Below are 288,358 nucleotides of genomic sequence, written 5' to 3' on the forward strand. Positions count from 1 at the left end.
AGGCTAACCACGTTATTACATTAATGCATGTAAGTTCCAAAAAGGCTAAAATGACCAAAGAAAAAGTGGAAAACAGTTAAACATAACATTGTTGGACAAAGTTTGTGTTTTTTCCATTGTTTAAGCACTGCTTCCAGCCAAGAGTGATGCCATAAATCCCCTATAGCTGCAGAAAAGGCTAACATTGTTATCTTTTTACAAAAAAACAGCTGAACATGAGAGGTTTTTGGACCAATTTTGTGTTCTCCATTCTTTAAGCACCGGTTTGAGCACCGTTTAAGCACCGGCACCGTTTCAAAAGTATCGATTTGGCGGATAAAACCTAAACGATACCCATCCCTAGCTAGGATGCTAGGCGCAGTGTTGAGCTTTTGTTACCTAGTGGCTACACAAGCCAGCAAGTACCAACGACCGGATTTGGTGTGTGGTAGTAACAGGTAAATGTGTATTTTTTTTAATTATTTGAATATATATATGAGTGCTTGTGTATAAATACACAAACAATACACATATGCTTTCAATGTGTAATTTGAGTGATCTAGGTAGCTCTGTTAAGGAAGTTCAGTTAATGCTAGAAATGTGTTCTGGAGTTTGTACGTGCTTTGTCTCTAGGGACCACCGCACATATTTATATTGAATTGAATTGAATTGAATGAATGCTTTATTGGCCATATGCAGGTTGCCCCGCAGAGGAATAGGACCCCCGACTTGCACACACAACAAAGACATCACATGGGAATACAGTCGGAGATCAGCAGCGTTACAGAAAAAAAAACACTGAAAAAGTACACAACAATGGGAAAAGTACAAGAGGAAAAAAAGAGACCTCTTCTCACGCTGGGCACCTATGGGAGGACAGCATGAGAACAGGAAACAAAAAAAACTCCTCTACACAGAGCGCACATAAATGTCCACATTACAACATTGGAGCACGTGACAAGCCACAGGGGTTGGGTAGGGGGTGAGGAGTAATCTGAAGGAACACAGCAGTCGTCCTACACAGCGCTACCATTCCAGCGCGGCACACAGACCCGCCATCTTCCCCCACAGGAAACAAGCATCGAAGGCGTTTGGAAAGGGAGGGGGATGAGTGCGTGCTTATCAGTGTAAGTGTATGTGTGTGCGTGTCCAGAGTTCAGCTGAGACGGTGTCCTTCGCTCAATCAGGCTAAGTAAACAGTCTGCTAGCCAACCCAGGTGGCCTTGCATGGGATGGGAAGAATAGTCATCACACAGTCGTTATCAGGGAGTTGTTTTGGTCGGCTCCAGCCTTGGGCCTGAGCAGCTGGCGCCGTGGTGTCCATATGTTGAATATTGTTGATTTCTCCTTTATGCGAGCAGCTCCGAATTTAGCACTCTAACACTGGTCTCTCGATCTCCCGTTGGAGAGCCGCGAGCCTCCCCATGATGGTATCAAACTTCTGTTCGGTGGTGTTGTCATTCTTTTGATTCTGAGACCCCACAACTGCAGTGAGCCATTCTGTGATGTGATCTAACTTTCGCTCAAGGGTCTCATTTTGAGCAGGCCTCTCTCTGATGTATCCCATCATACGCTCAATGTTGTTATTTTGAGTCTTCACGGCAGCTGTAAGCGTCTCCAAGGTGTTAACCATGCTGCGTTCGTTGTGAGAGGTCGCGCCTCGTCCCATCGCTTCGATTCCAGCGGGCAGCCTTGGGGGGGTTTGAACAGCTGGTTCCGCTCTCTTATTTCTCCGATAAGTCAGGGCCAAGCCAGCTCCAATCAGCAAGAACCCTGTTATCATGGTTCCGAATAGATAGATATCTTCAGCGTCCTCGATCGACATGACCCTCCAGTTATGCCACCCGTCCATCGTGTATCCGGCAGGGAAAGTCCCTCCAGGGCACTCAGGCTCTCCCGAGCCCAGACTTCTTGTTGAGAAAAGGGTGTCAATAGCATTCAGAGACCAGTTGATCAAATCCATAATTCTGTTTTAGGTTTTAGAGAACGACAGTGAGAGACTGTTCGAGGTAAAGTAATACACACGAGACAAGACAAGGACACAAGAGGCTAAGCAGGGAAGATAAGGGGAAGGAGGAGAGGAGAAAAAGTGCGACCGCCTTCGCCAAGAGCCAGAAGAGAAGATATATAAACATATATAAATAAAACCACTTTTTTTTCTATATTAGTAATTCCTTTTGTGCATAATTTTATATTGTTGTTAATAATAAATTAACTAAAGCAACAAAACAACCTAAAGAGCCAGTTCGGAGTTGAAAGAGCCGGCTCTTTTTAGTGAGCCGAGTCGAAAGAGCCGGTTCTCTAAAAAGAGCCGGAAATCCCATCAATAGAGATAAGTAACAGAGAAAAAAAACAAACCAAACTTGTTGTATGGTGAGGTGTTCTTTAGAAAACTTCCTTTCTTTGTGGAAATGACAACATCAAAGTTCTCAGTTTGAGGTTTTCTAGAGGAGAAACCTGAAACTGAGATAACCATGTATCGTGAGGCCAAACAGACTTTTTCGTCTGTATTGCTGAAAGACAATAGCCTTTCAAACTTCAAAATAATATTTATGCATACAATAAAGATTTTGACCCATTGCTCAGATGAGACCTCTCTCTGCAAAATGTTTCTCTTTATTTTGTAGATAAATTATGGTGACAGGACAGTAAGTCTTGGGCTTGAGTCCCAGTTACACGAAGCCCTTCAGATATTACGTTTCATGCCGATACCCTGTGTTATTGCAGGTAAGCAACAGAAATGTTTCTTTTCTACATTTATGGTTTCTTAGACAATCTTGGGCAAAATGATTGTTTTACACCACTTTCCACTTTGATTTCAGCAGAAATAATTAAACATTTTTCTTCTCCACTTTATGGATGATATTTCAGTTTAAGTGAGTTACTGTTTGTCTTTCAGTGTTGATGATCATCTATTTCTGGCAGAAGAGACTCACTGTTGAGATGAATAAGCTCTGACCACTGATCGGCCTGAGTGTTCTTGGGAAGTTTACTGTTTGTTTGTTCAGTTCATGAAGTTAAGCAAAATTATTACAAAGCTTTTTAGGAACTGAAACTATTTTTCTTTGTAGTTTCCATTTTCAGATGCTTTGGTTCTTCTTCATAAACAGGCAAAATAAACTTTTATTTCACGCTAAATATTGTATTGAGGTGATCCCTGGTGGCTAAAATGAATTTGGAGGTTTTTCGCCTCACAGGATTTGAGGTAATAAAATAATCACCATAATTTAAAAATCACATAAACTCTTTTCTTTCAAACCTATGTTTGCATTATTATAAGCGGGAGAGCACTAAACTGTGAAGTGATTTTAGATTACAATGAAGGTAAGGCAGATGAATGATATATCTAAGATAGTAGATAGTGGTGTCCTTACATAATTTTCAAAACATTACAAAAACAGTACACTGTCAAAAAAAACACCAAAACCATTGCAATGCTTTCTTCTATGTTGTTAAGATAGAAGGAGCACTTTGAGGCTTCATAAATGTAGAAAATGAGAAAGAGGAGGACAGATGGAGGGCAGTTAATGAGTTTCAAAGTGCAGAGGATTAGTAAGGAGGAAGTGAGGGTAGAAGAAGAGTGGAGAAGTGAAGAAGAAGTGTCCCGGTGCCAAATTTAAAGAACAAGGGTTATGTGCAGAGCTGTGATAACTACCGAGAGTTAAATCTGTTAATGCTGTTGAAGTCAGGAGTGACAGAAGTATGTGATGTTGATACACTGAGGACAGTAAGACAGTAGTGAGGTGTGCAGTAGGAGTGACAGATGGGTACAAAGTTGGGGTGGGATTACATCAAGCATTAGTGCTGAGCCCCTTCTTATTTACAATAGTGATGGATAGTTTTTACAGATGAGGTCAGGCAGAAGTCTCCATGGACTACGATGTTCACAGGTGACTATGTGATATGTAGGGAGGTAGTGAATGCAGATGAGTTTACTGTAAATACCTGGGGTCAACCATCCAAAGCAATGAACAGTGTACAAGAGAGATGAAGAGTGTAGGGTAAAGTTACAATGCTTGAAAAGGCCATAAAAGTGACCGGGTGAATATATTTCCTACCCATTCATTGAAATACCCCTCACATAACATGCGTACAAACTAAAAAGAAGTAGACATACGATATGACTCACACCTGTTTTATCATTAAAGAAAAGATATTGCTCCTACATCCCAGCCGAGAAATGCTACAACAGTGCATTGGGAGGCAGCTGGAGATGGGGAGGCAGTGGGCAATGGCCATACAAACATTGGCAGCAGGCCAGTGGTTCATTTCTTGTCCAGCGATCCAACTAGTCATCATACTGGGCTGTTTGGATGAAAAAGGAAAAAAGGGCCGATTGTTTTGTCCAGCCCTGAGGTCGACCATGGTTGGTTGTCACACTTTGTACTCTTACATACATTGGTGATCACTGAAACATTATTCAATAGCAAATCCTGAAATTACAGTTTAAGTTGCCCTTTAAGACCTACCATAGAACCAAGTCCGCCACAGCTTATATTTTTACATGTTGTAGTGCCATTTTTGGGAGCATTTCAAGTTGCTATACATCAGTACAACCATTAGAGCCTACATTTTAATAATATGTATGCATTAAGTGCATAGAAATTACATAAAGTGCAAGAAAGTGCAATAAACTACAAAAAAATTGAAAATCATTTTTGTTTTTTTAACATATTTCTAGTTAGAGAAATTTAAGAGGCTTATCCCTCAACTGTAAATACAAAAAAGTTGCACAAAATAGTTTCCCACCACAGGAAATTTATTTTTAGTGTCTTCATAGTTTTATTTTTGAAATACACTAATTTTTATATACTGCAGGAAAAACGAAAATAAATATTATAATGCAAATTTGCAAAAACGCAGCATATGCATCAAAATAAACTATTTCCAGCAGTGCTATTTTAGTTCTAAGCATCCCAGAAACGACACAGAAAGTCATAAAGTCAAACATAACTTTTAAAAACACCAGTATAGGCTCATGAGGCCCTGATGGTAAAAAAGAAAAGAAAAAGAAAAAAAAAAAAAAAAACTAGATTTCCGTGAAAATGACATCACTTTCGGTTTCGGGCAAGTAATGGTGGACATGCAAAAGTTCACGCTGACGTCTATTCTAACGTAGGAAGTGTTATGAACAGCTGATCGGATCGGCAAAGCGTGTTTCTGGAATATTATGTTTTTGTTGCTGCAAGCGCTTTTTATGCAGTTTTTGTATAGCTTTATGTGGAAGGAAACCGTGACCTAGGAAAAGCCGATGGCATAAGATGTAAATGCAACTCCTCCGGTTTCATATGCAAAAAAAAATTATTGCGCTAGCTTACGTGGTTGCAGTTCTACAAGGATTTAGAAGTAGTTGCGCAAAACGGAGCGTGCCCACTCTGACCGGTTAATCTTAAATCTATAGTGTAACCTCTATAGCTCTGTCTATAGAAAGACTATCTATTCTTAAATCTATGATTAAAAAAAAAGAAAGAAATGTAAACTCCCCTAATCATGTAAACATGAGAAAACAAATTGCCTAGTAGCTCAGACCTGCTCTCCTTTTTCAGTCTTGATGCAAGTCCATCCAGGTAAAGGAAGTTTCCAGGATCTCCATTTTAAGGTTGCCAGTTTTGATCTAGCAACCTTGTGCTTCATTGAGAGTCACTGTCACGGCTGGGGCAGCAGTCGTGTGGTAGAATAAATGAGAACCCAAGATGCAGACGGTAATGGAGATGCAAGTGGAGGTTTATTTACAGTGAAAATAACAGAGGTGAGGGCAGAACTGAACATAACCCTAAACTGGGTAAACTAACAAACAAACCTGGAACATAAGGTCAGCGGGAGAAACTCAGAGATGGCAGATGAGAAAGGCTGGACAGAGAGACGCAGAGAAACATAGTGGAGGAGCACAGGCAGACACACACTATACACACCAGGTAATCAGGAAATGGCACACAGGAAGGGAACCCAGCTGGAACTAATGGGCATAACGAGACACAAACCTACAAAGTAAAACAGGAAACTCACAGACTGTTTTACAACACAAACTCGGGGATACAAACAGAGTACAGAGGACAGACACAGGTAGGGCTGATAAAAACACTCAAGCACTAAACACAAGAACCAAACCCTAAGAACTAATACCAAAATCAGAATTAACACAAAACACAAGGTGATACCAAAAGGAAACAAAAAAAGCTGGGTCAAAATGACCCAGGACCATGACAGTCACACAGTCCAGTTATAACAGCTGTGTAGCCCTGGATGGGCGGGTGCACAGTCTTGTCCTTGGATCGGCTATTGGTATATCAGTACATCACCACAAACATTTCTGGCAATAAAGAAAGAAAAAAATGTCACTGCTTTTACATGCTTACCTGCAAAACATATTCTATTGGTTCCATCTTTCAGTGGCCTCTGTCAGCTCTTGTTCTACTCTTTAAATTAGTGTAGTTGTCAGCCTGGACTCCTCTTACTACACATTATCATAATTCGCTTAAGAGTCATTGCGAAGATGACACCTGAATATGAATGGCTCACATTGCTAGGCAGAGATGACCATTAATGCTGTTGCATCAATTCAATTCAATTTTATTCAATTCTATTTATATAGCGCCAAATCACAACAAAAGTGACATCAAGGCACTTTATATTGTACAGTACATACAGAGAAAAACCCAACAATCATATGACCCCCTGTGAGCAAGGAAAAACTCCCTTTTGACAGGAAGAAACCTCTGGCAGAACCAGGCTCAGGGAGGGGCGGGGCCATCTGCTGCGACCGGTTGGGATGAGAGAAGGAAGACAGGATGAAAGACATGCTGTGGAAAAGAGACAGAGATTAATAACAGATATGATTCAATGCAGAGAGGTCTATTAACACATAGTGAGTGAGAAAGGTGACTGGAAAGGAAAAACTCAATGCATCATGGGAATCCCCCAGCAGCCTACATCTTTTGCAGCATAACTAAGGGAGGATTCAGGGTCACCTGGTCCAGCCCTAACTATATGCTTTAGCAAAAAGGAAAGATTTAAGCCTAATCTTGAAAGTAGAGATAGTGTCTGTCTCCTGAATCCAAACTGGAAGCTGGTTCCACAGAAGAGGGGCCTGAAAACTGAAGGCTCTCCCTCCCATTCTACTTTTAAATACTCTAGGAACAACAAGTAGGCCTGCAGAGCGAGAACGAAGTGCTCTAATAGGGTGATATGACCATTATCATTAAGATAAGATGGGGCCTGATTATTTAAGACCTTGTATGTGAGGAGCAGGATTTTGAATTCAATTCTGGATTTAACAGGAAGCCAATGAAGGGAAGCCAAAACAGGCTCTCTCTTTCTAGTCCCTGTCAGCATTCTTGCTGCAGCATTTTGGATTAGCTGAAGGCTTTTCAGCGGGTTTTTTGGACATCCTGATAATAATGAATTACAGTCGTCCAGCCTGGAAGTAATAAATGCATGAACTAGTTTTTCAGCGTCACTCTGAGACAGGATATTTCTAACTTTAGAGATGTTGCACAAATGGAAGAAAGCAGTCTTACATATTTGTTTAATATGTGCGTTGAAGGACATGTCCTGGTCAAAAATGACTCCAAGGTTCCTCACAGCGTTACTGGAGGCCAAGGTAATGCCATCCAGAGTTAGAATCTGGTTAGATACCATATTTCTAAGATTTTTAGGGCCGAGTACAATAACCTCAGTTTTATCTGAATTAAGAAGCAGAAAGTTAGCGGCCATCCAGGTCTTTATGTCTTTAAGACAATCCTGCAGTTTAACTAATTGGTGTGTGTGATCTGGCTTCACAGATAGATAGAGCTGGGTGTCATCAGCATAGCAGTGAAAATGTATGCTATGTTTTATAATGATACTGCCTAAGGGAAGCATGTAAATGTAAACAGAATTGGTCCTAGCTAGTGATACGCAAATCATGAACGAATCGTTCAGTACTCGAGAATCACTTTACTGACTCATGAATCGTGATTCACAAGCCCAACCAACTCACTGACTCATCCCTGTTGCTGTTAGCAGCAATGTATCTAGCTTATAATTAAAATTGTGGCGAAAACAACATCCAGTATCTTAACAAAAAAATTTCTCAGGACTCACTCACTCACCCCCTCCCTCCTGGCTCACAGTTTCTTCACCACTCAGAAAGCCAACAATTTAAGGAGAACATGCGGCTAAACATGTCACTCCTGGTCTGATTGGGGACCAGAGAAAACTACAGAGTCTGACACTGTTTTGGCAAAGTTCCACACAGATTCAATATTGATTTTAGTGACCTCCGATTAGCGTAACTGGGTGTCATTACTGCCGACGTCATTACTGCCTGCATTTAATTTTCCCTTTTCATAATGCCAGATGTGTTGCTTTCATCACCGCTGTCTGGGAAATCCCTGATACTACAAGTAGTCAACAATTTAAATTATTGTCTTGAGCAGTGAGCTGAGCTAGATGATGCTCAGAGTGAGGGTTGGGGTTAGGAAAGACAGTTGAATATGTTTATTGTGGGTCAATATTTTAAACTGGATCACTACTGTTAATCTTTGTTTGCAGAGTCTTTCTTTGACTCTTTGAATCATTTACACTATGAACTATGAACAAATTAAAAGTCTTAATAGTTCTTACATTCTGTTTGTTCCGTACATTAAAGCTGCTCTCGTATCTCAGACTCAGAGTGATGTGGTCGTTTGGAGTTTCTGTTAACAGATTTGGAAACATGTGATTGTGGTCTAGTGATTAGAGCTCAAATTTGAGAAGATCTCTCCAACTTATCCAAAGTACTATAGAACAGACCTGTCTTACAGCAACACTGTCAACATTAAACTCATATTGTTTCCACAGTGGTAGCACAGAGTGGGACATTTTCACAGTTGTATTATGACCAACACTTTGTTCAGACTAGCATCAGAAATAAGAAGTGGCTCTGCATTGAGTTTTTCCTTTCCAGTCACCTGACGTGGCTCTAAGGTGATAGTAGGTGGCGATCTGCCACCTACTGAGTTTCTCCAGTAGGTGGCAGATCACACAAATAAAAGACTGGCAAAGTCATCTCTTACAAAAGTAACACAGGTCTGTCGTGGTAATGGAAGTCAACAGTAACGCAGAACTATTATTCAGGTATGTTTCAGATTAATAAACCTCAGTGTGCACCTGGATGAACATTGTCGTCCTTCAGTGTGTAACAACTTACTGAAGGTTCAACAAACGCTTTCTCATTCGCTGAGTGCTGTCACTGTTTAGATTTTGTTCAGGTTCTGCTGTCACACTAAACTGTACAGACTTGAGAAGATGGCAGAAAGTGAAGAAAACAGCTGAGGGAAAATATTAATGATGTTAAATCCTAAAATTAAAATCGGATTTTTCTATTAACTGGGCGTGCTTCCTTCCACTTTCAACACTTCTCTTTTCAGCAGAGGCGCACTGCGCTTTTACGCACGAGTTTAGAGGCACTGTGTCTCAGAGCAGAGTGCCATGCAGACCTTCAGTGCATGACGGTGTCTCAGGCACAAGTATCACTGCTGCTACAAGATGATCCTGCTGCTCGCTCTGCTTTCTGTTCTCTGGGGAAAACTGGGTCTGTGCCAGGAGGAGGATGGAGGCTTTACCTTTGATGGAAACATCCGCCAATTCGCCATGACCTCCAACACGGTTTACATCGCCACAGAGGAGAGGCTCTACCAGCTGAGCCACGACCTGACTCTGATCAACAGTCTGACCCAGAGGGGAATAATAAAGACCGGAAACCAGCAGGATGATGTGCAGTTTCACCGGGTTTCTGACACAGCTGAGGGGAACGCAACTTTCAGCATCAACGTGTTGTTGCCTTTTACAAGCAATGACTCTCTGATCAGCTGCGGTGTGACTGACGATGACTGCAGTTACTGCGAGGTTCTGGACCTGAAGAACATCTCCAACCTTCTGTACAGAGAACACATCCAGGTGGGACCTCTGAAAAGCAGCAGCAGGTCAGTCAGCTTTCTGGTGGATGTGAAGAAGAAAACTCAGACTGACACTTACATTCTGACCGCGATCCAACAAAACAGAGAAAAGCCCGAAAACAACAAGTGTGGTATCAATCAGAAGACTATCAACCTTCAAAATACAGATAACAAACAAGGTGGAGGTATATTTTCTATAACTGATAGAGCTTCAGGCACACCTCAGATCACAAGTAAAGGTGATGTGGAGTTTGTTGACGGGTTTCAGCTTAATTCAACCATCTATCTGTTCTCCAACGCGCTCTCAGCTCAAACAAACAGAGTCCGTCTCATTTGGCTCAAAGGCGAAAAAAGCAAAACTGATACACTCAAGTCTCTGCGGGGCGCAACTCTCAGTGTCTCTGACGGTGACAGCAGCAGACTCGTGGCCTCCTCGGTCATCCCGGGGGAGCAGCCGGTGCTTTGGAGCGGCGTGTTCAGTGTGGATGGAGGAGATACCGACACCAAGCTGATGGTGTTTGACATCAGCCCTGATTACAGCAGGAACACCGACAGAGATCCAGACTTCTACACCTCTGTGCCATCAGAAGTGACGGTGGGTCGCTGTATAACTTCTAAACATGTTCTGAATGGTTCCTGAATGTAGTTTCCACCTGTGCCTCCACATTTTCACGTGGACAATCATGAAAGCAAAATGTTCACAGAGAGGCAGATTACTTTATCACACAGTGTGGTCACAAAACTAGAAACATCAATCGATTCAGACTCAGTCTGCTACTTCACATAAACAGTTAATGTTAGGCTCAAACTTTCCCATAAAAAACACTTACATATATATATATGTATATATATATATATATATATATATATATATATATATATATATATATATATATATATATATATATATATATATATATATATATTGAAGTGTACCTCTGGTGCAAATTACTGACCTCTGTCATCATTTTAGGTGGGGGAACTTGCACAATCGGTGGCTGACTAAATACTTTTTTGCCCCACTGTATATACATATATATATATATATATATATATATATATATATATATATATATATATATATATATATATATATATATATACATATATATATACATATATACATATATATATATACACACAAAATCAAAGAAATTCTAAAGTTTTACTGAAGACACAAGAAAAAGGAGTCTGAATTATTTAAGCTGCTGGTATGTCTGCTGGTGCATGTGACAGACAAACTGAGTTTCACTGAATGATGTTTGACTTCATCACTATTTGAATATGTAGTTGAGAGCAGGGGTGTAGCACTGAACTCTGGGGCCTAAACATATGTGGGACCTTTTTCTGATCATCATCAGAAAAAGTTCTAATCTTAACATATCTACAATATCAGATTTGATGATCAGTGTGTTTGTTTCTCAGCCAAAGATCCTAAAACCTAAGGCAGTCCTCTTCAGGCACAGCTACATGACCTCTGTGCTGGCAGTGAGGCAGAGAGGCTGGATGGTTTTCTTCATTGGGACAGGAGACGGCCAGCTCATTAAGGTGTGTATGAAATGAAACATCTAAAGTACTTAGTTTACCAGCCTGATTTTAAGATGCCATTTCATCATCCTGAAATGCACTGGCTTCCTCACATGAAACAAACATGAAAGATAGTTCTGTCACCAAAATATATTTGTTGAATTAGCATCTATTCATAAAATCACGAACAACCATTGACCCAAGATAAATAAAAACCAAAACTTTTTAAGAGGCAAATTATTCATGATTTTTTAGCTTGCTTATTTGAACTAGTCTCATTTTATTTCATTGTTGAAGTCTGCTGCAAACTGCAGTCACTTGTGGTCCCTGTAGCTTCTTTGTGTGCTCTTAGTCTCACTGTGAGTTCATCTGTTCACACACTGCAAGGTTTTGTTTGTGGAGTGGAGAAATGAGAGCTGTGACCCTGAAAGCTCAAAAAGCTTCAACAAGTATTTTATCTAATATGATGAGAGCAAGAGATAGAGAAACAAGCTGAGAGGGATGTTGTCATGGTTTGATTTTTTTCGGTCATAATATCGACTCTTTGATCACAGTTTGTGATTAAGTCGGAAAGTTTGTTTTACAGATAAGAAATACCGACTGTTTCACAACATATACAGCAGATATCAGCATGACACTGAATCCAAGCAGCACAAACACATAAGAGCTTCTTATGAATGAGGGAAAACTTAAAATAAACAGCCTTTCATTTGGAAGATAGTGGTCAGAGAAAAATAAGCAATTGAAATGTTCATTAAACATAAAAACGTGAATTCTTATTTTCACAAATTCTTGTTGTCAGCTGTCTGTGGACAGGAACTATCACGCTGCCTGTCCCACGGTGCTCTACAGGACAAGTGATGATCGCAAAGTGTTTCCCAAATTACATCTGGATCCAGTGGGTCATAAACATGTGTATGTGCCATTTAGAAACCAGGTACTTAAATTATTTACTGATTATCTTAATGTCACATGTACCTGTGCTGCATTTTAAAGTGTTTGTTGTTCTAGATAAGGCGAGTTCCTGTGTCAAAGTGCAGCACGTACACAAGTGTGCAGGAGTGTTGGTCTGCACAGGATCCATACTGTGGTTGGTGTGGCTCTAAAAGCAGGTGAGAGAAACAACATGCAGCTGATGTCTCCAAACTATTCTGAACTTGGTGATCATTTCTCCTTCTTCTCCTAGCTGCACATTTGAAGATGACTGCACAGATTCAGACTGGCTGTCCATTCCTGATGAGTCCCAGCACAAAATGATTTCCCACAAAGTTGAAAAGGACACAAACGGACAGGTACAGCTTACAAACACAGTCGGGACTGCAATCATTTGTGGCTTTCAGGTATTTCTCACACATGTTCTTCATTTTCAGATTTTACTAAAAATCCACACACACTTGACTGTGGGCCAGGAAGTGTCGTCCAACTTTACCTGTCAGTTCACTGCAAGGTCCAGCTCGATTTGTGCTTTGAATAACCCTCCTCCACAGTTCCCACAATGCACCTGCATCCTGTCTGATCGTACACTTCCTGCTGATGGTCAGTGAGTTTTCATAAATAATCCAACGAATGAAATACTTTGCAGTCAGACCTGCTTACTGATCTGCAACACTTCCCAAAAAGCAAAATAGAAACATTACAGAGCTGACTCTGACAGATGAAATATTCTTTACTAGTTGACAAATCTGAGCTGTTCGTTATTACAAACTGTTGCAACTCATTAAACATATATGTCTAAAAATTAGCAATTGAAGGCTATGACACTGATCGTGTTTTTTTTTTTAATTTATTTTATTTAACAGGTCTGCATGTCACAGTGAAATTTAGACTTGGTTCAACACAACTGTCAGAACAGCTGAGGTTAACTAACTGCTCTGACATCAGTGGACCACCAAGTTCAGTCTTGTAAGTCCAATCAATTATAAAGATTATGAAGATGGATCACTAATAACACAACATTATGTGTCATCACCAAGTAAAATGTATTACTACTGAGGAGTCTCTTTGTTTTATGTTGTATTTTTGGACATTATCGTTTTCTTGATGATTTCAACACTAATATGTAATTGTTTCTCTTCAGGTGTCAGCAGTGCATCAAAGCTGGTTGTGGATGGAACACAAACAGATGTTCCTGGGCCGATCAAACAGAGATCAATGTAATAATTCATGCCTTTAGTTTACCTAGTTCAGGTTTTTCCTCATTAACATATTTGTTTTAATTTTATTTCGCTGATACCATTCTACATGTTTAGGCTATTTTGATGTATCTTTTTTAAATCTACTTTTGGGAATAAGAAAGTCTATCTTATCATATAATTAAGTCTTCCACTTTAAGTTTATATTACTTTTGAGATTTTTCAATCATTATTAAGGGTGGGTTGGTCTAATGTTCAAATATCTATTGCTTCTCAAAAGCAGCAATATTATATGCAATAATATGTTAAGTGATTATGACAACTCACAAATACCAATTCAGTTGCTTGACAAAAATCGTGATTAAATTCTTTCCTTGTAAATAAGACAGAACTTCCATTCTCATCAGTCCTACATAGTTTCTTTAGACAATGACAGTAAACCTGCCATATTGATTCCCTCTGCTTCCTCCTGCAGGACAGCGTTTGCCAAAATGTGCAGTCTGGGAAGAACTTCTCTGTGAGTCTGAACCTCAGTCCTCAAACTCATTGTTCCTCTGACACCTTATTCGTGTTCAAAGCTTCCAACATCAGCTGATGGCCGTGGATTAAAGCTGATCATTTTTTGTCTTACTGTCAGATCCCAGAGATCTCCTCCATCACTCCCAGTGTGGTGTCTTTCTACGGTAGAAACCACGCAGTGCTGTCAGGTCGTAACCTCGATAATGTGACTGCAGTGAGGATGCAGGCCGATACTGACTGTACTCCAAAAGAGTGAGTCACTTTACACTAGTGATGTGTCAGTCGCGAACGAAATGGCTCTTAGAGCCGGCTCTTTGACGTGAACGACGCGAGCCGGCTCCTTATTGCAAGCCGTGTTTTTTTGTTTATCCCTTCTCTCACCCTCTCTCTCTCACACCATCTCTCTCTCTCGCACTTTTTTTCCGCTTCACTCCGCACGCGAGCCTTGTGCTTTCCGCTGGGATGAGGGGGGAGGGGTGGTAGTTACACTCGCAGTAGCGCAGGAACAGACCGGGAGGGAAAGAGAGAAAGAGAGCCAGGGACAACAACGTCACATTAGAAAGGTATAGTAATCATCCACAACTATTTTCAGTTGTGGATGTTAAAGGGTTCAGAAAGTTTATTCATGCAGGCCTATATAACAAAGAATGTGCATCTTCTTTTTGTTTTCATATTTTAATTTATATTTAATGGTGTTATGGTTTGCAGTGTTTTGTGTTGTTTCATTTTAAATTTGTTTAAAAGGAAAAAGCTGAAAATTTAAATAGTTAAAAGTTGTACTGTGACTAGTTGATTTTTGTATTACATTTTATTTATTACATTTTATGTGGAGTGAATAAATAAAAGTATATTTACGGTGGCCCCTAGCGACAAAGCACGTACAAACTCCAAAACACGTAAAAACTCCAAAACAAAAGACAACAGAAGTGCTCCAGGATGCTAGGCGCAGTGTTGAGCTTTTGTTACCTAGTGGCTACACAAGCCAGCAATTAGGAACGACTGGATTTGGTGTGTGGTAGTAACAGGTAAATGAACTTTTTTTTTTAATTATTTGAATATATATGAGTGCTTGTGTATAAATACACAAACAATACACATATGCTTTCATGCTTTCAATTATGTAATTTAAGTGATCTAGGTAGCTCTGTTTTGGAAGTTCAGTTAACGCTAGAAATGTGTTTTGGAGTTTGTACGTGTTTTGTCTCTAGGGGCCACCACATATATTTATATATAAACATATATAAATAAAGCCACTTTTTTTTTACATTAGTAATTCCTTTTGTGCATAATTTTATATTATTGTTAATAATAAATCAATTAAAGCAACAAAACAACCTGAAGAGCCGGTTCGGAGCCGAAAGAGCCGGCTCTTTTTAGTGAGCGGACCCAAAAGAGCCAGTTCTCTAAAAAGAGCCGGAAATCCCATCACTACTTTACACACAACTAATGCACAACTGATAGTTTGTGCTTTGGATACAAAGCACACAGTAAAATCTAGAGATTATTCCAGGGAAACACCACTCATACTGAAATATAGATTAAATGTTTGAAGTAAAAACAGCACAAATGTTTTCTCAGCATTGTTCTCAGACAGACCAACTGAGAGTAAACCCTGAAACTAAAGCTCACTGTCCTATTTTAGGATTTAAGGAATTTAACGTAAATTATTTTCACTGTTTTGTTTTGGGGTTTCTTCTGTTTTAATTAATGATCTTCTTCTACGGGCTTTTGAGGGTTTTTTCTTTTATCACAATAAAAGTAACTTTGAAAAAACTACAAAACACATACTTTGGTAGTTTAGACTGGCATTTAGTTATGTTGTTGAAAATTTTGATACTCAGCTTTTGTCTGTTTTCAGTTTATGAGTATCATGATAATGTCAGTGATTTTTTTTCTGTGTCTGTGTGTGTTCTGGTCAGATCTTCTGTTTGGGGCAACACTGGTTTCAGTCTGACGTTCCACATTCCCAGTTCAAATATCAAAGGCGTGGTCAACGTATGTCTTCTCCTCCCAGATGGTCATTGCCATGGCAAAGCTAAAATCACCTACAGCTCATTACCATCATGCACCAATATTACTCCAAGCAGCAGCTGGATCAGGTGCATTTTTTCTACTGAAACCTCCAAATAACACATTAAAGTTATGACGGATCTCTTTTAGATATACACTTTAAAACAACTTATAATGTTCAATAAGCGGAGATGTGAAACTGAACATGATATATTGAGATATAATTGGAACTCTAATACCCATCATGGTAGAAGAGAATCCCAGTTACGAGTTAGGACAGGACTCTCTGGAGTCCGGGTGTTAGTGGTGGTGAAGATGAAATTGGTGGTTTAGATGGGGCTCTGATTGTACACAATGAGATGGAGATGAGGAGGTGGCAGGATCCACAAATAAGAACCTATAAGGCTGAAATGATAGAGAGGGGGAGGCTGAATGGCTCGGAGCAGGTAGGCAAGAAAATAACAGAATGTGAAAGTGAAGGCAATGTAAAGAAATCGACTCACAGCAGAGCTGCCAGGAAAGCAGGCACATGAGTAATTACAGATCTTCCTTATTGAACCTGCTGCTTTGACAGTAACTTAAATCGTATTTTTGAGATTTATTCTAGGAAGCAGCAGAGAAACCGTTCTGGGTCATCTGATGGGGAAAGAGAGCCACTTCCCAAAAAAAGTCTTTTGCTATAAGGCTACTTCCACTTTTAGTTGCAACTGAAAAAGGAAATTCTGTCATCTCAGTTTCTTTTTTCACCTTAAAAAGGAACCCCATTTTATTTAAGAGTTTGTTTAAAGCACCAATCTTTACCTAGGCATTGGTTTCTTAATGGTATGTATTCAGCTTTATGCCAACATAAGTCAACTAAAACTGAGAGATTTTAAGATTGATACAGTTAAAGACAAACACAGACATTTTAAATGTTCTCTGGTGCTCTGTGTCCTGCAGTGGGAAGAGGAAGATCACACTCACTGGGTCCCATCTTAACTTTGTTGAAGGGGTCATGCACAGCCCCACAATGCACAGCCCCACAATGCAGGAGGTCAGACTTCCCAGATACATCAGCTCTCAGGTACATTACACCTTCTATTACTGTTTAAGTTAACCAGCCATGTTATATCAAAAATTATAAATTACAGTGTGTCTGAATATGTGATGTTGCGTGCTGTTTTGGTCACGTCGTGTTGTCTTTTGTGTACATTTAATTTCATTGCAGAATCTCACCTATGATTCACCTGCAGCTCTGAGCATTTCTAGCAGTACTGTGTATTTGAAAGTAGCCAATGAAACCTTGACCTGCTCCAGAAAACTCTCGTACTATCCAGACCCTGAGTTTACCAGCTTCACAGCCACAAGGACAGGGAAAGATGTGCACATCACCATTCAGGTATTTTTAAATATACTTTTTTTTTTATCATACATATGTATGTGTGGCATCAGTTCATTGAAATGTAGCCTTTGTTTTTCTTCATTTAGAAAAAAACAGACAAGCTGGAGATGACGATAGATGAGTTATCAGTGTGGGGCGTTGAAGAAAAGCCAAAAAATTGCACCATGGAAGCCAAAGAAACCAGTGACAACATTGACTCTTTCACCTGTGAGATTAAAAGCTCAACCAACCCTGAATTTCAACAATTATTGGTAAATATTTCTTTCATGTTAACCAAACCAAATAGTTGTGTGGAGATGTAATGTCAGTTTCATTCTGGCAGTAGAAACATTTCAGTATTTTAGTACAGTAAAATAGGAATTAAAATTGTACTGAGAATGTTTTCACATAGAATTCATTAGGTATACTTGTTAACCTGCTCGTAAATGCAACCCTCCTACCAATAATATCATGGTAAAGCTGAACAGCTGAAATTCAAGCTCAGTGTAACTCTGAATGTGACATGGTTGTTCAGGCTAGACAGGCTGGTCTGAGTATTTCATAAACTGCTGATCTACTAGGATTTTCCAACATCACTTTTAGGGTTTAGAGAAAATGGACTGGCAAAGAGAAAATATGCAGTGAGCTGAAGGTTGCTTGGTGGAAAATGCCATGTTGATGTTAGAGATCAGAGGGGAATGGCCAGAGTGTTGTTAGGAAGACAACAGTAGCTCAATAAAACACTCATTACAATGAAGTATGATGACGAGCATCTCTGAACCTTGAAGCAGTTGGGGTACAGCAGCAGAGCACCCCACTCCTATCAGCTAAGAACAGGAAACTGGGGCAACAGTTTGCACAGACTATTATGGTGGAATTTGCAGCAACTGGGTGATAATATCAGCTCAGTATTGACTCTGTGGGGAATGTTTCCAGCACCTTGTTTATATTATTTTTTTTATTGCATATAGTTCTGACAACAAACTGGAACCCAATATGGAACTTGCAAACTATAACTAATGCAATGTGTGGCAAAAAACAAAGAAAAATCCAGTATGTAAACATGCAAGGCCTTTTTCCCAGTATAGTATGCTGTATGTGATTTGTTTTTGTTTGTTTGTTTGTTTGTTTGTTTTGGGTTTTTTCATAGATAAAATACGGAGACAAATCTGTCACACTGGAAAATAAAGATAAATCTGGAGTTTCTTATTTTCCGATGCTGATCCTTGTCCTGCTGCTGATACCAGCCATTATTACTGGTAAGAACACAATTTAGAAGTGAATTTTAGTCCCTAACCAGCCTATAAAAGGATGTGCAGGTCAACTCTTTAACAACCATACCATTCTTTTGCATTGCGCTATAATCTTGTTGCAGTGGCGTTATTCTACCAAAGACAACAGCAGAGGCTCGCTGATGAGATGAACAAGTTTGTGGAAGACCTTGAGCTCAACATCAGGAATGACATCAGACAAGGTCAGTCACAAAATCTCACAGCATCACTTTGATGTACAATTTATACTGCTCGAAAATTAAAGAAAAGCTTTTAAAATGCATGTCAGTGCAAGGAAAAAAAATCATGCTGGATATCTATAATGATATGGACTGGATGATGTACAGTATTATGAATGTATGCAAGTATTCGTATTCTCCATTGTTTGATCAACTGAAACATAATGTCCCAGAGGTGTTCTGTTGGATTTCGGGCAGGCGTGTATAGGGGTTAGTCAATGGTATCAATTCCTTCATCCTACTGGTGTTGGCCGGAGGGGCCGATGGCGTGATATGGCAGCCTCGCTTCTGTCAGTCTGCCCCAGGGCAGCTGTGGCTACAACTGTAGCTGCCTCCACCAGTGAGCGAATGTGAGAGAGAATGAATAGTGGCATTGTAAAGCACTTTGGGTGCCTTGAAAAGCGCTATATAAATGCAATCCATTATTATTGTTATTACCTAGCTAGTAGAGGTCTGTGTGCCCCTCTGTGGATGTGCCTCACAAGCACATAAGAAATATTTTGCACTGTCCGCTTCAGAAAGGTTTATCTGACAGAGGAAATAAATTTTCCACAGTTGTGCAACATTAAAAGGAAGTGAGGTCTATGTGAAGAGTCACCACAAAAACAAAGTTACCAGAAAAGTTACATTTGCAAAACCACATTCAAACTACTTGGGGCAGTTTTAGAAATAACCGCCGTGGACAGATGAAATATAATTAATTTAAATATGTCAGTTTGAGGTTCTGTATCAATAGATGAATGATTGTAAAAGGTCTGGACTGCAGTCGGGCCAATTCATCAACTAAAGTGAATTTTTATACCCTGAAGTCGTGCTGTTGTTATAGACCCAGTATGCAGTTTAGCATTGTCTTGTTGAAATGTTCAGGGAAGGCCTTACCTGACATAATCATGAATTACAGTAGTCCAGCCTAGAAGTAATAAATGTATGAACTGCAAGCATGAAACACGATGTTTCTAATGTTAGAGATGTTGTGCAAATTGAGAAGGTCTTACATTATATAATATTTGCACTGAAAGATATATCCTGGTTAAAACGGAGTCTAAGATTACTGTGTTACGGAAGGTAACCAGTATCTGGTTAGAGTACAACAACTTCAGTACTACTGTAGTTTTAAAAATGTCAATGGTCAGCATGATGGCATAGTCTAACAGCAAGAAGGTCCTTAGTATATCTAAATTTAAAAGCAGGAAATTAGAGGTCTTGCAGGTGTTTATGTCTTTAGCTCTTTATGTGGTTTAACTAATTGGTATCTGTCTGACATCACAGACAAATAAAGCTGATTATCATCTGCATAGCAATAAAAATGTATGCTATGCCTTCTAATAATACTGACTAGTAGAACTGGTCCTAACACAGAACTCTGTGGAACTCCTTAATTAACCTTAGTGTGTGAAGAAAATTCCTAGATTAGATATGATTCAAACCACTGCAGCGCAGCACATTTAATGCCTACAACATGGTCTAAACGCTGTTACAAAATATTGTGATCAAGAATATTAAACACTCCACTGAGGTCTAGCCGGACAAACATAGATATGACTCGACAACAAGATCATTTGTAATCTTCATTAATGTTGTTTCTGTCCTGTGAGTTCAGAATTCAGACTAAAAAAAATAAACCATTCCTCTTTTTGGATTGATTGATTATATCTAAGATCAAAATGTAAATTTATTGTTAGGACTTCTAGACATGGGATCTAATAGACACACTGACAGTTTGGAGGAAGTAATTATTGATGTCAACTCGGAAAAAAGGGAAAAATTAGCTAATATTTCTCTAACAACCTGCATCTTTTCTGTTGAATAAAATGTGGGCATCTGAAATATGCATATAATTGCATTCTGTTTTTATTTACATTTTAAACAGGTTTTTATTTTGGATATGTGTTTGTAGTTTGCAAGTTGTGAAATGACCCTACCCACACAGTGTACAGTTCTCATGGTTTCAGCTTTATTTTTAACCAAAAGCACTCTTTCTATTTCCGGCACAGTCTTGTAGCCCGGAACCAACTCTCTCCATGGTTTCCTCCACTACATGCTCCCTTCCCGCCAGTCTCCTCTGTCACTATAAAAGGAGACGGAGTCATTAGTCCCATCATAATCATGTGTCCCCTCTGACATCCAGCACCACCCCATGAGCTCACTATACCACATACACCACCAACGTTTTCTTGATTTTTACAATTCCTTTGCATGTAATCTTAAAATGTATACCTGGTTGCTTCGGTATTCATTTGCCCTGCAGTCCATAATGCAATAGGGATTTATGCTTTACCTGCCAGTATTGGCATTTAAAATACTTCTAAGAAATTAAGTAGCAGCTGTTAAAAAGTTTGCATTATTTATTTTTAGTTTTATACTCTGAAGTTTTCCTATTGTAATCTTTCAACATTATCTTCCAGGACACATTTGCATCTTGTTCTCTGCAAGTTCCAAATTATCGGAACTGCGTTTCATCGTATGTGATAAGTGCCTCAACTTTACCACATATTGGCCTGTATTTTACAGCTTCACTATCTTCAGGTTGCTTAGTGTCGCATACATAGAGTTCCTGTTTATGGTTTTTGTTATATAACACTAATAAGGCTGATGGTAAAACAGAATGACATTATAGGATGCAGTCATATGTGGCCATTTTTGTATTAATCAGTGAATTGCAACACTGCACTGACTTAGACATTTTCACTACCTCTTTTCTGTGACCTGCAAGAACTTGCCTGCTTCACAAGTTCACTTTTCACCTGATAACATAGACATTCATGCTTTGTACTTTGTGCACGTAGCCTGTGGTTTATCAAGTCAGCTTCACTGGAGTGTCTTCCACAGGTTTTGTGGAGTTGCAGACAGAAAACGCTGATCTACTGGAAAATGTTGGAACAATTCCTTTCCTGGATTTCAAGCACTTTGCCTCCAGAATCTTTTTTCCTGAGGTGAACGAAGCTCAAAAGAAACCAAATGCTGATACGTGACAAGCTTATTCTGTGAACTGTGAAAAATTACCAATTGGTGTCAGTTTAGTAGAGCTGTGTTGTTGTTTTTCAGAATGAATCTTTGATGGAATCCTGTATCAAAGACATCAGTCAGGTAAGTTTTGACGTCATCTGTTGTTTGCAGTTGTTTTCATGGTTTCATTCCATCTGTCGTTATGTTATGTTATGTTATGTTATGTTATGATCAGGATGTGGTGAAGATTCAGCTTGATGAGTGTTGCCAGGGCTTGTCCAGGCTGATCCAGGACCAGCTCTTCCTCACCTCCATGGTGCATGCTCTCGAGGAAGAGAAGAGTTTCACCATCAAAGACAAGTCAGTTTGGCACTCTGTATTTTATGTAACTGCCTAATCTGCGATATATTTTGTTTTGTTTTGATGGGGGGGGTGTCGCACTGATGATGTAGAACTCAAGACTACAGAAAACAACCAAAGTGGATGATAGCAGCGTTAATTCTTTCCAAGATTAAGACAACGTTATTCAAAACATGTAGCCATGTAAAGAGCTCCCTCAAAGAGAAAAGTTTACCGTTGTCAAAGTGTAAAATGAAGAGGTGCCTTTTTTTGATGGAAATACAAATGGTGCAAACCACTGGTTACACACAGATTAGACCAGAAAACACGTAAAGGAGCCTGCACAGTTTTAACCAAGATTACCTAAATGAATCTAGGATAATCTTGGTTAACCAAGATGGCTGGAAAAGAAACAGCTCAAACTCATGATGTGAAGCTCTGTCAATTATTCATCTCTAACTTGTTCCGTTAATTTTTTGTTTCAGATGTGCAGTAGCATCTCTGCTCACTGTAGCGCTCCACAGCAACTTGTCATACCTGACGGAGGTGATGGAGGTTCTGCTCAAGGATCTGATGCAGAAGAGCAGCAACGCTCAGCCCAAGCTGTTACTCCGACGCACTGAGTCTATAGTGGAGAAACTGCTCACCAACTGGATGTCCATCTGCCTCTACGGCTTCCTTCGGGTTTGTTGCTCTCAGTGTTTTATGTCTTTGCTGTTTTGCCTAAATTGAAAATTCAGCTTCTGACTTATCATGTTTTTTAATGCCCTTATTGTCTTACTTTTGTCAATTAGTGTATATTATGTGTGAGCCTGTTGCTGCATTAGCTGCTGCTGCCTAAACACTCCAAGAAATTATTGTAGTTGTTATTATGGATGTGCTACAGCCACAGACCCCAACCTGCATGCAAATGACAAACATTTAGTAATAAAGACGCAACAGGCTAGTTTTGGGAAGGCTGCATTAAGAATTGGTGACCCGTGACTGACCCCGGGCCTGGCAGATCCCCGTGATCATTTTGAGAGAGGCTGACAAACTGAGGAGATCAGCACAAGTGGTGCAAGTAGTTATTTATAGTGGTATGACCAAAGGCTGCAAGGGAAGTGTTTAGGGTGTGGTCTGGTTCCAGAAAAACAGTTAAATTATCTCCAGTAAGTTGTATCATTTAATGTTGTTTACTAAATTAAGACGTGCACTACAGGTCAACATAGCAAAGCAGCACTTTGTTCAGTTATCCAAACTGTACTGTGAAAACTGAAGAAGACACTCAAAGAAGAGAAAAAAGAAGAAAAGAGCTCAACATAATGCCTGTAACATTAATGCTTGCGTCAGCATGTGGCTGTATGATTGTTCGCATGCTAACAATAGCGTTTATCTTAAAGAACAGCATCATTGTTTCAGTTCTTCTTACTTTTGATTCACATTTTTTCTCATTCAAATATTTTTTGAAACTTTTTTGGCTACAATACAAACTACAGAAAAACTCTATAGCTATTATGTAAAATATTAGAGCATTGAAACAATGAAAGTAAATCTTATGGGCTGCGAAGTGACATTCATGCTATGTATAGGTCTGAAGTAACACTTCAAACATCATGTTCAGTTTCCACATCCTCCGTTCACTTACTTTAGCCATCGCTAAAGGAAACATCGCCGTGGTTACCAGTGTTGGGAAGGTTACTTTTAAAATGTATTCCACTACAGATTACAGAATACATGCCCCAAAATGTATTCTGTAACGTATTCCGTTACGTTACTCAATGAGAGTAATGTATTCTGAATACTTTGGATTACTTAATACATTATCATGCTTTTTACAACTACGTGAATGTACTATTGCTACGTTATTTATTACTGTTACTGAAGGTCCGCGGCTCCGAACCGTAGTAAAGGGACCTCTGGCTAATACGGCGGGGTCCCTGTCGGCTCGTAGCCGAAAACTAGCTTTACTTTGTTGTGTGGGTCAAGTTTGCTTGCGAGAGACAGAGAGAGGCGTTGAAAGGCTGCTCCAACGGAACTTATTGTTTGGGAGGAAAACACAAACACAGTGTACAGTCGAGTCTTAATAGCTTACTTACAACTGGGCTCATCAGGCACTCTTCTTGGCTGCAGTGGTTATTATTATATTTACATGCTTCCAGCTCCCGTTTTTGCTCGATGACAGCTTGTACTTTTCGAGTCTCCTTTTTCTCGTTCCTCGCGCTCACAGACACATAACGTGTATGGTAGTCCATTCTCCCTGCAGCACGGACTACACTGACCATGAGGCTACATTCTTTAGGGCGATGCCGGTGTTGTGCCAAAAAGTGATTGTCTGCCAAAAACTGATTTCCGGTATTTGCCAAAAACTGATTGCTCGTATTTAAACTGCTATAAGTAACTTGTTGGGCTATAATATGTGAAACATATGTCAAATGCATCCCTCATGGATGACATAAAGTCATCTTGAGCCACAAACAACATTCGTGTAACAAGGTAGAAGCCGCAATCAGTTTTTGGCAGTGATATATATATACACACATATATATATATATATATATATATATATATATATATATATATATATATATATATATACACACATACACATACACACACACACACACACACACACACACACACACACACACACACACACACACATATAAATACAGAGATAAATATAAATAAAATATACAAAGGGGATAAATAGAATAAATAGGAATAAAAAATAAAAATACAAGTGAATTGCACATTTCAAGTATTGAGTCTATTGCACTGTTGACTATTTACAAAAAGTATTGCACAAGGTATTGTACAGTGAGGTGAAGAGGCACTACAGCTTAGTTGTTCCCCCCTCCTTTGTCCTCCTGTTTCCCCTCCCTCTCCCCTCCAGAGAGGAGTTAAACAGTTTGATGGCGTGTGGGACAAAGGAGTTTTTAAGTCTGTTAGTTCTTGTCTTGGGGAGAAGCAACCTGTCACTGAACAGACTCTTCTGATTGTTTATGGCCGTGTGCAGAGGATGCCCAGCATTGTTCATAATGTCCATCAGTTTCTTTAATGTCCTTTTCTCTGCCACTGTCACCAGAGTGTCCAGCTTCATGCCGACCACAGAGCTAGCCTTCCTGATCAGTTTCTCCAGCCTGGATGAGTCCCTCTTTGCTGTGCTGCTCCCCCAGCACACCACAGCATAGAAAAGTACTCCAGCAACCACCGACTGGTAAAACATCCTCAGGAGCTTCCTGCAGATGTTAAAAGACCTCAGCCTCCTGAGGAAGTACAGTCGGCTTTGGGCTTTTTTATACAGGTGCTCTGTGTTGCATGACCAGTCCAGTTTATTGTCCACCCACAGCCCGAGGTACTTGTACTTGTTGACCACCTCCACCTCCTCCCCCTCTATCTGAACCGGCAGTGGACCTTCTCTGGACCTCCCGAAGTCCACAACCAGTTCCTTAGTCTTTGAGGTGTTGAGTTGCAGGTGGTTTGTGTGACTCCATGCGACAAAGTTCCTCACCAGACTTCTGTACTCCTCTTCCTGATCATCCCATGATGGCCGTGTCATCTGCAAACTTCTGAATATGGCATAATTCAGAGTTGTAGCAGAAGTCAGAGGTGTACAGGGTGAAGAGAAGAGGGGACAGCACAGTTCCCTGTGGTGCTCCTGTGCTGCTGACCACAGTGTCAGACGTGATGTCCTTCAGCCTGACGTACTGTGGTCTGTCGGTGAGGTAGTCGGAGATCCAAGCCACCAGGCAGGGGTCCACCTCCATCCTGTTCAGTTTTTCCTGAAGCATACAGGGCCGGATGGTATTAAAGGCACTGGAAAAGTCAAGAAACAGTATCCTGACCGTGCCTTTTCCCCCATCCAGGTGTGAGTGGGCTCTGTGTAGGAGGTACAGGATGGCATCCTCCACTCCGACACCCGCCTTGTATGCAAACTGTAGTGGGTCCTGGCATGTTGTACCTGTGGTCGGAGGAAGTTGAGGAAGAGCCGCTCTAGAGTCTTCATAAGATGTGACGTCAGTGCCACCGGTCGGAAGTCATTCAGCTCATTGGGCCGGTTCTTTTTGGGGACCGGGACGATGCAGGATGTCTTCCATAGGGCGGGCACTCTCCCCAGTCGCAGACTGAGGTTGAAGACTCGTTGTAGCGGCTCCCCAAGTTCAGCAGCACACGCCTTTAGCATCCTAGGACACACCTTGTCTGGGCCTGCTGCCTTTCTGGAGCGAAGCTTCCTCAGTTGCCTCCTGACCTGATCCACTGTGACACTGGGAGATGTTTGGGAGGAGGGGAGGGGGGGAGATGTCTTGCTGCTGAGAGAGGGATTGGAGGAGGGGGGTGTCATGGTGTGTCATAAAAGGATAAAGGACCAGATTGGTTATAATGTAAGTACAATAGCAGAGAGTTGTAAAGATACTTGAAAAACAGATATTGTTTTAATTCTCTATATAACCCCTTTGTAAACCCTGTTCACCGAAGTCTATTTACGAACATACGTAAAGATATTACACATAAAAAATACACAGAAACATTGGAAATCAGTTTTTGGCAGACAATCACTTTTTGGCACAACACCGGTATCATTCTGCCTATTAGCTTAGCACAACAAAAAGGCGCTCTCTCACCCAGGAAACACACAGGCAGAGTGAGAGAGCGTCACCCTGTAACCACGGCAACCGTAACGCTGCCGCCTGGAACAACAGAACGTAGCTGTCAAACAAAACCCAAACAGTCCTGACCCGCGACAAAATGAAACAGGAAAATACCGCAGTGTAATCCATTTATTTCAACAAAGTAACTGTATTCTCAATACCACCTTTTTAAACTAACTGTAACGGAATACAGTTACTCATATTTTGTACTTTAAATACGTAACAGCGGTACATGTATTCCGTTACTCCCCAAAACTGGTGGTTACAGACATTAGATCTGCATTATTCTGTCAGTTTTGTAAAAAAAAAAAAAACAATTATAACTGCTGAGTATGTTTTATTTCTCTGTGACAATATGTGATACACGTTTAGTTACATCAACTAATCAGAGTGAGCTATAAGAAGCCACCAATGCTTCTAGCTAAACTTCTCTGCACTGACCAACAAAAGTTTCTTTATAACGTTGCCTCAGCTTCTCTCTTGACAGACTGAGTTCCTGTTTCTGATTTTCCACAGGAAACTGTTGGCCAGCACCTGTTCCTGATGGTTAGCGCCCTCACGCAGCAGATTGCAAAAGGCCCAGTGGATTGTGTCACAGAGAAAGCGCTGTACACGCTCAACGAGGACTGGCTGCTCTGGCAGGCTCAGGACTTCAGCTCGCTGGTACACAACACACTCTGCATAACAAAGTGCATGCACAACTGAGTCACACCGTGCATGAAAGCAATCGTCTGACAGCCCTTCACAAGTTTGGCAGTTGTGCATGTGGAAGCAATATTTAATACTTCCTTATATTAGTTCTGTTTTTGCTCCCTTAGTTTGGTAAGTTCAAACCTTGCTTTAACTTGTTGCTGACATACGGTAACCCAGAAGTCATTTAAATATTCTCTTGTGCATGTGTTGGGGAAAGTGATGGCAAATAAAAGCACAACAGCACACAGCGGTTCTAGATCAACACCCCAAGTGTCCTATTCTAATATGGCGTGGGACACTGTCATGTCTTTACTTTGTTTTCAGGGTATCTTTCTAAATTTCTTGGGTGTTGTGCAAGAGACCACTCTTAAAACAGGGCGAGTCAATCACACTAATAAATCTACTGCTTTTGTTTTTTTATTTTCTTTAAGGCTTGTGAACTTGTGAACCACATGAAACTGAAAAACAGCACCCTTTCAGCATGCACGCAAGTGTGATATGTTTGCTGTGGTGACAAGAAACTAGATATAATCCCTTGACGAGCGCCCCAGTGAATGTAGGCCCAACCTGCAACTCTAACAAATGAGACGTTGCACATTGCCAAACAACACACTCGAGGTGCCGTTTAAGGAAGCATGCACTTACACTTCTGATTAAAACATTGAATTCTAGGAAGTGGAAGATCTCTGCGAAACATAGATCAAACACACCAATAAACCCGCATTCTGGTACAACATGCTTTGTGGGACACACCCTACCTGATAAGGTAGAGAAGACACCAGTACTTGCTTGGTTGGACCTAATTTTTTTAATTTGGTTGTTATGGGCAGTAAAATGAACTCAGACCTGGTTTAACACCCAGATTAAAATACTAGGTATGTTTCAGTTTTTAAAATTAACATAGCATAAAATAATGACTATAAAAGGAAACCTGGACAGGTAAATAATACATGTGGTTCATTCAGTAGAGCACATCGCCTACTAATTGATTGGTTGGTGGTTAGAACCACAGCTCCCCTTGTGTGCATGTTATAATAACCTTGTGCAAGGTGCTGAAAACCTAATCGCCCCGATTCATGCATCTGAGATTAATTACTCAGCATCTTAGGAACTTTTTAAGTACTACCGTGTACCATTTTAAATGTAAGGGAGTCAGTGCCTGATTTGGCAATAACATAAAACGTAATAAGAATGTTTGCCCTTAACTGTACTTAAACAATGTAAACGTTTTCTAGATGAACAGTACTGCATTGTTGTTTCTGTTGTTTAGCTTGAAGTACTGAAGAAAGTTGCATCTGAGTCAAATCTGAAGTTGCACCCACAGTCTTGGAATGAGCCAGATTTCGTGAAGCTGTGGTTTCATACAGTCATTTAGTGAATAAAACCCAAGGATGGCATTTTCCTAACCTCAGCTTTGGTTGTTATTTGGTGACAAATCTTTTTTAAAGTTTCAGGGGCTTTAATGTTTTAACGGGAAGCATGAGCACAACCTGCCAGCTGTCTTGTTTTTAATCCCATGTTCGAAAGTAAATGCAGTAGCTTCACATGTTTTTACTTTGACGAGATTCTGATGGATGATAATTTTCTGTACATTTTGCAGTCTATTGACAGTGCATTATAATAGAGCTGGATCATTCTTCAGACTCTTAGATTTTAATCTAATCTGACAAACCACTGTCTCACTTTAGAGCTTATTTCTGTATATTAGATGACACATGCATTAGCCACCAGTTTAAAGGAAATCAGAATAAAGATAAGCCCTTCCTCATTATCTCTGCAAAGAATCAAAGATGCTGTTAAAGATATTGCAGCTTTTCTTTCTTTGAAACTTTTTTTTTTTTAACTCTTAACCAGTTACCAAAAGTTTGCACAATAGGAATTTTTTTGTGATTTGTTGATGAGCATGAATTCAGTTGTGTGCATGCTGGTGGCATTACTTCCAAATGTTGCTTATTTGTGAGTTACTCTGAGCACAAAACTAGATAAAGTTTATCTGTTGTGTTAAGATTGTGGCCACTAAAGAATATTTCATTACTTCTTTTTTTTTTGCCTTGAGAAACTCTTGGGTTGCGTTTGCTGAATTCTTCGGGTAATTATCCATTTGCACTGTGGAGCTGATCTAATCAGTTTTGTAGCATCCTGTTTCTTCTGTCAGCAGTCACATTATTGATAAACACTGGTCATATGGTTCCACTGGTAGCCATACATGCTCACAACATACCTCCACCATTTTTGACAGATGTGGTGTGCTTTGGCTTGAGGTTGTCCTTGAGTGTAACCAGTGATTTGCACCTTGCTGTAAACCCTCTGTATTTCCATTCATGAGAGCATCTCTTGATTGTTGACTTGCTTAGATGTGTCAAAGTTAGCCCACTTTGTATCAACATCTCTTTGGAAATCATATAGAGGTTTGACTGAATAGCTATCAGTTGCAACACTTAGAATCAACTCCATATGGGCATCAGTTTAGCTCATTGGTTTGAAATGGCAACTATACAAAGTTCAATGGGTTCTAGTCGAACCTAGGGCCCTTTACTGTGTGTTTGCCCTTTGCCTGTCTCACTTTCCTGTTAAATTCCCACCTTTCCATTTATTAAATGGTGAAATATTGCTGGTAATCTGGCAATACAGAAATGCTAACGATTACTATTTTTTCTGCTTACAGAAGCTCAAAGTGCTGTTTGCTGTGGGCACTGACGGGGAGGTGAGTGAGCCTCTGGAGGTCATCGTCCTCGACTGTGATACAGTGGAGCAGGTCAAAGAGAAAATTCTGTCCAGCTTCAAGGCCAAGTTTGGTTTCCCCTACAACATTCCCCTGAGGGATGTCTGCATAGGTAGGTATCAGATCCTGCAAGAAGTGATAATAGCATGTCTTTAGCATGTCTTAAGTGATAAGTGATTTGCATCCACCAACCAGGTTTGAAGTGGTATAAAGAGGCAAGGAACAGATACACATACAGAGATTCCTTTATTTACTGAATCTTTTTTACTTGCCCTGTATATTTGTTACGTACATTAAAAATCTGCATATTATGTCCAAATTTAGGGCTTAAGAGCTGCAGACAAAGCGGAGAAGCTGCTGACAAAAAGCTATAGAATAAATGTAGCTTACATCTTAAGCATGTTGCACTGTTGAAGATGGTTTGACCTTTTGTTTTTATGCTTTTGCATCAAAATGAACAGTTAGATTATAATATTTACTGCTTATGTTGTCACTGTTCCTTGTTTTACAAACTATCAACACCTTCTGTTACTATTCCCACCAGAGTATGAGAAGAATGGATTATTCCTTCCTCTTGAGGAAGTTGATGCAAGCTCAATGGTTATTGGGGAGGTGACAATGCTCAACACACTCAAACACTACAAGGTGAGGAAATATTATGTATCTCTATCTATCTACCTACCTACCTACCTACCTACCTACCTACCTATCTGTGAAGCATGACCCTGATGGTAAGTGCGTATGTCGGATGTGCCACGCAATGCTCAATTTGTGGGAACAAGTGCGTTAGTGCAGTTAGCTTGTTAACGTGTTGACGCTGTCCAGCCCCACGCACGGGGCGATCCGCAGTAAATTCTTAACGGAGATTTGCCGCATTATGGCGTTAATGTCATTTTAACAAGATTAACGCTGACAGCACTAGTGGGAACACAACGCCCGAAAAAAGTTTGCCTTGTAATTGGAAGGTTGCCGGTTTGAGCCCCGGCTCCAACAGTCTCGGTCGTTGTGTCCTTGGGCAAGACACTTCACCCGCTGCCTACTGGTGGTGGTCAGAGGGCCCGGTGGCGCCAGTGTCCGGCAGCCTCGCCTCTGTCAGTGCGCCCCAGGGTGGCTGTGGCTACAATGTAGCTGCCATCACCAGTGTGTGAATGTGTGTGTGAATGGGTGGATGACTGGATATGTAAAGCGCTTTGGGGTCCTTAGGGACTAGTAAAGCGCTATATAAATACAGGCCATTTACAACGAATATGACTGCACATTTACTCCAACATCATCCTAGTGCAAAGACAAGTGGAAGCAGACAAAAACAACTAGCACGCATGCTACAAACTTTACCAGAGTCAGCCTTTAGCACATGATTCTCCTTACGGGGACCTGATATGTTTAATATGCTGCTGAGAATATAGCCCAGAAGAAGCGTATAGTATAGCTTTTATTTTGGAAAGAGCCATTTCTCTGTAAAAACCTCTATTTTCCAAAGATGAGTGATTTCTCGATCAGATAGATTAATTTTTTTATTTTGTTGTTTCAGCAACATTACATTTAAAAACTGTACTTTTGAGTTAAAATATATATTTATCATTTTAATAAATGATAAATTAAAAAGGCATGAACATTTTTTGTATCGAAAAAATATCGAACCGTGACACCAAAGTATCGAACCGAACCGTGAATTTTGTGTATCGTTGCACCCCATATATATTTATATATTGTCTATATGTCAGGTTGGGTCTTAGACTCAACCTCTCTGGGTACATCTCAGGCCCTCTAAAGTACGGAGGCCTATCTCCCCTCACCACACTCCCTGCCGGTGGCTGATGCCCTCAGACGTTGGTGTGTTGGTGGTCCTTGTCGTCTGGGGCTGGGCGCTCATGTATGTACCGGCTCACTCCTGGTGGCCGATTGGCGGGGCCGGGCGCCTGTGGCCCGGCTGGGCTCCTTCCGGGGGGTGGGATGCCCTCAGGCCTCTGGGCCTGAAGCTCGGTCTTCTCTGGCACAACTGGCTGCCGGCAGAGCCCGCGGGCACGCCACTGCAACCCCCTCTGGCCTCTGCTCCGTAGCTGCTGGGTGACCTCTCGTTTGGGGCTCTACTCAGCTCTTCCCAGGAGGGTGGCACGGTTCCCCCCCTTTTGGTGGTCTCCTCGGGTCCTTGTACTCTGGGGCCTCTGGATATCTGGGGCCTGGATCTCCTCCATACCTGCTTCATACCCTGGTGGACGGGGCTATGGCTCCCCACACTCCCTAGCAGATCGTTACATGGAGAAACCTTTGGAATGCAAGCATGCTGATCCACACAGGTATGCACACAGGTGTACACACGGGTGTTCACAGACGCGGACTACACCTTTCTTGGCTGCTGCCTCAAAGCACATTGTGCGCTGTCAATCTTGCGTGCTGCACAATATCGTTTAATATTTAGTATCTACTGTTATCTACTGCTAGCTAGTTTATTGTGATGGTGCTGTTTTTTATTATGTTTCTCTTTGTTGTTTGCTTTCTCTTCTGTTTTTTTTCTCCATACAGGTGATCCAGGTGTTTTGTTTGTTTTTCTTTCTTCCCCCTTTCTCACCGTCTCTTCTCCCCTTTGGTTTTCTTTCTCTCCCTCTCTTTCTTTCATTCTTTCTCCCTGTCCTATCCCCCAGTCATGTCTGTCCTGTTTGTAGCAACCGAAAATAAAATCAATTCATAATTATAATAAAGGTCAATCAAATGGACCAATATGGCAAGGCCATGATGATCCACTTGGTAAAATAAATCCGCTTGGCATCTTTCTTGGCCTTAAGACAACAATTCTGATGGCTAAAGATCCAAACGGGACACAAAAAAAAGAAAAAAAAAAAAAAGAAAATAAGTAATCAGTCTTGGTATCTGGGAGGGGCTCAGAGTAGAGCAGCTGCTCCTCCGCATCGAAAGGAGCCAGCTGAGGTGGTTCGGGCATCTGACAAGGATGCCTCCTGGGCGCCTCCTGAGTGAGGCGTTCCGGGCATGTCCCACCGGGATGAGGCCCCGGGGCAGACCCAGGACACGCTGGAGAGATTATATGTCTCGGCTGGCCTGGGAACGCCTTGGTGTTCCCCCGGATAAGCTAGAGGAGGTGGCTGGGGAGAGGGAGGTCTGGGCTTCTCTGCTTAGGCTGCTGCCCCCGCGACCCGGCCCCGGATAAAGCGGAAGAGGATGGATGGAATAAGTAATCAGTAAAGTAACGGGATTACTTTTGGGGAGAAGTAATCAGTAATTAGTTACTAATTACTTTTTTCAAGTAACTTAACCAACCCTGACTTTTGGGTTGCTTTGGCTGTACGTTTTGGGTCATTGTCCATCTGTATTATGAAACACCCTCAATATGACTGCTTTTAGCTGGATTTGAGCAGACAGTATGTCACTGAACACCTCAGAATTCATTCAGCTGCTTCTGTCCTGCGTCAGATCATCAATAAACACAGGTGTCCCAGTCCCACTGGCAGCCATGCACACTCAAACCATCCCACTGCCCCCGCCATGTTTTACAGATGATGTGGTATGCTTGAATCATGAGCTGTTCCACGCCTTCTCCATACATTTTCTTGCTATGATTCTGGTTGAGGTTGATCTTGGTTTCATCTGTCTAAAGAATGTTTTTCCAGACCTGTGCTGGCTTTTTTAGATGTTTGTTTTTTGTTGTTTTTTTAGCAAAGTCCAATTTATTCTTTCTCTTCTTGAGGCTTATGAGTGCCTTGCACCTTGCAGTGAACCATCTGTATTTACTTTCATTTTAAAGATGGCTTGTGTCACCTGCATCTAGAGCTCCTTTGACCACACGTTGTCTGTTCACAACAAAATCTTCCAAATGCAAACACCACTCCTCAAATCAACTCCAGTCCTTTTATCTGCTTAATTTATAATGACACGATGAAGGAATTGCCCACATCTGCCCACGAAATAGGCTTTGAATCATTTGTCCAATTACTTTTGATCCTTTTAAAAAGAGGGTGGCATGTGTTAATTAGCTGAAACTCCTAAACTCTTCATCCAATTTGAAAGTGGACCCTCAAATCAAATCAGAGAGTCTGCACATGATGTCGATGTCCATTATATAACTATAGTATAATAATTATTCCAATTATAATTGGAATAATTATTATAATATAATTATATTATAATAATAATATTAATAATATAATGTCATATTATATAATTATAACTATCATTGCAATATATTTCATATTTGGACATAATTTTCAACATGATCCAGGAAGTGGCTATAGGGCTGCACACACTGGTACTGAAAACTCATCACAGGTGCAGTTTGTTTGTTTTTTTGGGGGGGGGGGGTGTTAGATGACAGATTTCAGTGCCACTGCTTCTGTGCTGAAACCTGGCACTCTCTTGTTTTGAGTCTTTATCCCAAATTTACTAACCTTCCATTTACATTTGCTGTTAAGTTGGACTTTTATTTTGACAACACCAGAAAAGACGAGCTTAATTTGAGCCAAGAGAGGCAGAGAAACAAAGGAAATGGGAAATTCTATCTCACTTTCTCATTACAGCTAATAAGATCAGTAGAGGGGTTTTTTTAACATAAAGGGAAGAAGTCTAGCAGAGGAAGAGTGGTTTTTGATGGTTTCATAATGTTTTTAATGGATCATGGAGTCTGTTTGTGTGACGTCTCTATCAATTATCAGTACCATCACTGTGTGGAAAGAGAGATTGATGCAGAAGCTGGATTTGGAGTCTGGTGCTGGACAATTTACAAAGCAATAATACAACTTAAATAACTCTCTCACACATATAATGAAGAAAGAAAGAAAGAAAGAAAGAAAGAAAGAAAGAAAGAAACAATTTTCAAGTGTGGGGTAACAAGCAACCAGTACAGACCCAGATATCTGGTGGGTGGTTGTGGTTTTGCACGCAGGTAATGAAGAAAATAAAAACTGAAAACACATTAAACACAGATTCTATGACCTCTGCAGGGCAGTTTTAGAAATTCCATTTTGTTTATATAATGCAAAACAATCTTGTAAAGATCATTTATATTGTGGGGTAAAGACCCCAAAATATACAAAATGCAAGGCTTCTTATTCCATAGCAGTTGTTCCATTTAAATTTTAGAAAAAGTACTGTATAAAAATGAACCAGTTTGTCTTCCTGTAGGCTAATGATGGCGGGACAATCAAAGTGCTCTCTAAGAAAACTCATCCTCCTCTGAGCCCACAAGGAAGTGTGAAAGGTAAGAAATACTGAATGCATCAAACTAAAAATTCCACATATGTCTTCATATTTCAAACAAGAGCATTTAATTAAATCCATAAAATTTGTATGTATTAGTCATATGTATATATATACACACATATGACTAAATAAAATGACTAAATAATTGCTGTTGATCGCTCTCTGATATTTATATTTTCTCATCCAGATGACGAGAATTTCTCGGGAAAATACTTCCATTTGGTAAGAGACAACTTGTGTTATTTTTTGCAATACTGATTCATAAAAAATAATAATTTGGATCACTAATGCTTGGATTCAGATTATAGAACACATGTTGTCTAATCTGTCGGCTGGTGTCTTCATCCAGATCGATCCTGATGTAGATGAAGATCAAACAAAGAACCCAGAGAGGAAGAAGTTAAAGCTAAAGGAAGTACACCTCACCAAGCTGCTCTCTACCAAGGCAAGAGAAACTAGTTACAGCGCTACAGTATGCTTACACAAACAGCCACTAATACAGAACTGATACCAGAATCTCTCTCACAAGGTTACTCATAACCATGTGAGACATGGTTACATGGTTAACCTGGCTACTTTTAGTAACCTTCCCTTTTAACTGTCAGGAAAAATGGTTCTGATGAGAGAAGGTACACAAATGAAACACAAACTAAACAGGAGACTAGCAAAACTTGCTTGTGCCAAAACCAAACGTCCAAAGTCTCTAACTACCATGAGATGTGCAGATTTGAAGAACTCATTTAAAAAGCTTGAAAAAAACAAACAAACAACCTTTCTTCAAAGGAGGGTTGTTTTCTCACCTACTTATTTCTTCTGGGAGATCTGACAGTCATGTTTGTGGACTTTTCATTTGGATGTTCAAAAGCCCAAACACAGAATTTACTTGGAGCAACTCTAAATGGTACTCTGTAGTTTGCACAGCCCCCACATGCATGACTGACAACATGCTCCTGATTAGATGATCAGTGGTGTCCTGTGGGATCTCCTGAGGTCTGAGGTGCAACCTGGTGGTAAACTATTGGGTTTAGGTCAAATGAGCATGGGGAGGTAGTCAATGGTATCAATTCCTTCTTCCTCTAGGACAGGGGTGTTCAACTCCAGGACTCAAAGGCCTAAATCCCTGCAGGTTTTAGATGTGTCCTTGATTCAACACAGCTGATTTAAATGGCTAAATTACCTTCTGAACATGTGTTGAAGTTCTCCAGAGGCCTGGTAATGAACTAATCATTTGATTCAGGTGTGCTGACCTAGGGTGAGATCTAAAACCTGCATGACACTGGCCTTTGAGGCCTGGGGTTGGACACCCCTGCTCTAGGAACTACCGACATACTCTCCCCACAGGCCAGGCATTGTCTTGTACCAGGAGGAACCCAGGACCCACTTCACCAGCATTGGTTGACAGTGACTCCAAGGATTTCTTCTCAGTACCTAATGGCAGTCAGGGTCCTGCTGGATAACCTGTAGAGGTCTCCATGTCCCTTATGGAAATACCACCCCAGGCCATCAATGACCCACAACCAAACTGGTCATACTGAACAATGTTACAGGCAGCATAACGTTCTTCACGGTTTCTCCAGATTCTCTCGTGTCTGTCAAATGTGCTCAGAGTGAACCTGCTCTCATCTGTGAAAAGCACAGGGTGCCAGTGGTGGTACTCTTTAGCAAATGGCACTCGGGCACTAGGGTGAGGAGTAGTGAGCACAGGGCCGACTAGAGGATATTAGGCCCTGAAGTCTGTTTGATTAGAACCTTCTATGGCCCTGTCCAGCTCTCCTAGAGTAACTGTCCGTCTCCAGGAATCTCCTCTAGCTAGACCTGGGGCTTAGAGTACGCTTGGGGAGTGTGATTGTGTGTATAGTGTCTCTTTGTGTCTGTCTCCACGTTGGGTGAGTGTTGAGTAATTGCATATGCTCTCGCATGAGGGTGGGAATGGATGCCTGTAAGTCTGTGTCTATATGTCAGGTTGGGTATCAGATGCCACCTCTCTAGGGACATCTCAGGCCCTCCAAGGTATGGAGGTCTATCTCCCCCACCACTTCCCCTGCCATTGGCAGACGCCCTCAGACATCGGTGCGTTGGTGGTTCTTTGTGTCTGGGGATGGGCACCCAGGTACACACCGGCTCACTCCTTGGTGGCTGCTTGTCGGGGCCTGGAGCCTGGGGCTCGCTCGGGCCACTTCGGGGGTGGGGTTCCCTCAGCCTCTCAGCCTGGGGCTCGGTCACTCTGGCACAGCTGGCTGCTGGCGGAGCTCACGGGCACGTCACTGCAACCCCCCCTGGCTTCTGCTCCGCGGCTGCTGAGTGACCCCTCATCTGAGACTCTCCTCAGCTCTTTCTGGGACAGTGGTGCGGCTGCCCCTCTGTTGGTCTTCCTTGGTCTCTTGTGTTCTGAGGGCCTCTGGATGTCTGGAGTTTTGATCTCCTGCTTCATGCCCTGGAGGACGGGGCTGTGGCCCCCCCACACCCTCTAGCAGATCATTACATGAAGGAACCTTTTAAAAAAACAAGCGTGTCCATGCTCACAGGTGTACACATGGGTGCTCACACACACAAACTACACCCTTTTTGGCTCCTACCTCAAAGCACACTGTGCGCTGTCAATATTACGTGCTGCACAATAATGTTTAATATTTAGTATTTACTGTTATATTCCCATATATCATCGTGATGTTGTTTATTATGTTGCTCTTTTTTTTTCTTCTGCTTGTTTTCTCTTTTTTCTTTTTTAACAGGTGATCCAGATGATTGATATTTGTATTTTTTGTCTGCTTATTTTGTTGGTTTTTGTTTTTTGCCCTTTATGCCCGTCCCTCTTCCCTGCAGTTTTTCTTTCCCTCTTTCTTTCTCCCCTTTCTTTTCCCCAGTCAAATCTGTCCCATATTTAGCAAGTGAAAATAAAACAAAATAAACAATAAAAGGTATATCAAATAGACCATTACGGTAAGGCTGGGATGGTCTATTTGGTAAAGTAAATCCGTTGGGCATCTTTCTTCGCCTTTAGACAATAATTCTGAAAGCAAAAGAGCCAAACGGGACAGGCAAAAACAAAAAAAACAAAAGAAAAAGTAATCTCCTCTACTTTCTTGAAACTGTGCTGGGAGCTGGGAGGCACTGCAAACTTTCAGGCAATGGCACGTATTGATGTTCCATCCTGGAGGAGCTGGACTACCTGTGCAACCTCTGTAGGGTCCAGGTATCGCTTCATGGTGCCAGTAGTAACAGTGACACTAGCCAAAACTAGTGAAAAAACTAGGAAAGATGAAATGGGGGACATGCCAGTGGTCAGAGAGTACACTGTTTTAAAAAGTGTACCTTTGATCTTTTTTGCAAGCAGTGTATTTGGGAACCATACCCCAAAAAACAAAAAATAAAAAACAACAAAAAAAAAACGAGATTAATACTGATAAAGGTTATTTACTCTCTCTGAAAATTCCCAGATAAGACCTGAATGATATGATTTTAAAATGTGTTCAGCGGGTTGATTACTGGCTGCAGCCAAATACCTGTCATAGTAAATATGCAGTCTTTCTAACAGAGAGCAGAATCGCCTCTTCTTGTCATTATACCCTCGGACACAGGTCTCCTGACTCTAGGAGGAACTTTATCAAATTGGTTTTCTATCTTAAAATGTAGTAAAACTAACTGAGATGAATGAACAGAAACCAGCTCATTGCATGCTGCTTGTGAAGAAGCTGAGAATGACACTACATTCTCTCTCTTAGGTGGCAGTGCATTCATTTGTGGAGAAACTCTTCAGGTCCATCTGGGGCCTGACACTCAGCAGATCTCCGTTCGCTGTCAAGTACTTCTTTGACTTCTTGGACACTCAGGCGGAAAACATGAAGATCACTGACCCAGATGTCCTGCACATCTGGAAGACCAACAGGTACACGAAATATAAACATCAAAGAGCACTGGCCATAAGCAAATGTCTTAAGATGTTTCATGTTCTCATGTCCTTATCACCAGTTTGCCGCTGCGCTTCTGGATCAACATTCTGAAAAATCCTCAGTTTGTTTTTGACATGGAGAAGACGCCACATATGGACGGCTGCCTGTCCGTCATTGCTCAGGCCTTCATGGACTCCTTTTCTCTGAGTGAGATGCAGCTGGGGAAGGTAAGTACAGCACCGATCTTATCCCTAATTACTATTGCTAAACAAAAGGGTGGGTTTCATTTCGTTATGGAGAAAGCAGTCACACATCTGCAGTTTATTATTTGAGTTTTGCATCTTGCCACATATAATGCTTGATTTTTGCTCCATTTCAGTACGCGCCTACCAACAAGCTCCTCTATGCCAAAGACATTCCCAAGTTTAAACAGGAAGTGAAGATGTACTACAAACAGATAAGAGACCAGTCACCAGTCACGCCCGCAGAATTCAAGGATTTCCTGCACGAAGAGTCAAAGGTGAATCCATTTAGCGCTGATGCAGGAAAATCAAGGGTTTTGGAAATCCCAGCAGTGAACTAAAAGCTGTTTTCTTTTCAGAAACACGAAAATGAATTCAATGAAGCAGCAGCGCTCAAAGAACTCTACAAATTCATAGAGCGATACTTCACAGAGGTCAGTTCTTTTCTTTTCCATCTCTAAAACAGCTTCAACTGCCAGTTTTATGAGGTGAACAGATTAAGAGTAACACATTTCAGTTTGGCCTTGGTTGAGAAGTCTATGTCCTTCAAAAAGAAAACAACAGACATGAACCACACTTAATTTCGAGGAAACACAACCCAGATGAGTGCTCGGTGGATACAAATCACTAGACCGGAGTCAACAAATCAGTGGTACATACAGACAGATGAGAAAACCCAAACTCTTCTCACATTTATAAAGAATAGAAGGAGGAGAGGAGATTATGATATTCATTGGTCAGAAAAATGAAGGGAACACTCGGTTATCACTATATAACCCAGTTAAACTCCAGCGATATAAACAACTGTATATCTATTTTACCAGCTTTCGTGTAAATGAAAGTGAGGTGTACTTGTGATGCAACCCGACCGCTAAAAAGGAAGAGTTTTCTAGGTGGTGGCCTCTGACCGTTTCTCTCTTCTTATCCCTCCTGACTGATTTTTCTCTAGTTCTGCTTTTTGCTTGTGTCACTATTGGTAGCTTCACAGCGTAGGTTTGCCATTTGCCCCATCAGTCAGAGGGGAACCAGTGGCCGTTCTGGTGTTCTCTGGCAAATGTCAATCAAACTGCACAGAGCTAGATGGGAGCACAGTTCCCACTAAGGCTAGGGTCACACTACAGAAAACAGTGGTTACAACAAAAATTGGTCACGGCTTAAATTAAAAAAAAAAAAAAAAAAAAAAGGGGGGGGGGGGATAAATGGCAATATGTTATCAAAATACTCTGATCACTGCAAAATGTTAGAAATAACTGAACCGGTCCTCCATAACTCACATCTTATTTGCTTTCCCTTGGACTAAGATGTTGACATTGGTGACTTCACTTGTGAAACCTTGTGACACACAAGGCTGCACCTGCAGAGGAAATGTGTTCAGGCCTGACTTTATCGGGTTATTTCCTGTTCTTGGGTGCAGAGCAGCACTTTTTAAAAACAGATTTCGTTTACTGTTAAAGCTTCAGGCCATTTTAAGAGACCTCAAAGCCTTCTTGAAAAAACATTCCAGAGGCACGGGACTAACAAGCTAAATTGTTCCTAATTTTGTGCCCTGAAATATTTTACAGTTAAAGGCTTATTAAGACAAGTTTTTTGTACACCAGCTTTTTATACTGAGGTTTAAATGACACTTTAAACACTGCATTTTCTAAGGTGTCTTTGTCCCCTTTCGTCTGGCTTTTTTACAGATCAAGCAGAAACTGGACGAGAACGGAGTCCCTGCTGAGCTGAAGGAGCAGCTACAACATGTAAAGCAATCATTTGATGGACTGAAAAGCTGCTCCTGGAGTTGAACCATCTGTCTTTTCTCTAATAGGAATAAGCTGTGAATATCAAGCAAGGGAGTGAACCTCACAGAGGATGTTTCGTTTACCGAAAGCTTTTTGTATCTGATGGACTTTCACTTTCTTCACCAGCGGAGTAATTGTTGTTAAAACTCATGAACCCAAATGCACAATGATTCCAGCCAAAGACATGTCAGGCACAAGGTTAATGTACAAATATTTTAATACAGTTCAAGTCTGTATCATCATTGTGCAACGTAGTCCGTAGTGTCATCTGTATGACTCCTCTGTATTTTTTCCCCCAACACAATGGCTTTATAACAAATGTAAACAAGTTTCTTATTACAAAATCCAGCCCTGAGGATATCATGTGAAAAAGTGCCAAGGTATCACATTTTAGACATATAAAATGTGGAATTCTTCCAATAAATGTTTTATTTTTATACAAACACAGTCCGCTTGATTTGAAAGCAGGATGTCATCTCAAACTGTGCTCGTACTTGAAGCCCCATGGGAAGTAGAAACAGTGTCAGAGTTCAGGCTGGGGTGTGGTGCTCCGATCTCTTTGTACCAGAGAGCCCAGTTCCTCCAACTGCTGCTGCTGGGCACTTTCCAGATTCTCCAGCCTCTGACGCAACAGAGAGAATTGAGAACCATGATCTTCCTGAGAGGAGAAAAGGATGCGGGGAGGCAAAGAAAGAGATGCAAGGAGAAGTTATAACATTATAGAGACTGCTAAATGAACTCTGCAACATAGAGTCAACTGAACACAGCTGAAGCGCCAACAATTCCGATCCTGTGTGATCGCAGAGTGCAAGCAGCAGTGTGTTTCAGGAGAACAAGCACTAGACTCTTCATTAGGTGCTCTGTCTGCAGTTTTAAAGTGAATCCTAAAATCCACCATGAGCCAGAAAAGCATAAAGTCGAGTTAATATGAGCGTTCTCATCACAATGTGTTAGTAGCCTGCCAGTGCACTCTCTATGGCCTGTCAGTGTAAATTGACATAGTGCTTTACTACTCTGACCACTCATTGCACTTTTCATCCAATCACATATATGTTCATCAACCCTTATATACCTATAGTGGACACGGACAACCTAACGAGCCACAGCTGCCTCAGAAAGAGCGGATAAACAGGCCATTATAATAATCCGTAGTACTGGGCAACAGTCTGAAGCCACAGCAACAGTTCCACAGGCTTTCTGAAGCTCTTTCAAACTTTCAAAGAAATGTTGGTTAAGCCGTTTAATACTGAGCTTTGAATCATTCAAGCAAAAAAAGGAATCTAACCAAAGAGATGAAGTGTACAAGACACTCACTGGGTTGTTACCAAACTGTCCCTCAGACCCGAGGAAGACGAAGGGGGCCTGTGAAGAGGTCAGGAACGCAGGGCCTGCACTGAAGGGGCCCTGACCGCCAAGCAGGAGGCGCCGAAACTCATTGTGACGCCTCTGCAGCTCCTTCAGCCGTTTGTTCACTTGAGCTTGCTCCTGTGAGAACAATAAACGCCTGCACACGAGAGAAAAGAGCATACTGACATCGAGCCCCCGTAAAGTCAGTGTGGCTTCATCATTCAAGGCCAAAAAGTAAAAAAATCCATATTGTGAGCCATTTCCTAATGAAACAGTAGAGTGCGGTGTCTCAAAAGTTGATTTGAACACATCATCTTGTACTAATAAGAAATCTGAAATGATTCTGTGTTCTTCTCCAAATTGGCAAACACTGAGCCATCCGACTTCAAACTCGGCAGATGCATTGCTGGCGAACTGAGCAAATGCGGTTTTGGCTAAAAGCTAAGTTGTCAAGTGACTCCTCTGGTGTTATACACTGGCTTTTTGTGTTTGTAGTTTTACTGAAAACTGCTCCTCCAATCTAATAGGGCCACTGTTACAGAAATCATCTTGTCAAAAATAAAAACAAAGCAACCCGAGTTACACTCTCCAGGCTGCACAGTTTTTAAAAAAGGCGATCACAATTACTTTTTAACTGCAGCAGCTTCCAGTTCCAGCTCCTCAATCTTGGCCTCCAGCAACTGGATTTTATCCTGCAGTCTCTTCTCTTTGTTCTCTGTCAGCGTTTTTCTCTAAACACACAAAGACACACAGACACAGACAGACACAGATAGATTAGCTGCTTTCTCTGTTAAAACTCCTAACAATGTTAAAGTGCAAACAAACATTAAAAGGTCCTCAAGTCTTCTTGTGAACATGTGTGTTAAAAATGTTTATTTATGACTGAAAAACAGCACAAAGAAATGTCTGAAAAAAAACAAAAAAACCGTTAAAAGCATATGGACCTATGCACATGCAACCCCTGGAAATCACCAGGGGTTGCATGTGCATTAATGACAGATTTTTGTGTTTTTCCTTTTGTTTTAAAGAACACAGATACAAAAAAATGGAATAATGATTTTTTTTCTTTCCTAACTTCAGGCATATTTTTTCTATTGGATTAAGTTGGTCTGCCTGCATCAACAGAAGCTTTACAACTGTTCATGCATCAATACAACTTGTGCAGCAAACCTACTTCCTATCTGTTAAATGACAAAAACCCTCAGCAGTACATTTACTGCTGAGGTAATGACGCCCACATGGTTACTTATATAGCACATGAGTGGGGAAATGTGGTTTACAAGTTTCATCTGAATAACACTGGGGGGAAAAAAAGTTTCATCGGCCTCACCTCCTTGGCTAACACAGATTCACTGCTTTCGTCCAGTCATCCATGAATTACATCACGTAATTCAGCTTTTTTTCTTTTTTAATCAGTTCTGTCACAAACATCAATTCCCTTTTTTTCACATTTGTTTTTCACTTCTTTTGTTGCATATTTTCTGTTTCCAAAAGGCACACTTCTTTCACTTTTCTGTTCTGATGCTTTGACATCTACCAGTTAACTAAAAGTTTTCCTTCCTTATAGTTTTGCTGACACATGCTCGAAATTTCAGACACAGCAGACTGAACAGCCAACCGATTACTTTCTTGCAGGAACTATATGAGCATTTTTCATGTTACGACAGACAGTTTTCTAGCTCGGCCCGTGCTTCCTTTAACACAGCCAGGTGCAGAAGCCTGTTAAAAACTGCAAACTCTGTTAGCTGTAGACTGTGTTGCTTATTCAGTTTTAGTACTGAAAATTAGAGGACAATTACATCAATTTGTGCTTCACTTGATAGGGGGAAAAAAATGGAGCATAAATTAATTTTTTTTTTAACTTTTTGAATAATTTATAAAGCCAGAATTTTCAGCTGATAAACAAAAGAAATGTGTCATATCTGTGATGTGTTGTCAGTCTCAAGATTAGGAAAAAGCTTGAATGATTATAATCCACATGTGGTGATTTTACTGTTTTTGCCAGGGTGTGCCGTAAAAGGCAGGGAATGAAGAAGCGGTACCTTCTTTTGAGCCACCGCTGCCCTCTGCAGTTTGTCTTTGACCTGAGAATATTTCTGCTGCAGCTCAGCCTCTCGCTCCTGCAGCTTGTGCTTCTCCTCCAACCACTCGATACGACGCTCCTCCACCAACCTGCGGAAGGAACAGACAGAAAGAGGATGTGAAAGGAGCAAAAAGCCACTAAATTCATGTTAAAATGTTTTGAGTGGTCACTCAGACTTGAAAAGTGCCATATGAGAGTGAGTACATGTTAAACAAGGGTTGTCAAACATAAGGTCTGGGAGCCACACTAAGCCCGCCAAAGACTCCCATTAGTCGTCTTAGTTCTTTCTTACAATTTGAGAGCAGATAGTCGCACTGTAAGACTTTTCTTTATCGTGTAGAAAAACTGAAATGTATTGTTGCATACATTATAACAAACTACCTCAGGGATCAAATGTGTAGTAAAGAATTCTTTACACTGACAGAACGGGGTGTTTCACTGGTCGGTCCTCTTCAAAGTGGGCTATATGTGGCCTACCATGTAAAATGAGCTTGACATCCCTGTGTTAGACTGGGCAACTGTGCGGGTGTACCTCTCTGCCTCGTGCTGGCTCCTCTCTGCCTGTGCCCGGGCTGTCCTCAGCTCCTCCCTCACTCTGTCCAGTGTTTCTCTCAGTCGTCGGTTCGTCTCCATCATGTCACTTTCAGAGTGAGACAGCGCCTCCATCTGCACACCAAGTTCCTGGTTTTGCTGTTGTGTCAAACAAACAGTAATTATTACTGCAGGCATAAAAACTACCACTGTTTGTTTTGGGTTTTTTTGTTTGTTTAGTGTCCAAATAAGACTTTATGGTTGGTTGGTTGTGTCTTACTTGATGCAAATCAGCAATTTCTGCTTTCTGCCTCTCCAGCTCCTCAAGCTGTGAGCTCTGCTGCTGTACCTTAGTCCTATGAGATAAAATAAAAAAGGTATCAGACAAAAACAACATTTAAAAAAAGCAAGAAAAAAGTCTCCAGGTTCTATGCCTGACACATATTTTAGTAGCTGACCACAAAATAGGAATAGAAAGTGAAAGATGATAAAAAGAAAATCAAGATCAATCATAGAAAGTTCAACATGTCACAACCCCAGTTCTACTTTTATGCAAGTTTCAGATATCATACAGCTACTCCTCATGCCCCAGTTTTGCCCTCTTACTAATGTAACTGTGGTTGTCTTGCAGCACAAACCTGACCTCAGGTTTTGCAGCTCTCTGCGTGCTGTCTCTTCACCCTGCTGGGTGCTGCGGAGTCGCTCCTCCCACTCCTCCTTCTGGGCTTGATCTGAGGCATCATGCAGCGCCCTCTGCTGTTCTAGTGCTGCAAGACGGTTCTCCAACTCTAACCTAGCAACATCAAATTGAAGAAAAGGGGTGAGATAGACTCTGTGCACCTTAGCATATGCTACTTTCGTTGGGGAAACTCCTGTATAGCGCCTTGTTTCCAGTGTGATATTCGCTCCTTGTTTGGTTTTCCAAAACAAGTCAACCAAATGGATGAATCAAGCGGCGATTTACATTTCACAACATGTCTTGGGCATTTACTGAATATATCTGTAGATGATGTACATCGACTTGTCGATATTTTCCCCCCGCGCCTCAGAGGAAAAGAGAGAAAAGATTAAAAGGTTATATTTCTCAGTATTTGTTTACTTGCAATTTTGAAGGTAAGTCACAACATAACCTTTGTTAACCAGCAATCATTCATTTATTTTTTTCTGTGGCTTTTTTTCACGGTTTGTTGACATGGTGTGTAGGTCTGTACTTGACTAGCTGATATATACACATAACGGGGGAAACCTTTGACTATTGTTCACCTGTAGTTTGAATGCTGAGCATTTGCTTGTTTAAATCATAAGAACTGTCACTACACAGAGATGTGCTTCTGTATGTGAACAATGTGTCTTCTGATTTTGTAATGCAGGCTCTGCTTGTGTTGAGTGATGTAAACAACCAATCAATCTACTCTCTTCAAACATCAAAATTGATCATTTGATTTTTTTTTATGACACAGCAATGGTGAGTGTTCCCACCTTCTGCTCTTTGTAACTTAACGTAATCTTTCCGTTTTCGTGTTTTGGACATGATTTTGGAGTCCATCTTCCCAGTAGCAATTGACCGCAAAATAAAGCTACCGGAAATGTACAACCCTACATCCGGCCTTAAAACAGGAAGTTAGCATTTTCTCGTGCACAGAGATCAACAAACAAGGAAGCTTCAATAACTGATGGTGTAACATTGTTAACAGGTGGTTTCAAACTGCAAGAATACATCCAAATCACACATCGGACATATGAAGGCGACTCTCACTTTTCCTCATGCAGGGCTGCCATCTTACGGAACTCTTCCTCTCGAGCAGACTGCACCCTTCTGACCATCTCCCTCTCCTTTTCCACCAAGACTTCCTTGTGTCGTTCAACCGCTGCATTTAGCACCTCCACGTCTGCCTGCAGACCTGAGACAGAGTTACTGGGTTTGAGGGTGATAAAGGCTTTCCAGTCTTAGAGAATGAGTAGATTTATTTTCCATCAGAGCTCTTCTTTATCTCAGGAAAAAGAAACTATCCATATGGTTTTCAGACATTTACAATACAAAGTCAGGTTAAAGTGGGGTATGAAGACAGTTTTCTTGCATATTTCTGGCATGCTCTTTTACGTGAGAGAGCTGGATGAATGTGAAAAGAGAAGAGACCCATACCATCAATCTGTCCCTGCAGGGTGTCTCTCTCTCTCTCCACCTCCCCTTTAGAACGTGAACACTCCAGTTTGACGCTGGCTATTTCCAGCTTATGCGAATGCCTCAGGCTTTCAATCTGATGCACAAAAAACATGTCAGATAGCCCTTTATTTCCCCCCCAAAAAAACTTCTTAACACAAATGTAAATAGCGAGATATTACAACTGGGCTCATCAGGCACTCTTTTTGGCTGCAGTGGTTATTATTATATTTACATGCTTCCAGCTACCGTTTTTGCTCGATGACAGCTCGTACTTTTCGAGTCTCCTTTTTCTCCCTGCAGCACAGACTACACTGCCCATGAGGCTACATTCTTTAGGGCTACGCCTGTAACACTCTGCCTATTGCCTTCAAATTAAATAATTTTTCAAATAATTTTTTAAAATATTTCTTCAGGTCATTATGTAAGTAGGGGTGACATGGGCCACGAGATTGAGACACAGACATTAGAGCCTCCTAATGCGTGTTTTGTTTGGGTTTCCACCGGCGTGAAATTACCAAAAATAGAGAGGGCATAGCCTTATATATAAAACAGGAAAAGACCACCATGTAATCCATTTTTTTTAAATAAAGTAACTGTATTCTGAATACCACCCCTTTAAACAGTAATAAAGTAATTGTAACGGGATACAGTTACTCATATTTTGTATTTTAAATACGTAACGGCGCTACATGTATTCTGTTGCTCCCCAACACTGTCCATTGTCAGAGTTCAGGGTCAGAGACCAAAGAACAGTGTACCTGAGAGGTGAGAGAGCTGACCTCTCTCTCAGCTTTGTGCAGTCTCCCGGTGAGCTGGCTGTTCTGCTCATGGCACTGGTGAAGCTCGCTCTCCATACGCTCCAGCTGCAGACGCAACGACTGGCGCTCCGCCTGTCACATCAACCAATCAGATCCATCAGTTATGATGAACACAAATACTCCCAAAAAAGGAAATCTGATCACTCTGCAGCTATGTTTATTATAATGACATGAAATGAGCCACCTCCAGTGACTTCAGTGCAGCCTGAGACTCTGTCAGCTGTCTGATCTGGATGCGCTGGACATTCTCAGCCTGCTGACCCGAATTTTCCTTCTGGGCTCTAAGCTCGGCCACCTCTGCCTCCAACCCCTTCAGCCGTAGGTGGAGCTGAGCTTTCTCTCTCAGAAGGGCCTCTACTCGTTTCCCATCACGCAGCGCATCTGAACCTTGATACTGAGCCACCAGCTCCTCTCTGTCCTTCTCCAGACGGGAGACCTGATAGTACAATAATACAAGTTTAAGAACTTATTTATTTAGACGTGGGTGAGTCACAACAAATTAAAATCATGCCACCGCTCACTGCACACAAACCAGCCCACCTCCGCCTCATAGCGGATCTTCCTTTCCTCCAGCACACGAGCGTGTTCCTCTCTCTGATGGTCAAACTGGGACTTGAGAAATGTGTACTCATACCGCAGCTTGTTGTACTCAGACCTGTACTTCTCCGTCTCCTAGAAGAAAGAACATGGAAATTAGCTGCTCTTTCCTTTACTAGGGCTTTAAAGGACCTTTAAAACTCTTGTTGCTATGGACTTTATATGCACAGATTCAGTAGAAGTGTTAAATAGCCCAGCAATTTCATTTTTCACTATAACCCATTTATGGCCATTTAGTCACGTGCATTATCATCAACAAACTAAGAAAAATGATGTAAAAACAGTTCACATGAAATAGCATCTTGTTCCAGTACTTCCAATTATACTGATTCCCCCCCGAATGCAAAATCTCCCAAGTGAAGAAATACATTAGCATTCAGGGTTGTGGGTGGACATTGTGAAATAAAACAAAAATGTGATAATGTCATCATCAGGACTTAGGAAAAGAAAATCCCAATGCATTTACACCGGGCCGCTTAAAGCAACACTGGATGCTGTTGTTAAACTACAACATCCTGAATATGGACTACAAGCAGAGACATACTGCCTTGTGCAGTTTTAATGTCTTGCTTCATGCATGCTGTATATAAAGCCAACCCCAGTGTATGATTATGACTTTATTGCAGATGCTGGACTGGAAATGAAATGGCTGTTACTTTCAGTTTAGCTTGGATCATTTATTCATTTTTTACTAACGTGACGCTTTTGAGTGCCTTAACAGATATATTAATTATAATAATGGCAGCTGAGACCTTTGAATGACATTTTTCAAGCTATAAAATAAATATATTTTTATGCCTTTCTTGTTTTCTCTTCTGAACATCTGGGGATTTTGCAAAGTTGTTTCTCTTTCATTTGCAAAAACTAATCAGAGTGCCTGACCTCCTCCAGCTTGTTGAATCGGTCTCTGACTGGAGCCTCCATCTCCTGCTGCACCTGAGCTCTGAGCAACTCCAGCCGCTGAGGGGTCATCACCTTTTAAACACATAAGCACACACACATTTTCATCCAGAAAGATTACGATGAGAAATAAATGTCACTTTATTTGGGTGTCTTTAATATTTAGGAATGTGCAAATCTTACAGGGAACAAAAGCAAGAACGTTAATCTTCACTATCTAAGACTTCCCCTGATCTTGGGGGTGGTGTACCTGCAGACGAAGCTCTTCCAGCTCCCTGGCTTTGTCCAGCAGCTCTCCACGCAGCTCGGCCAACAGCAGTTGCAGTTTCTCCTGCTCAGACTGTTTGTCACTCAGCAGGCGCTTCAGCTCAGCCTGTGCCCGTGTGTACTCATCCTGCAGGCTGCACAACGGACAAAGAAGAGAATAACCAAAATTTGCCCCTGACACATTTATTACAATCTTCTGTCCTCTCTAAAGTTTCCACATTTTTAGCAGTGTTGGTAAGAAGATAGCATTTTTGTTTCCAAGTGATCCCTACACAGACATATAGTGTCATTAAGTATCAAATAAAATTTGTTTTCACCTGGTATGTTCCGCCTTTAATGTCTGGTAATTTTTCCTGTGGTTCTCACTCTTCATTCTCTCGTCGATCAGCATCTTCTGCAGCTCCATCTCTGCTCCCCCCAATCCAGTTGACAACCCCAGCATGGCTGCGGGCTTCCCCATCCCCGGTTCCAAGTTTGGCAGATGAGGAGCCGACTGACCAAGGGTGGAGGAGGTCATCTCACCTCTACAGGAAAGATCCCAAAACAAGAAGAGACAAAAATTAAATAAATAAATACATTTTTAAAAAGGTTGGGTAAACCAAGCAAAGGAACAGAGGTTTTCAAAAAATCTCTTCCTTTGTAATGGTAATAAAACTGCCTGCAGTGTAGTAAAGCCAGAGATGACTTGGTGGCTTTGTTGTCAGTTAGTAACCATGGTGGCTTTAAGAAGAACCTCCCCAGCTACTTATTAAAATCACAGCCTCTTAGCATTGAAAGCTCTGCATCTGTCTCAAGTGATTAGCTGGCTGCTGGCTCTGCTGCGGATACCAGGGGCCGTGATTGCCACTGCTACATCACTTCAGCCTCAAGCACCCCGACTAATCCTAAAATAATTTCAGACTATTGCCAGTTGGTCAGAAATTAAAGAAATGAAAATAGCAGAACCATGAACTCTGGTAGTTGGTGAAAGGTCTTCGAAATTAGCTCTGTACAAAACAGCTACAGCTAATATTACAAATTCTATTATTGAATTATATTTCAAAACATGTTCCCCTGACATTGTCCACCGTTTATTTTAAATATCGCGCCGCAAAACATGCTAACTAGCCGCCTAGCCGCTCCAGTGGGTCCGTTATCGGACACTTACTACTTCCGCCGTTTTCTTTTTATCTTCTGTGGAAAATACTGTGCTTCACTGCCCATGATTAACACTGGCATTCTAGCTACATTTCTAACGAAAACAGGCGTCACTGAAATCAATCTTACGCGGTTCTTTAAGCTGTTGTCTACAAGCTATCGTTGGTTGGCCATGTACCAATGGACAATGCTAGCTCTAACTTATTAACATGGGTAATAATAAGTAGACGTTCTTGCACATTTGTAGTTCTAGCGACGGAATAGAAACCCATAAAGTACCGTTACAGTATTTTCCCCAGATGTGAGAAGGTGGTTGCCGAACAGCACTTACCTCCCGAGTTTGAGACTTTTTTCTTACTTCCTTATTAGCTATTTGTTTTGCTAGCTGGCTAATCTGTAAACTACAAACTGTGGGGTCATGGGTAGTGTTTTCCAACGTATTTCTCGCGAGATTGAGTCCAACTTGCGCGACACTTCTTTCTAAAGGAATTATCATTAATCATGTTCCCTACCGTCTATTTACCGACATAAGCAAACATATTAAACATAGCATCGGAAATCTCTGCCTTTTAATGTATCCGTCTTTTATATACATTCTGAGGCACCAATATATATCTGTATTTTAATTTTATATTTAGAAACAAAGCTGGTGATAAAGGAGAAGCAGACGGGATACAACTCGTCAGCAGAAACCAGCAGCTTCAGGTTCATTATGAGTTCATTATGTTACTTCACAGTGATGGCTTGTTGCGTCCTTGTTTAAGCATTTGTCACAGTTTAGTGCAAAAGCTTTGAAACAAGCGTTCTTTTCCTGTCCAGCACGTCCAGCAGACAAAGGAACAGGACGAGAAACTAGCAAGAGATCAGAAGGAACACTCGCTTTTTGTTGTAAACAGTTATAAATAGTTGCAAATATATTAATAAACTTTCATTATTTAATTATTGAAAAACATCTACCTTTTGTGTGCTTTTTTTTCCTATATTGCCAAATGTATATAATGACAACTATTTATTTAGCTCTGTTTGCGGCATAGTTTTTTAAGTCTAGTTCCCAAATCGTTTAATAGTAAATTATTTTAATTTTCATTTGTATGTTTTATTGAGTGGTTTTATGTCTGTATTGGCAGTGAACATTTATTGTACTTTCTAAGTGGCTTCAAAATCCCTCGGTCAATCTGGGCGCGGTCAATCACTGCGACGCGCTGTTGTACTTATATTTTAAAAGATCAACTAAATAAACTTGTCTGATTTCACACGCACGTCTGCCGTTGCGAAAACTGTATATCTGACTCCAAAATCAGGGACAAAATGGCTGGAAAATGGATTTCAACCTTCCCCGGTTAAACTGGTACAGTGGGTGATACTTCAGTTCTTCCAACAAACAGCATTGCTCGGATCCTTCAGCGTCTTTGTCTAAATCTTTATCCCTGACCCTTTCAGAGAAAAACTCGAATTTCAAGGCGTCACGTCCTCATCGTTGTTCCTTATTTCCGCCCTTCTCCACGCCTCTCTCTGCGGACCTTTAAGTAAAGGACTGCTCCGCGGTTGTTGTGGGGTGGCAGTGGCATAGCACTTAGGTCGAAGGGCTATCAACCGGTATTCCGGGGTTCGAGACCACCTTTCTCCACTACCTTCCCCTTTATGCGACCGTAACCAAGTTGAGTCGTTTTTTTGTTTTTGTTTTTTCAAATTTAACACACGTTTGTTTTGTTTTGTTGTTGTTGTTGTTTTTTTATTAGTAATATTAACATACAAACAAAATGCACACATTCAGAGAATAACCATTCCTTACATATTAGCAACTTTCATGCATAGGAAAAAGATAATATAAAGATGGGGTCACATAATTTAACAGATTATTAACTCTCTAAATCAAAATCTTCCACAAAGGAAACAAAAAAAAGCAGCCTTTTCCTTTCTAACTAAGGTCAAAGATTCAACCAACAGGTTTAAGTCGTTTTTCCAGTAAGCCTATGTTGGTTTGGTCTTAAAAAAACGACATTTATGTATAAATTGCTTGTACAAGATTAATAACACATTAACAACATAATTAGCTTTCTTTTCTTTCAAAAACACTCCAAAACATTATCATATTTAAGGTAAATTGGGTCATTTGAATCCCACTGGAATAAAGCCAGGTATGAAAATCCAACCAAAATATTTGTATAAAATTGCACAAAAAGAATAGATGGTCCAAATCCTCCTCTTCTGTTTCACAAAATACACAATTACCAGTTTCTATTTTGAATCTATCACCAAGGAGTCTATTTGTCAGGTAAATTTTATTCAAAATTTTAAATTGGTCTTCTTTCCCTTTAGGAGGGATAGGGAAGGTGATATAATCAGTTCTTATTTTTTCAATTTCTTCCCTTTGGAAATCTTTTAATATGTAAATTTGGAGAATAAAGACTCCTTAATGAAGATCTTAGAAACTTATTCAGTTGAGTCGTTTTATTCTATATCAGTGTTGAGTGTGCAGGTGCTAAGTTTTAAATTACAATCGCCGATTGTAATGTCCATTACGTCCTCCTGAGCTTATGCACTTTGGTTCACGGGATAGTGCCTTTCCCTATTCACACGTAAACAGCCCCAAACCCATATTTAAAGCATTCGCCTATGTTTGGTTTGTCGCTTCTTCCAGCTGAGGTTATTATACAGCAGGATCCGTGATAGTCTCCGAAGCGAACCGTGCGCATTTACCCACGCAGGGGACATTCACTCACTGCCAGCTTCCCTGGGGCATTTTCCTGTCTTCTGGCCACTTTGACCACCTCCAGAATGGTCAACACCAATATTCAAGTGTCAGCGTTTCCTAGAAAGAACATTGGTCTGAAGACTACTGCTTTTTCCTTAAGCCCCTTGGCTATTTTGTTTCTAATTTAGCTTTTTTTGCAAGTGTCATTACTTGCAGCATGACCTGAAGCTCATTCAGATTAATCAGGTAGTTCAATTTCTAGAAGATCTATGTGTGCTATTGCAAGAGAGTTCGCTGTGTCTACCAGTAGTTTCAAGAGTGTGGAGGAGCTACCAGGAGATGGGCCATTACATGAGGAGACCTGGGCTGGGCGGTCAATCTATCAGTAGGACTGGCATCTGCTCCACTGATTTAGGAAGAACGGGAGGAGCACTGCAAGAGCCCCACAAGATAACCTCTATCAGGGTGCTCATGTGCATTTTTCTAAACATATGGTCAAGAAGTCTCCATGAGCATGACATGAGGGCCTGAAAGGACCTGTGTTTATTGAACACCAATCAGTCTACATGGTGCTGTTCTATGGGGAACACCAGAAATGGTAGGTCCACCATTGGCACCTCATTCTTTTTCAGATAAGAGCAGGTTTACACTGAGTACGTGACAGATGTGGAAAAAATGTGGAAAGAACAAGAGAGATGTTGTGCTACCTGGATAACATCTTCCAGTATTGCTGGTTTGGCAGTAAGTTAGTGATAGTTTGGCAATGGTTATCCAAGGAGCACCACACAGACCAACAGTACTGACTCCTGTTATTGAACCCTTCAGACCTTACTATGAGGCTTACTTCTGGTTCCTTGTGAAGGTCATTCATGTGGTCAGAGTGTGAAGGCAACTCATAAATGAGGAAGGCACGGACGCTGATGACTGGCCTTCACATTCCCTAGACATGAAATAAATTAAGAACCTCTCCCGAGCCACATGAAACGAGCCGGATCAGCCTGTGATCTCAGTGTTTAATATTGACTTTTTTGGTGTGATTTTGTTTTTGAGGGACAGTCAATCTGAATGAAGTTTACTTTTCAGGGAAAAGGAAGCTGCACCAGCTCATCTAGCACCAACAACCATGACATGCCCGGAGTCAAATAAATCATCCATTTTCTCCCATTCTGATGCTCAGTTTAAACTGCGGCAGGTCATCTCGTTCACGTCTACATGCCTGCTGTCTTATTATTGATTAGATCATTTTTAATGAGCAAATAAACAGGTTGTAGGGCGGAAAATTACTGAGATTTTTACTAAAAAGTGTTCATCCTGTAAGCATGTGCTATATCTGTTACAGTAATAATTATATTTGCTACTGTATCAAACCTTCATATATAGTCTGGTATTTCCACATTATAGTTCATACTAACCCATACATTACCACAGCTGTTTCACACACATTTACCACATTCAACAAAATATGTTGCAGCGACTCTTCATATTTTAACTGAAATGCTAAATATATATTTGAGAACAACATATTTCTTTCTACACCCGTACCCTCACCTATGGTCACGAGCTGTGGGTAGTGACAGAAAGAACGAGATTGCGAATACAAGCGGCGGAAAAGGGTGGCTGGCCTCGCCCTTAGAGATAGGGTGAGAAGTTCAGCTATTCGGGAGGGGCTCAGAGTAGAGCCGCTGCTCCTCCTCATCGAAAGGAGTCAGTTGAGGTGGTTCGGGCATCTGACAAGGATGGGCGCCTCCTGGGCAAGGTTTTCTGGGCATGTCCCACAGGGAGGAGACCCCAGGGCAGACCCAGGACACCCTGGAGAGATTATATCTCTCGGCTGGCCTGGGAACGCCTTGGTGTTCCCCCAGACAAGCTGGAGGTGGTGGCTGGGGAGAGGGAAGTCTGGGCTTCTTTGCTTGGGCTGCTACCCGAGTGACCCGGCCCCAGATAAGTGGAAGAAAACTGATGAATGGATGGATGGATGTTTTTTTTATTATTATTATTATTGCAGGTCACATTGATTAGTTATACACACATTAGACTTCATCACCTCTGAGACCTGAGCAGCTTGCACACATCTGCAATTAGATACCAGAAGAAGCTGCTGCTGATCCAGAGCAACAAACCGACCAAAGATGCTGAAGCACATCTCCACCGGACCACACACAGGTGTTACACCAGCATCCAGCAGGTAGTCGTATCTTGAGCACCTTTCTTTTAAATCCTATACAGTGCCACTAATGATTGTCATTAGAAACTTTGTGCACTCTCTGGTCACTGCTTTAAAAGTGAAAAATGTAAATTCACCCCTTTTTTTGTTTTCCATTATATTGCAACAGTATTTCACCCAGCCTCTGTAATAACTGCCTGTGGTCTGTACATTATTGAGGTCCATGCAAAGCTGCGAGTGTCCTCAATAGCACAATTACAGGCTGATGTTTGCTGATACTATCATGACATTTATATTTATAAATCTTCAAGAAAACAGGTGCAGATTGATATAATCCGAATTATAAAAACAACAATTTACTCAGTGTAAATTCCAGTGGCTAACTGATGAAACTATATATGGATGAGTGAGAGTCTTTTATAAGAGGAAAATGAAACGGGTAAAAAGTGTGGCATCTTTACTGCACCTGGTAAAGACGGTAACACGATGGAGAAGATGGCAAAGCTGTAATACCTTTCACCCAGTACATGACTGTTTTCTGTGGCTATGAGTATATTGAAATGAAATTATGTCAGAAATAGGTTAAGAGTACATGGCTTTTGAACATGCTAATAAAAGCACTGTGATGTATTACACATACATTACAGTGAGATAAATGTAAAGACAAAGAAAAATCAAACTGAAATTATATATATACGTATAACGGAAACAAGTTTGCAGTAACATGTGGCTGAGTAAGACACAAAAACATGAGTAACATTGCTGATATTTCATAACCCCGTGGGACCGGTGGGGCCTGTAAAAGGACCACTCGTGTTTCCTTCTCATAGCCCGTCAGTGGCTTGTTCAGTAAACACTGAGGCGTCTTCACGTCTTCCAGAATGCATTTCAAACAATACTTGCAGTGTTTTCTACATCTTATAATACTATAATAATTACTTAACAAAACACTTTAACTAAAACAGAACAGTGGCCAAACAGCCTGTGAAAATGTAAATCTATTTACAAAGTAAAAATTAAATAGATTAAAAATAAATTAACAAAACTATTGGGAAATAGATTTGCCAGAATCTTGAGTGAAAAGTCCTTTCCCTAAAACATTTTCAGCTGGAGCTGCAAGAAGAAAGAAAATAAAGAACCAATTACAAGTGTCCACTTTGAAAAAATAAACAAAGCAGAAAAGTTAAAAACTCTGATCACCTGTCAGCAGCGTCGTTGTCAGCCTCAGCACTGCTGTCAGCTTTGGATAGTGATGTTCGCAGTGTACTGGGATCTATAAAACACAGAAAGAGGAGGTTGATACATCCATCATTTTAATGTGAGAGGAAGTTTAAATAAATAATATCGGAAGCTGCTCCACCTTGAATCCAGCGGATCTGCGTGGCTGGGCCGTAGCCTTGCTCATTCTTTGCAGCGATCCGGAAGACGACTGCTGGTCGGTTGGAGGCAGAGCTGTCGATGTGCGCGTTGTCCAGGTGGCTGGAACTGACCGAGCAGGAGGTCTTGGTGCCACGGTATATCCGGATGAACGCCATCTGACCCGGCCGATCCGAAGTGGATGAGCGGCTCTTCCTCACTGCCATGTACATGGAATACTCCAGGATCCGGCCCGATGGAGATGAAGGAGCCTCCCAAGTGATGTGGACTGAATCAGTGGCCTACATGCAAACGATACCGAAAAGCACATCAAATACATTTTCCAGTTTTCCTGATCTTTGCATCAATATTTCTTGATACTGTGTGTCACCTTGGTAATCTTAACAGCAGAGGGTGCTCCAGGGAAGCCAGGCTGGCAGGTTTTGAACTCGCTCACTGGGCTGAAATCTCCCTGGCCAAAGTAGTTGATGCCTGCAACTCTGAACCTGTATGTCTGACCAGTAGCCAGCTCCTGCTTCTCTCTGCCCTGGTAGTCCTGAGGCCCTGGCAGCTTCTTCTGAAGGAGAGAGCGAGCATGTGAGGGTAAGATGTAATCCATAGGTGGTTTCTTCATAAACACCATTCACTTCTGGTTTTTACCTCTTTAGTGTTCGTTGCCCGACTGTTGATGGCAGATGTCACCTGGTCACCATCAGCAGGTAGGTAGTAGTGGCTGACCTCAGAGAATAGTGCTTTGAACACGCCGACATCAAACCACACAGCGTTGTCTGGATTCTGCCGAACCTGTAGGTGATGGTTTGTGGTGTTAGTATGAACCAAGCTGAGAGGCAGAGTTAAAAATTCACTATCAGAAGAAAATCCGACCTGATCTGTGTGGGTATAAAAATCTGCTGTCTTGTCTGCAGAAACCGGCTTTTTGCCTGTAAAAAGGTAAAACAATCAACACGTTTTAAAATCCTCACCAGTCAAATATCACTGATGTTAGAGCGTAAGAGCCACCATTACCTGACTGGAGCTGAGCTGAGCTGCTGAGATCTGCTGCTGCAGTCTCCTGCCCAGCAGCTACAAACAGAACACACAGAAACAAAAACAATCTAAAAATGTCATAATAACAAAATCCTGCTTTGGAGAAAAATTAAATTACATTATAGGTCACATCCGGTTCAGTAACACAATCTGATGTGGCCTGCAAATTTTGAAGCATTTACATTCTGTCATAAACAGTGCTGTGCCTGCACCAAGGCAGAGTATATGATAAATAAGGATAATTTGAACTGTGACTCGTACAAAGCTACTCTAGCCACGTCAAAGAATGCATTGCTTTTGTATTTTTTTCAAGTTGAGTCTAAGATTAGAAGTCATAAACTGGAGTAAGAGTTTATTTGTGCAGCCATGTTTCTGCAAACATATCTGACTATTACTGTGCAGGAGCTTAAATTCTTAAACACACATTGGTAACAGCAGATAGCTTCCCCTCCCTGACCTTGCGTCAGCTGGAGGCTTCTTCCTATTAAAAGGGAGTTTTTCCTTCCCACTGTTGTAAATCGCTTGCTTATAGGAGGACATCTGATTGTTGGGGGTTATTTCTGTATTACTGTAGTCTTTATCTTACAATATAAAAGTGGCTTGGTGACTGTTGTGGTGATTTGAGGTCGTATAAACAAAACTGAAATGAACTGTATAAAACAGCATTTAAGCAAGAACCACCTGATAAGAGACTTACTGCACAGTTTTAGGTTAGAGTCCTCTTTCAAGTCTCTCCCATCGATCCTCCCACCCTGTGCTTGACTGTCTGCTGAGCCATTTGAAGATTTTGCTGAAGCATCCTGCTGCAGCAAAGCACCCTGAGAAAGAAAAAAAACATCAGGGAGAAAATTTAAGCACTACGTCTGGACTGCTGGCGTGTTAGTGTGGCTGTATGTTAGTGTTTGTGTATTAAATCTTATTTATAGATAGTTCTGGGTGATAAAATGATAAATACAGTTATTGTGAAGTAACTTTTCCTCAGTGTTAAGATAAAGCCAGTAGAGCTCATTCCATTCACATTTTGACAGATAACCCAAAAAGCTAATAAGATTAGTACTGAACTGAACTAATGATGTGGCTGGATCTGAGCTATAGCCACATAATTTTAAACTGAAGCACCGTGTAGGACTGGCAGCCGGCAATAGCACACATGATATTTGGGCGACTGAAGCTTTGTACACGATTAAATCAGGAACAATAACAAGAGAGAAAACAAAGGGGAAAAAAGTGACTTCTTCAAAGACTTAAGTCACTTGGACGATGAAATGTTTCTCCCACTGACAACACAACGCCCACAAGAAGTGATTTGATTGACATTGATCACTGTTCTTCCCCCATATTGCCCAGCCTTTATTATTGATATAAGAAAGACTCTTACCTGTGCTGCTCCTTTCTCTTCTCGGTTTGCGGTTTCTTCATTTTGACAATGATGGGATCAAACCATTTTACAAAGAAAGTAAAGAAAGACTGATAGTGTCAATAGTGTATTTTATGAGTCTGAAAGCATTGAAATTGTTCCCTTTTTGCTGTATTCTGTATTCTGTTTGCAGTGACCATTAGCTCTACACAGAAACGTTTCCATCTAAATCCAATAAAGATTTTAATATAAACTGATGAAGTCACTGAAGGCTGTGCTTTCCTTACCAGCAGATTGTTTTTCCTTTCCATTCTGACCATCTATTCCTGTTGGATCCGCTGGTTTGGGACCACTCACTGTAGTCCTGGGGGAACTTGCAGGCTGGATCTGGAGGATATAGCAGTCTGCCGCAGCCAGGGGGCGCCATGCCACATGGAGCATGCTGACAGTAGATTTGATGAGCAGCACTGCCTCTGGGGTCGCTGGTCGATCTGAGACCAAAGGATTTTTAAACAGATTTGTGCTTTTTGCCCCCCCAGCACCGACCCCATTGCCCTAACTCGCTCCCCCGTTTCTCACCTGTTTCCAGGTACCACAGGTCCTTGCAGCACACTTGGTAGTTCCAGCTCTTGCGGTATCCATCACGACCGCTCCAAACGTAAAGCCTGGAGCCAACACTAGCGGCGCAGTGGCCAGCCCTGGCTCTTGGCCTGCAGGCATATGGATCATCGGTCTGTGGTCCCTGGCTCTGCAGCTGGTACTCTATATCATCATCGTGCTGCTCTGGGCCAAGGTTCTGCCAAGTCATAGTGTCTGTGATAGGAAAACCAGGTAACAGTGAGCTTGCTGGCCTCCATGAAGGATTGTAGGAATTCCATGGATGAGATTAAACAAACAAACAAAAAAGGCTCACAGGCTACAGATCTCATTTACAAAACCACTCATAAGTTATTTTAAGGGGTTATAATGAGAAGAACTCACCTAAGTTGAGAACGCTCAGGGAATTAGTGCAGATCCATTCAGTTCCTAAAGCAATGTGCGTCTCTGACTCTGGAGCAGGAATCCAGCCGCCAAAAACATACATCCTGCAGACAGAACACACCAGACTATGTCGAAGGACATTCTGGTTTCATATATACACAAGAACTATAAAACAATAACACACAAACATTGGGTGATGTAAGACTTGGATGCAGCTGCTCATCCATGAAAACCCATTACAGCTCTCTATGCACTGTTCTTGACCAATTAGCTCAAGGACAAACTAAGTTTGGAGGTCTGGAGCAACTGAATCTGCCAAAAGTTGGTGACCTCTGCACATTATGTGCATCAACAGCAGATGACCCTGCTTTGTAATTTTACATCGCCTACCACTTCATGTATGTTGGAGTTGCTGTCATCCCCAGTGGCTTTCACATTGTTATAATACCACTAACAGCTGACTGTGGAATATTTATTAGTGAAGAAATTTCATGACTAGACTTGTTGCACAGCTGCCATCCTATCACGGTACCACACTGGAATTCACCGAGCTCCTGAGAGCAACTAATTCTTTCACAAATGTTTGTAGAAGCAGTCTGAATGCCTAGGAGCTTTATTTGATCCACCTGTGGCCATGGAAGAGCCTGAAACACCTGAACTCAATGACTTGGATGGGTGAATACGTTTGGCAGCATTATGCTCAGGACGAACTGAAATATGATGTTTTATCAACGTAGATAATCATTTATAAAGTTAAGCTGCATTATCAGATTTAGCCACATGGCAGAGTATAAAGTAGGGCTGCCACAAACGATTATTTTGATTATTTTTGTGATCAGTCGACTAATCACATCATGCATCTATTGGAGGTAAAGCGTACAGCTTATTTTAACAGCATGCATCTGCTCTTATATAACTATCATTAGTTTACAGCTTGAATATGTGCTAACTAAAAATAAAGACAAGATGATAGTTTATTAAATTTTTAATGAAATTTGCAGATGGTCTCAGTGGAGTTTAATAAACTCAGCCATCTGCTCCTTGCTATCTAAAATACAACAGGACATTGGAGTAAATTCTCGACCATCTCACACTTCTGTTTATTCAGTTTTCTAAATAAATAGAAAACTGATTATTCAGTTTGTGAAAACTATAACTTTAATCTCAGCCAAACTGATTTACTAAGGAACAAATAAAACACAGAAAAAAGCCAAACAATAACATTTTTAAACTATCTAAGTGACTTATATATCGTGTTTAACCCGAGTAGCGAAAGACCGCTGCTCTCGCCGGCTCTAGTGAGCCCTGAACCCCGGCTAGCTGTCGAGCTAGTGGGTAACAGACGTCTCTCGAAAACGTCAGAGCACTTTTGCAAATATGTGATGTCTTGATAAACTGAGCAGATATTTGAAGTTTATACAGCTACATTCTCGCCTGAAAATATGTTAAAAGTTTATTTTGTGACCCAGAAAGAGTAATAAGAGTAATATAAAACTGAAGGACACATCTGTCGGAGTCTTCGAATTTGGATAGCCTTCGTCGTGTCGCTGTAACGTAATAGGCCTACAAATGCGGCTTCCGAAGGATGCTGTCCCTGAATTTGGACACAGCAACGATGCTGGACACCGCTGCTTCTTCTTTGGGGTTTAACGGCAGCTGGCATCCTTGTACATGCAGTGCTGCCACCTTCTGTTTCAGCCCGTTATTACACTCTTAAACCCTAATGCTTATTCCTGTGTCTTTCGGGATCTTACAAAGCTTTAAAGGACGCGTCTACTATTAAATAAATCGTCGACGTAAGCGTGATTAGTCGACTAATTGTGGCAGCCCTAATATAAAGTAGCTTTTTGTTGCCAGAGAGGAACACAAAAAACTCTCTGGTGTTAATACATAAGAAGCTTACTTGTTTCCGATGACACTGGCCGAATGAAGACTTCTGGGAAATGGTGTGGAACCTTTTGTTTCCGGTATTGACCAAACCATTGTGTCTAACGACGACAAAGAAAAGATATAGGTGTGTTTAAATATTCCAAACTCCTGTTCCTCATTACCAATTAGAAATGGAGACATGCAAACAGGGCTTAAAACATCAAAGAGAAAAATCAGGGTGTTAAACATGTCACTTCTTGCATTCTGATGATTTTCTATTTAGCAATTTGAGTTTTTCCAGAAATAATTTCTTATGTTATTTCAGTTAATTCATCAACCCTTGAACTTAATATGCTTATGCACATTAAAAAAGAAAATCTCACATCTAATTGGGGATGACCGTTTTCTAATTATGAGGAATCTCAGTGGACTCACATGTGTTAGAGACATGGCTGAGCAAAGTTATATAACGTTACCTTTCTGTGATGAATGATTGCCAAATTAGCTTAAAAGGTCAAAATAACAAAATGAAGCCTGCAGGGAATGACACAGCTGACACCTAACTGAGGAGCAATGCAAACAAAGGTTTAAATTCATAACGCTGGTTTATTTTCTCAGGGTTGGCAACTTTGGAGGAAGACTGAACACTGACAATTTTGATCATATGTAACTTCACCAACTTCTGGCACAACCAAAGGTATTTTCACCATTACAGTTTTCATTTTATACTTACTGCCATGTTGCACAAATATACAAACACATGAATTTTAGATAGATAGATAGATAGATAGATAGATAGATAGATAGATAGATAGATAGATAGATAGATAGATAGATATACACTGCAAATCCTGTGTAGAGTTAATATCAACCAAACTTACTCTCACATTAATCATTAAGGCAGTTTTATTACAAATTCATGCTTAAACCCTTTTTTTGTCCTTCTTTTTCTGGCTGGTCTGTTTAGGGATTGCCTCCATCTCACACTATACCTAGAATCCTCCTCTATCACACCAACCCTGTGCATGTCCTTCTCCACTACATCCATGAATCGCATTCTGTGGTCTTCCTCTTTTCCTCCTGCCTGGCAGCTGCAATCTTCATGATTCTTTGTACGATACAGCCACGATCCCTCCTCTGTAAATATGCAAACTATCTCACTGCTGCCTAGCGTTGCCTCCAAACCATTTAACCTGAGCTGTCCCTATGATATACTCATTTCTAATCCTGTTACACTCTTGCTGCTATCCTTCTGTCCCAAATCCTCCACGACTCTGGTCTTCCATCGACTCCACACTTGCATTTAGGTTGTTTCTTTTTGTTGTTGTTATACTATTGTTCTTTTTTGGCTTGCAATTTATTGGGCAGGATGAGAGAATGACAATTGGCAACAATCACAAGCATAAGTATCACTAGTGCAATTTAAATTTTAATCCAAGTGAACATCAAAATAAAGCTTTCTTTCTGCAGCTAGTCACTATGATATATAAAACCAAGATCACTCCTACCAAGATCAAGCTGCCAGAGGTCATCTAGCCGACTTCCTTGCATCCCTCCAAAGATGTAGAGCTTCGGGGAACCAAGGCCAGTGTAGGCAACTGATGTATGGGACTCCCGTGCAGAGGGACCACGGCCCTTTGTGTCTGGAATGTTCCAGCCTCTGGCCCCTGAAACTGACTGGAGCTCCAATTCATACAAGTCTCCCAAATACCTAAAATGGGAAAAACCCAATAAACCACAGAGCACTTACAGGTTTTTACACCATTCTTGAGAGTAAAGATGTGTCTGCACAGTACCTTGGCACGTTGCCATTGGGATCCTCACTATCATTGGCCAGCCCTCCAAACAGGTAGCATTTATTACCCACAAGAGTGAAGCTGTGTCCGATCCGAGGGCACGGCAGTGAGCCATTTCTGGGTGCCCTTGGTTTCAGCTTCTTCCACAGCCAGCGACTCGCCTGAGAAACAAAAAATATCTTTTAACATCTTCCCCATAACAGCAGCAGAGTTAGAAGAAGCTGCAGTGGAAAAAAGAGACAGTGTTACCTGGAGTTCATAGAGGCTGTTGGTGTATTTTCCAAACTCAACCATTCCACCAAAGACCAGTATTCGAGTACCTTCACAAACAAAGCCATGGGCTGCACAGCCAGGAGGGATGTCACCCCTAACCGCAGGTAGAAACCACTGCTTTGAGACTGGGAAAAAGGGTAGCTGTTAGCCAATGTATTATACAAGTCTTAATAATGTTTAATGCACTGGCCAAAGCTGGCCTGGAGACAATTCACGCATTCACGTTAAATATATTTTTACATACATAACCCAAACTGCACCTTAAGTAACAAAAGAACTTCATATATTTAAACAAAGGATGTGACGTTCTTACTTTTTTTTGGCTCTTGCTCAAATTCACTTTACAGTTCACTACATTTCGGAACTATAAAACTCTCCTGGTCAAGTAAGTGGATAGTTTACAAACATGAAAAAGAACCCAACCAAATAATATCGTACACGCAATTTTATAATTTTGCGGTTGTTTTATAAAGATATATGTAACACATATACAGTATACAAAAGCCCGTGGTGGAGGGCTCGTTAGCTTAAGGGGTCGTTTCCCTCTCGAGCATGCTAAAAACATTAGCCGCTAACCTGCTAGTTAGCGTGAATGCTAACGGTAGCTCACCAGTGTTGTAAACATGGAGATCCTCCGCTATCCCTTCGTTTCCACCACCGAAAACGACGATGAGCTCCCGGATTGCGACTGCACGGTGTCCATGCCTGGACCGAGGTATCACTCCTGTAACGGAATGCACTTTCCTCCACTGCGGATCCTCTTCGCTGCTCGTCATTTTCCCGTTGGGGAGCCCAAAGTTTGGCGCTGTGGACGTTTTAAAGATGGGGGCGGACCGGAGAGGGCATCAGGAACTTCAACCAAAGAGGAACAAACAAATAGGAAGTCTCACTCTGATCTTTGGTTTGGCTTAATTTTTCTGTATATGAGTTTTTAGGAGTTGCAGAGCAGTTCGTTAGATTAACGTGAAGAGATGGAGAACTATTCGGTGGAAGCACATATTCTTGATGCCTGTGACAATTGATTTTACACATGCATATCTGTCTATTTGTAGTCTTTTCATCTGAAAAAATATTTCTCATTATTTATTTTTATTTTTTGGGTGGAAGGGGAAAAACACAAAGTTTTGATTTCCATTTGCGCCAAAATATGTTCACATGTGCACATAAAGCATTTGTTTTAACTTGTTATTGATCAGATTGTGTGTGTTGATTGGTTACCAGACAGATTAATTGTCCGTCAGTGCAACTTGGCCTCTTTCATCCTTTCTCTTATTTGTCTGTGCAGTTTTGCATGTCCTGATGCATGCTATATGGCTGTATTGTTATGATTTTCTTACTGACTTAACATTTAAAGGTGTATTTTGTAATTACCCTAGGCAAGAAGTAAATAAAACTTTCACCACCAGTGGGCAGTGTTTGGCAAGTGAGTGTCTTAAAATGGTTTCAAATGTGCATAGCTGCGCTTTCATTTTTGATGTAGCCATACCCACCATCTCGCCAAGAGCCTTTTGTAGTAGTGATGTGTCGGTCGCCAACGAAATGGCTCTTAGAGCGGATCTTTTTTTCCCTTTCTCTCACCCTCTCCCTCGCACTTTTTTCCGCTTCACTCCGCACGCGAGCCTTGTGCTTTACGCTGGGATGAGGGGGGAGGGTCGGTAGAGTTACACTCGCAGTAGCACAGGAACAGAGCGGGAGGGAAAGAGAGAGAGAGAAAGAGAGCCAGGGACAATGACGTCACATTAGAAAGGTATAGTAATCATCCACAACTATTTTCAGTTGTGGATGTTAAAGGATTCAGAAAGTTTATTCATGCAGGTCCATATGACAGAGAATATGCATCTTCTTTTTGTTTTCATATTTTAATTTATATTTAATTGTGTTGTGGTTTGCAGTGTTTTGTGTTGTTTCACTGAAAATTTAAATAGTTAAAAGTTGAAATGTGAATAGTTGGTTTTAGTATTATATGATTTATTTATTACATTTTATGTGGAGTGAATAAATAAAAGTATATTTACGGTGGCAAACGTATGTAGACAAAACACGTACAAACTCCAAAACACATAAAAACTCCAAAACACGTAAAAATTCCAAAGCACGTACAAAAGATGACAGAAGTGCTCCAGGATGCTAGGGGCAGTGTTGAGCTTTTGTTACCTAGTGGCTATACAAGCCAGCAAGTACCAACAACCGGATTTGGTGTGTGGTAGTAACAGGTAAATTAACTTTTCTTTTAAATTATTTTAATATATATGAGTGCTTGTGTATAAATACACAAACAATACACATATGCTTTCAATTATGTAATTTAAGTGATCTAGGTAGCTCTGTTAAGGAAGTTCAGTTAACGCTAGAAATGTGTTTTGGAGTTTGTACTTGCTTTGGACTTTGTGCATGCGTGTTTATACATGTTTATATATAAACATGTATAAATAAAACCACTTTTTTTACATTAGTAATTCCTTTTGTGCTTAATTTTCTATTGTTGTTAATAATAAATTAATTAAAGCAACATAACAACCTGAAGAGCCGGTTCGGAGCCGAAAGAGCCGGCTCTTTTTAGTGAGCCGAGCCGAAAGAGCTGGTTCTCTAAAAAGAGCTGGAAATCCCATCACTACTTTGTAGGCCACCAAAAATAACTTGCCTTGTTAAATTCAGTCCTCCGAATTCTCTTGGTAGTCTTAGTTTTTTCTAATGTTATCAACTACTTTAAAAGACAGGTATTCAAAAAAGCGCAGCAGTGTGTGCTGCACGTAGTGTAGAATGTTGCTCGATTGCACTGCATGTCACAAGCTAAACAGTCAAATGACATAAGGACGACATGCAAAACCACACAGTCAAATGAGAGGAAGTGCAACAAGATGACACATGTAAAGTTGCACTCACACAGACTAATCTTTTATTAGGTGAGAAAAGACCTGCACAATAGTTTGCTATTATTTCGCACACAAATGAAGCACAGGTCAAAGCAGACAAGACAACAAAATGTTTTCTCATGCGTTTGCCTCACACAGTCAGACAGCATCTGAACGTAACTTTATCACAAGAGGAATTTCATAGGAAACCCAACATTCAAACCTCCACCCAGGGACATTTACATAACAATTTCAAATTGATCTGTGTTGCGTTATGGAAAGTAACTTGACATGATGCACAGACAATCCAGCTCCACCAGCTGTTGGGTAAGCATTACCTGCCAGTGACTGCCCATTACATTGTGTTTTTCCTGTTGGGTTAAATTAGCTTCTGACTGCTTGATGACTCTAAACTGTCTCACATGCGACCCCTATCGGCATGCAGTTGCAATAATAAACGATTGCAGAATTATGTCATGAAGGCTGCATGATATAAATGATGCAACAGCTGTTGGCATGGCATTGGAGGCCACCGTGACACACATACACTCACTAAAAAATGTTTAATGTAGAATTGAACCATACAGCACTGTCTGACTTAGACACAACAGGTTTCTCAGTGATTAAAAAGCAAAATCTGATTAATATTTTATGCTAAATTCTGTCTGTTGACCAGTATGTGACTAGAAGGTGTGAGGTCGTTTGATGTTGCTCTCTGGTGTGGGTTTGGAAATGGAAATTTCAGGGAGAGCAGAGAGTGGGCTGCGCTTATGCTGAGGCGTGGTTCATCTTTGCAGACATAAACGATCTTTCCCTTTCTCTTCCAACAGTCTGCGGTTGACCTCTCCAGATTGAAAGGCACCTTTCAAGGGTTTCAGCTGATGCGTCAACTAACAAAGTCCTCAGCCCCCATACTAAGTATTTAAGTCGAGAGCATTAAAGGTTTTATATTAAATCGTTTAAATATTACATATATATTTATTCATTAAACTTAATAAAGTTTTTGCTTTGTAAGTGTATGCATTGTACCCACCTCCAGAAGGTGATGATTTTTCCATAAGGAAACTAAAGTTTGGACAATAAAGTTACCCAAAGGCCCAGATTTACTTAACGTACTGTGTGTACGTGTGTGTGTGTGTGTGTGTGTGTGTGTGTGTGTGTGTGTGTGTGTGTGTGTGTGTGTGTAAAAACAGGAACCCCTCCCGGTGAGCAGGAAGAAGGTGACGTCAGTTGTCACTTGGCTCAGCGCTGAGGGTAGTCAAGATTACAATATTTCTGTGTGTGTGTGTCTGACAGAGAGAGAGAGAGTATTCTAAAAGAGGAGGTGTGTTTATGGGAAGTAGAAATTTTGTGTGAACGTGTGCACGCGCCTGTGTGTATGTGTTTACACAGACTGGAATACTGCGCCAGAGGAAGTGCGCCCGTTCTCCGTCTACGCGTCCCGACTTCCTGCTCTGAGCAGGAGAGAGAAAAGCTGCGGATCCGCTTTCAGACAGCGGGGCAGCAACAGCAGCAGCATGGAGCCCCAACACACCTCGCACACACCGCTTTAAAGACACAAACCCACACATCGCACACGGACAGAGGAGCAGCCACAGCTAGGTAGGTGCCATATTTCCTGCTATGGGCAACTTTCTGAAGTTATGTGTCTGAGCACATTTGGGCGTAATAGAAAGACAGAAACGAGCTCGCGTTAGCTGTTGGTGTATCTGCTGAAGTCCTCTAACGGTCAGGCAGTCACTGTCAACTTGAAATCCGACTAAAGTCGTGCGTAAAGTTGTGCGTAACGAGGTAAAGCTGTGCGTAAAAATGTGTTAAAGCTGCGGTTTTAGCACTCTGCTTTGGAATCAAAACTGACCCCGCTGATGGGAGCTACATTTGGGGGTAAAGAAAGGGATTAAAAGAGGTTAGAATGGTGGCTGCTGTGGAAAAAAAATCAGCCGTGGCTCCTTTAAAAATCTAGTAGTAGAATTTCTGGTTTGTCTGGACCTCGCAGACTAATTGCCATGCGCTTCCGGATAGAAGCTGGCAGCAGACAACATCTTGAAAATGAGTCACTGGTGCAAAAACAAAGAACCGTTTGAGTTCCAGCAGAAACCCCTGCTCTCTTTCCACAGACATACACTCTCACACACAGACATACTTCCAAAAATAAGAAATACACAGCCTAAAGAAAATGGATAGACTCATATGTGGCTTTTGGTTTGTTTCTGCTGGACTGAAGAGCCCCCAGAAGACACTGGCAGAAAATCCCATGGATAAACATTTGCAGTAGGAGAATTTTTTATGTACAGATCTTCCATGACTTGTGAGCTTGCACAAGAAGAGGGAGTTTATGGACAAGCAGATTTTAAGCACTGAAACAGCGGACCAGTGCTCCAGACTGCTTTTATTCTGAAATTCCAAATAAATCAGCAGTTTTTGTGGCTTTGTTCATCTCCTCAACAGACTTGCAGAGTATAGATCAGAAAGTTTGACACCGGGGCATACATGTATACCCCATATAACAGATCTATATAGAAGTATAGACCGTGTGTGTGTGTGTGTGTGTGTGTGTGTGTGTGTGTGTGTGTGTGTGTGTGTGTGTGTGTGTGTGTTCGTTCCCAGTGGGTCTCTGTGACAGGAAGTCCTGGATAGGAAAGGTCTCTCACCGGGAATGACGCCCCTGAAACTGAATGACAGGAAGTCCTCGTTTAGACAGACGGACATCAGTACAGTTCTTCCATCACTTCACACACACACATTCAGGAAATAGGAAGTGAGAACACACTTGCTTGTGTGTGTGTGTTCACGATGATGGGTCATTGTTTGCACGAAATGCACTTTCACCCCTACCCCCCTTTTGCTGGTTGGTTTCCTTTCAGAAAGACACAAAGGGAAAGGTGTACGCTGTATTTTTAGATCGAATCAGTAGTTGATTACTCCGAATATTAGCGGTTGTTTGTTATTTTTCGTTTCGCAGTGTGCAGCTCAGGAACTGTAATTTAATTTATTTGACAAAGGAGGCAGGGAGCGACAGGCAGACACCCACAGGTAAACATGTCAGTTAAAAACCCAGGCTTGCCTTGGCAGAAGATCACTGACCACATCCTGTTTTATCACCATGGGAACATCCAAAAACCAACCAACCAAATGTATGAACCTCTCTCTCTTGTTCTCTCTGTGTCACACACGTGATACTAGAGCTCATGCACACATGCGAAATAACAAGAAGCACAAAGAGCAGTGTCGGAGTTTGAGGAAATCCCAGAGAGATTTTATTTTTGTTTGTTTTTGGAAATTGTTTTGCATCTTAAAACAAAACTGAAAAATGATCAAAGAGCTCTTTTCAGAAATTGTAACACTAGTGATCCACCCCAACATGTACTGTAACATACACACTTCCACACACACACAAGAAGCGGGAGGAAGTAGCAAAGAACACAAACCAGTACCCACAGACACATGGTTTACATATCTCACACTAATCAACTGTAAGCAAAAGTAGTCCAAGTAAATACGAACAGAGCTAACAACTGTTGGCTTTCTGATCGTTTAAGATTCACAATAATGGAAGATTTTGGCAAGAAAATGACCTTTAATGCAGCAAATCATTTTTCATACCCCGTGTATAAATCTTCTGGGTGTGTCATTAAAGCATAAATAACCAAATAATGGGCTGATTTTCATTTCAAATGGAAATGCATGGGTGAGCGCCAGCTTTTGTGCATCAATATAGAATGGAAATGTTTTATTTTTGTAATGCAAAGCACCAGGTAATAATTCAACATACACTGACAGTTTCCCCAAGTGTGTTATTTTGCTTTTTGAGGAGGACCAACGCATGGGGGAGGAATATGACGTGTTCCCCTTGAAAGTTACCCGTATGCCTTGATAAACATCCATATTCACAGATGACTGTTGCATGTCTGTTCTAAAAGCTCTTTTATTACTCTGTTATTCAAAGGTTGAGTTATTTGAACATGTGTTAAACATGTTTGAACCAGAAGAAGGATCAGCATACACTTTAGTTTTGATGCCAACAGTCTTTCTCTTCTCCACCCACCAACTACCCTTTTCCTTTCTTTTTATGATGTCCTCTTTCACAATTGAGTCTTGGAAAGATTAAAATCTATAACCTTTTAAGGACACTGGATGACTTGCATGTATTGTGATGTACTTTAAGAACGGTTTTCCACAAAAGTTAACCCGCTGCGTGAAATGCAAATGCGAACTTTGAATGTGATGCCATCAACAATGTCCAGATATATCTTTGAAGCACAGCAACATTTATCAGTAAAAGGGATCAGCTGACTTGCAAATATTTTTATTTACATTTTACACAGCATCCCATTCTTCAATTAGATTGTTTTTCCAAGTTCAAGGTTCTCATTTATTTAAGTTCACTGGGAATGGTGTATTGTATTTCTAATAAAAGTGAGCTTTAAATCTGCATTAATCAATATTTTTATGACACCAAGTTCACATTATTAATATAAAATTAATATTTGTAATGCACAGAGTGTCACAAATTCTATCAGCCAACTGTGCAGTTTATAAGAAGACCTTTTAATGTCTTTTATATGGCAGCCCTGGAAGTCAAATGCAGTGCAACTTTAGGAAACACCAGCAAATAGAAAAATCCTGCAGTAATTTTTTTTAATTGTTTTTTGTTTGTGAGTTTATTTCTTGAGTTGCAGTGCTTTTAACCTCTCAGGGCCATCATAGTTTGAGCTCATTGTTTTGGTTTAACTCATCGTAGCATGTTGAAGCTAAAGAACTAGATATTTCATTCTAAAGGGACTAAGAGCTAGATGGGCTTTTTTTGTTATCAAATGTTTATTGTCTTTAGACAAACATAAACATGTAATCGGTATTATTAAAAACTACAATAAAGAACCAACTCATCCAATAAAAAAACATAAAAGAAAAAACAGGTCCAGAATGAGGCAAGAGAGACAAAGGGGGAGATGACGATGACAAGACTTGGGCCCAAGTCATATCAGATCTTAAGTTTAACTGTGAATTCATGGAGTAAAAGAACATAGAGTTGTTAGCTATTATGACAGAAGCCGCTGTAAGTTGTAGACTTGTAATGCACCAGCAAGGAGAACACTTCCTATCAGCATCATAACTTCCAGAGATTCATATGTGACATGATTTTACTCGTCCAACAGTTGACATGTGAATGTTCTGGTACAGATTCAACTATAGAAGAGATGCGCTCTTCCTTACTGCACTCTTTGTACAGTAAAGAATTTATTGTCACTCTACAGATGTACAAAGAGATACAGAAGCAACCCCTGCAAAGGAATATAGGCCATTCCAGATTGACTGTTTCTCCTGATCTGATTTTTTTACTGCAGATCACCTGTGTCTTTGGTGTCCCCGTTCCCTCCCCATCATCATGGAGAGCTCCATCACACTCTGGCAGTTCTTGCTGCAGCTGCTGCTCGACCAAAGCCACAAACATCTTATCTGCTGGACATCCAATGATGGCGAGTTCAAGCTGCTCAAGTCAGAGGAAGTGGCCAAGCTGTGGGGCCTGCGCAAGAACAAGACCAACATGAACTATGACAAGCTGAGCAGAGCACTGCGCTACTACTATGACAAGGTACGCAACTTATATATCTAAGCTACACAACATTGAAGTGGTTTGTCTCCTCAGTTGTAATGAACTGCACATCTCATCGTGATTCTCCTGCAGAACATCATCAAGAAGGTGATCGGTCAGAAGTTTGTCTACAAGTTTGTGTCGTTCCCTGAGATTCTGAAGATGGACCCTGCATTGGTGGAGTCGGGTCGCAGCAGTGAGGAAAGCGGGGGCACCGCATCAGAACCCGAGGCTGAAGATGAGGATGGGGGTGAGAGGAACCAGTACCTCCACTCCGGCCTGTATTCCTCCTTCAAGATCAGCTCCCTGCATCACTCCTTAGAGCAGCACCGGCCAATCAAGACAGAGCCCAGATCCGATCGTCCGGACGACGGCTCCTCTGTCATCCGATTCATGACCCACCGTGGCCACTCCTCGCTCCCCTCCACCCCACCCCCATCCTCAACCGAGAACTCCCATTCCTCCAGGCCGTCTCCTCAGCTGGTCTGCTCTTCCTCCTCCTCATCCTCCTCCCCTCCACAAAGCCCCACCCATATGCTAGTGAGAGTGGGAGTCCAGAGCACAGATGCAGATGAATTGGAGCCCAGCGCACAACCTCTAAACCTGTCATCTGGTCAGAGAGACAGGGAGAGGTTACAGAGCAGGACAACACCAGAAAGGAGGGGACTGGCCAATAGTACGCCTCTAAAAGGAAGAAAACCGAAAGGCTTGGAAATCTCCGCCCCTTCACATCTCTTGACAGGAAGTGACCTTGTCTCACTTGCCCTCAACAGCCCAGCTCTGCCATCTGGGTCTCTGACCTCAGCCTTCTTCACAGCACAGGTACAACGTGACACATTACACACTTGTTATACACACATTCATGCTTCCAGAAATGCAGTAGGTAATAGGTGAGGAATGAGGAGATGAGGGTCAGACGAGCGAAAGAAGAGATTTTTGGATGAGGAAAGTCAGACAGGGAGGAGATGGAAAGAGGTGAGCGGAAAGAAAAGGAGGAAGGGAGGGAGGGAGGGAGGAGGTTCATAAGTGAAGCCATATGTTCATGCAGCTTCCGATTCACTGGCAACAACACACTGACCAAACCAGGACAGTCTGACTACATTCAGACATTCGGCGAACGCTCTTATCCAGACTGACTAATCATACACTGCTGTGCATACATCACTGATGGAAAATAAAAGTATAGGCTGACCTGTTCACTCATTATTTCAAAAGTTGAGCTGCGTTCATGTGCACACTTATTTAATATTAGTATGTATAACCCACTTTCACCCACGGGAACACATGGGAATTTTAATAAAAAGTCTGGAACTTTTTAAAGACCTTGTTCCCCCCCTTTTTCACTTCCTGGATCACAACCAGAATAGAACTGTGAGAAACAAGTTTATGGTGTTTGCTTTTTTTTTTCTTTTCTTTCAAATTTCGTAGGTTGTGGTTGGTAAAGAAGCAAAAATCCATTAAATCGTGCGCCACAAACAATCTTAATCTAGTTCAGTGGACCGGACATCAATAAATGGTTTATAACAAGGTTCATAAGACAGCTTTGAGTGGTAAAACAAAAGACATTTGAGGTCCTGGAATTACCAGACAGATCAATGGCAGGCAATCAAGTAAAGGTCATCAGCTAAAAACCATAAGTATACAGCCGTCTGCAGTCTAGCATTGCTGAAAGTGTAACTGTACTGACAGTGGGAACACAAAAGCATTCATTTACCTTTTACAGACTGTTGAAGAAAAGAAAACCAAACTGCTTTTATATATCTCAGAAAGCCGAGACAGAAAGTAGATGTCATGAATTTTGCATGAGTGGGGCTTCCTGGTCTGCATGGAGACAGTCTGCCAAGTCGGTTTGAGATCACTAGAGGGCACACTTGGCTTTGAGCTCTGGGTGAGACTGAGTGACACGACAGCCTCGCCGCTGATGTGCTGCCAGAATAAACACCATCATCTATTTCTTAGTGTATTTATTCCCTGACATTTCATTTGGGGTTTTGTCTATGTAGACTCCGTCTGGTCTGCTGCTCACTCCCAGCCCTCTGCTCTCCAATATCCAATTCTGGTCCAGCCTCAGTCCAGTGGGACCCCTGAGCCCTGCCCAACTGCAGAGCCACGCGCCCCTCTTCCAGGTAACAGTCATTTATTTTTATTTCCATGCATGTGCACGGGCTGTCTTCAGCAGCTGCAGATATTTGCCAAGCCTCTGTTAAATCTAAAAATATCTTAACTTCAGGAACGGACCACAGGCTCGAGCTACATTATTAAAAGTTGATTTGATTTTAACTGGATTCAGTTTTGTTTAGCACCAGGTTACAAAACAACTCAAGGTATTGGAAAGCAAAGATCAAAATATTAGACAGAGAACCCCAAAGGATCCTCTATGAGCAACATTTGGCAACAGTGGGGATAAAGAACCCACCTCCAAGAGGAAGTGGTTGCCAGCAGATCCAAGGAGGGAGAGCATGTCTGCTGCATTCTTACACTTACATTGATTACATTGGTTTTGTCACTGATGGTTATTCAGCAAAAACTACACTCTTTCTACATAGACTACGACGGATGTACTTCCCAGGGGGACTGCATTGGCTAGAAAAACAATCCCTGCAGAAGATATCAAGATAATGATTGTTACAGAATGATGTTCATTTTGTAAATTGTGGTCAAACAGACACAAAGCAGGTTATGACTGTGTGGCCACAAAGTGTGAAATTAAATGACACTGCACAATTCCTCAGGTTGCCTCACTCATCATGTTGAGACCTGTTAAAATGCTCAGCTGGAGGCTTCAAGATGGGACTTCTAACCATGATGAACTCATCTTTTATATACAGTCTATGTCTTCACCTAAAACCAACATAGAAAAATTTTGGCAGTTTCTACTTGATGAGGACATGAAAAGATAAATGTTTTCATCTTTAAGTGTAGTGATGTGCCCATAAACTCTCAGTTTACACAAACTGCTCTTTATAGTCATTTCATATGGCATTGAGACAAGCAGTTGCAGTTGTTTTCTCACATTAATGTGTGTGAGGTGTGTGTGTGATTCACTTTATGCCAAGGGTTTCAAAATAAGCTGCAGATGTTTCCGTTTTGGTGTGGACAAGAAAAGAGGGCAACTTCCTGTTGTCTAGGGGGAAAAGAGAGTCTCTCCCATCCAAGTCAGCTCTCACACACACACTACAACAAATAAACTTTTAAACCAAGCATCAAATACACAGTTTTAGTCCTCAGAACAGGATTTGGTCCCAGTGTCGTCCTCACAATGTCTCGAAACCTGAAGCACTTCCTCCAGCAGACTGTTTAGACATTGGCATGAAACAATTTTTACACTGACTTATACATTAGTCTGTTATATACTTACATAGTATTGTTAGTATATAACAGACTAATGTATGAGTCAGCGTAAAGCCACAAATAAAAACGACATGCTTTAAAGGTGATTTGATTTTTTTGTGATTTGCTCGTAAAAGCATGCAGAAGAACAAAAAGAAATGACTGAAGAAAAAGTAACAAATGACTCTAAAACTATCGAGTTTCTTTCTTCTTCACTTTTAGTGACTGTTAATAGAGTATGTGTTTTTATTTTAATTTATATCCATGGAAAACACTGAAGTCAGGAGACTATTTTGTCATTCACACAAACAACACAACAAATACAAAAATCCAGTTTTTTCTTCTCCTTCTGCAGTTCCCCACACTGCTGAACGGACCCATCCCTGTGCCTTTGCCTGCCATGGACACCTCCTCTCCTCTGCTGCTGTCCTCCAGCTCCCACAAGTCTTGATGCCAGCCTAAGATAACAGGGAAATGGGCCGGACCACATTAACACTGAACCGGCGCCCATTAAACACAGAAGAACCGCCGAGGATTTGGACTCGCTCTGTTACACTTTAAATCCAACACCTGTTGCTTTGTATTGATTATAGAAGAAACAGGAGCTTATCTGAAACTTTGCTCTCTGAGAAGAGCATCTGCATTGGCCCCTTTTTCATGTTTACTTGCTTTAACATGTGTTTGGTGTTTTCATTCCTTCAGGACAGAAATCTTTGAACTGTTTTCAAGCAAAGAATCTGAGTGAAGGCCAGACCTCATCACATTTCTCATGTCATTTTTTTTTTAAATCAGTCTCATTCCACTTTGTCTAAGCTTCAGTGATGCAGACCAGTTGAAATATAATACTGCTTTCCCCCCTTGCATTAACTAAACTCAGTATCCACATTCCTAATTAGTGTACACCACAGTGTCAGAGGCTAGTCTTAATAGATTCATACCAGCAGCTTAAAGAAAGCACAGAAATATACTTTCCTATTGAGGGTTAGTGTTACATGCCAGGATTGTTGGCACTCCCGCGTATGTGTGCAGAAAATGAAGCTAGAGCCAGACAGTTAAATGTTTAGATCTGCTTATTCACAAGGTAATAAAATCCAAGTACTTGAAAGCTCATTCATGAAAGATTTATCTGTAAATAAACTGACCTGTAACCCTGAAAATCACTGACATAGAAGCTCATCTGGCTTATGATTCATCACAATTCACAGGTTATTTTAATGTGTAAAGTATGCAAAGTAAGTACTTACTTGGCTGAACTGTGTAAACAAGAACTGAAATTCACTAAAAAGTCAAGGACGTTTACAGTCCTATCATGTTAATTGTTAATGAATCCCAATAGATTAAAATCTGACCAGTGTTCTAGGAGGAGTGGTTCTTCTGAAAATTGGAAAAGGCATCCATGAAATCTCAAACATAGTCTTGACCTTGAGCACAGTTTGGGTGAATATTGTGTGCAGGTTCGAGTCAGCTCTGACCAATACTCCAGGAGGAGTAGCGATCCTTGTGAATTGTGGACAGATTTGTATTCTTGTAGGGTCTCTACCTTACAACATAAAGCACCTTCAGGCAAAATCTCATTAATACCAAGAGAAGAGTCACAGCCTAAACCCTAAAATCACAACTTAAAGCTTCAAAACACTTTTTGTGTGTGTGGATTAAAAACTTAGTGATTTAATCACTAGTAAGCTTTAGTAATGGATTTTGTAACCTTTGAAACAGTCAATGAACTGTTCTAGCTTAATGTTTACTGCACATATATGAAAGGATCAGTCTTTGAATTCATCAAAATTTGATCAAAAGGGGACCATAACTCAAGAATTTGACACTACAGGCTACATAGGCCAGTAAAGAAAACTTGCTACAACAGCGAGCAAGTCATGAATGAGGATGATACAGCTTTTCCCCCCCCTTTCCTTTCCTGCTAAACCTTCCTTTTAATATACCAAATGTTCACATTTTTTGGATGTTGCAGGTCTCAGGATTTTTTTTTTTTATTAAACACAATAAAAAAGTCTTTGAGCCGGACATGTGACCACATGACAAGGGACCTTCACTGACTCCTAGCAGAACTCCTGCTAGCCAGAGTGCTACAACGCTGTGGAAGTCATTATTTCCTGTATAATATCTTGTATTTTCTCAAATGCACTGTAATTTTTTAACCTTCTACCAGCTGTGCCTTTCTCAATATGTAAGATTTATGTAAATGTGTTTAGCTTAAGTTTGACATTCAAAGTCAAAATTGCACAAAGAATTTGTTTTTTGTTTTAATGGTTTGTTTTTTGTTTTAGAGAAATGAATAGAAGTGTATTCTCAGTGATTTGCTTGTTTTCTGCATTCTTTAAATAAATGTTACATTTTTTTGAAATAGAATTATTATAGTACTTTTTTTAAAAGTCAAAATTAACTATCGGGTAGCGTGGTGGTGCGGTGATTAGCGCTGTAGCAACAAGGTGGTCCTGGGATGGATGAAAAACAAAGAATGACTGCTACGCAGAGCTTTTAGGAAACTGTTTAAATTTACTTTCCATGGTTATGAGAAATAAATAGTTCCAGTAAAAAGAGTCACACACCAACTGTTCACCGGCAGCTCAGTGTTTCAGAGAGGTCGAGTTCACAACACAGCAGGCCTTCCATGCATCAGGCTCACATACACACACACGTTCAGACGTGTTCACGGAAAAATACATCAGTCACACATTTTGAAAAAGTACAGTTTTACAATGATAAATATTTTAGCTGTTATCGAAATCTCCTTTTGTGCATGTTACTGCTGTTCGTGCACACAAATGTCCTATTAACAGGAACAGTTTGCAGTTCACGGAGAAATAATCCTGCATCTTTCGGTCTGATCGAAGTAAAATGGAAATCAATAACTTCTGAAAAACAAAAACTATTCTAGTGAAGCATCCAAGCATGCAGTATAAGAAAGCTACTTTATTTTAAAGAGACATGTTTTGGGTCGATGTAATACAGGAAATCTACCATTAATATAATGACATTTTCCTGGGAACACAATAATTTATACATTATTCTAAATATAAACTGGTTACAGTATATTTTCTTTACAGTATTTGTGTTGTCACAGTTTGTGTTGAGCTCTTGAACATGATAATGTCCGCCTTATAAGGAAAGCCTCCTAAGAGTTATCTACAGGATTATTAAACTGTTAGCTGCAAACTGTGTTAGTTTAGTTTACTCCATTAATGCTTTCATATATTAATTTATCAAGAATTAGTTGTGCCTCGAGCACTTCTATAGCATTTTTCTACCCAATCAGTATCTGAAAGAGAAATCTCTACTGTAGACATTTAAAAAAAGAAAAAAAAAAGAGAGTGTAAATACAAAACTTTCATTAAGATGTCGACCAAAAGAACTGCAGTAACAGGAAAACCTCCATCAGATCATCTTACATGTGATGTTCAAAGCACCCTGGTATTTAGCTGCACAAGATTAACCACTGCAGTCAGATCTGTTTTGCTACTGTGAGTGCAGGTGTTCGCTGACATTTTACGTAATTCTTCCGCGTGTGACTTTTTTGCTGCCACAAAAATGTAATGTTTTCTATTAATCCTTTAAGGAAATGGTTTGACATTTCGAGAAACATGCTTATGTGCCCCAAGTAAGATGACAAGGCTGACACAACTCTTGGGCTTGCACACTGAGCTAAAATTCCCAGCACCTGTAAAAAAAAAAAACATTTTGGTTTTTACAGGTGATCATGTTTTTCACTTAAACGGTGAAATAAAGCAGAATGCGTTGATTTGTCAGCTTTGTAGGTGTGGACAAACGTTACAGAGTTAAGCTCGTCATTTCAAACTCTTTTCAGTCTTTTTGCTAACCCAACCAAAGCTAAAGCTTCACATTTAGCGTGACATCAATCTTCTCATGTAACTATTTCCAATGAAGATCAGCCAAAGTCTGGACCACGAGTGATTACACCTACACTGGTCCATGGCAAAAAGAAAAGTGCATATACAACTAAAATAAGCCAGGGATGCAAAGCACACCAGTGAACATTTATAAGAGGGTGATTTGAGGAGGTCTTCCCTTTGTTTCAGTAAACATATAATCAAAAGCAAGACTTCTCAACAGGCTTTATCATCTGTAGCATCACTGTTGGTTGCAAACAACTTGGCGGGCAAATGTAAAAATTTCAATTTGAAATGTCTTTTTTTTTTGTACAAATACTGAAAGAGCAGTGGTTGTTCAAAGGCAACCCTCATTGCCTTTGAACAGCCCTCCCCACCCCCACTATCCCACCCCCCAGCTCTGAGAACATGCCACACTGACACTGCTGTTTCACAAGGAGAGGTCACAGACACAGAGAACACATCCTAATACTGTTGGGTAAACTTGGCCAAGCGAGGCTCCTGTCCCTGATTCCAAAAGAAAAAAATAAAACAAAATAACAAACTGAAACAGACCAAAAACAAAATACACGCACACACATGAAGTGCAAGTTAAACACAAAGAATTACTGCAGTGACATCTCCGAATGTACACAAAGCAAGAAAGTGTAGTTTGCATTTATCTTAAAAAAACAAAAAAAAACACACACAAAAGAAAACAAAGGAAACAAAGCATTGAAATCCTGGCAGCTCTGTGAGAGGTTTTAAGGAAGGCTTGCTGGCTTCCTGTGGGAGTCACATGACTTCCTTTTCAGCTCCAGTATTCCTCTTCTTTCATCTGCTTGCCTCCCGTCACACCTCAGTTTTGGTCCCGTTGGTGAGCAACAGTGGTCAAAAAGAAGCAAGGGGTGGATGTTCTCATGTAGACCATGTAGCTCTGCGTGTGCTTCTTTCACTGCCCAGCTGTCAGTCATAGTCACACTCTCTGATTTTCAGTTTAACCCCAGAGGGCAGCGGGTCTTCTGCAAGTCCATCCTAAATGTTTTTGGAGAAATGACAACCAACACCATCTAGTGTTTCTGGAAATGTTGTAGAGTTCAGTCACGGAAGCTCGAAGAAAAACAAAACATAATCTCCAAATATATATGTATATAGAGATATACATATTTTACAAAAGAAGCTTTCGATCTCCAAGGACGACGACAACAAGAACAACAACTTGGGCCACAGCATCGACATCAACATCAGTTGACTCATGAGAAGCCGGAGGATCGTTGTCAGGAGAACAATAGTAACCTTACTGACTGCTCAACTGTGCATGGCATCCCGAGTTCACATTGTGCAAACACACACACACGCGCCTTCGCGCAGACACACACTGTGTTAAATACAGACAGTAGTAGTTTAGCAGCAAAAAAAAGTTCAACCTCACCCATCCCCCCCGCCCCCAATAAATAAACAGTCACCAAATAGATTCAACTCAGAGTCACTCGCTCAGATTGAGTGTTTGCGTGCGCGTGTGTGTAGTTAAATGGGTGGTGTGGGTGTCACTCCGAGGGGTGGTGGGCTCATGCAAGAGGCTGCTGGGAGGTGTAGATGAAGTGGGGCGTCTTCTTCATGAAACACTAGAACAGCATGCTTTGCCTCCTGTTGATCTTGCTGTTACCTAAAAGAGAAAAAAACAACATGTAAAATACATCACCCATAATGCCTTTGGTTTAAGCCATAGACCGCAGGTGTTCCTCATTCAGAACTGCACTTTCTGTGTGTGTGTGTGTGTGTGTGTGTGTGTGTGTGTGTGTGTGTGTGTGTGTGTGTGCGCGCGCACGCATGCATTTAGGCAATTCTAGGATGCTAGAACCGTCTTAGTTAACAGATGCATTTTCATCATAAATAAATGATAGCAATAAAGCATTTTAAAGTTCACATTTAAATTTTAAGGATGGTTGACCGAACAGTTTATGAACTACTTTTCTGAAGTCTCGAGGTTGAGATCAATGCTGATGCCTTCTTCGTCTTTTGAAACCAGATTCGAACATGTTTGAGAGAGAGTGGAGCTGATCAGCTTAGCTCTTGGTGCATTTGATCTTCGATATATTATTTAGCTATTTTTGGACAGGACAAAATGTAAGGACAAAGGTGGTTGACTCTTTAGAGTGGCGGTTGGTACAACTGCATGCTGAACAGAGGGTGGGTTCTTTAGAATTCATGGACCATAATTAAAATAAATAAATAAAATCAGCATCATGTTAATTAAAAAGCACTTGAAAATGTAATTGAGACCATGATTTCATTTCTTCGTTAAATGATCTAAAAAAGCCGAGTTGGTTAAACATTTGGATTCTCCACCTACCTGACTCTGGATACGAGGAGTTCCTGTAGCCTGGGTCTCTCTGCAGCTGCACTTCTTTCAATGTGAATATCGATACACCTGAAACACAGGGGAGAGGTTCAGTTACTCCAACGAGTAACAGAAAAGATAAAAGAATCGAGAACCAAAGCCTCTGAAAGACAGACAGCAGCTTTATTATCAAAGGTGTGTGTGCTCACTCTCAGGCAGTGTGTGGACTCTCATCCCAAGCTGCCTGAAATAGGAATGCTTCATTGCCTCATCAGCTGAAATTCTCTTCTTGGATTCGTACTGCGGAGACAGAAACAGGAAACGATAAGGATACTGTGACTTTATCAAAAAACGCATCAGTGCAGCAATCAGGGAATTCACAAGAAGTTCGTTACTGTGCCTCCTGCTGTCATCATAAAGGAATTCATTACTAAAATAAATCTAGTGACTAGTGATGCAAAGCTGAAGCTTTGCCATTACAGAAACACACAAACGTAAACATATCAGCCTTTTTTCATATCCAGCAGATGAGAAGAGAAATGACAGGCAACAAACTGGAAGTCAGATATGAACTGGTGATACTGTGGTTCACGGTTGGTGCCTTAAACTAGTTAGAATATTTTTCATTTGTTTAAAGTCCTTTGTTTGCTAGTAGACTTAGACTCTGAAAACTACTACCAGACTAAAAGTCAAACATATACAGGCAAGCTGGTTCTTCCATGCAACCTATGGGAAACCTGCCAGCACCCATAGCAAACATAAAGAGGCATTTAATGCAGCCCCGTACACCTATTTGCAACAATACCCTGGGACTCTCTGCAACCACTAGTAACCATTCACTAACCCATTGAGCAATACACTTCTTTTCTTTCTTTTTTTTTTACCTGGCAACTTGTGATTGCCGGGTGTTGGGGTGGGGTGTCGCTCTGTGTGACTGGGGCTTAAGTTACACCAAACCACTGATGATATTCATGTACATCTCACTATTTTTTGAGTAACTAAATCAGTTTTTAAAAAGCTGGGTGTAAATGGTTTAATAGGAGCATTTAACAGAACTCAGTTTTGACCAGCTGTTACTATTTAACCAAAGGCTTGCATAAGACAAAGAAAACTAGGAATATCAGTGCAATATATATACAACTACTTATACAGTATTGTGATTACTGTGACAGTAAAGACTCACTCTGAGGAATGACAGCAGCAGCTCGATGCCTTCACTGTCTAACCTAAAGAAGACAAAAAGAAGAGAACAGTTTGGGCTGATGGGAATCTAGGCGCTCATGGGAGGAAGGAAGTGGACAGACCTCTGTAAATGTTTTACAGGATTTCCTGCCTGCAGCAGGCATACACACACAGACACAAGCATGCACACACACACACACACACACGCTCAAGAATATATATCAATTATATAAATGCAAAGGGGCAGATAAGGAAAAACAGATCCCACGTGCGAGCGGTACCTGGGGGCATGATTGATGATTGGCTGGGGTTTGTATTTGGGGAAGCTGTAGGATTTAAACTCTTCGATAGAAGAGATTCCTGGCCAGTTCTCCTCTGTAGGTGTTCCTGAAGTCACATAGTCACATATAGGTTGCCATGTTCAATTAAGCAGGTAATAACATGTGGTGAAACGTCTGAGTTGTTAAAGAGATCAGATCTTGCAGAAAATGCTCACCCAGTAGCCTGAAGATGAGGTGGAGCTCGTCTTCAACGGTGGAGCCGGGGAACAGAGGCCGACCTGCAGCCATCTCATAGAATATACATCCAACACCCCTGGAGACACACAAACATGCAATTTCACACAATAAATGAGTGAGTGGGAGGTGGGGTTAACAGTTTTCAAGCTGAGAATAATTTGAATTAAAAATGCTGAAGAGGTCTCATGATGAGGCGAACAGTTTTATATGACACAAAAATGTTATTAAAGTTAAGCATTACCTCTTCACGCATTCATTTAAACAGACCAAAGAGCAGTATGTGGTGATCATGGAAAACAGAGATCACTTCATGACTTTGGCTAACTGTAGGCATACTACTGGTTTGTTAGCCAAGATCTGAGGGTTGCAAAGAAGTAGTGAAACTGTAAGAGTGCAACAAAAACCGCAAGCAAAACCTGTACCGTTTCCTTTAAAATCTTTTATTCTAAAGGTGCCCAGGTGTTCATTTCCGATTTCTCTCGCACTTTTCACAGATTTACTGCTGCTTAGCAAGTAGTTGACAAGTGTCTGCAGACGAGTCATCGTTTCCCATACAAAGTATGGGTGACCACTGCGATCTGCTAATGATCAAAGCCTTTGCAGGGAGGTATGTGTTGCAGTAACATGCCTCTTTGGGACCAATTTCACCTAGCAACTACAAGCCAACCAGTTGCAGAATACACGTTTTTCCCTAGCAACCAGAGTAATTCATGACCAACTGGTGTCTAGGCCTGTGTAAATGGGACATTGGCTTCATTTCATTCCCTCACTTTATAAGTCCACAGCTAACTGAAAATACAACCACACAACTACAACAACAAGAGATCTACAACTAACTAAATAACTAGTTTAAGGCACCAACTGTGAACCACATTATCATCCTCAATTCATACCTGACACCTGACTGGTGTTTTGTTGACTGTCATTTACCTTCTTAAAGTTTTTTTTTTGCACCATGAAATTGAAAGAATAACTAGCAGTTACTGTAACGTCGGAGCCTACAGTATTCACCTTCTTCCTACTTATAACCGTGCTTCTCCTTTAAAATTTAGTTTTTCAAATCAGAAGTTGATAAAAACTTATTTCTGGCTTCAGACATACATTATTTATTTATTCATACACAAGCCAAAGCAAATGAAAAGCTGTTATCATTAGCAGCTGCAGTAAAAAGAATGAAATAAGAAGTGCAGTACAGTAGAGAGTGCTGTTTAGTTAGGTCATAATTCCCTGTGGGTTTGTAACTACAAGGGACACGTGTTGCATTACCAGCAGCCATTTGATTCAGCATTTAATTAGTGATGATAGCAGTTTAAAACCATAAAAAGGATTATTTGTAGTTATTATAAGCTACATACCACATATCGATCTGGGTTGAGTACTCAGAGGATCCCAGCAGAACATCAGGAGGTCGGTACCAAAGAGTCACCACCTCGTTGGAATAGGTTTTAGTTGGAACAGACTTGGCCCTGGCCAAACCTGCAAAGCCACCACAGACTCATAAGGGTTTTTACACAACAAATCAGCATTATGTCTGTGAAGATCCTCTCCTGCTGGTCTTCCTCTTACCAAAATCAGCCAGTTTAAGTTCTCCTCTCTCATTGATGAGGAGGTTCTGTGGCTTCAGGTCCCTGTGGAGAACTTTCCTTTTGTGACAGTATGACAGCCCTCGCAATATCTGGAACAGGAAGATCTGGAAAGGTATTTTTAAATGGCTTGATGTTATTAATAAGTCAGCTCATGTTTTCATTACTTATGTTTATGCTTTTCTGATCTAATTTGCCTGATGTGATGGAAATACAAACAGAAGAAAAGACCAAAAGATGCTTTTAGACTCTTGGGAGAATTTATATAGAAAAATTGACAAAACAGTTCAATCTGTTAGACACACAGAAAATATAACAAAGCTGGAAGGGTTGAAAAAAAAAAGAGTTTACTTTACATAGCATGGGGAAAAAAAACATCATCCTCACCTTCACATTATGCATACTCATTATGTTTCCACAGTCGTCCATGTACTGCTTCAGGTCTTTGTCCTTCAAGAAGAGGTGGCACCATTAGACAGGACGTACATGTACAAAAAGTCTATAAACGGATAGACCATTTTTCTTTTTCTGTTTCTCTGTCATTCAACAAATCTTACCAGGTACTCAAAGACGAGTGTGAGGCTCTTGTCAGTGTGAACGATGTCATGTAGCGTCACAATGTTGGCGTGTTTCAGGTCCTTCAATAATGACACTACAGATGCACAAAGATGTTTACAAAGACAGAAACATTTAACATTTATATAACAAAACCTGACTCAGGAAAATGAAACACCAATTAAAAGGACAGTTCATAAAACAAAGGATTTTAAATCAGAATTTATTTTAGAGATAAGAAGGTTTAAAATGTAACATTGACACATTCGAGCTGTCTCTCTCAGGGTGTCACGTCTTGTTGTAGTCAACTATGGCTGAGCTAAACTGCTACACAAGACTCCAGATGAAACACCAGAACTTTGATGTATCAAAGGACATAAAACCTGCTAACCTTCTCTGATGGCTGTGCACGGGGCTCCTTCCTCATGCTCCAGCCGGATCTCCTTCAGCGCCACCAGGTTGTCAGTCAGTTTACTGCGTCCTTTAAACACTGTGGCGTAAGTTCCCTGAAAGCAACACATAGCATTAATTTAATTAATTTAACTGTATAGCAAAGTTACACTGTGAAGTGCATGTGGAAACTTGAGCCTTCCTCACCTCTCCCAGCTTGTCCAGTTTAATGTACGTCTCCAACTTTCCAAAACCAATCTCTGACTAAGGAAGAGAAGAATTTAAGCATATTAATTGCACTCATTTCTGCAAACAGACACTTACAAACAAATGCAGTCTGCGTTCTGTTGACCATTCACATTTGAGCAGGCTTTGCAGGTGTTTTCCTGCTGCACCATCTTACTGTGTCCCCGCACCCTTCAGAAAACCGAAGGCGTCTCAAATCTTTACATAACCCATCATGTACACTCAAACTTTAGTTATTTGTAGCAGGTTTTTTTTAATAATGTTGCAACAAAACCCACATCATACTTTTTCTTTCAGAGGGAAAGACCCAAAGTTCACGTGTGCAGGATATGATTTAGATCAAAGGTTTTCAAACTGTCAAGCAATTAAGGGCCCATTAGGATCACGTCCTATTCCAGTTTTATTCTAGACCCTTACAGAGTACCAGTGCATGAAGCGCAGTTAAAAATACTCTGTATTTATCTTATACTGATGCAGTTCATCCAGTCTGAAATGGGCTGTTTTAGCTCCTATCACTTTAAGACAACAACATGTTTGAACATGACCATATTAGGTATATAACTTCTAAACAAAAGAGCCCAGAAGAGAGGAAAAAAAACACCTGGAGCCTCAAGCCTGAAGTAAAGAGCTCACATTGATCACTCGCTAAAAAAAGAAATCTGTCCGTATTACATATAAATATTCAGTAATATTTATATATTTAGTAAAGACCCTTACACTTGGCTGGTGCAACAGAAAAAAAATAGAGTCAAATCTTTTTCTCAAAAATTGGACTGATATTTAATATTACAGGACCTTCAGAAGAAATAAATCAAAGCAGCCCACAGATCTCTCACAAACTCAGTAGCAAAATCATGCACCCAGTCTCACCAACAAGTGTAGTTCCAAAGCACAAGAACAAGATAATCCCCTAAGAAACTAAGAATGAATAATGATACATATGAATATTTCATGTATGTGTGCCCACAGAGCAGCATGAATCAAACATTTTCTATCATATCTGGTTTCTGACAGCATGTCTTCAGGGATTGACCAAAAAAAAACCCCAAAAAACAAGAAGAATCGATATCAAGAAGAATGAAAGGCGATTAATTATGAGTGTTTACCGTCTTTAAACCTTTTTATTTACATTTAATCTTTCAAAAAACGTTCAAAGGCAAACTCACGATGACCACGAATCTCCCTGTCAGTGATGATAACCACACCGCAGCAGAGCATTACGATCTAATTTTATAGGCTACAAGTGTGAGGTGAGCGCATGTGACTACAGATTAATCCATCTTGGGCTTGTACCAGGAAAATCACCATGGAAACCCGGCACAGAGGGTGTCTGGTAACAGGACTGCTTGTGCCACAAAGCAGTAAAAGAACAGAGACAAACAGACACACACTGACCAGCGAGGCTCGGCGCGAACGTCGGCTGAGCGGTTGGTCGAAGGGTGGGCTGCTAAGCTGCAACTTCTCCAGGTAGCCGTCAGGGATTCGGATGTCAGCAGGCAGAGACAGGCGCTTGTTGAGGTCCTAAAACACACACACACATATATAAAGAAGTCTTTATCTAACGTTCCTAAAGAAACCGTAAAGTTAGCCTGTGTAACAAGATCACACATGTGCTGCTGACACTTGTTAAGTGTCGTCTGTATGTTGTGTAGGGCATGTTTCAGCAGTGAGCAGCACAAGACAATGTGCCCTGCAGAATCCACCCACATCCCTGCTGCTTCTAAAATAACTCGTCCTCTTCTCCTCCTACTCCCAGAGACGACAAAAAACAGGTCGATCACCATCTTATGGAAGGTGAAAATAAGAGGCGGCCTGTTGAAGTGTGACTGCTGGTAAAAAAACAACACCATGATTACAACATGATTATAAAACTGTACCTGCGTTAAGCTCGTACAGCCAATCTGCACTCATACTGCACAACTCACATCTAAAGTGTTCTGGATGTCAGATCATATCTATTCCAGGATCAAAGTCAAGAACACCACATCTGACACTGACGAGCTTACATAATGCTGATGGATGTAATGGGGGAAAAAAAACATTTAGTGGATTAAAAATACAGCGTGCATAAACCTCCCATCTCTGTACTTACCTTTAAAGTTTGGCCTCACCGCAAATAAATTATTCCCTCTCATGACAACAGCTTTTTGTTTTCTGAGACTGCTCGGAGAATAAGTTAGTATTATGAGTTCCCACAAAAGTCTGATCATAGTCAACATATGCATCTTGTAAAAGGAAAATTTGTCCTCCATCAAGATGGTGTCAATATATGATAGAGTCATGAAAAAGAAAGTTTTTCACAGGACTGCAGTTCTGTGAAAAAATAGGTACACACTATAATACTGCCGACCTATTGCACGCAATGGCGGCGCCATCTTACCCTCCGACCCTCAAATGGTTATCTGTATGACTTTATCAGTCTCTCACATCCCTGTGGAGGAATTTCGGTCCACTCGTTTACAACGCTGCTTCAGTGAACTGAGTTATGTGGGCATTTGTTCACACAAATCCCACCACAACATTTCAATCAGGTTGAAGTCTGGGTGTGATACATCACAGCGCCTCGACTCTTTACTTTTTCAGTCTGTTGTAGATTTGCTGTCATGCTCGGAATCATCGTTCTGCTGCATGATTTCACGTGGGCCGAGGTTTAGCTGTCAGAAAGATGGCCTCACATTTCGATTCACAAGATCTGTCTAACCACACAACTACAATGGGAAGACTGGTAGTATTAACACAAAGGGACAAACTACCAAAATGTCTCCAGAGGTGCTCACAATTGAAAATGATCTTCTTTTTTTTTTAGTTGACCTAATTAGCAGCACCTGCCTGCTACCTACACTCTTATGGAAGTGGTAAACATGTAACTTTCTCAGCAACACTGTGAGCCAATTGCTTGAAGCTTGGCAGCCTAGCCAAGGAAGACCCTATTAAACTGTGGTGAAGATGTGAATTGGTTTCTTAATGAGTGTAAGATAGGGCACTGACCCTGGGGGAGGACTGCACTCTCCAAAAGCCAATATTCTAACCATTTGTTTGTCAGCAGAGTTATACAAAATTGATCAGGTCAAACTTAATGAAACTTGGTGGAGAGGCGGTGGAGTGTGGACAAAGGGACAGAACCAACTCATTCATTCTGAGATCTACAACACTCATTTTCATACTGCGAGATATCTCATTGGCTAGTGCGATTTTTAGGTAGCTTCCTATTTAAACTACGCTGTGCATCTTCTTTAAGAATGAATCAACACAAAGACTTTGTAGACTTCTGAAGCATCAGTTTAATGGGTTAAGAAAATACCCATACTGCTTTTATAATATAGGAAACAGATTTTACCCAGGCATAGAGCTGGTTCACAAGTGAGAAACCAAAAGCCTGTTTATCTTTTACTAAGACCAGGTGACCGAGCTTTCGCTGTGCTCTTAACCTCTTTGCTGAGACAACTTTATGAAAACCTCCGCCATCAAAGAACCACAAGAAGAGCAGTGCGCTTACCCTCATGTAACGCGTATCTGCTGTCTTTGACCACATCCTCGATTTCCACTTATTTCATGCACAAATGAAACTAACATTTAAAAGGGGTGAAAAACAGGTCAGTGTGCATGTGTATCTCTGTGAGAGGTAGCATACATCAGGGAAGGTGATATGGCGGGTTCTGGCATATTTTACCATTGACCAGCAGGGGGCAGGGGGTCTCCAGGTGAATTCAGTCTTCCTTTCCAAATCAATATTCCCCCAGATTAAAAAAAAGCCAAACAAGTAAACATATCAAATAGGTTTTATAGTGCACATAATCTATGGTAAAGTCAGCATTTGCTTTAATTCTATTAGGAGAGAAGAGATTTTCTGTAACTTACTAGTGAGTAACACCATAACAGGTGCAGTAAAAGGGTTCAATGATTACAAAACCACTGAAAAATTAAACAACTAGAAGGCATAAAAATCCCCTGATAATCATGAGATCTGTTTCAATTCAGCTCTCTCCCTCTTTTCTGTTTTTTTTCTTATCTGAGCTTGCGTAAGGGACTAATTCTAATCTATCCTGGGTGACACCAATGCCAGTTTTTCATGTATAAATAACTTTCTTTGGGGTATTAAGAAAAACAAAAAGTGGCGAAAGCTGAAAATATGAATGAGAAAATAAGGAGATTACTAACAGGAGTCATTTAAAATGATTATGCAACAAAATTGGCCTAATGCTTGTTTTTAATACATTTTATATTGTATTATAATTCACCCCTGCATTTGAAATGCTACAAGTACTACTCACTTATACATGTCACACAGTTGTTTAAAATAGCACAACATAATTGTATTCTTCTTTACAAGAAGAATAAAGGGGAGCATGCTCTCAAGTGGAGACAGCTGACATGAAGAAAATCACTGTGGTAACCAGCACAGATTATCTCGTCTCTTTACCAGCCTCTTCTTTTGTCCTCAGGGAGCAGGGCTGCTATCAGTATCATGACGCCCCGACTCTTAGAACCCATTAGCCGAGAAACAATCTGTCCCAACCCCCTCCCAAATCACTTGAGGCAGTGGAGAAGACGAGCAGAAGGAGATGAGAGGAGGTGAAGCGTGGTATGTGGACTTGCAGCGTAAGCTGTTTTTACATGATTTACAGTGTGTGCATGTGTGTCGGGATTCTGCACGTCTCACCTCCATGGAGATTCGCCGGTGGACCCTGTTCCTCAGACAGACGCCCGTCGGAGACTGGACCTCGTCTGAAGACGTTCCTGATGCCTGATCGCTCTCCCCGTCAGATCCCATCTTCAGATTTTCGTGGACAATATCTGAAAAAAATCAAGGATAGGGCACAAGAGGGCTTTGGATAAAAATCACACTGGAACTGCCAGATTAAGACGGTTTAGGAGTGATCCAGACCGGCTAATGATTAATGCTGTTTGTAGAACAGACCTAAACTTACAAGAATCAATAACTTTCATTATCTGTTTATCTGTTGCTTAAAAAAAAAAAAAAAAAGGGAAAAACAAAGAAGAAAACACCCAAAGCTAAATTTCTTAAAGGATAAGTCAATAAACTAAAAAGAGCGCAGTTTCTACTATAAGTAAGAAGGGATAAAAAGTTGAGTTGCAAATCTATCTTATAAAGCCTGAGGTAGTATGTCCCAGTTGCTTTGTGTTCATGCATAAGATATGTCATTTAGAAGCACATATTACCATATTTTAGACATTTATTTTTTATGGCTCTGTAGCTTCATTCAGAAGTAACCAACAGCAGATATTCAAAGCGTTGCCTGGTGGGCGATGGGATAATCTTGTTCAGACTTTTAAATCGTGACATTTGATAAATCACCATAAACACATCTGCTAAACATAATGCAGCTGATGAGATTTTTGGCCATCTCAAGTACAATAATCAGTGAGAAATGTACTTGTGAACTGATCTTGTGTTGGGTGAGCAAGAAAATGAAGCAGGAGAAGAAAAAGAAGGAAAAGAAGAAGAACAGCAACAGCTGGCAGTGCTATCACATTATTACCCAAAAATAGAGTTAGTTCAGGCAGGTGAAAAAGTGAAGCTCATCCACAACACAGGTTTCATCTGACCACAGCACTTTCTCCCAAGCCTTCTCTGAAACACTTAGATCAGGGGTCCCCAATCCCGGTCCACGAGTGCCGGTGTCCCTGCAGGTTTTAGATGTGTCCTTGATCCATCACAGCTGATTTAAATGGATAAATGACCTTCTCAACATGTCTTGAAGTTCTCCAGAGGCCTGGTAAAGAACTAATCATGCACTAAATAAGATGGCGCCGGTGAGGTCGGCTGCCGTCACAACTGCTCCGACCACTTTTTCTTTGTCTTTGTTTTTTAAGTTAGTTTTCAGCGTTTCTAAATCGGCAAAATCATCACCATTGGGTACATTAGGTATGACAGTGACACTCTTGTTTCTATTGGTATACAATGTACTCACAATTCGAAGTTTTTAACTCCGGATCCGAGCTGGCCGAGTGAGATCTCGAGGGAGAACAAAGGGAAGCGGCGGCGGCCTAGAGGGAAGCGAGTCGGCTGAGAGCTCGTGCACACCGCACACCTCTGCCTAGCATCCTGCTCGCCAACGTCCAGTCACTGGAGAACAAGCTTGACGACCTCAGGGCCAGGATAAAGTTCCAGAGAGACATTCGGGACTGCAATCTCCTCTGCTTCACCGAGACATGGCTGAACCCAGCGGTGCCGGACCACGCCATCCAGCCGGCCGAGTTCTTCTCGGTTCACCGCATGGACAGGACACGGGACTCGGGGAAGTCAAGGGGAGGCGGCGTGTGTTTAATGGTGAACAACAACTGGTGCAACAGTGCGAACGTTGTTCCTCTCACACGCTCCTGCACACCAAATCTGGAACTACTGTCCATCATGTGTCGTCCTTTTTATCTACCTCGGGAATTTACATCGGTCATTGTAAGTGCCGTTTATATTCCACCACAAGCGGACACGGTCACCGCCTTATGCGAGCTGCATGAGGCACTCACACAGCACCAGACACAACACCGGGACGCTGCGCTTATTGTGACGGGGGACTTTAATAGCGCCAACCTCAAACGCGCAGCACCGAACTTTTATCAACACATCACCTGCCCCACCAGGGGTGAAAGGACACTGGACCACTGCTACACTACGGTCAAGGACGGCTACAAGGCACAATCCCGCCCCCCGTTTGGCAAATCTGATCACGCCGCCATCTTCCTCATGCCAAAATACAAACAAAGGCTGAAACAGGAAGTTCCGGTTCAGAGGAAGGTCGCGCGCTGGACGGATCAATCGGTGGCCGCGTTACAGGACGCACTCGATGACGCAGACTGGGGCATGTTCAGAAACAGCTCCGACGATGACGTCAACGTGTTTACGGAAGCGGTTGTGGGATTCATCGGGAAACTAGCGGATGATACCGTGGAGACAAAGACTATCACAACGTTTCCCAACCAGAAGCCGTGGGTGGATAAAACCATCCGCGACGCTCTGAGATCCCGCACCGCTGCCTACAACACGGGACTCATGACGGGGGACATGGACCCGTACAAAGCCGCGTCATATAACGTGCGGAGGGTGGTGAAAGAGGCGAAGCAGCGCTACGGGAGGAAACTAGAGTCACAACTCCAACAGAGTGACTCTAGGAGCCTGTGGCGGGGACTAAGGACAATAACGGACTAAAGCACCAACAACCGGTATGACGAACGCGGCCGTGACTCTGGCAGACGAGCTGAACACTTTCTATGCTCGCTTCGAGGCTGCAGCTAAGGTCTCCAACAATGCTAGTGTTAGCGGCGCTAACGGCTGCAGACAGGAAGATACTACCAGCACCGGAAACGTGCTCGTCATCTCCGAGCATGAAGTAAGGAGAGCCTTCAAGAGAGTGAACACCAGGAAAGCAGCAGGACCAGACGGCATCCCAGGTCGTATCCTAAGAGACTGCGCATACCAGCTAGCTCCTGTGTTCACTGAGATATTCAACATCTCTTTATCTCAGTCGGTGATCCCCACATGCTTCAAAGAGTCCATCATTGTTCCTGTCCCGAAGAAACCCCACCCTGCTTCTCTCAATGACTATCGCCCTGTAGCCCTCACCTCAGTAGTGATGAAGTGCTTTGAACGCCTGGTCAGAGACTTCATCATTTCTTCACTACCAGACACACTGGACCCACTACAGTTCGCTTACCGTCCAAATCGTTCCACAGACGATGCCATCTCTCATCTCCTCCACACATCACTCACTCACTTGGACACTAGAAGGGGGAATTATGTTAAAATGCTCTTCATAGACTACAGCTCTGCATTTAACACCGTAATTCCCTCCACACTCACTACCAAGCTGGAGCATCTGGGACTCAGCTCATCTATGTGTCAGTGGATCTCCAACTTCCTAACTGGCAGACCACAGGCAGTAAGGATGGGCGGACATGTCTCAGCCTCCACCACTCTCAGCACTGGAGCCCCCCAGGGGTGTGTTCTGAGCCCCCTGCTGTACTCTTTGTACACATATGACTGTGTGGCCACTACCAGCTCCACCACCATCATCAAGTTTGCTGACGACACCGTCGTGGTGGGCCTGATCTCTGATAACAACGAGACGGCCTACCTGAAGGAGATTAGGAATCTGGAGAACTGGTGCCAGAGGAACAACCTCCTTCTAAACGTCAGTAAGACAAAGGAGCTGATAGTGGACTTCAGCACTAAGCAGGAGAGGAACTACCAGACCCCCGTCATCAACGAGTGCCCAGTGGAGAGAGTGGACAGCTTCAAATACCTCGGAGTTCACATCACGCAGGACCTGTCATGGTCCTGTCACATCAACACCGTGGTGAAAAAGGCCCGACAGCGTCTCTACCACCTCAGACGCTTGAGAAACTTCCAACTGCCCTCCAAGGTGCTCAGGAACTTTTACTCGTGCACCATAGAGAGCATCCTGGCGGGAAACATCTTAACCTGGTTCGGGAACAGCACCATGCAGGACAGACGAGCTCTACAGAGGGTTGTGCGGTCAGCTGAGCGCACCATCCGCTCCGAGCTCCCTGACCTGCACTCAATCTACAGCAGGCAGTGCTGGACCAAGGCCAGGAAGATCGTGAAGGACCTCAGCCATCCCAACAACAGACTGTTCTCTCTGTTGAGGTCAGGAAAGCGATTCCGCTCCCTGAAGACCAACACAGAGAGACTGAGGAGGAGCTTCTTCCCGCAGGCGATACGGTCTCTCAATCACAATCACACCACCACACAGTACTGACCCACACATATGGTTCTTACACACACACTGGACTTTGTTTTTGCACAACACTGGTCACTATATTCTTCATTTCCGGTTAATACTTGTACAGCTGCTGTTATTGTGTATATATTTATTTATATTTAGATTTCTTCATACATTCTTATATAGTTCTATATTGTGTATTGTGTATTTTGTTGTACAGTTATTTTATTTTCAACTTTAATTTATATATTTATCTTTATCTTATTCTTCCCAGTTAAATTTACCCTTCATTCTAATTTGTGTTGTACAGTTATTTCATTTTTAACCTTAATTTATATTTTATTCCTTCCTAGTTAAATTTACCCTTTTTAATTTTTCACATTTATTTCCTATCTTATTCATAGCCTTTTCCTTTTTTGTTTTCTTTAGATCACGAGCAGTTGTCCAAGCATTTCACTACATATCGTACTGTGTATGACTGTGTACGTGACAAATAAAATTTGAATTTGATTTTGAATTTGAATTTGAATTTGATTCAGGTGTGCTGACCCAGGGTGAGATCTAAAACCTGGGACACCGGCCCTCGTGGACTGGGATTGGGGACCCCTGACTTAGATGTTCACTGACAAACTTGTGATTGGCCTGTACGTGTGCCTTCAAATCAAATCAAATCACTTTTATTGTCACATCACATGTGCAGGCACACTGGCACAGCACATGCGAGTGAAATTCTTGTGTGCGAGCCCCACAAGCAACAGAGATGTGCAAACACAACAACACAAACGAGCAAAATACAAGAATGGCCAACCTGAAACTAATAAATATATGTACAATATATAATAGTGTATGCATTTCTGGATGTGTATACTAAATATTTTCCTACGTGTGTGTGTGTGTGTGTGTGTGTGTGTGTGTGTGTGTGTGTGTATACACACATTTTTACAAATTAAATAGTAAAAAAATAAAATAATAATAATAATAATAATAAAATATATAAAATATACAGAGTTGAATATGTGCAAAACAAGTGGCATTTATATACAGTGTGGAATGCATAATGTTGAAGTTCCAGTAGTGAAGCTGAGGTGTCTATGACGTGTTCAGCAGTCTGATGGCCTGATGGAAAAAGCTGTCTCTCAGTCTGCTGGTTCGGGACCGGATGCTGCAGAACCTCCTTCCTGATGGAAGCAGTCTGAACAGTTTATGGCTGGGGTGACTGGAGTCCTTGATGATCCTCCCCGCTTTCCTCAGGCAGCGCTTCCTGTAGATGTCTTGGAGGGAGGGAAGCTCACCTCCAATTATCCGTTCAGAGCACCGCACTACTCGCTGGAGAGCTTTGCAGTTGTAGGCGGTGCTGTTGCCATACCAGGTGGTGATGCATCCAGTGAGGATGCTCTCAATGGCACAGTGATAGAAGGTCCTGAGGATGCGGGGGCTCATGCCGAATCTTTTCAGTCTCCTGAGAAAGAAGAGGCGCTGCTGCGCCTTCTTCACTGTTTTGTTTGTGTGTACTGACCACGTAAGATCCTCAGCCAGGTGTACGCCAAGGAACCGGAAGCTGCTCACTCTCTCCACAGCAGCACCGTTGATGGTGATGGGGGTGTGTACTTCTCTGCACCTCCGGAAGTCCACTATCAACTCCTTTGTCTTTGCGACGTTGAGGGTGAGATGGTTGTCTTGACACCAGTGGGTCAGGGCGCTGACCTCCTCCCTGTAAGCTGTCTCATCACCGTTGGTGATAAGACCCACCACTGTAGTGTCGTCCGCAAACTTCACAATGATGTTGGAGCTGTTAGTGGCTGTGCAGTCGTAGGTGTAGAGTGAGTACAGGAGAGGGCTCAGTACACACCCCTGTGGAGCACCAGTGTTCAGTGTGATGGGGGATGAGGTGATGCAGGTTAAGGCGCTGCAAGATTTCAATCCATTACAGCATTGTATGTTATAAATGATGTTCTTTGTGACTGTGGTCCCCTGTGTAACAAGCTTCTCCCATGTAGTTTTGGGAATATCCACCACCTTTTTTGTGATAATCATTCACCCCATGATTTTCACGGAGCTCCAGATCAAGGGCGATTGATGATCACCTTATTACAAAGGTTCATGCTCATAATCTTGCAGCCCATTCCAGCACCGTGCAGATCTACAAGCACTTTTTTCTATGCTTTTTCTATCTAAGTAACATTCACATATATGCACACTCCAATAGATGCATTGGAGAGCAAATTGGGGCTCAGTATCTTGCCCCCACTTGCTTTGGCTTGCAGAGTGGAGCAGCCAGCGATTGATAAACCAAGCCTTCCCTTTAGCGGATCCATTCTGTACTTCCTGAGCTACAACCACCCCATTAAACATTTAGTTTGATTAAGTTTGATCAATCGAGTGTCTTACAAAAAGTAAGACATGACAAGAAACTTACAGAAAGAATATATGACAGAAACACTATCCATCAGTGACCACAGGGTGATGATTAAATAGTAAAGCCTGGGGATCATCACTAGTCTGTCTCCAAAGCAAACTTAATGAAAGCAAAAATGTACAGCTTTATTTCACAGAGCCCACCTTCTCCCATTCATCTCCTCTCAGACCCTTATAACCCCAGAGGCCCAAAATGCCACGCCACAACATCGCTACCTTCTCCACAATAAAACTACCACTAACACAAAAGAGGCAAACACACTCAAGTTCAAACCACATGCCCACCCTCTCCTCCGCATACACAAAAACGCTCACCGAGTTAATGAGTAGCCACAGTTTTGAGTAGTTCTCTGTCATCAATGTGTTAGCACCTCCAACCATGCAGACTATCATCAAATGGCACAGCGCGGAGAAACAGGAGGGTGAAAAAAAGAAATCACTGCAAGGTTTCTCTTAAGAAGATTTAACTTTTCATATTTCAGTCAAAGGAGCTTGCAAAGAAAAGCGTCTAGACTTCTTTAAGTTGCTTGAAGACGTTTCACCTCTCATCCGAGAAGCTTCTTCAGTTCTAAGGTCAAATGGTGGAGAGTCCCAGATATAACATATGCATATTTAACATATGCATATTTTTTGCATATTTCAAACATTACACTTGTTAATCAGCTCTTTCATGTGCTTTAACAACCAAAGTTCTTCCAAGTCTCACTGACTAATTATGTACATAGATGTATTTATCCATTCATCACTGACTTTTGAGGATGGCGTGTATCTACAAATCTGTCAGCAGGTAAAGTAAGGTCTAAATTACAGACAGAAAAACTCAAACCTCTGTCAACAACATGGGCATAATTGAGAAAACGATTTCTTTAGCGTAGACATGCAACTATATACCACTGCAGTTAAAATTATCTGGATTTTTAATGGGTCCAAGTCTGCTTGTTAAGTCGTTTTGTCACATGACCAGAATTCTCAAGTTGGTTCACACTGCATGAATTTCAGCTTGAACTATTCACACTCTCTCTTCTAAAGTGTACTGCTGCTGTTTCACAAAAAAGCATTATAATGGGAAATAAAGTGATTTTTACTGTGAAGAAATTATGGAAAAATGAAAAGAATTGGTCACATACGTTAATACTAACTGCACTTCTGGATTTATTGATCAAACATTGATCAGGGACAGGCATGATGAGTAGTTAAATAAAGATCTGCAAGTGATGGGACTGCGGACTGCAAACTCCACAAAGTAAACGACTCCTGCTTTATGACCGTGTTTGGCTGTGCTGTAAACAGTGCATAAGTCACTCTTGTTTTTAAAGCAGGGGCTCCCAGATTTACACGAAGTATCAAAGTACGCTTGTTTCAAACAGTAACCTAAAGTTTTGCCAGGCCAACCATGAATCAAATTATTTGAATTCTATTATCAACTGTCATGGGTAGTTACTCTTACTTAGAAGGAGAAGCTTCTGTTTTAAGTTGATGACATATGAGAGATATATATATATATATATATATATATATATATATATATATATATATATATATATATATATATATATATATATTTTTTTTTTTTTTTTAGGGGTGCAACGATACTTGTATCGATATTGAACCGTTCGATACAGTGCTTTCGGTTTGGTACGCATATGTATCGAACAATACAAAATTTTTAATTTATTTTATCAACTTTTCATCTGACGATGCTGTCTGTGTTGAGAGCTCAGTGGATCTGCGCTCAACTACTCTGCCTAGGCTGCACTGTCGAGCACAGATTTACTGAGCGCAGGGCAAGCTAGCAAGACAGAAGTTAAGCTCTCCTTGCAACATGGCAAACTGAACCTCCCCCACCCTCATTTGGAACTATTTTGGTCTTCATGTGAAGTATGACCCTGAAGGTAAGCGCGTCATGGACAAAAGTAAAACAGTATGTCGGATGTGCCACGCAATGCTCAATTACACGGGTGGGAACTACTGCATTAGCGCAGTTTGCTCGTTAACATGTTGACGCTGTCCAGCCTCACTCACAGGGCGATCCGCGGTAGCTCGTTAACGGAGATTTGCCGTGTTGTGGCGTTAACGTCATTTCAGATTTACGCTGACAGCACTAGTGGGAACACAACGAATATGACTGCACATTTACGCCGACATCATCCTAGTGCAAAGACAAGTGGAAGCAGACAAAAACAACAAGCACGCATGCTACAAACTACCCGAAGTCATTTAGACAGCCGTTAGCACATGATTCTCCTTATGGGGACCTGATATGTTCAATATGGTGCTGAGAATATAGCCCAGAAGAAGCGTATAGTATAGCTTTTATTTTGGAAAGAGCCATTTCTCTGTAATAAACTCTCTTCTCCAAAGATGAGTGATTTCTCGATCAGAGATTTATTATTTTATCCCTTTGTTGTTTCAGCAACATTCAATTTAAAAACTGTGCGTTTGAGTATGTATGTATGTGTATATATATATATATATATATATATATATATATATATATATATATATATATATATATATATATATATATATATATATATATATATATATATATATATCTATCTATCTATCTATCTATCTATCTATCTATATATATATATATATATCTATCTATATCTATATCTATATCTATATATCTATATCTATCTATATATATATCTATATATCTATATCTATCTATATATATATCTATATATATATATCTATATATATATATATATCTATATATATATATATATCTATATATCTATCTATATATATATATCTAGATATCTATATCTATATCTATATCATATATATATCTATATATCTAATCTATATCTATATATCTAATCTATATATCTATATCATATATCTATATCATATATATATATATATATATATATATATATATATATATATATATATATATATATATATATATATATATATATATATATATATATATATATATATATATATATATATATATATATATATATATATATATATATCTATATCTATATATATATATATATATATATATATATTTTCAACTCGCCTTCTCTTCGAAAAACTTCCAAATATTCCACTTTCCCCTTTTTCAGATCCTCTGACTTGCACACTTATTTCTTTCTCAGAAACTTCAGCATTTTTCAGCTACCACTTCTGCCTTTCATGTGTTTTTATTCTATGCATTTCTCACTCTTCCAGCTTATTTTCTGTTGTGTGTGTGAAGTTTTTAAAGGGTTTAGCTCATTTGATTCCCTCTACTGCTTCAGCAGAATCCCCCCCACCTGCCCTTGTTGTGCCTCTTCTTCTCCAAAGCTTTCAAATGATCTAATCTGTCCTACTTTCTTTTCCCGTTAACCTCCTTTCACTTTCACATACCTCTGCATCATCTCCTGCTATTTTATGTCTTCCCTCATCCTCTCCAAGAACTCTCACATTTTTTTCCTCTCTCAATAATATTTTTACTTTCTCTCATTAAACCAAACCAAACCCAGTCTTTTTTTCTTACAAATCCCCCTATGCTGATTTCTTATCTTCCTCCCACATTGTTTTCCTTTAGGTTGTCTTGCTTCACCTCTTTCTTTCTCAAAAACCTTGAATGATTTCGTTCTCCACCCATAATTGAGCTTTCTTTGGTGAACATTTTCACTGATCCTTCTTTTATTTCCCTGTCTCTACAGAGCTTTTGACACATCGCCACATTTCTCTCTCTCTCTCACTACTTGTCTTCCTTCTCTCTGTGGTCATTAGCAGCTTTGCCAAAAGGCAAACAGAGTGTAGCAGCAATATGCAGTACATCAATGTCCTACTTAACTGGCCTGCTTTTAGATCCAAGTCCTTCTATCTAGGCCAGGGTCCAGTGTGAGGCTCAACAGGTCCTTTGGTGTTCCACTGGCTGAGAAAAAGCACCAGCAAAAAGCCTGAGCTGTAAAATGTCTAACATTGTGTGGAACACATGCTTTGCACAGATGCTGGTTATTGCTGTTGGGTCACTTTGAAAAGAAAAATATTTTAAAGTTTGCTTAATGTTTATGGCACCATCTGAAAAATTTGAAACTGACGAATATAAAACAATTAACAGGTTGTGACCACTCTGACAGGCTTTAAGCTAAATGCTCATGTAAACATGTAGAATCCTAATGTTAACTGGTAATGTTTTTAGTGGTCCTCAGTCATCTTTTAAGCCCAACAATCAGCAGCTCGTTCAACATGCTACAAACAGACTCACAACAAAAGGAGAGAACACATTAAAACTTCAATGATTGCCAGCTACAGAACATAAAGCTGGTCTTCTGACTTCCTACAAGCATGAATAGAAAAACTGTTTAGTCACAAAATTGGTCTAAAGGTGCTATCACATAGCACATCGCTCTGAAACCAGTTATTCTATTTTATTCTATTCTCAGTGGATGGTGTCATACAGTGATGCACCAAGAAAAGCACAGAAATTGGGAGCTCCGGTAGATTATGAGGACAAAGTTTGACAAACGCGCAGTTAATGTGGCTCAATTGAACTCCCATTGAACCCAGCACGTCCTGTGTGGAAGTCCCATGATGTATACCACATTTTAGCATCACTTTTATTTGAACTTGAACTGAATATCAAGATGTATTCACCGACATTTAGAATTAGCGTCTCAGACCATGTTTCTACATCCTGTGAATCATTTTGCCACCATGTGGGTTGTTCAACCCCAACCTTGAAATCTGCTACTGCTCTGAATCATCTGGACATCATCTCACTTCCACCAGTCAGGATGAGACTCGTCACTAGGCTTGACTGTGATGAGTCAGTTCTCGCAGGAAACTGCGTAACGTTTGACTGAGTTCCCCCATCCAGCAGCCTCTTGGGTAAAAAGCAAGCCTGCTAAGGGTTCATGGGATTAATGCCCAGAATCTGTCTGCAAATGTGAAATCACAGGATCGTGAGACGTTTCCTGTTTGCTCTTGGATGGCATCTGCTTTTCTATCGCTCACTTCCATCCGTGTGTGTGTGTGTGTTGTGTTCTCACCCAGGCGGCTGCCATGGCGCGGCATCACCATGAAAGATCCCAGAGTGCCCCCGATGACGCTGTGTGGCCGGCGCAGGGGCGGCTTCTTGAAGGAACCGGTGTACTGGTGCAGAAAGGAGTGCATGCTGTGGGAGGTGGGTGGGCGGCCATTCCTCATGAAGGGCTCTGAAACACAACAAAGCTAGTGTCAGGATGTCTGATTTCATGACACCCAGATGCTCCACAGTGGAATCACAAATCCTCGGGTGCACGCACGGAGCACCAAAGAATATCACGTCCCATCTCCTTCAACCTTTGAAATGTGTTGGTTATGTGACATGCATACTGTGCAGCAGAGGTTTGTTTGAACCAACAGAATTTTATTTAACATTTAAGTTGAGATCCAGAAATGTTAAAAAATACCAACCTTCAGCCTCAATTACAGGGAGATGGGTAGAAATAAACATGAGACGACATCAAATATTCTCCAGAGTTATGTAATGCCCAGAGTGACAAACCTATGCTAAGAGGAGAATAATACCACAAATAAACACACACACAAATACTCCGTGAGTCAAAGACTGAGACTTCAGGTTGTTTTATACAGATTTTTGTGCTCTTGGTTCTGTATGATGTCAAAGGGATACCTAACATGATCCCCTCATGCTCACAGAAGTCCTACACACTGTGCAAACCTTGACTACAAAGGTTGATTTAGAGAGCGAACGCTCTATGAGCATTTTGGTCCTTCTTAAGAAATGAAGTGATCAACTGACATAATTATCTTGCTTATTACTTCTAATCCAACTAGGTCTTAAGACTGCAGTTGCGAGGGTACTTCTTGTTCAGAGAGGTGTGCTACACAGCTAGTTAAAGGCTTAGCGGGCTATGTTGAGCTTAAAGTCAGAGTTTTCTGTGTCATGAAAGTGGCTCTTGTGGTTTAAATTCAGCTGGAAGCGCCACATCTTTTCAAGTTCTTTAATTTACAGCATGTTCTAAGTGCCATATAGATTATGTTTTGGGCCAATAAGTCTTATATGTGCAAGATGTCAAGCTGCTCCTTGCTGAAACCTGAATGAAGCACCACATTGACACAGGAATATCTATATGTTGTTGAACTCTAATCTGCTGTAAAAGTCTCTTTTACATTGCTGGAATTGTAGCAACTAAAACAGATAAAAACACACAAGAATAGATGTTCAATCAGTGAGTTTGATTTCAACTTGAACTGCTGACATAATAAAGGGATTTCCACATGGCCTTTATTAGGCTGTGGGACAGTAATAATGTCTAAATGAATCCAGTTTAAAGTTTTAGAAATCTAATGTCCAGCTGTCACCTTACAATTCAACAGTAGCAATTCAACTGGAATTAAAACATTTATTTTAGCGCTCTGTGTGAGATTAACAGTTTTGTGCAGCACTCATCTTTTGTCTTATTTACAAAACTGTTGTGCTTTACTGGGTTTTTAGGCTTTGTCAAGCCAGCTAATGCAAAGAAAGCTTGGCTGTGAACTGTATTTGCAGTGTACCCTTTCTGCTGCTGTCAAAAATAGAGGAGTCAAGAGTATGCCCCACTGCAGGACGGGTCTAGATTGCCTCTGGGAAAGCAACTGAATGATAACGACAATCGCCATGATAAGAACATGACCGGTGAGTCAGCCAGTGGGGAAACAAGAGAAGGGAAGGTCTAGAGGCTTTCAAAATAAGATTAAAAAAAAAAAAAGTCTGTGGAGGTTTGCAGTCTACTCCTAAATGATAGATGTCAGTACTGAGAAATGATTCACCTTTCATTGCTTGAATAGCAATTAGAATAAAACAGCGAAGTCAAAATACAAACAAAGTAAAAGCAGTTTTGTTTCTGTTTTTAAGTTTTCTGCTCAATGTCCAACTATTCCCTTTGGGAATTACTCTCTGGGAATGCCTCTGCAACCACGAGAATAGACTTTCTCTAACCCCAAAATTAGAAAAAAAAAAGGCATCTAAAATAATTTTCTAAGTGGACATAGTCAAAGGAGCTTGCAAAGAAAAGCGTCTGGACTTCTTTAAGTTACTTGAAGACGTTTCACCTCTCATCCGAGAAGCTTCTTCAGTTCTAAGGTCAAATGGTGGAGAGTTGGTGTGAGATTATCATTCCTGAGATCATCATAATTTCTCCACCATTTGACCCTTAGAACTGAAGAAGCTTCTCGGATGAGAGGTGAAACGTCTTCAAGTAACTTAAAGAAGTCCAGACGCTTTTCTTTGCAAGCTCCTTTAACTACAATGACCTGGATGACTGAGAACCTTCACAGACCTAAGTGGACATAATTTTAAAAAAAAGAAACAACAGCAAACCGGAAAAAAAGGATTGTAATACTGAGGGAAAAATGGCCAAGTATACAAATATTTGAAAGCATAATGTGGGGCTCTCTCACAACAATTAAGTTCCCTTTCCTCTAAGAAAACATTACAAAACACTTTCTCCCATATGGACCTTTAACATACATACAAAAACATCAGACACGGTTTCATTCTGCACTTGATTCGATTGATGGGAACAGAAAGTTCCAAAGTCCTTTAGTGCATCCTCCATCCATTTTCAACTGTGAGCGGATGGATTTTGCCAACGTTTCAATCATGATGCTGTCACACCAAAAAAAAGTTACAAACTAAGTACACATTAATGAAGTGATTAATGTTCATTTATCCTGACAGCTGTCAATCAAAAGCAGCAGCCACTTATGGTCATGTGTCTATCAACCCAAAGGTTCACTGGAGACGTGGTGTAGCACATATGAGGGAAAAGCAGAAAAAGATTGGATGTCTGTGAATGATCATTCACTATGGACTACTTTCTGATCGTCTGAGAAGCTCTCAGTGTGTGTGTGTGTGTGTGTGTGTGTGTGTGTGTGTGTGTGTGTGTGTGTGTGTGTGTGTGTGTCTTTAAGTGCTCTGCTCTTACATAACTCGGTAGAGAGGTACTTGGAGGAAGGCCTTTACAACTGTTACTGACACACATGCTGAACTTTGTCTTCATCAGCTTCAGAGATTTATAATTTAGAAGTCCCTGAGAGATGTCGAGATACAAAACCCCCGTGTCCTTCTAGCTTTTACATATCAGCTGAAGGGCATGCACAAGAAAACACTTAGAAAAATCAGACTGGTAGAATTTTCTACGCTGGTGCAGATCAGGCAGGGACTCAAATCAGAGATTTTTTTAATGGAATTGTAACCCTTTTAAAATGAATCATCCTCATTTTATTCACTGCAACTAAAATATGTTTTTACCATTTTGTTCTTTTGTATTTCAACATTTCTATACGTTCATATCTTTTTTAGAAAAGGATTTGTAAAAAGAAAAGGTGAATACCGTTGTCCTTGGTGCCACCATCTTCAATGGTCATTTGCTCAGCCAGTTCTGACAGAGACTCGTCGATGGTCTGACTGGGGCGGAGTGTTAATGACAGACGCTTCTTAATCCTCTTCATCTTTTCCATAACAGGGCAATGTGCGGCCTGCAGGACACACAAAAACACAGAGTCAGCTACAAAAGAATGCAACATTTAGAAGACTGCTTTCATCTGTGCTGTTATTTTGTGCATTCTTGTGCGATGTTGAAGATTTTGTGAGCACCCGTACAGTCCAAAATATCTCCGCTCATGAATAACTCAAAGCTCCTTTTAATCCAATATTCATTCACTTTGCAAATGCTTCAACAGTACATGAATAAACCATGAACGAAGCATGAATAAAGGATGACCATCATGCACTTGAACACAGCTGTTTTCACTTACACACACGCTCACGCATTCAAACGAGGAGAAATTAATGAGCGCTAATTGACAGAGTCAAATCAGTTTGCCGAGACACACGTACACGCTGTGCACGGCTGCGAGCGCCTGCCAGTGTTGTTCCAGACGAATGTATTTCTGTTGACGCAGCAGTTGTTCAGGTCACAGGAAACACCTTGCTCAATCTGCCTGAAGCCAGACCGTGTTCATTGTGTCGCTGCGGTATCGCCTCGTCAATGTGTGCGTGTGCATGAGTGTGAGTATGTGTGCGTGCACCCCATCATACAGCTCCAACCTCTTCATCAAGTTTGCGGACGACACAACGGTGGTGGGTCTCATTAGCAACAGGGATGAGACCGACTACAGAAGTGAGGTGAGACGCCTGGCCACGTGGTGTGCTGACAACAATCTCTCTCTGAATGTGGAGAAGACGAAGGAGATTGTTGTGGACTTCAGGAGAATGCACACCCAACATGCTCCTCTGACCATTGACGGAGCGTCTGTGGAGAGAGTGAGCAGCACCAAGTTCTTGGGTGTGCACATCACAGAGGATCTCTCCTGGACGTACAACACCACAGCACTGGCCAAGAAATCACAGCAGCGTCTCTTCTTTCTCCGCAAACTAAGAAGAGCAGGAGCACCAGCCCCCATCATGTACACTTTCTACAGAGGCACCATCGAGAGCATCCTGTCGAGCTGCATCACTGTGTGGTTTGGAGCCTGCAATGCGTCCTGTCATAGAACCCTCCAACGCATAGTGAGAGCTGCAGAGAGGATCATTGGTGTCTCTCTCCCCTCCCTCCAGGACATTTACAGCACCCGTCTCACTAAAAAAGCCCTTTGCATAGCGGCTGATCCCACACACCCAATGCAAAGCTTCTTCAAGCTGCTGCCGTCGGGGAGGAGACTGCGGAGTCTCCAGGCCAGGACCAGCAGGCTGAAGGACAGCTTCATCCATCAGGCTGTCAGGAAGCTTAACTCCCTCCCGATTCTGCCCCCTCTCCCCTCTCTCCTCCACGGTCTCACTGAACTCTGTCACACACACACAAACACACACACTCTCTGACTCACTCACTGGCCTGCACCAGTTACCAGTCACTTTGTGGAGCATTGGACTGCCATTACCTCATAAGACTTTGTTGTTACACTTTCTCTTACCATACATTACCAAATCTCCATTTGCACTATTTGCCTATTTGCACTACTCTGCCTGGTTTACACTCAATGTCACTTACCCATTATATTGTATATTATATAGCTTTCTTGTTATATGTAAAATTGTATTTATTTAAATTTTTACTTTTTAATTATTTTACCTGCATTTTTTTAACCACTTTTATATTTAAATATATTTAAATGTTCATTTGCTATTTATCTAGGGAGTGAAGAGTAACGCAATTTCTATTCTCCGTATGTCCTGTACATGTGGCAGAATCGACAAATAAAGTTGACTTTGACTTTGACTTTGACTTTGACTTTGACTTTATGAGGCAGGCTGAGTGGAGGAAATGCAGTGAGGAAGCAGCGGCAGCAGAAATGCCCTGCCCATGCTGCCTGACCCTCGGCACAAAACACGCTAACCCCTGCCGTCACCATGCCTCTCTTTTCATTTCTCTCTCAAGGTCGTTAGCTCCCTTCATACTCAGGAGACCCCATCTGCCTGTCCACGCACGCACGCGCACCTTCACTAATACATCATCCATGACACCGCACAGCGAAAATGGCTTCAGTCAATATCAGCACATGTGACTGTAACCTCACCAACACAAAACCATAATGTTTGTTTTGTGCGTTAACTAGGCCTGAGAAAAATATATATTGCAGCATCATCCCAGACTGCAGTGATGTGTGATCAATAAATGCTGAAGATTAAAAACTATTTAATCTTGGCTATAACACTGATCTCGCCCCCTTTGCTATCAGTAAATGCTAACCAACATTTAGTGATGCCGTTCGCACATCAACATCACACAGACGTTTTGCTACAAAACAGAGCAGGTTAAAGGCTGTTGAAGGTCTGACTGGAGTACCACTGTCTGTGTCAAATTACAATATTACTGACAATATAATTATGCAAAATAATACAAAAATAAAATATTTTTTAAAATAATTTATGCAAAATAACTTTAGGAACACTTAGTTCACTGTGGGTCTACCAGGTAAGCAGCAGGTAAAAACTCTCAAGTGTTCTCAGTTACAATACATGCTTTCCTCCAACAAAAAACAATGTTTTTGTTTACTCCATACAGTTTGGCTAACAAGATGCAAAGACTAAAAATGAAAAGGCAGGAAGCAGAAACTATCACGACCATGAATGTCAGTAAAAAACACTGAAGTGAAACTAAATAAGTGCCAAAATTTTGCATAACTTTTCTTCTGTTCATTAATTGTGTTATGTGTTATTTTTAGTGCTGTCAGCGTTAATCTTGTTAAAATGACGTTACCGCCATAACCGCATTAACGCGACAAATCTCCATTAGCGAGTTACTGCAGATCGCCCGTGCTTGGGGCCGCAGTGCATCAACGCGTTGGCCCAATCCAAGGAAACCGCGCCGTCAGCTGCAGTGATGAAGATGCTCCGCCGCCCCCTCGTGTTGAAAAGAGAGCTGAGTACAAAAGCAAATCCGTCAATCTACCAGTCGAGCTACAACCGTAACCTATGGTCGCAAGCTTTAGGTAGTCGCCAAAAGAACAAGATTGTAGAAACAAATAGTGAAAATGAGCTTTATCTGAAAGGCGGCCGGCCTCTTACTCAGAGACAGTAAAGAGTGCAGTTGAGAGTAGGGCTGGGCCATATCATACTGTTCACAGTAATACCGGTATAATGTTGGGCAACAATAAGAAAATGAAATATCGCGATAGAATATGGGTAAAACGCGCATGCGCAGTGCCTTTGGTTTCATACGCACATGGCGAGAAAAAAAAGCATGGTGGCGACGGAGCATGAGAAGGACGAAAGCGGATCGTTGAATGAAACGGATGAACCAGAATTGGTTTGTAAAAATGCTGCAACTTCAGTGGTGTGGAACTGGTTTAGCTTTCGTCTGTCAGATACACAACAAAGCACTATTTTTGGTAGAGCATGCTAGCAGGCCGTCGTTATTACAGTGTTTTTTGGAAAAGACGGCACACTTAAAATCAATCCTTTGATTTTTCTGAAAATCGACAGAGTCCCTTATAATCCCGTGCGCCTTATGTATGAATTCTGGTTGTGTTTACTGACCTTGAAATGATTTTATGTCGTACACGGCGCTCGAAAATCTGTCAAATGTTTTAGTACGACTTTGCTAAGCTACGAACCTGCACAGCTTGATGGATTGTTTGAGCATTACGGCTATCGTAGGCGGAGCCTCGCGGAGTGATATGTACTGTGCTTCATCATAATATTACCGTATTGTGTGTGTATAACCTGTTTTTAAGTTTTGCAGATATTATACATGGTTATGCTGAGGATATGTTGGCTAATTTCCACTGGAAATGCCTTTTGGTTAAACTGTCAGCAAGGATTTTGCATTTGCACTGTTAAATTTTCACATAACTTTAATGCACATAAAAACAGTGAAAATACATTGATGTTTTTTTGGGGTTTTTTGCACTAATAAAGTTGTGGAGTTGTAAAGTATTTTGTCTAGTGTCAATTATATCGTCAGTTATATTGTTATCGCAAACTTTCAAATGTATAAAATTATAATATAATAAAGTATAAATATTTTTGGTCATATTGCCCTGCTCTAATTGAGAGGCCCTCAAAGTAGAACCACTACTCCACACAGAAAGGAGCAGGTTGAGGTTATATCTCTCGGCTGGACTGGGGATGCCTCGGCATTCCCCTGGATAAGCTGGAGGTGATAAGGTGGCTGAGGAGAGGGACGTCCCCTCTTCTCTGCTTAGGCTGCTGCTCCCTCCGACCCAGGCTCAGATAAGCAGATAAAAAGGATGGACTGATTGGTGCGTGCATGGATGTTGTTTCTTAAAAAGACTTTACTCATGTGAGTCACCAAAGTATATTTTCTATTTTTTAGCATTTGTTCCTACTATTGGACAGTTTTTGCCACCCCCACTGTTGCCACCCAGCTCTGGCTGTATTAGAACTAAAAAATAGTTGAGCTATTGCAAACATGCTAAGGTACTGCTCACAGAGATATTAGAGTTTTATTTTGGCAACTTCTTTTATTTATTGCTTTAGCATTTTTTAGAATAATTTCACATCCAATCCGTCTATAGTGGGTTTGTGTTGAACTTTAAACTTAAATCTTTTAACGTGTGATTAGCCTCCTTTTCAAGAGGAAGTGTGTCATGCTAGCCCTGGTGGCTAAATCAGCATGTAGATCTCATGACTACAGACACAGATCCACAAGGGAAAACCCCCCACAAAACAAAACAAAACAAAAAAAACAGACTTAAGTACACTGAAAATCCAGCTAGTTAAAGAAAAAAATATTTTTTCAATGCATAAATAAAATGACTGCATTGGAAAACACTCACACAAACGCATTCTCTCCCTCAGACACACACATTCAGTGTTATGAGATAAGTGCTCTTTGTCTCCCTTACAGAGAAGTGTAACAGAGCCGGGTTTTATCTCTGCAGCAAACCAAAACAAAGAACCTCATGTGACGTGTGTGTGTGTCTGAATCTGTGTGTGTGTGTCTGAATCTGTGTGTGTGTGTCTGAATCTGTGTGTGTGTGTCTGAATCTGTGTGTGTTGAAAATACAGCATCTGGCACATGAGTGATGTGTGTGTGTGTGTGTGTGTGTGTGTGTGTGTGTGTGTGTGTGTGTGTGTGTGTGAGTGAGTGAGAGACGGGGGTGGGGGGTTTCAACATAAAAAAACAAGCAATCTGCCAATGACAGAAAGACACTGAGGGAGTGCACCACAACTTTCTCTCTTTTTCATCATCAGCATTGCAAAAAAAAAAAACCCCCACTCTTTCTCTCTCTCTCTCTCTCACACACACACACACACACACACACACACACACACACACACACACCTGTGATCCCCCATTCCTCTTGGATGCCTCCCAAGTGCATCCAAGGTAGTCTGGAGGAGGGAACTTCAAAGGACAGGAAGGTGGGAGGGGGAACTAGGGACGAGACCTAATTACTGGGCTAATTATTATACTCGCATTCTCCTCGATTCCTCGTCTTCCTTGCCTTATTTCCCCTTCTTTCCGTCTTCCCCCACTTCCACACGAGAATGAGGTAACAAAATGGAAAATATGGCTTTAGATTTGATTTCAGAGAGAAGTGGGTGAAAGTGTGAATTTAAAGAGGAGGCGGAAGAGTGGGAGGAGATGGAAGAGGACAAAATGGGCGAGAAGGAATAGGGGAGAGAAAGTGAGTTTATTTCAGTGAGCGGAGCCATAATGGAGCCTTTGTGTTTGGTTAAGAGCCATGAAATCACCCAAGTGACTGCAAGCGTGTACAGTACTGTCAAGAAAGATTCGCTGGTCGGGGTGGGGGTGTCCAGCCTGAAATTAGGTTTGGTTTCAGTAGCTACAATTTAGCATATCACAGGCTTGGGAATTGAAACTGCTAGCACTCCCGGTGACCACTGAAGTGTGATTCCCAAATCCTGCTAGTCCATGTTCTCATTGTAATTACACAATATTTATTCACTAAAAACAAGTGCTCTTTAGAGCCTACCCAGTTAAGCTTACATGATGAGTTTATGTTTTTCCTTTTAACTGTGTTTTTATGGCATACTAGGGTGTCCTGCAATACTAAAGGGGGGATTTTACATAGCCTATATGTTTATTGTTAATTCTATTACAACACTGTTGCATGGTTCAAAGTATAAAACAATCCTATCAAGGGCCTTCAAGCTGTTTTAGCTCCACCTTCCTTCTGATTGACTGCCACTCGCAAATAAAAGGTTTTAACAGTCGGTGGGTACAACCTGCAATGACCATATTAGGAATATCCACTCTGACTGACATCACAGTAAGAGTAGAAAATACTTTCTGAAGCTGAGCCTTCAGTTTTTGCTGCACAGGGAATTCCTTCTACATGTGGTCACCTGAGTATTTAAAACTCTGGCCATGTTTAATATAAGCTACTTTTAACCCGCTGAGTAATTCTACATGTGTTTCACAATAAGGAAATAAGGAAAAGTATAACTGAGGTGTCTGTAGCTCAGAAGGTAGAACAGGTCATCTACTGATCGGAAGGTCGGTGGTTCAATCCATGGCTCTCTGCATGCCAAATATCCTTGGGAAAGATATTAAACCCAAGGATATAAAAGTTGCTCTCCAATGCATCTCTCCATCGGAGTGTTAATGGTAGTTAGAAAGCACTCGAAACAGTCCACGTGTGAATAGGTGAATGTGGCATGTTGTATAGAGCGCTTTGAGTCCTCTGGGAGAGGAGAAAAGCACTATATAAGAATCAGTCCATTTCCCTTTTGCTCCAAGTCCAATAACAGGCAACTGCAGCACAATCCCAACTATTATACTTAAAATCGTATGCATCTTGCCGCCCCTCCAGTTTAATTATGTGATAATTTTGCAGCTCTCTCTATAAGTATAAAAAAAACCCTTGAAAATTAGTTTTTTTAAATAAAATTCGGCTAACTAATACAGAAGACATTTCCTGCATGTCTGCATATAAGCTCAACACATCAAGAAAAGGTCACTGTGTAGCGCTATCCAGCAATTAAACTTTCTAATGCAATTAACAGCAGAAAAAAATGATGTCTGTATGATGTGATCTTACTGGCTACTTGCCATGCTGGAGCATTTGTTTATGTTGAATTTCAATCAGAGGGAGCAAAACAAAGCATGGAATCCAACACTCAGTTTGGCAACACATGATGTCACTCCATTCAAAGTGAATGAGAAGCGAGAGCATTGAAAGCTGAAAGCCATCTGTGTGAATCCTCCCTCAGTACCCTAGAATGGACCACTGTTTTCTTGCTATCTGCTCTAAATCAGACACATACATTTTCAAGTTCACTCAGTCCATTTGCTTCCAGTCCCACTTGGTAATGTGTGGATCAACCACTCGGGGCAGATAACACATCAAGCACAACAGACTAACAGCTGGTGTGCAGAATATTTACAGCACAACTAAATGGAGGATTTAAACAGGATTTATTCAGTGACATTGCCGTTCCTGTTATTAATATTGTTTGTTCCCTAATTCACGCAGTCACTGACTGCATTTCCCCAAACTGAAGCCCTGTTCTCAAGGCCATTATTTAAGAGGAATTATTTAGTTTCAGCTTATCATTTACTGTCAAAGTGAATTCTGATCCTACTAAAAACATTAACTATACTTATGTCAATTTTTTGAAGTCTGTGCATACGCTTCAGAGCCTAAGCTGTTGTACAAACACCATCAGATGCTATTTTTATCAGCTTATGTCAAAAACGAGCTGTCCTTTAATACTCCTCTCCGTTCTATAAATGTTTACAGACGTGACAGAATCGGAGCAGGAACAATGAACAGAGGGAGAGTTGAACAGAAGGTTAAATAGTCACCAGCACCGCTTCTTCTCAAAGGGAAAAACAACAGCTAATATTGTTAAAGCAGTTTCTCAAAATAGAGCCTCTCATATGAGAATCACAACTGCTTTTAAAATAGATAAAATCATCAGTTTCTTTTTGGAGAGCGGACATAAAGGAGCCAGGACTGAACGGGACCCAAACGGGAAAGTGATGTCACATGCCACACTGATCTGCTTATTAATGATTAAGTTTTATTTGTGGTTCATCCCTCAAGGATTATCGAGTCATTGTGTGAGCTTTTGGGTTTGTGTGATGAACTGCCTTTTGACTAGGCCATTCTTACAAAACAGAAAGTCTCAATGGGACACAGTAATAACTTGGTACTGATGTAAATGGTCTAAAACAGCAAAATCTCCCGATACAAAACCAAAACGTTCAGATTTTACCTTTTATTTCTGTTTTTTAAAATCCCAAAAATGCTTGTGTTCAAAATTAGAAATGCATATGGTGAATAAACTAAATGATTAAACATTCCTACACTTGCTAGACAGAACCAGACAAAGCAGTCAGTAAGCAAACCATTCATATTTAATCCATTGTCCAGATGATGCCATCTATTTGGGACATTTTAGAGGACGGGATGTTTATTTTTAAATATCTGTAAAAATTTGGGATTATGTTAACCACTAAAATTTGGCTGGCTGGATAATTATACATGTTTCTGTTTAATTTAGCTTTATATGAACTACAATAATAATTATAGCTACTTAAGAGCTTTTGAAGGTCAAATATGTAGCCTGAATTTTTTGGCGTACGCACTTACTAAAAATGATCCCTAACAAATACAAATACTCCTCTTTTACCTCCACTACTGTGGTGTCGATGCTGGTGCCTAAATTAGAACCAGTTTCCTGCATTTCCACAGAAAACGGGCTTAGAGTCGTTGCCAAAAGCAGGCACAGGCAAGGCACCACAAAGCTTTGTGCTCACAGTGAATGACATTTGATAGAAAATACAGTACATATCAATTTTGGAAGATTTCTTTAGTTTTCTACATGTAAAAAAAAGTGTCTTGTAGCTTAGGTTTTAAAGCTAGGAACATGGAGAAGCCCAAGTATTACTCATTTAGTCACTCTTTGCTTTTCTCCTTTTATGTATAGCGTTGATCAAAGTGGCCTGTAATCTTTGATGTGACACGTAAGCTTAACGTTGCCGTCATCCAAACCGTTCACATTATCTAACACCGCATCTGTTTCACAACATTTCCTTTATTTGCAGATTGTGTAATAATTCAATTGTCGAGTGACATCTATCTGGCTCTCTGCTCCATTTCTCCCACATTTGCAGGCTGCTCGCTGCCTACAGATGGTGGAAGTCACAGCTCTTTGAATGAGATGGTGACAAGCGCCATAGTCGGACAAGTTTATATGGAAAACAAAATACAAATCGCCCAAAACAAAGCTCGAAGGCGAAATCCAACCTCGCGCAGGTGCTGACTTTTCATTTTCCTTCATTTACCACTTAGGATAAAAGATGCGCATGTCTGCCTCGGGCTTCCTTACACCACTCATATCATCAGATCACAGCAGGGCGCACACAGACACCAGGGAGTTTCCTCTCACACTGCTGGTATACGTTACAATCAAAGTACCACCATCTGTCTTACACGATGTGCACGAGGACAAAGACTTCAAACAGATGAAAGGATGTCCCTTCCCTAAAGCCAACAGGGTGGATGAATCCCTACATCTCACTAAAACCACTTTGAAATCTGCCAATCTTTGTTTTGGAGGCTTTTAAACACCAACGAAAATTAATTAAAGAAAAATTATTCTGATCTGCAAGCATAGTGTCACTGCAAAACTATTAGCACTGTCATCAGCTTTCAAGCACGCATTTTATCTAAAGCCTACTGAGTACAGTCACAAGTATGTGTTTGTGAGCCTATAAGAAAACACACACACACACACACACACAGAGAGAGCATCAGTGCTATTGCCCAGCGCAGTGGGCGCTTTTCACTGAAAGACCCTTTGTTTTGTTTGTCTAAAAACTGAAAAAAGGAGCTTCAGCATGACTGACCCAGAGGGCAGAGCTGAAATAACCCTGTATGTGTGTGCCTGCAAGTGCACAAAAGCTTGCAATGTTAATGAATGGGAAATGACCAATGAGCATGAGTGAAAGCATGCCTTTGGGTGATGAAGAGATGTAGGAGGAAAACAGGAACAAGTGAGAACGGTTTCGGTGGGGATAAAAAGTGAAGTGAGATTGAAGTTAGCTTTTCTAGTTGACACCAGAATCACCCACATGGTCATTTGCAATGCTAATGTTAATGCACCATCACAGCACTTCAGAGTGCTGAGTAACAGGAAGAATGTAGTATGATCGGAAAAAGAAGAAAGAACTTCTTGCAGCAGCAAATCGAAGTGATCTGTAATCTGTTGTGCCATGTGTTAAGTGAGTTGTACTGTACATTGTGACTGAAAATGCTCCAATTTAGATAAAATGTGATGTAACGAGAGTCTATAACCATGTTTCTGCTTCCATCTCTAAAATAATATACAGAGGAACAGAAGCATGTCCACAGGCTCTCAGTCGCAAAATGTATATGCTAAGAGGATGCTGTGTACAATTTCAGTTCAGCACAATTTCAGTTCAGCCCCAACCTTCACAAATGAGGTTGGGGCAGATGGCTGCTCCTCTTTGAGTCAAGTTCTGTCAAAGGTTTCTTCCTGTTTAAAAGGAGTTTTTTCTTCCCACTGTCACAGAGTGCTTGCTCCTAAGGGGTTTTCTCAATAGAACAAAACAAAACAAAAAAAAATGTGTGAAGCTAACAGTAAAGTGCTAACAGTGAATATGTATCTATAGCAGGGGTAGGCAACTCCAGGCCTTGGGTTCTGGTGTCTTGCAGGTTTTAGATATCTCCCTGTGTCAACACACCTGAATCAAATGATTAGTTCTTTACCAGGGCTCTGGAGAACTTCAAGACATGTTGAGGAGGTCATTTAGCAATTTAAATCAGCTGCGTTGTATCAAGGACACATCTAAAATCCCAGGACACCGGCAGTCGAGGCCTCAAGTTGCCTACCCCGATCTATAGTATTATGTGACGTGTGTGATTAAAACCCATTACCTGCATCATACACTGACCAACCCTCTCCTTTTTTGAAACCAGTTTCCTTCACTTTCACAGCTGTCCCGTCACGTTATCGTCTCCCCAATAAAACCTTAGTTGTGTTTTGAGATTTGCTTTTTTTTCCTACTTCCATTTTGTTGTATTCAACTTTTTGGGTGCTTTTGCAACACTTTTTCTATGTGCAGATGTTTTCTTAAGTTGCAGTGTATTTGACCTCTCAGGTCCACCTTAGCACCGTTTCTCAATTGATAATTAGAAAAGTTTGCACATATAAACGGAAGTTTGATGTTGCAATAAAGTCTTCACATGTTTTGGCACAGACAGATCAACATTTTCCTTAAACTTAAATTAGCTTTCAAAGATTTCCTGCAGCAACCTGGGAGACGCAGCTCTGGGGCAACAATGAGGAACAGCTCAAAGTTTGGCGTTAGAAGCTAAATTAATGTTAAAATTCTAAGTGTTGCTCTTTTCAAATCCACCAAACGTTGTTAATAAAAAATAGGAGACCTTGAAGAAATTGTAGGTTTTCACTTTTGCACAGTTGTGTGGCTTTGGTTAGTCAACTAACCAATTAAAATACCAAAGCCACACAATAACACCACCTAACTAATAACAGAGGAAGCAGTAGCAGAAAACTGCTGTGTTTTATGAGATAAAGTGACTTTTTTGTCACTGGGGTCTGGAGGTATCTAACAGCTTTACTTCTTTGTTGGAAAGAGCTGTCTGACGCTACGTAAAGTGATAAAGATGTTCTAAATATAGTGTACACTTAAACCAGCATTGATTCTTTTAGGTGGCTCTAATCTATTTTGCTCCTGTCTGCTTGGGGTCTTACCTGCAGCCCTGTACTGTAAGTAACTTACCGCTCAGAATCGTACTGCAAAGATATAAAACTGACCCAAAATGAGCAAAAACAGGATATGCTTATTTTAAACATCAGATGGTTTTTACAAATTTTCCTGACAGTGCAGCTGCTCCTGACTGAGACACCAACTGCTTTTGACCAGCATGTTTAAACAAAAGTGATTTTCATATCTCACATGTCATTTTTGTATTGTGTAAGGCCATTCAATCTAAAAATACTGAGCTATAATTTCTGTTCCCCACTGCCCAGCCCTCAATTTAAACACTGTGTTTATCAAGGTCTTGTGTATAGTGCAGCGTAGGATGAAGCATGGCATTCACATAGCTTTGACATCATCAGTAATCCAAGTGAGACAGGATTAAGCCCGAAGATGAAGCTTCAATTTACTAAGTGATCTTCATTATGACCTTCAGCTACAGCCTAACCTGAACAGAGCAGAGAGTCCAGAGTGTGGAGAACTAATCTTAGCATATAAAGAGTGAAATCTGGAGCAGGGCAGCAGAATTAGATTGATTTCAAGGCTGAAGAGCTGCAGACTAAGGCGGAGCAGTGTGAGGATTGGATGAGAGAGTAAGAGAGGCTGTTGGGAGATGTAGACAAGACGATGAACTTTGATGGGGTCAAAAATTTTCCCACGGTATCAACAGTGATAAAGTATTTTCCTGGGTATCGGTATCAAGTTTGAAATTCTAACATCGTGACAATCCTACTAACAGGTGTGATTACATATCCCTTCTGGCATGGGCTATCCTTGAGAAAGAGTTACATGTAGGCCACTAAGACTTACATTAACAAATTTAAAATTTTAAGTGTAGAAACAAAAAAAAAAAAAATACTGTATTGTTTTTTCGCCCAAGAAGAGTAAAACAGTTCATATAAAATGATCAAATGTGATCATATCAGTTAAATGGATGTGAAAGTGTACCTGACAAATATCTCAGTTTGGTTTATGCTTCTAGTGTCTACCTACTGTATCAAAACAGTCCACGCTTAATTGCTTCCATTAAAAACAACTAAGTGATAATCTATGACAGAGAGACATAAACAAAATGTGATCCTGAAAGGAGAGAGAAAGAACAAGGAAGAGAGGAAGAAGAAGAACGCAGATCTTGAGGCATAATGGGGGAGATGGAAAGAATGAAGATAAAGATTGAGAGGAAGAGTGCGTTGGAGTTAATTTTAGGTGAGAAAAAAAAAAAATGCCGCAGGGTCTGTCAGCTGAATACACACACAAACAAACATATGTTAACACAGCACATAGAGCACCATTACCCCATAGCTCTTTTTGCCACATGACACACAAAAAAAAACAACAAAAAAAAAAAACAAAACACAAAGCCCACAGGCCACAAAACATACAAGGAACTCAGCTGACAGAGACACACACATCCATGCACAGACGCACACACTCACGATTTGACTGCACGCCCAGACACTCCAGTGTCATCTGTTTGCAACAAGAGGAGGTTCAAAGAAACAAACACGCTGCATGTGTATGTACGTCTGTGCAGGGAGGCCGGTAAGCCTGAGGTCACACCAAAGGCAATACACCTTATCCGTCTTCCAATTACAAAGCGGCGATCGCGTGCAGGATAGATTATCCTCTTATCAGTTGTTCACACCAGCATTGTAATCAGTCCACAAACATACACACACACACTCTCTCTCTCGGTAGGCGGCAGAGCCATCAGCAGCACGTAGACTGCTCTGGTGCAATCTAGGTAACTGTATACAATTCAACACAAACACGAACACTGACGTAAGCAGAGTGGAGCATGGCTTGAAAATGAACCACATTTTCTAGAGTATTTTTTTTTTTTGTTTAAAGTTGGACTCCTCAATGTTTTCATATAAAAGGAATGCAATTACCAGATGTACTATGATGATGTACATCATAGTAATGAACATGAATTTAATCACTCAGCTCTTTTTGTTACTGTATTAAACAACTGTTTTTCACAGGGAGGCTGACTCCAAAGAATTTGTCAGTGTGCACTCAGATGTTAAAATGTCCAACAAAAGGGCATTAAAAATGTTTACAGCCTTACATAAAGAAGGTCACGAAAACTGTATGTCAGTTTTGTGATTTTTTTTTTGTACTGTGTATAGTGCCTTGCACCTAGAAGCTATTTTCTGATGCTGCCTTACAGTATCATACAGGTGTGAGAAATCCTGAGATCAGCAGGAATGTACAAACAGAAGAATTATGAAAAGCCAGAGATCACTACGGGTTTCAGAAGTTTGGGTGGCACTTCTTCAAATAGCAAAGCAAAATAAAGTCAGATGCAAACTCCCCTGTAGCCCCCCTTCCACCACAAATGCAATCTGTATTTTCATTATCTTCATGGACAATCAACCAAAATGTAAGGATTCCCAAAAAAACCATTTGTCTCATGGGTGGATTCTATGACGAGCAACCCACATTTTTTCAACTGTTATTACACGACTTTACATGACAGAATTAGCTGGTGCCTAATACAGCTACTGGTTTCCCACATTGCTCCTGAGTTCACAAAAAACAAACAGGCAGGCACCTGGTGCTGTTTCAGTAAGTGTTGCTGCTCTCTGTGTCCTCTTCCACTCACACACACAATCTGTTTTGTTTGTGTAGTGAGCGTGATTGTCATCTAGTGCAATCTGCAACTAGTAGTTTTATTTCCCATGAATGATGTTTGTGTGGCCTCGTTTAGCTCATTGTTGCATGTACTTGCATAAATAGGTGACTTGTTACTAGGGCTGGGCTATATCATACCGTTCACGGTAATACTGGTGTAATTTTGGGCAACGATAAGAAAATGAAATATCGCGATAGAATATGGGTAAACGCGCATGCGCAGTGCCTTTGTTTACATACTCACATGGCGGTGACGCAGAATGAGAAGGACGAAAGCAGATCGTTGAATGAAACGGATGAACCAGAATTGGTTTGTAAAAATGCTGCAACTTCAGTGGTGTGGAACTGGTTTAGCTTTTGTCCATCAGATACACAACAAAGCACTATTTTTGGTAGAGCATGCTAGCGGACCGTCGTTATTGCCGTGTTTTTTGGAAAATACGGCACACTTAAAATCAATCCAATTCTGAAAATCTACAGTGCCTCTTATAATCCTGTGTGCCTTATTGTATGAATTCTGGTTGTGTTTACTGACCTCGAAACGATTTTATGTACACAGCGCTTGAAAATCTGTCAAATGTTTTAGTACGACTTTAGTACGACCGTATTGTGTGTGTGTATAACCTCTTTTTAAGTTTTGTGGATATTATACATGGTTATGCTGAGGATATGTCGGCCAATTTCCACTGGAAATGCCTTTTGGTTAAACTGTCAGCAAGGAATTTGCATTTCCACTGTTACATTTTTATATAACTTTAATGCACATAAAAAAACAGCTGCTTGTTTAAGTGAAAATACATTATTAGTGCAAAAAAACCCCATCAAAGTTGTGGCGCTGTAAAGTATTTTGTCTAGTGTCAATTATGTCGTCAGTTATATTGTTATCGCAAATTTTCAAATGTATATCGTGATAAATATTTTTGGTCATATCGCCCTGCTCTACTTGTTACTACTGACTTGTAGAAGTGTGCTCCAAAGCCAACCACAGCTTTAAATTTTGTTTAAGTTCTGCTTTCTATGGCCTGCTACACAGTACAACAGGAAGCCATAAACAGACATTTTAAGCTCACTTATGTATTGATGTACTGTTGAGAAAACTGGTTTAGCTCAATGAGCAGGTGACCTGGACGGACTCAAACCCGGACGCAGCTGGTCCGGGTTTGAGTCCGTCCTGCTTTGCCCCATGTCTTTCACTCTCAACTCTTGGAGATCTTTTTAAGGCAGCAAAAAAAAAAAAAAAAAGTATCAGTTTGTATTTCCAAAAACTAAAAGGACACTAACCACCTGCTGTCAATTCTCTTTTTCAATTTGCTCCTCCAGCTACTACGCTGACACTTCAAACTACACAATAACAATGTGTTTGAAAACAACACCTTCCTTCTTCTCGGTCCTACTGTTATTCCTCCTGCTATGTGATGCTCATCCGTCTTAACGTTCACCAGATTAACCAGGGTTAACAAGAAGCTTCCGGTCTAACTGGCATGCATGCATGCATGCACGCACACACACACACAGCTGGATGAACGCAACACTCAAGAATGTGTATTTTCCTGTGTGGATGTTTGGTTGGTCCAAACAGATGGCACATTCCAGCAGAGAGAAGGACAGGGAATTATGCGATGTTAAGATTACATGCAAGCACTCACACAAAACAAAAACAGAACTAAAGAAATAATACAAAAAAATAAAAAATACAAATACAATACAATACAACACACAAAAAAACATTCTTCCCAATGATGATTTATTCTGCCACAAAAATAAATATATGTGCTATATATTTGCACATAGTAATGATAATGCAACAACAGTGCTTTATCTGACCAATGAGTCACAGACCAGTGTTGGGCACTGTCAGTCTGTGTCCCACAGAGTTTAAAAACAAGCAAAATATAGCCACATTTTAAAGCTTTTAAATTCATTTCAGTTGCATAAATGCAACAGCAGCTAGAGTGACCCACATCTGATGACAAAATACAAAAACACTGCTTAACTGCTGACAGCTTTGAGGTAGCCTTTCATATAGGGCTGCTCAATTAATCGAATTTTAATCACGATTACGATCTGGGCTTTCAACGATCATTAAAAATGACTGAGCCGATTATTAGCCCCTCCCTCATTTATCCGCGACACCTTAAAGACCGGTCCGTGAAAATATTGTCGGGCATAAACCTGTCCGTGGCGCAAAAAAGGTTGGAGACCGCTGATTATGAGGACCCGAGGGAAGCTCTGAAAGCTAAGCAGAAGTTATTTGGAGAGGAGAGTGACTGCCGTTGGTTGAAAAGAGAGGTAAAAAAAACTTCAGTGGTGTTGCACACTATTTTATATTATTTTTTAAAGTCATTATTCAATACATTGTTATTGTTAACCCTTTAAAGCCGGTCAGAGCAGCACGCTCTGTTTTGTGTAACTATTTTTAAATCCCTGTAGAACATGAACCGTGTAAGCTAGCGCAATAATTTGTTTTGCATATGAAACTTACATCTTATGCCATCAGCTTGTACTCGGTCACGGTTTCCTCCCACATAAATTGCATAAAAAGCGCTTGCAGGAACAAAAACATAATATTCCAGAAACACGCTTTGCCGATCAGCTGTTCGTAACACTTCGCACATTGAAACAGACGTCACCGCTAACTATCACATGTCCGCCATTTCCTGCCCGAAACCGGAAGTGATGTCATTTTTGCAGAAAATGTAGTTTTTTTTACTTGTAGGCCTTAAAAGCCTATACTGGTCATGTTTGACTTTTCTGAATAGTTTCTGGGATGCTTAGAACTCGAATTGCACTGCTGGAAATAGTTTATTTTGATGCACCTGCTGTTTTCTTTGCAAATTTGCATCATAGGATTGTTTTTGTTTTTCCTGCAGTATATAAAAATTGCTGTATCTCCAAAATAAAACTATGAAGACACTCAAAATAAACTTTTTTGTATTTAAAGTTTTGAGGGATAAACCTCTTAAATTTCTCCAAGTAGAAATATATGTTAAAAAACAAAAACAATTTTCAATTTTTTTGTAGTTTATTGCACTTTTTTGCAATTAATGTAGTTACTATGGACTTAATGCATACATATTATTAAAATATGGGCTATAACAGTTGTATAGCAACTTGAAATGCTCCCACAAATGGCACTACAACATGTAAAAAAATAATATAAGCTCTGGCAGACTTGGTTCTATGGTAGGTCTTAAAGGGTTAAATAAATATCGTCAAATAATCGCGATCTTAATTTCAGTGAAAATAATCGTGATTATCATTTTTGCCATAATCGAGCAGCCCTACTTTCATATGTGTAAAACAGAACTCTAATCCTCCCTACTTCCATCTGCTCCTCCTCTTCGACTCTGTCTTTTGAATGGGTTTCTGTCACGCATCCCCCCCCCCCACACACAGTTTCTAGAACCACCTTCATTACCCCAAGGCCTTTGGAAACAGGTGTTCCCTGCCTGAGGTGCATGTTACTTACAAAATTCACCAGGCAGCCAGAGATGCAAAATTCTCCATAAATTGATTAAAATGCACATTTGCAGGCTAAAGAATTTTTCATGTCAACTTCTGTCGCAGCAGTGCCCCAAGCATGGTTGAAATTTGTGGTTGCTGGAGATCAAAACTAGACAATACATCATTAAATCACCTTTTTTGTGTGTGACTTTCATATGCAATATCTTTAATGCCTACATCCTGACATTTTTAGAAACTTGTCATATGTTACAGCTGGATGGTACCTACATCTCTGCCAAAAGCTAACATATAAGAACTGTAAAAACAACACTGTGGTTTCCCACAGGTTCTGTGGCACTCTGTTATAAGAGTCAGAATCAGAATCAGAATACTTTATTCATCCCGAGGGAAATTAGGGGTTACAGCAGGCAGCACGCTAATGGCGCATGCGCACTCACAAAGGAACCTTCTGACCAACTTTACACAAGCATGTTACTGTGCCTTGCTGTAAAGCCCCTATAGCCTCTTACCAACATTATATGCAGGAGATAGCTCTGTATTTACTGTACCTAGAGATGGTAAGGAAACTAATTTATGGCGGCGTTTCCTAAAGATTTCAGACTCCACATCAGAGTCTACTGCAGTGATTAGATTTGGACATGCACTCATTTGCAGAAACCAGATCCGCTTTTCGTTTCTTTCTGCCACCCCTCTGTACCTAATAACCGCTTCAGTTTTCAGAAAATAACTCTGCATGTCTTCTACCCTAACACATAATGTTGAAGACCAAAGACCTGCTACTCCTCATTTTCTTTCCCTGCTGCCAGCAATCAGGAAACATGATGGAACAAATTTTCTATTTCTTGCCTCGATGCAACTCTGCCAAATTCATGGTGGATGACTGTTTTCTGACTTTATCTTGTGCCCTTAATACCCAGTGCTCACAGCTGTGATGTACTTCTCTGAGACCTGAAGGTTGCACTGCAAAGCAAGATCAATGGGTTTGTTGAGCCTAAAACCAGTTTTCAGTGTCAGAGTGTGAATTGCCCTTAAGTGCCACATTTCAGTAGTTATTCTGCAGATGGTCCATTTTCTACAGAGAAGCACATCTAATGACGCATTAAAACAGCCCCTTTTATTGAGCCCACGCACAGCCTGATTGTGGAAAGTTGTATCCGTTATCTCAGACTGGGATTTTAGGTTTCTTCAGGCTAGATAATACAAAGAAAGCCAAGCTATGTCAAACTTCTTTTGTAGTACACACCACTGCTGTCAGTAAAAGCTTCTGTGTTTTACTACTCATCGTGGAGTGTTTCTTTAGTGTGATTACATAAGATTATCAGCATCCACAGCCATCTGACCTCTCAAATAAAGATGAAGGGGACACTTGCTCATGCTAATGCAGAGAACAGCTCCAGAAATAGGAAGAGGAGTACGGCGAAACTTGACTCCTTTCAGCAACATGTCACAGAAGAATCGTTAAAAGTGGCTAAATTAAAAAGCATCATGGCCTGAGTATTTACGCTCTAGGTATCATAAGCAACTACGGTCCAATTTCTGTGTCTGTTTCCTGTGAACTTTCGGTGCACTTTGCTGGCATTGATTGCAGATAACGCCTATCTGGGAGGCAATGATTAACCCGACGGGAAGAAAGCGGGATAATTAGAGATTCCTGCTCACGATTAAAAGGGAAACTCAATTTTAGAATGAGAGTGGAATTTAAAGTTAAAGTAGGCAGCCGGCTAAAAAGAGGGCAATGAGAACACAGTTACACAACCTTGAAATTCAAAGAGCTCACGGGTTTGATGCTCAAGAAGGAGAATCGTTACCGATGGTGAATAATGTCGACTGTCGTGTCCTTGTTGTGATTATGTGAAATGTTGGAAGAATTGTTTGTGAAAAGTAGGCAGATGGTGAGAGTTGTGTAGGACGGGATGAACTAAACAGCAGAACATCAACTCCAGCTGACTAATTGGCATCAACACTGTGCCACTTTTCTCTGGGCACAAATCAGCTACTCATACAACGTTGCATTCCAAAAATCCAATTTCAACTTGACAAGCGGAACAGCTAAATGTCTTTATGTTTCAACCTAGAAACACAAATCCATCTGCTTTACTGATGGTATACAATATGACTACTGAGCTACAGCGCCATTATATCAACAGAGAGCAACTGGGAGATGTTGGAAGTAGTCTGAATCCCACCTCTTGACCTTGTAGCCTTTTTAGATCATCACCTGAGTGCAGTGCTCTGGGGCCTGTCCCTGTGACGAAGCAGTGAGCCTGCTCGATTACAGCAGAAATCCTAACCACGTTTATTTTGGTCAACATATCCAAGGGTGCCTGTCCCTGTGACGAAGCAGTGAAAATGGAAAATGGATGGATAGAGATCTTTTAGATGACATAATTCCAATGAAAAAACAATCAATGAGAAAAAGAGTTAGTGGGGGACAAAGGGTTGTCAGGTAAGGCGTAACATGTAAATTATACTTGTGCTTCAGATCCTTGCCGTAACTTACGCCATAACCGGACCCTAGGGCTGGGCCATTCATACCGTTCACGGTAATACCGGTATAATGTTGGGCAACGATAAGAAAATGAAATATCGCGATAGAATATGGGTAAAACGCGCATGCGCATCGCCTTTGTTTTCATACGCACATGGCGGAAAAAGCATGGCGGAGAATGAGAAGGACGAAAGCGGATCGTTGAATGAAACGGATGAACCAGAATTGGTTTGTAAAAATGCTGCAACTTCAGTGGTGTGGAACTGGTTTAGCTTTCGTCCATCAGATACACAACAAAGCACTATTTTTGGTAGAGCATGCTAGCGGGCCGTCGTTATTACCGTGTTTTTCGGAAAATACGGCGCACTTAAAATCAATCCTTTGATTTTTCTGAAAATCGACAGAGTCCCTTATAATCCCGCATTACGGCTATCGTAGGGAGGAGCCTCGCGGAGTGATACGTACTGTGCTTCAACATAATATTACCGTATTGTGTGTATATAACCTCTTTTTAAGTTTTGTGGATATTATACATGGTTATGCTGAGGATGTGTCGGCCAATTTCCACTGGAAATGCCATTTAAACTGTCGGCAAGGAATTTGCACTGTTAAATTTTTATATAACTTTAATGCACATAAAAACAGCTGCTTGTTTAAGTGAAAATACATTGATTTTTTTTTGTATTAATAAAGTTGTGGAGTTGTAAAGTATTTTGTCTAGTGTCAATTATATCATCAGTTATATCGTTATCGCAAATTTTCAAATGTATATCGTGATAAATATTTTTGGTCATATCACCCTGCTCTACCGGACCCCCATTTGAACCAAAAAGGAGTTTCCGGTTACTGCATAAGGTAGCATGTAAACGTCCCGCAGAAGTCTAAATCAAGCTTACAGCTCAAAATAGCAGATGTCAACTGCTAGCCTGGACACCATTTCGGTAGGGAAGCAACAAATCAAACAGTTGCACTGACTGATCTCTAGCTCGCTGGGGGGATGCTGTGGTTCTAACAATGCTTAAACTCCAGATTATGAGTCAATTTCACTCAACTCAACCCTGGGTACACAAGCAATCGCACAGAGAAGTGTAATTAAAAGACTTCCATGGGGGAAAACTGGACAGGGCTCCATAATGCTACAGAATACAGCAATAATAGAAGACTAAATTTGTTTATGTGAAAAGACAATGTATGAAAATTGTTATTCAGAAGAGAATAAAGAGAAGTAACACACCTGCTCAATCCATTTAACACCAACACACATACATCCTACAAGACCTCTAACAGCCAAATAAATTCATACAAGATGACAGCACACACACCCACACACAGCAGTAGGGCTGACAGAAATGCTTGATGATATGACCTAAATTTTTCACTTTTTGAAGCTTGAAAGAAGCTGTGTGTGTGTGTGTGTGTGTGTGTGTGTGTGTGTGTGTGTGTGTGTGTGTGTGTGTGTGTGTGTGTGTGTGTAAAAGAGACAGTCAACTCCCAATTCACATTCCTTGCATGGCTCACATAACTTTCTCATCTGTGTGTGTTCATGTGGCTACGACTGAGTGCGTGAATGAGAGAGAGAGAGAGTGTGTGTGTGTGTGTGTGTGGTTGCGCTGCACCCAGCCCACACTAACTGTATTCATTTGAAAGCCCTACAATTTTGTCAGTCCCCCAAAGAACCCAGAAATTACCACTTCACCTACATCATGCCCACCCTGTAGCAGCACAGTAACAGCCTCCCTTTCATTCCCCCTGGCTGTTAGCTAGTCCACCTCTTAGTTTTTGTCAAATTCTACACAACAATAAGCTACGCAGTGCTGGAAGAAAAGCTTATTGGGTTAATAAATTCAGCGCACACACAGAACAAGGATGAAAAAGCACAAGCAAACACCAGAGTTGAAAAATCATGAATTAAACAGAAACAGCATGCGCGCGCACACACACACACACACACACACACACATTTTTCAAAGATGAAGGGAGAAACATTCTAAAAAGCACAAAGAGTCAAAAAAGAGGTGTGGAAACAGAAACACACACACACAAAAACACCTATCTGATTGGAAAATATGGCACAAGTTGGAGTTATATAAACAAGAGGTAGAAGGAGGGAGAGAGAAGATGTCTGTGAAGGTTCTCAGTCATCCAGGTCATCGTAGTCAAAGGAGCTTGCAAAGAAAAGCGTCTGGACTTCTTTAAGTTGCTTGAAGACGTTTCACCTCTCATCCGAGAAGCTTCTTCAGTTCTAAGGTCAAATGGCAGAGAATCCCAGATTTAAAACCAGTGGGGGTATCCCCCCCAAAGAGGGACAAAAGGACCCCCTGATGATCCTCTAATCACCTGCGCAGTGCACATTGAAGAGAACGGCAACCTCAACATCGAAGTTTACCGGAAGCCCACACACACGGACCAGTACCTCCTCTTTGACTCCCATCACCCTCTGGAACACAAACTTGGAGTAATTAGGACCCTACACCACCGGGTAGAACATGTTCCCTCTAAGCGTGAGGGAAAAAAGAAGGAACACACACATGTAAAGGAAGCACTCAAAACATGCGGTTATCCTAATTGGGCGTTTATAAAGTTAGCAAAGATGCACAGAAAAGAAGACCAGACACCAGCGAGGGAGGACAGACGCAACAGCATTGTCATCCCCTATGTAGCCGGTGTATCAGAGAAACTCAGGAGAGTTTTCTCCAAGCACAACATCCCGGTGTACTTCAGACCCAGCAACACGCTCAGACAAAAACTGGTTCACCCGAAAGACAAAACTTCAAAACACAGACTTAACAACGTGGTGTTTGTTGTACAGTGCAGCGAGGAATGTCCAGACCTCTACATTGGAGAGACCAAACAGCCACTTCACAAGCGCATGGCACAACACAGAAGAGCCACCTCCACAGGACAAGACTCAGCAGTCCATCTGCATCTTAAGGATAAAGGACACTCTTTCGAGGATGCCAATGTTCACATTTTGGACAGAGAGGACAGATGGTTTGAAAGAGGAGTGAAAGAAGCCATCTATGTCCACTGTGAGCGACCATCTTTGAACAGAGGCGGTGGTTTACGACACCAACTGTCTGCCATGTATAATCCAGTTTTGAGTTCCCTCCCCAGACGCCTTAACGCCCACACACATCCTGGGCCATCTGACCACAGGAAATCACATGATAAGGTGGGGCCAGGTTTCACAATGAACTCACCCGAAACTCTGGCTGATTGGGACCCACACCCGCTTTCACACCTTGGCTCAGGTGATTAGAGGATCATCAGGGGGTCCTTTTGTCCCTCTGTGGGGGGGATACCCCCACTGGGTTTAAATCTGGGACTCTCTGCCATTTGACCTTAGAACTGACGAAGCTTCTCGGCTGAGAGGTGAAACGTCTTCATGCAACTTAAAGAAGTCCAGACGCTTTTCTTTACAAGCTCCTTTGACGAGGGAGAGAGAAAGCTATTCGACTGGTTGTCAATAGCAACAGTGTTTTGGAAGTGCAGTCTGCTTGGCTACAAAGCATGTTGGGATATTGCCACAATTATTATAAGCCACCATTCGCTAATTCACTTCTTCCTACAAAACATTTAGGTGTTTTGTGAAAAACTAACGAGTAAAAAGAAGAAAAAAAACCAAACAAAACACTTTTCTGATGATTTTCTTGCCATTATCATCTACATCACTGCAGCAGCTAAGTTAAAATGTGATGGAATATAACATATTTTCCTAAATACTTTGTGGCAGTTACAGTGGATCTACTGAGCTTTTCCTTATTTCCTGTTATGTTTATACTCTTACAGCAGTTCCTGCTCAGATTACAGATTTCAGAAATCTAAAATATTAAGGTCAGTGTATGTATAATTTATCCCTGTACGGCTACAGACTGCTCCCACTGCTGTGTTTAAGACATTCAGATTTTTAACTCTATGTCAGGGGTCCCCAATCCCAGTCCACGAGGGCCGGTGGACTGGGATTACCTTCTCAACATGTCTTGAAGTTCTCCAGAGGCCTGGTAATGAACTAATCATGTGATTCAGGTGTGTTGACCCAGGGTGAGATCTAAAACCTGCAGAGACACCGGCCCTCATGGACTGGGATTGGGGACCCCTGCTCTATGTTAATGGTCAGCAGGTCCCTAATATGGTCACATCTAGCCGTAAGGACAGAAGCCCCACTCACCTACTGTTCAAACCTTCTGTTTAAATGTGGCAGCCAATCAGAAAAAAAAGCTGGCTTAACGCAATGGAGAATTTAAAAAAAATGTTTTGGTTCAGAAAGGATGTATCCTAAGTGCTGCATCAAGGCACAGTATAAGAAAAGTAAGGACCGTCCTGACCTGTAAATCACTCAAAGCTACCCTGGTAGAATAAAAATATAGAGCTCCATAACATAAGCCACGGCAGTGATGCAGGCAAAAACTAACTGAGTCAAGTTAAAATTGCAGATAGCAGATACAGAGAGCTGTACAGCTGTTCACCAGGGAGACAGCGGTTTACCCCATACTAAGGTAATGTTTTCAATGACACAAACATGTCTTTTTCTGTCCTTTCAGTTTTTTGTCTAAGCTAAGACTGGATATCCCCCGATGATCTCATTAGGATTTTTTTCTGAGATGTGGGAAACCACCTGCAAAGTCACATTGTCTGATTTTAATATGACACAGAAAAATTAAAATCACAGCCCAGTGTCACTCTGAATGGTAAAAGAAAAAAACAAAACAAAAACCTTTTGTTCTAACAATCTCATACTTGCTTCTACACCAAAGTTAGTACTCTGATCCAATTCGTCACTTACTCGCTCTGACAGGAAGTTCCAAACTAATCGCTGACACCTGCTTCACAAGTCCTTCACAAGACACTTTGATTTCTCAGATCGAAACCACTGACACATCCCACATTCTTCTAGAAGACAGATCATTATAATATACATCCTCATGTGTCAGTCCCAGGAGCAAAAGAGAGAAACATAGAGTGGGTGTGCACACACATACACCTCCCACAATCGTGGCACAATGCAGAGACTGATCGATATGTGCACTGCTATACGGGCCTACAGGCATGGAGTGGGAGCTGTCGGGGTAATTAATGTCGCTCTCTCAGGGTGTATCGTTCCCACAGCCAGCAGCCCAGATCTGAATGTGGGTCAAAACGCACACATGCAGATTCGCAAATACACATAATTGAACAGCTAGTTGTTCCAGATGAAGGACACTGGAATTGAATGCAGGTCAAACGGGAAATAGAAAAGAGCCTAAAAGCATCACAGGCATTTCCCGGCAAAGATGGGTGAGAAGTGCTCAATACTGCAGAGCTATTTCCCTTTCAACAATGCAAACTGTCTTTCTAATTTCATAATCAGAAATTTTTAACTTTCATATAGGCAGAGCTCTAATATTATTGAATGGTGATAATAACTGAAATGATTTATGCTGGATTTCTAGTTGTGTAATTGCTTGTTTTTTATGCTTTTGTATTCGATTTGGGAGAAGAAAAAAAAAGGCGAAACTCTAGGACAATAGTGTACCTAAGATCAGGTCACTGTTTTCAGGGTAACAGCAGGGCAGTGTGTTCCTGGTGCATTAGATTAAAATACCCTTGAGCTTGTGTCTGCTTAAACACAGTCAGTCCATAATACTTATTTTCAAGGGCATGTCTCTTATCTTCCACTTTCAGCAACGTGTCTCAACCGTATTCAAATAACTTGACAGGAACAACCACAGTTTGGTAAAAGTCAAGAGTTCTTTGGAGGTTATTTTAAGGGATTTAACTCAGTTTCATAATGTTTGTATTCCAACTTTGTTCCACAGTGCTTTCACATCAGCAAAAACGTGGCACAAGCTGAAGTAAAGGCGCTGACTGTAGCAGAGAAGCCATTTCTTTCACACTTATATGAAGTCAAAGGCCGGTTGATGGTAAATGCACCTCTACTCCTTTAAAGGGAAGCCTCATTGTATAGCTACAGTGTATTGTGAGCAGGTTTGGGGTGACATGAATATGTTGTGTACAGGTCTTGCATTATACCTGCAATGATCCATACTGTTTTCATTGGGATTTAGGGCGATTTCGAGGATGCATTATTTCATCCTTTAATCTACAGTTCGCTTTCTATCGCTGGTGACATTCTGGCTGCCGATGCCTGAGCCACGTTATGTAAACAAACATACCGTGAAATAAGATATTGTTTGAGGCGCAAAAACAACACGTATAATCGTGCTGGATAAAGAGTAATATATGAATTACAGTAAGAGTCTGGCTGTATTATTCTCCAGCTGCCGTTTCCTCTGTTTTGCCATTTCCAATGGCCACCATTCAGACTTCGTCTTTTGTCGCCGGGCGAAGCCTAGCCTCCTGCTTGTTCATTAAGCGTTACCTGAAAGTGACCCATCAACGAATTTACCTGAAAATGGTGAATTCCGTCGTTTTCAAGCCGACCCTCCGGAGCTGCCAGGCCCGGATGCCCTCCTCCGCTTTACCCGCCCACTGAAGTAGCCTGAAACACAGCTCCGTCTGTGCTCGGGTTGTGCTCCACACGCTCCGCCAGAGAAAGAAATATCCTCCGAAACAAGCAGAAGGGTGTGCGAGTGTGCGGGCGAACAGACACAGACCGAAACCCGAAAAAGTCGTCTGTTTCGGCAGCGGAGACAGTTTAAAGAGGCTGGAGGATGTCGAGTGCGGAGACGGGAGGGGTGCGAGCATGTAAGGTAGATTACGATAATGGCACTTCCGCTGACATTTCAAAACAAAGGTCTGTTCTATTGCAATTTCCAAAATAAAAGCCACTGTGATGTCTATCTGGTCAGTGTGCAAACTAAAAGCTGTTTTTTTTGTACAGACATCTTCCACATCATAGACTTGAAAAACGTAAAGAAAAACGTCTAGATAGACGCATACACCAAAAACTATACATACATACATACTGCATATTATACATTCTAAGTGCTATTTTGTGTGCCTTTTTGTTTGTTAGCTCGTAGGTAAAACTAGAAGTTAAGTACAGTATAGTTTGTCAAAGTTGGGAAATAGATAAAATAAGAAACAGCTGCAGGTTTTGTTAGCATACCGTTCCTTTTCATTTGTAACTCATCACTATAACAATGCAACACTGTCCATTTCAGTCTTTAAATGAGTAGATCGATTATTTCATCGATTCAACTTCTATTACAAAATAGTCTGTGTTTGTTGAAGATGCCAAAAATGATGGAATGGTTAAATAGCGCTCAGGGTTTCAACAGCTTCGAAATTAGCATAAATTATAAAGCTGATGAGAATAATTATTGTTGTGTGGCGCCCCCCTGCTGGATAAAACTTTAATTACTAGTGATGCTGGAAATAATCCTTATGAAATCCCGTTGTTTGCAATAAATAACGTTCACTAACAGCTGAAAAGGTTTGCTAAAGGGATAAAAATGCTTGAACTCTACAATAGAGTTTTGATTTTTCTTTACCCGTTTACACCATTAGCATTTTTGCGATATTCCTGCTATTTTTAAAGGATCCGTTCATCTAGTCACAGGAGGGGAAATATAATTTCCCTTACAAATCATTGAAGTATTTTTGATTCTATTAAACTTGTTACGGCGTTGTGATAATGACTGGGCTGTGTTTTAACGGATCCATAAACGACTGTAGGTGTTTTGCATAACAGCACATTCACAGAGCGTGTCATCATGCTAGCCTTTGCCCCAGTCAGCGGAGGTACGTAAAGTACAACAACTAGTGATGGGATTTCCGGCTCTTTTTAGAGAGCCGGCTCTTTCGGTTCGACTCACTAAAAAGAGCCGGCTCTTTCGGCTCCGAACCGGCTCTTCAGGTTGTTTTGTTGCTTTAATTTATTATTAACAATAATATAAAATTATGCACAAAAGGAATTACTAACGTAAAAAAAAAGTGGTTTTATTTGTATATGTTTATATATAAATATATGCGGTGGCCCCTAGAGACAAAACACGTACAAACTCCAAAACACATTTCTAGCATGAACTGAACTTCCAAAGCAGAGCTACTAGATCACTTAAATTACACAATTGAAAGCATGTGTGTATTGTTTGTGTATTTATACACAGGCACTCATATATATTCAAATAATTTAAAAAAAAAGTTCATTTACCTGTTACTACCACACACCAAATCCGGTCGTTGGTACTTGCTGGCTTGTGTAGCCACTAGGTAACAAAAGCTCAACACTGCGCCCAGCATCCTGGAGCACTTCTGTTGTCTTTTGTACGTGTTTTGGAGTTTTTACGTGTTTTGGAGTTTGTACGTGTTTTTACGTGTTTTGGAGTTTGTACGTGCTTCAGAGTTCGTACGTGATTTGAAGTTTGTATGTGCTTTGTCTCTAGGGGCCACTGTAAATATACTTTTATTTATTCACTCCACATAAAATGTAATAAATAAATCATATAATACAAAAATCAACTATTCACATTTCAACTTTTAACTATTTAAATTTTCAGCTTTTTCCTTTTACAAATTTAAAGTGAAAACAACACAAAACACTGCAAACCACAACACAATTAAATATAAATTATAATATGAAAACAAAAAGAAGATGCATATTCTCTGTCATATGGACCTGCATGAATAAATTTTCTGAATCCTTTATCATCTGCAACCGAAAATAGTTGTGGATGATTACTATACCTTTCTAATGTGACGTTGTTGTCCCTGGCTCTCTTTCTCTTTCTCTCTCTCTCCCTCTGGCTCTGTTCCTGTGCTACTGAGTGTAACTACCGCCCCTCCCCCCTCTGCCCAGCATAAAGCACAAGGCTCAGGTGCGAAGTGAAGCGGAAAAAAAGTGCGAGAGAGAGAGAGAGAGGGTGAGAGAAAGAAAAAAAACCCCACATGACGGCTCGCGATAAGGAGCCGGCTCGCGTCGTTCACGTCAAAGAGCCGGCTCTAAGAGCCATTTCGTTCGCGAACGACCCATCACTAACAACAACCCACTTCTCCACTACTTTTACAGAGGACACGACGCACTGCTACTTGACAGAAAATGTCTCGTCCTCTGGAGAGACTCCGAGTCATTATCAACCATCTTGACAGACATCCTGCGGGGATTGTATCTTTTTTAATTCGTATTTGCGATAAATCGGCTCGTTGGAGGCTCTTAGCCTATAGCGAAGCAGTGAGCGCCCGATAACACTGATACTCCGCTACTGGGAACCCGCGGTGGACTGCAGGCCTCCCGGAGAATACTGACATAAGGACAGGAGCTGAATGCCTGTAACTATTCTTGCGCTGTTAACACCGCTAGTTATTTTCGTGTTCGCCGTTGTTTCTCTACAAGTGTGTTTGTTTGGACTGCATATCATTTGCAATAAACGTTTTTAATGCTAGCTAGCTGGAGACATTTATAACTGTTACTTAGGGCTCGGAAACGACTGTTATTGGATTATTGTCTATATCAACCTGTTAAATAATAGGTGTAATCTGTTAGGTCTATCTGTAGATAGGTCAACTTAAAGATAAGCTAGTTACAAATTTATACATGTGATTTGTTTTTTTAAAAAGTGTTGTCGGTTTCCCTGGTTTTAATATGGAGCACCAATGCAGATTTTCACATAAAAGACATTTTCACATATTTTGGCAGAAAGGCAGAATGTTTCACTGTAAAATCTTGGAAATGATCTGAAATCTATAAATCATAATCTCTCGCTGCTGTATAGCAGACATTTCCCCCGTGTTTTTTGTTTTTGTTATCCTTGACTGATTTGCTGAAGAGAGCTGCACCCACGTCTGCTGAAACCGTCAGCTACGGTCACCCACAGAGACTGAGGTAAGGACACACCTAAGCTCCGCGTCGGGCTAAAGGTTTTTATGCACTCAGCAATCATGTTTATCGTTCACCTTTCCCACAGTTTCTTCTATTGATCAGGTCCACAGTGTCCCACTTTTCTGCTCTCCATGTGTAATAGCAAGTGGTGCCACAGTGCCATTGGCTCAAAAGGCAAGGCAAGCTTTTTTATTTTTTTATTTTTTTCAATTTGGCAGGTATACTTTGGATAATGACCTGCTGACCCCGGAACAGCGGCTCTTCTATGAGGAAAATGGCTTCCTTCTCATCAGAAATCTGGTGTCCAAGCAGGACATCGACAGGTTCAGGTAACATCAGACACTTGGCAATAAATAATAAATGAAATAAGTACTTTTTAAAAAGCACAAACACATAAAATAATTATTTTTACTTGAATAGGTTACAGTTCAAAATATTGATTATTTATTTTATGCCAGCCTTTGGCAGATCCCCCATCATTTCAATCAGTTTTAGCTTTCATCCCCTTTGAGCTAGCTTTCTTCTGATTGGCTGGCCCTCGTACAGAAGGTAGACAAGGATACCTGATCTTTCATAAGCAGGAAAACTAAATATTTACAGCGGTCCAAAGGCTGATCGTTTTATCTCTTGGAGATTATTCATACATGCACTGTACTCAGTATGTGAAAGTTTGGCCATAGGAAAATCTACCAATTTTACAGTGACTGTTTAAGGAACACTTTAATCAGAGTGTAGAATCAAGTCAGTTAAACTTATGGGATATTGATCTGGTCATTTAATTAGCAGAGGGGTTGTTATTCCATTTCAGCTGTTTTGGTGTTAATGAAATTAACAACAGGTGTACTAGAGGAGCAACAGTGAGACAACTCCCAAAACAGGCACAGTTTTACAGCTGGAGGACAGTGACATTTTACCTGCTCATCTGACTGTTTTTATTACACTAGTTTTGCATTTGGCTAGGGTCAGTGTCACTACTGGCAGCATGAGGGGAGACCCTACAGATCTTGCATAGGTAGTTTAACTCCTCCAAGATGGAACATCAATACATGCCATTGCCTGAAGTTTTGCAGTCCAGTACAGTCTCAAGATCATGGTAGAGATTTCAACAGACAGACAGTTACTCTAGGAGAGCTGGACAGGGCTGTAGAAGGTCCTTAACCCATCAGCAGGACCAGTATCTGCTCATTGTCTGCAAGGAAGAACAGGTTGAGCACTCCCAGAGCCACAAATGACCTCCAGCTGTTTACTGGTGTGAATGTCTCTGACTAAAGTATCAGAAATGTGACTTTATGAGGGCGGACCAATGTCCTCTAGTGGGCCCTGCACTCACTGCTCACTGCTTGGCATTTGTCATAAGATACCAGAATTGTCAGGTCCACCACTGGCACCCTTTTTTTTCACAGAGGAGAGCAGGTTCACTCTGAGCACATGTGACAGACGTGAAAGGCTCTGGCGAATCCGTGAAGAACATTACGCTGCCTGTAACATTGTTTAGCATGACCGGTTTGGTGGTGAGTCAGTAATAGTCTTTGGAGGCAAATCCATGAAGGGACACAGACCTACAGGCTTGGCAACAGCATCCTTGAAATCCTTGGACTCAGTCTCAGACCCTACATTGGTGCAGCAAGTCCTGGGTTTGTCCTGGTGAATGACAGTGCACAGCTTCATGTGGTGAGAGTGCACAGTCAGTTCCTGGAGGATGTAGTAGTTGATGCCATTGACTGACCTCCATACTCACCTTACCTAAACCTAACAGAACATCTGTGAGACATGTTTCCGTCCTGACTGTTGTGTGTGTGTGTTTTGGTGCCTCCTTCAGGGGGGAGTTTGAACGGATCTGTCGACAGGAAATAAAGGTTCCCGGTCTGGTGGTGATGAGGGACGTGGCTATAGCAAAGTCCGAGTTTGTCCCAGATCAGAGAGCTGTCTCAAAAGTGCAGGACTTTCAGGAGGATCCTGAGCTGTTCCGGTACTGCTCTCTACCAAAGGTACTGGAACGCCACATACAAACAAAGACAATACACACAGCAGTAGGGTTTTTCGTAGGGCTGGGCCATATTATACCCTTTACAGTAATACCGGTACAATGTTATGCAACAATAAGAAAATAAAATATTGCAATAGAATATGGGTAAAACGCGCATGCGCAGTGCCTTTGTTTTCATATGCACATGGCCGAAAAAGCATGGCGGCAACGGAGAATGAGGCATCCATGAAAGCAGAATTTATTGAATTTAACAGAGTTAGAAATTAGCGGAAGTTAGCTCACTAGTTTCGCTAGTTACCTAAACATGATATAGCATGTTCTGACTGAGAGATTTCTGAAAAAATTAAAACGTACAGCTCTGCTATCACTTCCAACATAAATGAGGACAGAAAACTAAACAGCAGTGACATTTGTAGTGACACAGCTATGTTAGCATAACATAACCACTGAAACTGGAGGATGGACGCTAAGTTTTTTTCCACTCGATAAAAGTTAACGTGAAGGTTCCTGATGGTTAGGGACAAATGCAATCGCATGGCAGGATGCTCTAAATCAGGGGTGGGCAATTCCAGGCCCCGAGGGCTGGTGTCCTGCAGGTTTTAGATCTCACCTTGGATCAACACACCTGAATCAGATGATTAGTTCATTACCAGGCCTCTGGAGAACTTCAGGACATGTTGAGGAGCTAATTTAGCCATTTAAATCAGCTGTGTTGGTTCAAGGACACATCTAAAACCTGCAGGGACACCGGCCCTCGGGACCTGGAATTGCCCACCCCTGCTCTAAATGGACCAAACTTCAGTCAGGAAAACAACTGAGATAATCCATCCACAATACGAGGTTAGTCATTAATATACTGCAACAACATGGGAATAGAGCAGCTGCCAGAGAGTTCAATGAATCAATGGTACGGAAGTGGGGGAAGCAAGAAGTTGGATAAATCTGACTGTTTTGTCAAAGGATGGTTGTTTTTTCTGTGTTAATTGCCAAATTAATTCTGATAAAAAGGGTTTGGTGCCTCACAGAGGTGCTATCAGTAATCACACAGGTGATAAAGCAGAAAACATTACATGGACTTCAATCATTAATCTGGATGTCTAAATGTTTTTCACAAACAAAAAAATGAATAGGCATTGAATTTGTTTCTTTTAATAAACAATGAAATAAGTCAAGCCTGAAGACTATCAGAACAAAAATTTTTGCTTTTCTTTATCAGATCCTGAAGTATGTTGAGTGTTTCATTGGACCGAACATCATGGCAATGCACACAATGCTGATCAACAAACCTCCTGATGCAGGTATTTCAATTCTCACTAAAATGTTTGGCCCACAAAGTCACAAATACTTAATACTTATTTGGATGCTGCGTACTTCTTGGGTTTACTCTTAAACTCAGTATTTTTAGGTACGTGACTCTTTTTAGGACAAGTATTGTGCAGATAAATAATAACCAATGTAATAACTGGACGTGTCCCTTAGTTTTGTCTCCCTCTTGTGGCAGTGATCATAATTACATCAACACTCTTGATGTGTGCTTGATTGTTATTAGCTTTTCTTTTTAGACTGTGCTAGTAATCTTCCCTCTGAATGGCCAGTTCTTTATCTATCTGAAGCATCAATCCATTTCTTAAGCTCAAACATAACATAGAGTATCTTTAAGGTGTGATTTGTGTGAAGAAAATAAAATGAAAACGAGTTTGGGACCGTAATGTCTAACGTGTCTTCTGTCATTCCAGGTAAGAAGACGTCCCGTCACCCGATGCATCAGGATCTGCATTACTTTCCCTTTCGACCAGTCGATCGGATCGTCTGTGCGTGGACAGCTATGGAGACTGTGAACAGACAGAACGGCTGCCTGGTCGTCCTGCCAGGATCACACAAGGGCACGCTGCAGGAACATGACTATCCTGAGTGGGAGGTACACACAACACTGTAACAGCTACAGTCATGCCTGCTAGGATGTACACACACAGAGTGTTTAAATAATTGCATGTGTCCTCAGGGCGGGGTGAACAAGATGTACCATGGAGTCCGAGACTATGACCCGGAGCACCCCAGGGTGCACCTAGAAATGGAAAAGGGTGACACAGTCTTCTTCCACCCACTGCTCATCCACGGATCTGGCATGAACCAGACACAGGGCTTCCGCAAGGTACTGCATTACCCAGAGTCCACCTGAGATCCTGATATTTTCTAATGCAAATTAGCTCCATACAACCACATGATTATTTGTGGTATTTCTTTTTGCATACGAGTAATGAGGTGTGATATCTGTGTGTGTTTTCACAGGCCATCTCCTGCCACTATGCCAGCGGTGATTGCTATTACATTGACGTGAAAGGAACCACACAGGAAAACATAGAGAAAGAGGTGAAGGAGATCATAGTGAGGAGGCACGCTGTTGGTGATGAACTCACTTTCAAGGTCAGACACGTACATCCAAGCTTCATTTATCTTATTCTTTCCATTATTACTTTTTGATTAAAAGGAGCCTCTTATGCTTTTCCTTATATTTTTAATCACATAAATACGTTTACAGTTGATTTATCACTAGCTTTAAGCACTGATAGCTCACAATCCCAGAAAGTGTCCACGTTAAAGCTCTGGGCAATGAAAGAGGGAGTAATAACAAAGTTAAACCATAACAAGGAACTGGAAGCAAAGTCAGACACAGGTTGTCAATTACATGTGATGCCCAGGGCAGGAAGCAGGCGCTGTGGTCATGTAGTCCATGCAAGGCTCCTTCAAAATAAAATCTTTTGAAATCAACGTTTCACATTTGTAATCAGCCTTTTTGTAGTCTGCCACATATCATCAATGTTTGTACATATGCACGTAATGATCGCCTGAGCTTTATTCAAACGTCTTAACTTAATGATTTTAATCTATTTATAAAAAGTTAAAATTACAGTGGCATCGTTAGGTAACAACATCCCTGGTCTGTCTCGTTATCGTTTACAAGCCCCCGTTATAAGATCCTGTTATGGGCTACATTTACCTCGAGGTCAGCCTCTGCTTAGCATGTGTGCCAGGAAGCGTGCAACCTGGCGTGTCATTATATATATAAAACAGAAACTGAGCGCAGCAAGATACTCAGTTAATGCATCTTTAGAATGAAGTGTGGCTTAGTGGATGTAATTGCCCTAAACGAGAAAACAACCTGAGAATAAAGACTGTGTAGAAACTTTCCTGCTGAAATTGAATTAAAGTCACATTCTTCCCATTATATGAACAAAACACCCGACAGACATTTCAGGAAATTGGCAACAGAGTCAGACAGAATACAACACATTGGTTTTACTTTATGTAAACACAAAGATAAAAAACATCAAACCTGGCTTACATGTAACCACCATCTGCTAAACCTTTCAAACACGGCTTAAATAAGATTGCTATTATTATGAGCTGGCTCATAATGAGCAGCTGATGTCTGATGAAAAGCTAAAGGAATTTCTGTTCCTGTAAACTCCAAAATTTGCTATTAGAATAACATTAAAACAGAGGAAAATAAAAGGGATTTGTTTTTGTGGCTAACCTCTCCTTCAAATCCGTCTCTCTCACAGGACACCTGGGCAATTCGGGGTCGTCTGGTGCAGGGAGAGAGGATTTCGATGTGAAGACGCTTCTGCGGGGTGATGAAACTGAGCTCAAACTTCGCCATCTCAGCACAGCGGCTGAATGAGAAGCAACAGGCTTTGGATCACTGCAGCAAAGTTTTCGGGTTTTTCTGCTGAGGGCTCTGCAAGGGCTTCAAACAACTCTTATCTAATTTATGCGAAAACAGTCACTGATTTTCTTTCACCTAAATGCACTGGATTAGTCTGCATATAATTCAACATTTAACAGTGTTTTACTGTACAGAGATCCTTCTAAAATCCATCTGTAAAGTTGTTTAGCCAAGTGGGAAAAAAAGAAGACATTAATTACACAAATGAGGATTCTAAATAATAATTGATTTTTGCATAAAGAAAACCGAGTGTGTTACGAGTGACAGAGTGTGAAGTTCAAAAAGGGATTAAGTGGAAAGAAAGATTAATGAAAGTGTTTAAGTGATGTTGCACTTGTGAATTGACACTAACAGAGGCCTTAATCTTGCGGCATTCTGCCTTGTAAATTAATGAGAATGTTTATTTTTGCATCTTTAATGGCATTTTTAATCTTTCAACAGGAGTTTTTGAGCTTCATGTAATAAATGTAGTGTATTTTGCTAATATTAGCAATAAAACTCAGAATTGACTGCTATATAAACAGACTGTGGTTTTGAGTTTCATACACAGAAAGTTTGGGGTTTGTAATAATTTAAGTTCCAGTGACTGGATTAAACCGGACGGTAATCATCCACTCACTCCTACAAAATAGAACTTTCTCTGTTGAGCGCACAAGAAACTTAACTCGAATTCAAGAGGAGAGTCATTTGAGGTGGTTTGTTTTTATCTGATAGTCCCTGTCTGTGTGGAGCTTGCAAGTTCTCCCTGTTCCTGTGTGTGTTGTCTCCTGGTACTCTGGCTTCCTCTCACAGTCCAGATAAATGCTTGTTAGGTTAATTGATTTTAAATTTCTGTGGGTGTTATTGTGTCTGTGCACTTATACTGGTGACCTGTCTAGGGCGTATCCCACCCTTTGCCCTATGATAACTGTGATAGGCTCCAACCCACCCTGAATTAGATAAGTGCTTCTTTTTATGTTCCTGTTATCGCAGTTGCTGTTTTGTCCAGCGGTGAGGCTAATTCAGACTCATTTGCCTGAATCTGTATGACCTTCTAGTTACACAATATTCATAAGCAGCGAAAGACAGTGACATGGCTTTAGTAAAGTCTCCACATAGTGAGAGACTCCAAGTCGTACTAGCTTCTGGAGATCCTGTGTGAAATGTGGAGGTCAAGCAATGACACTGATACCTGAAAACAGAATGGCTCCAAAACACAAGGCATCAAGGAAAAACATATCACGGTCACCAGATTCTTACCTGCAACCTTCTGGTTGTACCTAGGAGAGTGTGATTTGCTTTGAAGATTTAACATGAAGAGTTACGTATAGCCAAACAGGTCTGGTAAACAAGCTGCTCAAGAACTATGTCACTTTGTTGTTGAGGCCTATCTGTTGTGGAGTTAGGCAGCACACCACAAATGTGAGCATCAGCATTTGAACCTGATATAGTTGGATGAAAAGCAGTGCAAGGTAATTAGTAACTGCTTGCCCTCCACTGGAAGAAAGAAAAAGGTTTTGTGAGGCCAGATCTGAAAGTTTTAACTTTGAAAATGGGAGGAAACAGAGTTGTAAAACACTGATGAACTTCTCTGTTTAACATTGAATTAAAGTCAAAGTGGCTGGCACTTGATGATAGTGGCAGTCATATGACTGGAAAAATTAATTAGTTGTTTTTAAAAGCAGCACTGCTAAGAGTGAGTCGACGTGGTTACATTTCAACAAAGCCTTTGTTCAAAAGCATGAAAGTCGAGCTGAACTTTGAGACCGTCATGGTCACTAAAAGCAAGCCTAGAAAAACATATATGTTACATAAGTACATGTTGTCATGCGGAGGAAAATGCAAAAGAGGACACTTAAACCATACCAGCATAAGCACTTTGCAATCATTGCATCCGGTTTTTCTTTTTTCTTTCCCCCTTTCTCTCACCCTCTCTCTCGCACTTTTTCCCCCCTTCACTCCGCACGCGAGCCTTGTGCTTTAGCTGGGATGAGGGGGGAGGGGCGGTAGTTACACTCGCAGTAGCACAGGAACAGAGCAGAAGGGAAAGAGAGAGAGAAAGAGAGCCAGGGACAACAACGTCACATTAGAAAGGTATAGTAATCATCCACAACTATTTTCAGTTGTGGATGATAAAGGATTCAGAAAGTTTATTCATGCAGGTCCATATGACAGAGAATGTGCATCTTCTTTTTGTTTTAGTATTTTAATTTATATTTAATTGTGTTGTGGTTTGCAGTGTTTTGTGTTGTTTCACTTAAAATTTGTTTAAAAGGAAAAAGCTGAAAATTTAAATAGTTAAAAGTTGAAATGTAAATAGTTGGTTTTTGTATTATATGATTTATTTATTACATTTTATGTGGCGTGAATAAATAAAAGTATATTTACGGTGGCCCCTAGCGACAAAGAACGTACAAACTCCAAAACACGTACAAACTCCAAAACACATACAAAACACAACTGCTCCAGGATGCTAGGCGCAGTGTTGAGCTTTTGTTACCTAGTGGTTACACAAGCCAGGAAGTACCAACGACCGGATTTGGTGTGTGGTAGTAACAGGTAAATGAACTTCTTTTTTTTTTTTTATTTGAATATATATGAGTGCTTGTGTATAAATACACAAACAATACACATATGCTTTCAATTATGTAATTTAAGTGATCTAGGTAGCTCTGCTAAGTTCAGTTAACGCTAGAAATATGTTTTGGAGTTTGTACTTGCTTTGTCTCTTGGGGCCACCGCATATATTTATATATAAACATATATAAATAAAACCACGAGTTTTTTTACATTAGTAATTCCTTTTGTGCGTAATTTTTTTATTGTTGTTAATAATATATTAATTAAAGCAACAAAACAACCTGAAGAGCCAGTTGGGAGCCGAAAGAGCCGGCTCTTTTTAGTGAGCCGAGCCAAAAGAGCCGGTTCTCTAAAAAGAGCTGGAAATCCCATCACTGGTATATGCATATATAACCCATATTTACACATGCACACACATGCTGCGTATGCATCTGTAACTATGTGCGTCGTGCAAACAGGTTCTGACTTCTGGCTCATTTTCTGTTTAATGTTTTCTGAGTAGGACTGTTGAGTTTCCTTCAAAGGAAATTTCAGATCACAAACACTCCAGGGTAAAATCTGCAGAGACCAATTTAAATTGCAACTCAAAATTTAAAGAGGAACTATTATTCTCATTTCTATCTCCACATGTTCATTCTTTGACCCTGTTGCAGTACGCTCACATGTTTTGCCGCCAGATTCATGTGCCTGAGGCGAGCATATTAGAGATATTTGTTTCTGTTGACATCATATAGAGCCAAAAAAATAGGAAAAAGGAGCATTAAGCAGGGTGAACCCTGAGCTTTTTTATTTGGCCATGTTTTATATAACCACAATTCCAAAAAAGTTGGGATGAGATGTAAAAACAGAATGCAATGACATGTGGATCTCATAAACCCATATTTTATTCACAGTAGTACACAAAAAACAAATGTTTAAAATGGGATAGTCATGATGGGTATAAAAGGAACATTTTATAGAGGCAGAGTTTCTGTTTCTTCAATCAGCTTTATATTGTAATGTAAAGGACCTACAATAATATAGAGAAAACCTTAGCAATCAGATAACCCCCTTGGTTATTACTTGGTGAGAGTGGGGAGGGAAACAGTGGTTAAGCCTTTTGCAGCATAACTAAGAGGGGATTCAGGGTCACCTGATCCAGCTCTAACGATAAGTTTTTACCACAGTTTTAAAGTAAAGAGGCTGTCTGTCTCCTGAATCTAAACTAAGAGCTGGTTCCACAGAAGAGGGGACTGAAAGATTCTGCCTCTCATTCTACTTTTCAGTAGCTTTAGTAGCCTGGCTTACTACAAGTAAGCCAGCAGTATGAGAGCAAAGTGCTCTATTTGGGTGATACGGTACTATGAGGTCTGTAAGATAAGATGGGGCATGATTATTTAAGACCTTCTGGTCAAAAACAACTCAAAGATTCCTCACAGTGTTACTAGAGAACCAAATTTTCCAGGTCTTTATGTCTTTAAGACATTTCTGCAGTTTAACTAATTGGTGTGTGTTATCTGGCTTCATGGAAAGATAAAGTTGGGTGTCATCTGCATAGCAGTGAAAATGTATGCTATACCTTCTGATGATACTGTCTAAGGGAAGCATGTATAATGTAAACAGAATTGGTTCTAGCACTGAACCCTGTGGAACTCCATAATTAACCTTAGTGTGTCCATTTACATGAACAAATTGGAGTCTATTAGATATATATGATTCAAACCACTGCAGCACATACCTACAGCATGCTCTAATCACTGTAATAAAATATTATGGTCAGCAGTATTGGCCCTAGCAGGACAAGCACAGAGATGACTTGACTATCAAAGGCTAAGAAGATCATTTGTAACCTTCACTAAGGCTGTTTCTGTACTGTGATGCATTCTGAAACCTGAATGAAGCTCCTGAAATAAACCATTCCTCTGCAGTACATAGAAAGAGAAAAATGCACAGTGGGTGGTTTGTTAAGACAACAATTATAAAAGTGCCATTTAGAAAAAGTCTATTATGCTTTATTTCATATGATTTATAGAAAATTTCAGTATTTACCTTTTGCTACAAGCTCCTTAAACTACAAACACAGTTATCTGTAGGAAAAGCAGAGGCTGTATGAACTCATCCACCTAGAGAAACAAAGGGCAACTGACTTGCAGGAAGAGTTTTGATTCCCACGTTCACGAATGTTAGAGCTCCAATGAATCTAAAATAAGGCCTTGATTGGGCTCAGTTGTGGCTCAAAGCATGAAGCTGTTTAAGGTAAGGGATATTCCTATGGGTCAAAGCTTGTGTTTCTGGCTCCCAGTTTTATTATTTAACATCTTCCAGCAGTCACAAAAGTAGCTGGTTTTCTCTGGCTTTTCCTCGGGTTATGTTCCATCCCAACTCCCTCTTTGAAAACTGTGAAGTGATGAGGATTCCATTCACACACTTTAATCAGTGGTATTTACACTGAGTCAGATGATTGTTTTTTTTTCCTAATGTGAAAGTAGTTGTTTGCCAAATCTACACACATTGATCACCAACACCAGAGGTTCTACTGATGTATGCAACAGTTTAGCATCTTTTTGATTTCTGCAGCTCTGGGGCAGTTTAGCCTTCCTGCTGCCATCAACCTTGTTTCTAACCACAGCAGGCAGTTAGCTGCAGAAATTAAAAGCCCAACGTTAGCCACAAAGTTAGCAGTTACTAGCTCCTTTGTGAGATCGGAAAATCAGTATGTGCTGCAAACAACGCAAAGTGGGCAAAACAGAAGTAGGTTTCATAATTTAATTCAGAGATTCAATTCAATTCAATTTTATTTATATAGCGCCAAATCACAACAAAAGTCGCCTCAAGGCGCTTCATAGATACAGAGAAAAACCCAACAATCATATGACCCCCTATGAGCAAGCACTTTGGCGACAGTGGGAAGGAAAAACTCCCTTTTAACAGGAAGAAACCTCCGGCAGAACCAGGCTCAGGGAGGGGCGGGGCCATCTGCTGCAACCGGTTGGGGTGAGAGAAGGAAGACAGGATAAAGACATGCTGTGGAAGAGAGACAGAGGTTAATAACAGATATGATTCAATGCAGAGAGGTCTGTTAATACATAGTGAGTGAGAAAGGTGACTGGAAAGGAAAAACTCAATGCATCATGGGAATCCCCCGGCAGCCTACGTCTATTGCAGCATAACTAAGGGAGGATTCAGGGTCACCTGGTCCAGCCCTAACTATATGCTTTAGCAAAGAGGAAAGTTTTAAGCCTAATCTTAAAAGTAGAGATAGTGTCTGTCTCCCAAATCCAAACTGGAAGCCTGGTTCCATAGAAGAGGGGCCTGAAAACTGAAGGCTCTCCCTCCCATTCTACTTTTAAATACTGTAGGAACAACAAGTAGGCCTGCAGAGCGAGAGCAAAGTGCTCTAATAGGGTGATATGGTACTACAAGGTCATTAAGATAAGATGGGGCCTGATTATTTAAGACCTTGTATGTGAGGAGCAGGATTTTGAATTCAATTCTGGATTTAACACGAAGCCAATGAAGGGAAGCCAAAACAGGAGAAATCTGCTCTCTCTTTCTAGTCCCTGTCAGTACTCTTGCTGCAGCATTTTGGATTAACTGAAGGCTTTTCAGTGAGTTTTTTGGACATCCTGATAATAATGAATTACAGTCGTCCAGACTGGAAGTAATAAATGCATGAACTAGTTTTTCAGCGTCACTCTGAGACAGGGTATTTCTAATTTTAGAGATGTCACGCAAATGTAAGAAAGCAGTCTTACATATTTGTTTAATATGTGCATTGAAGCACATGTCCTGGCCAAAAATGACTCCAAGTTTCCTCACAGCGTTACTGGAGGCCAAGGTAATGCCATCCAGAGTAAGAATCTGGTTAGAGACCATATTTCTAAGATTTTCAGGGCCGAGTACAATAACCTCAGTTTTATCTGAATTAAGAAGCAGAAAGTTAGCGGCCATCCAGGTCTTTATGTCTTTAAGACATTCCTGCAGTTTAACTAATTGGTGTGTGTGATCTGGCTTCATGGACGGATTTACCCACAAAATGCAAGGACTGAATATGCATTATGTGCAGGGCAAAAAACTTTCAGGCACTTCAGAAACTTGCACTGTTGTCCATCGGGAAGGCTTGTGATTGGTTCCAGCAGGCTGACGTGTCTTAAATAACTGTCTTCAGTGAGGGGAAAGTTGCCTCCTGCAGCAGATCTGTACTTTAATGTGCAAAAATGACAACAACACTGCCTGCCAACTACATTAAAAAACCTTTGAAAATGGTATGAGGAGTTTAGTTCAGTTTTAAATGCAAAGGATGGTCACATCAAAAAAGGATTATGATTTTCATTTTCATTTTGTATTAAAAGTATTTTTTAATCTTGATTTCTATTTAGCTGTTCTCTTCTTTTTAGTTCATCTCTCCTCTTTCCCTCCTTGCTTTCTCCGTCATCTCCTCCCCTGGGGAACTGAAATTCCAGCATCTTCCCTCCCTCTGTAAAGCTTCACCTCCTCCTTTCTCCTCCCACTCTCTTCCTCCCTCCACACCTCTCTCTCATCTTCCACCATTCCCTGCTTCATCCTTCTATCCTCACTCACTTGAACTCTGTTAGGTGTGCTGTGAAGTCCAGTGGAGCTTCTGCCTTTTACCTTCAAGATGTCCTGGGCTCGAGTCTTTGTCTTGTCTGTTCTCACCACCCTCTTTGTCATTACCTGTGAGTACCTTGTCTTGGTAGGTGGGGAAAAGAGTGGGGGGAGTGGAAGAGTAACTTTTGGATTCAACATCTTCAGGGTAGAAAAAACAAGAGTAGCTTTGAGGGTACAAAGCACTGATGCATTGTGTTGGGTTGACTGGGGAACAATTTTAAAATATTAAAAATATATTTTTTAATGTATTTTTATTTCTATTTATTTTTTATTTTTTAATATTTTCTCAGTTGGGACAGGCAAGTATGTATGGTTAAATGCTTAGGTTTGGCACCCAAGGTAAAAAAGAGTTTTCTTCCATTTGGCCCCTTTGTGATGGCTGAGGACACAGTAAGGCATGATTTTTATGAGACCAATCACTGAAAAATGTGGTGTGGCTTAGATGCTTATAATAAGAAACTGATCTAATCTGAAGCAAGCTACACTAAACTACAGCACAGAGGAAGACATGACAAATTTGTGAAATGGAATTTTGATTCAAAATCTACATAGTTTGTTTTTTTACACTCAGTGCTGCACAAAACTACCTAATGGAAACATCTGTATTTTTTACATGTCAGATCCTTTGTTAGTTTTGTGCCCCCGGCTATCCACCAGTAAGCTTTTGTTCAAGGAGTACTCACAGTGGAGGGGCTGTATTTGAAGCTGTATTTAAAGATTTGCAGTTAAAGACTTAGAGAATGAAAAGCTCTTCCACATGAAGTGAATATATATATATATATATATATATATATATATATATATATATATATATATATATATGTGTGTGTGTGTGTGTGTGTGTGTATATACATATATATATGTATAGCGCTCAACACAGACAGCATCGTCAGAAGGAAAGTTGATAAAATAAATTAAAAATTTTGTATTGTTCGATACATATGCGTACCGAACCGAAAGCACTGTATCGAACGGTTTAATATCGATACGAATATCGTTGCACCCCTAATATATATATATATATATATATATATGTGTGTGTGTGTGTGTGTGTGTGTGTGTGTGTGTGTGTGTGTGTGTGTGTGTGTGTAAAGCATATATATATATATGTATGAGATAAAATATTTTCCCCTCACCTTTAGTTTTCAGCCTGGTGGAAGGTGCAGCAGTACGGGATGACTCAAAAGCATCAGATGCTAAAGGTATGACTTTTTATCCTTCAAGCTACTTCCAGTAAATTATTCTTTACATTTCTGCTCATGCAGCTGTGAACTTATGACCTCTGACCTTTAGGTGCTGCACAGCAGGTTTTTATGCCCGAGTCAGACGCCTCCAACTTTTTCAAACGCCGCAATCGGCGCTCAGTCCGATACTACGAGTTCCTAGGTATGCTGCACACCATATATTTTACACATCCACTTTAAAACAAAGGCTAGCCACCAAGAGGAAATTGTTTAGGGCTGTCTGCATGTTGTTTTGTAGTCATTTTGGAGGAAGAATGGCTATTTCTGAAAAGCTGAAGAATTGACTGCCTTTGCGCTGTTTGGCTGGTGTGGTCTGGGAGTGGGGAGTGTGTTGATTTATATTCAGTGCTACATGTGGTTTAGTTCTCCTTGGCCCTGCTTGAGTCGCTGATGTGGCCACACTCAATTATGGCACGTTCCATAGATATTCTTTGTGTGACTGTTGGCTTATTCGTTTGTGGTTGGGATTGGAGATGACACAGTTTGTTTTGGCTGCAAGCTGGGACACTTAAAGAGAGTGATACAAACTCAGGCAGGTGTTCCATGCAGAAGCATCTTTCAAATCTAGGTCTCTCACAGACACACACACAAACTGGAGGCTGCAGAAGGAGTCACAGGGTACTCTGGAGCAGGCTCATTCTCTAAGTTTCTTGGTACAGTAAGCTCATTCTTTCATTCTGAGAATTAGTACAATAAACATCATTCACACACCTTAAAACTAACTAAACAGAAACACATTCACTTGCACAAAAGCTCTGAAACCATCAGTCCAACCCAGAAGTTTTTCTTTGTTGATTTATATGTTTTATACTGGAAAAAACTATCAGAGAAGTATGCATGTCCCTGGGCAGACCTCCAGAGACAGGCTGTTTTTCATGACACTTTTTCCCACCCATCGTAGCAGTAACAGACAAACAACCTTTTCTTGGAAAAAAGGTTGATATTGTTACTTGCCAAGTTAGTCAATTTGAACCCTAGTCAGCTATGTGTGTGTGTGTAAAGGACTTTTCTTTGGAGAGAAAAGTAAAGGTGGATGCACAACAACCAATTACACAGGAAAGATTTTATTGAAAGGAAGAAGTCTCTGTGCTCAAAATTACTTAAAAGGCAAAAATTGATTGTTTTATGTATAATATTTCCAACAGATGTTGGATGACTGCTTAACCAGAGCAGCTGTCTGTAGCATTCTACTATTCTTTTCCCTTTCCCCATTTTTGTTTTTCCATTTTTAAATCTGTTAGAGAATACAAGAGGACATTAGACTTTGTTGTCTTAGCGGTATGTTTTTTATGTTTATTATGCTGGAATATCCAGCCATGACCCATCTTCATTTTTCTGGCTGAGGGAAGAAGACTCTTATCCAAGATTTTACTGTACATGGCCCCATCCATTGGCACCTCAATGCAGTGTCATGTAGTCTTAGCAGAAAACCCCCAAAGCATAATAATCCACCTCCGTGCTTGACTTTAGGTCATACTCAGCATTTTCCCTCTCACAGATATGGCAGGTGGAGCTAATGCCAAAGAGCTCGATTTTGGTTTCATCTGACCACAGCACTTTTCCCAAAACTTTCTCTGAAAAATTTAGATGTTCACTGGCAAACTTAACAAAGGCCTTTATCTGTACCTTCTTGAGCTGGGCGCACTGCAAGATTTCAGTCCATTATGGTGTAGTGTGTTACCAATGGTGTTTTTTGTGACTGGTCCCAACTGCCTTCAGATCTTTTGGAAGCTCCCCCATATAGTTTTACGCTGATCCACAAACTTTCTAATGATCATCTTCACCCAATGTAGGATTTTGCATGGAGCTCCAGACCAAGAGTGACTGATGGCCATTTATATTTCATCCATCTCCAAATAATCGCACAAACAGTTGTCACCTTTTCATCAAGCTTTTTGCTGATGGTCTTGTAGCCCATTGCAGCCTTTTGCAGGTCCATGTCCCTTAACAGCTTTTTGGTCTTGCACATGTTGGTGGAGAAGGAACTGATTCTGTGGACAGGTGTAATTGATTGACTGATTGTGGTCTATTTGGCAAATGGGCAAGCAGCAGCCTATCGGTGTCTCTCCATTAAAATGGAACTACTAAAAAAGTCTCTTCATTTCTTCTTAAGTGAGAAAACTTCAAATACAAATTCAGCAAGGCATCAAATATAATTATTTCCCACACTGCAGCTACGGTTGACCTACAGGCACTATGTATGGATTAGAAGTCTTATCTAATCCATAAAGAGCCTACCCTGTACCTGTGCCTGGGATAATGTTCACACAATATTTTAGATGTTTATCCCAATTAGAAGGTAAATAATGGAATAAAATGATTAATCAAAAATGAATAAAAAAGAAAGGTTACAGTAGAATCAGACCATGGAAGTAAAAACTACTAAAACAGTTTTGAACATGTGAAAAAATACAACCTTCTATTTTGACTATTTTGTGAGCAAATAACTCTTTCCATCACCAACAGCTGAGCAGGGGGTGAAAATGGCAGCCGATGAGCGCAGAAGGGAGTACAATGAGGAACAAAGGAACGAATATGAGAACTATGTTGAGGAGGACCGAGACGGTAAGACCTGAATTAACCTGGTTTCTTTAAAGCAGGTTCCTGTGCTCTCCGATTTAACACCATGAAACAAAAATTAAGTTACGGCATCTGGCGATTCTATGACTCCTACTATTAGATATGTTCCCTCAAGTCTACATTTTGCTGAGATTGCACAACAGCACATCAAATTAGGAAATACACAGCAGGGGAAAACATTTTCCTATTATCCTGTTTATAGCGCTAATGAAAACAGGAAAGGAATTTTCAATTAAATACCAAATGCTTACTTAAAGTCATTGTTTCTGTGTGCTGAAGGTGAAATCATCAAAACACAAGTAAAAAAAATGCAAGAACAAATAATCATGAATCATTGTCACTGATTTAACAGAAATAGTAATGGAAACATCAATCTGCTTTGAGACCACTAATGAAGCACTATAACAGAAAAGATAGGCGATATTGCAACAGCCAACTTGAGCTCACTCTTACAGGAAACTGACAATTACTTGAATGTTAGTCACCATGAGAGGCCTCAGTCGAGACCACACTGAGGGACAAAGATTAAGTTTGGATCTTCTGGCACCCACGAGCCGTTGAACCACAGCACAGTGCCTGAGACTCCACACCAAATCAAAGTGTCTATTTGTGGTTGATCCCAAGCTGACAATCTTCCCTGTGGTCGTCTGTCACTTGTGATATAGCTGCATTCACAGTTTCTAAACTAAGAACTGCTAACCATAAAGATGGGACTGGGTTTTATTTGTGAGAGACGGTGTTTGCATGGTTTGGGTCAACAAGTTCTAAAGATAAACAAGGTCTCAACCGAATGCCAACACAGAATTCGTATTTTCATGTCTCGGTCCATTTTTATCACTTTATGCTGCATTTAAAATCAAGTTGGTGAACCATAAAGAATGGAAGAAATATTGCGATACCAAACTTTGAATAATACCTGAATTACTCTGAAGTGAGCACATACATTGCTTTGCTATGGGGCCAACAAATTCTCTATACTGTGCAAAAGATGAGCTATAGTTAATTATGTTATTATTATCAAGTTAGTGTGATTTACTTTTCGCAGCAAGGGTTTCATAAAATTTCACTTTTTGATAGATTTATTGTTAGCTTCTGAAAGCAGTTGAGATTATAGTTAAGAAGAATCAATTGCCTAACTCAGGAATGCAACTTAGAGGTAGCATAAATGTTTTTTACCCCTCACCCATATTAAGCTGATAGCGTATTGTTGTAGTCGTCGTGGGTGGGCGGTGTCTACTCCCAAATTTGTTAATGCAATAACTTGAGAGCAAGCCATCATCGGAGTTTCAAATTGATACCATAGGTGCGCCTAGCATACTAAAAATCTCCGCTGAGTTTAAGAGGTCAGGTTTTCTGAAAATCTTGGGAATGTGGTAACTGGGAAAAAAGCAATGTAGGAATTTTAAAATTCATACCATAGGCGCATCTACTAGGAGGCTAAGGCATAGCAGTCACCAGTATTTGTCCTCATTGTAAATAGGGTCTGTAAAAACTCAGCTTTGCTAACACTAGCCTAGCTAGCTAAGAATTTAAGGCACTGCTAATAATGAAAAGCATTATACTTTAGAGTCACATTTCAGGCTATGTATGGAATATTTCAGTTCTTTTTGTATATGCTAATAGACAGTGGATAGATTGAAACAACCTCCTCTTTATATGACCCACTACAGTCACCTCCACCTGATAGCATCTACTCATCGGTTTTGTTTGATGAACTGCTTCCCGCCAGTACAAAAATAAAATGAGGTGTAAGAGTGAGGATTAAAGTATAGCATTAAAATTGTATGTTGGAAAAAGTTTGCACAGTACTCTGATAAGTCTTGAGCCACCTCAGAAAATAGGAAACAGGTGTAACAAATTATTGAACGTGTAAAAGGAAATGCGCTTTATAGAAGGTAAAAACAGTTTGTCTAACAATTCTAACAGGCTTAAAAATCAATATTTAATGTGACCACCTTTATTCTTTAGTTTAGCCTGAACTCTCTTTGCCAGCTTTCCTGTAACGTCTTATAGTAGTCTTCGGAAATAGTTCTCCAGGCATCTTAAAAGATCTTCCAAAGCTCTGTGTATTTTGGATGTTGGCTGCCTCTTGTTCCATTTGCTGTCAAGATTATCCCACACTGCTTCCTTATCAAGGTCTGAGCTCTGGGAAGGCCAGTTATGATTGATTGTGTTCCCCCATGTAAAATGCAGCCACAAACCATGACTCTGCCGCCATCGTCTTTTACAAATGACTGTTACATATCTCTCCTGACAACAATCCAATTTGGTTTTATTTATATAGCATGATATAGGAAGAACCCTCTGTCAGAGTTGGGACTCAGAGAGGATATCCATGTTCCGCATCAGTTTGCAGTCTAAATTCTACAGACCTGTTGCATCTGATTTTCTTGCCCCAGTGGTTGTGTATTCCTTTCATCAGTCTTTTCCTTCCACAACACCCATGCCAGGCTACAATGTTCCCTATTGTTTTATGGTGTCAATCGCTAGTTCAAACTCGTTTTTTATTTTGTAAACTACAGTAGAGCAGGAATACAATGTGATTATGAATACTGTGCTGTCACAGTGGCTTTCAACATATTTTACATATAGTTTGTTATATGCTTGCTTATTGCATTGCCTTACTTATGATTTTCTTTCTTTTTCCATCTACAGAGGTTAATGAGAGGTCAAGAGAGACAAATGAGCAGTTGCGTGAGTTTCATTACGATGGTCTCTCTCCTCGCTACTACTGGTTCCACTAAGCATCCTCAATCACAGAGAGCTGGGCAACAGCAGCTCTCACTGCCACAACCTTTACCCCGTACTGAAGGTGACAGCCCGACTCTGAGTGCAAGTGGTTTCTGTATTTGTCCCACTTTAATCTACACCTTTTTCTCAACCTGATTTCTGTATACAACTTAAAGAGTGCAATATATGTCTTCATTGTTAAACTGTAAGGATCAACTTTTGTACTGTTGGGCAGAAATTTTGCATGCTTTTTTGGGTTTTTTTATATGTACATTGAAGCTATATAATGTCGTTTCAGCCTGACGTGCTGTATTAGCGGCAAGAAACCAACCTTTTATACACAAATGGTTTTGCCAGATAAGAGTTGTAGCTTAATTTTTCCAACAAACTGTCCTTCATATCCAAGTCACAATGACAAATAAAGATGAATTTCCAATGATGTGCTTTTCCTCACACTTCCACTGTCTGGTATTTTGAGTTTTACTTAAAGGGAGGTAGGCGGTTTGGAATAAAAGATGAGGTGAGCTGCAGAAATCATCAGCCTGAAATGGATCCCACATTCCAGAGTGGAAATATTAGACACAAAGTGCTCAGTGAAGAGAAAGAAGGGGGGGGAAACAAGCAGCGACGGGATAGCGAGCAAAAATAAAAGCCTCACAATGATGTGGCATGGCACTCTGGCACTTGCTAATCACACAGCTTCAACCCCAGAAAAGCTTATTTTATCTCTATACTGTGATTCCACCTCAGACCTTTAAAGCCATGTGGATTGGCTCAAAGAATTGAGTAAGTGCCACCTGGCTCCGCCTGGCACCAACATATGGAGCGTGTTAGAGGGTGTTTCTGTGCCAATATAGGTGAGCAAAAATTCTTCTCTTGTAGGGAAAAACAGTCTGTACATATAAAATCTTTAATCAGCTTTAATCAGCCAATTTGCAGCACATCTGGTATCACCACAGACACTCAAGAGCTACATAATGTCAAAATTTAAAAACAGACCTGATACTAATGAAAGCCTGGTAAAACCTTAAATTACAAACATAAAAGTCTATAGGTTGCTCCCTCAATAATAAATCACTTCATGCTGTTGAGGAATTTGGCATGCTCCTCTCCTCGAGGCAGGAGGAGCTCTCCACCAAGCTTAGGGCCAGTTTTCTCCTGCAACGAAACATCAAGTGTGTGATCAGTCTACTTTGTTTCAATCAAATGTTGCTTTAAACTTTTAAATTGGTAATCTGTGACAGCTTACCTTCAACATCCCATCTCGTTCCCATTTAAACAGACCGCAGTTGCTGAAAAGGCAAAATGACTAATGAGTTGGCGAGTCCCACAGTCCCACTACAGTGTACACATCATTTCAGTGTTTCTGCCAGGCCTTGTCGGAAAGCCACTGTCTTACCTGCAGTGTTTGTGTGGCAGTCTGTCCAGAGCAATGGCTCTCTGTCCACAAGGACATTTAAAGAAGCGTTTCATTGCCTCGTGCCACCGCAGATCATGGTTCTCCTCTACACAACGATCCGCCGGCTTGAAGTAGGTGTAACTACACTGGAACCAGCAGAAGAATAACAACGGTTTACTTCAGTGACTTCTGATAGACAACCACAGCACACCTGGGTCAGCGGTGAATTCAACTTCTGGCTCAGTACCTTTTTACAGGTGACAGCCCGACACTTCATCTCTCTGATGTTCCTCATCTTCTCCTCCATCTGCTCCTTCTTCACCAGAACATTGAAGTAGCGCTCTTGTAGCTGGTACTCCGCCTGAAAGAGAAAGAGAGCTATTCATTAAGAAATATACAATGGGGCGAAAAAAGGTTATTGGATACCATGCTGAATTTGTAAGCTTGCTCATTTCCAAAGAAATTAACCTTCTAATTTTTAACTGGCCGCACGCTCATGGGGGGGGGGGGGGGGGTCCTCTGTATGTATTACCTTACAATATAAAGTGTCTTGAGGTGATTGTTGCTGTGATTTGGCCCTGTATAGACAAAAGTGAATCGAATTACATTTGTTTAATTTTAATGAAGAGAGACACTATCAACCAACCATATCACATACATATTTATACCTTATATCATTAAGAGAAATATGAATTTAATCCCCAAGCAAAACATGACTCATGTCAGTAAGACATTTGTCATACTTGGTCACCAGGTTTGCACACATCTCAGGAGGGATTTTAGCCCACTCCTCTTTACAGAAACTCTCAAAGCTTCAACTCCCTCCACAGGTTTTCTACAGGACTGCAGTCTGGAGACTGGCTGAGGCCACTCCATGACCTTATAACTATAACTAACATGTTTTTTCTGGCATTTTGGTTCTGATTCTTCCCCATTAAAATGAAACTACCATAAAAATTAGAGGAAGTTCAATTCTTTGTAAGCCAGCAAACTTATAAATTTGCACTAAATTTGGTTTTTCATATGCATCTATGCATCATCAAATGTCACTGGTCATACCGCTTGAAGTATAATCCCGTGGCGAGATTTGGCTTTCAGGATCTTCTGAAACTCCTCTGACTGGACATAGTCGAGTTGTTCTCGCTTCTTTTTCTGCACCGGCTCCTCCTCCTCATTAGCTGAGGCTTCAGACAAAGAAAAGAACCATAAAACAGGCAACGGTAAGTTTACTTCAGCATAAAAAGATAAAGACCTGTGTTCCCAAGAATCTGTGGCAGCACAACAAACAACAAAAACAACAAAAAGATAACATTATGCAGTCAAGGTACAGAGGCAACAATATCCTGCCATCCTGTGAGGTACCGTACTGCTAAAATAACAAATAATTGTTATCTTTAATTTAAAACTTTACAAGAAAGTTAAAAAAAAAGAGGATAGCTATCTAGATGTATGAATTACACTGGAAAAAACTGAAATGCGTACCACTGGGTGAGGTGCGATTCCGCTCTACTCGGGCATTGATCTCACTGCTGTCACTCCTCTTCCTCTTCACAGCGTTGGGGTCTTCCTTCACCAGCCCCGTGTCTTTAGCCCTTAGCTTCTTCAGAGCAGCCAGCTTGGCAGCTGATAGGTTGAGGGTGCTGGGAGAAGGAGCTGGAGGGGGGCTGGCATCAAAGAAGAGGATATCATCTCCCTTGGAGAAGCCTCGGCCCAGGGTCGGAGTGTGGGGCGCCGCCGGGCTTTGGGAGGCCGTGGGGACTTCAGAAGCAGCTTTTGGTGACATTAAACAATCTTGGCCTGTCGCACCCCCCGAGTTCTGCAGCGACCTTCTCTGAACTTCTTCCACCCTTTTCCGCCGGCTCTCCAGGAGCTCCCGCTGCTTCCGTTTCTGCTGCTTCAGCAGGTCTGAGGCCGAGATGGACTGAAGAGGAGCTCCCGATGTTTCTTTGGAAACTGAGGATGCCAAATAAGATTTTTTTGTTGGTGTGTGTGTGAGACAGATGACTGAGTTCACAACACTGTAATCAAACGTGTCTTTAATATAACCTAGCTTGCCAAAAAGTGCAAAAGATTTGCAGGTTGTGTACCTGACTGGCTGCCCTGCGTGAGATGCTTCTTCAGCTGCAAAGCTCCAGGTGTTGGCACTGACATCAGGCTCTTGAATTCATCTGAGCAACCTGCAACTTCACCAGACTGCATGGCTACAAACACACACAAGCAAAAACAGTTGAAATAGGGAACTCCCTTCTGCCTTTGTTCATCGATCTCTCCTAAAATTACCGACAGGATTGAAAACTACATCAGTATTTTAATCAAAGGAGAAAACAATTTTTAGATCTGAAAGTCGGGGTAAGGAAAAAAGGGTTTGAAGCAAAAAATACTCCTATGCAATTCTATATATCTGTCACCTACGACATCAGGCTTGTAAACATCAACTTCCATGAGGAATGATTCAAATCTGTGAGTGTGAGAGAATCTAGCAGTCCTTACCGAGCCTCTTGGCTTGACTGATGAGCTGAGCCGAGCCTCTCACAAACAGCTTGTCCAGAGTTTTCTGGGTGGGTTTGTTTGGTTTGGACGCGGTCCTGCAACACACAGGCTTGTTACTGAAAATGCAGCAGCTTGGATGCTTTCAGTCCCACACTGTGTTCCTGGTTTTGTAAGGGTGGCAGTTAACTTGCGCAAACTGACTTCAGCACACACTATTGATTTGAAAATCCAGTTAAAGCCAGAATCTGTGTTGGACAGGGTTATGACCACAGCCTGCATGACTAACTGCTGCAGAGGATACTAACAGAAACAGCTGAGTCAAGTTTTTATTGATTTTACTGCATTGTTCTTCATTTGCTATATTGTAGATGTAAAGGGAAAGTAGAAAGAGCTTCCTCTTACAGTCTGACTGACCTGAACTTTAGCAATAGGAAAAAACACACTCACAGTGAGGCGGCACAGGCAGCAGAGGACACGCCGCCGTAGTAGAAACCGTCCTGACAAATCCGCTCTCTCAGGCCACCTGCCTTCCCCTTCCCCATGACTTTACTGGGCGCTCTTCCGGAAAACGACGACTGCAGCTCGGCCCTTTTTGAGCTCATCTTCTTATACTGGGCCTTGACATGATACTGGCAGTATGGGCACTCATACTGTGGAGGAGATGGAAGTTTAAGGCAACAGGATAATCATTTAGGTACAGAAAACACGATAGAACAGACTAACCATGTTAACTATCTGCGAGCATGGCTCTCCGTTCCTCTTCACACCCTTGCAGATACCGTAGTCCTGAGCTTCACCCATCAACAGCACCTTCTGTGGGTGATCCACCGTCAGGCTCACCTGCACACATTCCACACAAGGTTTTATATTCTGGGAAGGAAATCAGCTTACAGTACAAAAACTACAGACACTACAGACGTACATGATGGGTGTTAGCTACTGGAGGTGGGACTCACCAGACAGCCCATGATACGATACCATCATTTCAATCACGATACTTTAACAATGCAATGTGCAGACTATTGTGCATTATTGCCTTTTGTCACCTTTTTTCAATTGCAAATTGTGTCCTCAAAGTTAGACTTTGCCCGTATCCGTTTTATCCAATGAGATAAAGTTTAGACATATGAGTTACATTTTGCAGTAAAATGTAACATTGTCAAACCTTTATATCACAGTGCCATTAATAGATGGACTAAGGATCTGTTTATCATTAGGTGTAAATGTTCATTTAAAGGCATAAAGGCAAGAAAAAGGTTTGAGCCTCAGACCCTCAAGAAACATTTAAGTGGAGGCCTCAAGTGTGTCCAATATTCAACATATCAGACTGTCTTTCCTACTGGAAGCTGATTTTAAAGTACAAAATCACTGAGAATGAGAAAATAATTTTTCCTCAGACTCCACATTAGATTCATTTCAGACTTTCTGCTCACCCCGTCATATCCTTCTTTCTGCTTCATGGGGTTTGGGTTGAGGAGTCCGACTACTGTGCCCGTCTCAGTCTTCCAGTGCTCTTTGTGAACTTCACCAAACAGAAACAGAGACACAAACACTTCCAGGTTATGGAGGTCATTGAGTTTCCAGATGCTAAAGGTTTTGCCCTGCAGAGAAGAAAGTGCTCAATCAGGAATATTACAGGATAAATGTATTTATCATCCGCATAGAAATATCTTCTTAGTGCTACCACGAAGGTTTTTGACTTCCACAGGGAAAAATAAATAAATAAAACAAATCCTAGCATCATGCAAGCAATACTGAAATAGTTTGGTTTAATTAACTCCAACTTAAATATATTAAACACCAAAAAATCTTTGCCTCCTGTATATGCAGAACAATCCTACTTCTGTTCAAAGTCATCCCTAAAGGCTGGATTAAAACCAGAAAAACTCATCCTTAACTACTCTTTTACAAAGAGTTTTTATTCATTTCTTTTGTATATTTTTCTATGAAACTGTCACTGATGCTGCACAAACAAAGTCCACAAGGTCTGACTTACACTGCTGTTGCTTTGAGGCGTGGCTTTATTGACCAGCACAGCAAACGTCACCCAGTCGCTGTCTTCCAGCTTCTCCCGAGCCATACGCTCCGGTAACTGTGACAGTCGAATCAGACGGCGGTCAGCCATCTTACGGTCCATCTCGCTAGAAGAAACACGTGGTTTTCTGAGGAGACAAACAGAACCGAGCCAAAGACTTAAAAACACAGGAATGGGAAAAAACAAAACAAGAAAACCTAATTCAACTGACAACTTGTCATCACTTCAGTGCTCTGACCTGAGCCGCAGTCCTGAATATTTCTCAAGAGCCACGTCTTTGGGAAGAGATGGATAAGAAGGAGCTTTAGGCTGCACTGCTGACGCAGCTGCTGCAGGTCTGCTATGGGACGCTGAAGGTGAGCGCAGAGCATCAGGGGCTGTGCTGGTGCTCTCTATGGGCTTGAAGGAGCTGCCGATCTTTATCTCTACCAGTGGTCCTCTGCTTTCTGAGGGGAGCACAGCCAAGAAAAACTCAGACACAGAACATACGTGCATCACTCTAATGTGTGTGACGACACAATCACTTTGTTTAAGGAAAAACTGGAGTTTTACCCGGTGATGTGCTGGGTTTAGGTTGGTGAGCCACTCTTGGTTTGCTTTTAAATGAGTCAGCAAAGCTGAGCTGAGAAGAAAACTCAGAGGACTCCTGGAGCTTGAGGCTTCCTGCTCTTGCTGGTGTGGATGAAGACGCTGCTGGAAGGATGGAAAAAAAAAAGAAGAAGAAAGAATTCATGAAACATGAGGGTTATAGCTATAACAAAACTATACACAAGAAAAACTGCTTTACTGCAGTCGCACAGAGAGAAGGTTAGACACAGTACAATGTGCTTGAGCACTACAGAGGGAGTTGGCATCACTGTTTTCTTTACCTGCTGGTGTCTTCTGTGTGTTAGTGGCTGGTCTGGCCTGGCTCAGTTTGGAGGCCGGTTGCTGGGTAGGTGCAGGTTTGGGTCTCACTGGTGTGACACTTGGTGAGTTTTTTCCTGAAGTCTTGGCTGAAGAGGCTGACGGGACTGAGACTTTCTGGCTGGCCTCCAGCTGCTGCTGCAACCTCTCCATCTGCTCCTTCATCTGCCTCAACTCCTCTGAAGAAGAAAAAATGCATAACAAAATTAAGCTGACAACACAGGCTCAGCATGTAGCTCCACTAAACTCCACTGTACATCAACAAACCTTGTAAATCCTCTTTCGACTTGTTCAGGTTCTCACAATCACCCTCTGATTCTTTGTCCTTCTCCTCTTGTTTGATGTCATCCACATCTCCAAAGAGCTCCAACATCTCGTCCACATTGTGCTCTTCCTCCTCGACGCCCTCTTTGTACTCCTCGTCATTTTCCTCATCAAACAGCCCGTCCAGATCGTCTGCCTGCTCCTGGCTTTCTTGTTCTTCGCCAATACCCTCGCTCTCAGCCAGCAGCGCAGTCAGAATATCCAGATCATCCTCACCTGAGTGAAATGCACATGCACTCATTTGTGTCTTAACCCACTGATAAAGCAGTATTCTCGTGAGCTTTAAATCAGACACTTACTCTCCATTTTAAGGAATTACACTGTGTCGTTGATGTCAAATCACCTGGTCACCTACAGAAAGGCAAATATGTGGAATTACTTTGGCAGAACCTCAAGAAAGACCCGCAGAAAACAAAAACAATAAAAACCCAGATGTGGGCTGTAATTTCCACAAAGAAAAAAAACATTCAAGAAAACACATTCTTTAAATGCTTGACTGAATTGTGAAACTGTTCAGACCACACAGCAGCACACAGGAAAGTGTGATAACACACTCCAGCAGCCGTGTTTCTCATGTATCCAAGGTGTCCAGCTGACCACCTGGGAGATTACAGACTTTACAAGACAAAGTTAAACAAGCCGTGTCATGCTCCAAGTTAGATGCTGTCTTCGACCCTCTTTCTCAAGGTTACAAACTTCTAAAGTTAACCGAATGCTGCATCTTTCATAATGCTTGTGTTATGTATACAGTAATATAGAATTTAGACTTAACAAGAGGCTTTGTGAGCTTATCCCAATATATTATCTCTCTCAAAACTTTGAAAACAGCTTCTCATTTAATGGTTTTTCTTTATTTTTACTACTTTCTACATTGTAGATATAAACTGAAGACATCAAATATAAATAGCTGCTAAGAAACCACAACTAAGGAAAAGCAACAAGCAGAAGAGATTTGTTTAGACCGGTGGAAATCTGTGCTTTGGTCTGATGAGTTCAAATTTGAGAACTTTGGTTCCACCTGCCGTGTCTTTGTGTGACACAGAAAAGGTAAATGGTCTCTACATGCATGGTTCCCACCATGAAGCATGAAGGAGGAGGTGTGATGGTGTGGGAATAGTTTGCTGGTGACATTGCTGGGGATTTATTCAAAACTGAAGGCACACTGAACAAGCATGGCTACCACAGCATCCTGCAGCAACATGCCATCCCATCTGGCTTGGGTTTAGTTGGACCATCATTTATTTTTCAACAGCACAATGACCCCAAACACACCTCCAGGCTGTATAAGGGCTATTTGACCAAGAAGGAGAGTGATGGAGTTCTGTACCAGATGGCCTGGCCTCCACAGTCACCTGACCTAAACCCAGTCAATGTGGTTTGGGATGAGATGGACCACAGAGTGAAGGCAAAACGGCCAACAAGTGCTAAGCATCTCTGGGAAGTCCTTCAAGAGTTTTCCATTTCAGGTAATCACCTGAAATGGAAAACCATTTCAAAAATGAAGCTAATCAAGAGAATGCCAAGAGTGTGCAAATCAGTAATCAAAACAAAGGGCAGGTATTTTGAAGAATCTAAAATATAAAACATGTTTTGAGTTATTTCACACCATCCATCCATTCGCTTCCACTTATCCTTTTCAAGGTCGCAGGGGGCGCTGGGGCCTATTCCAGCTGTCATAGGGCAAGAGGCGGTATAAACCTGGACAGGTCGCCAGTCTGTCACAATTATTTCACACATTTTTGTTTACTACATAATTCCATGTGTTCATTCATAGTTTTGATGCCTTCAGCAAGAATCTACAATGTATATAGTCACGAAAATAAAGAAAAAACCTTAAATGAGACGGTGTGTCCAAACCTTTGACTGCTAGTGTAGATGCACAGCTTGTCCAGCTCTTGGCAAAATAATTTTACATCCAACACAATTTCCTGCACTGATGAGATATCACCCTGTTACCTCCTTGCTGGGGACACATTAGCATAAAAAAAGAATTCCAGATTTTCCGGCAGAGGTTGGAGCAATCTCTTCACGATGCAAGTAATAATTGAAACTACAGTGATATGAAAAACAGTTTTCACAGGACTCTATGCAGTGCTGTGCAAAAACTAAGCACAAAGCACAATTTAATAGCTTGTAGAATCACTTTTAGCAGCAGTAACTAACCCTGTACATACATTAAATCAATTAATTGTGTATTACACTTTACTGCACAGTATAGAACAGTGCAACACTGTGAGCTACTGAGCACAATTAAAATCCTGTCCCAGTTGTTTTAAAGACGCTAACAGCTTTAACACTCATTCTATGTGAAAACGAAAAGATGTCCAAAGTATTAAAATCTAGGTTCAGCCTAAAGTGGAGATAAGTTAAGCTTGACTTACAATGTAAAATGAAACGACTAAGTGGTTACACTTAACCCGGTAAAAAGCAACTAAGAGCATAAATGTTTGAAGATATGGACAGCCGCTTTCCCAAGTGAATATAAAACTATAATTCTGCATATGTATATATACACAAACAAACAGCTTCCATTCATTTATGACCAAGTCAAAGATAATGAGACAGTTTACCTTTTTGCAACTTTGCGTCTTCCTTCACTCAAGCACCCCGAAAACCACCTTACCGGATGTTACGACCACATTCAACCTCTCGAAAATAACGCCTACTGTCCTAAGTAAAGCCTTTCGTGGCGATGTACAAGTCATTCGGTTATATTTAATAAAAACGACACAATAAACCTCATTGTAATTCACACACACAGGCCGGGCGAGGGAGAAAATCCAAACTGGCGCTAAACGAAGGACCCCGTTGTGTTGTCGGAGTGCTGGTAGGTGCCCAAAATCTTGCCTGATTTAAAAAAAGAAAAAAAGATTAATGGGTGGTTGCTCGGATAGCAATTTCTTTGATTAGATATTAATATGAGCTAGAAGTAAAAAAACAAAAACAACATAAGCTACTACTGAAGTAGATTTTGTTGTATTATTTATACAGGGAAACCCCAGTCGCCTAAAATGTCATTTCACGGGACTTTAAAACATATGAAGTCATGTCAATACTGAAACATTTTTAATACTTACAGTCGACTGTGATTAAGATGTGAAAAGCCCTAAAGGGTATCTTTAAACAGGAAGGTAATGTAATATGCGAAGTGCTTGTATAACAGCATTAGCTCTGGCTTATTTCATCGTATTTAACTAAAATGTTTGTTTCATTTTTATAATATATGAAGAGTGACATCAGACATGAGTAAAAGCAAACACATTTGCAAACGCTTTTATTTTCTTTCACCGAACTTGAATCAGGAAGGTCTTTACAGTCTACAGAGTACAGATTCTACCTGCACTTTAGTGACAAATTGATCAGGTTAAATACATTATATTCTGATTATCAGGTACAATATGCAAAGTCAAAATAAAATATATATCTTTCATAAAGTGCCTACATGGTGAATGCTGCTTTTACCACCAAACACCAAATTATGAACTAAAATATCCTTAGTGAGGAAAAATATAGAAGCAATTTCATTTTAATTTGAAAAAGAATCCTTCAAAAATATAGAAAGCCTTCAGCAACCAAATACTTGTAAACAGATGCAGCTTTTAAAGGCTCAACTTTGGTTGATTTATTAATATATTTATGACCAGTAGTCAGTGCTTAACTAAAATCTTACCAAAAGGTCTATGCAGCTTCTGTTTTGTTTGCTCTGAACTTGTTTTGCCCCTGAAAATTTTCAGCTTGCTTCAGACAACACAGCTACAAAAAAAAAAAAAAAAATCCAACAATGTGACGGACAGCATGCCGCATGATAGGTGGTGTTCTGTAGAATGTTTTCTATACTGTTCTGAGTGTTTGTGAGCAACTTTTAAATGTACAACAAAATACAGTCAACATACTTTTTTTACATGTTTTCCAAACATCACAGTTTGGCTTCTTCCAAAAGCAAAGTGTTCCCACCCGAGAATAAATGTTATTAATCCCATATGGGATCTCTTGGAGTGAAGAGGTACAGGACAAAGCAGAGGAAGACTCCGATTAGGTGATGATGCAGCCGCTGTTGCCGTGAATGCTTATATGCTGTGACGCACGTCTAGTTGATGCAGTCCATGATGTGGATCTGCAGGGAGTCCAGGTCTGGAAGGATCTCATTACACTTGGGACACGCATGCTCAGGGATATTCCCCTGATGCTGCCAGTCAGTACCTGAAAGTGAGAGACACCGATCACAACTCTAGCCTGCTGGATGGCTGTTCCAGTTCCACTTGTATTTTCTGACAGACTGATTACACCACAAAGGTCATTCAGTCGAATGTTTTGGCTATACTGGATGATTTTTGCTGCATCTAACTATCATTTTGCAAAAGGTCAGGTAACGTTCCTTAATCGCAAAGTCATTACTTGTGCGGAGAAAAATCTTGTGCAGTTCCTGTCAGCAGTAAAAGTACCCAAAAAAAAGAAACAAGAGCTGAGGCAAAAACAATGGAAATAAAAATTAATGAAAAGTCGGTGTATTCCCTGTAACATCCAGTAAAGGGCAGCTATGGTTAAAAAAAACAAAAAAAAAACAAAAACAGGTCTGATTGTATATTTTCTTAATGACTTCATTGTCTCGTTTGGTAGATTCAAGTCTTAGTTGCACCTAATTATGTAATGCTCATTATATAACTTATAAGAAGATTAAGCAGGGAATGTATTAGGGTCTGGCTACTCTGGGATTCCCTTGTCTGGCGAACAATTGTAATGAAAGACACCCAAAGAATTTGACTTTTGTTTTTTTTCTTCATTTTTGGCAAGTAGCCTACATTTTATATTAAACTGCTTTTTCACTAGCCAAAAACACCATTCAAATAACATCACACAACATTACCGTAAAAACCAAGCTGGCTAATCACCTCATATTTCGATCCAAATATAGTGGCATGTGTTTCAAAAGACCATCTATCTCTTTTTGGTATAAAAGATAGTAAATTAGAGTAATTGTATTTCTAGCCAGTAATAACATCCAAATAATCAAAATGTCAGAGGGGAGTCCGGTGTAAGCTATATTAAGAGAAAGCCAGGAATAAGGTTTGTGTGAGAGGTTAAATTATAACATGCTGTACCTCTTCCAACTAAAGATGGTCCACCTCCATGTGGGTTTCCACCTTGTGACAAATGTCTCCTCTGCATCTCGTTCAGTGAGCGCCTGCACACAAAGAAAAAGCTTCAGATGAGCCGAATCACGACATTATACTCAGTTTGTTTCTGTGGTCATGTAAATAGAAATGGGTTTGACAGAATTATACAGCAAAACCTTTGTTAATTTGTAAGTTAGTCGAGCTGCAGACTCTACTTTTAAATTTCAATCCTTTATTAAATCACGAGGAGTTTTTCTCCACAAGAAGAATAGAAATTAACACATTTAGTCTGAAGAAGCTCAAATCGTGACCAGGTCAGTCCTCTCTCTGAATGCACACCTGCCCATTGAGTCCATCTCGTCTTGCAGCTGGGTGTTCTGCTTCTTCACGTACTCCAGCTGAGCAGCCAGACGCTCCTTTTCTTCGTGGAGTTTCTCCCTCGCTGCTCTTTCTGCGTGGAAGTCGGAGGAGTAGATCTCTGCCTGCAGAAAGTACAGAAAAAACAAAAACACGATGACTACCATTAAAAGTGGAGGCAATCCTGTTGTGCTGAGGCCTTCTGATTGTTGGGTTTAATGCTAGATTATATATTTCAAGTGCTCACACGTAAAGAACCACTGACCTGAGCCTGGAAAACAGATATGGTCTCCAGCTCCTTCTCCTTTTGGAACATGTCCTGCTTCATCTCATCGATCTTTTTCTGCTTAATAGCGAGAGCTTCTTCAGCTGCTGTCAGCCGCTGCTGCAGCTCCTCCGCCAGATGAGACTGCAGAACCAAACAGGATGGTAAAGGTGCCAGTTATCTCTGATTTTTTTTTTCTTAAATGCCATCAATATTTTTTTTTTTTACTGCATCACGTTTGTGAAAATCAGTACGATCCACACAACACAACATAAAGTTACCTCTTTTCTCTGTTTCTCGTCTTTGAGCTCAGTGTAGTCCTCAAACAGTTTGGTGTAGGCGTCCTTCAGCTGCGCCAGGTTGTTCCTGTGTTTAGTAAATTGTGTTTAGCGATTTGTGTGAAGTGACCCGATTGCTTTACAAAGCTCTGTGTAGTCAAAGTACAGTAACACAACCCGATGAAAATCAGTGTCACAATATGACGTTTCTGCACTCTCACACAATCAGTTAATGTGTATGTATGCTTGTGTTTTCTCTGACTTCTCTTCTGCAGTCTTCCTCTGCTCCATCAGGCTCTGGGCCTGCATGCTGTTCAGCTGGAGCTTCAGTCGGTCATTCTCCGTTTGAACGGCCTGTTTCTCCACCAATTGGGCCTTCAGGGTTGCCACATCCTGCTCCACCTCCCGACATCTTCAACCCCCCCCCCCCCAAAAAATAAGACATATATCAAATAACACAGAACATCAGTTAAATGAGGTATAGCATTTAGTTTAGGTGGTGTTATCTTTCTGCACTTTTCTGTTTTTAAGTTTAACCCTGGAGAAACCATGGGGTCAAATTTGACCCCATGGTTTCCCTAGAAAACCAATGGGGTCGGCTCTGACCCCATGGGTTCTCCAGGGTTAAAATAATCATTTGCAAGTGTGTTTGTGTGGCCCAAACCTGTCCTGCAGGTTCTTCTTCATGCCTTCTGCTTCATCCAGTTTGCTCTGAGCCTGCTGCAGCTCTTTGTAGAGTGTCATCATCTGAGCCTTCAGATTCTCCACCTCAGAGGCCGCCTGAAATATTTGCAACAGTCGCACACGAAAAGTCACAAACTCGACGCAGGAAGGGAAAGGATTTACCCAATAATGCAGCTTTCAGCAGGACAGATCTACTGTGATATATAAAAAAATGAAAAAAGAAACAAACCTTATCTTTTTTCGCAGAATCCTCTTTGGTCTCTGGCTCAGGTGTCTGGGTGAATTCCTCTACACTGGACTTTTTTTCTTCTAGCTTTCGAATTCTGTTGGATAATAGGTGAAACTAAATAATAAACGGATTATCCATAACATATTCTGGAAACAGAACTGTGACTGGGTTTTTTTTAATAGAGCAAAGACATAAGCAGACTGCTACAAATCTGTTGCTTCATTTTCAGAATAAAAACATTTAAAGCACTTTCACAGCTGAGAAACGTTTCCTTTTGTTGCTGTCTCGTACCTGGCCGTGCAGGCCTGCAGCTCGCCTTGCAGCCTCTCGCTTTTCTCCGCCTCATTCCTCAGGGACTGCAGCAGCTGGCTAACCGTCACCTCCTCATTGTCCATGCGTGACGCTGTCATGCTCGCATCCTGGCGTCTGCTGCGCTCTGCTCCCAATGCCTCGTTCACGCCATCGATACCTCCATCCTGGGAGGAAAAACAATACTAAGACACCAAGCTTCTCCTCCTGTTTGTCATTTCACCAAAATCAGGCTGAATATAAAAAAAAAAAAGAGTGTTTGATGATGATCTGTGCTATTCATCCGTCCTCACCGACACTTTGATGATCTCAATAAACGAATCATCCTGAGAATCGTGCTCTGCCTTGAGCTGTAGCTCAGAGTTCAAGGCCACCAGGTCATTCTTCTCTGCCTGCAGCCGAGCAACCTGAGCACGCAGGGCCTCCAGCTCTGCAATCTGATTGGACGATGACATTACATAGCATAAACGCAGAAATGACTAAAGTGTCCATAAATCTGCAGTGCAATATATGCGCAATATTATCAGCTTCACCTGCATTCCTCCCACAGCTCCTCCGGTCTTCCCGGTGTCCTCCAGCCCCCTGCTCAGCTCCTGGTTTTGGAGGGTAAGTGCTTCCATGCGGCCACGGGCCTCCTCGAGCCGGCTCTCCAGGAAGTCCCGCTCTTCCTTCTGTTTTTCCCGCCACGCAGACAAACCTTCAAAGCGCTCTTTCATCGTCAGGTTGGTCTGACGGAGAGCCTCTGAGAGAGAATTAAAATAAATGCGCGTGTTACAAACTCACTCATTCCAACTATCACCAATTTTTCACTATTTGTCCTCTCCCTAACTGCTCTATCCTCGGTCATCCCTGCTCTCACCTTTCAGGTCTCTGTTCTCCTGAATGAGGATGTTCATCTGCTGCAGGGTTTCCTCCAGTGTGCCGGGCTGATTGGCAGAGTGAGAGATGTCGCCGTTCATCACGGGGCCTCCAGACGCCATGATGCTGAGAGGAAGGACGTTTTGTCATGTTTTGTATATTATTTGTATATTAAACAATCGGAAACACTGGCAACAAATAAGTCATCAAGAGAAGGTTGAGAACAAACCCAAACAGTTACAGTCATGTGAAAAAGAAAGCACAGTCACTATACACATTGCTTTGGAGGGTGGTTGCTTCCTGACATTCCTGGCTCTGGTTGCCTGAGTAGCATAAACTACCAGGTCATACGTCAATAAATATTATTCTTTACCCTCACTGGTAGTCGCTTTGCTCACTTGGAACATGAGAAAGGTTTACTCCGGGCGCACCTACTTCCCTTATCCAGCAGTTACTCGCTGGTATATTGTCTTTGGATAGACAAGACCAAAGTGAAGATGTCTGGCCATAATGTACAACACTAAATTTGGTGTGACCGAAACACCAGCATATCAGCACACACACCTAAAAGCAACTATCAAGCACGGTGGTGGATGGGTGGTGATTTGGGTTCTCTCTATATGCCAAAATATTGTAGAGTCAAATGTGAGGCCGTCTGTCTGACAGCTAAAGCGTGGCTAAAACTCTGGTCATGAAACAGGACAATGATCCCAAGCACAGAAGCACATCTACAACAGAACGACTTAAAAAGTAAAGAATCAGTTATACTGATAATAATATATACAGTTATACTCAAAGTCCAGACCTTAACCTTGTTGAAATGGTGCAGAGGTTCTTTCAGAGAGATGCGTATGAATAAATACCTGCAAATGTCAAAGAACTGCAGCAACATTGTAAAGATGACTGGGCCAAAATTCTTCTGCAACAAAGTGATTCTTCACAAACTGTTTTGGTATTTTGGTTTAATTTTAGGTGAATAACTAAAGCTAAATTAATAACTCTAAACACAGGTTAATACATCACACACTGTTTTTCATATGAGGCTGTATTTAAATTATTTTAGAACCTGATGAGGACCTGATGATTTTCTTTGTTATGTTCTGATATAATGTTTAGATGTATAAAATTAAAAAGGGTGCACTTTTTTTAAAATAAGATGACTGTATGGTAAGTGTTGGTGTTTGCTGTTCCCACTAGGGGGCACTGAAGCTCACACTTCCAGTTCTACATATAGTGGCTTTAATGCTGCATTCCTCACGTGGAACATTTATCAGATAATATAAAATCAAAATGATCCCATGTTATATATTACGCACTATAAGTTAATTTAAAAATAATTAATACATTCGGGATTTATGGTTTCAAATAATCACAATCACAAGAAGAAATTGACTTAAATACTAACGTTGATCTTTTTTTTTTTTTTTTGTAAATTTAACAGCTAATTTTAATGTTTACCAAAAATAAAAAATGAAAAAATGCGGCATTTTTAACTGCGAATACGTTTGTGTTTAATCTCATTTGGCTTGTTGTTGCCAGTAAGACATGTTTAAAAAAAATGTCTGCTGACATCACTCAGTGACTCAGTGCTTCGGGAGCCGAGAAGGAGCATGCCGAGGCGAATTATCCCATCAAGAGTCACATGATATGGCAATTTGATTTCAATAACAGAGACACTGTGTTGTCCTTTCGCCCTAACGCCATGGTATACTACATAATGGCCTAAATAAGATGTAACATCACATTTAGAAGCTCTTAACAGCGGATATCACCGTTGATCGTCAATTTACAAGTACGAGTCGGAAATCTCACATGCTAGTTCAAAATAATCGTGTAATACTAGCTTGGAGGACACTAAGTTCGGCCAAAAATAGTTATATTTGTTTTGGCCTTCTTTCAGTATTGTTTTACTTTCACTTTCTTGGAATAGGCCTATCCTAAGTGTGACTTTTGGTAAACAATAAAAAGTTACCAGTAACTTAAAACGAACACGGACGAGCTTTAACCTCAACCAAACTGCGTCACACCAAACGTCAACCGAGTTTAAAGGTTTTAACTCACCTGCTGGCAACTCGAGAACTAAACACAGCCTGCCTGTTCGCGCTGACAATACATAGGCAGTATCGCAAAGGTGGCTGTGTATGTCGAGTAATATTGCTCTTCTAGTTAGCAGGGGCGTTGAGCGACGATACAGAAAAAACGATATTTGCTTCCGGTTGTTCCTTTCAAAGTAAACTCATTAACTGGCGCAGTACTGATAAACAATGCATTTTTGTGTTTGTTGATTTATATCGAATAAATTAACTTTCTGCGTTTTGCGTTATCAGTGATAATCGCGTAAGAGCTCATTATTATTATTATTGTTATTATTGTTATTATTATTATTATTATTATTATTATTATTATTATGTTTTGTTGAATTATTATGCTTGCTATTTACTTTCTTTTGTTTTTAGGTATTTTTAACTAATTTATTGGTTATTTTTATGGATTAAAATTTTTTTTTTAGAATCTATGATTATCTCAGTAAATTGGTACCAGCATGCATATATGCCTAGTTCTTGGTTTGCTTTCTTGCAAAAATAAATCATTGAAAGGCCAAGATTTTGACTGGAAATTTACTTTGTGTGCATATGCACCTAGATCACATCAGTGACTCTTTTGATCAAGAGCTTTGTTTTGATTTGTGACAAATAACAACTATAGAGCAATTATAGTGACAGTGTAGTTATCAGTTTAAAATAATATAAAAATAACATTTTCCACTAATGGGGGTTTCAAACAGTAAAGACTTAATTCAACAATTCATCTGAAGTTTATTTTAATAAGCAGTAGATGAATCCGCTAAACCGCAAGACAAAATCAAAGAAACAAAACAACAAACAAAACAAACAAATCCGCAATTGCTACCAGCACTGCAACATCTGCTGAAATTGAAATTCCTCCACCTAAAAATAAATAATGTCTTTATAAAATTAAATTCATCATCAGAGGAAAACCATCATCTTGCGCTGGAATTTAATAAGGCTTATTTCATTAGCCTTATTTAATTTCATTACTATATTCATTAAACTGTATTGTGTGTAGCTATTTTCACTTCTATTTATCATATTAAAAGACTACAGTGATTATTTGTTCTTTCTGAAGTCCTTAGCTTTTGATATTTGTTTTTAGGGCAATCTTAATTCATTCTTCAAGAACGCTTTGCTTTTATTTTGAAAGCCATAGTTCCTATCTAAGTCGGTCTAATTTTCGACAACTCGACACCGAGTTCACTTGTGCGGAGTTTACGGACGGTTTTCATTTCCTCGTAGTGACGTCACGGGGCAGAGGACTGATCTGAGAACAAAGAGCGCCTGCGCGTAAGCAGCGCCGCCGCGGCACGGGTCCATCCGCATTTTTTACACATCGGCAAGAGGCTGACATGTGTGGGGGCGGGGCTAGACCATCAGCTGTTAGCGGGAATTCCCCCTCAGGAGTCACCTTACACTTGCAAACAGGAAAGGAAGGACTGGAGATTCCCTCTGATGTCAGCTTTGAATGATAAATGGCGACGACAGTGTAACTGATTCCGATGGGATATCTGTCAATACTGTAGCATAGAACACTCAGAGGCTACTGTAGTAAAATACAATGGAATGTCCGAGAAACACCATTTCTGCTCTTGTTTGTGCAGCTACAGCTATACGTTTATATATACAGTTATACTTACTTTCCACTAGATGGCAGTCTTATTCAAGAGCAATCTACTGATGTTCATGTTCAGGTTAGTTTAAAGCAGGGGTAGGCAACTCCAGACCTCGAGTGCCTGTGTCCTGCAGGTTTTCGAGTGTCCTTGATCCAACACAGCTGATTCAAATGGCTAAATTACCTCCTCAACATGTCTTGAAGTTCTCCAGAGGCCTGGGAATGAACTAATGATTTGATTTAGGTGTGTTGACACAGGGTGATGTCTAAAACCTGCACTTGAGGCCTGGAGTTGCCTACCCCTGGTTTAAAGCAATCAGAGATGGTCACTGTACTTACTGGAGGTTGAGCTTAGAACTGTATGGAAGACTGTTAAAGTGGTTATAGTTGAGGAACTGAAAGTGATTATTAATCTTTACTATGATCTTATTTATTTATTTTATTTTATTTTTTTAGAAAGAGGGGCAATAGATATTAATGAACATTTTAACAAATGTAAATATGCCAGATTATAGCCTTGGGCTAATTTCCATCTGCAGACCCTCTGGCAGGTTGGTGTTAAACACAAGTTAGTAAAAACATACAGAGACACTATTTACAGGTCATGTGACAAGGACAAAAACAGTGATCACATTATACTAGAACAAACAATGACAAGGAGAGTGGACACAGAGGACAGTATAGATAACAATAACGGAAACACATCAATTATATTGCACAAACCCCAGTATTGTACATGCCCTGACCATCGTGATATTGCGTTCACCCATTGCACTAACAGTTGTTTTCCTTTTTGTAATACACTAACTCTTTTTCCCGTCCAATATAAAACATGATTATTAAACATGATTACATGTTTGTGTGTCCCTCAGCCGCCCTTTTAAGTGACTCTTAAAGATGGGTAGACTTGTACTTTCCCTCACTGACAGTGGAAGACTATTCCAGAAGCTCACTCCCTGATATGACAGAGCATTCTGTGAAAAGGTGGTCCGCCTGAGTGCCAGTTCACAATCACCTCTAACAGTGGCTCGAGTCAGTCGAGACCCAGCAACACTGCTAGACTTTTGTTTAATAAAATCACTCATTGGTGGAGGCGCCAGACCATGTATAACTTTGTATATTAGACAGGCAGATTTAAATAATTTGAAATTAGTAAAATTTAAAAACTTGTATTTTTCTAAAATTTGACAATGGTGATATGAAAAAGGTTTTTTATCTAATATTTTCAATGCTCTTTTGTAGCATACTTCAATTGGCCCAATAGCAGCAGAGCTCATATAGGACCAACTTGTAATACAATATTCAATATGAGCCAGTATCATAGAATGCAGGAATGTAATCGCTGCTGTGTCTATTAATGATGTGCGGATATGTCTAAAGTTCTGTATATTAACATTTACAGTTTTCACTACTTTTTTAATGTGTTTTTTAAAGGATAATTTAGAGTCTAGTAGCACTCCCAAATACTTAAATTCCTCAACATTAATTAATTCTTGTGCACCCAAGCAGACTTTTACTGCAGCCACGGTTGTTTTAGGCTTACTAAAAAACATTGATACGGTCTTTTTAAAATTAAGGCACAAGCATGAGTCATTCAGCCATTTTTGTAAATCATGTAATGCCAGTGAAAGCTGATGGGCTGCATCATCAGCAGTTTTGGCTTGCATAAAAATTACCGTATGCCCACATAAGATAAGGATATCTTATGTGGGCTATCCTTAATAAAATATTTTAGGTATTGTGAAATGTAATCACATTATAGAGTCCTGGTGCATCCCTTATCTCAGGTAAAAAAAAAAAAAAAAAAAAAAGAAGAAGAAAAAAGAGAGAGAATCCCTGGAGGATTTTCACCACAGAAATATTGTCTCCCTCGGGATTTCCCTTAATGCTTCAAAATTCCCAGTGACCCTTGTCCAGGAGCCACTGGACCCCACTGACCCACAATAGGTAGCCAAAATCAAAGATTTGTATTAAAGGTCTATCAGAAAGAATGTTGGGACTCACACAACATGACACACTAAGTTCCCAGAATAGCGCTTGAATAACCAAAAAGACCCACTGTACCCCCAGTGTGTTGTAAAACAAATTCGAGGTACCCTGGAACCCAGTGGAAACTTCAGCAGCACCCCCCTTTGGACCCATTCAAATTCTTCTCAGATGCTTTGATTTATCTTCCATGGAACTTCCTCCAGCCAAAACCTGGCTCCTGTGATACCATCTCGCACCACAGCGATTGTCCCTTTATAATCACGTTTAACGCCTTCACATGCCGAAAAGAAGAAGTCGATTCCTCAAGGAAGTATTCGTTTCATGAAGCGACGCGTTTTGTGAAGAACCTGGAGTATATTTGAATTAATAATCTTTTTGATCGAAAGAGTTTTATACATCATGTGGGTTATAATATTATGTCTGAGGTCAACAGGTTCAAAACCTCAGGTTCATCACCTTTTCATCAGGCAAAATACCACTTCAACGCATCGACCACCCCTCATTGAAACTCTAAATATCAAAGCAGCGCACGAGTCCTTGAAGGCATCACCATCGCTCTGTTTAAACCTCGCCTCCTCCAAGCAGGAGAACGGACAGAGCTGCAGGTTGGAGCGGTTAGTCTTTGCACATTCATATTAATCCGACTTTATTCTTTCCAAAAGTCTTCAGACGATTGAAGTTAGCTTGAGTTTGTGTTAATGCTCAAAAACTCTGTCTGAAAAAATATTTTCATTGTGATTTAGCATCATCAAGTGGTTGAGGTAAACACATGTGCATAACTTTTGCAAAATCAACCAGATTTGTTTACTTTCGGCCACTTGGCTGGGTCTCCTGGAAACACTTAGGAAAAAGGAAAGACTCATCAACGCAGACTTTAGGAGGTGCCAGATAAGATTTTGTACGCTTTTCGGGATGTTTCCCACGACTATCCTCCTCGCAACGCTCTGCGCTTTTGCGCATCTGGACACCTTTACGCGTGGCTGCCAGCTCCCCTCGGAATGGCGGCCGCTGAGCGAGGGCTGCCGGGCGGAACTTGCGGAGATCATCTTGTATGCCCGGGTCCTGGCAATCCACCGGGAGCCGGTGGGCGTTGGAGTGGGCAGTCTGTACAACTCCTTGCCCTTCGGGTTCGGATACGGGTACGAGGGCGCAGAGGAAGGGCTGCTGTACTCTGCAGAGGTGGAGCTGCTGTGTGACCAAGCCTGGGGCAGCATGCTGGAGGTACCCTCTGGATCCAGGCTCAACCTGACCGGGCTTGGTTACCTGTCCTGTCAGTCCCACACCGTGATGGAGAACTACTCCTATTTCTTTTTCCTCAGGTGAGGTAGAAAAAACGGTCACTTTTTATTTCAGAAAATTAATTTGATATATTTTTTTGGTTCTATTTTTTTTTTTTTGCAAAAAAAATGAAACCAAACCAAACCAAAAAAGAACCCATAATTAAAAACTATTTCAGCTTTACCTGAATTTGTCAAATCTATTATTGTTGCCACATAAATGAAAGAGCACCTTTAAATTAACACTGTTTGTATGTAAATAATCAAAGTAGTAAAACAAATGAGTAAATACCACTTTGCAGGACTGCCACTTTTGGCTTTGGCCTTCATCAAGACTTTTTATTACTGTACACCTATCAGCTATAAATTGGAGTTATTAGCAAATGATCAGTTTATCAGCCACACAGATTATGACATCATGATGTATTTCTGTTCTCTATTCTGGCTGTTAAAGCAGACCTACTAGTTATTTTCTTATAGTATACAATACATTGGTGGATGTTCATATAGAAAATGGCCAAAGTTTAAAATAACAAGATCAGTAGATTTGCAAATAATTCCTCAGAACCAAATAGCCAGGGTTCAGAATGCTATTTCTAATAAATTTCTAACATAAATACTCATTATTTTAATTTGTGAATCATGCAAAGCTTCTCCGGTACAATCCAAGAACAAAAATATACTGGAAAGGAGCAGAGTGCATTCTTTTTAAATGCAGATTCAAATGTGCTGCTTACAGTTGTTCCCTTCATCTCCTCTGTAGGATGGATGAGAACTACAGCATCCGACCTCATGGGGTCAACTTCCAAGATGCCATCTTTGCTGACACGATTGAGAACAGACGCACGTTTTCCAGTCTGTTTCAGTTCTCCAACTGCACTCAGGGGAGCCAACCATTTCAGACTTTCAGCCCCGAGTGGGACATGCAGGAAGACAGCAGGGTAAGGCATCACTTAGTCATAGTTAGCCTGTTAAAGTGTTGTACATGAAGAAGAGAAACCAAATGTCTATGATTAAACTGACCATTGCAATCTATAATAAAAAGCTTCATTACCTTCTTAGAAATGTTGGTGGGGTTTTGCTGACACTGCAAACAAACACAAAACTATCTTGTTGTCACAGAGATAACAAATAGTCCATGGGATCATCAGGGAGCAAATGTGTTTTATTAAATTTGGATTTTTATTGCCTTTTATATATCCCTACCCCCCCAACAAAAAAAACCAAACAAACAAAAACCAAACCAAACAAAAACAAAACAAAAAACAAAAAACAAAACGTAGAATTAAAAAAACAACAACACAACAACAACACAACCCCCCCCCCCACACACACACACACACACACAATGAATATGAGTCACAGTGAAATAAGTATTTGATCCCCAGCAACCCAGCTAGACATCTGACTCCCATGGGTGGGATTTCAAACAACCAATTAATGACACAGATTTCAGCTTGTTATTTGTATAAAGTACACCTGTCCAAAGAATCAGTTTCTTCCATTCCAACCTCTCCACCACTGTGAGCAAGAGCAAAGAGCTGTGAGAAGATGTCATTGAAACCAAACTCAAGCTCTCTTGCTTCACCTTCACCATGTTTGTAGAAAAAATGCTGATTATCACCCAAAAAACACCATCCCCACAGTCATGCATGGAAGCGGAAATCATGCATTGGTGCTGTTTTTCTGCTAACGGTACATGATGGCTTAACATATATTAAGGGAAAATGGACAGGACCATGTACCAAAATCTTGGATGAGAAATCTCCTTCGCTCAGACAGAACACTGAAAATGGGTCATGGATGGGTCTTCAGGCATTACAATGACCTGAAACATACTGACAAAGCTACAAAGGAGTGGCTAAACTGGCTGGGCCACTTCATGACCTTAATGTGCATCTTCACACACTAAGGTCATGAAGTAGCCTAGCCAGTCTCCAGACCTCAGTCCTCTAAAAAATCTGTGGAAGGACTTGAAGCTTCGAGTTACTAAGCAACTGCCAAGAAATCTAAAGGGTTGGAGAGTTTCTGTAAAGAGGAGTGGTCCAAGATTCCTCCTGAGATGTGTGCAAACCTGACCTGACCAGCTACAGGAAACATCTTACTGCTGTGCTTGCCAGCAAGGGCTTCTCCACCAAGTAGTAAGTCATGGTTAGCTAAGGATCAAATACTTATTTAACTCACTGACATGTAACTCAAATTTTGCAACTTTTATGTCATGTGTTTTTGTTTGATATTTTGAATGCTTGTTTTGAACATAGCTAAAGGTTTGAAAATTATGTCACTGTATAAATAGTAGCTAATTCCCAAAATCACAGGCCTCAGATGGCTCTAAGGGCTCCATTCCCAACAGTTTTTTTCTAGACTTGGCTATGCATGATGTCATTGAGAGTACATATAGTCAACTTTGATTGGACGCAAACACAGGAGCACCACTCACACGATTCTTCTATTTACAAGGGGCAGCCAATCAGAAGCAAGTTTGCTTATAGAGCTGTTGACCTTAAAATGAAAGGAGCTATTAAAAAAAAAAAAAAAAAAAAAAAAAAAAAAAAGAGCTTCTTAGAAGAATGAGCCTAGTCAGTCCCCTGTTTCAAATAGGCCAACTTTTTGTGGGGGTTTGCAGAAAATGTAAACCCCCACAAAATGTTTCTTTTAAAAAGTTGTGGTCATTTAAATAACATCCTGTACATTAGGTAGATAATGGATGCGCACAGGCATCCAACCAGACACTTCCAGGGAACGTGGCCGATCGTGTGACTTTAAAAACCATGTTGTTACCATGGTGATAACAGATTAAGGGTCCAGACAAACAGCAGTGTGCAGGGAACTGGAACTGGAGCAACTAACATTATTAGGGTGTTGTAGTTTCGGTAATGTTTGAGTCAGAAACTGGCAATGAATCAACCGCTGTAGCTGAACTATGTGTACGAGCAGAGGGAGGTCTTGGTTTGTGTGTGTGGACACCTAATAATGAGCTGAGTTGTGAGTCCGTTGACAGGAATGTGGGAAAGAAAGATCAGTCAAACTACCCTCTGGCACTGTGCAGAGCTGAACACACAAATACCCACACAAAATGGATTGATTCTCAGAAGGATGACAAAAATGCCCACATGCACAAACAAAAGAATCAATTGTACTGTTAATAAAGTTTTAATATGTGATTGGCCCGACGTAATCAGGTCCCAACCTGTTGTAGATCAAAGCAAACTGATGAGTCGAGGTCCTTCCAGGTTGCACCTCAGGCATATCGGATACTGTCCGTGCACCCTGGGGTCAAAGATCAAATAGCAGAGATCGACGACTTTGACACCACCAGCTTGAAAGCGTGTCAGTCTGCAGCTTTGATCTGTATCAGCATGAAGCAACATATCACGCTGACCTCGGACCAGAGATAGGCTGAAGCTTGTGATGGGAGCTTTGCTGCTAGGATTCAGACATTCATTATCACATCTGCTCTGACTGATTCAAGCTCGCACCTCAAACAAGACAGGACACGGCAGCTGGAGACAAATTTACGACACGTCTTTGCGTTTATTTTGAAAAGGTACAGCTGAGTGGTTGCTGAATAGTTTTTGTGACACACCAAAGAAGAGGCCCTCACTTTGGTGTTTTAATGATGATGAAGAGCACAGCAAACCTGGTGCCCTGTGGATGAAGGCAACATCACACCCTGGAAGAAAAAACATCCTTCAGGATGCTTCTTGAAGGGATAAAGATGATCAATTAAAACACAATTTATGGTGACACTTCACTCTTTGGCAAAGGTGACACTGATATGCACTTGATGTGCTCATTCGCTTCAAGTCTTCCTTCATATCATAACAGATTTTTTTTGTCTCAGTGTTTTGGGTGTGGGTTTTGTTTTCCTTGCATGATTTGGAAATAATGGAGATGAAAATAAGCACAATAGATCCCCTTTAAAGTCAGTGCGATTTACAGACAGCGTCTCTATTACAATCATTTAATACATCCGGTGGACCGTGGAGCATTACGTGGATCTTTTTCATACACTTGTATCCATTTATTGCACTCGTTATCATCATCTTAACACTCTGAAGGATGTTGTGCCTCATTCCTGGCTGACTTTTTCTCTACTGCCTGCAGCATTCACAGCTGATTTACCTCTTCAGCTTTAAATAATCTCACAGCTAATTTAGCCACAGCATTATTTAAGAGCAAGAATTTAACTGTTAAAGGGCTGCAAAGTGTGGTGTTGTAGTGCCTTCTTTTCTGTTTCTGTTCTGGTTTAAACTACAGGATCTAGCCTCTGAATTAAGGGGTCATAGTTCAGGCAAAAAGGGGTTAAAGGTGCTGTTATTGTAGAGGAGGATTCACGTGCTCCTCTACAATAACCTTTAGGCAAGGCAGGACAAAACAGGTGTTTTGTTTGGGAATGTATATGGAGACGTAAAAAAAAAAAAAAAATGGGGAAAGAAATCTCTCTTCTTTCTCTTTTTATCCTTCTTTAATCTAACAGCCAAGAACCAAGCCTATTAATACTTTTATTATCTAAAGTTAGCTTCCCTTCTTGCATCACTCTGTGCTTTCATCCTTCAGCTGCATTTAAAGACAAAAAAAATAAAAATAAAAAAAATAAATAAATCCCTAAAATCAGAGCTGGGAGGAGGTTTGCTTCTGATTTCAGCTTTGTGGGAACCAGATGCCCCGCCAGAAGGATAGACAGGAGACTTCCTTCACTGCACTTTTCCTGCCAAAACCTTCAATTAGCTTTTGTTCAAAGGCTCATCTTATCAGTAGTGCTCAGAGCTGCTTTTACCACAAGCCAGGTCAGACACTCCTGTGGGTCTAATACAGATATAATACATACATATCATAGGAGTTCTTTGATAGGTCACAAGAAGGCAGGCAGATGGCTCGAACACTTCCTAATCACTTCCATATACAGCACATTTTTACTGTGTATGCATACAGAACTGGTTGATTGTACCCACGGTAAGGGAAGGCAGAATTTTGAACCCTCATGCAAACCCCTTTAACAAGTTTCCTGACTCTCATTAACATTTTATGTACGTGCTTACAGAGGGGTAAAAGGGAGTGCCTGTTTCACTCAAGAGTTAGACACTAAAGCTCATAAAAAATACATTATCAGACTGTGTTTTACAGAAATAAAGGAGAAAAGTGCAGAAGCCGAGGAGAAATGCCACCCTATGGAGCACCTCTTCACCACCTTTATTTCTTTTCTGCTCTCCGTCTCTTCTTTGTTCCTTTTGTCTCTTCATCACTTTTTCTTTCCATTTTCTAGCTTTCCCTTCCCACGCACAGACAATATAAAATCTGCACAAGGAGAGGAGAAACCCTGGCTTGGCTCTTTAACGCCAGCAGTGGAGCTCTAAAGCCACTAACTGTGTGTAAAGGTGTCTGGCCATGTGTGTTGTCTGTGTAATTGTGTGGACTCCTGCTGAGATTCTACATAAAGTTAGGGAGAGAAATCAAAAAGTCTGCAGAAATGAATGAGGAGTCAGGTCAAGCTGGGCGCAAACAAAAACACCTCTAAATTCTTTCAAACATGATTACAGCCTTTGGGTTTTTTTTTGTGTTTTCTTTTCCACTTTTGCTTCCATATTTGACATTGTGTCTTTTTCTTTTACTCAAACAAATGAGTTAAAAAAAAAAAAAAAAAAAAAGTTTGCATAAATTCCTCAAGTTTGCTCCAGAGCAAAATGTTCTAAAAGCAAGTTTAGCATTGCTAGAACTGGACTGGATGGCCTGTGGTGTCACAGTGCAAAGCATTACAGTGACATTAAACTTGCTGTCATGAGGTTTGCATGGCTGATTTAATTTCTCTGACCTTCCTACATTTGCAGCAGTTATGAGTTATAAACCCCCAAAACCTACAGCCATACATGTTAAAACACAGGACAAAGTCTGAGCACCACATTTTTTTCAAATTGTTTATCCAGAGTTACCAAACACCTTCACCTGCTTCACTGTTGCAAATATGTTACAGACAGAATGTTCAGCAAACGCAACTTCACAAAAAAAAAAAAAAAAAAAAAAAAAAAAAAAAATCATTATTGCGATGAAGACAGAGTCACTGACAGGTCAGACTTTTCAGTGATGACTGTGATCAGAGTAAGAACTACTTTGTTGCTTTCAGCTATTTGCAGAAGTCTTTCTTCAGAGTTTATTGCATACCTTCAGCATCAGACAGAAGCAGGGTAAGTCCATTAGTGTTTTGCAGCCTGGCAGCACTAATTACTCATGACAAAAGATCTAACACCGAGACGGGATCGATCAGAATCTAATGACAAACACCAGTGTGTCCTTCAGTCAAGTAAGCTCTCACACAGATTTAAAAATCTGATCCGTTCATTGAAGTTTACAAAAGCTTGCATGGATGCGTTCTAATAACGGCACATAAGATAATTATAAACCGAACTACCAAAATATATCCACCATGTTAAGAAATCTCTGACTTCATGTTATTTCCAGTCAGGCAATGTTTCATTATGACATCACTGTTAAGATGTGGTACCTGCACTGATGAGCCAAAATGTCAGACTGAATCAGAACAGACTGAAAGGTTTCAAGGACCTGAAGGGTCACATGTGACCCTTCAGTCTGACCTGAAGGAAACTGCAACATAGGGCGATCAGTCATTGTAGCCATTTTAGACCACAGTTGCTGTAAATGTTAATTGTTAAATAAATAGAGTTTTGAACAAACTAAGACGACATCCCCATAGTTTCTTGCCTCCCTTTACTGACTTTTGGATACTGAAGAACTTGAATGTTTCTGTGTTCTGTCTTTCTTCACTGTGGACCTTTGTGCATTCAGTTGTCGTCACATGTCCTCTAAATACTGTTTATACAGATGATGCTAAACAGCAGGCAGGTGTGACCCGGATGTTTTGACAGTTGGTGTGCGTTTGTGTGTCCGTGTGTGCTTGATGCATCCCACTGTGAAATTTCCTAAGAGAACTGAAAAGGCAAGGCTTCAAACTGTTTAAAAAAAAAATATGAATTTGACTTCAGTCTTACTGAATAGGAACAAATGCATGAAATATTTCTCTCCCTGGTGGATTGTATCCATGCAGAGGGATTTGGTTTTATTCACATGGGTTTCTACCTTTACACTGATAAAAAGGTAAATGGAATTTTATTGCTTGCTTGCACTACAAACAACATGATCTTGTAGTCTGTGCATACAGTGCAGTATCACCATATGGCCGGGTAACATTGTCCTCGTGAGATTATCTTCATCAGTCTCAGTATGAACTATTTAGACTTTAAAATGAAGTTTAATGTAAAGGGGTTTTTTTTTTGTTTTATTTGGGTGTATTGTATTGCAAAACTAATTCCAAGAAAGGTAGTATGCCATATAAAATGTAAATACAAATAGACCTAAACGTCCAATAACTGGTCTTCTCTGTTCCCAGACTTTTATGGACCATTGTTAAAAGAAGAGGGAATGCCACACCTTGGTAAACATGACCACCCTCCTACTAATACCATTTCTGAGGAGGCTTACACTAAGAGGCTTCTTCAGTTTGTAGTCTTTAGTCTAAGCTAAGCACTAAGCTAAAGTCCCTCCAGTTTTAGCTAACAGACACAACAGTAATGTCTTCTCAGTATTTCTTTAACATTGTTTAAGACAATTTTTCAGCAATTGTTTTCCAAAACAAATGGCACTAAAACAAACTGCATTATATGCCAAAACCATACGAGTGTCCATTTTTGCGATCCTTGGTACCACAGTACAAAACAGCAAGCTAAAAGAACAGGGGCTTGGCCTTAACCTCGACTGTGGTCATCTGAGTATGTATGCAGAGTGAGACAAATAGTGAATGTACAGTACATACTTTTAGTTCACAATATTTTTGAGTTTGTATATGTTACTTGTGATAAAGTGCGCCCATAAACCGAGGAAACCAAACGATACATTCCCACTGGGACGTCAACAGCTGTCACCTTTGTGAACCCTGTCGGTTCAGGTCAGCTCTCTTCCATCAAGAACGTGCAACATTAGGGTCCCAGAAACATCAAAACATGTGACCCTTGCATAGGGATGAGAGGTCAATAGTACATTTATATTACACAGGTACCCAAACACACATGTGTTTTTGAAATGGGAGTAGAAGCCTATAGAAAAGTAAATAAGACTTCCTGCTTAGCATGTTAGGCTTGTTACAGGATAAACAACATGCACAGGAGAGAAAACACACACACACACACACACACACACACACACACACGTAGAGCTCCCACTCTACACATCTAGCTGACGAGATAGCAGCTGGAAGTCTACAACAGTTTGTCAGACACTTAAGACAACAAGCCTTCACGTATGCTAACTAACATCACTTTCTTTCCTCCTTACCCCCAGCTGCTGTGCTCCTCGGTGCAGGCTGCACTGTTTGAGGAGGAGGAACGAGGCCGGAAGCTGCAGGAGCAGTTGGCTGCAGTGGAAAGGAGGAACCGGCAGCTGAAGGAGCGAGTTCGCAAGGTGAAGCGTTCCTTGAGGAACGCCCGCAAAGCTGCACGCAAGGCTGAGCAGCAGGCACAGGAGCTGCAACAGAGGCTAAAAGCCTCAGAGAGAATGGCGGGACATCACCTCAACACTATAACACAGAAGGAGCCTCCACTCGGGGGTTACACAAGTGCAGCGATACGTCACAGGATGCAACTTTAAATCGTATAAGTACCACTCACCTGGACTGCAGAGTGGTTGTAGATCTGGAGAGACTGCTGGGCGGTCTCTCTGCAAGGGACGGAGAAGTGTCACTTATGAGTAAAAACACTTTAAAAGCAATACTCTTCACAGTTGTCTTGTAAATAAACTGCTATCCCTTTTCTTTCTACCTGGAACTCCTCTAATAAACTGTGGATAAGCGTGATTCCCACTTATCTGATAAAAATAAACAGTTTTCTGAATGAGAATCAAACATTTCTCTTTTCCCACCGATTCCTTCTTTGGTTGTTCAGCTCTGCTGCCTTCATGAGTGGATTAAGTGGCAGAGCTGTGCTCATCTCGAGATGTTGTCTTGCTCTGCTCTTACACTAAGAGCAGCTGTGAGCAATAGTAACAGCCACAGTGGGAGCTTATTGAGATGTGAAGGACAATTAGTTCTCTTTGCTTTTCAGCTGTTAATTAAAACACAGTTATGATTTTCACAAGGCACCACTTTTACCTCAGTGGAAAAAACCTGCACCAGGGAACTATTTAGGGATAGAGTTCAGTTGCTTTTAAGTTTCATGCCAGAATTCCAGATAGGCAAAGTTTCACAAGCTATAGGTGGTGTCAGCTTTACAATAAAGTCTATAACAAGGATTTTGGCCTCACAGTTTCTCTGGTATAAGATCTGCATTTGCAAATGCCAAATACTGAATAGTACATATAAAAGGATGCATGTAAATTAATAGTCAAATACAAGTTCTTTACCATTTGATCAACCAATCAATTAATGAAAGCCCTGCATTACACTGACATCCTGTCCAGGCTCAGCTATGGTAGCTGAGATAGGCTTCAGCTGATTCATGGAGGGCAATAATATATTCTCTAAATGTGGTAACAGTTACTTACATATTTTCTGATCATTATGAAAACATTAGGATCGTTTTGAAGTCAGGTAAACTTTTGAAATTGGGAGAGCAATTTTAAAAACAAAAGCAAAAAGTAAAGGACTACATATTTGGATACCAATTGGGTTTGAGGTCAGTCCTCATAAGATGACAGCTGATGGTTTCGAGAAGCACTTTGGCATTTAAAGCATGCTCAAAGTTCATTGATCAATACTACAATGACTACAAATAGACTACAGAGAGAAAGCGGACATTAAAAAACAACTTACAGTCCCAAAACTTTGTGTGCGTGCTGTTTTCACCTGCATAGGTATGCATACAGCACATTTTCAAAGCTGCTGCTTGAAAACAGCTCCTTGTTGCTTCTACACGCAGCTGCCAGTGATGCTGATGAGAACAATTAGACTGAAATGAAAAATTAGAGTTGACGCCCGGAAAAATGAACTAACCGACACGCCAAAGATCAAAAATATAGGATCACGGCTGAGTGACACAATAAGGTACAGCTCGTCCAATATCAGTAATGCGATGATGAAACAATTCTTGGATTTCTGAGAGAAGGCTCATTTATTTTTAATGCAAGTTAAAGTCTGTATACACAGCTAGCTTGTGAATATTTTTGTATGAATGATTTTTCTGTATATAAAATTTTAGTTTGTTGAACTTCAGAGTGGAAGTTTGGAGAGAAAAAAAAAAAAAAAAAAAAAATCTAGGTCACTAGAGTACAAACAACAAATCCCAGCATGAGCAAGCACACACAAACGGTGTGCTAGTTAAGCTCTGCAGTGACACACAGAGAGTGTAAAGAGAGGTTAAGGGTAGAGGAGACACTGTATGTGTGTCTGGTCCATCAAGTGACTGGAATGTGTTTGTGTGGGCAGCAGTGTTCTGAGCAGCAGGATCTTGCTGAAATATTCCTCTGGAGGGAGGCCATCGCATCACGAGACCTCACCGAGTGGAAGGAAAACAAATCACTAAAGCAGGACATATTGAGGGGCAAGCCAGAATGGGATGTAGACGCAGGGGAGATCTTTTTCACCAAAAAACTGATTCACTGTGTCTGTCTTGATGAAAAGCTTCGTGATGATGAGGTGAAGAATAAGGCAGGAGTTTATCACCTGCAGTGTAACGATTGATGAGATCCTGGGGGGGGAACAAGCTTAGAAAAGGAAAACGCTCCTTTTTTGTACATCCTGCCGAGAGACTCTTAGGTAGATGAAGTAGCCATTTAAAGTGACCGTGGTTTGATTTCATGGGAAAGCTGTTGTTTGTGAAAAATGTTAAAATATTTGAACATTTTGCTGGAATATTGTATCCCTCCAGGAAGAAAGCTTGTATCAAGAGGAAATGCTGTATCCAAATACATACAGTGGTGTGTGAAAGTGTTGACCCCTTCATCATTTCCGATTATTTTGTATGTTTGTCACACTTAAATGTTTTATATCAAACACATTTAAATATTAGCCAAAGACAACACAAGTAAACAAAATGCAGTCAACCTTAACCCTATGTCATAGTCTGCTGTGTGTATTGTTTCAGTTCAAATCATATAGCACCAAATCACAATGGTATATTGTGAGGTAAAGACCCGACAATAAGTGAGAGAAGACCCCCAAATCAGATGAAAAACAATGTGCAAGCACTCGGCGATAGTGGGAAGGAAAAAACTCCCTTTTAACAGGACAAATAGAACCAAGTAGAACCAGGCTCTAGAAAGAGAGGCCATCAGCTGTTTGGGATGAGCAGCAGTAATGGAAGTGAGATACAACTACACAGGACCATAAGACTAACTTTGAAACACAAAATACAACAGAAATGAGACTGATGAAAGGAACAGAATGGACACACACACACAAAACTAATTATAAACCTGAAGTCACCAGTAACTTCACAGGAGACTCAAGTAACAAGACCATTACATCAACCCTAAAGCATCCAGAAAAGATAAGATAGCCAAGACTTGTAAACACAAGTAAATGGTAACAACTCTATTGACAGAATGGCACTTGATGTGCTTGCAGCAGAGCATTTTATTAAAACCTCGTGCCAACTCAAAGGAATGGTGGTAGAAATGTTCTAGCAGTCAAAAGTGCAACTAGGAATTCTACATTTTATCAAATTGTGCTCGAAAATGATGAGAAAGTCCATCTGACTGGACTTTTGAACAAGCACAACGAAGAAGAAATGGCTCAAAAGGAAGAATAATGAGGTTAAAGGCCAGATCCAAATCTCTTTGAAATATTGTGACAGTGGTGTTTGCTTATTCTTAAACATCTTGCAACTGAGTGGTCAGGTTTTAGCTACCAAAACTCACATACAATTAATCATTTTACAGGATTTAAAAAAAAAAAAAAAAAAAAAAAAAGAAGAAATTTTTAAAAAATGTTTAAATTGTTTTACAGCACATATTTTGGCTTGTGATGAGTGGAATTAAAGCGCCGTTGTTCCCTTTAAATTTCACAGTCGACATACGTGACCTGTGCTTTCTCTGATATGTTTAAAAAAAAAAAAAAAAAAAAAAAAATTGCAAAACTTTTGCTGGTTTGTAGGTGAATCCTCCCTTAGTTATGCTGCAATAGGCGTAGGTGTTATGAAATGGCTGCGTGCAGGCAGGAAAAGGACCCAAATTGCAGAATCCGGAGACAAACATAAACTCAAATGCTGATCTTAAACAGAAGAAAACTAAGAATCCAAATAACTTACACATGCGGCCAGAACACACAGCATATATGATGGTGGATAAGGGAGATCACAACATAGACACAAAGAAACACGGGGCTTAAAAAATACAGAGGGAGCAATCAGGGAATGAGAGACAGGAGGGAAACACAGCTGGGACAAATCAGGGCTGACGAGACAAACGAAGCAAAACGAGACACATTAACATTAACTTTCAAAGTAAAACAGGAAACATAACACAGAGACGCAGACTTGTCACAGGGATTCAGCAACTATGGAACAGAAGAGAAATCAGAAGGCACAACTCTGACAAAGAAACCAAAAGACTAGAAATGATAAATAAAGGCAAAAACCAAAGTACAATAATAATGAAAACTCTAAACTCTGGGTCAACGACCCAGGCACCCTAACAGTAGGCTGCTGGGGGATTCCCATGATGCATTGAGTTTTTCTTCTTCAGTCACCTTTCTCACTCACTATATGTTAATAGACCTCTCTGCATTCAATCATACTTGTCATTATTATTATTATTGTTATTATTATCTCTGGCTCTCTCCCACAGCATGTCTTTCATCCTGTCTTCCTTCTCTCTCCCCAACCGATCGCAGCAGACGGCCGCTCCTCCCTGAGCCTGGTTCTGCCGGAGGTTTCTTCCTGTTAAAAGGGAGTTTTTCCTTGTCACTGTCACCAAAGTGCTTGCTCATAGGTGGTCATTTGATTGTTGGGTTTTTCTCTGTATTTATTACTGTAGGGTCTACCTTACAATATAAAGCGCTTTGAGGTGACTGTTGTTGTGATTTGGTGCTATATAAATAAAATTGAATTGAATTGAATTGAATTGAAGGGGAAAACTATTTTTTGAAGGCTTCTTTTAATGGCATTTCTTTTTTCATCTGCAGTCTTTTTCAAAGAAGGAATCAATGTTTCTTTTGCAATATGTCAAATCATGAGTAGGCTGTTGAGGTGGGAGTTAAGGACTTATCTACCTCATCATGCAAGAAATTAAAATGCCCCTCTCCGTGTACAACCACAATTCCACAAAAGTTGGATTGCTGTGTAAAATGTAGATAAAAAACAGGGTGCAATCTTTATCAAATCTAATAACACACATTTCATTAATGATAGAACCTAGAAAACTGACTGGTTTAAACTGACAAAGATTTTTAAAAATGAGGTCATTTTGAATTTGATGGCAGCAACATGTCTCAAAAAATTGGGACGGGCCAACAAAAGGCTGGGAAAATGAGTGACGCTACAAAGAAAAGCTGAAGGAACAGAATTGAGGTTAAACGGCAACAGGTCAGTAACATGATTGGATATAAAAGAACATCTTAGGGAGGCAGAGTTTCTGAGAAATGAAGATGGGCTGAGATTCACCAATCTGCAAAAACTTGCAACTACAATTTGTGGAACAATTTGAGAATAATGTTCCTCAATATAAAAATGTGGAGAGAATGCTAGAAAATATCTTTACTGAAACCCAAAATCTTTTTCTATTATCGTAAAAGACCTTTTAGAATCATCTCTGGTGTAACTATGGTGGTGCAATATGATTTTCAACTTTGTTTGGTTGTTAGGGGCAGTAAAAGGAAAATATATGACTTCCCCCCCTGCTGTTTGCATCCAGAGCTGTCAACCCAAATGACACAGATGATCTTTGCACACAACACGCCACAATCCCGCCTCCATTTCCTGCGACAGTGCTATCTCTTCGTTTCAGACGATCTGCCTGTCATTAGCTTTATAGAATACGCACGATTTGCCGCTCAGCAAAGAACAAAACAAGCAGCGAGCCAAGAGGAGAGGAGAAAACCCTGCAGTGAGAAATGTGATGAAGAAGAGGATGCCTTACAGAGAAGTGGCGAGGAGGGGGGAGAGAAGTGCTGAATTATAGATGAGGAGAAATCAGTTTAAGAAGCACAGAGATCAGTGACTCAGAGCACAAACACACTTACAGAGCCCTAAGTGTTTTTCAAGTTAGCTTGGCAGCCAATTTCAGCGAGAAATGTCTTCAGCGTGCGAGTGTAAAAATGAAGAGCAGTTTTGATTAAGCACAAATTCAGTTGGCAGCTTTCCCATTTGTATGTCTCCATGTATGAATATGTGCATATGTTGTTGTAAAGTGCTGCAAAGTGATGTAAAATACTTTGATTTTCACAATTTTCGTCTCAGTGCTTTGGACTGTGTGTCAGACGGAAAACTGATTTTGAATAAGTTAGCACATTCGTTCCTCTGTATTCAGCCATGATAAAAAGACAGTTGGGAGGAATGTCTCCAACTGAGATGGAGGGGAAAGTAAAGGAAGTGTGACGACCTGAACCACAGGAAGCTCCAACAGGCCAAACTCTGCTAATAAAGAACTAATATTAATACAGCTTATCTTTGATGAGCACATATAGACCTTCAGGCTGATGCCGCTCAGTGCGGTAAAGTCAACGTCGTCTTAACCACTTACTTCAGTTGATAAGAAAAAAAAGAAAAAGTAAACTTTCAAAGAGAGATTTCTTTTTTCATGTTAGCTGATTAACTGTAATCCTGAATGGGTACAAAGGCTGAGAGTATCCTGCAGCTTTCATTGGTGATCTCTTTTAAGCTGTTTTTGGAACCAGTGTGGAGTAAAATTTAAACATGGAAGAAAGTCAACGGTAGCTTAATCTGTGTTTCCAGGGTTCGTGGTTGTGGGGTTAGGGTGATGGGAATATCATGGGACCTTTGCAACATTGCGTTGGAATTGGAAACATAGGACCAAGAGACCATGGGACATGGCTCTCAAAACATAAAACATTGGGATAGAATCCTGGTAATATAGGATAGCAGGGACACTGAGAAAGTTCTTTTAAAACAACGGATAATGGGAAGATAGAAACTTATAAACACAGAACCATGGGACCTTGTGATGTGATCCTGGGAACATACATTTTTGGAATAGGACATTGGGTACATAGAACCTCAAAAACAGAGAAACAATAGGGATGGGAACCTGGAAACACAGGACAATGGGCACATAGGACATTGGGGCAGAACCTTAGGAATATAGGACCTTGAAAACAATGGATACTTTGCAACGAACCGCAATGGGATCATTGTCCCATTAGATAGAAACAACTACTAGTAATGACTTCATGAATTTATTTACAAATAAAATTTTTTTTACCATTAGGCAAATAATTATTAATAATACCCTCACAGATGTAACATTTTCTACAGCTACCTTTAGTACTATTCTTTTTTTTTAGACTCCTTTTTTTCTATTGATCCTTCTGAGTTCATTTCAGCAGACGGACTCTGACAGTGGGCTCATCTATGTGCTTGTCCTGCTTCTCCTCAATGTAGCAGTTGATACTGTTAACCATAATATTTTATTAGAGATTACAGCATGCTGTTAATAGACCTCTCTGCATTGAATCATACTTGTTATTATTATTATTATTATTATTATTATTATTGTTATTATTATCTCTGGCTCTCTTCCACAGCATGTCTTTCATCCAGTCTTCCTTCTCTCTCCCCAACCGGTATTTAAAAGTAGAACTGGAGGCTCTCTTCTGTGGAACTCTCTGCCTCTCTTCTTACTTATTTTCACTCACTATGTGTTTATACACCACTCAGCATTTCCTCTCCCTCACCCTCAACAGGTCACAGCAGACGGCCGCTCCTCCCTGAGCCTGGTTGTGTTGGCATTTTCTTCCTGTTAAAATTGACTTTTTCCTTCTCACTGTTGCAAAAGTTGCTCAATTGCAGGGGGGTGTCATCTGATTCTTGGTGCTTTCCCTATATTATTGTAGGGTTTTTGGGTGGATGGGGTGGCTGTACTCAGGATGTGGAGCAGGTCATCTACTAATTGGCAGATTGGTCTTCAATCCCTGGCCGCTCCCAAATATCCTTGGGCAAAACACTAACCCCAAGTTGCTCTCTGATGGTTAATGAGGGATAAAGGACAATGGGGACGTAGATGCTCTCCAGCTTACAATAACAGCATTAGAATTGCCACTAATGTTATATGTTTAAAATGTTCGTTTAATATGATACTAGAGGCAAAAGATATGCATTGTAAGCATGACGTTAACTTCACCAAGACTTAGCAGCTAAATAATACAAAAAGTGAAATTACACCTGAACACCAGAGTCACGTAGTTGACACACAGCATATCAAATGACATGACTGGACTAAATGAAAAGTCAGAGGCTCCCACAAATGAGCAGGATTCATTGACTGGTGATGATACACATCTGTACAGCAGTTCATAACAATCAATCCCATAGCTGTTAACTCAGACAAAATTCTTATTTTAACCAAAACCTGATCAGCGCAGTTTAACAATGAATTTGTTGTGACGCTGGGCTGCTGAAAGGTTTATAAACTTCTGTCACTGAAAACTTCCGCTTATCCTTTTCAGGGTCGCGCTGGAGCCTATCCCAGCTGTCATAGGGCGAGAGGCGGGGTACGCCCTGGACAGATCGCCAGTCTGTCACAGGGCTAACACACAGAGACAGACAACAATTTGCGCTCACACTCACACCTGTGGAAAATTTGGATTAATCAATTAACCTATCCCCACAAACTGCATGTCTTTGGACGGTGGGAGGAAGCCGGAGTACCTGAAGGAACCCACGCAAACACAGGGAGAACATGCAAACTCCACACAGAAAAACCCTGGCCTGATGGTGGAATTGAACTCAGGACCGTCTTGCTGTGCAGCAACAGTGCTAATCACCATGCCACCGTGCTGCCCGTAGTAGTGAAAGCTATCACTACTACAAAAATACAGAGTGATATGTTGTATTTCCAAAGTTTTTTCTGCACTTTTATTGAACCCTTAGTTGCAATGACACATGAGGACATCCAATAAGTAGTGATAACTGGAGTGTAAACCAAAGGAGAACGTGTTCAAGTAGAGTGTTCACTTTTATGCTGGACAGTTACATCTGTTGAAAGGCAAGGCGTGCCTTTAGTGTTTGCAAGATCTGTCCTCTGTGTGTAAGCCATCTGCTGTACAGCATATACATTACATGCAGTCAGACTGTAGTAAAGAGTGTTTGCTCTAGTTCCAGATTCATGAGTATGTGAGTGTTTAAATATGGAGAGATAACACACAGTCGAAAGTGTTTACATTTGCAGGAATGTAGTTGTCATTCTGACACTGTGTAGTGCTAATAAGTCAGTCTCATTTTGTCGAGTATGCACACAAACAGACAGAGAAAAAGAGTAAATGAGAGTAGAGAGTCATTTTACGATCATTCAGGATTTATTCCAGGAGAAAAGACAAACAAAACACAATCAGTCACTCTGGCCTGTGTTGTTATGGTAACTCTGATATGTGCACATGATTGTCAAAGGCATCTGATATACAAGCCCCATCAACAGAAAATCATCATCATCGAAATCATCATTATCACACCACATTTAAGTGCGGCAGGCAGTGGCCGCTCCGATAGGTGAGAGCATCGTCGACGTAACGACAGTGCACAGGATGAGAGTTTGTTGTGGTCACATGCAGAGAGTAAATACAGCCAGCTAAATTAGCAGGCTCTGGACAAGGACACCTACAGGGAGACACCAGGGGCCAAAGAGCAGCATGTGTAGAGTTTTAGTCCTACAAAGAAATCTTAGCGAGAGAGATTCTCTCAACTGGTCAGTTAGCTGTTCAGGTTAGAGGTGGTGGAGTGTTTTTAGCATCAGCTAAACCAAAGCTAGCTAATGCATTTACTAATGCTAACAAAGTCTAACAACTTTTTCAGTCTAAGAGGACACTGAAATAGTTGGTAACAATTCAAATACATGCTTGTAGTTCCTTGTAAGTTTCAACATAATGCTACTGAACAATTGTATAGACTTTAGCTAGGTAAAACCACCCCCGCTAATTAGTCTACATACAACACACAGTCAGTAGCTATATATATATTTTAAACTCTCTAGCCTTTGCATTTATGACATACAAATAAGTAAGGAAAGTATCAGAGAATTTAGCTACACAATATACGTTATCAACTTAGCCAAACTAAATAAAAAGCTAACGCACATATGGTAAGGTAACATAGTACATTTTAAAATCATAAAACTAAAAGTTCTTTATATTTGCACTTTTGATTCAGTTTTTAGATGCCTTAGATGCATTCACTTGCACTTTTCTTGAACAGAGCTTAATAGTAATCCCTAATTCCTAAATTTACTATTAATTTTCTTCATTGATTTTTCAGAAACTCCTTACACACCAAACACTTCCGCGTGTTAAAAAAAGGTCAGCTAGCATGCTTTTGACAATATCCATTAGAAACTACTTTCCCCACAATGCACTGCAAATTTTTAACCTAAACAAAAAACCTAGATGAAACTCAGCTTATGACCAACTACTGCTTCCATAAAATCTAGTTTTCAAGCAATGAAAGGCTCTTTTTGAGATTTTAAGTCATCTTGCTCATCTTCTGAATACATTTCACTTCCATACAACTAAAACCAGCTTTAAGTATAAATTCAGTGACACAACCACTATTTAGTGTATTTTCAATTTGCATAATAAAAACCTGAAAAAAGGGCAATATAAATGCATGTACTTCCAGTCACATGACAACACAGTCATTCTAATTAGCAGAATTAAAGCAACTTTCATAGTAATAAACATAGTTAATCCAGCAAATAATAATAGTGATAATAATAGTAAGTAATTCCAGGGGTAAATTTTGCCAGTTAGAACAAATACTCTGCTTGGCTCTTGTGGACCCGGTCATCTCAACCTGTGTACGTCTTCACATAATACAGAGATACGAACATCATACAAGGGCATATAAGATTATGCAAACACTCATGGTAAAGTTGAAATCTTGAAGCACTTTTTTTCAACATGCTTGTGTTTTTTCATGAAGGTGCAGTTTTTTTTCTTCATAAAAAAAAAAGAAAGAAAGAAAAGTCAAAGGATGGTGAGTTTAAAGTGGAGAGAGCGAACGTCCGTAACAGTGTGTTTCACAGCTTTGGATTTCTCCCGTTAGAATGGCAAAAAAACAAAAACGTAAGCCTGAGTTCAGTAAACGATGATTTCACCTTTTTAGTTGGACTGACACTGAAGTGATGGTGGAACACTGATGGCATTAAACTGCGCTGTGCAGCTCTGCTGATAGCAGTCGCGTGCTGCCAGACAGTTTCTGAAAGCTAACCGCAAAGTCGGGAAGTAAAGGAGACTTGAAGCTGCTTTTTTTTTGTTACATTTTTTTTTTTACATTAAAACATTCCATAGAGGATACAATCAACTTCCCTTGCAAACTCACTCGTTCATTCACTCACTCAGACATGCCTGTACAGCAAAGCATTCGTAAATATTACCTTGAAAATGATCATCAGTATTCACAATCTATTTACAGTAGCATGGAAAGACTCATTTGGATTACATTTATGTTCTCTCTCTCTGTAGCAAACAAAAACAGCAGACATAAAACCACAGAGGAGCATGAACCTGAACCCTCTGCCTGCCTCACAGCACATTCAGAAGCCCACACGTCCAAGCTAAAGTGTACGACTTCACATTTAATGAACGGTATTCCTAATTCATTAACCTCTTTGAACAACCTCTTAAATCCCTAATGTAGCTCATTCAAATTCAATAATAATAGGTAAATGAGTGAAATGGTCTTGAATAGATTTAAATAGAGCTGCTGATGTTTTCTTTTGTTTCCTGATCATGCTTTCCAGAAATAAAAAACATTGACAACACACTTCAAATGTTTTTAAAAAATGCATAGCAATCAATGGGTAAATCGACGCGATAACAGTGAAGAATAAGATTAAGGTGGTCATTGGAATAAAGCCCTTACACGGTAGAAAGTTCCCTTCGGTATACATTGACGTCACAGTCGGATTAGTTTCCTCTCAGAAAAATGTGTTGGAATAAATGCAAACCTTCAGAAATCTCAACTATCTGTGCGCAGGCATGTGTGCAGCAGTTCAAACATTAGAAGTTTGCTTCTTTTTTGACTGCCCTGACCCACGCTGCCTTAAATATTCATACTCATCGAACTTCAGACTTGCTTGGTTGCTACAGCATTGTGCATAAAGTAACAGAAGTGTTTTCAGCCAATGAATAGTCTTCATGACACCGAGAAGTGCATGCATCAGTAGTGTCACCATATATTATGCAAGTTTTACAATTTATCCTATAGTGCTTGAAAAACAGTACATTCTGCGGAGACTGTAGTTTTATAAACAAGAACTGCAGCATGATTAGTGGTTTTCGCAGTCTTCTATCCATTAAAAGGGTATTTAAAATGTCAAATATCCCACTGCCACAGACAGAATGAAAAGCTAAAGATATACTGACTTTTTATTTCTCCAATATGGGGTGGGCCCACATCCCATAATGTGACTAACTGAACTTAAAATACATAATCAGTAGTTTATGGTCTTTCTGCGACTTTACATTGTGCATTATAGCTGATGGATTTCTATGTTGTCATCCTTCAAAAGATTATAAATGACATTTTTCTTCCCCTGAACAACCTTCAAGCAAAGCCAATAACGAGCGCACCTACAAAAACAGGCGTTTTTTTGCGCATAATGTTTTGGCCGAAACCTATTAGAAACACATCACCTTAGACACACTGCTGGATTAGGCTGGAAATTTTGCTTCATCACACTCACATACTTGGACCCACATCTTATTTTTGAAAAACCAACAGAAGGAAGGACTCTGGGGTCAGAGCTTCAGATGGGGCAAGAACTTTGTAAACTAGGTAAGATACATTAAACACAATGCTGGTTTTGGACTTTTTGTGGGATTATGGCTTAGTCTATGCTAGAGAAAAATAGGATGATGACCTGGAACTTGCATTTTCAAGTTTTCTGCTTTTACTGACGAAAGCAACCAGTCTCCAAACACAGACTCTGAATAGCAGAATTTAGAAATAATTGGTGTGTAAATTAACACACTTTAAAAACAGACAAATTGCCAACACACTGCAATCAATCTCAGTCAGTGTGCTAGTGAGTGCAACTCATCTGCAAGAGGATTTGTCTCAACTGGTTGTAGTCTGGTTATATTCCAATATAAATGCAAGGTTGCCAAGCACCGATGCCATTTTTGGAATAAATTGCCATCATGCAGCAACTAAGTCATTACTTATAGAGCCATTTCTGAGTCTGTTTCAAATCTATGAGGTTCTGATGAATTTCTGTGTATGAAGATGGCAACAAATTAGCAATTTTAACCAATTTATCAAAGTTAATGAGTGTTATCACAAACAGACAGCATGTAATTACCAACTTGTTTCCATTCCATCACAAACTGATAGCAGACTGACTTGGTCTTATTGCCATTTTATTGCCTTCCTGACACACCAAAGTTGCTTTGAAGGGGGCAGCTGACTGCGAGTGGTTGCAGACTGGTCCCAGTGTTCGAAGCAACCATTTCAAAGGAAGCAAGATCATAATATCGTTCTACATCGCCACAGTAATTTTGGACATGCTGCAATCTTCAGCCACTTTTACCCTAGTGTGACTTTGTCATTAGCTGACGATAGGAAAAATGCAGAAATACTTTAGAAACATTACTCCTTATCCTTTCCAGTGAGGGCAAAAGAGATGATAAACTAGATGGTAGATGGAGTCTAACACACAGAACTGTGCAGTGAACCAAAAATGAATTCGAGAAAACTTCGGTGAGTGTAGATTTACTGTCATTTTCACCTTAACCCAAATTTTATCCAAATGTGGCCTCACACCCACCTCATACTGCCACATATCGAGACAAGCACTATGAACACAGTTTTTTAGCAAGACAATTCAGGCAATAAAAATAATGTAAATGGCAACAGATTTTGAAAAGATAAAAGGTCACAAAACGTTCTCTTTAGGTTATTTTGCAGCTATAATTAAGCCCTTAGTTTCCATCTTGAACAACTTCAAATCTGGCTAGTTTTGTTCTAATTTGTCAAGCACTGCAGAATGAACCAAATTGTCTTCATTACCAAGCAATAGTCTTTGGCTACAATTCAATAAAGGGATCGGTACAATTGCATCGAATAAAGACATGACAATCTGATATGTGTGAGTGAGCACCCTACATTGTACAGCTCTGCGTTCTGGGACAGGAAAGGCCATTAGCCATGTTCAAGAGTTCCATTAGGTGAAGAAAACAAAAGTCGGGTTAGTAGTCAAAAATACTGACTGAGTCGTGGATCTGTGCATTTATTTAGAGCCCTGTTTCCAAAAAAGTTGGGACAACATGTAGAATGTAAATAACGAAGAGAATGCATTGATTTACCATGTCCTAACCTCCGCACTGAATTGAAAATAGCATAAAGAAAACATGAAGTAATATTATATATCATTATATATTTGAAAACAGCAAAAAGTTTGAAAGAGTTGGGGCAGAAATAACGACTGGAAAAGTAGATTAATGCCTAAAAAACCTGGACTTGGGTGTTGCACGCATCACCAGTGACATCAGTACAGCCCTGTAATCTCTTAAAAGGTGGTAAAGCCTAACCTGGGGACACTTGCACATGTTTTAGGGCTACACTGACAAGCATAAACCGTCCATAGAGATCATCAACTGCCACCATAGGACAGGTTAGTTGCAAATTACTGCTGCTGCTTTTCTTTAATGGAAATCACTGCATGCATGTGTTCAGAAATGCTTCTGAAAGCTATCAGAAACATTGCGGAGCAGCTGAAATCCAATATCAAAGAATAGTGGGATAAACATTTTTTCTTTTAAAACTACAGCAATCGGCCTCCAGGTTTTTCAAAACAATTGAAATAAGTGGTGATTAGGAAATATGCCCCTGTCCCAACTTCTTTGAAAAGTGCTGCAGGTATCAGCCAGCGTGGTTGGTGAATCGCTGCTTTCAGTCTTTAATTACATTTCGTGACGTTTCTTGAAAATGCTTCAAAAAAAGCTTCAAAAGTAAGCATCGATGCCCTGCTGTTGCCTGCAGTGAGCCCACGTATGTATATGGTCAATAGAAGTCCAGGTCTAAATTATCAATGCTGAAGTCGCGCACCAACACAACACTACAGTAAGGACACAGCTAACGTCCTGAAGCCTGGATCATTAACTGCAATGCTGGCTGGAACGGCCGGACTGTGACAAACCCCAAAAATAAAAAGACTAAATCAGGAAACTGGTGTTCACCAGCGCACAGTGCAGCTGCAGTTTTCCCTGAGCACTTCTGGACTGGGTGCAGCTTGACAAATAAAGAAGGTGAGATCATGGCTTCGGTAGAGACATAAAGAACGACGGCAGGCTACAGCTTCTCCATTCTGGATTGTGTCTCTGAGGACCCACCAGGCCTTTCTTTTAGTAACTATGCTGCGTTGCCTGTAGCTCCTTGGGAAGTCTAATGACAATCCATCTTTAGTTTCTGACTTTTTTACCTGGACGTGTTTTCCAGTAAATACTTATCTCTATGTGTTCTAATTCTATCCTAAACTTATTCCATGTTTCATAATAACCATTATGTGTGTCCCTTAAAGGGCAATTATTATAAAAGTTTTAATAAAGTAAGAAAATAATAAACAAATCAGAATCTTTCAGACAATAAACAAGTTGTATAATGCTCTGACATCCAATCAATAAAGGTTTACAATCTCTACTCAATCTGATAAACACATGTGAATGGCAGCTAATCTATGTCTGATCCTTTCTGTGCAAAATAGATAAAGCGCTTACTCATGTTTCCACATCTCAACAGTCATATGGTACTTTTAAAGCACTTCTTAAAGCACGAACAAACAAACAGAGAACCAAGCCCATAAGGACACACAAATGTCTTAAAGGTGCTATGTGTGGCATTTTTACACGGATAAACCACTGTCAACATGAATTTGCTACATCTGCATCATTTGTGTTTAAAAAAAACAACGACCGCCTGTTTTCTGTGTTCCACAATTACCAGGTCAGATTGGCAGGGAGATGTGTTTGATTAACAGGAAGTGAGATTTGCTGTTTTTAGACCAAGCATCTGGCGATGATGGGAATTGGGTTCTAATTTAGATCCTAACACAACAACAGCTATTAATAAAGAGGAACTACATGTGGTTCATCTTGGGTATTGTCTCATTTGGTTACACTAATTATGCCAAGGTAGCAATATCAATTTGACAATGATATGTTTGTTACACATAGCGTCTTTAAATTTAACAGCAGTTAATAAAAGTAAAACAATCCGTTTGCCAACAGTCAAACCTAAGTCGGAAAAAAAAACTAAATAAATTGATGCGGGAAAGATCAGATTGAATGGGAAGGTTGAACTTGTATGACACCAGCAGCTCCACCGTGAACCACCAACTGCAGCTCACAGGTGGAGCAGTGGACAACCTTTTATCAGGTAATAATCAAAGCCAACTGTGTGAACATCCCCAGTGTGAGACCGTGGGTGTGCTGTGGCTGTGGCAGGACGAGTTTTACGCTGACATCCTGGTGGGTGTGCAGTATGACAATGGTGGCTTGAATCGGTGGGGTGGCGGTAAAGTCCTCTGCTCTCCCACGAGCAGGGCGGGGTACTGGCTGGGGGGCCTATCCGAGAGGCAGTAAAGCGAAGAGAGGGAGGGACAAAGAAGAGGGCGATCGTCTTCCTCACTGGTCGTCCTCGATCTCTCTTTCTTTCCCGCTCTCCCTGCTTCACAGCGCCGTGGCCTCCCAGCTGGTTCCCCGCGGGACCTGGCGTCACTTGGTTTCCGTGAGAACCGGGGCGGGGACCGCAGATGGGTGTGGCCGGTTCAGCTCCGTCCCCGTGGCAGGAGAAGAAGCTGCAGATGCCAGGCTGCAGGGTGTGACTGGTGCAGTGACACCTGAAAGAAGGGAATGAGAAGCTGCATCAGCTGCTTGTAATACTGAAATCCCTCCTTGATTTCCAAAAGAAGTAGAAGACCACAGGCTTGCATTTCTCACTAGTGACTGGATCACTAAGATAAAATTAGTTTCACTTTGATAAAGAAGTGAAGACATGAAACAGCTTTTGCACTGTACAGCTAAATATGTTGAGGAAAAATACAAAATAACGTAGGTAATAAATGTAACGCTGTTCTGGCCCTTAGCTCATGTAATTTAGTGTAAATTTTATTGTTCAGAATTGTATTACAAGCCCTGCCGTCTACTAACTCAATCTTCGCTGAACAAGGTTTACCACTGTTCATTTCTCTTGCACTAAAATCCAATCCATTTATGAGGTGTGTCTATCTCAAAGATGTAACTAGAGCTACACCAATAAACCGCACTGCTCCATCTTTGAGATGAGGTATTAAGTGTAAATCTGTACCGTACTTACATTAACATTTCCTCTCCATTGTCAGGGCTACCCCTCTAAAAAACCAGAAATCTTGCTGTTTATATTTTCAAACAGCACATTTGACTTTTATAATGAAAAGCAGTATTTTATAGAAATACAGTTAGGTCCATATATATTTGGACAAGAAAAAAGTATGAACAAGGCGTGGAACAGCTCATGATCCAAAGCATGCCACATCATCTATAAAGCAGAACCATTGTGATGGTTTGGGCGTGCATGGCTGCCAGTGACACTGAGACAATAGTGGTTATTGATGATGTGACACAGGACAGAAGTAGACGAATGAATTCTGAGGTGTTCAGTGACATACTCATGCTCAAATTGATTGGGCAGTGTTTCATAATACAGAAGGTCAGTGACCCCAAACATATAGCCAAAGCAACCCAGGAGTTTGTTAAACCAAAGAAGTGGAACACCTATTCAGTATGATCAGGTAAATGCACTTTTTCTGGAATTCATAACGTCCCAAATCCTGAAGACACTGCAAGGCACTGCGATCCCACACTGTGCCCTAAATTTTGCTCATTCACTGTTACATACTCCTATGAACAGCTCACATATGTTCTCTTAACTTTCTGATGCCACTGACACCACTGAATCATACTCACAATCCTTGTGGGGAGCTGCTATGTTGTTATCGATGGAAGAGATCTTGCTGGCGACAGCGCTGGTGCTCTGGCTCTGCGCCGTCTGGCCGGTATTTTGGCTTTGAGCCGGCTGGTTCTGGCCCGCCTGGCTCTGGCTTTGGGCTGACTTCTGCGTCTGACTCGGCCTAGTCGGTGCGTTGGACGCATCAATGCTGCTCCCCATGCTGCTGCCAAGCTGCAGCCGCCTCATGTGCCGAACCACGGCAGTGGCATTGAACGCTTGCTGTGAAGAGCATAGAAACAAAAGGAAAATCTGATCACGAAACCTTGGGACAATGCACGCTGAGCCATCACAACTTAGGTCTGCACTAAAGTATACCCTGCTTTATCATCCTTCTGTTCACTAATGGGAACTATTGTTTAAAAAATTAACATCTAGCCGTATTTAAACAGAGTTCAAACTAATGACTGAGACCATAAACTCTTGAGCCATACCTTATTATGACGACAGAGTTCAATAACCTGGTAACGTTATGGTAAAATATATTGTGTTAAAATGACCTAGTAAATCATTTTCATTTGTGGAACATGGGAATTGTTTGAAATCTGAAGTTTGTTCTTATTTCTTCTGACTTCTTTAGGGGTAAATAGCTGTTGAGAGGTAGATCTTACCCACGAGACAAGCCAGGTTTTTATTGCTGAGTGATTCACCTTCTAAAAACAGTTGGCTGAGGAGCTGTAATAGGGTAATGTAGTCTATTGCAGTAGAGCCAAAACCACAGAGAATAAACTGCAGTAAACAAAATTTACCCTCCATTTGCTCTTGGCAAAGTTCTTTCTGATCTGCCGGCTGACTGACTCATGGATGTTCTTGCAGAGAGCCGTATCCCCAGCGATCCTGAGATATATATATAACGACACAAAAACACAATTTCTTAGTCAATACTTCTGAATGTACATCAACATCGATATCAATATTGATTTGATGGATTTTTGTGATGCTGTTGTGTGTGTGTGTTTGTGTGTGCATGTGTGTTTCTCACCAGGGGTGTCTGAGCGCCTGTTCACAAGTGAAACGCTTGGCTGGGTCTTTTTCCATCAGTCTGCTGATGAAATCCTTGGCTGGGAGAAAAACAAACCAAACATATAAACACCACATTGTTTTTTACCACGTTAAAACCCACTCACAAAACATTTTGCGACACTGAAAATCTTTGACATTTCGATCAGGGAAAGATGTTTTCAGATGTCAGATGTTGCACTGTTTGGTTTCTACTGAGAACGTGGGCTGTGTGTACCATCTGGTTTTCACTGTATCAGCCAAGTTGACCTCTGTTAATTCTACATTACTAACAATGTGCAGGAGTGATTTCTATTTGCTCTGAGGAAACTTGACACTTCTGAAAACACAAAGCTTTTCTTGACAGTCCATAAATGCGATTTTATCCTCACTAACACAATAGACTGGTGACTGAAATAGACTTCCAGCCAATAGAACGCTGGTTTTACTTCCAGTCTATGCCCGTAACTGTGCTGGTAATGGATGAAACCACACATCGCACACTTACTCTCACATATTTTCATTCCATGCAGATTAAATCAGCGACTATGATGGAAAGGTGGTGTGTGGGCCATATGTGCCACATGATGGACCGAGGAGGCGGAAGGACAGATGGTGGAGGAAGGAGGAGGAAGAGGAGGCCTCACCTGAGTCTGATATGTCATCCCAGTACGGTGCATCAAACTCATAGTCAGCTTTCAGGATCTGCTCGAACAGCTTGGAGTCGTTTTCGTCGTAGAATGGAGGATAACCACACAACCTGCAGACGAGATATTTATTCTTTTGGTTGAATCTTTAACAGTCACTTATTTTCATTAATAAATGATTTCACTGATTACTACAGAGTCCCTTTACTCATTGTCACCCTTTTGAAATGACTGCCTTGCTTAGGACACATAGTGTTAAATGCAAACACATGTGTATGTAAGAGACAGACTAGATCTGTGTCTGTAAGGGAATACTGTAACCCAGATTAATCTTTGTAGCTACAATTTACATATGTCCCCTAAATGCCTCACATGTAGGCAACAGTGTAGTGCCACAGGCAGATTTGTGTTTCTAGACATGAATTTGACAGGTTTTCTTTTTCTCTTTTCAGGATCCCTGAATATGAAATGAATATATTTAATTTTTAAAAGGTAAAAAACTCCTTATTTAGAGATTTATAGCCTGTAAGGATTTTGCTACTCATGGCAGAGACCACAATTTGACTTAAAAATCCACCCACCCTTCATTTTTCTGTATTTTGCTTCCAAGAAACCAGACTTTCTTGTAATTTAAAAAAATCTAAATTTTCCTTTCTACACTGGCTGTTTTTTCACCCATTTTCAGTTCAGTTGTTGTATCCAATGATCTTCAGAGGATTCTTTTTTTTGTTAAGTCACTTAATGCTGACCTCTGAATCACTGAAGCATAATAAAGCACATAACCCAAGGGACGAACCAGTGTTGTTTCTACACAGACAACAAACTGGCAAAGAGCCCATTTTAAATTGTATCTTAATGCACTTTGTTACTAGCAGCCTGCTGCACAAACACATCACTTGTTCCCAGATGAATCTATGAAGAATACCAAAGACAATGGCAGGTATAAACCTGTATTGTTGCACTAACAAGGTGATTCTCAAACAGCTATTTAGCTGAAAACCTGGTATATCGCAGCATGATGTTCAGTGTGTTCTTTAAAAGAAAATCCAAGGGAACTGAAAAAGTGGGGGACAATAGAAGATGTGGCAGGCTTAAAAAAACTAGCCACAGCAGGTGATCATCTGCTGTTCACTGAAGATTCTTCAGAAATAATCTCAGTGGAAGGGTGCTATAAAAAAGCCTTTGACAGCCAGGCTTTGGTATACCAAATTACACAAGACTAGACTAAAAATCTGTGGTAACAGATCTTATGGACTGATGAATAGGAATTTGAAATTTTAAGTTTAAATCACCATCAATATGTACAAGAGTGAGTGTCTACTGACATCTGCAAAACACGGTTCTGTCGTGGTTCCGGGCAGAATTTCAGCCAGTGTTGTTGTGACAACTGATGAAATTATGAACATAGAAAAGTCAGAGTCTGATTGGCAGTGGCTTCATTGTTTAGTATGACAATGATCCCAAACCCACTGCCAATGCAGACCTGGAGAGAAAAACACACAGTGGCCTACCAGAGCCCAGATCTCAACATTACTGAAGCAGTGAGGGATCGTCTCGACAGAGAACAGAACAAAAGGCAGAAAACATCCAAAGAAGAGCTTTGGATGTCCTTCAGGAAGCCTGGAGAACTATTCCCGAAGGCTGCTTAAAGAAATGACAAGATAGCTTGCCTCAGTTGTGTACCACTTTTTGAAATACATTATCAGATCAAAACAAAATTCCTGTTTAGGCTTTGGTGCTAAAAACAACTTTGTGAAGTACTGGGTTAGGTTTAGAAAAAGATCAAATATGTGGTGAAGATAGAAAATATACATCCTATAAAACTTAGTAAAAGATTATTGCTGACTGAGTCTGGCTGTAGGAAATCCGAGGTACTATCTAAAAGGAGGAATGTCCGCACTTCAGAATGCATCTGTGAAGGCAGGTTGTGGCTTGCAGTGGTCGCTTTAACACTGGTAACAAAGAACAATTTGCAGTCAAGATTTAAGTACTCCAGTTACTCTGCTACCCTCCAGTACCCCTGCTAAACTTGCAAACTTGAATTAATAGTAGGTGGTGTCGCAGTATTGTTGTCACATCTGGACTTGAGCTCAGAGCAGTGTATTACTGTGACTGCGTAGTAGCAGTGGTAGTTGGCTGTATCGCCTTAATCGCATTAACATGAGATTACTGGTTCTTGGTGCTGATGAGCACAAATGAACTTAAGTCCAAGTTTGATTTTCCATAACGACACAAAGCGGAGCAACAGCAGAGCTGCCGCTCAGCCCAAAACACCTCATTACCGAGGTTCTGGATGCACCAGGAGATTTTCATAAAAACTCATTAAAATGCCGTTCTCCATCAATACACACCGGAAAGAAAGAATAAAAGGGAAACGCAACGGGCAGAGAGGAAGGAGGACTCTGCCTGCCGTGAGGGGAAAAGGGCTTTCTGATTTGTTTTTTTTGCTTTCTCATTTGCTTAAAGACTCACTTTGTCATGTTACTCGGCTGACCCTCCACTCCATCGAACACACACACACACAAATACACTTGCACTCGGGATCCTGGCTGATTATCATGGTTGATTACCTGATGTGATCTTTCCACCTGAGCAGCAGTCAAAACCTAACAAGGTCTGAATCCCAACGCTAATTGTGCTAATTGCCAGCAGGGAGTTGCTCTTTCTTTTACCCTGCACGCACACAGCAACACACGGACATACACACGCACAGCCATTTCTACTGTGCTGTCAAATCCACCAAATGCTTTTTACTAGCAAAAGCTTTTACTGCACTACTCACCACAAAGTACAGCGTAAAACGGGAGAAAGACAGAGAAAAAGTCAGCGCGAGAGAGTCACGTGAGTTTGTTTGCGCCTACTTTCCTCTCAACCACTGTGAGCTCTCTGATTGCTCCTCAGGTGTTAAACATAAATGAAGATGCAGAGGCAACATACACCTTAAAATAACTCCAACAGTGGCGTTCTCAACAACAAGATTGCAGTCTGAGCACACAAACATGGTTTCCATTGTTCACCAACACTGGTGAAAAACAAGAAAATGAAAATGAAATCTCGTCACAGACGAGGGTGAGAAGGGTGACAAAGGCTAGATGGAGATCCGCTTAATGAGCGTAAATGTGATGTGAATGGAATGCATGTTTACAAACAGATTTTCCAGTTAAGGTGTTTTCAATTTTGTGATTCATACATGGCCGAGCCAGGTCTCCATAGCCCAGCTGATGATTAGAAAACTACTAGTATGAAAATGGCTGTTTTGTTGTGCTGTTATAAAGACCTTCATTCTATTTAATTACAAAGATTACATCCAAGGGAACTTGTAAAACGACTTTAATAGCTACTCAGAGATTTGATATAATGTTAGATGGAAGATTTGGTAAAAATATGTCACAGGAGGAAAACCAAAGGTGTAAATAACACACTAATTAAACACGATTACAGTAACCTAAAACTGCTTCATACCTGTGTCTAGACACGGGTTATTTCAGTTATTTCAAAGCCTGCATGGCCTCTAGGGGCGACAACTTCTCTGGTCTCATTGTATTGAAATCTATGAGAAAACGACCCTACTTCTTACTGGTTTTATGACTTTAGTTAACAATTTCCTAATTGGTTTTTTCAAAAAAAAAATTAATTCACCCTACAGCATTACGTGTATACAACGGATGGACAAGCTAATGGTTAGCAGTCATGTGACTCAATGCAAGGCAAACCTGTGAATGTATTTAGCTGATTGACTTGGCCGCATTTCTGGCAATGAACACGATTATCACAACCTTAATGATGAATAAGGCATCAAGAATTCAGATTTCCCACCGTGACCATGACCCGGTGCTAATGGAGCTTTGGTGCTTTCTGGTGATGTCAGTCATGGTGATTGATGGAAACTGCTTCCTGTACAGTGGAATATAAAGAAGTTTAATTGGTACTTACAAGATGTAGGCGATCACTCCAATGGACCAGCAGTCGACCGCTTTACTATACGGCTTCTGGGCGAGAACCTCTGGAGCTGATAGAGAGAGGGAGAAACAAGCAGACACAGCGGGGTTAGAGAAAAAAACGGCTTTGGAACGACCTCAGTTTGGTGGTAAACCTAACTACAGTGCGTTTTTACTTTTTCAGCTTGAGGTCCAGTAACAACTGCGGTGTGATTTTTATATGAAAAAGGGGCTGTTTAATGAGACTGAGTACAGAGAAAATATGCAGACACCTCATGTCTGTTGAAATTAAAATCACATGCCAGTTCGGTGCACGGTGGGAAATATTCTGCAGGAGGTACAGATTCTCATAGGTGCAGAAATACATGGTACAACTAGCTCCAACTAGCTCTTCTAGTTAGCTTCAGACCCATTTTCTCTGCTGCTGGTGTCGGTAAGGGAGGCTTTCCAGGCCCGACCTTTCTCTGCAGCTCATTACCGAAGGCCCTGGACAGAGCAAATTACTGATGACAGCGAGGTCGCCGTAATATCACCTCACATATACACACACAAGGCTCTCGAAATAGATTTGGCATGCTCACACACATACACACAGAAGGAACACCAGTCATATCTGAGTCAAAATATAAACTTTGCACACTTGTGCTGAATCTGAGTGCTTACATTTGCTTATTAGTCTAATCTGACTCATTGTGTGTGTGTCTGTTCTGGGTTTTCTGGATGCAGAACTCGAGCATTTTTACCCACTGAGATCACCGTGTCTGCAGCTCACTAAGTCCAGAGTCGGTATCAGGGTACAATCATAATGTGTAATTTCTTAATAGTCAATCACTGAACTAACCCCGTAGTGGGTCTTTGGCTATGTCCTATTTCCAAGCGTGACTTTTCTTTTTGCTGGAAGAAGCAAATTTAACAGTTGAAAGTTATCATAATGAGAAAATGAAAAAATAACAATGAAAACTGAGTCTTTCATTCAAACGCAGTTGTAAATTGTCACCTTCTTTGATTGTATTTTCACACAAAGCACCTTGAGTGGAAAAACTGCAGGAGTTCCTCTCACGGATGAGAGGAATTGATGCAAAGTTCTGACCTTTCAAAGTAAAACGATGCAAATTTTTTGCTGACTGGGTGAGAATGTGAACTGACTCTTTAAAGATAGTACACCAAAAAAAACCCTGAAGAACAGCTGGGTGCTTTGAAGCGCTTGAGCCAAAGACAGCTGGAGTTCTTTCAGGTTCTTGAAGATATTTCCCAACTCATCTAAAAGGCCACTCCAGTTCTGCGAGTGGCTTCGACTCAAGCACTTTAGTCCACCATGACACGGACGATTGAGAACCTAAACAGACACACAGCTGGATTTAGTAAAGCTGCCCTGCAACAAAAACGATTCAACATTTATGTACCTTTCTGTGTGAATAGTGGGAAATGATCTGTTTGTGCGACTTATACGACTTTTGCAACATGCAAATGTGTGTCACCGAACCTCTGTCTCCTGTAGAATGCAATCAAAGAAATGCTCACACACAAGCAGATTAAGCACACTGCACACAGAGATTCACACAAAAATGAGATATAATATGATACAGAGCATGACTGTCTGTCTCAGAGTGATAAGCATGACTGGGGTGTGTGAAGAGCACAAACACGCATCGCTCCAGATGACATGGGAAGAAAAGAGATGATGCAGGAAGTGTAAACGGCGTCAGATGGGAACAACATGTGCTCATTTAATTCATCACGTGTTTGTTGGCTCACAGGAATCATTACAGAAACAGCTAAGTCCAACTAGTCGAACTAGGTCAAACTTTGTAATGCTCGGAGAGGGTCGAACGAACCCAAAGAGCTACATCTTAGACTCTACAGGCCTAACAGGGCATTTAGAAAACGAATGAACAAGAATGACTTGTCAGCAAACAGCCTCTTCTCTCGAAAAATGGCAGCACATGTTCGGTACGTAAGGTTCCATTTGAACAAACCAGACTGTGGAACAATGTCCACACCAAAGTGAGGATCTTTGAACATGCCAGGTTGAGAGAAAACCAAATATGGCACGAACGCGTCATACCAACTCTCAAGCAGGGTGGTGGATGAGTAATGATTTGGGCTTGTTTGGCAGCCACAGGACCTTGACAGCTATTGTGTCGACCATAAACTACTCTGTTTATCAAAGGATTCATGAGTCAAATGTGAGGCCATCTGTCCAAGAAAAATGAAGTCATGAAACAGGACGATGATCCCAAGCACAGCAGCAAATCTGCAACAGAATGGCTGAAAAAGGACAGAATCAAGGTGTAGCAGTGGCTCAAAGTCCAGACCTCAACCTGATTGAAATGCTGTGATGGGACCTTAATAGAGCCACGCATAAATGAATGCCTATAAACTTCACTGAAATGACGCAACTTTATAAAGAAAATGGGACATAAATTCCTCCACAATTATGTGAGAGACAGATAAAAGTCACACAAAAGACAATTACTTCAAGTTATTGCTGCTAAAGATGCTTCCACAAGCCACTGAATCATGGGGTACGGATAGTTTTGGGGGGGGTTCTTGAAAAACTGTGTTTTTCTCCTTTTTTGTGTGCAGTCATTAGTGTGTAATGCCAGAAGTGATTTGAAGGTCTGGATGAACTGGACCTTCATCTCTCGTTACAGCATTTTGCGACTTTGGACAAGTTGCAATTTATCTGTGTAAACAGGTAAGCTAGTGTTAGCTCACAGTTGTCAGACGAAACCACAATAGATTTTTTTATCTCCAAAAACAAATAAAGATCTCTTTGTTTGGTTCTGGCTACTGTTAGCTAACACTGGTTATTTTCTTGTATGTCTTTTAACGACCAAAAACAGTAACAGCACTAACAAAATTCAAATTCAAATTCAAATTCAAATTTTATTTGTCACGTACACAGTCATACACAGTACGATATGTAGTGAAATGCTTGGACAACTGCTCGTGACCTAAAGAAAACAAAAAAGGAAAAGGCTATGAATAAGATAGGAAATAAATATGAAAAATTAAAAAGGGTAAATTTAACTAGGAAGGAATAAAATATAAATTAAGGTTAAAAATGAAATAACTGTACAACACAAATTAGAATGAAGGGTAAATTTAACTGGGAAGAATAAGATAAAATATATAAATTAAAGTTGAAAATAAAATAGCTGTACAACAAAATACACAATACACAATATAGAACTATATAAGAATGTATGAAGAAATCTAAATATAAATAAATATATACACAATAACAGCAGCTGTACAAGTATTAACCGGAAATGAAGAATATAGTGACCAGTGTTGTGCAAAAACAAAGTCCAGAAAGTCCAGTGTGTGTGTAAGAACCATATGTGTGGGTCAGTACTGTGTGGTGGTGTGATTGTGATTGAGAGACCGTATCGCCTGCGGGAAGAAGCTCCTCCTCAGTCTCTCTGTGTTGGTCTTCAGGGAGCGGAATCGCTTTCCTGACCTCAACAGAGAGAACAGTCTGTTGTTGGGATGGCTGAGGTCCTTCACGATCTTCCTGGCCTTGGTCCAGCACCGCCTGCTGTAGATTGAGTGCAGGTCAGGGAGCTCGGAGCGGATGGTGCGCTCAGCTGACCGCACAACCCTCTGTAGAGCTCGTCTGTCCTGCATGGTGCTGTTCCCGAACCAGGTTAAGATGTTTCCCGTCAGGATGCTCTCTATGGTGCACGAGTAAAAGTTCCTGAGCACCTTGGAGGGCAGTTGGAAGTCTCTCAAGCGTCTGAGGTGGTAGAGACGCTGTCGGGCCTTTTTCACCACGGTGTTGATGTGACAGGACCATGACAGGTCCTGCGTGATGTGAACTCCGAGGTATTTGAAGCTGTCCACTCTCTCCACTGGGCACTCGTTGATGACGGGGGTCTGGTAGTTCCTCTCCTGCTTAGTGCTGAAGTCCACTATCAGCTCCTTTGTCTTACTGACGTTTAGAAGGAGGTTGTTCCTCTGGCACCAGTTCTCCAGATTCCTAATCTCCTTCAGGTAGGCCGTCTCGTTGTTATCAGAGATCAGGCCCACCACGACGGTGTCGTCAGCAAACTTGATGATGGTGGTGGAGCTGGTAGTGGCCACACAGTCATATGTGTACAAAGAGTACAGCAGGGGGCTCAGAACACACCCCTGGGGGGCTCCAGTGCTGAGAGTGGTGGAGGCTGAGACATGTCCGCCCATCCTTACTGCCTGTGGTCTGCCAGTTAGGAAGTTGGAGATCCACTGACACATAGATGAGCTGAGTCCCAGATGCTCCAGCTTGGTGGTGAGTGTGGAGGGAATTATGGTGTTAAATGCAGAGCTGTAGTCTATGAAGAGCATTTTAACATAATTCCCCCTTCTAGTGTCCAAGTGAGTGAGTGATGTGTGGAGGAGATGAGAGATGGCATCGTCTGTGGAACGATTTGGACGGTAAGCGAACTGTAGTGGGTCCAGTGTGTCTGGTAGTGAAGAAATGATGAAGTCTCTGACCAGGCGTTCAAAGCACTTCATCACTACTGAGGTGAGGGCTACAGGGCGATAGTCATTGAGAGAAGCAGGGTGGGGTTTCTTCGGGACAGGAACAATGATGGACTCTTTGAAGCATGTGGGGATCACCGACTGAGATAAAGAGATGTTGAATATCTCAGTGAACACAGGAGCTAGCTGGTATGCGCAGTCTCTTAGGATACGACCTGGGATGCCGTCTGGTCCTGCTGCTTTCCTGGTGTTCACTCTCTTGAAGGCTCTCCTTACTTCATGCTCGGAGATGACGAGCACGTTTCCGGTGCTGGCAGTATCTTCCTGTCTGCAGCCGTTAGCGCCGCTAACACTAGCATTGTTGGAGACCTTAGCTGCAGCCTCGAAGCGAGCATAGAAAGTGTTCAGCTCGTCTGCCAGAGTCACGGCCGCGTTCGTCATACCGGTTGTTGGTGCTTTATAGTCCATTATTGTCCTTAGTCCCCGCCACAGGCTCCTAGAGTCACTCTGTTGGAGTTGTGACTCTAGTTTCCTCCCGTAGCGCTGCTTCGCCTCTTTCACCACCCTCCGCACGTTATATGACGCGGCTTTGTACGGGTCCATGTCCCCCGTCATGAGTCCCGTGTTGTAGGCAGCGGTGCGGGATCTCAGAGCGTCGCGGATGGTTTTATCCACCCACGGCTTCTGGTTGGGAAACGTTGTGATAGTCTTTGTCTCCACGGTATCATCCGCTAGTTTCCCGATGAATCCCACAACCGCTTCCGTAAACACGTTGACGTCATCGTCGGAGCTGTTTCTGAACATGCCCCAGTCTGCGTCATCGAGTGCGTCCTGTAACGCGGCCACCGATTGATCCATCCAGCGCGCGACCTTCCTCTGAACCGGAACTTCCTGTTTCAGCCTTTGTTTGTATTTTGGCATGAGGAAGATGGCGGCGTGATCAGATTTGCCAAACGGGGGGGCGGGATTGTGCCTTGTAGCCGTCCTTGACCGTAGTGTAGCAGTGGTCCAGTGTCCTTTCACCCCTGGTGGGGCAGGTGATGTGTTGATAAAAGTTCGGCGCTGCGCGTTTGAGGTTGGCGCTATTAAAGTCCCCCGTCACAATAAGCGCAGCGTCCCGGTGTTGTGTCTGATGCTGTGTGAGTGCCTCATGCAGCTCGCATAAGGCGGTGACCGTGTCCGCTTGTGGTGGAATATAAACGGCACTTACAATGACCGATGTAAATTCCCGAGGTAGATAAAAAGGACGACACATGATGGACAGTAGTTCCAGATTTGGTGTGCAGGAGCGTGTGAGAGGAACAACGTTCGCACTGTTGCACCAGTTGTTGTTCACCATTAAACACACGCCGCCTCCCCTTGACTTCCCCGAGTCCCGTGTCCTGTCCATGCGGTGAACCGAGAAGAACTCGGCCGGCTGGATGGCGTGGTCCGGCACCGCTGGGTTCAGCCATGTCTGGGTGAAGCAGAGGAGATTGCAGTCCCGAATGTCTCTCTGGAACTTTATCCTGGCCCTGAGTTCGTCAAGCTTGTTCTCCAGTGACTGGACGTTGGCGAGCAGGATGCTAGGCAGAGGTGTGCAGTGTGCACGAGCTCTCAGCCTGTTCCTGACGCCGACTCGCTTCCCTCTAGGCCGCCGCCGCTTCCCTTTGTTCTCCCTCGAGATCTCACTCGGCCAGCTCGGATCCGGAGTTAAAAACTTCGAATTGTGAGTACATTGTATACCAATAGAAACAAGAGTGTCACTGTCATACCTAATGTACCCAATGGTGATGATTTTGCCGATTTAGAAACGCTGAAAACTAACTTAAAAAACAAAGACAAAGAAAAAGTGGTCGGAGCAGTCGTGACGGCAGCCGACCTCACCGGCGCCATCTTATCAGAGGGGATAAACTGTGATTTTAAGAGGAAAGAAATAAGAACGTTGAGGACAGGCGGTGACGGTGCGACCGGCTTACCCACATATCCTGGCGTGCCACAGGCAGTTGACATGACGTCACCGCTGCCCTCCATCTTTGAAAGACCAAAGTCACTGATCATAATCTTGGACTCGTCTTGAGGATTAAAATACAACAGGTTCTCTGGCTGAAGAAAGAAAGAAAGAAAGAAAGAAAGAAAGAAAGAAAGAAAGAAAGAAAGAAAGAAAGAATGAATTTTGGATTACAAACACTGTCACTTTGTTTAATGTCTCAGGCAGTTAATAGACAGACAACCTTATTGCTCATTTTACACAGTCTTGGTTAATGGAGGTCACTCTGACCAATCCATTCCTTCAAACAGCTGACACACACTACACTCACCCACAATGCACTGCATGTGTCGAGCTGCTGCCCTTATTGCAGCAGTAAATCAAGGGCTGTCAAGTGAGAATGAAGCACTTGTGTGGATTTAAAGTGTGGAATGGGAGAGTGAGTGTTTGTGTGTATGTGGGGTAAGACTTCAGTGAAGAAGCAGGGAATGTGTGTGTGTGTTTGAGTGTTTTACCTTCAGGTCTCGGTGCACGATTCCCATCCTGTGCAGGTAGTTAACGGCGTCCAGGACTTGCCGGATCAGCGTGCTTGCGTCTTTCTCCGTGTAGAATCCTTTTTCCACGATTCGGTCGAACAGCTCGCCGCCAGACACCCTGCAGGACGGGACAAAGGGTGCATGTGGGAAGAAGAAGACCTTACACACACAAACACACACACAGCAGTATCTGGTAGCAGGCTGGGGGGATTTGCTGGGTTGATATTTTTGGTAATTTATGAGCAGTACAGCTTCCCAGCCAAGAGTTTGTGGAAATGGTGAGCCATGTGCCAGCTCACACACGGACAACCAAACACACACACACACACACACACACACACACACACACACACACACACACACACACACACACACACACACACACACACACACACACACACTGATATTCCCTGCAGCTTCATAATTGTAATATATACACATTTCTTTTGAAGATGTGCTAAAAGTTGGCAAAGCATCCTTTAAATACAGTGAATCCTTTCATTTCTTCCTTCATACACATTCACCACTGACTTAAATATTTTCTAACTTCTCCACGATTGCACTGCAGCTCTCAGAGTTTTATAATATTTCAAGAATATTCTTTAATCTTTATCCTACTTTCTTTTCCTTTCACTGCAGCAGAAGCCAAAGAAAAAGCTTAAGTTAAAATGTCACAGTGGAGCAGTGGGGGGAAAGACGTAAGAGCAAGAGGAGACAAAAAGGACCGATGTGTGTGAATTTGTGCGTTTGTGACGTGCGATATTACTGCAGTAGTAGATGATTAAAGATGAGCCTCAATCTTACAGAAAGGATAATTCCACTTCCATTTGTTTTTCTTGTCCCAAAATGTGAGCGGCACATCAGATTCCATGAATACAGGGCAGCTCAATTTTGAGAAAAGATTATAAGAGAAGGACAGAAGACAGCGTGTAAGTATTCAGTGAGGAAAAAAACCCGTCTCCCATCAAAGTGATCTAAAGGTTCTGAAATATTTGCAATGCAGCTCACACTGTCAGCAGTCGGAGAAAAAAACTCATTTGTGACCCAAGAAAAACATTTAGGAAGTAAAAGGCAAATTTCTCCACCCCGGGCAAATTCTTTCAACAGTTAGTGTTAACTTTTATGACTCAAGAGCACATGAAACAACTTGTCCAGGTATACACAACATGCAGTTTATGCAGGTGAGAACAGCCCTCCACTTAGTTAACAGACACATAGCTCCCCCTACTGGAGAGGACCATCTTAATTGCCCCAGCAACATTAGCAGTAATAGAATACATTAATAGTATTAATATAAAGAATGAGCACAAAAACTTGATAGAAGTAGAACACCTTATACAGTATGCTTTGATTTACACACGAATAAAAATGACAAAAATAAATATACCCTTCATATATAGAAACACCCATGGCCAGGAATGTGTACATATGACAGAAAGGACACATGTGGATTCACAAGGGCAAACATGTCCACACACACAGATCAGATTCGAGCATACAGTTCACACTGACGACATAAAAAAAAAAAATCTAAAAGAACCACTAAACCAATTTTTCTCTCCTCAAAGAGGACAGCGACTTGTTCGGTTTTAGAGAGCGCAATGCCTGGGCATGACAAAAAAGGGCTGAATACACACACACACACACACACACACACACACACACACACACACACACACACACACACACACACACACACACACACACGATACAACGGAGATCAGCCACCAGGCTGCATTGTTGCATAAGTGTTTGCGTAAGAAGACCATGGCAATCAGACAGGAGCTCCCACACAAGAACACAACACAAGTGCACAGTCACACACGTACAGATACAAGGGCAGGACCATATACACACATACACAATACACACATGCGCACACATGCATATACACACAGTGAAAAGGAAATGCAGAAATGCAGCGAAAGGCGAGCACAAACAGACCAAAATCAAAACACAAACACATGCAACATCGTAGACACAACACAGATCCTAAGACACACAAACACCAGAATAATGTCTGCCAAATTACCCGCATTCATCATTTCTCAATTGATATATCATTGCAAAATGCGGGAGATCAAAGATCCCGATGTCAACAATGCTCCACGCTGTGCTGGATATGGGTTTAGCCTACACTATTTCACCTAAAAAATCAACAACAACAAAAAGAGACAATCTGTTTGATTATGAGCTTTAAGCATCATACTCCCAGCCTCATGTGACCATGGCTCCACTAAAGCAGGTGTCCCCACCCAGGGCACAGCCCCCGACATCCGTCACTGTCAGCAGGGGAAGACTTGTTAAACACACACATAATGGCCAAGTCTAAAAACGCTCAAAGTATCACCCTGTTTTTTCATTTCAGGCAAGAATTTATGTCTTTGATGATAGCTACAAATGATTTTAAATGACTTTAATTCCACAGTAAAGAAATGTGATCAGCAGCTAAAAGCAGAATCATAGAGTACTACTCCATAATGTGAATCAGCATGGCATTTGCTGAGTACTCTCCCAGGACAGGAGAGAAATATGTTCCCCATGTTTCGTGCCTCAGTCTCTGTCTCTGTTAGCTGTTGGCTTGCGTTTTTAACTTCCTGTTTTATTTGAGCTTTAAAAAATTAGAGATGAGCTTAATGTTAATCCTGACTGCCTGTGAGTATGCATTTGGGTCCTCATTCACCTACATATGACAAGATGTTAATCCTGTCAGCAGTCTGGATTCCTCCATATGGAAGCCACAGTGTTGTGAAACTGAAAGAAACTGCAGGGGCCTAACCAGCTTGGAAATTTTCTTGAACAGTGTTTTGGTACAAGGTTTTTGTGTCATTGTGACCAAAGAAATTAATTGTACCATGACAGCACCTGATATCTCTGGCTGGAGCCTTTATAAGAACTCTAGTAAGAGGAGAAGGGCAGCAGAGGATGTGATGATGCCATTCCAGTGGTCCACTATGATCCTGGTGCCAATGGTATGGTGACAGCCTTCTCTAATCAAGAGTACAAAGCATGTATGTGGAATTGTCATAATTTGGTAGGTTGGGCTGGGTTTGGTTCACTTTCTCTCAGGTGGTTAACTCTTCACTCTCAGGTGAAGTTGCTGGTTGGACTTGGCTGACCACATCAGCCCAGCGTGCAGGAGTTCTGACCAAACTGGTCAGTTTCAGGTATGAAGCAATGGTAAATAGACTGGTTCTTACGTTATATTTGTCTATGCCTAAGAGCTTTCTATCTGACATTTACATTCACATTCAGTATCTTGCCCAAGGCGCTTTCAATATAGACTGGAGCAGCCAGGGAAACCTCCAAACCACCAACCTTCTGATTAGTAGATCACCTGCTCTACCTCCCAAACTACATCCCAAACGAAGAATATATCTGGGCAAAAAAGTGCACCGTTCTTCGCCAGAAAGTCATCGCTGCTACGGTGACAAACTCCCACGGTTAATTCCTTGTCTCAAAGTTATTCGTGCCTGGAATCTGCCTTGAAAATCTGTCTGCTCAAGTCACTCTTGCCTGTGGATGACACGAGCATCGCTCCATTGCATTGAGCCGGTGAATCTTGTAAAGGAAGGAACTCACCGGCTCAAAACCTGCCTGCCCGCTCTTCACCTGTACCGCCCCACCTTGGTAACCCAGCTGAGCTCCTATTTATCTCTGTAGAAGGTAAGACAATCTTAAAAAATTTAGATGACCTTATGCTATGTACTCACCACCCATATATGAGTATTAGCATTCTCTCTCATCTCTAATAGACCTACAGTATGTGTCATATCTTATTCAACCCAAAACACCTTTTAAATGTGCACACAGTTACCTAAGTCTGCTCACTAAGTCCGGTTTATATCTAATGATGATATTCTGGCCATTTTATTAGCTAGTAAAGACCGGGATGAGACAAAACACCCAGCATGAGGGGTCCACAAGCTGGTGTACTCCTAGTGCCAGTCCCAAGCCTGGACGAATGGGAAGATTGTATCAGGAAGGGCATCTGGAGTAAATTATGGTAAATTATGCAGATCCATCTGCTGTGATGACCCCTTGGGAAATAAGGGAGCAGCTGAAAGTACTTTACCTTTATTTGGGGAAGACACACAATTATATAGCTACTTGATATTATACAACCCCCTCTAATCAAATTTCCCTGTTATTACAAACAAAATATTATGAGACATAACAAGATTGAACGAGTGGTTCCTAGGAGCTCTGTAATCCTTAACAGCAAATAATCTAAAATGACATACTTTCTATCTTAATTTTGTGTCTTCACATCCATCTAGAGACGGCATCCATCTAATTTATCTGCATCCATCTGTGTGATGTTTGATGATGTCAAGCCACAATTACACACAGCAACACTGCTGTGACTACAAAAAGAACAAAAGAACCCACACTTCGTTTTGTTTCAATGAATTATTGAGCAGGCATGCTGGACGCTGATGCACGGGCCCATCTGCAAATCAATGCATCCTGTTTTTCGCTCTCATTTTATTCTTAAAGTTCTGACTGATGCTCAGAGTTCCAAGTAATGATATGTAACCCCACTGTTATCTTTGCCTGCCTGGTTTGCCAGACAAGTGCATCACACAGGTTAAATAGCTTTCACCTCACCTTGTCTGCAATGTGTCACAGTTGTGCTCTAACTTTGTTAACATGTTCTTGCATAGCCTGGACAATAAATTATAGAATTCCTTTATTTTAAAAAAACAAGCAGTGAGTTTCATCTGAAAAGCTGGTTTTAGGGCAAATTAAGACTGTCAATATATAAGACTGTCTTGATAAATAAATTCATTTAACACACTGTACGATCCTTAGTATGTGCAGAAAATTGAATTCCATGGAAGAAGCTTCATTGCCTTCTCTTGGCAGCCTGCCACGTCCTGTTCGGTGATATTAGGTTTCTTCTGAGGAAAACTCCACAGGATACCTAAGCTGTTATGGTGTAATGATGGAGAGATCCCTGTGTTTAAAAGGAGTGACTACGACTGGCTATGACTATAGCCACCTTTAACAAGGTCACCTATAATGTATTTTTTTTAACCCAGCCTCATATTGGTGTGCATTAGCCACACCTCTGCCACACTGGGCTGGCGCACTGCAATGTAGTGCAGGGCTGTAGGGTGGAATCATGACATCCTTGCTTACGATGCAAGAACATTTTTGAAAAGTAAATGTTGCAGCAGTCAGCCCGCTTGTCATGTCACTGTGCCTCATTCATCTCTCCTCTGTCAGCTGATGTGTTTACAAGCAGGCAGTGCTATTACTCTCACCGGACGATGGCTGTGCATCGCTGACGACGGCAAGCCTCGTTTTCTGCTCGTCACAGCAGAGAGACAGAGATCTGACCGCTGCCTCATTAGCTGAAATGTAGGGAGGAAAACCCCACTCCTGCATTTACACCTCCACTCTGCTTTTTTTGATCTCAAGCTTGTTTTTTCACGTGAACACTTAACTGAGATTAATTGTCTAAAATATCATGCAAACACAACAATTACCCTAATTAGATTAAACTCCATATCTGTGCAAACACAACCTGATTAACACAGCGAGACAGCTATTAAGCAACAGCACAAAAATAAGATCTTATTGTGGCATTTATTCAGGCTTTAGGAGAAAATGTTTCTGTTTCTTGTTCAGAGAACGCACATGCACACGTGAATATATATATATATATATATATATATATATATATATATATATATATATATATATATATAAGCTGCAACCACCAAGTACCTGCAGAGGGTCAGGCAAGTCCTGAGGAGTCAGCTGAATAGTAAGAACAAGATCCGGGCCATCAACACGTACGCCCTGCCCGTGATCAGGTACCCTGCTGGGGTAATAGGCTGGCCAAAGGAGGAGATAGAAGCCACTGACATAAAGACAAGAAAGCTCCTTACCATGCATGGAGGGTTTCACCCCAAGTCCAGCACCCTGAGGCTGTACGCTAAGCGGAAGGAAGGGGGCCGGGGACTGGTGAGTGTCAGCACCACATTCCAGGATGAGACAATGAACATCCAAGAATACATTGGGAAGATGGCCCCAACTGACCGAGTGCTCAGTGAATACCTCAGGCAGCAGAAACCCAAGAAAGAGGAGGGAGACGAGGAACCATCAAGGAAGGACAGGCCCCTGCACGGTATGTACCACCGGCAGATAGAGGAGGTGGCTGATATCCAGAAATCCTACCAGTGGCTGGACAAAGCTGGACTGAAAGACAGCACAGAGGCACTAATCATGGCAGCACAAGAACAAGCTCTGAGCACAAGATCCATAGAGGCTGGGGTCTATCACACCAGGCAAGACCCCAGGTGCAGGCTGTGTAAAGATGCCCCAGAGACAATCCAACACATAACAGCAGGGTGCAAGATGCTAGCAGGCAAGGCATACATGGAACGCCATAACCAAGTGGCCGGCATAGTGTACAGGAACATCTGTGCCGAGTATAACCTGGAAGTCCCGAGGTCAAAATGGGAGATGCCCCCAAGGGTGGTGGAGAATGACCGAGCTAAGATCCTGTGGGACTTCCAGATACAGACGGACAAAATGGTGGTGGCTAACCGACCGGACATAGTGGTGGTAGACAAACAGAAGAAGGCGGCTGTAGTGATCGATGTAGCGGTTCCGAATGACAGCAATATCAGGAAGAAGGAACACGAGAAGCTGGAGAAATACCAAGGGCTCAGAGAAGAGCTCGAGAGGATGTGGAGGGTGAAGGTAACGGTGGTCCCCGTGGTAATCGGAGCACTAGGTGCGGTGACTCCCAAGCTAGGCGAGTGGCTCCAGCAGATCCCGGGAACAACATCGGAGATCTCTGTCCAGAAGAGCGCAGTCCTGGGAACAGCTAAGATACTGTGCAGGACCCTCAAGCTCCCAGGCCTCTGGTAGAGGACCCGAGCTTGAAGGATAAACCGCCCGCAGGGGCGTGCTGGGTGTTATAAATGGTATATGTTTTTTTTCTGCATTATTGTAGGATCTTTACCTTACAATGTAAAGAACCTTTAAGTGACTGTTGTGATTTGGTGCTGTGTAAATAAAACTGAATTAAATCCTTTAAGTCTTTAAAGGATTTAATTCAGTTTTAAAGACCCAAATAACTAATCTGATTAGGTCTTTAGGTGAAGCTAGCGTATAAGAAGTGTAAGTAGAGAGAGAAGAGTATCATGTAGGGCACTCTTTTAAAGGGTCATACTGTAGAACATAGAAGAGCTCTAATCAGGCAAATGCTTCTATAAATGGATCAAGTTGGGTCTTTAACATCAACTTTTTAAATTGCTAATTATAGCTGACTTGTAATTTAACTTTGGAAACACATTTTCTGCGCAACAATACAACCGAAGAAAAGACCACAAAAAAATCAATATGGTGGTCAACTCAGGACTAATTGCAATGTTTCAAGACTTTTGGAAGAGCCCCCACTGAACGGAAAGCTATCCTGCTCTTTTCCAACTCCAGATTTTTATTCTTTAATCGAGCAGCTTTGCATGACTCACAGGTCAACTAATCCTTACTTATCTCACACCGGGACTTGGTGCAGCCCCTGAGTTAATCCTCTGTCTGAAACAAGTTATTTTAGTTCCCTTTCCCCTCCCTTTAATCCAACTTTCTTCTCAGTAGCTGCCCCTCAGTCGCTGTGAACCTGAGATGACTATATTAAAGATATCCTCTGTCAGTGACATCTTACTTAGAGTAGAAAAAAGCCTGAGGATTTAGTGTTGTCTGAAGCCTCAGCTTTCGACTCACAGGTATCACAGCCTTTGTACTATTTTGGGGTTTTTTAAATAGTCCTCTATTTGAGGCTTTTCTGTTTTTCAGGTTTGTGGAGTTTTGCTTTTTAGTTTTGGGTAGTTTGAGGCTTAGACACATATTTTAAGTCCCTTTGCAAGGTTTCTAAGGTCCCTGCATTTTCTTTATTCTAGTGATAAATATTGCTCCCTCATTGTTCCCTGACTTCTTGTTAGGTTTTTTAAAAACTCAGGTCAGTGTTACTTTTGGTTACTGTTTCTGTTTTACATTAGAGGTTAGTTTTCTGTTGTTTGCTGTGTTAGTTTTGCTTCCTCTCAGTACTCCAGATTCCCTAATTGCTCTCGGTTTCTGTTAATTACGTTCGTCTTTACCTCATTTCTCCTGTTTGTCACCCCCCAATCAGTCCTCAGTGTATTATCTTGTAACAAGACCAAGAGCCATGTTCTAATGTTGCTTCAGTCTCATCTGAACACATCCAAACTGTACAAATGAACTGAAGAAGTGAAATACAGCCAACAACCCAACTGTCAGTGGACAAGCCACAACAAACAAAGGCTTAAAATTTTGAATACTGACAAAAAAAGTTGTCTGCTTCTGTTGAGTCCAGCTGATCACAAGCTTCCCACAAGCTCAATAGAAGAAACTGAAAAAGATGATACTATTCCAAAGGAATATAGAAAACTGTGTTAAGAATCCCAGGTGCTACTTTGTTTGGATTCATTGAAAGCCAGTTCTTTTATTTATTTATTTTTTACTGATATGCAATTCACAGCACAAACAGCATCAATATAAAGCCCACATTGCACTCGGTTGCATCGATTTTCATAGCAGCATGGTCTGATTGCCTCCCTGCGGTCAAGGTTACGTAAGACAAGCTATGATGAACAGGAATGAAGGAAATTCTGTCAGACTGCATTGATCTGCCATACTGCAATTACATGAGAAATCTGCAAAAATCCTTGTTTTTAAATGTGGTTTCTGATTACTGAATAAGAAAACCAGCACACCACTGAATACAAATGAGGTTAATTAGTACTGTAATGATCAGTAGAAATGCAGCTATTGCCAAGCTTCACTTTGCAGAAGCACTGTTGAGTTGGTGCTCTGGGAAAACGCAGCTTTTCAGTCACCATTTACAAGAACAGTTGGACACAGCTGCACAGGGTTAAAATAGATGCAGAGATGAAGCTGCAGTTCTGTGTTTTGCTTGGAGAAGGACAGCATGCAATGCTGATGCTAGATCAAAAAGGATTCTGAGCTACTCTAGCTTTTGATCCTTTCACATTGCCTTTTATATTATGACAAATTCATAATACATCTGGGCATCATAACTACAACTGACACACTGAAATAATTAGTTCAGCACATGTGCAAATAATCACTTTGGGCACATTTTGTTTCTATCCAAACTATGGTTATCTCAGGCAATTTTAGCTCTGAGAACCACCATGCCACTGTGCTACCCCTTGCAATAGTATAAAACATGTGCATATTGTTTGCAAATTAATATGTAAGTTACCCACATGCCCAATTTGTTATATATTCAAAGTGGGTTAAGCATTTAACCATGTTTGAAGCTGACCTGTGTTCAAGCAGATTGTACCTGGAAAAATAGTGAGCAGGAGGAAGATATAAAGAGAAGGAAAGCAATGAAATAAAAAAAAAGAAGCAGAGGGCAGATGGTGTGAAAGAGGAGAGGAAAAGGGGATGGAGGGTTAGAGGGAGATATCAGAGACCGGTCTTTCTTGTTACTGTTCTTTTTCTCAAAGAAATAAAACAGCAGGTACAGCCAACGTCTTTTGGTTACAGTTTTTTACAGACGCTAGGACACATTTCTCAATACTTAGGTCACTTTTGCAAAACACTTCACACAATCCTCCTAACTGACTGTCAGCTTGGCAAAGCAGTTCATTTCACATTCAAAATGCACTACAACTACCAAAACACTTCATTCAGGTCTCAAATAAACTCATTCTTCCAGAACACTAGCAAAGGTTGACAGGCGACAAACACACTTTGTCACCCACAAAACAATGACCTAAAAAACACTAACAACATGTAGCATTACACAGTGTTTACTTGTGTAAAACAAGGACACATCTCTGTTTATAATTTCAATATATGTTACTGGAATGAATCAGACATCATGCAGAATTCGTTAATATTTGTTTATGTATTTTTTATTTTTTTGCACTAAGTAATCCCAAAATACAAGAATTTGTATACACACCATCCACTGATACACATACAATAGTAATGCTAATCTACTCGGTCTCCTCCATTTGGCCACAGGTTCTCATCCACATCACATCTTATGTCATCTAGGGCAACACACCTAGGAAAGAATCTTCTGGCATGGCAGAATTGAAGGAGTTGAAAAATTGAAGGAGTAACACCTGTGTAGATGTTCATCTACAATGAGAATCAGCTGTGGCTGGTTAAACTGCATTTTTAGTTTTAAAATATGTTTCAATAAAATATTGCTGTTGAATTTTGCTGTCTTTTCAAGTTTTGCATTGTGTTATTGTTTTGGCCATAAGTTTAACAGTTTTGAAAACAGTATGTAAGCACATGCAAAATGTCCTGTACGTACAAAGATTTTTGGCAGTTGTTGTGTCTGAGTGAGAAGATAATTCATGAAATTTGAGAGATGTAGTCATTGAATGCATTTTGTGCCAAAACAATGATAACTGGTCCTCAGTTTAGCCCACATAGACTTCTGTTGTGCTCACTGTGTGAGGAGTTTTGCAAACGTGACCTAAGTATTGAGAAATGTGTCCTAGCGTCTGTAAAAACTGTAATGAACTACTGAATTTTGAAACCTATGTTAGTCAAAGTAGAAAAAAAATCTTGCCTTTGATTCTTAACCTTAACTTTAACCACAGTCACTGCTAGATCAAGTGAGAGCACTCAGCGATAATAACTTGCTTCTTTACCAAACAGCAGTCAGCTCTGTTAACTGGTTTATCCATGACAACAGGAGATTTAATCAAAATGTTAAGATTGTAGGTTAACAGCTTAACCACAGTTAAGACCTTTGACTGGAGTCTGGCCAACAGAAGGATTTTAAGTGACGTAAAAGCTTAAGGAAACTGTTTCTTAATTTGTCATCAGAATGGAGTGAGGAGAAAAAAAGCGCTGCCCAGACGTAGTTAATCTGTGTTTGTTATGTCTGGAAAGTCATCCATTTATCTTGCCATCAACACATTGGCATCTTAGCTAGCTAGGACCTAGAGATTAGGTACAACCTTGGAAAAGTAACTAAGCAAATGTAGATAACAAATTTACAAATTTTACAGCAATGTTGATAGGAATCTTTGCTTAGTACACTACAAGTAAAGTTTCTGCTTCTACATTTTTAGCTCGTAGACTAGCTTAATCTAGATAATTTGAAACACTTCATAATATTACTAAGTGAGTGCTGACTTTATGGCGATTTAATGCTTTAGCTGGCACAATTATTATTACTACTACTGGTAATATTAATCTAACTATAATGATTGCATGGAACTATTTAACAATCTATATGTTTGTGTGTGTGTGTGTGTGTGTGTGTGTGTGTGTGTGTGTGTGTGTGTGTGTGTGTGTGTGTGTGTGTGTGTGTGTGTGTGTAGCAGTCACCAAAATTTGTATCCACAAAGGAATTTTGTTCCCCAGGGAAGCGTTTTGCTAGTAATGATAATATCAATATTGCATTTCAACGTCTCTAACATCTGTTTTTAGACATGTAATATTGCATTTCTTAAAACATTTTTTTTTTAAATAAGATTGCAAAAAGCCATTAAGATTGAGATCTTTTTTCAAGGAGAAAAGGTTTGGGACAAACTTGACAGATAAGGATCTGCAAACCTAAAACTGTTTTACTTTAAAAAGGGCTGGTAGTTTCATACTTTTTGGAGCTTATTCCACTTGTAAGCAGTTTAGTAAGTCGAGGCTATTTTAAAAAGGGACAGCTCTTAAAATGAACCTGTATTAAAATTAGTCTGTTTAAGGGTAACAAGAGCAGTACAGGGTAATAAATAAATATCATACTACTCCCTTAGCATTAATAATTGCATCCCAAGTTGCTATGACACAGTGAGTTATATGCAGTAAAGTATGTGGATGTGATGGCTAATAATGAGCGTCTATAGCTGCTGTGCAGGATTATTCTCATACAAATGCTTTTGACCTGGATGGAAAATGCCAAGGTTGTATGTACAACTCTGCCTGCTGCTGAACATAAATACCATTACAGTTTTTTCTGATTGCTTAAGCACATTTTTTGTAACTATTGGCTAATTTTGCAAAACTCTTCACACAAATAAGAAAACCTGTCACCCAATAATCAAAACATTGTAGTTCTCTTGCAAAAGTGAACACAGCTAGACTAACTCTTCACACCTTCGTAAAAGTGGTGTTTCCGTATCAAACAGTACACACAAGCCATCATCTACTAAGCACACAATGCGCCAACTGCACACTGATGGTATGAATACAAAACACATCTGGCTTTTGCTTTCTCTGTGCACAAGGTAGGCTATGTCAGTTTGAGCTCATACTTCTGTCATAGATCCATAAGCATAGAGGGATCCAAACTTCAAGTACTGGTGTTTATTCAAACACATCAAAACAAACACAAGTGTTTATTTCCAAGTATAGGATTATTTGCAATCGCCATAATGACTATATGGGTTACTTGGTCTGCAGTGAACATGCTTCCTCTGCCCCAGCATCTGGTCATCTAGCAATTCTGTAAAGTAACAATTTCAGTATTTTCACATCAATGGTATTGGTGTGTTTCTCATTGGCATATGGCAGTGCTACAAATCTTTGTGCGAAGTGACTGTACTAACCGATTCTCATTTCAAGATGTCCCTATGGTACTTGCTACAGTGTAGCGGCTCGAGTTAGGCTGGACCCGTTGGCCAGCTACCCTCAGGGTCACTCCACGGTTGATTACATGGTCCACTATTGTAGCTCTGATGTCATCAGCAATTCTATTTCTTACTCTTCCTACCCTTCCTCTCCCCCCTCCTCATTTTCCTCTCCCCCCTCCTCATCTTCCTCTTGCTCCTCCTTGTCCTTGTCGTCCTCTTCATCCTACTTCTTCACCTCCACGTCCTCTTCCTCGGCCTCCTCTTCTTCTCACTCTTTCTGCTCCCTCCATTGTACTCCGCACACACAGCTTACCTGTATTATAGTGCTTAGGCAGATTGCAAAGTGAACGAATTATCTAAAAAAGTTTTCACATGTGAAAGTGTGCCAGACAGTTGGCAAATTAGTGTTAATGATAGCCATACATGTGTATACTTTTGCTAGGAGTGTGTTGGAAATTTGGTAATTGAGTGTTGTGCAGTGAATTGTGCCTACAGTTTTGCAAAGTGTGTGTTACAAAATTGCAAACTGAGTGCAAAGCAGTTTTTGTGCTTTTAGTTTTGCAAACTCAGTGAGTGGTTTTGCTATAAGTCTGAATAGTTTTAGAGATTGTGCTACAGGAATCACAGTTAGGGTTTAAGCATTCAGAAAAAACTGTAAATATCGTTGATGTCAGTTCAAACTTCCATTACTAGATCAGGTCTGACTTAACTATGTCACAGTAACCTCACCAAGTTCACCTAGCCCCATATTAAAGAGTTGGTGAAACTGCTGACAATTTATCAGTCGTCCACAGTAATAGGATCTATAGTATACTACGAGGCTTTGACAGAATTGAATGCAAATTCTTCTTTAATCTACATATTAACGTTTCTTTCTTTTAAAACCAGGCTTATCGTCCAGGCAAAATAACCTCATTCATGCTCAAATCTTTAAAGTTTAATTGAAAAAAATACTTTTTTGACTATGAGAAAGCTGATAGAGGTACATTTGCATCTTCTAACAACTGTGATCAACCAACATGGTCTCACTCCCAAAGCATAACATTTTACACTAGGTGACAAATTGTCGGTATATTGCGCTTCCGGGTTCCCAACACGTCCCTATATTACAAGATCAGAAAAATGAGGAAACATGAGAACCATTTGGAATGAATCTACACATGTAAGTTCGTTTTACTTAAATCGCTTTGAAAAACACTATCTAACGTCATTAAAGTACTGGTTAAGGCTGGGGATAAGGTTAGGGTTAGGGATAAGGTTATGGTTAGGGCTGGAATACATGGCTGGAACGTGTATTACCGTGGGAGCGTCATTCTACTGGATGTCATCCATCACCCAGCGCGTAGCATAAGAGCGTGGAAGGTCACCTTTTGCGTTCCTTAGAAACGCCTCGGGACTTGAGAAATCGTCAGTATATTACGCCTCGGGAGTGAGAACGGGCTGGATCAACACCTTGAGAGCCTTTTTTATCCAAGAATTCCAACAGGGTGCAAAATGTCATAAACACAATGGCTTACCACCAAATAAGTGAGTGGATTATCTGCCAGCTGTCATAGGTAGGTTAAATATTAGCTTTAACTTATGAGCTTATTCATAAGTTAAAGACCTCAAAATCGTTTCCTGTATTGCCGCGAGTTGGCACAGAAACACAACCACCCAAACACATGCGGTAGGGGAGCAGATAATCCACTGGCATCGGCAATAAACACGCCACTGTTGTGTAAACCACGGCTCTGACTTCCACCTGAACTTGACTGATTTGTTTCCAGCTCGAATGCCAAACTTCCAGACCAACTCCTTATGTAAGCAGCTCTAACCTTGAAGAGGAGGTTAGTGGGACACCTGTGGGTGAACCCTTTCCTCTAGTGCTGACCATCAAAGCAGAGATGTACATCAGATGATGTAATAGAAGCCTCGTAGCGGTGTGGTGGGCTTTGAGTACGTGTGTCTGTGTGTGCGTGCATGTGGGAGGACTGGTGGGCTTTGTGTGTTTTTTGTGTGTCTATGTGATGGGTGGGTGGACAGAAGAACGAGAGGTAAAGTGTGAGAATTTGAAAACACTCTGTAAATTAGCAACAATTTAAGTCAGAAGCAAATAAGAAATACGCACTCCGACATCTGAAACATTAAATTATTATTAATAAAAATCAAAAACAGAACAACAAAGAATTTGTATTCTTGTCCCTCGCTATAAGAAAACCAAAATGTCTGCCAGAATAAAATCTGACCCACTCGAGAAAGATTTAACATATAAACTATAACTAATATTTAAAATGTACTCATTTGTAGGCTAAAATTTCACAATAGGACAGCTTATGCCCTCTATAATATGATATTACTTTTGTAGCACCAGCTTTGTCTTAAAGAAATAATATGTCTTCTTTTTTTAATTTCTACCCTACTAATACAATATTAAATAACAAACCCCAACCCCGCCCCCACAAACACACCCACAAATATATTACACAACAGCTTTTACAGGCTGACGAGTCCCATTATGTGACAGAGCAGAGCTTGCAGTCACTAAATGAAATGGTCTTCCAGGGAGATGTGGGTGATTTGGGGGTCTCTGTTCCCATCAGTCACATTGTCGAACACAATGTCCTAAACACAATGACGACAACAGAAGAAGAAAAAGAACATTGACTCACAGCTGCATAATCAAGTAGAGGTGGTCGGGGCTCTCGTAGATGTCTTCCAGTGCCACAATGTTCTCATGCTTGATCCTGCAAAACAAAGACAAAGCAATCAGTAAAGATTTGTTTTTTTGAATCTGTTTTTTTAAAGTTTCTGCCACAGCCACAGTCCAGACTAATGCTCCAACTGTCTTTTGTACACCTTAATATTCTGAGTTGTACATTGTTAACACTTTATGTCTCAACCAACAAAAAAGTGTCACCTCACGATCCATTTCTTAGCTGCTCTGAAGCTACTGATTGAATTAAACAATGAGTTTTAATGAGCCTCCCACATGCCCATCTATACTATCGCAAAGTAATAAAGTCATAGACAGGAAGTTAAATGACAGTAAAGTTCCTGATTTCTCAGTACTGATTATAGAAATTTCAGTTTTTAGTCATGTTAAACACTTGTTGAAACTTATTTTTCATATATTAAGATGATTTTGGACATCCTTGCAAAATACTATAATAAATAATATATATTGTGTATATATGTTGTGTATTTTGTAAAGAATATGAACATACACATGCTGGTAACCATTAGTTACATCTTACTAGTACAGGGTTAGACCCACTTTTACCTTTTGTACTGCCATAATTCTATATATTACAATCCCAACAAAGGCCTGTAGTCATTCAACACGAAGTGTTTTCTTGTCTTCTTCTGAAATGTAGTTGGCTGTAAGTATTAAAAACTGGAATTACTTTATTTCTTTGCTTGCCCTGTCTCCCTCCCCTCATCCACAACCGGCTACAGCAGATGGCTGCTTTTTCCTGTTAAAAGGGAGTTTTTCCTTCCCACTGTTGCCAAGTGCCTTCTCACAGGAGGTTGTCAAATTGTTGGGGTTTTGTTTGCATTACTTTAAGGTCTTTACCTTACAAAATAAAGTGCCTTGAGGTGCCTTGAGTAGCGATTTGCCACTAACTAACTAACTAAGGTACAGAAAAAAATACAGCTGAAGGCAAAGGGGGTTTGGTTGGACCTTACTGAAGAGATTTACTGAAAAGGTATTAAACCAATAAGAATCACACTGAATTATAGGGCATTAAACAATTTATATTTAACTTTATACAGTGTGCATGTTTATCACAATCCTAACTAATCCAAGGCAGCTACCATGTTTTCTCTGCCTCATCCATACTCGCAGCAACCAGTGAAGACTGTGGTGTACACAACTCCAGAAAAATAAATAGCAATTGTACATTGAATTTAGATCCTTTTGTAATTGCAAAAATCAAGAAAAAGTTATTTTACTCTGATGCCAGCACAAACTTTTCACAGAAATCGAACCAACAATCTATTTCAACCAAAACCTCTTCACACTTTCCCATCACAATTTCTGCTCATTTTTTTTGCTTCTCTGCTGATTTCTCCATGGTTACAGCAGCATGATGGGGTGTTTCCCTTCTTCCGTGTGTGTGTGTGCGTGTTTGTGTGTGTTTGTCAGTGTGTAGCTGTCTGTTTGTTATCCTAATATGCCGTGCCTAGTGGAAACACGACTAATTTTGTGTGCGTGGTTGCAGGTTAATCATCTTTTGCACAGTAAACAGAGGTAATCCCCCCTGGCCTAACTCAGGCATATACACACAGAGGCGCACACAGCAGGTGTGCAGGTAAACATCTAACACCTATTAAAGAGCGTATGATCGCAGCGGCAGCAGGTATGAATCACAGAGCTGAGACGTGACTCATACTCATGCTCATACAAGTACTGGTTGAAAAGGGGTAATGTGTGTGTGAGCGTGTGTGTGTGTGTGCCCTGTCAAGGATAATGAACGGCTGACAGGAAAAGCCTGAGTGTAATGGCAGAGCAGATCCGGAGCGCATTCAGAAAAACCCTCTTTTTGCATTAAATGCCTGGTGTGGCAGTTAGTTGTTCTCATTCATGGATTTCTCCTGCATGTATCTCCTGTTACTGCTGCACATAGACTGGGTAAATAACGGGATTGTGTCATTCAGACACAGGCCTCTTCGACATTAACGCTTCCTCATGCCTTCATGCCGACATCCCCGCAACGGTGATGTGAGAGCCACGTTTGCCACACGTGCAAAAGACTCAACATTTGATCGTTAATTAATTAATTTTTCTCTGGCAATGTCACAAACAGCAAGGTTTGCGTGCTTGTGTCTTTGTGTTTGCTGCAGTGTGAGTTTCAAAGCATTGTGCCCTACCCCTAGCACATAGACACTAAGAAATTGATCTCTCTTCTGCAAAAAGCACGGCGCGCATCAGAGGCAAATATAGGAATCTTACAGCAGATTATAAAACAGAGTTAGTAAGATAGTGAGACAGGTGACCAGATTGCTCATTCAGATGTTAAAAGACACCTTCAGATGTGAGATCTGTACATATTTTAAAATATATTAATATATTTTTAAAAACAAGATTAAAACAAAATTAAGTAGATAATTGCATCTGTGCTTTTTGTCCAGATCAGCACGGGCTTGGAGAAGGCATTTGACTACATCCCTCGTAGGATCTTGTTCAGCAGGAGTATGGGGTACGTGGCTCATTGCTATGGGCTATGTGGTCCAGTGAGAGCTTGGTTCATATTGATGGATCCCCTCCCCTGTGGGTGGTGGACTCTACTGGTGCTTGTTATTGATTCTGTTCATGTTCACAACTTTCAATGGGCAGAATTTCTAGATATAGCCAAGTGTGGTCTCAGGATCTCATCTTTGCTGTTTGTAGATGATGTGATTCTGTTCGCTTCATCAGACATACAGCTCGTACTGTGGCTGCTCGCCAAAGTGTGTGAAGCAGAGAGAATGAGAATTGGCACCTTAAAGTCCGAGACCATAGTTCTCAGCTGGAAAAGGGTGGCGTGCCAACTCTATGGCAGCAATAAGCTGCTGTCACAAGTGGAAGACTTTAGGTAGCTCAGTGTCTTTTTCATGAATTAGGGGAGACTGAAATGTGAGACACGAATATGACAGATGGATTGGTGTGTCGTCTGTGATGCATATGCAAAGCTGTTCATTTACCGGTTGATCTACACTAAGAAGTCTGGTGGAACGTGACGACTTCACTTCTTGTTGACAAGAGCTGTCTGATGGCAGGTAAAATGGTGCATGTGGTTTTCTCTGGAAAAAATCAGAGGTGGGACTCAAAGAAGCTGCTGTGAATGACATATTTTGCCTAAGCTCACCCAGAACACAGAAGTGTTTCAGCATGCGCTGAGGTGCTTGCAAGAAAAGTTGTGCTACTGAAGATAAGTATTTGACGAAACAAGATGATGCTTTTGTTAGCGCTTGGGGTCAGATTTACAGTTCTTTCCACCGTCTGCTGCCACCAAAATCTCTGAAACTTGCCATAACCTGATCCAGCAGATTTCCCTCCAAAGCTAAATTGGTGTCTCTGCCCTGCACAAGACTGCTTGAGACAGAATCTGCTCACTGATGCTCTCTAACATGCACTGAAATTACGCTCATTTGTCTAAATGGATGTCTGCTCTCTCCCTCGTGGATCCAATTTGCATTTTCTCTAATGTTAACAGTGAAACCAAATTACCAAAGTTATTGCATTTAATGGCATAATAATTGCTGCAGCACTTTGATTTTTCTGTGTAACTGTAAGATCACTTGTTTGTCTGTAGGGTGAAACAGACGAAGACTTCTCTTTCTTGATCATTTGAAATGATAACTTTGGTGTCTCTGTGATGTAGTGCTTAAAAACATTCACCTTTAATGTGTAAGATCTGTGATTTGAGACCAGGCGGTGAAACAAAGCCAGCCGAAGGCGGTCACAAACCAGCATGCTCTTAGTGTTGGTGTCAAGCCCAGACGAGGAGGGTTGCTTTAGGAAGGGGATCCGTTATAAAATCTGTATTAAATCAACATGTGGATCCATCTTCTGTAGCAACCCCTTAGGGAAATAAGTGAGCAGCTGAAAGAACCATGTCATTTGAAATGATTATTTTAACAGTTTGCAATGGGAAGCACACATTTCTTTTTGAGCTTTTCCTCATTTTCTGACATATACTGTTGTAGTGAATGCTCAGTAAGTTTTAAACACTGAGGTCAGTGCATGTATAACTAATTCCCATAAATGGTAAATGGATTGGTTTTTATATAGTGCTTTTTACTCTAATAATAAATGGACTGGTTCTTATAAAGCACTTCTATACTCTAACAAGCTGCAATGAGTCTGAATAAGTCTTCAATGAACAGAGCTCGAAGGGCCACGGCTGCCAACTGGTTGTATTCTGGGTATATTCCTATAGATCTATTATTAATACTAGTCTTTTGTCTGGTCAAGTACCTAAGGAGTTTAAGCATGCAGTCATACATTTACTTAAGAAACCAGGCTTAGACAGTTCAGTCATATCAAATTTTAGACCCATCTCTAAGCTTCCCTTTCTTAGTAAGATTCTGGAAAGGAATGTTTATACTCAGTTGATGGACTATTTGAATGACTCTCAATTGTCAGAAATCTTTCAGTCCGGCTATAAGCCATTTCACGGTACGGAGACAGCCCTCGTAAAAGTTATGAATGACATTCTGATAGCGACAGACTGTGGTAAATATGCAGTGCTGGTCCTGTTGGACATGACCGCTGCATTCGAAACAGTGGATCACGATTTGCTGATCTCCCGCTTACAGCACTGTGTGGGAATTTCTGGTTCGGCACTTTTGTGGTTAAAGTCCTATCTTTCAAATAGGACCTTTTGTGTTAAGTTGGGGTGGGCTTCATCCTCTGTGGCCCCTCTGCTTTGGGGTGTGCCACAGGGACCTATTCTTGGGCCATTATTGGTCTAAGGAGCTTGGAAAGAAAAGCATCTGGATTTCTTTGAGTTGCTTGAAGACGTTTCACCTCTCATCCGAGAAGCTCCTTCAGTTCTAAGGGTCAAATGGTGGAGAGTCACTGAGAGACCCCAGATTTAAACCCAGTGGGAGTTTCCCCCCAAAGAGGGACAAAGGACCCCCTGATGATCCTCTACCTAATCACATGAGCCAAGGTGTGAAAGCGGGTGTGGGTCACAATCAGCCAGGGTTTCGGGTGAGCTCCTTGTGAAACCTGGCCCTACCCTATCATGTGATTTCCTGAGGTCAGATGGCCCAGGACGTGTGTGGGCGTTAAGGCGTCTGGGAAGGGATCTCAAAACTGGATTATAGATGGCAGACAGTTGGTGTCGTAAACCACCACCTCTGTTCAAAGATGGTCACTCACAGTGGACGTAAATGGCTTCTTTCACTCCTCTTTCAAACCATCTGTCCTCTCTGTCCAAAATGTGAACGTTGGCATCCTCGAAAGAGTGACCTTTATCCTTTAAAATCTCCTGAGTTTCTCTGATACACCGGCTACATAGGGGATGACTGAGAACCTTCACAGACATCTTGGGCCATTATTGTTTTCACTGTACCTTTTGCCTCTTGGCGCGATTTTCCGAAAACATAAAGTGTCATTCCATCTATATGCAGATGACTGCCAGCTTTATTTACCTTTTAGTCATTCTGATAGTCTCCCAAGTCAACCTCTGCTTGACTGCCTTAGTGATGTTAAAGCATGGATGGCAAAAAACTTTTTAAATTTTAATGATCGGAAGACAGAAGTGATTTTATTTGGCCCAAATCGTTTTTCTCATGCTCCAGATGTTGATCTTGCAGCTTTGACTTCCCAACTAAAGAGTTCGATCGCAAACATACAGCTGGTCATCTTCACCTACCTTTGATGACCACATAAACGGGGGGGTAAAATCAGCATTCTATCACCTCAGACGTTTAACGAAGGTTAAGCCCTTTCTTTTCAAGAGTGACTTGGAAAGTGTTATTCGTGCCTTTATTACTTCACGTTTAGATTATTGCAATTCTCTTTTAATAGGGTTGCTGCGGCACGATTTTTAACTGCGGCATGATTTTTAACTGGCAGAAGGAAATTTGACCACATCACTCCGATTTTGGCCTCTCTACACTGGCTTCCAATTGAATTTAGGATCCGTTTTAAAGTCCTTTTATTGGTTTTTAAATCTCTAAATGGTCTGGCACCTGTTTATTTGTCTGACTTGTTGAAGCCCCATGTCCCCATTCATTCCCTTCAGTCAGCTGAGCATTTGTTGCTTTCAGTCCCAAAGTCACGACTGAAACTTAGAGGAGACCGAGCGTTCTCTGTTGCAGCGCAGATGCTTTGGAATAACCTTCCTCTCCATATTAGACAGGCTTCATCAGTGCCAGTTTTTAAGTCCTTATTAAAAACCTATTTTTATTCCCTGGCTTTTAACTCTGTGGGTAACTTCCCTTTCTTAAATTTTATTGCTATGTCTGGTTTCTGCTATCTATTATTATATTTATATTTGTATTGTACAGCACTTTGGTCCACCAGGTGTGTTTTTAAAGTGCTATATAAATAAATGATGATGATGATGACAGAACAGGAAGGCTGCTGAGCGAAAGGTAATAGTAAAATGAAAATTTCTGTCCATGCAGACACATACACATATGTTTTTCAACAATTTATTTTAATTAATTGCTGTCATATCAGAAACAGACTGGATGCAATTGGCAACTTGACCCCACTCAATTGCAGACCGACTTTGCCTTATGTCAACATTTATGGCGTCTTTTAGTGACGGGTTGGTAGAAATAACTTACTACCGCAATACTAAGTATAATGCAAAATTCACAATAATATCACTTTGTGAGTGAAGTATTGTGATAATATTGTATCAGTGATTGAAAACGTCATTATCACGTCATTTTGTGTGTATTTGTATAACTGGCATGGGGAAAAAATATAAAAATACTGAAACCTTATTTTGGGGCAAAGTCAACAAAGATTTGAAGTGATTTTAAACCGATTTGATGACTTCAAAATAACTGCTCAAGTATCTGGGCAGAGACAATGTTCCTGCTGATTGCAGAGACTTGCTACTTAAATGACTTTGCTGTCCATTCAGACCTTTAAGCAAAATTCTAAATTCTGTTACTTAAGCACAAAAGTGTTTGTTCGGCTCTTGTGTGACATTGTAAAGTTGAATCTAACATGTACTTTAAACACCAACAAGAAACGCCGTATAACAAACAGTGTTCTTAGCCTAACTCTTGACGTTAATGTTTTGCAGCTGCTACACTGACAGAATTTTCAGTCCTGAATATTGTTTGTATTAGGGTAGGCAGGCTGTGGATCGTGACCTGGGGGGGGGGCTTGGTGGGGTATGATGCATCAGAGATGCACAGTTGCCCCGGTAACCAGGAATTAGTAGACTTATGTTTGTGTTCTCGTGTCACAGCACTCACTTCCTCAGCACGGCAATCTCATTCTCGATGCTGCTCTCCTTCCCCTTCAGAGCCTTCTTAGGGATGCATTTCACTGCAAACATACGGCTGGTCAGCTTCTCCTGGGCCAAGACCACCTCTGAAAACGCCCCTCTGTGAACACATGCAAACTCATGTGAGTCACGAGCAGACTTGTACATTTAAATATATATAAAAGACTGAAAAAAAGGTCAATAATTTCAGTGTCAGACAAAATGTATCTGAATATTTCTTATGTATCTCTTACAAAGACAAGCATGAAAAAACATAGATTACGTATTTGAGTACAAAGTTTTAATGTTTATCAAAAATATACTCCAGTTAGCACTTCCGCTTGAAATCAATTTTGGAATCTTCTGTCTGCTTTATTTTATATAATAATGAGCAAACTGTGTGTCCATCCAATAAAAACAGTACTTTACAAAAAAGCAAAAAGATTTAAAAATAAGTGAATTCAGCTAGTTTTCCTTTAAGATTCCATGTGCAGCAGGTAAAGTCTGATATTAACAGGCGGAAAATTACAATGAGATTGGATCTGCCAAGTGTAACGTGAGAGCACTGGCATTTTATTTTTTTTATTAGCTCAGAGCGAACGAAAAATAATTTAAAAGTTTTGTGTCTCATTTTATACACACAGACGATCCTCAGTAATAGTCATGAAACTGGAATTAGCCAATTGGAGGATTCAATCCAGATCCATCTTCCAGTCCTTGAACGAGCGTGTGTGTGTGTGTGTAAGTGGGCATTTGTGCATGTGTGCGTGCGTCACGAAGACGAGCAGCGTGATGAATGAAGATGAGCTTATTGCGAGTTAATCTGCCTGAACCGGGTGTTGACTCCTGAGTCGATCTGCCCTCAGCTTCACAGGCGCATTAGAGTAAACAAGGGGAGAAGAGATAAGAATGCATGTCTTTATCTCATCTCTAACCTCCTCCTCTTACTGTCCAACATTCTGACTACCTGCAGCTGACACAAATCCGAACTTTATGAAGTCTTCTAAAAGCGCAGCTGTATTGAATTTAGGAGGATAAGCTCTCTTAAGGCACTTTATGATCCGTGCTATTTATCTGAACTTTTAATTCCACATCCTCATGTGCAAGATCCCTAGTCACAACTTCTTTTACCCTTCCGAAATCGAATCCTTAGCAAAACTTTGCATCCAAGGCCCTAAATTTATATAACATTGGCTTGTTGGCGACGTTCCATCTAATGCTTTCATGCTGCCCAAACAAATCGTGTGCCAAGTAAGATGAAGCCTCGGAAACCCTGCAAGGCCCCTCAAAGCCCCTCCTTGATGAAAAAAAGGACCCTGTGTAGCCTTTCGCGCCCTTGACAAAGTATCAAAAGAAGCTGTTATTGAGCTATTTTGCTGCAGTTTACAACATGACTTCATTACTTATTCCTAACTACTAATTAGCCCTGACACTGAGGAAGGAGCACTCATGACAAAGTAATGAAAGAGTAGATTGCAATGTGTATTTTTCTCAAACTTGGACAGGTGAGCAATCACAGTTTTACAGTTTACCTTCAAGAAACCCTATCGAGTAATATATCATATATCATTTGCCCTACCCAGGGAGTTGCAATCTGACTGATCTCGTTCTGTTTGTAAATATGATCAGAGATGGGCAGTAATGCGTTACAAGTAATGCTTTACTGTAATCTGATTACTTTTTCAAGTAATGAGTAAAGTAAGAGATTACTACTGCAAAACAAGTAATTAGATTACTGTTACTTTCCCGTAAGCATGCTGCGCTACTAAACCGTGATTTTGTTTGTGAGAGTGTCTCATGACACTGACGTACGAGTGTGCGACGTCCGTGGCAGCAACAAAGGTGTGTTGATCAACAATGGCTAATATGGAGTGCGGGACAGAGTATGGCCATGCAGCGATAAAAGCTGGGAAGTACTGACATTACTTTGAGTTTGATTCCTTAAAAAGTGACAAAAACATTAGCGTCCACTGTACACTGAAACTTCTTTCTACAGCGAAAAATTAAACTCCAAATCTGAGCAAGTGTCACGACGTGTGGAATTCAATAAAGGACCCATTCTAAACTAAATATGTAAACGGCTGAATTAATGAACAAAATATTTACACAAATTTGCTGATGTTAAAGGGCTTTTAAGTTTACATGGATCAAAACTCAGCGCTTTCAAGAGGCTTTTCACAATAAAAGCATTTTTTCTTCATCTTTACAATGGCTAAAAAATTACTTCCACCTTGGGTTTGTTTTCATACCGTCAAACACCACATTAAACCGTTATTACAGCATCCCCGTTTTTTAATCCATATGTATTTTGCTGAGTATTTCTGGGTTTTAAGCATCACTGAGAGTGCAAGAGGATGTTGTGAACGGGCTTCCTTCTGCATCAATATGTTTGTGGCAACATACAGAAATCCCTTGGGCTCCCCGAAGCGCATTCAACAAGCTGTCCATCAGCCACAAACTTGAGTGCAGAGAAAAACGGTTTGTCACCATCTTTCCTGCAGTCGCTGGGGCTTGGTGTTTTTTCTCATGCCTCTCAGTGGGAATCATGTTTCTTCTCACTTGTACTTCCTCCTCCTCTCTCTCCCTTATCTCATCCTTTCTGTCTGTCATCTCATGCTTCGAACATATTTTACTGCAACAACTGATCAAAGTGATAAAAAATGATGATCTGTCTGACTACCGATTCTCAGTTGACTATGTGAACAAAAGAGAGACCTGCTTGCACTGATAATGGCGATTGTGGGTTTTGGTGACGTCAAAGCCAGACAAAAACAAGCAGGCCGTGATGTTTGTATTGTTGCTTCATTCAGTCAGAAGTGCTTAGAGCCTTTCATCCACAACCCTCAAAGAGAGCTATACATGAATGAACATCCAGTGCAGCATAAAACCACAAAGAGACACGTATATATACACTGTTAAGGCCACTCTCACGCACTGCCAGGCTTGTTTGAGTAAGAGCATTAACCTGCACTTAACATTCCTTTGTTATAATCCCATAATAATGGCTAATATCAAAATCACAAATAAACAAGAGCGCATTAGCCGCATCAAAACTATAGGTTGTAAAATGATACGGGACTTTCAGCTAAACAAGCCAGGTGCTCCCATTCTATGATAATTGTTGGCTTTAATTTTCTCTCACACTGATAATCTTTCTAATGCTGCCAACCATTAAAGCTTGTGTATTCAACATTTTTATAGTAACAATGAATCAGAGGATTGTGTCATTAAGGGGCCACTTATATGTCATGGAAACAGAGATCTACCACCCAAAACTGCTCTTTTCTCATTGTTTTAGTTTTGTAGTCTACAGTTCTATAACTTTATTTATGTATTTATTACATTAAACACTGAAATGATCATGAAATAAAATTATTAAAATTAAAAATAAACCTTATCACAACCCGGCCATATTTCTTGAGAATGCAAACCATTTGATACATTTGAGTAAAGATCCCGTTTTATATAGTAGTAAATCATCCAGCATGGTTGTTTAGCTAGCTAACAACTCCTACTCTGTGATCCAAATCTGGTCATGTCTTGGTTGAAGAAACAAGACTCCTAAATTTAAGGTTTTAAAATGGTAGTTCATGAACAATGGGTAACACTGTGGCCTTCTTTCATATACAGACTATGTCATTTTATTATCACTCCATGGCAAATTTGTTCTCTAAATCAAACTTTTCTAGCTAAGCCAGAAAAGCCGAATCTTTATTCCTACTATGCCTCTCACTTTCTAGATCAACCAAACTGATAAGCCATCAATGCTTTCATGGCAACCGATAACCTACTACACTAACGTGAACAGTTGAATGATCACATTTTGTTTTTACAGGCAGAAACACATGTGCATGCTGTATTTGTTCTTGATGATTATTTTGCAAAATCAAAATTAAGCTGAACTGCAGGAGAAAGGTCAGAAGAGAGAGCTGAAAATGTGACTGGAGGCAGAATGGACCTCATCACTGTAGTTCCATGCAGTTCCACACACACCACTACCAACAACAGCAGGAAATCAGCATGGTCCACTTCACATTTCGTCAACTCTAAATTCATTCACACACTAAGGGATATGTGGGGTTCATTGACTGGAGGAAGGGGAACCTGTCTAACATCTGGCAGCTGAGCTCACACGATGGGCTGTGTTTGTACATCTGTTTATCCCAGGGCTTGACTAGCAGGTAGTCCCCAGTTTGCTGTTACCTGCGGCAACAATAATTGCATTTCCTCCTGCAGGAACTTGTGTAATTGTGTCAGTCGAGCTCCCCTGCTTCCTTCAGTGCACTGAGCGGGAAATGTATTGGCAGCAATGGTGTGTGCATGGGTATGTTTCTCCACTAGATCACATATCCAACAGGGAAACAGTCTGTCTCACGTGCACACATGTGCACCTCAACCCACACACACAGAGTGTATGATAGATGTGTGCGTGTGTGTGTGTGTGTGTGTGTGGGGGGGGGGCTGCTAGGACAAGCTGACAAGGTGAAAGAGTGTCTCATTTAAACTGACAGGAGCCATCAGTGTTTGTCAATGTCAGGCTGAAAATACACTGATCTAAAGTTGTTCAGTCATCACATTCATCCATGTTTTGCTAAAAGCACCTAGTAAAACTGCTATAAACAGATCTCAGATTTCCACTGGTGTCTTTCTTTTTGGTGTTGGGGACACTATTTCCAGGTCCCGCAGCGGGGTTGGAAAATTTCGATGGTTTCAAATGTCTGAAACGGCACTGGCAAACATTAGGTGTGGGTTTCAGTCTCTTTAAGGCTGTTCTCTCAGCTATTATGAAAACAATAATGCACAGAGAAAGAAAACTATTATTACAAGAGAAACCTGATCAGATTCCAATGAACCAGCAACACCAGGTTGGGGTTTGAGTGAAACAGAGAATGTGCTGACAATGGTGATGCTCATCATTGTAGCTGCTTTGCAGGTATAATGTTCAGCATGTTCAGAAGAATGGTTGGCTCATTATAGCTTGTGAACCAATTGGATGTCCTAGATTGTGTTTCCAATGTTTTGTTGAGGAAATCCTTCCACGTCCACTGCAAAAGTTTGCTGTACTGGTGTGTTTATGGGTGTAATGCCATATTGGTCACTTATAGACACAGAAAGTCAGTCTGGGAAGGTGAGCTGACCCAGCTCCACTGAAAACGTATGACATTTACACAGATAGGGAGGGGACAGTGAAACAAATGGATGACATGATCAAAGCAAAAGGCTAAGTTAACCAAATTCTTTTCAGTTACCCTGTAGAGTCACTACAGGTCACAGAGGGACTGGAGGTTGTTTTTGCTAACTTCAGTCATTTAACATTTCCCATGTTCTAACTAACTGTCTGCTCTTTACTCAGAAGGTATAAAAATGGGTGTAGCTACCGAGTTTGAAAAGCAAATCCAATGTGCAAATTCCTTGGACCTGCATTCTTTCTAATCACCAGTAGGGGGTGACTTTTGTGGCTCCAAAAAGACATAAAATGGCCCCCAGCTGCCCCACACTGATGAGTTTATGGTCTCAAGTTTCAAGACTTACTGAATACAACATGGTGTCCCTTTTGTAAATTGGCTAAAGTCGGGTGTGCAAATATTAGTCAGTGTTTATGGGCTTTAAGTCGGATCTCATCCTTACTAGTCTGGTCAAGTATCAAAAAGTCAAAGCTCCAAAAACCGGACTTTGCAACCCAATGGGTTTTTGTCCCCCCAGCCAAAAAAAAACTACAACACCAAATCCAAAAAAGTTGGGATGCTTTTTTATTTACATTTCACAAACCATTTTAACTTCTTGGAATTGTGGTTATAAACTCCGCATTTGATAAAATAAACACAGCTCAGCTTTTTTTGTGGTTTATTTGGCATGATTCTCAACAAGGTAAGGTACAGCAGACTTGCAACAACTCTGACAATCTAAAATGTCACTAATGATAATTAATGACAATGAATTCATTTGTGAAAACTGTCAACACATCCCTCGGAGATTAGGGGAAAACACAAACTTCTTCTCATGACAATATCTCCACTGCCTGCACTCATCTCAAGTCCTCATTGCTCCAAAGCTTCTCTTCCCTCATTATATTATTATACCAATGCTGTATCTCTGGAATACAATCTCAGTTTTACAGATTTTATTCTTCTTCTATCTGAAGTCGAAATGCTCCTGAATGTGAGCAGTCCTGTTTGTCAAAATGAAAACTACAGGCTCAATAAACATTTATCCAAGAAATTACAAGTGCAGTTGAATGAGAGGAAGTGTTACAACAAAAAGCAGCTGGGAAAGAAGCTGTAAGCTCTCATTCATACTCTCTTACTCTGTCTGTGTGTGTCTCTCTCTCTCTCGCACACACACACACACACACACACACACACACACACACACACACACACACACACACACACACAGAGCAGGATAATGTCAGCTATGGAGGTCGGTGCTTGCCCGATCAATAATTAGCAGTTTAATCAAAGCAGAAGTGGTTGCCTCTGAATTGACTAATACACACACACATAACAGAAGGCCTGATAATGACAGAGCATGGACAAGGACAATTATACGGCACGAAACTAACGTCATCACCGGCAGAGCACAAACGCATGCACCATTATTTGCATGTGGTTTGAATACAAAGTAATCTGCTTGAATTATGTCTCACTGTCTTGGTGGCCATTCAAAAAAGAAAAAAAAGAAAAAAAAAGATTACCACATAGAGGAAGCTCATGACATGCAAATGAGAAAAAGAAGGAAACCCAGAGTGGATAAAAAAGATTAGACAATAGGAGAAACTGGTCGATAAAATGTGGTTGGCACATAGGACGTCTGGACTGGTGGAGTTTGGGAAAGAAGCCATTTGTCTGTTCAGGGCAAATATTTCACCTGAAGTAAAATTCACTGCTGGCCAGCCGGCAAAGTCGCTTTGGCTCACTGGGATTCCACCTCATGATTTTGTCACTGTTTATGCAGGTTCAATGAACCAGGAGAAAGAGGATGGGGAAGGGGCAACAACAGGATGTGATCTCACTTTGGGTTTGACACAGTGACAGTTGGCTTTGTTTTGTCGTATTTCATTAATTTAGGCAGAAGTACTTCAATCCAAAGGAAGGGAAAGTTTGTATATCACTGTATTTTGGCTCACCACTCAAAGGGACTGGCAGGTCAATAAATCTAGCAGGCCTAGCTGGATACTTTGCCTATCCAAATGACTATAATGTCTTTTGTTTCAGAACTGCATTGATTAGCAATAAGGTATTACTTGTCTTTGAGCTTGAGCACAACTTGAGTGAAGACCCATTACGTGTTCATTTTGTGTAGTAAATTCTGACTAATATTCTAGGTGGAGTAGTGTAATGACTCACCATAGACTAAACTTATTGGCCCTTCAGCCCTAGGAGCAAACAACCATGCAAGCCTTAATGCAAATGCAAGTCTTCAGCATAAAATTTATTTAACAGCAAATATGTCTGCTGTGAAAGGTTTTGTTATGTGTGAAACTCTGACACAGTCAAACTATTCCGGAAGGTAGTAGAGACGTTCAGCGGGGTTAGCAGATATTTGGCGGATGTTCATTTTGGCAATGGTTGTAGCATCAAAAATAATCTCGTTCTGTTATTTTCTGTTGCTTCTTAGAATCTTGGCGTTGCTTTTAGTTGCATTCACAGCTAGTTCAGATAGCATCTGCAGAGCTCAGACAAAAACATGCTGGCTGTGAATGCAGCCGGGGCAAAGTCTTTATCCGGAATCTGGAGAAATCACCTCAGAGATGAATTCGATGATGTGCCTAACAACACCCTAACAACATGTAACAACAAAGGCCCCAACTACTTGCTTTTTAAACAGCTGCTATATCTGCTACAGTAGCTTGAAAAGTTTAAAAGTAAAGTGTCTGTCAGCGTAAAGTGAGACACTTCCTTTGTATCGGCCTCATCCTCGACTGCTGGTGCCAGATGGATGTCCCAACCTGAGTTTGGTTATGCCAGAGGTTTCTTCCTCTTAAAAGGGAGTTTTTCCTTCCCACTGTCGCCAAGTGCTTGCTCATAGGGGACCACCTGATTGCTGGGCTTTTCTCTGTATTATTGTACAGTCTTTAACTTACACTTTACACCTCGAGTTGACTATTGTTGTGATTTGGTGCTATGAAAATCAAACAGAACTGAATTAAACTGTGGAATGTAGTTCTTTACTTGACAATTTCAGAACATCTTTCAGCTGCTTTTATCTTTCTTTTCTTCTTCACAGGGTTCTCAACAACAGATGCCTTTCCAGACATAACCCTCCAGTAAGTTATGTCTCCTTCTGATCAAGGGTTTGTCATGTTAAACTAATGTAACTGTCTATTTAATTAATTGGAAGCATCTTAGGTGGAAACTGTCATTAGAATATTATCCATAGCTTTAAGAACAGATTGAACTGTTTTTATGTTGTATACGTATATGTTGTAGCTCAGGAGGTAGAGCAGGTCACCTACTGATCGGAAGGTTGGTGGTTCGATCCCTGGCTCCTCCAGTCTGCATGCCAAGTATCCTTGGGCAAGAATCTAACCCCAAGTTGCTCTCCGATGCATCCATCAGATGCATCAGTGAATGTCTTTGAATGTAGTTAGAAAAGCACTCAGTTTAGAGTCAGTGCTTGTGAGAATGGGTGTGAATGTGGCATGTTGTATACAGCGCTTTGAGTACTCTAGGAGAGTAGAAACGTGCTATATAATAATCAGTACATTTACCATCTATGTCCCAATATGTTTTGAAATTTAACAGAAATGAATTCAACATTTAACTTTTTTCTATTAATAGTTTATGTGAACATTTAAAATTACTCTTTTTACAACAATATTGACAAAGGAATTACATCACAGATGATTATTCATTTATTTAGTTTTTTAATATTGCTGTTGTCCTCTGTTCAATTTGTCATTTACTGGTGATGGTGTACCTTCTGTCTCAGACTATCAGGTCTCAGCATGAATAATGGAATAAAAAGACCTCACGAAGCCTGAAGCAGTTTCAACCAGAAATTTCCCAAAAGACGTGGACACATTTTTTCTGCTTTGCTCCTCTGGCCTAACAGAAGCAATATTTTAATTTTTGATACAAAAGGGAAAAAAACTGGACATTAACAGCTACACAATATAACTTAGCTGATCAGTTATTTTATGTTTTAAATTCAAACGAGACAAAGAACTGTAACTTCAGCATTACAGTGTGCAAACATTTCATCATGCAATATCCCACCAAATTTATCAGAAGACCTTGTGTGGGGTTCTGACCCACAGGCAGAAGGCTGCTGATCTGAGTCACTATGGCAACGGGAGGTAGTGCATGATAGATGAGGATTTTATTATGACTGTTGTCTAAATGAAATGGAGCAGAAAAACAAGTCAGGTGAATACAACAGACCCCCTGTTTTTGCTTTTTCAGCAAAACTTCTCTAGCCTAGCTTGTCACCATATGTTAAAGACATAAACACTCGGAGTGAAAGAGAGCTGAGGAACCTCCTTCCATGTGTCTTCCTCCCTGTGTTTTGTGTGTGCGCGCTATATGGCTTTGTTGCAGAGCACGTAGGCTTAAATAGCACTGTTGCCACGGCAGCAATTAAGTGCCAATTATAGTCTGTATTCTCACTGTGGCTCTGACAGAAGAAGATGAAGACAAGAGACAGAGAGCGCACTGAAAGAAAATGCCTGTACAGTCTTCTGCGCAATTAAGACCAAAATCCATCCTTAGATACAAGAAGTTGCCCCGACAGGGTAAATCCAACCCACTGTCAATTTGGGTGTGAATAATTCACTCTACTCCACCACCAACAGATGGATCATGCATCCAACACTCTGTAGGACAAATATTAGGACAACATTCACAGGAACACATGAACCCTGTGAGGTTACTTCAGCTCTGCATCTATAGCAAGCAGCTAATGAAAACAGATCAGTTGTCATAGCACACCACTGCTTTGTGTTTTTCTGAGCCTCTGAGCCAGGATGGGTTGAGCAGATCTTCTCTAACCGTGTGGGGTGGAGTCTGGAGTCTTGCCACTCTCCGGCCAGTTTTGCTCTAGCCCGTTTTTCTCACTGGTTCAGCCGGTTTATGACATCATTGATATCTCCAGAGCAGGATTAACTGGAAGCCAAAATGGAGATTTCTGCTCCTGCTGAGTGGTAATTCGGCTCTCCTATGTTATTTGTATGAATCTCTGGGTCTTAAGAATGGAGTGAAATACAAAATATTCATTGTGTTTCTCCATTTGCTGTGTAGTAGCCATGTCATGAGTGTGCCAAAAACAAACAAACAAGTCGTTTAAACTACCCTGTTTCAGAGCGCAGTGTAACAATGCTCAACACTAACTCACAACATTAGTAGATCCACACATTTTCTAATTGGCTAATTGTCGGTCCGCCTGTGGCTCTCATTGGACTGCTGGGAGTTTAACTGAGAAACTGCTGTTAAATGCCATAATACCAAATGAATCAGTCTACCCAGTCCAGCGTTACTCACCTGAATTCAATAATATTTAGCATAACACAACAAAACTCTCCATTTGGAAGAGGTCTACTTGGTGTGGTACATTTTAGTTTCGAAAGCTAGCGGTACTTTAACTACAAAATGGTCAGCTGGTAAGGTTACCAGGCATAAAAAGCACTTATCTGAATCATCTTGCCCTCAGGAAATGTGCACGCTGCTGAGATCGACGCTTGCTTCAGATGAAGCTGAAGACTTGAGTGTTGGCCAACTTGGCAACTGTATTTAGTTTAAATATATGTCCCTGGGATGCTCTTTGTCTATACAGTTGTATCAAACTGCTAGCATGGCACAAACACAAGCGCTCAGCCAACAAATTAAATTGATGTTTGCTGATTTGGACAAAGGAATACGTGATGTGAAATGAAACTATCTGCTGCAAAACAATGAAGATTTCCACCAAACTACAGCAAAAACAATATCACTTTCCCTCATTGCATTCAGAAACATGTACATGAAACTGCTTTTTTACCCCTGGTTTCTGCTTAGAACCAGATGAGCTGCTGATATGTCTCTGCTTTCATGTTTCTTTCTTTTCATTTACACTTTGAACAAAACGGATCTAAAATGTGAAAGAGTATAATCTGACACAGTACGGGGCCAAGATTTTAATCAGATCCATGTCACCCCTTCTGACATGCAAGACTTTACAAGCCTGCACAGTGATCAAAGAAGATGAGTATCACAGTCATCACCATGCAACATGCTGTCAGTGCTCACAGCGGTTCATCGGTTAATCTATTCTACATGTACTTTATAGTAACCCCCACCCCCCCAATATGAACAGAATAACATCCATGAATATTATTAACAAGCTGATTCTGTTAGTGTTTGATTATGACATCCATGATACAAAACTTAATTAAATGAATTTATTGAAGAGACCAACACAGTAGTATAAGATGTGTATGTGTGTAATTCAGTGGAAATGTGGAAGGACTGCACAGGAAAGAGACACAGACAAACAGTAATGAACAAGCGCTCTCTAACTCAGCTACTGAGGCATGGATTTACCATGGAAACAGCCTGGACCACTACTGGGATGTCAGGACACTCCCATTATGTTTACATTAATCACCATGGAAACAGCTTTGAGACTCGTGCGCGAGGAAGTGTGCGGACTTTAGATAATCCAATAAGACATGTGGAAGTGGAATACCCTGTTTATGTTCGCTACAAGGAACAAGTTTACAAGTAGGTGAGAGGGACAGTCCTCCGTTCAGCTTCTGTTATGTTTTCATATCAACTTTATAATGCTGGGCGTAGTTGTGTGTCGGGTGTGTCGTGGTGTTAACGGTTGGATCCAAGGACTATCGGCAATTACCAGTATATTGTAAACATGTAAGACCATGGCTTTGGTTTTTATTGTTGCCTATAATGTGATCATTCCTAAAGATAACATTTCAGAATTACTTGATAGTCTTTGATAAAAACATGCAAATCAAAAATAAAATGCCCACAAAAGCGTCCATGTGGCAAATAAAAAAGGTACAAGGCTGACTGCAGTGACGGCAACACAAACACTGCTAGCAGAACAGCAGAGCCTCGCAGTCAGTGCATGCTGAGAGCGAGACATATGGAGGGACAGAGAGAGCGAGAGACAGAGAGAGAGGACATTGAAAAAATTGCAATGCCAGAAAGGGCTAAAGATAAAAAATGGGCATTTTTTTATTTATTGATTTATGTAAAAGGGACAGTTTGACATCAATCCAGTACAATACAGCGTGTTGTATTATTGTCCACAATGCACAAACAAGACTGACAACATTTAATTACATAAAGCACAGCACACTATAAATACAAAACTACAAAGGATACTGTGTTCACATATATATAATCACACCTTAATGGTCATATTGGAGCATAAGTAATTCACACCAACATTTGTATCTGAGTGCATACTAATACAACCTTACATTTTATAAAAATGTCCCAACTTTAACCCAGTCCATAGACTGGGATATGAGTACAAAGACAAGACCTACATTTTAATGTTTTGTTTTTTTTATCAGCAAAAGACAATTGATTTTATATTGCTGTATAGGTGTCCAGCTTTAGAACATCATGTTTAAAACCTGGTAGAATAAACAGTTTTGATGCTCACTGCATCAGAGAAAAGGACATTTTCAGTTGTCCCTTTCGTGACAACCCCAAAAATTTCAATATGACTCATCACTGATTTAACTGTATTAAGGACTTGTTATGTTAAGTTATGTGAGATTAAGGGTGCGGCTGATTTGAGTGACAGGTGGCTACAGAAAACAGGGGCTGTAGCTGCCAGGCATTACCTCACCGAGGTATATGATGAATAATAAGACTGAGAAGCTATTTATGGACTCCCTGGTCCAGATATGTATTTTATTGTTTTATCACACAACCATAAGCTTGGTAATGTATCTAGCCTACCAGTTTCATTATCCACTTTTAACCATATAAAAGCAGTTTTCCTTGCAGCAATTAAAAATGAACCAAGCACCAACAACAAGAACATATTAAAATATGATATAAAACCATTTTAACTGTGCAGCCGATGTCTGCTTATGTCCACTAATTAAAGCAGGGTAAATGAGGTCATGATGAGGAGCGCTCCAGCTGGTATATATTCAGTACATGTACTATGTCTTCATGTTGGAAATGAAAATGTATTCCCCAGAGTCTCTGTCTTTCTCTCCTCTGTACCGCCTCCCTTTCTCAGATCTGCTGTTTTGTGTGTGCTTCTTCGTAATAGTGGGAGGATAGCACCACAATCAGTGAATACAACACTAAATCTTCTCAAATTGCTCCCTTAGCCCTACGTATACGCTACTTGCTAACCAAGTGCTAGCTGATAACTCCACCCTAAAAAAACACGTTCACTTCTGGCTCCAGCAAAACACCAAGAATGGGCAAACCACTGAGTGGCATCAACATGGTTAAATCTTTTCTATACAGACTATGCTTAAGGTTAGAGTTGATCTATTACACACTGTGAGGAAACGTCACTGTATAGGTGCTACCCTATTATTATATCTCATTTATCCTAAGCTGAAGTCACTCTTCCAGTCACAGTTCATTATGATTACATGATTTACCAAGTGTGTGGGTGGCTAGTGATATCCAACCATGTTCAGACAGGTGTACATCACGGCCTGACAATTCACTGAATGTACCTTGTTTGAGTTTAATAGAGGAGGATTAGTTCTTCCAGGAGTCTCTCTGTCACCGCCTAGACTTATGTTATCTAATCTAACTACGCTCTAAACGATTTCTTAATTAACGCAACAGTTCTAAACAAATGGACAGGTCTCTAATATGTGCACATATTGTACATTGTATCATGAAACAATGGAACCTCTGCAGACAACATTGTGGCATTTGGAAGTGTAAAAGTGAGCTTTACCTGAATAAAAAGCTTAAAAAGTGCATTTATAGTAAAGGAGACTATGAATGAAAATGTTATTACAAAAAGGAAACAATGCCTTCTCAGTGGCTGTCTAGTTTTATAGACATGTAACACAGTCATTAACAAGTCAGTCTTTGTCACCAATGGTTACCTACGTTTGTGTGATATTTAATGATGACATCACTATCAACAAGCCTACCGTAAATATTTAAAGGTGCTCCTTTTATGTCAGCAATAATAGGCAGCACAGTTGCCATTACTAACACGCACATGCTCATACTTGTTTTTATCAATCTGAATAAACTATGTAAATTCTTGAGCAGCTCTGCCGTATTATTTTACAAGCACACAAACTATACTGCCGTCACACCCAGACACAGTCACACGCTGCAGAACAGGTGTCAACATGATTGCGCTCCAGCATAATAGTTACTGTGTGAACTTTATTCTGGCTCTGTTCGACAGATTGTAAATCACTGCTAACTTCACAAACGCCCAAGTTACCCACACACACACGAGCACAACAAGAAGAGTGTAATCGGTAGCAGAGGGTTGCTTAGGGTGGCCTCCGGGTTGCAGTCAGTGGAATGAACTGTCACATCAGTGAAATGCATGAAATGCCGGCCCTTTATTAGGCCTGAAGTCTTCCCGGATGATGCAACCTAAAAATGATGTCAGCCCAGAATGATGCAGGGTCGATGAGTGAAGCAGGAGACATCTGTTTGGTTTTAAGGTGCTGCCAGGTTGAATCGGTTACCTTTGGTACCTTTCCAGTCTCTGTAATAAATGAAGCTAACAACGGCAGGCTGAGTGGTATTAATCCTCTCATTTAGCCTTAATTGGAGGATGTCGCTGACAAACAGACAGGAAACATGGGGGGAAGAGGGGAATGGCATTATGTCTATGTGAAAGCCGATTAGAAGCATGCTTAGTGTAGAGGACATGACCGAGAAATGGATGTTTTACAGCAGGGACGTAGCTTGCGTTACTTCCATTGCCAATTCACAATGGAAAAAAAAGAGTTTCCATAATGATTAAAAAAGGTCAGTGCAGAAACCAGATTTTAACCTAGTGCTTTAACCTATTTGTTAACAAAAATGGGCACCTTTAAGTGAATTTTCATGTACAATTCCTGCCCCAGGATTATGATACACTGAGCCAACGAGACTAAGTGGTGCTGTGTTAAGTAGTATAAAGTGCAAATCTACTTAAGAAGATGTGGTAGTTGCTTTACTCCAAATTCAAATGCTGAATAAAGAATCTTTTTTAATGCATATGCAAGCTAGACTGTGCATAGAAGAAAGAAAACATTTGTTTTTATAGGACAGCAGGTTTGCTGAGCACGATCCTGAGTTCTTCAATTATAATGATCATAATGTATGTATGTATATTTGTGTGTATATATACCCTATATTCTCAATTTGTAGGCCCAGTTCCACAACCAGCAGAGGTGTATTACAATTTTCCCAGTAAGTTAAATGCGTGTTTTGTAAGCTAATCAGTAAATCAGATTACTAGCTAGCAGGCAATACAGTGACTTAAAAATATAACAAACCATAATATTATCAGCTGAACACAAATGATGCTGTTTTAATAAATTAAAACGTATGTCGAATATTTTTAGCACCATCTCTTTTTATATCTTCAGCTTTACACTGAGAATTTTTATTCATTAACAGTAGGAGTTACAGAAAGATGGTTGATGGTAAGTTAAGGTGTGTGGGTGTTTTTTTTAAATATAACAACATTTTTTTTACAATCCTTGCTTCCTGTTTTGGCGCACCTGTCAATTAAAGTGGCCACATCCTACAGCCCAGTATCCCAGCGGATGAGTTCCATAACTGTGAACATTCTTCTTAATCCAAGTTAGGGATTTTAACTGGAAGTCAAGTAGCCACTTTGAGAAGCTTTTGACATTTCTGCATTGGTTGTTCGTCCGGTGGGAAGAGTCAGGGAAGAGCTGTGGGAGAAGGGCGATCTCTTTTCAAATTCTGACTTACTGAAGCTTCAACTGCATGTTAACACACTGATTCATTCATACATATTTAAGCATCTGAACACTCCCCTTTGGTCTAGTTTACATCGAGATGCTGAGAATACAGATCTGCATTCACAGCACTCTAATGTGAGAGACAAACAGCATTTTCCCAGACTGATTGGGGTAATATCCAAACATTTTCTTTGATTAGTTTGAACTGCTGTGGGCATCACTTGCGATACTGTTTGCATCCCAGTGGGTTTTTAAAGCACGCATCGGTTTAAGAGGGCTGACTGCATTTAATGTACATGTAAGCCCAGGCCCAAAGTGGCTTTCAGATAAAGGACTCAAACCTATAAAGGCTTGTGCTTGCCTCAGCGGTTGCACAACATCTCTTTGGGGGCAGGGATAGCTCAGTAGGTAAAGTGGTCACCCCATGATCGGAAGGTCGGCGGTTCGAATCCACTTAACGGCTACCCTGAGGTACCCCTGAGCAAGGTACCGTCCCTACACACTGCTCCCCGGGCGCCTGCTTAGTGGGCTGCCCACTGCTTCACTGAGTGAATGGGTCAAATGCAGAGAAAAACAAGTAATTTCCCCATGGGGATCAATAAAGTATCCATTATTATTATTATGTCTCTGTCTCTCGAAGTTTGAGACATTTTAACACTTCAAGATTCAACATTGTGTTCTGCTCAAGGACGACATGAATGCAACTGGCCCAAGTCGACCAAGATACACACACATATGCACACACACACATTTATCTGCGTACAGTAGTGGGACTGAAAATAGGTCTGCTATAATACAGAAAAAGCCTCCAAGGTGAAGATGACTGTGTGTGTGTACTGTATGTGTGTGTCACTGTAAAGTGTAACGCTTACCAAAACACAATGTGTATGTGAGTCATTTAATAATATTTAAATATGTGTGTGTGTGTGGGTATGCGTATTAGTTTTGGTATGTTTTATGTTTTCCACAGAAATTCCACAGGATTAAAATTTGGTGTGTGTGATATGCTGACATTTTGTTGGCACGGTGTGTTTTCAAGACCTGAGTCATGTATATCAGAGTGAGTCTGCCCCTTTTGTGTTTGTGCTTTTGTGTGTTATTTTCTTGTGTTGTGTGTGTGTGTGTGTGTGTGTGTGCACCTATGGTCTGCCCTAAATTACCTGTCCAGAAGATAGAGTGTGTTCTGGCCAGCAGCAAAGCTCCTGCGGTGCTGCTTCCATTAATGGCAGCGATCTTTTACAATCTGATGGGCAACGGCTAAGTGTTACCACAGCAACACTACTGCAAAATTAGAGAAACCTTCAAATGTATACAAAAATATGGATATGGGTCGACTTTTCTATATGGATCATATGTGCAAATTGACCTCAAATGCGACGTGATAGTGAAGTAAGCCACAGCTTTTGGGTAGCTGGGGGTAACTGAGGGAAATGTTTATGTCTAGGGAGTCGGTAACGAGGGTCAATTACTTTAATCAGCCGCTTAAATCAGACATATTCAACTGTGCTTACTGGCATTGTGCCTTTTACAACACAGTAGGGTGTTGCATTCGTGATATCACTGTGTCGTTTCAATTTCTGTAGTAGTGCACGATAGGGGTGAAAGTGTCTGGGACTCGTGAGTGCTACAAGGCACTGGCAATGCTTCAGCTGGTGAAAAAGCTTAATGGTATCACCTGCATTTGTGGAAATATGCTTTCAAAACAAAATGCTGTGCGTGCTACTGTGCTTCTTGGTCAGAATTTAAATTGCCAAAATCTCAGTGCAAGAAAAGGTTGTGCAAGGGTGCAACAAATAGTAAATCAGAATCATCAAAATCAAAATTCTGAAGTTGTTTGAAGATAGTAAGAACAGTAACTAATTAAATTACACCTTATATTACAAATTATAACAAAAATTGCTCTAAGATATAAATATCCCGGTATATTATGCACAATTACAGTGGAACAATACCAAACCTGAAGCCTTGCCTGTTGGACCTGTTGGTTCTCTTCTTTTATTGTTGGCTTGTTTCAGCACAACAACTAATCTTTTGTTGGCCTGGATGTGCGTGTATGTCCTTACAGAAGCAACAAGCAGCAAAAGCAGTAGTATATTGTGCACAACTTCCCTGTTAAGCTTGTATTACACTCCTGTGATGACATGTGGAGCTGATGAGTACTTTCATCTACTCCTTAGGATTGGACTGATGGCTGCCATTAAGCTCAATCTTGATTCCAGAGACAAGATTTCAATAGCCGTCTGCTAATATGATTCAAAGGTATCCTCTGGTGATTTCCAGGGTCGGAAAAAAACCCAACACATTACTACGCATGAGTGCATCACTGAACTGAATGGAACAGACCTCTTTTGGAGTTTCCCTCCTCCTGCCCTAAAAAAATCAATCCTAGCAGGGCAATCTATTCTCCTGCTCAGTGCTACCACAGCAGCAGACCAGAGATAAGGGAAAGCACAGATCTTTATGTTTGTGTAGAGGACAAAGGCACTGGCGCACACAGCCTGATTGATCATTTTATTATGCATTCGAAGCACTGCATCCTGTCAGGTGCTTCTGGGACAAACCTTTAACGCCGCTGCAGTTTACCATTAATTAATTAAGACTGTGATGGCAATCGTGAATGTGAAGATTCCATTAGCTTCTACTCTGTGTTCTGCATAATGAGCCACTGAGCTGGACTGGAAGGCCGATCTGAATCGCTGTACAAAATAAAACAGGAAGACAAGTGCTGTACTTTCAAATCAAAAGCTCTGTTCCTAGTACTGGCAGATGGTGGAAGGAGTGAAAGGGTGACAGGGAAAAAAAATCACCTCCAGCTTACTTATTCTTTGGCAATGAAAGAGGACAACGCTCAGAGCCCCTGAGGCCACCCCCTTAGGCTTCTACTTGCTTCGATTCCCCTCCCTCATTGCTTTTCATTACAATTCCTCATTTCTTATCTCTTCTTCCTTCCCCTCCTCCTCCTCCGCTCTAGCATTTCTTTTTTTTTTTCCTGGCTCTAATGGAAGCAATAAAGCCTTCAGGGGAAATATGCTAAGTTGCTTTCTGACTTGATTTCTGTTCAGGTAGAGGCTGCCACCCTGGTCAGAGCAGTGGGTATAACAGACATCAGCGTCTACTACTGAAGTGTCATCTGGGATAGGTTCAATCCTAACCTGGAAAAGGGGTTAAGAAAATGGATGGCTTGGAACACTTTCATAAGAATAAAAGTCTTCAGTGGCCCTCTGTGATCTACTTAGTGGATATCCAACTCAAAAAAGCACCACGCAGCTTTGTGTGATGGGAACTGGACAGAAAGCTACGGCGTTCACTGCATTCGGCCATCACGTGCTTCTGTGGCAATGCAAGGAATTATGGGAGAAGATGAAAATGAATTAAGCATTGAACTGAAGCCCAGGCATGTACTACGGAACAGTGTGAGTCTTAAGCTAATTAATAGTATGGTTTGCCAACTGGGACCGCTTGGCAGCTCTATAGAAGCGGCAGCTACCTCTGAGTGGCACTAACAGGAAACACAGGCCAGGTATGGAAGCCTGAAGTGAAACTACAACAGAGAAAACAGCACAAAGCATGACATTTACTGACAGGCACTTCATTTTGACTTATCCAGGAAACTGCATCTGCTGTGTTTCAGTGACAGAGTGAATCACAGAAGCATTTCAAATCAGAATGATGGCATTTCGTTTCACTGTCAGGTCTTTGAGACTAGTTCAGTCTGACTCATACATGGTGTAGGCTTCTTAGCTAGCAGGCTGCAAGGGTTTTAAAGACATGCTGAGGTCAGAAGGTCTAATTTCCTCCAGCATGAAACAATTCTGCAAGGACATTGTTTTTATTTAACTAGCTGCTGAAAATACATGTTTAGTCCATTATTTTGCTAAAAGCCTCGTTGCCACTGCTAAGATTCAACACATCTTTCTCATTTGACCACCAGAGCAACATTCTCAGAAACAGCGGCCCCTACAGGTACAAACATGAATGTACCTAAGAGGACTAATTACTGCACCTCAGTCTAACATGTACCTAAATGTTACATATACAGCATGTCTTACACATATTAGATATTTGCGTATTTTTCCTCTTTGATATTAAGGTGTTACTGCTTAATCTTGAGGTTCTGAATGAATACAAATATTTATATGAAATAAATTAATGACTATCCATCCAGTGTAAAGTTGTTGGCCATTTAATTTAAACATATTCCTGTATTCCTTACATTATTTTGTCTTTTGTGGCATTATCCCAACTGGGCTGGACAATCTGGAGTCTGGACTTAAAATTGTGTCAAATGTGTCAGAGGCAAGATTTAAGAAATTAGTACAGGTGTTACAATAAAAACACAGAACTTGTTGAAAGCAGTGACTCACAGTCTTGCAGACATCCCAAGTCATAATAAACACGTCCATCAATGCCTCATCAAGCAAGCTGTAACAAGAACTTACCAAACTAACATAAACTATAACTACGGATATCTCTTATGTATTTTTTCCTTTATTTTAGTTAGTTTTCCAAGTTTACAAAATCATTTCATTTAGTTTTGTTTTTTTTTCTTCAAAATTTTAGGTTTGATTTTTATTGTAGTTGATAAGATAAGATAAGATGCCACACAAATTATTTGTGCCACTCCAAAAAAAATAATTTCTGTCCACTATAAAGGAGAACATCACAGCCTGATACCTGCAGGTCTGACAGCAGCAGGTGTATCACTCCTGTTTCTACCTGGAGACAGCAGTCGCCACATTGTTCTGACACACAACACAAAATCATCCACAACACTACACACTAACTACACACTCCAAACACGCTAAACGTCACAAATCTCTCACATCTCAAAAGTCTCTCTCTCTCTCTCTCTTGCCGTCACTCCTAATCCGTCAACCCCCCCCCCCCCCTTTTTGTGTGTGTGTGTGTGTGTGTGTGTGTGGGGGGGGGGGGGGGGGGGGGGGTCGCTGCGCTGTCCTTAGATAGTAAACGTGACGAAACTGTTGAGGAAAAAACGCCGCGTATATATTGTTTATCATGGTTTTACGTGGCCTATCAACACAATTTATAAACTGGTATATGTCACCTTGTTGCTTTCTCTTTAAGTGGTCATGTGATTGGCTTACCACGACTACTTTATTCTTCCTCAGTCAAACAGCAGCACTCATCTTGTGATGTGCGGATCGATTCTGAAATATCAATTCCTCCGATACCAATCATTTATGTTCTAGAATCGATTCTCACATTAAAATATCGATATTTTAGTAATTTAGAGTAAATTTGTGGTTTATCATTAACAGGAACACAGTGGAAAGAAACTATAACATTCGGATTGTCTACATTCAAAGGAACTACTTCCTCTTCCGCCTTTCATAGTCATGATGTCATGGTGGGCTGGGATGATGGTTTCCTCTTAAAACCAACCACCCTTTCCTTGGTCTTTACAATCAAGAAAAGACTTGCCCTTTTCCATTATTAAATAAAATGTTTGAGAACTCCCTTTGTCTTCGTCTCCATTATATAAGAGGCTCATTGAAGATGCTATGATTATAGACTATTTTATTATAAATGGAATATAACTAACTCTAACTAATTTATATCTATAAATTGTAAAACGAGTTCCCATCCTAACTATCACAGGTAGAAGTTGCCTTGTGGGAGAAAGGCAGATTATTTGAAGAGAGCCAACAAAGGCTCGGGGAGACCTGTAAACTCCAAACAGAAAAGTCCCATCTGGCCCACCTTCTTGCTGTGAGGCGACAGTGCTAACACTGCACTGCTGAGCCACCCCCATGAATAAATCAGATTTGAGTTTAAAAAGCTTCCAAAGGAGCTCACTGGAGAACAAAAGGAAATCTGGGTTGAAAGAAAGATTCATTTTTACAATTTATTTATTTTTAATATATATATTTTTAAATAGTTCTGCCGGATCCCAGCAATTAACCTGGCGTTAACATGGTGGTGTCACTGTGAGGGTTCCCAGCCTAAAACGCTGGATTTAAAGTCCCGTTAACAGTTTTGTTGTTGATTTGTACACAGCACTTGAGAATCCTGTCATTACTGACCTAAATGTTGCCGGTGTTTGTTCTGGTTTGTTATGAATGAGTTGAGCATTTCCACAGGAATTAGCACTGAATAGCTGAAATCAGTTTGACATCTCGGCGCTGCTAAATTTGAGCTACAGCCTTGTAGCTTTTCCGCTCGCCAGCTGTCGAGACTCCTCATCACTAAATGCATTTGAGGCAAAACTGCTGGTGTGTCCATGTGTGTGTATGCACGTTTGCATGGGTGTTGAGGGGGGACACCTATCTGTCTGCACAGATTGACACGTGTTTCAGACCTCTGAGTATTAATGATCATAAACTTTAGTCCATTATCGGATCAGCGCTCTATTTCAAGCCTCCCAGCAACCGCATCCAGCTTATAATGGCCCCGAGCTTGAAAGCCTGTTGTCCCTGTGCTGTTGTGACACTGCTCTGGTGAACAGCTGTGTGCACACTGGTGTCTTGCTGCTCATGTCTAAATACAGCCACCTATTCAAATAGATGAACAGTGCGGGGAAGTTCATGTAGGAACATCAGAGGATTTGTAGGAACAGCCAATTTCTGTGCTGTAATACATGTTTTTGCTTTGCTTTGACATTAAAAACCATTCTTTATTGTAACCTTTCATTTCTTCACTCTATTACTCTCTCATTTACGGCACGCACTACCATTTGTCGTACATTAAAAAATAAAATGTCAGATAAATTTGAGGCTTGGCGTTATGCAGCAGAAACTTTTTTTTATATTTTACTGTGACTCCATTTTTCCCACTTATGGAAAACAAAATCATGTTTCCCCATTACTTATTAATTAATTAAATGTTAATTAATATTATATTAATTAAATGGCAGCCCTCAAATATGCTGCACTGAATACACTTTCTTCAACAAGAAAAAAACAAAACCCTTCCCTCTGCATGATATCCAACATGAGATGTACGGAGATGACAGTCGGACAAAATTAACGCAGGTGGCGTCGAGAACTGGACGGTAATCTTTCGCTTTGTTTTTCCTGACTGGGGGATTTGGTTTCAGACCTGTTGCGCAATCCTAAAGAGTTCTGACAACAACATCTGCTGTTCGAGAGGGAAATCAGGGATACAGCCTGCTGGGGCACAAATGCTTGTTGTGATGAGATTAGCAGTTGGGGATGACCCCCAGCACCCTTGTTGTCGTGATCAAAGAGGACAAGGAGTGCTGGGGGTCGGTAGACTTGCAGCAGCATGAGCAGTGTTACTGTTTTCCGTTGGCCTCTCGGAACATCATTAAACATCACTCGAGTATGTTCGGCCACGTTTACAAATATGTGCGTGGAAAGGTTCTTAACCTGCTCTTAAAGGTTTTTAATGATCTTTTATTAATTGCTGACTCTGCCACTTTAGTGCTTTTAGATCTGAGTGGATCATGGGATTATCTTGTCAGGACTGGAGAGCTGTGTGGCTATGAAGGAACTGCACTGACAGAAGTTTATCTTCACCCGCATCCACCCCCCCTTACATGTGGGGTCCCTCAAGGATCTATCCTTGGTTCACTACTTCTTTCCCTTTACATGCTCCTATTAGGATATATTTTCAGAAAATATGGAATCTCATGTCACTGTTATGCCAATAATTCTCAAATCTACTTTTACACTTAAAAAGAATTCTATGGATTCCCTAAAAATTTTGCTTGACTGCCTCGATGACATTAAATCATGGTTTGCATTACATTTTTTCAATGTTCAAAAAACTGAGATTGTACTGTTTGGACCTTCTGACCCTCGTTTTTCTTTTAGGGGTGACTTGGCCTTCTGGAAAATTGCAGTTTTTCATTTGAGAAACAAATAAATTCAATTATAAAAGCCAGCTTCTTCCAGCTCAGGGCCTTTGCAAGAATTAAAAACATTTTGTCATCTGCTGACTTCAACAAAGTGATTCATGCATTCATTTCATCCAGGCTTGACTACTGTAATAGTCTTTAGACCAGGCTCTGCTCTCTCGTCTTCAGCTAGTTCAGAATGCTGCAGCCTGACTCTTGACAGGCACTCGTAAACACGACCATATTTCCCCAGTCTGGGCTTGTTTACACTGGCTTCCAGTATGTTATAGAATTGATTTTAAGATTTTATCGCTTGTTTTTAAGTCTCTAAACGGATTAGCTCTGTCAGACCACTCTGAAATTTCAATAAAAATACTCCAATTAGAACTCCCAGGTCAGCTGATGAGTTGCTTCTAATTGTTCCTAGAAGCAGACTGAAACACAGAGGAGACCGAGCCTTTGCGATTGCTGTGCCCAAACTTTGGAACCTCTTCAAATTAGGATCTCTCCAACACTCGACATCTTTAAAACCCGTCTGAAAACACATCTTTACTAACTAGCTTTTAATTGTGACTCCGTTTTTGTTTTGTTCTTTGTGTGCGTTTGCTCTACTTTTTACCTTTTTACTATATACAGCACTTTGGTCAACCTGTGTTGTTTTTAAATGTGCTTATAAATAAATTGATTGACTGATATTTTAGTGAATCAGACTTTTATCTGTATAAGGAAACACACTTACCTGGACGTGAAGCAGAGAGCAAAGCTTGCATTGCTAAGGCGGAGAAAGTGCGACTAGAGAAACTTAAATAATTGTGTCTGAGACCTGAGGAGGAAGCCAGAGAAGTGGCAGCTTTCCGAAGTGTTCCCATCTGAGCAACAACCATTTCAAATAAGTAAATGAATAAAAAGTTGCATTCGGGCTAAAATAATGGGGGTGCTAAACAGTGATGAGAATAACGGCGTTACAAGTTAGTACAGTTACAGTTACTAACAAGAAAATGCGGTCCGTTACTATTTTTCAACAAACAGATGGTTGAAGCTGTGTTCAGCTTACCGCATCTTATATCAGTTGCACGGAAGTAGCTGACTACGTAAATAATCTGGACGCTACAGCTTTAAGCAGCTACGCGTGCTCCCGCGGACGGTAATCACGATCACTGTCTAGCACAACACCTGGGGCCAAGGGGGCCAAACAATCGCATGAGTGCTAGTGATGTGCACTGATTTCCTTTCCGATCTGATACCAAGTAATATTCAGGGTTAGGGCTGTTCGATATAACGATATATATCGGATGACGATATAAAAACGTCTATCGTTTCATTTTACGCTATCGTTTGTTTCGTGGTGTTGCAAAATAAACTGTTTACAGCAATATTTTTTCATCGTTTTGATGTCACTGTAGTGGTTATATTAATTTCTTAAAGTTCCCTCTTTCTCTTATATTTAATATAACCACACTACGGACGGACAAGCGCCTGTTTTTATGCGTTATGGTTAGCAACAACGATGGTAACACCATCGCATGTCCGCTTGTTTATGTTCCACATAAACCTTTCACAATAAAGCTCAAGATCCTGTTGAGACTTTTCAAAATAAACTGTTTATCAGACATTTTCAACTTAATAATGCAGGGTTCATCATATAGAAATAAAAAAACTGAAGTTGTGCGCTATTTGAACACCTTGCCTGCCTGCAGGACTAAAGGACTCTGTGAGAGACGTCTGTCTCGCCCTAGCAGCACCTGTCCCTCTCCTCCTCTTCAGTTCACCTCAACATACGCTCGTCATATTCTGTGATATGATTTACTCTGAGGTGTTTGACAAGGTTAGTGATGTTGCCACAACCATACATGCCAACCCTCCCGATTTTTCCGGGAGAATATAGAATTTCAGTGCTCCTCCCGAAAATCTCCCGGAGCCACAATTCTCCCGAATTTTTCCAGATTTTCCACCCGGACAACAAAATTGAAAAACCATATCACAGATGTCGGCAGCTACTTAGTTTTAATATTACTCTTATTTCTCTTTCTGGGTCGCAAAAAAACTTTTAACATATTTTCAGGTGAGAATGTAGCTGTGTAAACTTCAAATATCTGAGCCGACCAACACATCGTCTTCAAACCCCCGCGGTCTTTCACTACTCGGGTTAAACGTGATATATAAGTCACTTTGATAACTTAAAAATGTTATTGTTTGGCTTTTTCAGTGTTTTATTTGTTTGTGACTAAATCAGTTTGGCTGAGATTAAAGTTATTAGATTAGATTAAATTAAACTTTATTAATCCCTCTGGAGGGTTCCTCTGGGGTTTTATCACAGCTGAATAAACGTCAAACAAAAAGAGAGTTTACATCAGTGCCCGGTTATATTTTAGATAGCAAGGAGCAGACGGCAGAGTTTCACTCCACTGACGGAGCCTGCGACGTACTACCTGTCTTTCTTTAGACGACGAAGGCTGGGTCCTCAGGTGGAAGCAGCCTCTGAATTTGGACACCCCCGCTGTTTCCGGGCCGGCCAATAATAACAGTGACATTTAACGTATTTTATCCGATAAATAAACCCTGTAAAATGTATTTATCACCCCCCCAACTAGGGCTGGGCTATATCATACCGTTCACGGTAATACCGGTGTAATTTTGGGCAACGATAGGAAAATGAAATCGCGATAGAATATGGGTAAAACGAAGAGAAGAGCGAAAGTGGATCGTTAAATGAAACGGATGAACCAGAATTGGTTTGTAAAAATGCTGCAACTTTAGTGGTGTGGAACTGGTTTGGCTTTCGTCCGTCAGATACACAACAAAGCACTATTTTTGGTAGAGCATGCTAGCGGGCCGTCGTTATTACCGTGTTTTTTGGAAAATACAGCACACTTAAAATCAATCCTTTGATTTTTCTGAAAATCGACAGCGCCCCTTATAAACCCGTGTGAATTCTGGTTGTGTTTACTGACCTCGAAACAATTTTATGTGCACGGCACTCGAAAATCTGTCAGATGTTTTAGTACGACTTTGCTAAGCTACGAAGCCGCACCGCTTGATGGATTGTTGGAGCATTACGGCTATCATAGGCAGGAGCTTCGCGGAGTGATACGTACTGTGCTTCAACATAACATTACCGTATTGTGTGTGTATAACCTCTTTTTAAGTTTTGTGGAGATTATACATGGTTATGCTGAGGATATGTCGGCCAGTTTCCACTGGAAATGCCTTTTGGTTAAACTGTCAGCGAGGAATTTGCATTTGCACTGTTAAATATTTATATAACTTTAATGCCCATAAAAAACAGCTGCTTGTTTAAATGAAAATACATTGATGGGGTTTTTTGCACTAATAAAGTTGTGGAGTAGTAAAGTATTTTGTCTAGTGTCAATTATATCGTCAGTTATATCGTTATCGCAAATATTCAAATGTATATCTTGATAAATACTTTTGGTCATATCGCCCTGCTCTACTATCTATATTGATGTCCCTCCGGTACACCTGGACAAATCGTGTCCAGGGAGAAGGAGGTCTGAGCATCTCTGCAACCCTAACAGACGCACAGCTGGGTCTGGTCTGCAAAACACATGGATCCCATATAACAAAAAACTAAACAAAACACTAAACAAAACACTACAGGATTATAAACAACTAACAACCAATCACAGTTTACCAGCCTGAGAAAATGACTCAACGGCAGAAATAAAGAAAATGGAACAGATGCACAGATAAGCCTGGTGACACACTGTGAGTTTTCAAGCCTCAAACTGATTGTGAAAAAAAAAAAATCAACGTGCACGTACATATGTACAAAGTTACCTACCTACACCCCCCACACACATACACACAAACACACACAAAAGCATGTTTGCATACACGCACTTTTAAAAGCGTGGGCTTGCAGTCCACTAATGAAGTTGTCACATAGCAAACAATCATCTTTTGTTCTATTTTTAAGCTGCTATTTATAACAAGAAGAAAAGAAACTTTCAAATCGACATCGTGTATGTTGGCACAGCAAAGCTACACAATCGAGATAAGCAAAGTAGAGCTGCAGACATAAAGAGGAGCTATAGAGAGATCTCAAAGGTTGGAGAGATGAAGGGAGGGTGGACTGTGAAGTCCCAGAAACAGTGTAGAGAACGGTGCCAACCGCAGGGAAGTAGAGCATCAATTAAGGGCAGCGTGCCCTAGATGGGACAGTCAAGTTCCCACAATGCATCACCATCACGGCCACCACTTTACTTTCAGTCTCTGTTTTACACACACACAAAGCACAGCGCTAATGAAAGGTTTGGCATACACTGTACTCAGTGACACTTTTGCAGACCTCAACAAAATGTATTGTTAGACTATCTTCATGTATTTGTTGTTCAACATGTGCAGATATGAACTTTTCTTTTTTAACTGAACACATTACTGAAAAATGCTCACGGATGATGCTGTCACAGTCTCTAAGTCAGAGCAGCTTCAGTGTTTGTAGATTGCACTCTGCAGCACATGTAGCAGAGTAGCATCACAGGTAAGCACATGCTGTTGTTGAGGGCAGCAGTATTCAGATTTGACTGCCTTACAAATGCTGGAGGATTGGATGAATATATTGGCTTTTTGGCCAAGTTAATCACTGGTTGTTTTATTGTTTTGGTTTGTGAGTATGCCTAAGGCACAGTGATGTGGTGGTAAGCGCTGTTGACTCACAGCAAGTTTGCACGCAAACACGTCCTGTTCTCTTCAGGTACTCCAGCTTCCTCCCACAGTCCAAAGACATGCAGTTAGTGGAGTTGGGTTAAACAGGGATTCTAAATTGACCTTAGGTGTGAATGTGAGCGTGAATGGTTGTCTGGCTCTCTGCATCGATCTGTCCAGATGCATCACTGAAAACTCAACTTAGTAAATCATTCACTTCTAATCTCCTCCATTTATTCATGTACGTCTGGGTTGTGTGGATAGATGTCTAATCAAAGAAGACCTCTCTCTTCCCAGCCATCTCCTTTGCCTCTGGCAGCAGGACACCTAGGTGCTTCCAAGCCAGATGAGAGGTGGAATCTCTAAACATATCCTGGGTCTGTCCTAGTCCTCCTTCTGGGAGGACAGAAGGAGCCTCCTTCTGGGAGGACAGAAGGAGGACTAGGACAGACTCCTCCTCCAAGGGAGGAGGGAGCCAGTTGAGGTGCTGGAGAGATCCGGAATTGCATGGTGAGTCTCTTCTGAGGTAAGAGATAAGGTGAGTCCCAGTGACCCCTAAAGGGAGCAAAAGAAGAAGAATGGGGGCCTAATGATGTCTTCCCATAGACTTATATAGAAGTAGAGGTACTTTTGAAACCATTGGAGTAGTACCCTGCAAACCATAAAAAAGAAGACTGGTTTAAGGCACTTTAACCTGCATGTAGCCTTACTTTTCAGATCTGGAACCTACAGTTTATGCATATCACCAACCTCAGGTACTTCTGGCTCACAAGCCATCCCTACACTAACATTTATATTAATGATATCAAAGCACTAAATCGATATAGCAATAAAATCACAGCTAGTTTTCCTGTTTGTTGGTTTGCAAGCCTTAGCGTTTCCTCCTCAGTTCGCATTTGTCGCTCTCAATTGTGTCATTATCGCATTTATTTATGAAATGGAAAAACGGTTCAGGGCGCAGGGTGGGGAAGATTATATTTGGAACTCTGGATATGACCACAGACCCCGGATGCTTAAAGTTGTCCCGTTCGTCTTCATCATCATCCCTCCTGCTGAGAGCTGCAGCCTACCTGAGGCTCTCACACACGTGTACACACAAAGAACACACTGCTGTTAGTGCTGAATTATTGAGCAGAGAGCGACAGGGATGCACAGAGCATGCACACCAGGAGAGGGTAATAAGACACCAAGGAGAGCTTTATGTACATGACTCCAAACACACACATAAACACGAACGCACACACAGCTGCCAGCGTAAGCTAATCCTTCTGAGGTTTATCCAGTGTTAGGGGACACAAATATATGTCACACATTGGTATTAAGGCCCAGAACAGAAGAGGTGTTTAAGTGCACACAAACACACTATCCCAAAAAGAATCAAGGATGATCCAGCATGAGGAGACGGTGTCAGGTCTGTGACATCAAATCCTGTCGGTGCAGATGCAGCTCCAAAACGCTGACGCAGAGCACATTCAACACTGCAGCAACAGTCTGACTAGTCCTTTTTCAACTGCCCTCCTCAAAAAATAACTAAATAAATAAACGTGCTGCTACACCCGAACACAGTGCTGGTACCGAAGAAAAAAGTTACCCTGGAAACTCAATGAGCAAACACACTCAGGAATACAGGAATTTTTTTGTGAGCTGTTCCAGTCTGCTGCTTTCTTCCCTGATCTTCCAGCTTCATCACTCAAAACGGATCTGTTTCACATCCAGTCACCTCTCATCTTCCTCTTCTTCTTCCTTCTCTCCTAACAAATTACTCCCTCATCCCACACACACAGACACATTTGTATCCCCTTTCTGCTGATGCATCAGGTTCAAAGATCCGTCAGCAGCAGCCCTGGTTAATGTGTGGCTGCAACATGGCCGACTCGGATCACTGAATCCTGTACCAGCCTGCATCCTGAGCTTGTGCGTTTCTGTGTGTGCCTGTCTCTGTGTTTAATGTCGGGTCCAAAATTTGTGGCTGTTGTGGCGCAGAAGCAGACCAGACAAGCTAGCGGTCTAGCATCATTACACAATGTGACGGAACTTCCTTCCTATTCAGGGGAAGTTCTTCTAATCTGTCTGCTGTTAATCCCAATCTGTGTCCGCCCTGTTTGTCTCCCTCCAGGCTGCCGTCCAAACAGGCGCAGCTCACTGCTCGCAGCAGGAAACCAGAGAGGGCAGACAGATGCTCGCAGGGACTGGCTGTCAAGAGATTTGGGAGGCGTGGACCTGTGTTTCTGTTGCTGTTTAAATGAGGAGGAGAGGGAGCAAGGAGAGGAAGTGTGAAGGAGTCTAATTTGAAGTAGAAAAAAGCTTGCGAGTGCATTGGTGATACTGCTGTTGCTGCAGCTGCCAGGGGAATGAAATTCCTGCAGTCTGTTAAAGCCTCGCTGTCATCCACAAGAAAATCCCCTTCACGGCTACAGCTTAAGGTCACCTTTAACAACGCAGCAATCCTAAGTCACTGTAGAAGCCCCTATGTAAACATCCCATACAACAGAAAAGCCACCAGGAAAACAAACAAGAATACAGAAGGAGTCACTAAACGAATGTAAATCCATTCAACAGCAATAACTACTGTACTTACTTTGCAGGGAAATCAGAGACATCTGTATGCACAAAATTCAAGGAAAAACCAACATAAAGTGCCTTAGTAAGGCGAGTAGCCACCACTTACTGCCAAACCAGACGGGCTAGTCTTGAGTATTCCAGAAACTGCTGATTTTCTGGGATTTTCCCACACAATGCACTCTAAGGTTTACAGAGAATGGACTGAAAAAGAGAAAAAAGATGTGGTGAGCGGGCGTTCTCAGGATGGAAATCCCTGGTTGATGCCTGAGGTTAGAGGACAATGTCCAGGCTGCTTTGAGCTGATAGGAAGACAACGGTAACTCAAATAAGCATCTCTCAATGCACAACACAAAGACCCTGCCAAGTACCTGTCCTGACAACTAGGAACGGGAAAGTCAGGCTACAGTTCACACAGGCTCACCAAGACTGGTTGACACGAGTATGGAAAACATGGCCTGCTCTGATGAGTCTATCAACAGTTCAGCCTGCTGGCGGTGGTGTAATGGTGTAGGGGATATTTTCTTGGGAACCTCAGTAGGAAGTGAGCATTGTTTATTGCCGTTGACCATGTCCACCCCTTTATGATCACATTGAACCAATCTACTAGTGGGTAATGTGCCATGTCATAAAGCACAAATCCTCTCAAACTGGTTTCTTGAACATGACTCATCAGGTGTATCTGACATCCCCATATTGGTGTTGTTCCTGGATCCTGTTCCTGGATGTTGCTAAAGGTTGTCTACTGATGTCTACGCAGGAAAAAAACATGACCGCAGTGTTGAACCTGGACCAACGCTAATTATGATGAACAGCAGGAACAGTACTAATACAGGTATATCAGATATCAGAACAGTTACCAGACCTCAACCCAACAGAGCACCACTGGGATGTGGTTGAACAAGGAAATTCACATCATGAATGCGCAAGTCAACAAAACTGGAGCTACTGTCTGATGCTGTCAAGTCAATATGGACAAAATTCTGTAAGGAATGTTTCCAACACCTTGTTGAATCTCTGCCACTAAGAATTAAGGTAGTTCTGAAGGCGAAGCAGGGGTTCTACCCGTTCATTATTAGAGATGTGTACTTAAGAAAGTGGCTGATGACTGTATAGGTATTTAGCAGATAAATCAACAGACAGGGCCAACATCAGCCAATATTAATAATATTTAAATGCATCGCTACCTCTAAAATGACAAGTGCACCCATGCCATACCAGTAAAAAGCCACCCATAGCATAAAAAAACACCCTTTTTACAAATGATTTTGTCAGCTCTAACACAATCCTCAAGTCTCTGCATGTTTTGTTATGGAATAAATGAAATACGTGTACAGTCATTTCCATGGGAATCTGACAATGTGATGCCAAAGATGAGCGCAACAACATTGATTACAGCTACTCAAAAAGCTCTCAAAAGCCCTGCAAGCCTCTTTCAAAACATTACGAAAATACTACACTTGATGTGCTGATACCACAAAGCCCTGATTTAAAACCACTACAATCATTTATGTGTGTAATGTCACTGATTAAAAATATATGTCGACAGGCAGAACTAACGACGAGAGGCCGAAGTGGGTATATAAACGACTGAAAAGATAACATTTGTGAATTGTGAAGCTAGCTAAAAGTTCTCAATATTTGGTGTAAACAGTTATCACGCTAGCTAAAAGTAATCCCTAACAAACTGAAACAGCTGAACATCTTGTGTAAGCGGAATATTCAGCTGCTATAAAGTCATTAGTACATAGTACTCGGTGCTTTATTACACAGCGATGCCACAGCACGAAATCCACTGACGTGATTAAAGCCCCCCGCTGAGCAACCACAGAGCTCCGACAAGCATCCGCAAGAAGACTACAGTAATAGCAACACAGAAGAAGAATGTAGAAAGCGGTCCAAGAGTCAGCACTCATGCACATTTCAAGTCCATTTGAACGCTGCCCCCGAGCGCAGTAAGGGCTGCTGGGAGAGTTTACGGTGGTAAACTCTCCCAGCAGCCCCGTTTGTAGACAGACACAAGCCCGGATGGATATTACTGGACTATCACTCAGACCAACGAGGTGAACTCAGACAAAAACCGTGTGTACTCACGTGCCGAGGACTTCTTTAAAATCAAAAATCTTCTTAATGTCGTCGACTTGTTTTTTCCACGTTTCCCCTCTGCCGGTGGTGTCTCCGTTCTCCCGAGCCATGGCGCTGCTTTGCCGGCCCAAGTCCGACCCCAACACTGGGCTGCGGGAGCAAGGATGCGAAAATAAAATAAGACTACAGGAGGAGGGGTGGTGTTGGGGAAGAAGACGTGGGCTAGAGTGTTAGGGGTTTGAGAGTCCTGATGGTCTGGGATCCGCTGCTGCAGGACCATGTGAGTCCTCCTGCAGGTTACCGTGTCCCCGCTTCCTCCTCCTCTTTCTCTCTCTCACTCTCTCTCCCTTTACCCGCTCCCCTCCTGCCTCCTCCTCCCGTCTGGATAGTGGCTGAGTAAACGTGGACGAAAGACAAAAGAGCCTCCGCCACGGTCTTTCAAAATAAGAGCATGTTACTTGACAAGCCAAAATTTAGCTGGAATAATATTATTAATAATATTTTTTCTTGCAACCGCCACAGCTATTATACAGTCTTCAATCAGCCCCAGAATCCCTAGGCTAACAGTAAACTCAAAGCATAGGATCTAAGAACGGGGGAAATCATTTGCTGACGCTATCAGACTTCATTAGCTTATGGTATGAACAAGGAAAAAAAAGGTGAAAAAAACCCTGTAAAACACAATAAAATAAATCGAGTAGACTAATTTTTTGGACTTTCACCAATGGGGGCGGGAAGTAGTAAATAAATTAATTAGTCTAAAAAAAACACTCTTCCAGATTTTTTATTTTCTTATCCAATGACGTTTTGTTTTTGTTTTTTCCATTCACTGGATAAGAAATTAACCAATAATTGAAATAACCTATTTTCTGGGTTTACAGTCAAATAAAATGGAAACTCATACTTCACTTTCACCAAACTGGTTAATCACGTCTCACTCTTGATAGATGTTTTATCAAACAGTTTCACATATACGCTATCTGGAGTGATTTATTTCACGCCACTCAATTTTTTCCCCAAAAAAATTTGTTTTATATTGAAGACAGAACCTCACAACTTCCGGCATCGCGTTTGTCAAGCATCTCTAACTTGGCGGCTAATCTGCCTCCACCTGCAATTCGATAAACGTCTTTAATAAACGCCTTTAATTGGTGAACCCCCCCCCCCCCCCCCCCCCCCCCCCATCAACATGTCGGGGGACCAGGAGGGGGGTTCCCACTGGTGCACAAAATATCTAGTGTGTTCAAATCCACCTCTTTGCTTCTATGATTGTGATTGTTTATTTAACAACTGCGTCCAAGTCATACTCTGGCAGTGAGTGTTATGACATTAAAGGGAGCCGGTGGAATGCTGTTCCTTGCATCCTGCTACTTCTTTTGAGCAGCAAATTCGCAATGCGCCAGCATTATGACAACAGCTATCACGTATTCATCACCATGTGGGATCCCTAAAGGCGTCCATGTGGCTCAGCGGGGCGCCCAGGGATCAGCGGGGAGCCCAGCTGCAGCAGCGTGCTCACCTAAGTTACAGTGGTCCTCATAACACCTGGATTGCAGACGGAAAGAGCGGTGATCCCCGGGCTCTGACAGCTGCAGGGGCTGAGGTCAGCTCAGGCCGCGTTACTGCCCACAACACACGCGCACATACACGCGCGCACACACACTAGGTTATGTTTGCACTATAAGGAGACAGAGAGAGATAGAGAGAGAGGGGGGTGGAGGACAATGTGTTGCAGCTTCAGCTGCTCATGAGTATTCCGGCTGCAAACTACTGCAGCTCTTCCTCAGCAGCATCCGAGGAAAACTCCTCTCCCCCACGCTTCTCCCCCCTCATCCTAGTCTTTTTCTCTGAGTCAGCAAATCTGACCTCCCCCGGTGAAAGATGATTACCCGGCTGCAAAGGGAGGGAGGATCCGAGGTGGGTGTTAGAGCCATGGTTAAAAAAGAAGATGAAGGTCAAGGAAGACGAATGGGGCCCACTTACTGCCTGCAGCTTGAACACTGACATTTTAAATGCAGACATGTGCGCACGTACAGAAATCATTTGCCTGGCTGAGATGCTGATATACATATTTCCTCTAATGTCAAACCCTCCAACGATTTCACACTCTGAAATGGCTTGTATTAAACGATCCACTCCCAGCCCCCACCCTCAGTACAGCTTCCATCCTACCTGACATCTGACTTGATGTAATGTGTGGATGGATGAAAGGATTTCTTTAGCAGCTGATGTTATACTGAAATGCAGTCACGATCTACCATATTAAGGAGCTGGGGTTGACACATTTGCTTAGGTGCCAACCAAAGAAGCTGGATTTTGCGGTACTAAACATTACTGTCTTTGGAACAATAGGTCAGGATTTCAATCCTGGTCAGGGAATGCATTCCATAAGAGTATCCACAAAACACTATACTAGCCTGGAAGTCAGCTGTTGAGGAACAACGACAAACTGAAAAGATGTCTGAAACAAGGCATACATGGACTCAATGAACTGGCAGCTGACTCAATGACAGCGGATATATATGCAACACATGGGAACTATAGAATAGCAGAAAACAAACATCCACAATGACTGAGAAGCACGTGGCAGCTCAGTGCTATAACACAAATAGAACACAGATATGACTGAAGCTGGAGCTCCAGAGGTTACTGCACAGCATTTAGCATGAGCAGCATGGATATGATGAGGAAGCCCTGGTAAAGGACATCAGTCTAACTGAAGCACATGATGCCCAACCACTTGAAAGGAGAGATGCTGAGGATCAAAATTGACGGCAGAATAAAGGTAGCAACCGAGGCGATCACACCCAGCAGAAATAGAGATTCATCAGACCAGGCAACATTTTCCAATCTTCTGCTGACGAGTATTACTTAGCCTGTATGAACTGTAGCCTCGGCTTCCTGTTCTTAGCTGACAAGAGTGACACCTGGTGTGGTCTTCTGCTGCTTCAAGGTTCAGTGTGTTGGATACTCAGAGACACTCTTCTGCATACCTTGCATACAAGTGGTTAATTGAGCTATTGTTGCCTTCTTATCAGCCCTTATTACTGCCATATGATTGGCTCATGGACATATACTTTAAACAGTTGAACAAGTGTACCTAATAATGTGAGCAGAGAGTGTAACTGCAGGCCTATCGTATCTGTATTTTTTTTTAGCTTGATGCACTTAATGAACTGGACTCAGTGCGATTGTGTGTGTGTGTGTGTACATCTATATTTTTAATCACAGACTGGAGTTCATCATTAGCTAAGCTTTGTATTTACCCTTTAGTCTTTATGATCACGATCAGATTTTGTGATTTGCCCCCTCCCCCCAGCAGCAAATACCCTTTGTCACATTTCAGCAGACAAGCTCGTCCTTATTTGCAGGTCAAACTGGATGTTTACATACACGTTTCAGTTTCATAATGATGACAAGTGGTGAGGCGTATTCACAATATTTGTGTCATGCACACTGTTGCTGCTCGTCCACAGCGGTTTACCTGGCGAGCTGTACCTCTGACACCCACTCTTTCATCTCCCCATAATTGCTCCATCAATCCAGTGAAGAGGAAAAGGGGGAAAAAAGGAAAAGAAACAAAAGTACTGCCCTGTGTCGTGCGTGCGCAGCTCATTTAGCTCTCGGGGTAATGAGAGCTGTTGCGTAACAGTGCAATCAATTTCTAATGTGCTGGTTTACAGCACCCACCAGACTGACAGCCGAGTCAATACACGACAAAGAAGTTTAATGGTGTTCTTTGGAGCAACAGTCTACATTGATGCGTGATGAGGGGAGAGAGAAAAAAGAAATAACAGGACTCCAAATGAGCGCAGGGAGCAATGACTGTGTCAAAACTGCTCAGAGGAAATTGGCAGGGAAAGATGGAGGAGCTGGGATTTCTGGCAAGAAAATTAAAGGTGACTCAGTGATGAAGGGCTTTAGTGTTAAATAGAGAAGTCTGTCAGCCCCATAGGTAAAGAAACAAACTGACACTGTGTGTGTGTGTATCAAATTGATTTCAAACCAAGAGAGACTGTTTTGAGATGTGATACAGATACACAGACTACTCCACAGGCTCAAAGTATAAAAGCAAACATTCTTTACATTGTTAATGAATACATCATTTTACAGTAACACAGTCCCCGCCCCCACAAAAAGTGAAATAACCAACCCCTGGACACGGCAGAGGCCTCTATTAAGATCGGCAATAAGGCGCTAGGCAGTGTCGAAGGAAATGAGTCCCTAAGGAACGGGTAACACGATCTGCTAATTTAACATGCTCCATTCGAGTAATGTGAAGGAGCTATTTAGGAAATCCCGGGTACACCGCGTACCATTCTGAGATTTAAAAAAAAAAAAAGTAGAAGGAACTGGTGCTGAAACAGAAGAGAGGGTGAAGAGTCACTTCATGCAGATTTTATATGGAGAGCCGATGACGCTGATGTCACTGTGGCGCGTTCTCCTGCTCTTCCTCCTCCTCAGACTCTTCCTGTTGGCTTTTCTTCTGCGAACAGAAGAAGGAGAGGAGAGTTTAACCCTTCACTGCAGTCACCTGTCATTTTACACTAGTGTAGTATAACATTAGAAATTAGTACTTTTCTTGTACGTTTTTTATGGTAATGCTAATCAAAAACTCTCCACATCATATGATTAAGATCACAGTAACGGAGTCAGCACCAGATGAGCTCAGCATGTCCAGTGGTTACTGATGGGATGCTCTCTAAAGGTCCCAGCTGCTAGTACAATGGTGGTCAGTCAGTGGTCAAACTTTAGAGAACCTGGGCTACATGCTGGTGCAAGAAGTTGAGTCTTTTCTGCTGCAGCCGCAGCTGAAAATGCACTCACTATGTCTTTTGTTTCAACGCCTGAATGGCAAACAACGTTTGTGTTCATGCATGACAAACAGGTCGTCATGCATGAACGCAACTTTCCAGGACCTACCAGCTTGAGGAAGTCGATAAGTTTGTATGCATCCTCTCCTGTGGAGAGGTCGACAAAGTCCCGTGGAATTCTGTAGCTCAGACAGGGGCTGGGTTGCACCGTCACCTCGCTGGTGGTGTAGCGGAACGCCGGGCCTTCCTGCACAGGTCCACAGACACACTGAGCATTCATTAAGACTCCAGAGTGTGTTGCAATACGGGACATACAGTATACAATGACTGACCTGCTGCTCTGCAACCTCTCCAGACGTCAGCTCGCCCCAGGTGAACAGCAGCGAGTCAGTCACCTCTCCGAATGGGTTCAGGTCAATGAGCCACACCCTCCCCTGCGACACACACGAAGACACATACAGTAAATGCAGCTCACAAAGTGTGTGTTGGGTTTTTTTTGATTTATCAAGAAAAACATTCAGTATCGAGTTACCTGGCTGTCTCTGTAAACATCAAACACAACTGTAAAGCAGAAAAAAACATCTGAATGAGTAATCATTTAACATTCACACTACTGTCTCGCACAACTTCAAAAAGCAAACTTTTATTACCACCTCACATTAAACATTAAAATCACAATTAAGTGAAATGTCATCAGTCTTCGCTTTCATTTCCGTCCTGCCTAAATGACCCCATTTTTAACAGTACATATTTAATGACTTTCATTACTCCACAAAAAGTCTGTTTCTGTCTGAGGAGAACTTACAAAACTGAAAATATTGCATTAAAATTTACATGTACAGGGAAAAATAAAAGCAGGCTGATGCTCACAGTCTTCATCCAGGAAGTTGTACTGGATGTGCTGGCTGAAGAAGTCCTGAATGGCCTGGCTTATCTGCTCCTCCTGCTTCAGGATGTGCTGGTAATACTGCGTGTAGTCTCTTGGGGAGATAGCTGGGAGATCGCACAGACACATCGTCAGCACACTTTAGATTACATTTTATAATTGGTTCTAAATTAGCCTCCTGAATAACTGTACAGAGAATTTTAAAAAATAATTCCCGTCTCATGCATGAAGCGTACTCTCTTTATGTCCATTTGTAGCCACTCGGTGGCTAACGTGATCAAACGCAGTGCAGATATTTATGGACAACACTCGTGTAAAAGAAGAGGAGGGACAGTTTTTACCGATCAGTTTGTTTTCTTTGACAAAGCAGCGAAACTCTCCGCCAGGAATCAGCTCACTCCACTTCCTCAGTACCAGCTGAAGAAAGAAGACAAGTGTTAGAGTGTGAGACAACCATTAAAGAGGAGACACTGGCGCTAGTAAGCCAATAGAAATACTTAAATACGGCAGCAGATTTGTTGATAATACAAGGAAAGCCAAAGAATGTGTTAGTGCTCTGCATGCAAATTACTCCCAACTGAATCAATATGTAATGAAGTTTTCAGATGACACCATTATTCTTAGCTTACTCACATGCAAGTCTGACATTTTAAACCAGGACTGGACAGGCTTGTGAAAAAACTGAAGAAACGATGGTAGGTGCAGGATCCTTTGCAGATCAAACCTCTCTAACTGTTTTATTTGATCTTATTTAGTTGCACTACAGTATTTTTTACCCAGTCCTGTTATGTTCATGCAATTCCACTGAGCAATGCATATAAACAACAAAGGGATGTGAATATTACTGTACACAGCAATGACATTACACAGGTTACTTTGTACAAACACACTGAAAGTGCGTTTACTTGGCTCATAAATGTGGCCGTGATTGTAAAGCAATCAATCAGTATCTCCGTTTCCTTGGAGACTCCAGGATTTCGGTTCTGCTGCAATGTCTTTTTTTTTCTTTTTCCCCAGCGTGCTTCAGTCCACCTCTAACACCTGTAGTAGTCAAGTTTTTAAGTTTTAGTTGAATGGCAGGAAAAATCATGGGATCGACTTCCCCGACATTTTTGTATTTTCGCTGGCTGGCAGGATTTTAACCAATCCTTCACATGACTGAACTCCAAGTTTGTGCTAATAAATGCTGGTAGGAAGTACAGGCTCCCTTTGTGTAAGCACACCAGCTATAAACACTCATTTTTCTCCTCTGTCAGTTAAACTGATAAATAAAACAGCTCATGCAGAACAGAAAGGATTTAAGGCAATTCTTTTTTCTTTTTTTTCTTAAATTGACTCTTTATCTGTTGTTTACTTCAACTCTTTCCCTCCTTAGTCACGTATTAAGGATAAACCTTGTTTCTCTCTTTTGAACTGACATGTTTCTGTTGTATTTCAGGTCTCCTTCCAGAACTAAATGACTGGATGTGACTGGTGATCTTTGCCTGTATAGCTTATCTGGACTACCCTCGGGAAAAACCTAATACCCAATCTAATAGTTGACAAACTCCATCTTTATTGATATAAACTGAGGTGTCAAAACTTATTAGGGGAAGTCAGAAAAGGTCGCCACTTGTTGCTCTCATGTTTGTGGGTGTGTGTTTTTTGATGTAGCGGTTGGCTGACAATTATTAACTAATCTTATTTCATATGCAAACAGCCTAATGGCCAACACAGGATGACTCACCAGGTCACGAAAAACAAGCCTGTAAGAAAATGACCTCTCTTGACTTATGACCCAGTCATCGCTTTTCTGGTGAGTTTTCAGTCTCAGCTAGTTACTGAATACAATGTTTGTTTTTAAGAAATTACTGTTGTATTTGGAGTCAAACAGATCATAGAGATCAGGGTATGTTTTAGAAGTGGCTGCTGTATGAGTCTGGAAAGTCCTCAGGCTTTTTAGTCAGAGCCAGCGCACCCTCATAATCTGCAAAACCAAAATAAGCTCGGGGTTATAATAACAGGTGCTGTCACAATGCAAAGAGACTAATCAAACATGATTTCTTTTTCTGAAAATGTTGAGGAGTGTAAATGGTGAAGTTTTTTGTGAAACCGTTTGTCTCCAGTTTTTTGAATAAGTCTTAAATTTTAATCTTTGCATTTTTCTGTTGGGTTCTGAAAATGCCAACTTTGGGAGCCAGCGAGTGACTAAAAAGACACATTTGTAGTTTGTGTTCATAAAGTGACAGCTCAGAAAAGGGTTTTACTTTTAGTTTTTTCTAGGTTTTATTCTTCTTAATCATAAAGAGAGGTGGCATTTCTTGACTCCAGCTATATTTGTTATTGTCAGAGGGATTTACTCTGCTGTGACGGCTCAAATAGAAGAGCTACAGCTGAACAGAAACGCTCTCTTGGTCTTGCTCTGAGCTCTGTATTACAGTGGGACAGCAGTATTACACTGTTTCACCCATCATCCTCACCATATGCTACTAACAGCTGCCACTGGCCCTCGGGCCATACTTTGGCAATCTTTTAACAGCGATGAGAGACACTGTGAGCTGATTTAAGTGCTCGAGTAATTTCAGTTATTTCCATAACGACGCGGGGTTGGCAACCAGCAGAAGCCAGAGGGGTTTTTTGTTCTATCAGTCCTTTTAAACAAGAAGCTAAACACTCAACAGCACCTTCAATATTTGCATCTGTTCAGCTGCTCATTAAAAGAATGATCTAATCAGCCAATCACATGACAGAAATACATTTAGGCATGTAGACATAGACAAGGTGGCCTGTTGATATTCAAACTAAGTAAGGTGATTAAAAAGACTTTGAATGGTTGTTGCTGCCAGAGAGTCTAATCTGATCTACTTTTTTGTTGTTCCAGATTTATGTTGTATTATATTTTGTGAACATGTGTAAAGCAAGAGTAAATTAAGCCTCAGGGTAATGACACAAAAACATATTTGGAGATAGAGCTGGGCGATAGAACGATAACGATATGTATCGCGATATAACTTTTACTCGATAGAGAAATTAAGCTATCGCGATAGACCTCGCCACTCTTGTCCTCTTAAAAAAAAAAAAAAAAAAAAAAAAAAAAGGTCAGCCAATCCAAATTCAGTAGCGCAGAGCAGAACCAATCACAGCCGCAGCGTCACGTCGCGTGACTTGTTACGTACAGCACAAGTGCCAAGCCGCACGTGTGTTTGTTTGGGAAGCAGCCAGCGGGTAATGGAGGAAATGAGTGTGCCGACTAGAAAAATCAACCGAGCGTGACCGAAGAGAAAACAGATGACGGTTCCAACGCCGGAGAGATTGTCGAACGGAAGAGCCATAGAAGCTCCGTAGTGTGAAGGTATTTCGGCTATTTCAAGTCTGACAAAAAACAGAGTAGCTGCACTGTAAATGTGCCGAAAGCAAGTCTGGAAATACAATAAACTGGTGCATGCGTCACACTGTGCGCCACGTTATTGTTTCGGTGAAATGAATTTCTACAATACTGTTAATTCTACTCTCTGCAGTGTTTAAATGCTTACATATACACACAGTTACTGTCCCTCCACACACACGACTCGGTTCTGCTTCTATGCCCCAGCTTTGTTTACTTTTTCCCACCGAGGCTTCTAGACTTCTGATTGGCCAACATTTCTGCACGGTTAGGAATCTAGCGCCACCTGCTGCTTTGGCATGTTCATAGCAGCGTTTTCCTTCATTTCTTCCTTTATGTGTGGACGGGATTATTTTTTAAAACGAAAACGGAAAATCTCCGTTTTCAAAAATACCCGTGTACGTGTGGACGTAGCCTCAGTCTCTGACTGGAAGCGCTAATTCGTCATTCGGCTTTTGTCAGACTAAAGTAACTGTTAAAAGTGTTTGAAAAGCTCAGCTATACAACAAGGAGAGATTGAGAATTTCCTTTTAGTTCTCAGTTTATTTGATATTGACAAAAGTTAGTCAGTTTTGTCTGTTCTTCTGTAAAACAAACTAAGATTTATTTTTAGAATTAATATTTTGTTTCTAAGTGGAATTGACAGTTTAGTCTGTTTCGTTTGTTCTATTTTGAAACTTAAACGCTTTAGCGGCTGCCTTTTGTGTAGTTTGCAATATTTGCCTTTATTTATCTGAAAAAGTCTCATGTTCCTTAAGTACATCTACCCTGTTGAACTTATTATGGGAAATAAATATTTAAAAACAAGCTGCTGATCATTTCACATTTTACTTGTGAGCAACGGCACATTTAAATCTTACAAATATAGTTATTTGGCTTATATCGTGATAGATATCGTTATCGCCTGAAATGAAAAAAACATATCGTGATATGAAAAAATCTCATATCGCCCAGCTCTATTTGGAGACTATTCTTCTTTATGGTGGGAAAAAGAAAGTATATACCTCATAGTTGATGACTGGGTCTGGGGAGTCCTGGTCGCTGCATTGAAGGAATCTGAACATGGAAATGACAAAAAAGTAATAATAAAAACCTTAAAAATTTACTTTTCACTTTCCCCACACTGAATGTTTGTCATGGAGTGTGAAGCAGCGAGAGGTAAATCTACAGCCCAGCAAACACTGCCAGTTCAAATGGGCCTGCGCACACCACACCAGGTGTTTTTCCTTTTTTCTTTCTTTAAACGAGCCCAGTTGTTTACGATTGTGATGTTGTTGTTAGGCAACGGGACTTACGGCTGCGTGAGGTCATGCGTGATGAAGTCGGAACTTTTGAAGAGCAGAAATATATCACTGAGGCTGCGACACTGCAGGGAGCTGTTCAGAGCAATCCAGTTCGCATCCTGTAGGGAGGGGAAACAAACACACACGTTAAGTTACACTGGATATAAAACGTGTGCATTCAGCTGTTAAAATGACAACATGCTGTGCTGTTAAAAAATGAGACCACAATAAATCATTTGAAAATGAGGCTGCCAAGAGTCCTACATGTTACAATCTCCCAGATTCTCCATGTGTCTCGACTATGAGGTAGGATGGCAATAAAAAAGCCTTTTCTTAGAAAGAAAAACATCCAAGCCAGGTTACAGTTTGCAAAAAATACATCATGTCTCCCAAAAGCATGCGGGAAAATGTGTTACAGTATGATAAGACTACACACACAATTCCAAAGGCATGTTTGGTGCAAAAACCAAGGTAAAGCATGGTGGTGGCATAATCATGATTTGAGGTTGCTTTGCATTAGTCAAGGTGAAGGGAATTGTGAACACTCCCAAATACCAGTCACTTTTAGCCTAAAACCTTCAGTATGACATGACAGAGAGCCTAAACGTAAATTCAAATAAAATGTAAATTCGAATGGCAAAGCTGGATTTCAGATCAAACAGAAAAATCAAATCAAAACAGAAAATCTGAGGGGAGAAGTTAAGAGGATTGTGCAAAGGAGACGGCCTTACAATCTGACAGATCTGGAGAGGTTTTGCAAGGAATGGTGGAAAAATGTTGCAAAGTCAAGTTTTGCCATGCTGATAGACTGAATGTTTTGATTATATCAAAAAGTGCTTCACTAGTATTAGCTTAAGGGTGTGCCCACTTATGCAACTAGCTTGTTGCACTTGGATTTATTTGGTTTGCACTTGAACTGTAAAGGTTATAGGTCACATCAAAGGTGGGAAACATGACTTATTATGGTTTCGTCACACTAACATCAGAAAAACCTGGCAGAACTATATGCCCTCATCCTTAATGAATAATTCATGAGGCATTTAGTGACAAACAGATGTTGGTCATGCTAACACTCTTCAATCTGAAGCAGAGGAAAGCAGTGTTTTTACCCGTGGTGCGCTCCAATTGAGTTTAGGGAATACACGCCCACCCAGGCTGTTTATGGCCTCCAGCACTTTAGAGGTGAACTCTGGAAACTCAGGAGCCTGGCAGAAACATGACATTTCAGGCTGTTATTCCCACCAAGCAAAATGATAGTACAAGCTTAAAGGTGAGGTCATGCACATTTATTACATAGATGCAACCTGATTTAAAGAAGAATGAGTTCACCTCTTTAGCTTAAATGCTTATATCTACATTAACATAACAGCACACATATGAAGAAACATATACATGGAAGTAATGTAAACTACAAACTGATACTCGGCTATTTTTTAGCAAAATGGTTTTACGTAATCATCCGAATTGACTGTCTTTGGTTTAACTGTAAATATATAATAACAAATAAATGAGGCGCACTTGGACCCATTAAGGACACTTACAGTGACTGTTGTAGTTGTTTCATCGTCTGACCACTAGAAGGGAGGAGAGAGTTAGAAACATGATCGGCCATGCTTCACAAGAGCATCCACCACTGTAACAGCACATATGTGACACCAAAGACGTAAAAGCTTAATATGTCCCATTTAAGGTTTTAAATTTGTTTCACACTTATTTAGGTCATATTCAGTGCGATAGTGACCGTGCGATCCATTTATGATCTCTGTGACGTTCTTCCAATCTTGAAAAAAAGGCTCCAGCTTACCTGAATGTCTTCCTCTGCATCTGAGTCGCTGTTGTTAGTTTGTGTCTGCTGTGTGTTGTGGTCACTTGAGGGAAGAGAGAATGAGGAAAAGTGTAAAATCAGAAGAGACAGCATGTAATCTGTGAGCAACTGTCAGAACGCCCAATTACGTTTAAATCATGATTTCCACGACAGAACACGTTTGTGAAATTTCACATAGGAAACATAACCGTGTGTGTGTGTGTGTGTGTGTGTGTGTAGTCTGATACCTTCCAGAGACTACCAGTGTCCCATCGTCCAGTAAATAGTCTATTACATTCTGAGGCAGTGGAAGAATCAGACTGGAAAACAAGACGAACCACATCACGTGTATAATACACAGAAACCAACAAAATATATGAAATAAAAGCACAGAAGTAGAAGAAGGGTGCACTGTTTACTATTTACACTCACAAAGACAGAAAGGGCAGCTGTCTGCTTTTTGTCTGTCGGCTAACGTTAGCAGCCGGCTAGCTGCCCTTTATTTTACAGCAACAATTATAAAAACGTTCAGTGGACTTGCTCTACAAACGTTAGCAGTTTACCTTTTAATCGTATGTTTCTTAAATATCGGATACCAAACCGAAAACTGACAGTTGACAACTTGCTCCTTCTTCATGCTGCAATATCCTGTAAAGGAAACGAGTCCATCAGTAAATAACTTCCGAATCTCTTTTAGAAACACATTAAAATTCTGGCTTGAAATTACACAAAATCTTCACAGTTATGAATCGATTTTAATGATTTTAATTTTACTCAGAAAACGGTGAAAATAAATACATTAGTTAGCTGTTGGTACAATTAAAAACCGTGCCATAAGTTTTCGCTCAGGGAATCATTTTCATGGTGCACATGTAGGCGTGCAGTGAGCTGACGGAGATCGTTTATTAAAAAGAAGACCTCACTGTGGATGCCTTAAACTACAATTGTAAACGTAAAAAAATAAAAAATGTTATTTATTTTAAAGAATTAACCGGATTCATATATAGGTGTATTTTCCGTGAAATGTCTTTTTTTTTACTGCAAACAAAGCCGATAATTAAAACTAGAATGAAGTAATTGCTGGATTTGTATTGTAAATATTTCATTAAAAATGTTAACATTGAAACTGTTTATTGAAATAGATTTAAGTTTCTCGGTTCTTCCCATTATTGTGACGTTTGTTGTATCAGGAAGTGGCAGCAGAGTGACTCATCATCGTTTCTCTACTCTCTACAACTAGTCACACACGAAAGGGAGTTCACGTGAGTTAATTTGAGTGTTTTTTACAAATTTACCGGATTGTTAAAAGTTTGAAATACTCGAGCTCTGGCAGTTTGTAGCACTGTGAAGGGTAAAGCAGATACCCGCCGTTAAATAAACAAAGACACACAGGGAAGGAAAGCTAAATGCGGAAAGGTAGGGGGAAATTGAACGGTCTTGCAGTTGCCTGGCTCTGGCAGCTAATTGAGTAGCTCATGATCTGAAACGTCTCTTCAGCGTTTAAGCACGGGTCGATACAACTGCTGTATTTTCCTGCCCAGGTCAGGCTTTCTGACTCGTCTTTCTTTCATTTTCAGTCGGACAGTAACAATGAGCAACCACGAAGAACCCAAAGACACTGCAGCTCCTCACATTGTGAAAGAAGAGGTGTGTGTGTGTTTAAATGTTTGTGAATGAGGGCGTTCAGAAAAAAAAAATGTCGACGCTAGCAGTATAAAATTGCTATAATAGTGCATTGGCTATAAATTGGCTTCACTTGTGTAATATAAAAATTGTGTTATACAGTTTAAAGTAATAAAGTTTCAATGTGGAGCTTCCATGTTAGTTTACTGAACAGTAGGCATGTGATGAGCTGTGTGTATGTGTTTGTTTTCTAGCTTATTGCGGCAGGGAAATGGGTGAAGCTGGAAAAGACTACATATGTGGACCCCGCTGGAAACACCAGGTATTGTTCTGTCTGTGGGTTTCCATATTCTCAGTGAGATTAATTAACACTGATAAATAGTGGATAGTAATATAAAACATAGCCTGAGTTTAAAATAATGAGTGTATGTGCAGTGACAAAAAGATCTTTATTTAATTTAGAAATTTGGGAAATTTTGGTGTTTATCCAGACAAAACAATAGATTTAATGTGTAATATAATAGCTTAATTAAAATGGAGTAGCTTGAAAGAATAACACAGAACACATTGCTGGTCTGTTGAGGTGAAGAGAGAGCCAAATGTGAAAGCAACGGTACTGTTTTACTGTTAGTGCTACATCCCTACCCCCACCAATGGTCATGATCTATGGGTAGCAATGGAAAGAATGAGATCGCGAATCCACACTCTGGAAATAAGCATCCTCCGAGTGGTGGCTGAGCTGAGGGCGAGAAGGTGCTCAGGGTAGAACCGCTGCCTCTCCACAAAGGAGTCGTCTGAAGTGGTTTGAGCATCTAAGATAGTGCCTGGGTCCCTTCTAGGCAAGGTATGTCTTACTTGGAGGAGACCCCAGGGTAGACCTAGGATTTGCTGCGGAGGTTATGTCTCTCAGATGGATTGGGGAAAAACTCTTTCCAATGGAAGACTTGGAAGAGGTGGCTAGGAAGAAGGAAGTCTGAGCATCTCTGCTTAGACTGCTACCCAGCGACGTAGACACATAATTCAGTTTTTTTCACCATCATCATTCATTTTTACTCTTAGCGAAGTACAAACCTGTCTGAAACACTCAGTTTCAGACAGGTTTTTTCTGCTCTTGTCTCTATACGATGTCAGTAGATGGTTATGTGGATGTTTCCTCTCAGGAGCCCCACCCACCAACTGTTCAAAAATGTTGATTTTGATGGGCAGAAGAAAGTTAGCTTAACTGGAAGAGGAAGGAAGGATGGTAGAACAGCACAACAGGTCCACCCTTAAACTACTTTGATTACCTGTTTTAAACCTCCAGAACCTGGGAGACTGTGAAACGGACAACGAGGCGAGCCAACACTGAAGCAGATGGTGAGCGTATCTTCTTTCATTTTCTGGTTGTTCAGCTTTTGCCAGAGTTATTGAAGGCTAACACATATTTCCTCCAGGTGTGGGAATAATCGCTCTGCTGAAACGGACGCTGCATAAGGACTGCGTAGTGATGGTGAAGCAGTTCCGCCCTCCTCTGGGATGCTGCACTCTGGAGTTTCCTGCAGGTCAGTTTTTTCACTCATGATGTGCTCGATGATGGAGTATGTTCCAGGGTAATGAAAAGTGCTTAATCATCTCCAAGTTGGCACTTTGTTATTTTTCTGTTGTTTAGGATTGATCGATGAGGGGGAAACTGCCGAGGCGGCTGCACTGAGGGAACTGAAGGAGGAAACTGGTTACACAGGAGAAGTAGTAGGAGTCACTCCAGGTACTATTACACACCATACTGCAGAAATTCAGGGATCGGCAGGATGAAGTGTCCATACACATTTTATCTTTGAAAATTCCAATAAGAGCGATAAG

The 288,358-nt window shown here is 40.9% G+C and overlaps 13 protein-coding genes across 24 annotated transcripts in view; 6 read left to right on the plus strand and 7 right to left on the minus strand.

Annotated features, from left to right (window-relative positions):
* The first annotated feature begins 8,977 nt into the window (after positions 1–8,977).
* Positions 8,978–41,852, plus strand: plxnc1 (plexin C1). 2 transcript variants are annotated; one of them, XM_082511098.1, is made up of 32 exons: positions 8,978–9,075; positions 9,369–10,491; positions 11,322–11,444; positions 12,226–12,360; positions 12,435–12,535; positions 12,610–12,715; positions 12,794–12,959; positions 13,223–13,325; positions 13,501–13,576; positions 14,031–14,072; positions 14,193–14,326; positions 15,994–16,173; positions 17,024–17,147; positions 17,292–17,462; positions 17,552–17,716; positions 18,595–18,703; positions 18,820–18,918; positions 21,784–21,887; positions 22,000–22,041; positions 22,136–22,260; positions 22,725–22,923; positions 27,387–27,533; positions 30,229–30,397; positions 30,830–30,930; positions 35,416–35,491; positions 35,681–35,715; positions 35,843–35,938; positions 39,216–39,379; positions 39,463–39,610; positions 39,763–39,903; positions 39,985–40,059; positions 41,308–41,852. In XM_082511098.1, exons 2-32 carry the CDS (start codon positions 9,487–9,489, stop codon positions 41,410–41,412), a joined length of 4,566 nt encoding a protein of 1,521 aa, XP_082367224.1. In that variant the 5' UTR covers positions 8,978–9,075; positions 9,369–9,486; the 3' UTR covers positions 41,413–41,852. The 2 variants fall into 2 exon arrangements, with proteins under 2 accessions (XP_082367224.1, XP_082367225.1); XM_082511099.1 differs by having other exon boundaries at positions 9,372–10,491.
* On the minus strand, positions 41,609–51,816 carry cep83 (centrosomal protein 83). Of its 3 annotated transcripts, none has more exons than XM_082511106.1 (16): positions 51,585–51,816; positions 50,434–50,640; positions 50,100–50,250; positions 49,832–49,924; positions 48,893–49,024; positions 48,537–48,788; positions 48,293–48,424; positions 47,514–47,628; positions 47,127–47,271; positions 46,014–46,163; positions 45,651–45,726; positions 45,372–45,529; positions 44,799–44,928; positions 43,384–43,487; positions 42,724–42,913; positions 41,609–42,067 (listed from the first exon to the last, which is right to left on the minus strand). In XM_082511106.1, the coding sequence occupies exons 2-16, from the start codon at positions 50,631–50,633 to the stop codon at positions 41,933–41,935; spliced, it is 2,163 nt and encodes a 720-aa protein (XP_082367232.1). In that variant the 5' UTR covers positions 50,634–50,640; positions 51,585–51,816; the 3' UTR covers positions 41,609–41,932. The 3 variants fall into 3 exon arrangements, with proteins under 3 accessions (XP_082367232.1, XP_082367234.1, XP_082367233.1); XM_082511108.1 differs by lacking the exon at positions 51,585–51,816 and adding an exon at positions 51,533–51,562; XM_082511107.1 differs by lacking the exon at positions 51,585–51,816 and adding an exon at positions 51,264–51,475.
* A 4,108-nt stretch (positions 51,817–55,924) lies between these two features.
* hcfc2 (host cell factor C2) lies at positions 55,925–66,365 on the minus strand. Its single transcript, XM_082511104.1, has 18 exons — positions 66,282–66,365; positions 65,402–65,643; positions 64,768–64,916; positions 64,519–64,679; positions 64,231–64,433; positions 62,757–62,841; positions 60,854–60,957; positions 60,452–60,685; positions 60,160–60,363; positions 59,894–59,928; positions 59,213–59,333; positions 58,495–58,551; positions 58,354–58,409; positions 58,129–58,272; positions 57,860–58,045; positions 57,473–57,770; positions 57,313–57,385; positions 55,925–57,225 (listed from the first exon to the last, which is right to left on the minus strand). Exons 2-18 carry the CDS (start codon positions 65,565–65,567, stop codon positions 57,216–57,218), a joined length of 2,286 nt encoding a protein of 761 aa, XP_082367230.1. The 5' UTR covers positions 65,568–65,643; positions 66,282–66,365; the 3' UTR covers positions 55,925–57,215.
* Positions 66,366–68,863: 2,498 nt separating this feature from the next.
* On the plus strand, positions 68,864–78,562 carry elk3 (ETS transcription factor ELK3). Its single transcript, XM_082511114.1, has 5 exons — positions 68,864–69,245; positions 72,989–73,236; positions 73,330–74,058; positions 75,240–75,362; positions 76,922–78,562. Exons 2-5 carry the CDS (start codon positions 73,030–73,032, stop codon positions 77,015–77,017), a joined length of 1,155 nt encoding a protein of 384 aa, XP_082367240.1. The 5' UTR covers positions 68,864–69,245; positions 72,989–73,029; the 3' UTR covers positions 77,018–78,562.
* Positions 78,563–79,060: 498 nt separating this feature from the next.
* cdk17 (cyclin dependent kinase 17) lies at positions 79,061–135,826 on the minus strand. Of its 4 annotated transcripts, none has more exons than XM_082511111.1 (17): positions 135,742–135,826; positions 106,674–106,818; positions 103,344–103,508; positions 91,887–92,020; positions 88,622–88,747; positions 87,188–87,244; positions 86,982–87,096; positions 86,593–86,687; positions 86,423–86,485; positions 86,019–86,142; positions 85,808–85,928; positions 84,431–84,528; positions 84,216–84,321; positions 83,936–83,978; positions 82,962–83,052; positions 82,765–82,842; positions 79,061–82,077 (listed from the first exon to the last, which is right to left on the minus strand). In XM_082511111.1, exons 2-17 carry the CDS (start codon positions 106,798–106,800, stop codon positions 82,037–82,039), a joined length of 1,584 nt encoding a protein of 527 aa, XP_082367237.1. In that variant the 5' UTR covers positions 106,801–106,818; positions 135,742–135,826; the 3' UTR covers positions 79,061–82,036. The 4 variants fall into 4 exon arrangements, with proteins under 4 accessions (XP_082367237.1, XP_082367235.1, XP_082367238.1 ...); XM_082511109.1 differs by lacking the exon at positions 135,742–135,826 and adding an exon at positions 133,499–134,198; XM_082511112.1 differs by lacking the exon at positions 135,742–135,826 and adding an exon at positions 119,960–120,039.
* Positions 135,827–135,984: 158 nt separating this feature from the next.
* Positions 135,985–143,108, plus strand: phyh (phytanoyl-CoA 2-hydroxylase). Of its 3 annotated transcripts, none has more exons than XM_082511118.1 (9): positions 135,985–136,159; positions 136,821–136,876; positions 137,092–137,202; positions 138,693–138,861; positions 140,077–140,158; positions 140,597–140,778; positions 140,863–141,012; positions 141,150–141,284; positions 142,424–143,108. In XM_082511118.1, the coding sequence occupies exons 1-9, from the start codon at positions 136,094–136,096 to the stop codon at positions 142,475–142,477; spliced, it is 1,005 nt and encodes a 334-aa protein (XP_082367244.1). In that variant the 5' UTR covers positions 135,985–136,093; the 3' UTR covers positions 142,478–143,108. The 3 variants fall into 3 exon arrangements, with proteins under 3 accessions (XP_082367244.1, XP_082367245.1, XP_082367246.1); XM_082511119.1 differs by lacking the exon at positions 135,985–136,159 and adding an exon at positions 136,183–136,323 and having other exon boundaries at positions 136,767–136,876; XM_082511120.1 differs by lacking the exon at positions 135,985–136,159 and adding an exon at positions 136,183–136,323 and having other exon boundaries at positions 136,770–136,876.
* Positions 143,109–144,621: 1,513 nt separating this feature from the next.
* ucmaa (upper zone of growth plate and cartilage matrix associated a) lies at positions 144,622–156,747 on the plus strand. The gene is made up of 6 exons (XM_082511123.1): positions 144,622–144,660; positions 149,721–149,822; positions 150,897–150,956; positions 151,048–151,140; positions 153,465–153,563; positions 156,234–156,747. The coding sequence occupies exons 2-6, from the start codon at positions 149,765–149,767 to the stop codon at positions 156,320–156,322; spliced, it is 399 nt and encodes a 132-aa protein (XP_082367249.1). The 5' UTR covers positions 144,622–144,660; positions 149,721–149,764; the 3' UTR covers positions 156,323–156,747.
* Positions 156,748–157,210: 463 nt separating this feature from the next.
* Positions 157,211–166,274, minus strand: mcm10 (minichromosome maintenance 10 replication initiation factor). Of its 2 annotated transcripts, none has more exons than XM_082511338.1 (18): positions 166,033–166,274; positions 163,762–163,813; positions 163,406–163,678; positions 163,102–163,317; positions 162,785–162,922; positions 162,471–162,678; positions 162,194–162,359; positions 161,631–161,798; positions 160,921–161,037; positions 160,645–160,847; positions 160,198–160,292; positions 159,795–159,908; positions 159,190–159,660; positions 158,767–158,891; positions 157,955–158,068; positions 157,708–157,853; positions 157,558–157,600; positions 157,211–157,466 (listed from the first exon to the last, which is right to left on the minus strand). In XM_082511338.1, the coding sequence occupies exons 2-18, from the start codon at positions 163,766–163,768 to the stop codon at positions 157,383–157,385; spliced, it is 2,688 nt and encodes an 895-aa protein (XP_082367464.1). In that variant the 5' UTR covers positions 163,769–163,813; positions 166,033–166,274; the 3' UTR covers positions 157,211–157,382. The 2 variants fall into 2 exon arrangements, with proteins under 2 accessions (XP_082367464.1, XP_082367463.1); XM_082511337.1 differs by having other exon boundaries at positions 162,785–162,925.
* A 435-nt stretch (positions 166,275–166,709) lies between these two features.
* Positions 166,710–173,764, minus strand: optn (optineurin). The gene is made up of 13 exons (XM_082511891.1): positions 173,618–173,764; positions 171,558–171,682; positions 171,232–171,440; positions 170,992–171,135; positions 170,681–170,865; positions 170,390–170,483; positions 170,141–170,256; positions 169,739–169,888; positions 169,480–169,564; positions 169,199–169,342; positions 168,916–169,058; positions 168,562–168,644; positions 166,710–167,662 (listed from the first exon to the last, which is right to left on the minus strand). Exons 2-13 carry the CDS (start codon positions 171,676–171,678, stop codon positions 167,550–167,552), a joined length of 1,587 nt encoding a protein of 528 aa, XP_082368017.1. The 5' UTR covers positions 171,679–171,682; positions 173,618–173,764; the 3' UTR covers positions 166,710–167,549.
* A 3,800-nt stretch (positions 173,765–177,564) lies between these two features.
* ccdc3a (coiled-coil domain containing 3a) lies at positions 177,565–187,191 on the plus strand. Its single transcript, XM_082511121.1, has 3 exons — positions 177,565–178,551; positions 179,273–179,450; positions 186,859–187,191. Exons 1-3 carry the CDS (start codon positions 178,145–178,147, stop codon positions 187,162–187,164), a joined length of 891 nt encoding a protein of 296 aa, XP_082367247.1. The 5' UTR covers positions 177,565–178,144; the 3' UTR covers positions 187,165–187,191.
* Positions 187,192–203,287: 16,096 nt separating this feature from the next.
* camk1da (calcium/calmodulin-dependent protein kinase 1Da) lies at positions 203,288–273,138 on the minus strand. Its single transcript, XM_082511113.1, has 11 exons — positions 272,755–273,138; positions 239,733–239,864; positions 232,469–232,543; positions 217,192–217,330; positions 216,666–216,792; positions 210,236–210,311; positions 206,303–206,415; positions 205,639–205,717; positions 205,406–205,493; positions 204,617–204,878; positions 203,288–203,511 (listed from the first exon to the last, which is right to left on the minus strand). The coding sequence occupies exons 1-11, from the start codon at positions 272,853–272,855 to the stop codon at positions 203,387–203,389; spliced, it is 1,317 nt and encodes a 438-aa protein (XP_082367239.1). The 5' UTR covers positions 272,856–273,138; the 3' UTR covers positions 203,288–203,386.
* Positions 273,139–276,451: 3,313 nt separating this feature from the next.
* cdc123 (cell division cycle 123 homolog) lies at positions 276,452–285,772 on the minus strand. The gene is made up of 14 exons (XM_082510079.1): positions 285,695–285,772; positions 285,460–285,544; positions 285,145–285,216; positions 284,897–284,960; positions 284,634–284,666; positions 284,202–284,297; positions 283,105–283,211; positions 282,814–282,865; positions 278,787–278,862; positions 278,430–278,552; positions 278,092–278,120; positions 277,892–277,993; positions 277,669–277,806; positions 276,452–277,231 (listed from the first exon to the last, which is right to left on the minus strand). The coding sequence occupies exons 2-14, from the start codon at positions 285,531–285,533 to the stop codon at positions 277,172–277,174; spliced, it is 1,026 nt and encodes a 341-aa protein (XP_082366205.1). The 5' UTR covers positions 285,534–285,544; positions 285,695–285,772; the 3' UTR covers positions 276,452–277,171.
* nudt5 (nudix (nucleoside diphosphate linked moiety X)-type motif 5) overlaps positions 281,630–288,358 on the plus strand; it is a 10,056-nt gene continuing 3,327 nt past the window's right edge. Inside the window, exons 1-7 of one of the 3 annotated variants that reach the window (XM_082510081.1) lie at positions 281,630–281,776; positions 286,087–286,158; positions 286,474–286,543; positions 286,774–286,841; positions 287,823–287,875; positions 287,953–288,060; positions 288,168–288,263. In XM_082510081.1, coding sequence (XP_082366207.1) covers positions 286,487–286,543; positions 286,774–286,841; positions 287,823–287,875; positions 287,953–288,060; positions 288,168–288,263 — 382 coding nt within the window. In that variant the 5' untranslated portion in view covers positions 281,630–281,776; positions 286,087–286,158; positions 286,474–286,486. The other 2 variants (XM_082510080.1, XM_082510082.1) reach the window with 2 other exon arrangements.

Source organism: Aulonocara stuartgranti (assembly GCF_965226115.1).
Source record: "Aulonocara stuartgranti genome assembly, chromosome: 17".
Lineage (NCBI taxonomy): Eukaryota > Metazoa > Chordata > Actinopteri > Cichliformes > Cichlidae > Aulonocara > Aulonocara stuartgranti.

Bases quoted from the DNA above. Each gene is read 5' to 3' on its own strand.
- plxnc1 (XM_082511098.1), top strand. From the start codon at position 9,487: ATGATCCTGCTGCTCGCTCTGCTTTCTGTTCTCTGGGGAAAACTGGGT. The intron at 18,704-18,819 runs GTAAGAACACAA...ATCTTGTTGCAG, and splicing joins GATACCAGCCATTATTACTG to TGGCGTTATTCTACCAAAGA. The intron at 21,888-21,999 runs GTGAACGAAGCT...GTTGTTTTTCAG, and splicing joins CCAGAATCTTTTTTCCTGAG to AATGAATCTTTGATGGAATC.
- cep83 (XM_082511106.1), bottom strand. From the start codon at position 50,633: ATGACCTCCTCCACCCTTGGTCAGTCGGCTCCTCATCTGCCAAACTTG. The intron at 48,425-48,536 runs GTGGCTCATTTC...TTGATGTGACAG, and splicing joins CTGCACTGAAGTCACTGGAG to GCGGAGCGCCAGTCGTTGCG. The intron at 43,488-44,798 runs GTACCGCTTCTT...TTGTGTGTTTAG, and splicing joins CAGCGGTGGCTCAAAAGAAG to AGAAAAACGCTGACAGAGAA.
- hcfc2 (XM_082511104.1), bottom strand. From the start codon at position 65,567: ATGACGAGCAGCGAAGAGGATCCGCAGTGGAGGAAAGTGCATTCCGTT. The intron at 64,680-64,767 runs GTAACACTGTCT...TTTGTTTCTCAG, and splicing joins ACAGCCTCTATGAACTCCAG to GCGAGTCGCTGGCTGTGGAA. The intron at 57,386-57,472 runs GTGGAGCAGCTT...TGTGTTTTATAG, and splicing joins GCAGATCCGCTGGATTCAAG to ATCCCAGTACACTGCGAACA.
- elk3 (XM_082511114.1), top strand. From the start codon at position 73,030: ATGGAGAGCTCCATCACACTCTGGCAGTTCTTGCTGCAGCTGCTGCTC. The intron at 73,237-73,329 runs GTACGCAACTTA...ATTCTCCTGCAG, and splicing joins TGCGCTACTACTATGACAAG to AACATCATCAAGAAGGTGAT. The intron at 74,059-75,239 runs GTACAACGTGAC...TTGTCTATGTAG, and splicing joins CAGCCTTCTTCACAGCACAG to ACTCCGTCTGGTCTGCTGCT.
- cdk17 (XM_082511111.1), bottom strand. From the start codon at position 106,800: ATGGAAAAGATGAAGAGGATTAAGAAGCGTCTGTCATTAACACTCCGC. The intron at 88,748-91,886 runs GTGAGACGTGCA...TGTGTGTTTTAG, and splicing joins ACCGGCGAATCTCCATGGAG to GACCTCAACAAGCGCCTGTC. The intron at 82,843-82,961 runs GTGAGCACACAC...CCTGTGTTTCAG, and splicing joins AGTCCACACACTGCCTGAGA to GTGTATCGATATTCACATTG.
- phyh (XM_082511118.1), top strand. From the start codon at position 136,094: ATGTCTCGTCCTCTGGAGAGACTCCGAGTCATTATCAACCATCTTGAC. The intron at 138,862-140,076 runs GTACTGGAACGC...TTTCTTTATCAG, and splicing joins GGTACTGCTCTCTACCAAAG to ATCCTGAAGTATGTTGAGTG. The intron at 140,159-140,596 runs GTATTTCAATTC...CTGTCATTCCAG, and splicing joins CAACAAACCTCCTGATGCAG to GTAAGAAGACGTCCCGTCAC.
- ucmaa (XM_082511123.1), top strand. From the start codon at position 149,765: ATGTCCTGGGCTCGAGTCTTTGTCTTGTCTGTTCTCACCACCCTCTTT. The intron at 149,823-150,896 runs GTGAGTACCTTG...CCTCACCTTTAG, and splicing joins CACCCTCTTTGTCATTACCT to TTTTCAGCCTGGTGGAAGGT. The intron at 153,564-156,233 runs GTAAGACCTGAA...TTCCATCTACAG, and splicing joins TGTTGAGGAGGACCGAGACG to AGGTTAATGAGAGGTCAAGA.
- mcm10 (XM_082511337.1), bottom strand. The intron at 160,293-160,644 runs GTGAGTGTGTTT...TGTGTGTTGCAG, and splicing joins GCTGCCTGTGCCGCCTCACT to GACCGCGTCCAAACCAAACA. The intron at 157,601-157,707 runs GTAAGACAGTGG...TTGCCTTTTCAG, and splicing joins CTGCCACACAAACACTGCAG to CAACTGCGGTCTGTTTAAAT.
- optn (XM_082511891.1), bottom strand. From the start codon at position 171,678: ATGGCGTCTGGAGGCCCCGTGATGAACGGCGACATCTCTCACTCTGCC. The intron at 171,441-171,557 runs GTGAGAGCAGGG...ATTCTCTCTCAG, and splicing joins GGAGAACAGAGACCTGAAAG to AGGCTCTCCGTCAGACCAAC. The intron at 170,866-170,991 runs GTGAGGACGGAT...TTTTCCTCCCAG, and splicing joins TTGAGATCATCAAAGTGTCG to GATGGAGGTATCGATGGCGT.
- ccdc3a (XM_082511121.1), top strand. From the start codon at position 178,145: ATGTTTCCCACGACTATCCTCCTCGCAACGCTCTGCGCTTTTGCGCAT. The intron at 178,552-179,272 runs GTGAGGTAGAAA...TCTCCTCTGTAG, and splicing joins TCCTATTTCTTTTTCCTCAG to GATGGATGAGAACTACAGCA. The intron at 179,451-186,858 runs GTAAGGCATCAC...CCTTACCCCCAG, and splicing joins ACATGCAGGAAGACAGCAGG to CTGCTGTGCTCCTCGGTGCA.
- camk1da (XM_082511113.1), bottom strand. From the start codon at position 272,855: ATGGCTCGGGAGAACGGAGACACCACCGGCAGAGGGGAAACGTGGAAA. The intron at 232,544-239,732 runs GTGAGTGCTGTG...TTTGTTTTGCAG, and splicing joins GAGATTGCCGTGCTGAGGAA to GATCAAGCATGAGAACATTG. The intron at 216,793-217,191 runs GTAAAACACTCA...TTCTTTCTTCAG, and splicing joins TCGTGCACCGAGACCTGAAG to CCAGAGAACCTGTTGTATTT.
- cdc123 (XM_082510079.1), bottom strand. From the start codon at position 285,533: ATGAAGAAGGAGCAAGTTGTCAACTGTCAGTTTTCGGTTTGGTATCCG. The intron at 285,217-285,459 runs GTAAACTGCTAA...CTTGTTTTCCAG, and splicing joins AAGAAACATACGATTAAAAG to TCTGATTCTTCCACTGCCTC. The intron at 284,298-284,633 runs GTAAGTGTCCTT...TGTTTCTGCCAG, and splicing joins AAACAACTACAACAGTCACT to GCTCCTGAGTTTCCAGAGTT.